This window comes from Mastacembelus armatus, chromosome 10 (assembly GCF_900324485.2).
Source record: "Mastacembelus armatus chromosome 10, fMasArm1.2, whole genome shotgun sequence".
Classification (NCBI taxonomy): domain Eukaryota; kingdom Metazoa; phylum Chordata; class Actinopteri; order Synbranchiformes; family Mastacembelidae; genus Mastacembelus; species Mastacembelus armatus.
In genome coordinates, this window is record NC_046642.1 from 7,275,630 (window position 1) to 7,563,987 (window position 288,358).

The following is a 288,358-nucleotide window of genomic DNA, read 5'->3' on the forward strand; positions in this document are numbered from 1 at the left end:
AGAGTGGCCCACTGTTGAGGAATATAAAGCAAATTGTAAACTAGAGTAAATCCTTGTGGATTAGATATTCTGCTGAGCTTGTCTCTAGACAGGAATCACATAATATTGCAGTAACAGATACTAGTCTCTGTTTACAACTGCTTGTTTCCATTGCTGTAGTCCAAGGGTGGCCAATCCCTGGTCCTTGAGAGCCACTGCCCTGCTTATTTCCACCTATCCCTGCCTTACCTGTGCTGGTTACCTGGTTCATGTGTGTTCAGTCAATTAAAAACTGGAAGGGCAGGAACAACAAACAGGGCAGTGACTCTGGAAAGATTAGTGTTGGTTATCTGTGCTTTAGTCAGTATCTCTCCAGGTATAGCACTTGAAAAAGTATTTCACTTTTTCACCCAGATGGGCAAAATGGCAAAACATCTGTCTGATTTCAAATGCAGAAAGAATAAAGTAGACATACGCCAACCAAATATCTCAAAATGTGGCAACATAAAGTTTTATTTAGGTTTGAGCATTGGTGATAACATTAAGGGATAGCTGTAGATGTCCATTAAACTAATTTCACTGAGCACGTGTATTACCCCTGAGTCCTTTGTATGGACACCCCAACCATGTGAACATAGGATTGCATGAGTACTCAGTGCCACTTACTTCTTATGAAAATGTTGGATTTGACCTATGAGACAGGAGGAACCACATACAGTACTTTTGTGTGTTTGGAAATACATGCTGTAGACAGAGTACTGCCCTAATGGCTGATAATGATCAGAATGAGCTCATAACATAATAATCAACAAATATAAATGACATTCTTGAAATGCTTATGCTTTTTAATGATAATCTTTAATCACATTTTGCATTCATTTTATTCACACTTTTCATTACATTTTGGTTCTCTTGTATATAGAAATACTACACAGTACAGACGTGTACTGTGTAGTATTTCTACATACAACTAAATTTTGAAAATACCTTGTTCCTTTTAAAGACAAACCTTATATAGTATATATCTAATATACCTTCCATGCTTACAGATCTATTATAGTAGATTTTAAATTATGTGATAGATAAATATTGCATACACTACAATTCAGCATATTTGCATTATCAAGACATTGTAAAATATGATATAATCATTTATCATAATACTTGAGTGTGTCTAGTATTCATTGGCAGAAGAAGTATTCAGATCTTTTTCTTGAGTAGCAATACCACAGTGCAGACTCTAAATAAAAAGTGCTGCATTCAAAAATGTTATAAACAAAACAATTATTATCATGATAATATGCTTAAATACCAAAAGTAATCAATATGTAGGATGCTTGTTTAGGGCACATTATAATTTGTATTAAATGTCTAAATCTGCAAAGTAATGAGTAATTAAAGCTTTAATACAAATGTATTGGAGCAAAACTACAATAGTTGCCTCTAGAATATATTGTAGTGGAAGTATAAAGAAGATGTGTTTGAGCACATATTCATGTATGTTAGTTGGTTAAATGGTATTTGCTGATATTATTTGCTGACACTGCAATAACCATTAAAATATTAATATATTTTATACAAAACAAGACTCCCACCCAGTGTACTATTGTTGTCTTCTGTGAACAACATCCATTGCAAGGGGGTGAGGGGTTCACACCGTCGAGTATTTTGTTAACTAATATTTTAAAAAGCCTTTATCTAGCTTAAACATTCCTGGCCATGATATTGATAAACGCCAGTTTGTCTTTATATGGAATCAGAAAGAATCTATTTTCTTGATTAATCTTCCTCTAGCCGCAGTGAAATTACAGTTATACTGTTCACCGACCCCCCTCCCGCTGCGGTTATATATGGTACAGTCCATACCGTGTAGCAGCATCGTCCCCCTCACTTCAGTTCATGGTAAGTCTCCCGCTGCACCGCCGCGGACTGTCGGCCTCTTAATCCGCTGTGGGAACCGCGTTGTTCGTGAATAAATGAAGGCGTTAGCAGGAAACCAGGAAATCAATGTTGATTATTTCTCGTCTGACTTGTTATCAGTAAACGCGCTGCGGTACTTCCCGTATGAGAGAGTGTCCTCGGTTGAATTTTAGCCGGTTTTTGTTAAATTATTTGTCGGTTGGGAAGAAGCTGCAGCCAGTCGAGCAGAAGTAACGGCCGGTTGACAGGTGCCGTAGCCGGGCTCAATGTGGAGAGATGCCACCCGTCCAGAGAACGATGTCTGATCTTCGTACCCGGGCTGAAGGTATGTAAATACAAATTTAGTCCCTTTTACGTGTCGAGAGAAATGTTTGGAAATCATCTCGTTGTTATGAGAAGAAGGCCGGTCCGTAGCACTCTGGAAGTCCAGTAACTTGCTAGCCACATTTGTGAACAACGGTGCCCAAGCAGCAGTAACCGAAACGCCGGGGGGCCTAGAGAGTTTTGTGGAGAAGTGTTGAGAAAAACAATTTCAGTTTCGGTGAAACCGTTTTCAGTTAAAGCGAATAAGAGAAAGTGTGTAAGTCTGGTATCGTTTCAATATGTCAGTATCATTTAGCCTGCTGTTCAGGATGAATGGATTATATGTCAGTCTCTTCAGATAAAATACACAACCTTCCCAAGGTTTTACCAAATGCGTGTCTGTAGTCTGCACAGAGCATGGAGAAATGAAACTAGTGCAGAGTGCCCCTGACCCAGCAAAACCAGCACCTATCCAGACTGGGACACTTCCCCCAGCTATGCACTGCCCACCACAAAGGCACCACAATCAGGAGAGGTCCCCAGGAGTATTGATGCTCAGTGACAGTACCCAGAAGACTGACAGCATAGTGTTGAAAGAAGTAGCAATACTGCAGTGTAGGGATACTCAGTTACAAGTAAGGGCATACATTCACAACTCTTTCAATGTAAAACTAGTACTATCAAAATATTATCATTAAAGGAGTCTTCTTTTGAGTGCTTTATGTGCTACTGGATTATTGTGGAGTTGTGGATAATAATCCACCATGATTTGTTGATTAATTTTTGTGTTAATAATGAAAATAAACTTGAAGTAAAAATACAATATTTTCCTCTGAAGCGGGCTAGAAGCAACCTGTAAAGTAGCCGAAATAATCAAATGAAGTACAAGTATCTCTAAATTGAACTTGATAAATGTACATAGTTACTCTCCACCACTGACAATACCAAGTGCCCACCACATGGCAATTTGAATTGTGTGTGTCAAAGAATACAGCCATTGTAATTTGGCTGGTTCCTCATTCCTTCACTGCACCAGTAACTTTCCACTGCATCTCAGTTGAGTTCTCCAGGGAAAGACAATGCGGATACATTCACATTATTTAAACTTTCTGAATGCTCATAAGGGCATCTGTTTACTTTCGGGCTTCAGAGCCTTAGTAATTTTAGTCAGTAATGTTAAGGTGTGTTTGTTTATCTATGACAACACCTATGATTGACACATACGGTACAGAAACATTACTGCCTGTCTTTTAGAGCTTTTAAATTCTTCTCACTGCTGTTTCGCAACTGTCCTTAACCTTTGGCCTCTGGATTGGATAAATAAAGTGTCATAATATTTATTATGTTTACTGCAGTTGTTTCTCTTCAGAGTAAATTAAATTGCTCTGTTGTGGTTTGATTTTGGATGGCTTAGGTTTGATTAAAAACTGTAGACTCAGGCTAATATCTCAGTCAGAGTTATTACTGTTGAGTATATTTTTGGCTGCCAAAGCAAGTAACCTGGCCTCCTAAAGTGAATTAGTATGAACTCTCATTTGCAATTTATAAACTTAGAGATGAGTTGGTCCATTAGGCCACATTCAACATGCATACCTAATATATGATTTTCATTAAGTCTGTTAATAAAATGGCCATAGAAATGCACTGTGTGCTTTCTGAAGTACCTCTAGTAAGGCAGTAACTTCACTGTATGAGGCCATTTCATTGTTGAGAATGTGACTGTATAGGAAATATTGCTCAATTGGTTCCTTCATATTAGTCGACAGGACAGTAGAAAGAAATGCATTTTTAAATAGACACGTCTTAATTTATCAATTCAGTATTCATGAATATGAATGTCTACAAGCTGCTGCAGAAAAGCACAAAACTACAGTAAAACCAATCTGTAGTTCTCTCCAGTGGTAGCACACATTTTGGATAATAACTGCTTCCAAATCTGTTGCCAATATTGAGACTAATAAAAAATAAAAGAGAAATAGCTTCAGTCATTTGGAGTCATAATATTTAAACACCAAGTGTGGAAGGTAGACATGCCATGATGTTGCAGTAGAATGAATAATGTTTATAGTAATTTGGCCTAAATGGCCATGTTTATTTATCAGATTTTTGAAAACTTAAATGTTGAGAAACTGTTACCATCCAGACATTGATCCACTGTATTGAAACCCAAGATGAATCCGTCTTTGAGTCAGATATTTCAATGACTAGGCTAATTTCCAATATGAATGAATAGTTGTACCAATGATGCCAGTGTTGCTCCCGCTCTTATATCCATTTACCCAACAGGTGGCCTTCGTATCACTGGTCAAAATATAGAAATGCATTTTATGTGACAGAGCAAGTCTCTGACCTAATTGTTAGAAAGCAGGCTTGTGATCAGAAGGTTGCTAGTTCAGTCCCTGGATCAGTAAGATTAAAGTCTGAATGGGGTAAGTAAAAACAGCACTTCCCTTTCTCTCCTCAATGGGACTGTGGGGCCCTTGAGCAATGCCCTTAACCCCAACTGCTTTATTGATCAGGGGGTCAGACTGTTGTTGTGAATGTGTGAATATGATCAGGACATTCCTGTAAGAGAGGTTGCATCACAATAAAACCAGCCTCATTTAATAGAAGTCACAAAATATAAACTGTTACCTGCTTTGGACCTAAAGAAGAAAAGCTAAATACTGAAATTCAGTGGTTTTACCCAAATTTCAATTATGAAAATGAAGGCAAGTATACCACTATGGATGCAAGACTGTATTAAATACAAATATAGATTCCATGGAAAACTGTTGACCAGTGTGGTTGCTGCAGTCACAAGAGTGAATGCATGAATTATGCAGCAGCTATTGCTGTCACACCCAACCCCCAACTACCGCTACCTTTTTAGGTTGCAAAGAGCAAATGATTTGCTGTTTTTTTTTTTTTTTTTTTTTTCTGCTTCAGTTAAAACCATATCATGTTTCCTTTGCAAGCATTTTTCAGAGTGTTGGATTCCATCATCTCCCTTACTGTGCCAGGTTGATGAACAAAGCTCCTGCTCCAACATAAACATTTCCAGCCTCGTGACTCCATATCTGCTTAACTATTTTGCTCAGTCACGCATCTGTTTTGCAACATTTCCTTTGGCTGATTTTATGAGAGCCTAGGCACACTCCCCACCCTTCAGTTTTATTTTTTAATCACCACAGTGCATCAGGCAGACTTCCATCTAGAAAGGGCAGCCCTCTGCCGGGCTTACCACCTAATCCATCAGTGTCCTGTCTGTCAGCTCCCCATGCAGCACACTCCCCACTCTTGGCCACCACGTGCCACTCCACTCCTTGTCACTCTTCTACGTTGTGCTGTGGAAACATCCACCATCTCTGCCAACCTGTGACTGCATGTGTTGCCAACATAACCTTATCTAGGACATTGGGGGTACAGGTGACATCAGAAGCTATTGGCATGTTTAATGGGTATCCTGCAGTGAAGAAAAGGCTCTTTTAGATACTGATTTTCCAGTACAAATTTCCAGGTAGGAAGGTGCATAATACCTGTCCTACTGTCTAGGAAAGCTGATTGACAGGAGCCATGAAAGGCTAGACAGATGGCAACAAGCATCCCATTTACAGTCTAAGCTTCCAAGCATATCTGCAGACAGACCAAATTCCCTCTCACAAGTGACACTAAAGGTGAAGATAGGTAGGTAAGCCTCTCTTATGAGGATGAATCTATCAAAAGACAAAATGCTTGTCTTTTTGCGTCAGCTGATTGATGGTAGAAGGTATTATTTGTCATCCGATAGTCCAAATGCTACTTTTGAAAGACAAAATAGTCTGCTTTTGCTTTAATCAGTCTATCTTTACCTCTTTGCCATTCTCAAAAGAAGTAGTAATTTTTTTTCATGTGTAACTAAAGCAAGATGTTTTCTCCCATAGCATTTCAATAACACCAGCTAAGCCTTAGTCTGTTTGAATTGTGGTAGCAACATGACCTGGGGGGGGGGGACTAGAGAGGATAGACTTCTCCCTTCTGAAGGAATTGAGGGCGGCCCATGTGCCTGGCGGATCACTGGCTGATAATAATGTGGCACAAAAGCCCAACACACCACTAAATCCCCAGTCTGGGGCCGCTGGTGTGTCATATCAAGTCCCCTTGGGCCTCTCTGCTCTGTCTATATGCTTGCATGGGACATCTCTTCTCCTCTATTTTACATTTTATGTCCTGCCTCCATCACTAACCTGCAGCCATTCTAATATGTGTTTCTTCAGATACTCGATTTCCCTCACCTCAGTGATTTTCCTGTCTGCAAGGCAAAGTGGATGTGGCAGGTCACTGTGAGGAGGGGGAAATGTAAAAATTCTCATCCGCGTGTGTCCACACAGAGATTGGTGCAGAGATGTGTCTCCAGTTCCTCTGATGTTAAGACACAGAACCTATTCCTTGTTCATGCACATCATATTGATATGAGATGAGCAAAACCCATGAGCTGATGAGTGAAAACTTTGCAGGCAGTGTCATGAGCATTGCCTGTTGACAAGAAATTGCATTGTGCTATTTAGAACTCAAGTAGCAGTTGTCATATTCAGTTAATCTTTTAATCATTTTTTGGGGTGGGGTGTTATAGTGGCCTTGGGGTTAATGAACTGACAAATAATGCACCATCTAGCATTTGTGTCTGGCCACTGACCCTTACTGCATGTCATTCCCCATCTTTCATAATGTCGTGAGTGAGTGCCTGGACTATCCATTTTCAGGAATTGATTAGATTCTCTAGTCTGGAGCTCAGCTGGATATTCTCAGTGATGTTGTCCAGATCAAACCTTATTTATGAGCAACTGAAAAGCTGCCTTGCAAATATATGCTCATTGGGAGATACATTTTCCAGACTCATCAACTTAGCTCTCAGCTTATAAGATGTATAGTAATTCTTTTCTTACGTCCTGTTCATACACATCATTTAATAAATGAATCCAATTTTAGACACTGAAAAGAAACTTCAGACTGTATTTGCAAACATAATGGTTTTGAATTGTCTTATTTTGTAGTGTTTGTGTTTGCCTTTGTTATGCACGCACTCATGAACACCATGAAAACACATTTAATCCTGCACATACCAAGAGCTAGTCAGTGTGGTCGTGTCACAGCAGGATGTCCAGATGGAGAGGTGTCGACAGGCACTCCACAGGAAAGCAACACTATGGATAGCTGGGAAGATAAAACTCTTTTTGTGCTTGACCTGAAAGTTCTGAGCCTAAAGAGGTGGACATTGAGAAGAGATTGGTAGTCATGGACAGACAGACAGCTAGACAGATAACAGTTCTAGAGGAGTAGTCACGATTGGACTGACATACAGCAAAAAGGTTATATTCTTTAGATAGTTGTTTTTGCATTCATGCAATAAAAGCAGTTGAGTAATTGATCTGGCTATTAGTAGAAGACCTAAGCACACTAATGTTGTTTAAGACTGTGGCCTGAATCAGTAATTGTCAAGGATGGCCTGCACATTATTTTCTCTTTTAAAAGGATGGTATGTATGTGTTGCACATATGTTACTTACTCTATAGTTCTGTGTCATGGAGGGTCCAATTTTGCCTGTTTAGAGAACACGTCAAATATGTCACATCAGGTCACTGAGCTCCACCGAAACACTGGCATGGATTAATTGTCATTGTTCAGCCATTTGGATATTACAGAACAGCTATTTTTAGAGAACGTATGATAGAAATTAGTGTGACTGGTCTTTTCAAATCTGTAGACATTCAAGATGATTTGAAATAACTTTAAATTTCAGTTTGTCCAGTACTTTGGTTTATGACCAAACACCTATGAAACTAATGGCATTTCCCATTAGTTACTGTGTTTTTGCTAATTAGCAATTTTTAGCATGCTAAGCTAAGATGGGAGAACATGGTAAAATTACACCTGCTTAAAAGCAGCATGCATACATTGTCATTTTATGCATTTTGGCATGCTGATGATAACATTTAGTATAACCTAACAGGGCCACTAGAATGACTGACTGATTCTTAGTATTGTGGCTTGATGAATAGCCTTAATTTACTGGTAAATGAGTTGCATTTTTAGTCATTTTGACTAATTCTTCAGTGCTACTGAGGAACCTTGTGTGGGAACCTTAAGCAAAATAATGTGGCATCATTTATACTGAAACAAGAGTATTATTTCATAGTTTTGAAGATGTGAAACAGCAGTTTGAGCTGTGGCACAACACTGACCACACTATATGACTTAATGAGTGACAAGGTCCATTTCCTGTTTCACAGCATATGCTCTTCCATTTTATCACTGATAAAGTCAAAGACAGTTGAAAAGCTCCTGTTCTTGCTAAGCTAAGTCAGACCTATGTTGTCCCTGAATGGTCACTCCCACTGACAGGCTCACTGAGCTTGTGCGGTGCCAGATGGAGCAGAGTAGGGAGGGGGATTAATTTTTCAGCTGCCCTGTTGTTGTGAATGCTGGTTACAGCATTGTGATCTGATAAGCGACTTATGGATGTTACTATCGCTTAGGTTAAAGCTGTATCTATTTTTCCCTCCAGTGCTCCCCCCACCCATTCACAAATTGTAGAAGATGGGGGGTGCTTTCATCTCAGGGACTTAATGACTGTGGCAGCTCTGTCTACTGAAATATTTATCTGGCATAAATGAATCATGTACAGATCTTATGTTAGTGGTGATGAGCAGATATAAATGGCACATTATACAACAATGGGTTGCCAGGCAGAGAGATCCCAAAGCCCATTTGACACTTATTTGACCCTAATAACTGAGGTAGGGAGCCTTAGGTTAAGGACTGACATTGCTGACCTCCATATTACACCTCACCTTTCTGTCATACTGCTTTTGATGTGCTTGTTACTATGTGTTACTGTGTGGTCTATGTGTATTAACCATTTCTACAGGAGCCAAGTCACTTGTCTTCCCTCTGCATTTTCTGATTTCACCAGTATTTGATGCAGTTTTTCCGTTACAAACCTCTTAACTGGTTTGGCTGTAATTCTCGTGTTTCAAGTTATTTCTGCAAAAACAAAAAGGCTTCTAAAATTTGATGTGTTTATGGATGAATGTTATACTGCCAAGAATGATGATGACTGGCTGACCCTTCTGATTATGGATGCTAGCCAAAACAGTTGTGAAACTCAACCAGCATGTGACATATGCTGGTTTTGCTGGTTATGCTGCTTTTATGATTTGTTGTAAATATTTTAATTTAGGGCAGACATTTATGAGCCAGGGTAGGATCCTGTAAGTATTTCAGTGTTGGTCAGCTGTGTATGACTGTTTTCTGTGTTTATTTAACCCTGAGTGTCATGAGAATCTGTGGTTGATAATATGCTTGAATATCAGGTCATTATTATTCCTGTCATAGCTGCCATCATACTACCTCTCAGGATATTATAAATCTGTTGAGCAGGGTTTGTCTTTAGTCCATTATCACTTCAAATTTCAGGGCAATTGTGATTTCTCTTGAATTCAAGCATGTTAAGTGTGCTTAGGGTAAATTATACTGGAACCATGATTTTCAGTAGTTGTTGATTATGGTGACTGTGTAGACAAACAAAAAAAAGTAGTTATGATTATAGGAAAAATACAGATTCTCTAGTCAGGCATACTTAAAATATCTTTAAAGTCACCTTTGTTGAGGTTGGAAAGAAGGAACTTATTTACAAAATCTACAGTTTCCCTTTGTAACCTGCAACAGGCAGCGGGGAATAAAAAGACAGACTGGGGAAGACCAGCATTTGGCCCAGCCTGTGCCAAGCCATGCTGGGCCCAGTTTTTTCTCCACGGCCATCCTCTCCAAAATATGTGTCCCCTTGTGACAATTGTTCAACCTGTCTGTTGGCTGACACAAACAATAAATCTGACATCTGGCCTGCATCCGGATTCATTACAGCACTTGGTGGCATTGATCCTTCATCTAGAGGCTTCCCCTCTAGACCTGTGTACTCTCTAGTCCTCCTGAGCTTCATGTGGCTCTTTTCTCCCTTCTCTTTAGTTGCCTCTTATGTTATTTTTAATATAGCTAGTTAGTATAGGTGACATGGTAGCTCCTTTTAATAAATAAAATATGTTGTTATAAAGCTTAATGTAGTACATATTAAGAGAATGTAGTACATATTAAGAGTTATGTTCAGTGAGTAACCATCCAGTTTCCTATTCTTGCTCTTTTCATTCATGTCAAGGTAGTTGAGCTGTGACACACCAGCAATTAATGAAATTAGTACAGAGAAAATGCACAGTGTCCACCAGGGAATATTAAGAGCAGTCCTCACTGAGGTATCTGTGGCAGTGGCTGAGTACATTATCCAGATAGTGTTAAAAACTAAGGAAATGAACTAGATATAAAGGAAAGGAGAGCCCATGAATGCTTCTGTAGAAGAAGCTGGAAGAAAGGCTGTATTGATGACTCCACCCTTCTCCCCAACTGTCTTTCACTATAGTGTTGCCCTGGCAAGATTAACTCTTGATGGGAAAATACAATGATCACTGCAGGTAGAAAAAGCACTTACCCCTCCCTCATCAACACTACTGTGTTGTCTTTGAGGAAAGCACTTAACCACAACTGCTCTAGTGCTCCTGTAAAACAGTGGTTGGTCTCAGTGAAACTACGCTTAATGAACAAAGGTAAAATTATGTTGCACATGACTATCAAACTTGTTTTCATTTTCTGTTTCTTTTGTTTTGGACCTTTGAACTATGACAACTTTCCATTTTTCCATTAAACTATATTGATATGAGTTGTTATTGAAAAATTGTGGGGCTGTTGGGTATTAGATCAGTGTTCCTCAAGGCCAATTGACCACTTTCCGGCTCTAGCTCTACTTTTGCTCTTCTAATCCAATTAAAGTGTTCAATATGGAGCCTTTAATTGGATATAAGCTGTAGCAAAAACCTGGAGATCAGGTAGCTCTTGGAGACTTTAGACTTAAAGAGAAGACAGTGACCTATTGGTTGATTTTTGCATACTGGTTTCCAAATTGGTTGATTTTTTTTTTTTTTTTTACATACAGATACCACCCAGAGCCTTTTTTTTTTTTTTGTCTCAGTTCAGCCCTGAAACCAAAACTGTCCCATACAGGGCATGATATAGGTTGCGCTTCAACATTTGGCTTCTCTTTGCCATGGTCATGACGCTCAGCCTCACTAGTATGCTACATGTACCAGGCAACAACTGACACACTGAACTGCACGTGTCATGGAGACTACATTTCTTGTATCATTGTTGGACTTTTTTTAAGGCAGTGTATAGCCTATACTTTTTCAGACAGTCAGAAAAATTGAAAGTCACACTTGATTGATTAGATTGTTGGCATGTGGGAAGATGTAGGCTAAATATATAGGACAAAAAGTGACAAAAATAAGTCCACTTATGGACAAATACTGTATATACGCTGTTACACTCTTGGTCTACTTCTTATTGTTTTCTTTCCAATTTTTTAAGAAAAAGACTGAGAACTTATAAAATATGGGACAATCATAGAGGGTAAAATGCTGATATTAGTATTAAGACCTTTGTTGTTCCTGCAGCTTTCGCTTGAACTTTTTAAATTACCCTTTTTGTCAGTGTTGGTAAAAGGAGAGAGCCAAAAGTCTATGTTAAGCAGTAGCACTACCAGCTGCAACTGGTGCATTGCAGCACCTGGTGTACCCCAGCACACAGGCTCCTAGTGTAAAGACTCATACAGAACACAGAGGCACAACATCAATCACAATTGCTCAGCCAGCTCTTCTGGCCTGCTATTTCATACAGGCCTTATGCTGCAGTCACCAGCTATGTATGATTTCATTTGTCGCTGTAGACACTAATCCCTTAGCTTCATAAAAATTTGTTTCTTTGCAGGCTTTGGTGTACTGTATAATAGATTTTTATTGACATGTAATTGAACAGTCCAGTCCTGCCTCCGTGAGGCAGCATACTTTTGAGGCAACATCCTTTCCCTTATCATTACTGTTACTTATTCTCAACCACCTGAGTTTCCAGTGTAGCTCTTATCTGAAAATTCTATTACCTTTCTTCCCTTATTATTTTCTTTATTAGTTGTCTTACTGCAAATTAAAGAAACAGCAAACGAGTCACTGAATTTTTAGAGAACTGTATTGTGTAACCTTTTATATACAAATTACCAGGCATTTGATCTTCACCTACATAGTATATGTAATAATCACAGGGACTCTATAATCCTCTGTTGCTCTCTGGATCCCCACAAAGTTTTGCCACCACACTAATTCAGTAAACCACCTATGTTGATCTGACATCTTGCATAACAGAGCTGGGACTGCCAGCCCGCGTTTCCCCCTGATGACCAAATGACTACAGGGGGCCATTTATTTTTAGACTTGGAGCACATGCTTAAGAGAGAAACTATCTGGGGATGAAGAAGTGTTTGGCTGCAACTATTCAGTAGTCCTATCTGGAAAGCTAAGTGGATCATTACAAGAACAGGAGCTGTAATTTAAGATTCAGGGTTTGTGTAACATGAGTGAGAAAGTGCTATGGGTAAGGTGAGAGTAAGAGGTGGAAAACAGAGAAGAGAAAGTAGAAAATGTGATTTTAAAGTATGTGCCAGTGTTCTACTTTGTTTCCTTTTGACATGACAAGGAAGAAATACTGTAGGCAGGGGGACGGCACAGGTTGCAATGTGGCCAGTACATTTGGGTTACATTCCCTCATAACAATGCAGCTTACTGTTGTTGATATTTGAAACAGCCAACTTTCTTCTTTCTATTTTAAGCTCCACAAGTTCTGTAATCCTGCAAGCTACGCCTGCCCTTACCTCATAAATTACTACAACCACTACTACTGCATGCCAGGAAAGGCCATCCTGAACCCACTCGATCACATGCATGCATGAGAAAATGTTGTAAAAGAGTTGTATATTAGCATCTTTTTGGCAGTGCTTAGGGCATTAATCTAGACATACCACTTAAAACACAAGCTCCATTCCACTTGTTGAACTTGAACAGAGCAATGCTTTGCTTTTTTTTTTTTTTTCTCAGCAGCAATGAATGCCTGCTCCTGCCAGTTACACCACTGTTTCAAGTTAAGGTAGAATGATTATTGAATAAATTAGGTTTGTATGTCATTCTTTTATGCATCAAAATGCGATGCATCCATTATCTACACTACTTATCCTGTTGAGGGTTGTGTTTGGTGGCTGGAGCCAATCTGATAATTAGTTTTAGACTGCAATCCCTCTGTTATATCAAGCTTACTGTTATACTTATTTAGAAAATGATAAATTATTCAAAAATGCAATTTGCTCAATGTCTTTCGTGTAAAGTATACTGTACCACTCTGCTGTAGCTGATTCACAGATAAGTTTTATCTACTCTTAGCAGGGAATCCTGCTGGACAGGAAATCCTCAGCCTTAATCATAACACATTCCAGCTACAAATGGTCACGGAAAGTTCTCAGAGGAAATCTGTGAAATGTATTTTAAGCAATCAGGCTATGGATATTTATTAAACTCTTTGTGTCAGAATTGTTCCATTAGCGAGAGTTTGTTCCTTTTATTAACAATGCTTGCACATTTAACTCAACTTAAGTTTTGTGTTTTAAGTCACTCTGCTGACATTAAACAGGAGATTCCTCATATTATTATATATATATTTATAATATATATGACAGGGTTATACACATATGACAGGGTCTTCAAGTTGGCATGTTAGTGTGGAGTTGGTAATAAGAGCTGTGTTGTCACAAATCATTCAGAACACCCACTGTCACTTTTCCTACAGGACCTTTTCACTCCATTAAGATAATAATTTGAGCATTTTACTTTATTACTAACATTGGACTCCTGAGTTGAAAAAGCTTCGTTATACATAAAATTACACATCTCGTGTATTGTGTAGACTGCACTAATTGCAGTTTATATATTTTAAAGTCAGTCGTATTCAATAAAAAAGGTTATGTATTATAGCTGAACACATTTTTCAGTGCATGACATTTGCGCTATTACATAATTACTGTACCAACTGTATACTTCATTACATTAAAAATGAGTAAAAAATTACTTAGTTTGGTATTATTATATCTTAAAGTGACCCAAATTATATGAAAAGCCATGTATAATATACTGTTTCTAAAGTTCTTACATCATCAAAGTCAACTGTGTTCCACTCCATAATTTTCACTCTTACACAGGAATTTCTGACTTGCCTTTTACAGACTTCAAATTCCAAGAACCACCGACTCGAAACACTTCAAAACACCTTTTCATCTTATGTGTTTTTCTGCTCAAGGCAGGTTTTGTTCCTTATAGGGTGTTTTTTTTTTTTTTTCTCCCATTCTGCAGGATATGAGAAGACGGAGGATGTGTCAGAAAAGACATCATTAGCTGACCAAGAAGATGCCCGACTGATATACCTCAACCAGCCACAGTTCACTAAGTTCTGCAGCAATCGAGTCAGGTAAGGAGCTGTTGTATTTATGTAAATTAGGAAAATATAGTTGTACGTATGAATTAAGAATTTGTAAATTAAATGTTTTGATTTGGCTGCAGTGTGTGTGGTCATTGTCAAGTACTATTTATTGAAAGCTAGCTGTAATGGCGACCCAGAGGCCATCAGTACTTTTCATGGTGACCTCCAGCATAACGTGCCACTTTGCCTTCGACCCAACATTAACCTTCAGAGTCACAGACCAAAGAGATGCATTAAAACATGCTTGGACTTTGTAGCTGCTATTTAAATGTCAGCCTGAGAATTTCTTAGTGGCAAGCAGTCTTGAAATGAATCTGTAGTCTATTTTAAATGCTTTTAAGTAGAATGCTATTTGTTAGGACAGCTTCAGGTACAGAAATGATTAATAATAGATATGAGCAGCTACTTTAACTGTAGAATACTGTAGTTTACTGGCTTTGGTTTACATTATATAATTATTCTTAAACTATAAGAATTTGGGTTCTGATTCTCAATTATTTTGGTGTATTTTGTAATGTGATATTATTTGAGCTTAATTTTAGTTATTTAACAGACTAACAGTAGGTTAAGATTAACCTACATGTTTGATAAATTATACCAGAAATATTTTTCAGCAGTATTTTTGCATTGAATGAGTACCCGTCGCAAACTTTAAAATTTGTTAAAGACATTGCCATTTTTGTGACTTTGCTAGGGGCAGTCATCAATTCTCTAGGTGAACTGCCAGCACCGAAAAGTAAGGGAAATGTCATTTTAGTTCTATTCAGCTAAAGTTGGTGCTGTTAACATGGCATATACACAAAATTAGGCTGATAAAATGATTGAGTAGAACATTTTAAGAACTGACAGTAACTGTCCAATTAGCTTTGATTTTGACCAATATTCAATATATTACTGATATTGTTCCTACTAGACTAGGTTTAATCATGGATACATTTGCATTAGTGCAGTGTTAGGGAAATACTTGCAGCACAGTTTTTACAGATAAAAATGGCAACAGACAGTAGTCTTAATGCCTGCTTGCATATTAAGGCCTTTTCAAGCAGACCATAATGTAGCCAACTTATGTCTTTTCAGTGATTTCAGTGGTTTAAAGTGTTGCAGTAATTCTGCAATGAAGTACAAAGCCTCTTAGAAGACCTGCTTTTTGTTTGTTTGTCCTTTTGGTTTTGAATTTCACATGTACCTAATTTGCCTCAGGCCTTGAAGACACAGGCTTAAAGCTATTCTAGGAATCTAATTTGTTCAAGAGGATTGGTTGCTATCTCAGATTGACCTGTTGAGACAGTAAAAGGAACAAGATCTGCAATCTGATCTTACAATCTTACAAACAGACAAACATACCTGTTTTTTTTTTTTTTTTTGTTTTTTTTTTTGGTCTTGCTCTCGCTTGCTTTCATTTTGCATCTCACCGATCAGATAACACAGATGCACATGACATCAACCTCATAACAAAAAGGCACTGTGCTTGTACAATTATGAATATGTTTATTCAGCTGTACTGCTGATAAATATGATCAGTCGCTGCAATGCTGACAACTTATTATATGACAGATGGGAGTGGCTGTAAAAGCCTCTGATTATGACATGTGCTTGTATTTGAAATACTGACAAGCCTCTCTTGTGTAGAAAACAGTGGACACATAGACACACACATGGACACAAACACATCTTGACCCAGATGCACATCTACTACACTGAAATTAGTGCATTTGTCGACTAAACATTTCAGTAAATGGAAGTTTTCTCATCTCACTGGTTGGCTTCTTAAATCAAATGTAAACTTCTCATTACAATAGCACCTGCTAAACTGTTCATGACACCTAGCACATACCCTGTTGGTAAATGCAGTACTACTACTAATGCTGAGTTCAAATTCATACAGGGCTTCTGAAAATAACTATAGCTATCTGAATAACAACTCAATAACTTTTTTCTGTGTGTTGGTGTAATCTGATAAATTTTTATGTGAACGTTTTATTTGAAAAAAAATGGTGATGTCGTACTACGTACTACTACTACTACTGTAGTAGTGACTACAATGTATGATACAAAATAAAATGTTCAGTTTTTGCTAGGTGCTCTAATCCAGCCCAACACTGAACAGTATTTACTCTAGATCTTAATTATGTTTTCTGTAACTGAAAGATTTTTTCTATGAGCAAAACAGTGCTATATTTTTAATTAGGATAAGTTGAGCAATGCCAAAAAACTATATATATAATATCTGCCTATGTACAGACATTCAGAATGACTTACTATAATGTTAAATATTTCTAATGTGGAAGAAATTTTAATGGAGGAATTTAAAAGTGATTCTTGTCTGTGCTGTATCTGGACGTCTGTACATGGAGGAAGTGCTCCTCTTGTAACATCTTGATCCTGAGGGCACTGCCAGGAAATAAAATGTAAGATCCATAATCATCCATTAAGAAAAGTGTTAAATGAGCTCTTTATCTTGCCCTGTCTCTATGGAGGAAGTTATATACTATACAGAGTTAACTACAGAGCAGGGTGCTGCATGTTTTATAGTTTTAACCCCATGAGATCAGAAGAAGGATGGAGTGAAGAAAATAAAGTGATAAGCTGAACGAGGACAATTTCACAGACAAGGTGACATATTAAAACAGAGGAATGATATAGCCATGGCTTTTATGCTAACCTGCATTAGGGCTCCCAAACCACTATTTCTTTGTATCTCAAGGGATAGGTAGGGTAGTATTTAAGCATTATATCAGACTCAGTAGGGTTACCTGTTATAAATGTGAATGCAGTCATGGTGTTCTTCAGGGCTTTGGATGATGTATGGCAACATATTTCACAATAAGTAGTAGGCTGCTCTGTGTGAATGGGGACTGTACTGAACATAAAATGATATACTCTCATTAGAGCAGATTATTTTATGTATAGGGAATAGAACACCATAGGAGACACCTGGTTTTCCTATAGGGTTATTTTGGAAAGTATAGAAATATAGCAAGTATTTTATCCTTTATTCAAATTTTAGCATCCTCTTGTGATGATATTGTACTAAAATTATTCTGCCTCTCTCCCACAGTCCAAAGACATACAGGTTAGATTGACTGATTAATCTAAATTACCTGTAAGTGTAGATGTGAGTGTAGTGGGCTTACCCTGCCTCCCAAGTGAGCCAGCTTATATGTTATCTGTATATATTATTTGAATTCATTTTTTGTAGAACATGGCTCTGTAAATTTTAATCAAATCCTGTAGTTTTTACATAACCAGGCAATGATATTTTTTTCTTTTTCTTTTTACAGACACTGAAATAAAAAGATTTTGTTGAATCAAACAAAGCTGTTCCAGACTCCTCTGTGAGGCTGGTATTATATTGTACTGCTGTCAGAACAAAGCCTTGCTTTAACTCTGCCCCATGCTCTCCACTGTACAAGGCAGCTAAGATAACAGTAAATGTAAAACTTTTTTTTTTAGTTCACTGCTACCCAATGTTTTCCTTGTCCATTGTAGTACAGAACCTCTTACTGGACTACAAGTTAAACTGCTGCAAATGTACTATCAAACATGATTCAGTCCAAGAGAATTGAAACTATGGTATCATCATATGCCTACACCTTAGAAAAGTTTGGGGCTATACTTCCTGATATTGTATATGTGTGATGGCTTTTGTGTGCGTGTGAGTGAGCAAAGCACTGCGTGCAGCTTGGCGTGCATCATGGCATATATCTTCTCCCAAAGTGGCTGTTCTGACTGGCCCTTTAACGTAGCTGTAAATCAGACTGCTGGAGGTCTAACTGTGGGGCTGTTGTGGGGCAGCCTCTGTATACCACCATCACACACTGCGCCACCCCCAGTGCAGCACAGGAATCATAGCTTATATCTGGCAGGAGCCCTTTACAACCCCTGTACAGGCTCCCTTCGTCCCCCTAATTATTCTTTATGACATGGGATCCACTGGTTTCTGCTATTCATCAGTCTCACACACAATCATAGATACACCTGCGTCTGCATTGCAAAGGACCACCTTGAATATGACAGCTCAGGACAAAGAAATAGTTATTTAAAATGTGTTTGTATAACCAAGGCTATTTTAATTGATGCCCTCAAATTGCAATTATTTTTATCAATTTATCTGCTGAATGCTTTGTCAGTTAACCAGTTCATCATTTGGACAAACGATGACTTTTTTCCAAAGCTAATCTATTTAGATTACAACCATTAAATAATCACTGTTCAATAACTAACCGTGTTGTTTCTCTCTCTTGTTTCCTCTTCTACCCATCATCTTGTTTGCTTCCCTATGTGGTCATCAGCACAGCCAAATATAATGTCCTCACTTTCCTTCCCCGATTCCTGTACTCGCAGTTTAGGAGGGCAGCCAATGCCTTCTTTCTCTTCATTGCACTTTTACAGGTAAGATGTGGTGTTGGCTCTGTCATTACAATATCAACCAGCAGAAGACAGATTAAAAAACAAATACAGTATTTTAATAAATGCAATGCTCTTTTGCTCCCATTATTGTGCCAATGGTATGTTTTTTACTGTTCACAATGACCTAGACACTAATTCCTATCAGTATATATAGACATGGACTAAGACACACACACACACACACACACACACACACACACACACACACACACACACACACAGACAATACTCTATATATCCTGATAATGAATAATACATGTGATACTATATGTGCCTCCTTTTAAAAGCAAACTAGATTTATGTTTGGGTTCAACACACTATACTGCATACAGCAGCATGTTTTGAAAATGTATGATGTGATATGGATCACTCTTTAGCAATATATTTGTTAGAAATAGGCTTTTCCTGGGCTGAGAGTTTCAGTTTCTGACTCTGGCAATGATTTGATGAGTGTCCAACAACAATGACAGATCTCAGACCTCAGTTTTTTAACAAAACAGCCCTGAGGACATTTACAGTGGTTTCCCTGTGTAGGTCAACATTAATCCTTTTTAAGACCACTTAAAGCCTTGACTACTGGTCATTACAGAATGGTTCAAATCCATGTCCAAGGTGTTCAGCAAAAATAAATAGTGGTAAGAAGGAAGGCTGCGTAAGACTCTGCTTTAACTTTATTCATGACAGACTACCCAATTTTAGTAAGAGCTTTGAGGATAGGGAAGGGCTCTATCCAGTAACCTTGAAGTAGTTGCTTTGAAAAGCAGCCAGTGTGAATCTTCATTACCTGCCCTGTTGATGTTGTGACCTTGAATAAAACATCAATGCAGATGAGGAAGAGAAGAGATCTATTTCATTCAAGTTTCCTTTGAGCAGTGTAAGAGCCTCCTGTGGCCCTGACTTGGCATTAATTATGCTGTATTTGACAGGGACTAAAAATATCAAATAATTAAACACTCACTGGTTCGGAGAACATTATAATAGCACTAAGAAAGTTGTGTTTGCTGTATGTAGCTCCTGTAAGTTTGAACTTCTTGTTTTTTTTTTTAGATGAATCTGTGAAATACAAATATTTACAAATTTTGAGATATGGTATAGTATTAATAGTATTAAATCAAAGGTCTGGAGCCTATGAATTAAGTTTTTTTTTTTTTGTGTAGCCCAATATCCCCAATCACAAATTTATTCAAAGGGCTAGGGGGTAGCAGGTAAGGTGCCTCTTGACACTAAAAATCCCTGTGCCTTTCAGCAAATCCCAGATGTCTCTCCCACTGGTCGTTGGACCACATTGGTGCCACTGCTCTTCATTCTGGTGGTAGCGGCTGTCAAGGAGATCATTGAGGATCTGGTAAGACAAACTTGGAATAATATTTAATACAAGGCTTGTGTTTGGTTTTCTCCACAAATAGATATTTATTTTTGGGTTTGACTGTATTTGATATATCTTTCATCAGTTTGTCATACAATGTTGTCTTAAAGTGATTTGACCTGATAGTTCATCTGGTGTAGTAAGATTTTTGGTCTTCATGATGGTCCTTAGTGAATGCAATATATAAACAACAACACAACTGGCCAGATGTACTAGAGTGTGGTAATATATATTATTGGTAGATTGTGCCACAAATGTTTGCAACAGTTTTATTCTCAGTTTGGGCAAGATAAGTCATTTTTATCCAAATATGCCAGTAATGTGGTGCACCATGAAATAAAAGTAACACATCAAAAGACTGAGTATGTGAAATGCATAAAGTAATATCAATATAATTTTCTGAAAAGTCTACTTTAATGGTAAATAGGTGATTAGTTTTCAGTTGAACTGACATATCTTAACTCCCTGCTATGTAGAGTCTGCTGGGATTTTGATTTATCTCTTGCCATGCAGAAAGTCCTCTGAGTGGTCACTGGAGCAGAGGCAAGACAGTGGTGGTTACATGAACACAGTGGGATTACCCCATAACATACAGACACATAATCAAATATGGACATGAATACACACACAAACATTGGTTGTAGAGGTCAGCAGTTCCTACTGCACCTGGAGTACTCATTTAGTCAATTAACCTAGATACTGAATGCTCATTTAAATAGGCCATTAGTACTGCCAGAAACAACTTTATGCCCTCAACCGAATCTTACCTTCAGACAGGTTATTCAGTTTATTAAGCATGAACTGCTGATTTTTTTTTTTTTTGTATTCTTTGTTTTGGTTAAATCTTTTTATTGCATGAATTTTCTTTCACTGGGAATATATAATTTATATATATATATATTTACTCTTTGTCGATGAGTAATCCTCTCAGGTCAATGAACTACATGAGAGAATCTTGCATATTACTGTATTGCAGTGACCCTGCAATGCGAACCTCTGTGCTGGTCCCAGTGGACAGTTACTTTATACTATTAGCTTCTCTCGTGCCGAAGGGGCTAGCACAGCACTTTTCTGCACTGCCTGTTGTGAAAAACTCAGGAGTGGAGTGGTGATGACTCTGTCTTTATTGCTGAAGGTCACCTGCACACATGTCTCTTCAGTGTACTGCAGTGTCCCTCACAAGTTGACCTGACAGGACAGCATCGAGCCCTATCTTCATGAATCATGCACTATGCACACACACTCTATAGCAGGAATCTTACCTTGTTACTTGCTGTCTCTGCTGCAGAACACTACTGAGGTTGGTTGTTCAAATTACTTCAGCTAGCTTTCAACTTAAAATCATAACCATGGAAGCCATATTAACAGATTATAGCAAAGTAATATTACATATGCCCTGCCCTTTTAGCTTTTGCCACTTGTATATTTTTCTTTCTGTGACTGAAGTTCACATAGGGCAGGGTTTATACATAACATCTGTAGACTACTCGCCCACTGCACCGTGATTACACAGATCATCTAAATACATCTCCTTCTTTTCTTATCTGCCAGGATAGAAGGAATGTGAGAGGGGGAGGGGGAATAAGAGATGGCTGAAACGTAGGAACTGCAACTTTTACTACACTTCTAAGAATACAGGAAGGGGTCTGCAGAGCGAGAACAGATAGTGTGGGTGAATGAAATTAGCTGACAGCTTTTGCACACGGGATGATGAATGAACTTTGTAAAGATCCCTACTAGCAAACTTTCTGGGCATAGGGCAGCTGGTGATAGGCTGCAAATGTGATGCAGCCAGTTTATTCATTAGACACTACTGCATGTTGCAGGGATGTTAAATTGAATTTGATTCAACTCAAGCCTGAAAAAGAATGGCAGGGAATTTCCTCCTTAATTATACAGTACAGTCTGCCAAATGATCCCAATTAGTTTTAAATCGAATTAGAATTTGACCAAATGAAACTGTATATTCAATGTAAACAAATATCTAGCAGGGTTGTTAGTGGTTATGCCCTCTCCTTGATAATCAAGAAGAGCACACATTGCTCTGAGGAGCTAGATTTGAAAACAGTGATTATTTACGTGAGACAGACTTAGCAACACATTATTACTAAGGGTGATGCTACTTGACATGCTGTCCCTTGGAATAAGCTGTTGAAGTCACAGTTGATTGCGTGACTGTTTAGCAGGCAAGATGGATGTTAGGGATGTTTTTGCTAATCTTTTTTTTTTTTTTTTTTTTTTTTTTTTGAGAATACATACTTTAAGCTCATGTCATCCATGTTGGATGGAATGCTGAGGTACAAGAGAGTACAAGTAGGCATTAACATTAGTAAGTAAAGTACCTATGCTTTCAGTTTACTGTGGGGTGTTTACTTACTCTAACTACCAGGACATAGAGATGGTTACATAATTTTTTAGAAGTCCAAGTCAAGTCTCAAGTCTTATGGTTGCAATGAATAAAGCTTGTTTCATGCTGTGTCCACTGCAAAACTGTACTAAACTAGTAACAAGCTGACATCAGGTAGCCAAGTGATGACTGACTGACCTGACCAGGTGCATTTTGAGTTGTCTGATGAAATTAGAAATGGTCAATCCAGCGTCTTTTATTTTTATGCTGCACACCTTGCATGTTGTCGTTTGTTTGTTAGGCTTTGTATGAAGTCATAATAACCAAATTTGATAACAAAAGGGATCCGGCTTGCCAGGACATTTCCCATGTTCACGACACAAATTCAATTTACTGCAGTTTACAGTCACCTGTGGCAAGGCGTGCCACGAATGGGTTGTTGTCACTACCAATAGAGGGCAGCAATGTGCCTTTGCTGTGTATATTCTGCCACAACACACTGCTCGTCAGAAATTTATGTTAATGCGCTAAAATAAAATAAATACATAAACATTGTTCACGAGTCGAAGTTTGAGTCTCAAGTTACTGTGTGTGTTGGCTCGAGTCCCCATCTCTGCCAGGACATGACTTGAGTCTGTGCAAATATATTCTGGTCACAGTGAGAATATTCTGTGCAGTTATTGTTATTGTCAGCATGTAACTGAAGACTTTGATCTATCTTATTCTCTCACTGTAGTTTGCAAGTGGTTGATTTCTTTAAACCATTTCCTCCTATAACATCAGATTATTGCAGGCTCTTTTAATACAGGACATTTAGTCTGTGTATGACTGTTCTTTTCCAATTTCTTTGTTTAGAACAATGACCACATTCATTTTTCATTCAGGGATAATACTCCTCCAAAAACATGTATGTCCCATGTATGACCCTGATTAAGGAATAAGCGGGTATAGGTAATGGATGGATGGGTAGTACTCCTCCAGGGCTGCACCTGGGGAATTTCTCTTATTTGGTTTAAATTGGAACTATTAAATTATTGTACACCAGAGAGGAATATGGTATTTGTATATTGTTCTTTTTTCTTACAGAAACGTCACAAGGCTGATAGTGTTGTCAACAAAAAGGAATGTCAAGGTATTGAAAACCATTTACAAGGAAAAGCATTACTTGAACACGAAAGTGTATATTAGAAATGTACTACACATAATGAATATTGTGAGTAGTAGAAGTAGGCATTAGTAGAAAACTAATGATCTGCTTTGTAATGTGATTATTATTATTATTGCCAGTTTTCTAATAACTGCTCTCCATCTCTCTCTATCTTTTATTCCTCTTTGACTCTTATACTTTGTTCTCTCCATAATTTCTCCCTTTTCACCACAGTATTGAGAAATGGTGCCTGGGAAATTGTGCACTGGGAGAAGGTATGTACCCACAATGAGATACTAATGGTCAGTTTCACCAGTTCCCATTTTAGGCATACGGAGCATAAACAGATCATTCATTCTACAAGTGCTACCATCTATTGTGTCATTGTCAATTGGACAAATGTCACACATACCATACACACAGACAACCTATGACTCTTCTAGTATCCAACCACTAATTAATCCAGTTTCCATGTGGACAATCATTACAAGTCAAAACTGGAAAAGAAAGAGCAGCTTCCTAATAAAACTATTTTTTTTATGACTGGAACAACTTAGCTTAAAGTAGATGTTTTGGGGAAATAGACAGCAGGCAGTGCAGAAACAAGGTAGATGTGTACTGTTTCATAATTGGTAAAACAATCTCATCTATCAGAATGTATTTTTAGCATTTAGAAGTTCAAATATAAGCCGATTTTTCTCTCACTAATCTCTGGGACATGAGACAGACAAGAAGTAAACATTGACTTATTACATCGGTTTATCTGTAGATTTGTTGTTTTGGAATAAATTGCCAGCAGGGTCTGTACTGCTAAAGACTATCACTACTAAAGACTATGTAAACATCAGAACTCATAGGCTCATAATTGTACCCCCTTATTTGTACTGCAATAGAATTTATTTCTATTAAAATCAACACAAAATCGACAAATAGACCAACTGATAGATGGGAAGATTCACCAGTTACTGTACAGTAACACTGCACTGGCTGTTAAGGTACTCTGTCCACATCAGTGTGATATTTCCATATCACACTGATGTGCAGTATTTTGGAAAATTATATAAACCTGACAAAATCTTTGATTGACTTGGTTGCTGCAGGGAGAAAATCACCAGTTACTTCCTATGTGTAGGAAAAAAAGCCAAGGTTTAAATAATTTATCATTTTTACATCTTCTTCATGCATATTGTAAAAGAAACTTCTCTTCCAGATATCTGTTCTGATCTCCAGGTTTCTTTAACTAGTAAATGTTTAACGACAAACCTGTACACTTATTTTTTGACAAATCTGTGGATCATAATTCATCAATTCATAGTGTTTAACGCAGAATAATTAAAAAAAAAAATCTAAATTGATGACTTACTGTAGAAATCAAAATGTCATAATAAAAGGTCTACTAAAATTTTAAGGTAGATATATTGTATATTGTGATATATGCATTTGATGATGAAGAGCTTGTTGTATTAACTTTATGAAAGTGATGGCCAGTTTATTACAAGTTATATGATTGAAACTGCTGATAAATATTTTTTCATTGAAGTTGAATGTTGCAATATGCTGAGGTTGCACATATTATGCCAAGTTCAGCAGCAAAGAATGACTTCAGCTGCTTTAATGTCTACTCATCAATATTGTGCACATGTGCACAATATTGCATAATATGTGTACTTTCATCATTAGAGCTGTGCATATTTGCTTAGATGTTGTGTTTATAGGCAGCATACATCAGTAACTAGTTTATTTTCACAGGTTGAAGTGGGTGATATTTTTAGGGTAAATTGCAGTGATTTCGTTCCTGCGGATGCTGTCATTTTGTCGTCCAGGTATAGGAGTCCACCCTTCTGCCAGACTGTGGGGATCTTCTACCTCTGTTCTTATTTACTTCTTGCACTCTCTCAGCTCTCTCTAAAGAAGTGATGGTTGGATAAACACCAAGCCAGTAGTGTTTTGTGAAAGGGGAAAATTCAGTTAAAATGTCCTGCATTTGAAAATCAGGGGAGCAGGGATATGCTGATTTTCAGTCTCATGTGGCAACCATCACTTCTATAGGTGGGACAATGGTAATGTGATTTTTGGATTAGAATTAAAATAAATGGCGAATACCTACATCTTTCGCCTTTTCAGAAACCATTTGAAACTACTATGGATATGGCTTTGAAACCTTTTCCCTTTTAAGATTTTGTTAAAATTCAAATTTGTTGAAAATTCTATTCCAAAATATCTAAAAATGTAGTGAGAATTCTCATCCGTGTTTAAAGATGTATTCTGTTGTCCGTGTTATATTTTTCTAAATGGTTTTTTGAAAAGGAGAACAGATGACCACCAATACCCTCTGATCATACAGGTCTGATTATTGTGCTTTCCTCATCTCACTCAAACTGAAACAGTTGTCTTTCTCCGCATATGGGTTTGCTGTTTGTCTGTTTGTGTTTAAACTTTTTTCCCCCTCTCCATCCCTCCCTTTTTCCTCATCTTCTCTTCTCCCACCCTGTGCAACAACTGCCACACTTTCTCTCTCTCGCCCACTGCTGATGTGTGGTTGGTAATATCAGGTGGCTGTTGGGGAAATAGTCAGAGCTGCAAATGGGGACCACCTCCCGGCTGACCTCGTCATTCTGTCATCCAGGTCAGGAAATAAGCAACATTACCAACAAAACAGCGACGGGAGAGAAATGGGCTATACTGGGATGAGACACTGTAGCTCTTCTGCCACTCCTGACACAACATGAGAATTTTTTTTTGTCTTGAGTATATCAAGGAGGGGTGATTATTTTTGGCAAAAAGTGTATATTGGAGTGCCACAGTCAGTGATTACCACGTTCCTTTCCTTTTTCTGTTTTTTCCTGCACGTGATCTGGCAACTATTATACTGGCCATTTGCGCAAGCATTGTATTATGTTGTATTTTGTTTTACAATGCAACATGTGCAGTTGATACACTTTAGTGCTTGGCTGAAACGTCTAATATCCCTCAGAGTGAATAGAGGCATTTAGTGTTACAGCCGAGGAGCACACGCTCCTTATTTTCTGTTTGCATCTGAATATATTTTTCATATTCTTGCCCTTGCATGGCTCTAGGCATGCCATTATATCTCAAGACAAAGGGTAAAAACCATCTTGGAAGTGTAGTTTGCAACACATTACTGCCAATTGAACATTTTTAAGTATAGTCGAGTAATACCCAATCTGCGTTGAAGCTGTATTTTGCCGTTATGTGAATAGCACCAGCTTTTATAATTCATTGAAGTCATTGCACCGGACTTCTGGTCATGTCCATGAAATGAAAACCTCATTCTGTAACTAATAGGATCAGTTTCCAAAACTGCCATTGATTGTGGTTGAGCTTTAGTTCTCAGGTCTCTTTTTGGTTTTCTCTTCCACCCATGTTTGGGCCAGGTTTGGGTGTGAATAAATGACACTATTAAAAGAGTAGCCTACCAGCAACCGAGCTCACCTTAAGCACTGACATGTTCTAACTCTCTGTCCCTGTGCCCAGAGTCTGTCAGAGGCCCATTTGTTTATTCTGTTTGTTGTGCTTGCCATGCCTGCTCATATCAGCCCACTCTGGTGTTTTCTTTTTATTCTCCACTCTCTGTCTCTTTGCCGTGTATTTTGCCTTTTCTTGAAAGACAGTTAAACTCTGGTTTAACAGCAAACAAAGATGTTGTGGCTGTCCTATTCACTGCACATTAAATTGGTAACTTACACTCTGTCTTGATAGTTTTATACTCTGAAATGAACTTTGGACAGGAATGAGCATCTTTGTTTGCAGTACTCTAGTCTTTTTAAATAATTTTTTCATTGGGTTTGGGTTATAAATAATTTAGAATTATTGCAAATTTTAAGTGATAAATTTTTACTGAAGAAAAAACAGTAGCCTTTGGCTTATTTCTGTGCAATATAATAAAAAAATCATAATAATTTAAAATAAGCAGTTACAGCAATATGATTAAATAGCAGTTTACTTGTCTACTTATTATACCACTCCAAGTGTCTTCTCCCTTCACAACAGTGAACCACAGGGCATGTGCTACATTGAAACATCTAACTTGGATGGAGAAACAAACCTTAAAATCAGACAGGTGATTTTATTTTTATTCTTTACTATCTATAAAATGAAAACTAGAGGAAATCATCTTCATCTTGTAATGCAAAAAAGGGCAAAAATTCTAATGTAACTACATGAACAGGGTCTCCAAATGACTGCAGACATAAAGGAAATTGACAGCCTGATGCGTCTGTCTGGGCGGATGGAGTGTGAGAGCCCAAACCGTCATCTGTATGAGTTTGTTGGGAACATTCGTCTGGATGGACATAGGTGGGCTCATTTCCAGTCTTCTTTCCTGGCTCTCTGCCCCTCTTAGCAAATCAGTAGCCCATAAGTCAGGAGCAGAGCCAATATGAGTACATTATGTTTTAGAAATTTTTTTATCTTTCTGCTGAGTAAATGAAAGCATCTTCTTCAGTGAAATGTAATTATAAATTTGTTCAGCAGCTTTTAGGATTTGATGGCTTTTATACTTGGAGATTGAGAAGATAAAGCTGCTGTAAACAACCATTTTTACCAGGAGCTATATGTGGGTTTTAGTTGGTTAATAGTTTTTTAGGTATCGCATATTTGTGGAAGCATTTCTCCATTATTTAGTTTTACTAGCATTTAACATAAGACATTTTAAAGGACTGACGCAGTTGGTTCACTATTGCTTTAACTTTTTCAAGAGTCAAACTGTAATTTTTAATTAACTCTCTATATGTTTGTTATGGCAGCACTGTTCCACTAGGTCCAGACCAGATCTTACTGAGAGGAGCCCAGCTGAGGAACACCCAGTGGGTCCATGGTGTTGTGGTCTACACAGGACATGACACAAAGCTCATGCAGGTACTGTACAGCATATTTGGATGTAAGTATGTTAGATATAGGGGGTATTATTTGCAGTTACAGAAGGTTGGTTATGCAGCCCAATTCTTCACACAAACATGTCAGTCAGGGTATATCATAAGTTACCAACTACAGACACATCATGCGTCTTAAATTATTTGTTAGTGTTTAGATAAAGATGATTTTGCAGTCACTGAAAATATTTTGTCAGTTTAATGTCACAGAATAAGAACACCGCATCGTATTCTTGGTCATACTTTTTACCACAACTGTCTTGTTACATGTTCACCCAGAATTCCACTCGGCCTCCTCTGAAGCTGTCCAATGTAGAGCGGATCACCAACTTTCAGATCCTTGTGCTATTTGGCTGCCTGCTGGCCATCTCTCTGGTCTGCTCCATTGGCCAAACCATCTGGAAATACCAGTACGGCAATGATGCCTGGTACATGGATCTCAACTGTAAGAGTCCCAACAGCACATGCTGCACCTCTTATTCCACATATTTTGTCTCACTTGTCCATATCAGCTTATTTCTTTGTCACTTTAAGTTCTTAAATGCTGGTATGTGTTGTGTTGTTTTTAAGTTGCCTCGGTTAAACTACTGTATGTTTTGCATTACAAGTGAAATATGTGGCAATATGGGAATAAGTCATTTCCCTGTTAAGTCTGAAAAGACACATGCTTAGATGTGTTGTGAATGAGTGGAAAAAGAAATGGTTGAATATCATTGTGCTGCTGTTCTTTTTTTGGTTCCTTTCTAATGTTCTTTTTGATTTTGTTGTTTTCTTTGTTGTCGTTTTTTTAACAGCTCCAGGTAACAACCATTTAAAAGCCTTGGCCATCCGTGAATGACCCTTCCTTACTAACCCCTTACTGAAGCTCTGCCTATGCTAAGCAAATGAAGCCCCCTACCCTCGCCCCCTATATGGTTGCCCTACTTTGTATGGGCCCATGCCATGGACAAGCACATACCAGGGATCCAACAATAGGTTTTTCCCCTCCAGCTCTCTTGTACCTTCGTCTAGTTATTTTCAGTGCCTGATACAAACAGTGTCTCACTTTTCCTCCATTTTTTGTGCCATGTTAAACACTTTGCAGTTCCCAAGATTCAGACCCTCATCTTATTTTTCCCTCATTCTATACACAAAATAAACAGCTTTTACTTTGACTGCAAGGAAGATGAGGTTGAACACAAGTAACTTTTCATAGTGAGAGGCTTATGTGTTGATTGCTCAAAGCCAACATGTGTTGCAACCCAAGGGGCAAGAGGTGACATTTTCTAAATACCTCTTCCCACTTCCTTTCTTGTGCTGTTTTTTAAAAAGACAACTAAATATGGGAGGGAAAAATCTGTTTAGGTTTTATATGCATTCTCAAGACATTATAGAGAATGGATATTTTAAATCACTAAACACAATTACAAAAATATGGGCTGCTCAGTTTCTGTGACAGTTTGTGATGAAGCTCTGAACCTGGTATGCAAAGTGATTATCGTGACCTTCTGGCCATTACTCTGTACCCTGATAGGCCTGTGTAGGAGAGGTTGTGCCCTGGTCAATTTAAGCCTGCATTATGACTTACACTGTCCTTTTAAAATTAGATCCTGCATTGGTTTCTGTTGGTTTTGCATGGGTTTTAATATTATAAGTGGCATTAAAACCCACATCTAAAAGTTTCTATATCACTCTGAGTGTAAGTCATAATGCAGACATCCATCTTGATTCTGATTGTACTTCCATCTGGAGTTGTTGAGACTCTGTCCAGTGCATATTATCCAACCTGTGACAAAAGAGAAAGGTGGGAGACATACTGTACATTTCATTTATTGACACCACTTTATTTTTTCCAAATTATTGTAGCTTCACTGTCTTACCATGATTTGGAGGATAATTGCAGACAATAACAGAAGAGTCAGTGTATCTCACCACACATCATACAGGCCCATATGCTAAATAAACCTGTGATTATGTATGTCTGGTGAATAATTAATTTGACTTTGACCTGTTGCAAACTGCTGATGTTGGCCATTGCTGTCATTAAGCCTATATATTGTGACAACTTAATGTCATGTGGGCGGAATGCAAAAATGAAGGACCATTTGTTATGCATGCCACCTGCTGCAGTTTCAGGATAAGTAGTTTTTGTAGTTAGTTGTTAGTTAGTTACAATATCAGAGTCTGTGCTGCTTATGTTTGTTACTAAACCTCTGATGTCTTAATTGATAGCATGATAAAGTTTTTTTTCTGCTTTTCTTTCGGCATAGTTTTGCGGATGTGTGGGGTTTTTTTTCACCCTAATGTTTACAGGCTGCACAAAGTGAAAGATTTTACTTAGATTAACAAAAACCTAAACAACTTACAGTCCAACCTCTGCAGCAAGAGGTTATTTATTAGAATTTTTTCATGTTCATTTGCTTGATTAAATATTGTTAGAACATCTTATTTCCATATTGCACTTTCATTATAGTGACATAAGGTGTACATTTGCACTTGTGTGAGATGTGCATGTTCTGGATTGTTATGGTTTGACTTTTTGATTTTAATGGTTGTACTGATCCAACTTGTTATGACACTCTCATCTCAGCAGGATTATTGCATAATATCACATAACAAGCTGGCTGTTAGAACTGAGTGAAATGAAGTGATGTAGTGATCATCAACACTCACACTTTTCTGCTGGCATAATCCACCCACTCTTTTTCACTAGTTGTTGGTTGAGAATTTGCTATGGACTGAATCTCCCTCCTTTGTCTTGAAAACATCTGATATGTTTGTCTTCTTCCCCGCTGATAAAAAAAAAAATATTCCCACACCTCTATGTGTTGTTGTAGCAGTAGCTTCCATTCTGCCACTTTTTTTTGCCATCCCGTTTTTGTTTTGCAATTGTTCTTTCATGGAGAAGGGCTGTCCCTCTCAACCACAATGCTAAGATCAAGGCTTGGGTTAATGAAGGTAATATTTGCACCATCTGCAAGCTGAAGAAAGGTAAATTACATCCCTCCTGTTTTCATGTTTGGTGTCAGTGGGGTTACATGTTGATCACTGCCAATTGTTTGGGGCTTTTGGGGGACCAGAATCATTTTGCATAGTGCTTTGTTGAATTCATTGCCTGGATCATGCTGGATGCCAAGGCTGCTGCTGTGACACTAACAACATTTGAGATACTTCAGTCCGTTTGCTAACTTGAATCTCTGGGACTGTACATTGGACTGCTAATTAGTTGATTCATAAGAGAATGAGGTTGGGTGGAAGAAGTGGTTAATTCCAGCTAATGCACAATGTTAGCTCAAAACATTATTTGGCTTGGGATGATGTTGAGCATTAGCTGGATAGAGGCTTTGGGCATTTTCATTTAACTAACTGATATTTATGAACCAGAACTCACAAGTCTCCTGTGTATTCCTTCCATCTCTTCAAAACATGATAGATGGTGGAGCGGCTAACTTTGGCCTAAACTTTCTCACCTTCATCATCCTGTTCAACAATCTGATCCCCATCAGTCTCCTGGTCACACTGGAGGTCATCAAGTTCATCCAAGCCTTTTTCATCAACTGGGTCAGTTGAAGCAACAGTCTGCAATTAATCTAAACTGTAATGCAAAATTCACAATTTGACTTTAAAAACATTTACACACATGTATTTTACTTCTCTGTAACCAAGTTAATGAGTTATATTATTGCATGCTATGAGAAAATGTTTGTTGTACAGTTAATAGTTAATATGTAGACACAGCAAGGTGGGAGGTGACCATTTCAACATAGTGCACTATTCTGCAGTTAAAGCTGCTATAATCTTTGTTTTTATATCAGCAATAGATTCAATAACTACTTGTTGCTCATTTTAATGAACCCATGGAGATCTATCAACTGACCCTGCAGTCCTCAGCATTTAAATGTTTTTACTTTATTGCATTGGCTTTACGACTCAACTTTACTGTTCTGATTGACTCATAGTTTGTCAGCATCATTTTCTAAGATAAGCAGCTATTTTTTTCAGCAAAAATCTAAAAAGAAATTGCTGTACATTACCTGTTCAGCATCAAATGGATATTGATATATTCCTCAAAAATTTGTAGAGACCAGAACAGAACTAAATGGAAGGTCAAATTTGATCTTAATTTTGTCAAGTTGACACAAACAGAACTCAGAATGTATGCTGATGTTGCTTTGTGTTTGTTTAATGTGTAAAGATGCCGCTGTGTGCTAAACATTCACTCTCATCTTTATAAAGTGATTTCAGTGTTTCACTGTTGCGTTTACAGCTTATTACACTAACATGAAATGTCTTTGGGCAAATGAGATGAGAAGAAATGAAATAACTTTATTAATCCCTGAGCGGCTATTCAGAAAGTCTTGGTGTGAAAGTAATGAGTACTAAGTAAAGTAGAGTAAAGTTGTCAGCAACAGTCCAGTTCATGGTGGTTAGTCATCTGTCATTGGTTAAGGTGCAGTGCAGTCCAATGAGATAGCAGTGATTATATAGATGACAGGGTTATTCACACACTCAGGAGGAAGGTATGTTGAAGTTGTAATTTGTTAAGCTGACCTCTCAGTGCAAATTCAAATTATTTACAAAAACAACAGCAAAAAATCTATTCATCAGATGTTACAATAACACATTAAAAATCTGAGTTCTGCCTGACAGGAAACATTTTAGTGAGCAACCAGAATATTGTATTCTGTATCTTTAGCAACTAGGTCAACCCCTCTGACTCTTTCAGCTGAGGAATCATACTGTTTTTTTGCCTTGAGTTATTCTGAGCCCCTTTAGTCATTAAAGTTTAAATGAAGCTTCTTGCAAGGAATTTTGGCAACAATTAGGGCAGTTCTCAGTTGGTCTCTCTTCCTGCAGCCCTGGTTGGTTGGTATTTTCTTGAGAGAAAGTTGACCAGTAGAACTTAAAAGGACCTGATTGAAGGGAGTTTATTGTATTTGTATTGTACTGTTACCATATATACAAACATTACATTGTTTCTTTAGTGATGTTCTACTTCTTTGTGTGTTTTATGATTGATTTTAGGACACTGATATGCTCTATGAGCCCACAAACACACCTGCCATGGCACGTACCTCCAATCTGAATGAAGAATTGGGCCAGGTATATAGTGCAGTTCAAATGATACTTTATGTAATTCCAAATGTACTTTAAAAATATGTCTCTTATTTAGGATAAAACATATACCCATGAAGTTTGTGTTATTCTGCCTCTCTCTTCCTGTGCAGGTAAAATACATTTTCTCTGACAAGACGGGGACTCTTACATGCAATGTCATGCAGTTCAAGAAGTGCACCATTGCTGGTGTGGCTTATGGGTATGTTTCATATTACTTCCTGTTTTTTTTAAACTCCCCCCACCCCCTCCACACACACACCACACCCCTTCATTAAATGCAGAGTGTGCATCATAGTACATCTGGCGTTTCTCCTCCCTCACCTTCTCATTAGCAACTTCATCAGTGTTCCTCTCAACATAAACTATAAATAAAAGGCTAACAGACGTGCAAGCAAGGGCACTTTACTCTCTCCTTTGCAGGTCCATTGTTTGTCATGTTAGTGGTGTCTGTGAAACCTGGCAATACATTTCAGTGTTCAGTGTTTTTCTTTTCAAGATCCAGCACATAATAGTGTTTTGATATAGGTTAGAAACAAGGATATTGGTAGTTTTCATTAGGGAGTCCACATTAATTTACTTTTCCCTCAGCTCCACTTACATAAAAGCATATTCCATTATATTCTAACATTTCATTAAATCAGTGCCTAATATTTTCTTTTTCTGAATACACTCTCATTCTATTTTAGTGCACAGATAATTTGCCTCATTTGATGGAAAACAAGTGGGTGAGCAGAGTCTTTACAGTACCAAAGCAAGTGCGGGCGTGACAAAACATGATTAATCCCTTTAGGATTCAATTAAAAACATGATTGATGAAATGCAGTCTGAAGGACAAAAGAGGGTATTTTGGAGTTCTGTACCAAAGCTGTTGTTATGCTGTGATTCCTAGCCCAGTGAGAACATTGACCACCATGATATGTTAGCATATAATAAAGGGATAATACAAATGTTGTTTATTCTTTCTAAGATCATTAATATTAATATTTCTTTTTTACTTTTGCTGCTGATTAAAGGCAGATATGTTAGTTATTTTTGTTATTTAGATGTCTTGTGCTACAGATTTTTTTAACAGTTCTTAAATTGGATCAGGTCTGCTCGTCATCAAAGATACAAAAATTGAAGATATGCAGCAGTTTCTGTGTCCGTCATGCCATGTAGAGCTGTTTTCCTTTGATTCTTTGAAATGAGAACTAACTCTTATGCAACTAATAAATATGGATGAGTGTTTCATAGCAGGGAGGGAAAGAAGACATGGTCTAATGGTGCAAGTTTGTTTTGAGGAAGCTATCGTTTTGCCCACTTTTCTTCATCTGAGTTGGTTCAAATGATAGCTCAGAATATTCAGAAAAAGTAGTTATAATCCAAATATAAATTTATAAAATTCTCTGCTGACATGTCTCTGCCTCTGGTATTTACATGTTTAATATTTTCTTTAATACTTTACAGTTTTAATTTTTTCCGTTTGTGATTAACAACACATTTGTATCTGATTCTGCTTAGTGGTCATATTATGTCTTTGTGCAAAATGAGGTTGTTGGACTAAAAACAAAGATAAGATATAAAACATTCAAATTCTATTATTCAAATTCAAATGAGTGCATATGTGTGTGGCATGACTTGTAATTTGGTGCAAGCACGCACACACACACACGCAAACCCCAGAGACACTGCTGCCTGCATGTCTTCCTCACCACAAATTAAGTGCGGCTGTAATTAATAAAGCCAACCCCAGGGGTGCAGCCATTAATTAATTCCACTGGATTGGAGTCCAAATCTCAAGGAGAGATACTGCTAGGTTAGAAACACTCCCAGAATCCTCCTGGGTGGTATTTGTTAAGAGACATATTTTTTAGATGTAGTGAATTGACAAGCCACATAAAAATCTATTGTAATGGTTTTTAATGACATACTTTTATGTAGGTGATTTGTCATGGTGTAATGTAACATTGTATAGATGTACTGATTGGCTGCTTGCAGCCTGTATGCAGATAGATTGGTTTGTTGTTAATGCAGAAGACCACAGTGTTGTGCTGAAGCCGAAAGAGTGAACACACTCACAGTATGAGTTAAACTCAATGTGACCCAAATAGAAAGATTTAATGTTTGGTGGAGCAAGTTGTCTGGTCGGCTCTGCTCCTTACAGTTAACAAAACCCTGCACTGCAGTTAGTCTGCCAAAGCAGAGATGTTACAATAATTTGTTGGTTTGTTTTGGAGCATTGTACTTTCTGACCATGTCTAGAGTTTCAGACATGTTTTTTTCATCGCAGCATTCACAGGTGAGCATATATGTATGTATGTATGTATATATATATATATTTACATATATGCCCATTGCAGCTTACAGAGACCTTGTCATACTGTTGCCTGATGAACAGTGAAAGGGGAAACTATCTTACTCTGATAAAATTATCCTTAAATATTCATTATTTTGTGATAAAATGTGTTCTTACCAATAACGTCTCTAATAAATCTCACATATATGTATTTATGCCAAAATTGATTGATATTTTTGGATAAAAGGACTAACATTTGAGAAAGCATACTAATACTACTCACTTAAGAAAAGTAAAACGAACATAGACATTTCAGTTGTTAAGAACACCAGTAAATACATTAGTAACTGGTACCTTTGATGCTTCAGTTATTGGGGGAATATTTACATTCAGATAGAGATAGAAACTCAGGAGGGAAGAATACAATGTACATACTACATGTACCAACCAAAACCAGGGTGCACTGAGGTACTTTTTTAATGGTGCAGTAGTGACCAGTAACTTTGTATGGCTTAAACAAATGACCTATAATATAGAGATATAGCCTGTCAATTAGTGAGATGTCAATGTGATGGCACAGTAGGTCATTGTGTTACTTTATGAAACTGCCAAGTAAGTTGTTTTTCCCTTTTTCTATTCCTTATGCTAAGCTAAGCTAACTGATTGCTGAAGATGTCCTCAGTCTTCTCATCTAGGTTTTGCCAAGAAAGCAAATAAGTGTATTTCCCATAATGGTAAATTATTCCTTTAAAGAATAAATGATTAGATGGGCTATTATAATCACCTCCCTCTGCCTAACCCAAACACCTCAACTACAACCCTTACAAGCATTTGACCTATCATGCTTTAACTCCTCATAATTGTTCCTGCCCTGGCACCTGCACATTTGTGGAACATGTTAATGGTGCACTCTGTCAACAAGATGATTTTTGTTCTCCACCTTCGATCCAACAGTCACGTCCCTGAGGCTGAGGAGGGTAGTTTTGCAGAGGATGACTGGTAAGATGACTGGGTGTGAAATGATAGTCGTGTTTTTTTTCCGCTCTCCGCTTCTGTGATGTATTAGTGTGGCCTTGCCTTGTGGAAAACGTGACTATGAACATGATATCTCTGTTAACTGTTTTGTTTTCTTTGTGTGTTCAGTATACTTGGATAATGTTTTATGTAAATGTGGTTTTTGATTTCACTGTGTATATTTGTTGATATGAAAGAATACGCCTAAATAATAGAAATGCCAGTATTGTATTGGAACTATTATTGAATTTTGTGGTTTTCCATGAAAACAGACACGTGTACATTTTTCAGGTGAGATAGACCAAGACTTCAGGCATTTACTGTATGTTGGGTTTAGGCTGATGCTGTGCTTTCCCCAGTTAATATGAAACTAACTTTCTACATGGTGGCAAAATGTCCACCAATTCTGTTTGTTACTCTCACTCAAATGTATATATACTGTATACATATACCAAAAATGATTTGGGAGATACAAAAGCAGGTTACCAAAACCAGTATCAAATTAGAATTAATTTTATGGTTCTCTTTTAAATGGGTGTTAATTTAAATCAAAGCAGGTGTCTAGGGTCAAACGCAATAAAACTGCGTGAATGTCTTGGCAAAGGTCAGTTCTAAAAGTGAGGAACAGGGCAGCATGGGGTGATATAGGTAAATCTGGAACTACTCCCTGCCACTTGTGTGCTAGCAACCTTGTTACCATAGTGACAGGGCCTCTGGATAATCAATAACTGACCAGCTCCCACATGCAGCCCCATGCTTTAAAAATTTCATCAAGATGTGGCGAGCTAAACTACTGCTGCAGTAGAGAAAAGCGTCGGACTTCTTTCCCTGTACAAGATTTAGAAATAGTAATAATGATCTTCTGCTAAAAAGGAGAAACCATATTGTTACCAGATGCATTGACATACAGTGCATGATAAAAACATGAAGCTAGTTATTTGAAACATTTGCTGTCCTTATTTGTGGTGACATATTTGGAAAATTTTTAAATGCTGATGTTATTTTTTTCTGTTTTTTCCATGACTTATTTAGACATTTGTGAGGGTGGTAAATTACCCTCAGATCCAGTGCATCTATGTAGGTGTAACACGATACCGACTCCTGGCTTGCCGTTTAATTGCATCTCTTTCTTTGTCATATATTTGTTTCCTGCCACACCATTATTTACAGTGCAGTAGAGAAAGGTAAATAATGGCCAAATAGCTCATTGGCTCGTGGGGATTTGACCAGTGTATCCTGTGGGATTAGGAAGATATATGGTTGCTAATGGCAGTTTAAGTAACATTTCTATCAAGCTCCAGTGCCACGGACAAAGCTGCTGTCTATCTAATCTAATCTATAGGACTCTATTTCTCACAGAATCAAGAATTGATCCCTGCTGAACATTTCATGAAACTTGCTACCTTCAAAATCACTGTCCTAAATCACTGTTCAAAGGATAAATACCACATTTGCTTTTATCAATGAAAGGTCTTTGCAGTCCAAAGGCTTGTTTTTTTGTTTGTTTTTTTTTTGCATGGCTTGCTGTTGACGATGAAATATTGGATTTTTTTTTTTTTTCTGCTATATACCTAATAGGCTTCAAAATATTTAACTGTTTTCCGTCTTGCCAATAACAAAACATATTTCTGGTGTAAATGTAAGGGGCTAATTGAATATCTAGTAATATACTGCGGTTTGGCTTTGTTGATGTTTGAGTAATGAGGTTTTTTTAGCTGCCAAAACTTCACCCTGCCTGTTGCCTTCCTGTTAGCAGTTCCTCTTGCATTGTTTAATTTCTAAAGCAGAGAGGAACCCGATTTATTATTTGTAGGACTAACTTCAAGTGAATATAATATATTAAGGGGGAAACACATGAATCAATGTGTAGATTCTTTTGTGTGTTGTGAATAACAAAGTCCCATTTGAGGAAATTGCTCTCTCAAAAGATGGTCTGCTTTTGCCAGCTTGAACAGATTCCCACACGCTCACACACTAAAGCTTAGGGGACCTACATTTGCATTCTGTCTTCAATCCAGCTGATATTTTCCTCAAATGTCAATTGGTGACAGCATGGCTCAGTTAATACTAGTTTGAGACCTGTTTTGTGGTGCCATTCCCAGTGCAAAGTAGTTTTATGCAAAAATAAAATGAATAGTCAATTTCAATCGATTGATTGGTCTGTTGAGAGGAAATGAATTGCAAAAATAGAAAACATTAACTGGGCCCAGCTTTGCAAATGTGAGGATTTGAAGCTTTTTTTTTTTGTTGTTGTTTTGGGTTCTCTGTTCTGTTCAGATAAAACAAGTGGACATCTCACATATGGCTCAAGAAAAAAATAATCACAGATTAAGACCGATTAAGTGACAGTCACTAAGTTGCAGTTTTGATTTTATCTTTTATGTTGGGGGAAGAGTGCTGTGTGCCATGGCTTCCTTTCTAAAAGAACATTTAAACAAGCCTGCCGGGCTACATAGTCATACAATTCATTAGAATGCATTTTTATGTAATAGGAAAAACTCTTTCTAATGTTTGTATTGGTTTTGTCAGAATGCGCTCTGATTATGATGTAGATTTTCTGTTTATTAATTTAGTCTACAGTCTCAACAACATTTTAATTTTAAACATTTAATTGTTAGAGCTGTACAGTGGTATTCCACTGTGTTATGTTGTTTTGACTTCTTCGTCTCTTCTTTCCAGGCACAGCACACACTCATCAGACGAGGCTGGATTTAATGACCCAAGCTTACTGGAAAACCTCCAAAGTAATCACGTAAGTAATGTCAAGATTCCCTGCTGGCCACCTGCAGTGACTGCTGTTTAGGACAAAATTAAGAAGATTTGGAATCTAATTGTGTGTTATTGCATACTGTCTTCCTGTTTTAAGTGGTTCTCAGTAGCAGTGAAGTCATGTTTTAGCTCCTATGTTGTGTTTTAAAAGTGGTGAAAAGGCTGTGATTTTTCACAGCATACATTATTGTCATTTTGTTTGGATTAAGGCAATACATTTGACATAACATTTTTCATCTGACAAGTTTCTTTAATATGAGTTTGATTAAAATTGCTGATGGATTACAAGACACTATAAGCACGGGCAGCAAACAGTGTAATTAGTGTATTCTGACTGGATGAAAACCTGTTTATGTGCTTATTGTGAGGAACTACACAGCCATACTGTAATAATTTTAGATTGAATTTACCAATCTGAAAGCCTGCCAGAAGTTAAATTAGAAATTTCTCAAGATTTGGAAAAGGGCATGAATTTGGTCAGAGGACTTTAGAGAGAATAGTTAAGGCCACTTATAGCAATGAAACTGGTGAAAACTGTGATTGATTGGCTGATTGAGTCACTCAGTTGCAGAACAGCGTGGGGGAGACAGAATGTCACATCTAATTACGTACAGTAGCACCGCCCAGGGAAAGTAGTAATCCCACTGTGATGTTTGCTTTGTTGTGACAAAGCACATTGAGTTTGTCTAGTTTCTTACTGATAGCTTCGCACACACTGCTAATTATGGTGCATAACCAACCGCTGTTAAAAAATCTTGATCTCTACATCTCCAGTAACCATGCTGCTTAGGATTAATCTCTTGGAGGACATATATATCAACTATAAGCAACTTTTGAATTTTAGATCCTAAACCAGGATTTTGGCTGGTTCTCACTTCTCACTTCTTCAAGAGGTTGTATATATAAGGGGGTGTGTGTGTGTGTGTGTGTGTGTGTGTGTGTGTGTGTGTGTGTGTGTGTGTGTGTGTGTGTGTGTGTGTGTGTGTGTGTGTGTGTGTGTGTGTATATGTATATGTATATATATATATATCCCCTCGTCCACGAGTGTCTTGTTCCAGTAGCCCATTTCTCATCAGATTGCCCTGGTCCCCTAGCACCTGACGCGGACCTTGTTGACCCGGGCGACGTCCGAGCCGGTATGACTCCAGTATTTCTATCTCTCATTTGTACTGAGGTAGGCTAGTAGCGTTAAGGACCTTGCCTAAGGGCCCACACTGGTGATGCCCTGGTCGGGATTCAAACCCCCGACTTATGAAGGTTCTTAGGGTCTGCTATGCTGTTCTGCATAGGCCTGAACCCCCTCAGCCCCCCCTCAGCCAGATCATCACTAAGACTGGCTTCGGATACCGACTGCGAAATGGGGCAACCATCAGCCACCTCCTGTACATGGATGACATCAAGCTGTATGCCAGGACTGAGCGAGACATCAACTCACTGATCCACACCACCAGGATATACAGCAACGACATTGGAATGTCATTCGGACTGGACAAGTGTGGTCGAATGATAACAAAGAGAGGGAAGGTTGTCAGGACTGAAGGAGTTGAACTGCCAGAAGGCAGCATAGCGAATGTTGAGGGCAGCTACAAGTACCTTGGAATCCCACAGGCAAATGGGAACCAGGAAGAAGCCGCAAGGAAAGCAGCCACAGCCAAATACCTACAGAGAGTAAGGCAAGTCCTAAGAAGTCAGCTAAATGGGAAGAACAAGGTCCAAGCCATCAACACCTAAGCCCTGCCGGTCATCAGATACCCCGCTGGCATAATAAGCTGGCCAAAAGAGGACATAGAAACCACTGATGTCAAGACAAGGAAGCTCTTCACAATGCATGGAGGACTTCACCCCAAATCCAGCATCCTGAGACTGTACGCTAAGAGGAAGGAAGGAGGCCGGGGACTGGTGAGCGTCAGAGCCACCATCCAAGATGAAACAACCAAGATCCATGAGTACATCAGGAAGATGGCCCCAAGCGATGGAATACTTAGTGAATGTCTCAGGCAACAGAAGCCCGATGCAGAGGAAGAAGAGCAAGAACCATCATGGCAGGACAAACCCCTGCACGGCATGTACCACCGACAGATACAAGAAGTGGCTGATATCGAAAAGTCCTACCGGTGGCTGGAAAAAGCTGGACTGAAAGACAGCACAGAGGCACTGATCGTAGCAGCACAAGAACAGGCCCTGAACACAAGATCGATAGAGGCCGGGGTCTACCACACCAGGCAGGACCCCAGGTGCAGGCTGTGCAAAGATGCCCCTGAGACAATCCAGCACATAACAGCAGGTTGTAAGATGCTAGCAGGCAGAGCGTACATGGAACGCCATAACCAAGTGGCCGGCATGGTGTACAGGAACATCTGTGCCGAGTATGGGCTGGAGGTCCCAAGGTCAAAATGGGACACGCCTCCAAAGGTGAGGGAGAATGACCGAGCTAAGATCCTGTGGGACTTCCAGATACAGACCGACAAACAGGTGATGGCTAACCAACCGGACATAGTAGTGGTGGACAAACAACAGAAGAAAGCCGTAGTGGTAGATGTAGCGATCCCAAGTGACAGCAACATCAGAAAGAAGGAACACGAGAAGCTGGAGAAATACCAAGGGCTTAAAGAAGAGCTAGAAAGGATGTGGAAGGTGAAAGCAACAGTGGTCCCCGTGGTAATCGGCACCCTCGGGGCCGTGACCCCCAAACTGGGAGAGTGGCTCCAACAGATCCCAGGAACAACATCAGAGATCTCAGTCCAGAAATATATATATATATATATATATATATATATATATATATATATAACACAACCTCTTGAAGAAGTGAGAACCAGCCAAAATCCTGGCTTAGGATCTAAAAGTCACCTGTCTCCTCACTAAGATTAGAACAGAAACAAACACATATATAATGATATGTCCTCCAGAGGATACCTGTCAAACCCAGACCAGATTAGCATGCTGTTTTGAGGCAGAAGGGCCAGCTGGCCTGTAATAGACTCTGAGCTGTCATTTGCAAGAAGCCCTTTGATTTGCCCTCGGTTCTTTCATTCATTTGCTCCTTTGTTCCCTGTTAAGGTTTTTTTTTTTTTTTTTTTATCAGAGTTGCCATAGCCAACAGAATAAGCAAATTTAATAACACTGAGTGTACATAGCTTGTTGTATAAGTGGAGTGAAATGTAGGTCTTTCAAGTAATCAGCAGCAATTGGTTGATGGTATAGTGTTAGTTACAACACATTTGTACATGTGTTGTGTATTCTGTACTGTGAATGTTTTTGGTGTTAGACAGCAGTATATTTATTATTATTTGCTTATAGTTGATTAACTAGAAATGTGAGCTTAGCCTGCTGTTGACCTTATTGTTAACAACCATTAGCGTCCATTTACTGTATGATTCAGGCATGGTAAGTACTCCCTAGACAAAAGCCTCAGCAGATGCCTCTCTGTTTCTGTCCTATGGCTAGTTAGTCATATATTTCCCCTCATTTATGCAAAATGCCCTCAGTATATAGGTTTTTTTTTTTTTTTTTTCATCAACTGAAATAAGTTTATGTTGAGAGCTGACATTATCAACAGTCATTACTGCACCTGAACTTGACTGGTTAGTACAATTTGTAATTTTTCCTTTTTATTAGGTTATCAATGAGGAAGGAATGTGCAGCAGCATGGACAGAACTAATGATGGCATTGTGTGTATAAAGTAAAAGACCAGACAGCTACTGTTGCTCTAGATTTTAAACACTGGCTGTTCAGTTGTTTTTTTAATGTTTGATTTCTAGTCTGCATGATGTACAGGATGAATTGAATTTGGGATACGGTATTTCCCAGTGTCATTGTGTGCTATATCAACATTTGTACTGTCATTCTCCATTAGAATCATCTTTTTGTCCTACATGTGTAGTATATCAGCATTGACACACCAATTCCTGTAGGTTGATCAGTCTGTCAAACTACACTCTGTCCTAGCTCTCTCTTTCTACAGTATCATCAAGGTCTTTCAAGTTATTTTGTTTGTATTTTGTTGTGACTTGTTTTATTAAAGAACATTAAATGTCAAAGTGCCCTTTCCACTTTCTATAGCCTACAGCTGCTGTCATCCTGGAGTTCATGACCATGATGGCCATCTGTCATACTGCTGTCCCTGAGTGCACTGATGGAAAAATCATCTACCAGGCTGCATCTCCAGGTAATTACGCCCTATAGAACACAGTTACCTTAGGATTAGTGGAACACAACTTGTAAATATGCTGACCTGGTATCATCCCAGTCTATAATGTATGTACACAGGCAATAATTTAGAAAGCTTATCACAGATAAGCTGCATAGCCCCAGTTTTGTTCAAGGTCCTGGGGCCCAAGAACATTTAAAAGGAGACAAATGAAAACACTTTTAAAAATTAGGCTCGTAAATAAGTCATCCTTGAATCTTAAGGTGTTTATTAGCAAGACTAGATATTGTGAATGTGGCAGCTAATCATTCTTAAATTAAAATGTTCTTAGGTCACTCACCAGTTCTAAACATGCTAACCTGTGCCAACATACAGGAGGTGTGGTAAAGAAAGGTTTCAGCGGCAACAATCTACACATCATCCCCTAAGGGAAAGCCAAGAGTAGGAGCTTAAGTGTTGATACTTGCAGTCACTAATTGACTAATTACAATAAATACAGATAAATTAATAATTTCAATAATCCACAAGTTTTGTATTGTACAGATATGTAACATAACAATCAAGGATCCATGCTTGCATTAAATTGCATGCGTTGTCTTTAGGTGGCATAAATACTGAAAATTTCCTTCCCGGTCAATGGTGCCAGGAAGCACGTTTAAAATACTGCTGCTGTTACTTTTCTTGCTCATAGGTGGCGCAAGTTGATCTAGAACTGCAGGTCTTAAATTGCTGATGCTGCACTTGTGCAGCGCTGACTGGATGTGGTTCGAGGTGCTTTCCTTTAATAGTGTTAGGTGTCCCTGATAGCTTTTTTTTTTTTTTTTGAGATTTGTAATGGCTTGCAGCAAATGGAATACACCACCTCATCCTCCAGTATTTTAGAAAGCACTTTTTATATAATCTTCAGCCCAGGAGAAAGCCACAAGTCATGATATAAAATTGATTCTATGAACTGCACTGTGATTCTTCAGTCTGTCACATTCACTTGTGAATATGACAGACTGGCAGTCAAGAAAATGTGCCTTAAACATGGCTCTTTTTAGGTCCATACTGTTACCACTGACAGACAATAGAGGAGGTGAAATTATCTGTAGAGACTAAGAATTCTAGGCTTTGTATTTTATTAAAAGTATAGTTCAAGCTATATCCATATTGGCTGCACCATGCAGATAGAGAGGTTATTCCTAGCAGAAACCTATATATTTCCTGAAAATTAAGGACCATGCTAATGTCACTCAGCTTAAGGGCACAAATCTACGATCCAAGTGTAAACAAATTGGTGTTTCTTATCAAATAAAATCATTTGAAGCTTCTCTTGTTACCAAATTGATTGTTCGGGTTTTCAGTATATGAAGAAATGCAGCTAAATATGGTCTTTCTTTTCTATGATGACATTTTACTTATTGGGCTTTTAAATGAACACATTGATTTCCAAGATCGTTATATAATAATTGTACAAAGCAGTACAGCTGTTTTTCATCCTACATTTTACTTTTGATAAAAGATGCACTTTTTGCCTAATTGCTTAGAACAATCATGGTCTTATTGAGCTTTGGGCTTTAAAGCAGAGCAGGGAATGGCTGTAGAGAGAAAGCCTAGTTAAGTGAACTGTAAAAAACAAGTGGAGTGCCTTTTCTCACCCTGCAGCATCCTCCTGAAAATGGTAGCATAAGTTACTTGGTCCTGGCTTTTAGTTTAATGCTTTGTAAAAAAAAATTTCTAAACATGAACTAATTTTATGCACCACATGAGTGTATTTCATATCATAGATATCAGGTACATATTTCAAGTTGAGACAGAGTTGGATCTGCTTGCTTGTACTGGTGTTTGTGTATGTATCTACAACATGTGTTTGTGTTTGCTTCCAAGATGAAGGAGCTCTTGTGAGAGCAGCACGAAACCTTGGCTTTGTGTTTTCTGGAAGAACCCCAGACAGTGTCATTGTGGAAATGGTAAGTTGGACCAGACAGTTTTAATCCTTAAAACTGACATGAACATGGTACCTCAAAATAGATAAATAATCTGTAACACTGTATGTTCACACACTGATATAGATGTGTGATAATAACAACAAATGGATATTTCCATTGTCCACCATCACATAGTAATTTCTTTTCATCACTTTTGTCATTTTTGTGTTAATTTATTAAAGGATTAGTTAATGTTTTCAAAGACTTTGACGCAACTGGCAATTTTTTTACAGTAAATATGAAGCTACAACCAGCTGCTTAGCTTAGCGTAAAGCTTAGCATAAATATTGGAAATGAGGAAATGGGGCGGCCTAGCTATGTCCAAAGATAATAAAATCCAAAGAAAATTTATATTTCTGGGCTCCAGCAGATCCCCGTGATCCTGGTTAAGGAATAAATGGGTATAGATAATGGATGTATGGATTTATATTTCTTGCCTGGCAAACAGTTTAGAAGTTATTGCACGAAACATTCCTGCACAAAATGCTCTGTAAAACTAAATTGTTGTTTTTACACTGGGATGAGGACTACTGGTAGTTTGTTTCTTGTCTTTATGCTAAGCTAAGCTGGGCAACTGCTGCTTCCATCAACCTGTTTGCTGCTGCACAAGAGACATTTCTGTCTAACTCTACAAAACACAAATGTTTATTTCCCCTGATGCTGAATTATTCCTTTAACCACAATGTTCTTAGTAATTATTCCACTAAGTTATAGTGTTTCTGCAATCTATAGAATATTTCTAGGCTGTAATTAATTCTTTTTTTTTTTTTTTTTTTTTTAAGTCTGTGGAGAATCTTATTCAGTTTTTAAGCATTACTGAAATTGTCCAAAACATATCTTAATCTAAAAACAAATATGCATTATATCACAGAGAACTCAGCCGTTTCTGTTTATGGAAAGGTAATGGAAAATTGCAAAGACAACATCAACTGTGAGCCGATGTGGTAGGTGTCCTCTCAGAAGCTCAGGTCATCTATGCTATTGTTCTCTTAATTGGCTAATCTGATGATTGCACTTAAAGTGGCACAGACAGAAAGACCAGAGCTCATATCAGTTCTTTTTTTCTCTGCTGAGAACATCTTGTCTCCAAGATGTTTGTCCCATTTCTTAACCTTTATTAGGCCTTCTAAAGCTCTCATCATTTATTTAATCACTCTGTCTTGTACCTGCAAGTCTCCACAATTAAGGAAGTTAATTTAATTTTGCCTTCTGATTTTTGCCTCCCTTAGCTCAGTCCAGGCAATTGATACACACTTTTAAAGTGCAATTAAGGCTGATTGGAGTAGGGTGGCAGGGGTGGCTTGTCTTACTTAAGATAAGTTGTCTCAAAAGAGGACTGAGATTGGAGTATTTTAACTCATGTCTTTTTGGATTTAGCTCAAAACAGAGGAGAAGTACGAACTACTACATGTGCTGGAATTTACAAGGTACAGCTTATCTGCATCATTATTGTATTGGCTGTATAAACAAAAAAATAATATACTGCCAGTGTTCAACTTTCTTTTTCCTTCTGTTTTGTACTAATTAAGTGAGTGACATAGGTGGGATATCTTGTTACCCTCCCTTTTGATTTCTAATTTTATCAAACATATGCTAGTTCAAACAGTATGTGATAATTTGAAATAGCAGCTGTAACACATTGGTTTCTCACCTTAATCTACCTCTCTTTCTCACTCTCCTTTTTCTTTCAGTGCAAGGAAGAGGATGTCGGTCATCATGCGCACCCCATCTGGGAAGATCCGCCTCTATTGCAAAGGAGCTGTGAGTGTCTGTCTCTCTCCATGGCAACACATGACAGCCCATCACAGTCATTGCCACACACAAGTGTGCAACACTCGCCTGCCCTCATAGCCTCTCCGGTTTAGGAATCTTTTCAATGAGCATCAGCACAAAGCAAAAGCATGGCATTTCACACATGTTGTTGATATTGCTGAAAACAAAATTACATTAAAAACATGTTTCACTGGAAGGCTCTTTGGTATCAGGCAGTACTACAGTTATCTCAGATCTGTGCTGCAGAAATGTCTAGAACTCAACTACATAGATGTAATGTTGTAGATTCAGAAGAAAATATTATTTGGTGAACCTTTAAAGATTAGGGAACCAAATCAAGGATCCATATACGTTTATGTGTATATTAATTCCCTTATGACTACTTTTTAAGCATATCATTTTTTAGTACAAATAGTAGAAACAAAACATGCACTTCCTAAGAGCTGGATCAAACCTGAGAACACCCATTTTCCCAGTAGCCTGAGTCCAGGAGGTTCTTTTCTTTTCTTTCTTGGTGTCAGTAACCCATGTGTATCTGTTTCCTTTCAGGACACAGTGATCTATGACCGTCTGGCAGACAGCTCTAAGTACAAAGAGATAACGTTAAAACACCTGGAACAGTTTGCCACTGAGGGTGAGTGGTGAAATACTGCCCCCTGTCTGCTAAACGAAAATATTTTAATATAATGTATTAATATCACTGCTCCCTAATTTCTTTCTAGTCATTACCATCACTCAGTTACCAGTTGCAACAAAGGTTTCTTTTGCATTGTATTCTCATAAGCCTTTTTATAATGCACAGATAATGTAAATGCAATTATACTGACGGAGTGTTAAGCTGAAAGAAACTGCATCAGATTCTCTGCTTTGTCCTGTGTTCATACTGCCCCCTTGTGATACTTCAGAAAAATGATGTCATTAGGAATATGAGATGTAGGCTAAATATAGCATTCAGGACAGATTGAAGATCTTCAGTTGCAGAGATTTGGAGAGGCCTAAATATAAAAACTTTGTTCCTCATAGGTGAATTCTGTTCTGTTCTAAGTTTAGATATTTGGACTTGTAACAATTTATGTTCATGTAAACCACAAATGGCCAACCACAAGTGAATATAATGACATATCATTTAAAAGTGATATATGCGCAAGATGGTACAACATACATCTACCAACATATAAAACCACAGTATAACCCATAGTGGTTATTGCTTCTCATTCAGATGTACAGATATACAACACTTTTGCAGCACACGTTTAAAATCTATTAGAAACATCGGTCCTAATCAGCAAATCAAGGTGTTGAAATAGAAAATTGTTAAAAATATAATCATGACATTTGACCCGAGTGTTGTGATACGATCGTCTCTTCCAGGGCTGCGTACTCTGTGTTTTGCAGTGGCAGACATCAGTGAGTCATCCTATCAGCAGTGGCAGGAGATCCACCACAGAGCCTGCACCTCCCTGCAGAACAGAGCCCTAAAACTGGAGGAAAGCTACGAACTGATAGAGAAGGTTAGCTAAGTTAACACATTTCACTGTGGAATGCAGTGAGTTTGGCAAGTTTACTTAGTTACCTTGCTGCATACTGCCTTTACTTTGTACATAACTTACTGTAGATAGACTGTGCAGCAAAGTAGATCTGAATTGAGAAAGCTGTGTTATGTGTTTTTAAAAAAAAGATTCAAAGAGAACCATGTATGAAAGTAGGTACAGTTGAATTGGTTTAACTGAGAGGTGGGCCTATATGGATGCACTAGTTAAACAGGAGGCCACAGTCTGCTGTTCTGCTCTTGGCTGCCCCAGACAAATGGAGGCAATCAATCATAAGTACATAAAAGCAATCACATAGGAAAATGTTGTATGCTTTGCCTAATGGGCAGAGTGTGGCACTGATGCTGTTCAGGTTTGGGTTGGCATTGCTTCTCTGGGCCACCTGTCATTAAAAATGCAAACAGTAACACCACATGGGGGCACAATGGAGTTGTTGTGAAAACACTGAAATCAGTCATTAGAAGTTAGTCCTTCACATCATTACTCAAACAAAATCCTTAAATGTGATTACTTATCTACATGTAAAGTAACCTGTTCTAGTCTTTGAAACTTTACTGACTCATACACTTTACTGATTCGCTATTGAAACTCCACTGTTTTGAGCTTAAGTTTATTTTTTCTGGAGTACTTATTCTTTATCTCAGCCAACTGCCAGTAGCTGGACAGGATTTTCCAAGACCATTAGGAAATGCATCAAAGCTGTAAACTGCCAAATCTTATGTTCTCCTACACTGCAGCCCCAGTTTGCAAAGTAACTTCTGTTTGTGCACATTACAAACATATAAAAAGTATAAGTATAAATTAATTAAGAGTTGTAGCAGCCTCAGTAGTCACTGATCCACAAATACAACTGCTCACATTTTAGTTAACCCACCAACACCAGTCAGCATTTGGCTTGTTGAAGTTATGGTTCCACCCGGCTTGGGGGTTGAAATCCTGATCCTGGTGGTTCTTGTATCGTAATCCACCAAAAGAATCTTTAACAGCAAGCACAGGAACAACAGAACAGTTCACATCAAAAAGCAAATGAGTACTAATCAGATATAGGGATTGTCTTCCCCAGGCTCAATTTTCTGTGTTGTGTTGTTCCCAATGATTAGAGAGGACAGAGCTCCAGACATGCAGCAGCAAAGCTCAGGTCAAACCTTAAAGAGCTTCCCCTGCCTTTCCTCTGTTACTGGCTCCTGTCTACCCTCTACCCCTGGGTCTTGTCAAATCTTTGGCCCTGTCATGGGCCTGCAACCAGCCCCAGTGAACCACCAAGTTTCCTGGAAAAATCACCAACAGTATTTTGTGGGTGTGCTTGTGTGAGGGCTTGTGTCCACAGATGCATACACATACATAGGCACACTGTAACTGATCCAAAACCTCTTAAGCGTCTGGTGTTTTTTTTTTTTTTCCTTTCTGGCTGATAAACAAGAGCAGCTGATGAGAGGAAAAACATGACTGAGCAAGTGACACAATCAGGCCTCACATGTTTCTCTGGCTTAAGACCTTTTAAAGATTTTCCTTTGTTATGGTTGCCACTTGCTGACATTTTTACTGACTGTTTTTTCTGGTGCAGAACCTGCAGCTCCTGGGGGCCACAGCAATAGAGGACAAGCTCCAAGATAAGGTGCCAGAGACCATTGAGACACTAATGAAGGCTGACATCAAGATCTGGATCCTGACTGGGGACAAACAGGAAACAGCCATCAATATTGGTAAAGCTCAGAGACAGTATTTGAACTTCCTGTTTAACTTGGATGCTGCTTTGATCTATATAAAGCATCTGTCAAAAAATGCAAAATTATATTTTAGCACAGTGCATTGATTTGAAATAAATTATTCATAAATTATTCATTCACTACTTCATAATAATCCTCTGCCCCAGTATTACAGCTTTTAAGTGTGACTAATTGTCAGAAATCGATCAACAATCAATACAAGCAACTTAGTAACACAGAATTCAGAAAGTACACATGGAAAGTACCTCCATTTGTTGCTATACCAACTACTGTGGCCTGGCTGAATGAGCCCTTTGTGCCCACTACGCCCAGATGTGAGGAGGCTTCACAGAAGTGCAGGCTCACTTTTACAGGTCTGCTGTTTCACTGTAAAATCTCCACTCAATATTGGCTTCACTTTTTAGCATTTCCCTCACTGAAAATTATCTCCATTCAGATTTTTCTATATTTCAAGGTGGCCTGAACCACCCAAATGTCATTCTAGGCACAGAATATTGGACATGCAGTTTTTAAAGTTATATTAAAGCATGGCAGGTCAGCTTGATCTGAAGCTGTAAAGACTTAGTGTTAATCCTGAGCTATCATGACATAATGTAAAGTAAGTACTCTGACTTGTTTGTTTGGCTCCCTGAATAGTGTTTGCTCTGGGACACGCTCCCAGTGCTGTTTGTGAAGGCAAGTTGTACATACATAACTCCTAGGACAGGTCAGACACAGAATTCAGTGAACGGCAAGAATCTGCAGGTAAGCTTGGTAGGAAACACTGTTCACTTTACTAAAGGTATAAGATATTATAAGGATGTAAACAACACAGGCCAAATTGTGCTTTATTCCCTTAAGCAGGAATAAGTGACTGAATAAACACATTCCCTTATATGCCTAAACAAATATGAGGCCCCCACATAGCATTAGCCTTCCCCTTCATACTATGTTACCATCAATTTCAGGTCTCACTCTTGCAGCCTCACAAAATACTAGTAACAGTTTGTCCAGTGGCTAAATTTTTTGTCTTTGTTGCTCCTGAAGGCAAGGCAAGGCAAATTTATTTGTATAGCACCATTCATACACTATGCAATTCAAAGTGCTTTACAAGGCATATAATTACATTAAAAGCATTGAGAAAAGCATCTAAAAACAAAAACATTTAACATAAAATAAATTTAAATCAAATAAAGTAAATTAAAATAAGATGTAAAAGCACATTAAGAAAACAAGGATGAACAATTATTTGAAGGCAACATTTCAGATTGCTATGACATAAGTGTCACTGGTACACAGTCCTTCAGTCCTGTGGGAGCAATGTTTAGTTCCGCTTGAGCTGGAAGAAGTCCAGGAATTTAATTTTCATTGCTGAAATAAAAAAAGGGCAGTTTGGCAGTCGAATTAGTTCACAGTAAACACATTAAGAGGAAAGGCTGTGGCAGCAGTTGACAAGGGGGAAGGGTGGAGAGACACTGTTAAGATTGGGAGACATTTTCCACACATTGGCAAATTTTTGGACATTTGCACCTTTGTAGTTAAGAAAACAATCTGCCAGACCCCAGACCCTATGGAGGTGAAATTGACTCATTTCCTCATGCAGGTCCCCTCTGTGTGTGCACTGTGTTCACAATCGCGTTGACTGTTACTGTTTGTGTGTGTGTGTGTGATATTTGTGCATAATCTTATCTCAGTTTCACTCATAGAAAATGCCACCCATGTGTTCACCAATCATAGGCTTTGTGGTAAACCTCTTAAAGAAACTAAAATCTCTTTCCAGACAGAAGCAAAGTGTTGAAGCCCACAAATATTCATGTGGTTATGCCACAGATGGCAGCCTTTTTCATACAGCCACAGCACTAAGCTGAAGGCTTCAGTCTTGGTTGAAGAAACATTTCTGTTTTCCCCAGTGGGAGGCTCCCTCTACCGCCTTGATGGTGACCCTGAGCATCTGTCCCAGCCAAGAGCTGAGGGGAAATGCTCCCTAGAGAGCCATGTTGGGTAACTCGGAATTATAACAGCCTATTAAAACAGGAAACTGACAAACCTTTATAAACGAAAACTCATTAGCCATGTCCCGAGATACTTGCTCTGAGCTGTAACATTTTAATTGGTATCCCTTATAACCTAATGTATTGCTGTGACCTGTAGTGACCCTTATTTGTGTTTTTGTTTTATTTTTATATTTGTGCCTGCATGTGTGTTGGGCCAGGATGTTATTGGAAAAGTAAACTGCAAGTCCATCTAAAACAGAGTAGTAATTTAATTAATTTAAAGAAACATTCTCCCTTTAAAATGTAGAATTTCATCTTCTGTCTCTGTTTTTTATTATAGGGCATTCCTGCAAACTGCTGACCAAGAACATGGGCATGCTTGTCATCAATGAAGATACTCTTGATGTGAGTCTGTAGCATTCTCCACTGCTCCCTATAGTTTAAATCCCTGATCTCTTCACCGTGAAGTGAAATGTAGAGGCCATAGGGAGCACTCCTCACACACAGCCTCCACATATCCCAAATCTACCTTTAACATTGTTAAGATACCCAGCAGAGAAGTCTGTTGACCCCCTGGCTGGAAAACCTTGTCTGTTGTTTCTGAGATTGAAAAGGGCAAGTTCCTGAATTTTTAACAGGAGAGCGCTCAGCAGAGATTCTGCAGGCGGAGGAGAAACTCGAATGGCTTTAGTTTGCCGAACAAGAAGGGTGGAAATAGTGAAAAGTGGATAAAGGAGGGGAGAGCAGCAGGGGGGTGTTTGGAGGTGATGACGGACGCCCTTCACTCTGTCAGCCAGTCGTTAAGCATGATAAATGGAGCTGAGGTAGATATTTGGGGTTGGTGCACTCATAAAGCACACAAACCGATGCTTTGAAATGTCAACCCCCATTCTCCTGTGGTTAAGCAGATGCTTACATAAGGAAGTTTGTTAAATAGCAAAGAGAGAAACCTCTCATGACGATGGAGGAGCAGTGAGCACAGGGGCAGGCAGCAAAAAGAGAGTAATTGGAGCATGCCTTCATTCTTCGCTTTTAAAATGGTTGTCAAGGAGACGACAAAAGTTTTATACATCCCCTATACTAAGGATTAGGTCAGTTTGAACAGTCAGTGTGTTTAATCATTTGGAGTGTTTGTAGTACTTATTAAGCATTAACATATTAAACTTTACAAAGTGCAGACACAGATAAATAGGGCTCTTTATTGTTATTTTTTATATAAGAACGTTATTATTATTATTATTTGGATTTATTTTTTTAAGTATGAAATAAAGTTGAAAGTATAAATCAAAACAATCATTTCTCCAGGGGAAATTGGATTGGAAAAATACCATTTGTAGCACTGACTACCTGTAGTTTAATCATTGTGTGTAAAGTATTACTCAGAAACATAATGTAAGATGTACATCTCACTGAGTTGGAACATCCCTTTTTGTGTACCTCCAAGTCTATGACAGATAATGACAGTACATCCAGACAAATGTCCAGACTCCATATGAGTGTCATGTCCTATTGGTTACATCACTCAAGGGCTATATCAACAATCAAGCTTTTTAGGAAGCATTTGTGGATTTCTGAATCGACACTACATACCCATTCCAAAGCTAAACACTAGCTAGTCACATAGGCTAAACTGGTCATTATAGCCATAACAAAGAGGCTTTAGGAGGAGACATAAAGCATTAGTGCTAGAATTCCACAGTGGAAATTAGGAGGAAATGCCCATCCTACTTGAGAGAATGGTAAACTGTGCTTATCACAGTATGTGATAGATAGATTGTTAATAGATTATTCTATCGGCAAAGTAAATGATTTCGTATATGGTATATGAGCTTATATAAAATATGCAGTCATATCGAGATATCTTCTAAAATCACTCAGTTGATGTGAAGAGGCTCTCATGGTTGGTTCTGTGGTTGAATGTTGATAACACAACCAACACATGCTCTGACCTGAACACACACATGCGCCTGTCCACCATCTCGTGCTGTTTTGCAGTCCCCTTCAGGGATGGCTAAGTCCTCACAGCTGCTTTCTGCTTGTATCCTCTTGCTTAGTTTCACTTCTCTGTTAATCCATCATCTCTTTCTGTGCGTGTCTCTCACTCTCCTCCTCTCTCTCTGTGAAACGTAAAGCTCCTCTCTCCAAATATTTCCTTTAAGCTGAGGTTTCAGAGTTTTGTTATGCCAAGTGAATGTTGCATGATCCCCCTGGTACAATCTGACTGCTTTGACATATCTGACCTCGATACCAGGCCAGAACCCTCCCTCCTCCGTCCTGTAAATGACTACTGTTTTTCAATGGCTGCAGCTGTTTGAGCATCTGCTTGGCACACTAGGTTAGGTTATACCCAGCATTGTGTCTGCTTATGAAAGTTCATTTGTACCCCTATACATCCATTTTTCTCTTTTCTATAGACATATATATACATGTCAGCTTGTTTGGGCTATTAATGTAAGATAGGATGTTTGCACGAATTGAAATTTCACAGGTTTCCAGGTTTTTGTGGTTGCATCATTCCATTAACTGGAAATAATCTAGACGCCTCATGTAAAAGGTAAATTGAAATAAAGTTTTTGGCTTTTTCAGAAGACGAACATACTTTACAAGACAGATATTGTTAGTATAGATGGCACTGCTGAAGGGGTTCCCACAAATGTGCTGCACTTGTTGGTTTCTTTACGTTCACTATTCACCTGAAGAATCTGGAGACTGTGCTGCCATTACTTCGTTCCTTTTAAACACAGCCTGGAATGGTCATTATCTTGATGTCTTTTGTTAATTGTCTTTTCCTCACCACGATAATAGGAATTTACAGTACTGCTTCCTGTTGTGCTGTATTGTCCAGATAATACTTCAGAGGCTGTAGTAACATAGTCCAACACTGCCTTTGTACACACAGTTAGGACACCTTTAGGAACTATTTGCATCATTTTTTAACCTTTTAGCAATTTACCACTTTGCTTTGTTTGTAGCATTTAAGGTCAATCTCTGACTGGGTATGGCTATTTAAATTATCACACCACCATATGTAAAACTGTTTACACATGTTAGCATAGATATTGTTAAGCTTGTCATTTTTTTCAACTTCTATTAATGGAAATATACTGTACATGTGCGGCATAACCCTGTCCATCAGAAAATTGTTACTGTTCATGTAGAAATTTGTTTTATTTCCTAATGGCATCAACATCTGCTGGGAAGATGGTGGAATGATGAATACTATGATGATCTCACCACTCCATCCATGCAGTCCACAAGCTTCTATATCAGCACAGTTAATCCTTTTGTCAGTCTCATATTTATAGATCTTCGACATCAATATAGCTGTAAATATTGTATAAGCAAACATGAGCCATTCACAGAACTCATATATGTTACCACCTTAGGTCTGACTGTAATAAGCATGTGAAGCATAATACATATCTAAAATATCAGTAGCAGCTGTTCTGCAGCAGTTGGAATCGGCAATAGGAGTGGCATACTTGTCATTTATTTTGTGCCAATATAATTTATATATATATGCTTGTTATTCATAAATGTTAATTTGCACTTAATATGTATGTATGACAAATCTATCTAATAACAGTGCAGATTTCCTCTAGCAATTTCAACTCTACAGTGTATGCTTGAAATATGTAAGGACTAAATGCACTAATAAAGCTAATATTTATTAAATAATTTCCTTCAAACAGGGAACAAGGGAAACACTCAGCCGCCACTGTGGAATGCTGGGAGATGCCCTGTATAAGGAGAATGACTTTGCACTCATTATCGACGGGAAGACCCTGAAATATGCCCTCACATTTGGAGTGCGACAGTACTTCCTGGACCTTGCCCTGTCTTGTAAAGCTGTCATATGCTGCAGGTAATAATTACCTCTGGAACAATAAAATAAACCCAATAATTATTCCATTGACTTAAATGAAAGAAGAAAGACATTCTTTCTGCAAAGACTCTTTGAAAAAAGAATTACACTAATAAATAGTCAAAGTAAAATAAGATACACACAAGATATACACAGACTGTTAGACTGTCAAAACTGACATATACAGTATCCTTAATATTCCTCATTGAAAAACATTATGGATACATCTGGAAAAACAAGGAAACAATGGGTGAAGACATTCAAGTAGGGCACAACAAATGATGTTGTTTTCTCTCTAAAAATTGAAGTGAGCTAAAAATAACTATCCACCACAAACTGTTATCAAATTGCAGAGATGTTAATTTTACAGTGATATTGCATAAAAAAAGAAAGTCCTCGCGACTGAGATGCTGTTCAATAAAGTAAGCTTTTGAATAAAAATGATTTAAATTAAAAGCCCTATGGTTGAGCGACAAAGTATAATGTGTTCGCCACAAATGTCATGGAAGATTTTTATTGCAGCAGTTTTAAAAGTGCAATAGTTATAAATTTAAATGACGACTTTCAACTTTATGAAAGTACACTGTTGACCTGCCCAGGCCACATAAATAATAGGAAGCACTTAAGTACTCAAGCAACCATGACGGGGTCTGGGACCAGAAGTCAGCACCATCAACAGCCAAGCTTCAGATGCCACAGTGTGACTCATTCATTACATCAAATTTATTTCCCCCCATCCCTGCCCACTTTTGCCTTGTGCACACTCTGTGGGCACTAAGACACAGAGAGATGAATGAGGTCTCTTAAAACACAGAGAACATAAACATGAACCAATTCCCAACTACGGACATGGAGTTTACAACATCATCTCTGGACTGTCTGTACTGTACACTACCAACCTGTAAGTCCACAGAGAGGAGTCTCCTGTGTGGAAGGTTGTAGGCTTTGCTGTCAATAAGGACATAAAGCTATGTTTGAAGTTTTGTGAAGGAAGAGTTAGAAAATGTGCCACAGACATCTTCAAGATGATTAGTTTTGATTAATGGACCCAGCAAATAAGGTCTCACACGCTCTTTGAGAGGACAGAGAAAGAGCAGTAGATGAGAAAAAAAAGCATGTCCCAGAATATGACAAGCAGTTTTGTAATAGTAGTTCCCAGTTCCCTTTGCAGCGCATTTCTTTTTACTGTCAACCCTTAATCCCCAAAAGCATTGCTATTGGAGTTTAAATACAATCTCTGTTTTTTGTAATTAAGACAAAGACAACATTAAGAACAAACTTCCTGAATGTTGATTTTCAGTGTGTTTGGCACGACTGCCTAATGTTCTCTAAAGTTAAGAAAGAGCTTCAGTGTTTTAAAAGTGTTCATCTCAAGACTTTCTTAGAATGAATATTATTTTATGCACACCATAATTATTTGTTCTAATATTGAATAAATAGGAAATAGAATTTCCTCAACTGTACAATCTTAAGTGATGTCTATCTCATATATGATTTGCCATTCCTTGGCCTTTATTCTGTATACTAAGTGAATGCTGTAGCTGCGTTCACCTCATTGATTGCATTTGTTGATTCACGCAAGGATATTTGGAGTTTCATTAACCACCCACTTTATAATATTTCTCCTACTTTTGCTCCCTTTTAGAGTATCTCCTCTTCAGAAGTCAGAGGTTGTGGAGATGGTAAAGAAACAGGTTAAGGTGATCACACTGGCCATTGGTGATGGTGCTAATGATGTGGGAATGATCCAGACAGCTCATGTAGGTGTGGGAATCTCGGGAAACGAGGGCCTGCAGGCAGCAAACTCCTCTGACTACTCTATTGCCCAGGTGAGCAAGATTTCAGGGGCCATGGGAAAAAAAAGACAACTATGTTGCTTTCTCTCACTCAGATATGTAGATGGTAGGACAGCTTTGCATGACTTTGATCACTTAATGCAATCATCAAAAATTCCCATTATGTAAAATCAGCACCTGTAAAAGCCTCACACACTCTGACAGCTGATGTACAGTATGGACATAAATTTGAAACTATAATACTAGAAGAATGTGTTTTTTTTAGATGTTTACCATGTTTAAATGTGATACTTAGTTTCATCAGAATGTATTTAGTTTGAATCTTTAGATATGTGTCTGTAGTTTATCTGTAATACAGTGATAGCCATGTCATTTCTATTTTTTTAAAAGTCACTCTACAAACTCTAAATCCTTTCATTGTCAACTCAAGTGTAATATGTGTTACTGAGATCTTGGTGCATTGTTCTGAGTAACAAATATCTTATGTCTTCTGGGGCATAAGCTTATAAAATGAAATAGTAACACCTGTAAAACAGGCATCTGCTGTCACCCAACTCCAACATAAGTATAGAGAAACAGATCCTGGCAAACTGCTACTTAAATACATTCTTATATCATAGCAACCACTTTGTGCATCGATATTTGATGCCAGTAGACAACAAAAGCTATAGAGTGACTCTGAGGCTACACATCATGTTTCTATTACAGCCTCAGGGCCTGAGAATATAGGAAAGCAACAGCTGACCAGAACACATAGTACACTCTGTACTGCAATTACTTTGATTTGTCTTAAGTGCCCCCTTCAATCTACATGACATTTAGTAAGTATATGGCTTTGAAAGACAGGTGGCCTTTTATAATCCATTTGGGTTATGTGTCAGCATCAAATTAAATTACAATTCCAGGCTGCTGTTTTCCATATATTGGCGTAACGGTACATTAACTGTAATTTGCAGACTGCAAACTGAAATCAATCCTGGGAAGTTGTGTATCTTGTTTTTCTGTTCCTATACATAGATTTTTTTTATTGATGCTCTATCACTTGAGCTCCTTGCTGCTAGTGGCAAGCTGCTGCAGTAGTAGTTTCTAAGATTTAAAACTTGAAAGCTCAAGGTTATCTGTGAAAACAAGTGGAGACTGAAGGAGGCTTTGGGCCTAGGCACCTCTGCTGTCCATCTGTCATCAGTTCAAGTCTGTGTTAACTGATGTGTGATCCAGGCATTCGAGGGGGTCACACAAACTGGGGGCCGCCGCCATGTTTTTATTTCACAAAGGAATACTGCAGTGCTACTGAAAGACATACAAACCTTCAAATAAACACAATTATATTTCTCTTTGAAATAAAAGTAAAATTCCACTTCTCTCTTCTCCTATGTTAATGTTAGATACATTTTAAGAATTTTTAGATAACAAGAGAATGTGGTGTAAATTCTGTGCTTTTTCATTCATTAACTAATACCTAAGATAAAACACTTGCCTCAAAGTTTTGCGCCAATGTAATTACACTTACCAGTGAGAAAGTGCACCATTGGCCTTAAATAGAGGTATAATTATGAAGTCATTTAACTATTAGGCTGAGCCCTTGGAGAGCAATACTCCCATATGAACCCTTCCATTTTCAGGAACTCGAAACTTGGTATTACAATCTTTGACTGGAAATTTCTGGAATGTGTTAGTGAGAGATTTGGCCACAACGCCTCATCAGTCTTTTGACTCTCTGCTGGGGGATGACAAAAGACTGCTGCTTGCTTTAATCTTTAAGTTCCTGTAACTGCTTTAGTGTTCCAACACTGATCTTTGATTATGAGGAACCATTAGAGAGTGTACTGTACAGACTTCTGCTATTTATCCATCTTGTCGTTTTCCTCCATTTACTTCCCTCCCACACAGTTCAAATACTTGAAGAATCTGCTGCTTGTCCATGGAGCCTGGAATTACAACCGTGTGGCCAAATGTATCCTGTACTGCTTCTACAAGAATATCGTCCTTTACATTATTGAGGTAATGCTCACACAGTAGCTTTCAAGGCTGAGAGTCATGCCTTGAACCTGATCTAAATACAGACCTTTTCGATTTTTCCACATAATATGATATTGTAAAGGCAAAGATTCACAATTAATGTTTCCATGTTCCTTTTCTATGTGTATATGTGTTGACTGGCTCTTTACCGTATCTGCCAGTTTGTGTAACTCCTGAAAAAATTTGAGTTTCAACATACTTGCATATGGTATACACAAACAAGCCAAAATGTCCTCACTTTCTGAAAATGTTCTCACACGTCCTCACCCTGTAAACAAGTACACGCCCATTTGTTTTTAACCCTTCTTGGATGCTTGATCCAAACTGTAACCCAAACCACTCCTTGCCTGATACTAATCTTTACCCTGCCATAATCAAAAACTAACCTTACCCAAGCCTTAAACAGTCAGTACCCTAAAATTCAATGATTAACATGGTGAGGACAAGCCCTTGGTCACCAGGAGGAAGGCCACACTATGAGAGTACTATTGCTGGATCAAAGTTTAAAGTTTGTAAATGTATATGTTCCCCAGTGGAGAGATCTCATGATTTGACACAAATTTACCTCAGGTGTTAAAACTCACAATGTCCATATCTACATCAAAAATTTGATCAAGATTGGGTTAAACAGAGAGACAGTAGGTAAGATGTTAAATATTTGCTCAGCCTGTGATGGAAAATAAAAAGCAGGTAATGAATGCTGTTCATAGCCACCCAGTCTGAACTCTCCCTGTATATCAAGAAGTGACGGTTAGTTATGTTTCCACATGTTGCTCCCTGTGCTTGTCTGTTGGTGTGTGGTGGGTTTGAAGGCATTTGACAGATAACAGACTCAGTACTGATTGTAGGTTCAGAGCTATAACCAAGAATGAACAGACAGGTTAAGTGCTTCCTATCAGCAGCAGCTTTATCATTCAGGGTGCTTTGCTGTTTTGATCTACAGGCTAATAAAAGTAGCAACCTTGGCTTGGCAACTTCTCAATACGTCTATAGCAGAAGTGTTTGATCACTATTATTATTTCAGAGTACGTAAGAGGATATTCTAATGGCGATACAGTGCTGAAATGGTGGGCAGTCTAATTATCTTGTAAATTGGGAGTCATGTGTCCATGTCCTGCTCTTTATAGCAAGTTAATACTGGTGCGTTACTCTAGGAACTTTATTGCCCAGTGTGTAAAAAAATGTCTTTTGCTGTGTTTAACAGCATAAACTCAAAACAAGAACAAATTGAAAGAAGTCACCTAAGCATTAAAAATGGTCACAGCCATCTATACACTTAAGGTGCTTTGGAGGAGGTGGGGATCCAATACCCATAGAGAGCAAATTATTTAAACTCTTCCTGTCTTTCCTCTGTTTTTAAAAAAAAAAAAAAAAAGGGACAGTTTAATGAATGCTCCCTGGCCAGACTTTGTGGTGGACTAGCCACATCTTTTTAAAATATCATCCCTTCATAACCTGCCAGTGAAATATGAGTATTTGAAAATTCTCTTTTGTTCATCCTCTTTCTGTGACATACTTGACCTCTGGTCCACATTTTTAAGCTCATACTCATTTATGCACCATGGCAAATCAGTAGACTACCTTTTACATTCCAGCATGTCTGCTTCTGGCTTACTGTGACCTGAAGTGAAAGAGGGCAGTCAGTCCCTTACTAGGGTTTAACTGCCATTATATGTACTGCATCATTCTGACCTTTTCCATATCAGCTAAATACCAGTTATACATCCAGTCTCAAAACAAAATTAAACTTGAAGCTAACAAAATTTTCTGTTTCAATTTTTCACTCACTCAGTTTTTACTATTTAAGTCCAAAAGATGCAGCTCAACTTATATTGTAAATATTAAAGAAATTCAAGACCATCCAAAACTTCTGCCTTCTATTAGCATTTTTATTTCTGCCCTTTATATGCACCCTAAATGGACCCATGTTCTACTATCACATTCAAACTTGGCCAGTTATCCTCACAATGTTGTTTTTCCATTCTTTATGTCCAACTACAGCTCCTTTTAAAAACATACCAGGTCTCTTTTCAAACCAAGTCTTTTCCTGCAAGGGAAACATAACATCTATAGTTATGTCTGCATGGTGAGCTTCTTTCTAACAGTTTTTGTTGCTCTCTGAAAACATAACCCCCCACCTCCCACCCAAATGCTATGCTCCTTCAGAGGATTGAAGTAGATAATAGAGCATGGTTGCTCTGGTTGCTTCAATATTTCAAATGTCCTTGTTTTGTAAGACCCTGACATCTAACACACCAGCAACCCCAGGGCAGGGCTAAAAGCAGCATTTGTTACACTAATAGGTTTACCTTTGTGCTTGCATGTTTTTCTCGTTGTCTCCCATGCAACCTTGCACAATCATGGATATTGATGGGAATTTGAACTTCTTGTTCACAGCACCATTGTCTGGTACAGTGTGTGTTACAATTTGAATATCAGGACTTGGAGGTTTTATGTTTAAGCCTTTTTCTATAATCTCCTTCTCTTTCCTTTGTATCTGTGGTTCCTTTTAAGAGACATACTTTAGGAGGGTAAAGGATTCTGCAGCTGTAGTAGAGTGAATTTGAATTTGGGTTTAATTGTCAGTCACAAAGTAAGGTTGTCATTGCAGTAGATGGTTGACTGAAAGCTGAAACTACTTTATGGTGTTTCTTTTGGCTTTCCTCGTGTGGTTGTGGTTGGTGTTACAGTTAGAGAACAGTTCAAGCATGATACAATGGAGGCAGGACTTTCTGACTGATTTTAAAAAAGGAGTTATTATTTTTAGCAATTTTGCCCAGTGCTTAATTTTAAGAAGAAATCATAACTTCAACTTATGCTGTAATTTGAAGTTAAATAAGATCTTGAGTGAAAAGGGCTGAATTCAGCCGCAATCAAGAGACCTTTTCCAAAAGAAGCCCTAGCAACTCAATTCAAATGGACGATCCAGCTGGCCACTCATGTTTGATTGACACATTGCCAGGGCACTACAGAGGGGCTGATGGGCAAGTGGGATTTATGAGGCAATTACATAAAAGCTCATTCACTGTGGCTCAGTGTAGTTAAAGAAGCCTTAGATGTGCAGAGCAAAACTCCCTGAATTCAAGCACAGTAGCTCTGGCTGTGTTGTAAGATGACTTGAGTTTGTAGTGACACATATTTCCAGCATATTTATCAGCCACTTCTTTATGTCTTCTCTTTATTCTTTGCTTGCTTTGTCTGTGAATTCCATTGGCAGTTCTCCACTGCCAAGCTTAAAAGTATAAGGACTCACATTGTTGGGGACAAATGTAATGTCCCAACCCGCACCCCCCAACCCCACTCTCCAGTCCATAACCACTTCTAGACAAGACCTTAAGAGCTGTGGAGCAGCCCTGGAATCAGTGATTTTTGGTTCACTGATGAATATGCAAGAAGTCTTCTTATCAGCTAGCTGCTGCCCAATCCCCCTTTTCTTAGCTCCCGCTTCTCTCCATTACTGTTTTTCATGTTGTGCAGTCGGGGAGAGAGGCCAGCCACGCCCCTCCGCTGAGTGGCACTCAATGAGAAGAAGAAAAAGGGAAGAAAAATCCTGCCTGGTACTTCCCCTAATGAGCAAATCAATGCATCTGTCCCTCAAGAGATGGGAGAGGGAGAAAGAGAGAAGCTACTGGGACCCCAAGAACCAGGCCAAAACACTCACACAGAAGCAGTTACCACATGCTATGAATAGGAGCCTTTTTTAACTTAGCACAACAATATATCAGCCCAGAGCCTCTCATTGAGCAGCTGTAATTAATTCAGCAGTTTGACCTACCCGCTAGCCTCTCGTTACCATTACTTGAGCCACACTAATGGGTGAACCTGCCTCATGGCTTGGGCTTCTTCTACACATAACCCATAGCAACGACATCTGAATGTATTTCTCAGCAAGCCAAGACCCCAAACACCTAAATCTGTTGTTGCACTGCCAATACATGGATTGTACACTGTCTGATTCTCATGGAGACAGAGCCACATGACACAACTAATGTTCAAAACTGCTCTGCTCTAGGTACAGGTCAGGTGCAGTCTGCAAGGGAAAAAAGCAGAAGTAAAAAAAGGGGCTTCAGCACTCTGCTCTGGAAGATCTCTGTGAATTAATTCTTATTTATTTAATTTAAATAAAGGGACAGAGCATATAAACCTTCTTCAATTTGAACAAACCCTGATCCACCTCAGGTACTCTGACCTACACAGTGTGACCAGTGCGGTGAAGTACTGATAACACTGATTAGTGCTGACTCGTGTTAGTTAGGACAATCAGAAAACCAGTGAAAAACAAATTTTAAAAAAGTTAAACAGCAGACAAAGTCGTACATACATTCCAGGTATGCTTAATTATATATTTACACAAATGAACACAAATACTTTTTGGTTGTGTTATTAATACATGACACATGTTCGATAAGCCTGTGAATTTGAAAACAGCCCTTCACATGTAAAAGAAACAACATCATGGTAGAGTGCGCAGAAGAGCGTGGGATCTGTGAAAGGTGGGTGTGGCAGAGAGGATGCTTGAGGGCTGACAATGTAGACTGTGGCACAGGCGGGTACGTCTCTCAAATGGTCTTTATCCCAATCTGATAATTTGTAGCAGCCCATACCTTCATAATAAAGTTAAATGAAGCATGGAAATGCTTGGTTAGCCTTGGCCAAAACACAGCATCCCTGATGTTCCCTTGACAGATTTGGTATGAACTGGTTCTGAACTACAAATGTCCTTGTAAGGAGCAATTTCTGATACAAGCAGATTTCAGATTGTACATGGAATTTTCCTACAGGATTTGTTATCCAAATTTGCTTTACAAACAACAAAAATTCACTCATATGCCAGTGTTCCTACTGGATATTGTAAGGGTTGCTCTACTTGCATGTTAAAATAATCAATTCAGAATGCCTGGCTACTGTCCTGATCTCAGAGTCATTGTTTTGTTCAGATATATAGAAACTATGACTAATCAAGATATAGTGATAAGCATCATCTCCACCCCCATATGGTTTACATTACCTCTGTCTCCGTTTCCTGACACAATATATCAAAGTTTCCATCGTTCTGAGTCCCATAGCCCTGACTCTGCCACTATAACTAACCTCGTTTTTCACCCACATGTCTAAAGGTACATCATGAAGGGAAACAGAGGACATGATATATGTTTGTAGGGAATTCTGGGATGAATCCAGGGGACAATTTGAACCACAGAGGTGACATCTGGAGGTCCTGAGTATCCGAGTTTTTCTTTACTTTTCTTTCTTTTTTTTTTTTAATAAGCCCTTTCTCCTCTGCCTGAGTTTTAAGTCTGTTTTATTTAGACTAATGACACGTTGATTGTAGGTTAGCACTACAAACAAGCCCAGGTTTCACATTGGCAAGAAACATTTATTTATCTGTGTTGTACTCTACTCTACTTTAACAGATACAGTTCTCACTTTTGTTCATATATCAGAATGATACATTCTGAGTCATCTGAGGTGTCAGTTGTCGTAACATGGTAAAGAAACTAGTGTGATGGGAAAAGTGATAGTGTTAGTTTGTAGACATAGTGTCTTTATTCTTACTCTTTCTTTGTATAATTTTGCCTCCCTCAGATCTGGTTTGCATTCGTCAATGGCTTCTCAGGTCAGATTCTGTTTGAACGCTGGTGCATCGGCTTGTACAATGTGGTGAGTGTTAACATTTATTCTTTGAACAGCCAACTCTTCTCCTTTTCCCCATCACTTTCTGGCACAGTGCTGATTTGCCACAGTGCTCAAAAACTGATTCATTTACTATGTAACTATGTCATCAACATCCTTTTCACCTGTATTTATTACCTGTCAAGTCCATATTCCTTTTGTGGACCAAACTATGTAATGAATGTGAAAGAACAGCTTTACTTGCCCCAAAGAGTGTATTTGTAAGTGTAGCTGTGTTTAAATGATAAAATGAATATGAAGACTATAACAGTAAAAGTTTGCAGCTGAAATAGGGATCCCCAAAGGGTTATTTAATGGGACCACTCCTAATGAACTCATAATTCATATCTGTTGTGAATAGGTAGAAGAGAAAAATGTGCATCTGTAAGTTATACCATGCTGTTAAGGCCATGGGGAGTTGATATGTAACTTTAAACTAAACTAAAATCAACTCTATTCAGTAAACAAAAATGAATGAGAGAAGTGTAAAGTTAAATTTCACCACAGCTACAAATGGAAGTAATTTATGGGAGAGACAAACTGTCAAATAAGACAGACGTTTCCACAGCCCAGCCTCTTGCACTCATTTCATAATAAACCACCACCCCTTAAAAACAGTACTGTATTGGGGGTGGGACGAGGGTTCAGGCTTTTACTTTGTCCCGAAACTGGGGGAATTCCTCCAACTCTGTGGGAGTCTGTTGGAGGCAGTGGACTGAATCCGCCTCTCAATGGAGATCTTCCTGGCCCTGGCTGTGAATAAGAAAGGAGCCCAATGGAGCATGTCCTGTGGCCCACTGTTCCTACAGACTCCCACTCCAAATGGGCCTTCAGGGAACTAACACCAACTGACCTGCTGATCCCCACAGCCACACAATACCATCACTCCTCTCTCAGCTGCTGTTCTATACAACATTACAACACCACGAAGAAATCTGGTGTTAGCCAGGCGTGAATACCTGCTTCTTAGTCAAGAGCATCGCAGATGTTCATTGGTGATGGGTTTTGCATATGAACAGACCTGAAGCATGATAAATCTCAGTAAGAAATCCCTAAGGGTGTTATGGTCAATGATCTTCAATAATGTAAAATAAGTAATGGAGTACATTTTAGTGAGTTACATACTGTGATGGTGGCAATAATAAAAACACAGATGCTGGATTAAACTGTTTACAGTGTTTTTACCCAGTATAATAATTTCATGTTGGCTTCATTTTTTGGAACTCAGGAGAAATAATCTGAAAATATGTTTATCACTGCATTTGCATGGATTTTTTTTTTTCTCATTCAGATCTTCACTGCTCTGCCTCCTCTTACCCTGGGAATATTTGAGCGGTCCTGCAGGAAAGAGAACATGTTGAAATACCCTGAACTCTACAAAACCTCTCAGAACGCCATGGGCTTTAATACCAAGGTAGTCCATTATATATGTGTGTATTTCATTTGCACACGTCTTGTTTTAAATACTAAGAAATGGCAGATTTTTATTATTGTCACTGTGGTCTTTGTGTTTCACTTATTTGTTTTATTTACTTTCTTCTTGTTCTTTGCAGCTACAATAACTTGATTTCTTAATACAAAGCTTTCATGTTTCTCCAAATCTAGTGTTCGACTAGTTGTGTAGCCATGGCCTACATAGTAATCTCATTTCACGTTCCATTTTACCTCTGTAAGATGATGTAATTTTTTAAGTACTGAAAGGGGATTATTATGAACTCTTTATGGTAATTTTTTACAACTCCTCTAGTAGGCTATTTTGTGCCAAACACTCTGACTTGTAAAACTGAGAGCTCATCATGTGGTCCCCCACTGAAATGAAAAGGTTCCAGCTCTTACAACCAAGTCACATCACAATCATGACATGAGATGTTCCTGTTGTGTTATTGAGAGGAACCAACGCATCTCCCGTCTCAGTAACGTGGCAGCTGTATTCAGAAGGTCTCCAGTTGTAGCCCAGTTTGACCTATTCTGCCTGGTTATGGGGCCTGTCTGTTAGCTTACCCCTGCTGCTAATAAAGATGTCTCCTCCTTTCTCCATGCTGAGTCACAGACTCATGGACCCTCCTCACAGGCGTGGAGACCTGTTAAGCACCACATGAAGGTGGATTAAAGACAAAATGTCCGTGGCAGTCGGGCAGGGAAGGTCAGATGAGTTGGGGGATGCTGTAGAAACAACTGCAGGACAGAGCAAATAGAGAGTGTCCTCGCTTTGGGTGACAGTGTTCGTTGTGGAAAATTGCATAATTTGTTTAACTGAGGGTGTCTCAGAGCATGGTTTTCACATTGAGTTTAACCCACACATGATCAGCCTCAATCGTCCAGATGACAATAGATTTTCCAGACTGTTTCCCACGTGATCAAATTAAGATTTGTTACGTTTACTTAACAGGAGACAGCTCATTTCATTTACTTAATGCATTGAAGTCTAATTCTCAAAGCAAAATTTTCATTAATTGGCATCTAATTTTATAATAATTACTTAATTTTGTTTTTTGTCACCTTTTTAAGACGGAAGGCATATTTCATATTTTTTGACATTTTATAGATGAAACACAATGACACATTAATATATGACACAGACCATTAGTTGCAGCCCTCCTAATATCACATTTCATTAAGTTAACTTTATCAAGTTCCTCCTAGAGGTAAGCTATGAAAAACATTTGAGTCTGTGAACTCACACATGATTAATGAACTCACTTTAAGTCATTAGGTGAGTAAATGTAAGTAAATCCACTTCTTGGCATGGCCAGGATTGTTTTTTCATAATTAAATGAAAGCTAAAGAAACAGGGGTTATTTGGTGGAAAAACAAACCTGGCCTAGACAAAAGACTGCAGTTTGTGGTCTGTAGATTTTTTGTTGACAGTATCAGACATGTTATTCCATTAATTACAATGTAGATTAGAGAGATGCTTATCCTCACAACTTCTGATTTAATCTGAGTTAGACCACAGTATATTCTGTTTTAGAGTGGATTTTCCCATTGTTAATTTATTTGAGAATTTCATTCACTTTTTCATGCCAAAAAGGGTCACAGAAGTATGCATCTGATAGTTAGAAGCAAATGAACCTCATTTTTGTTTAGGCCACATTTTCCAAAACCCATAAATGATGACTCGGCCAGGTTAGCAGGTTGTTTTTGCTGGCTTGTCCACTCTCTTCCCGAGATATTTTCCTTGCAGCTGGCCCGAGGCAGGACGAGAAAATCCAGCAGGAATTTGGCCCCTCGAAGCCTGTCTTTCTGCACGCCTGGCTCTTTTGTACACAACAGATACTGTCTTTGTGAATTAAAGCTGTTTGTGTTGAGGTGAGAGAAGGGAGTGACCAAGGGTGTTGGAAACTTGAGGCTTAGCTTCAAATGTATTGCCTGTTCACTTTTAATTACATATTCCTGACACTTCAGTCACTCTATTAAACCCGGCTCCCCTCTGGGTGGGTGTAGTAATCACAGCAGTCTACCAGCAGCTATCACCTCTTACACACCACATTTGCTTTTCTTATAATCTTTATTTGTTTCTTCCACATTCTCATCTTACTTCACCAGTTCAAAAAGAAGCGGAAATGGTTAACCAGCCCAGAAAATATTTTGCTATATAATATTATTCACTGGCTTTCATGTAATTTTTTTTTTAACAATTAGGTTCCACAAAGGGCTGAATCTTTACATTCATTTGGAGTCGATGCTTAGCAACTTGGCAGGACAAAAGAAAAAAAAAGATACGGTGGTTGCAGGGATGAAAGGGAGAATCCTACTATGACAAATGATTATGAACATTTATTGATTTTATTAGCATTCATTATTGAGAAGGAGAAGCTGAGGCTTGTTTGCACCCCCACTGTGTTTGGGATGGCATAGTTGAGTAGGAGGCTGATAGAGACCTAAGCCTGTCAGTGGGAGGCTAATTGGCATAAACATGTGATTGTAATGTCAGTGATAATTTAGGACACATTTGACCACAGACACAGGAGTGGGGGTTGCTTTTGGCCACCACTCACTCAGTGTATTGGGTTTTGTGTACACAGTGGGAGGGTGAGGTAATCCTGGGTAGGGGGTGGCTGGTCTGGGACTTTGTTTGGTTCATAAAAAAGGTGAGGAGGTTGTGTCACTGAGGCCAAGGTAAATTATAAAGGGTCATAGTCAAGCCGAGACTTTTTTTTTTTTTCACTGTAGCCTATCATACTTTACTCTTTCTCCTTTTTGTTCTTTTTTTAACATCCTTTCCTGGCAGAATATTTGGAATAACACTACAGTGTAAAGCAGTACTAATAATTTTTCTGAAATTACTTGCAGAAATGCAAACTTGTTTAACTTTTCAGGATGTTCTTACAGGTTTGCTGAAGTTGTTAAAAAGGGTGTTTTTAAGAAATTGAGCCTCTAACCTGTCTGCCAAGAACCAATGATTAAAAAGAGGCCAATGATTAAATGTGACATTTTTTCAGTTTTTATTTTTCCTCCGTCAGCCATTTAGCCTTTTGGGTTTGACGAATTTTCAGTCCTCAGAATTAACATCAATGTCTGGGTCAGCACAGAGGAGGAAAAGGGGGCACAAATGTGTTGCAGTTTCTGGCAGAATAGATTTCACGGCTGTTTCATGCTACATCACCCATTAGTGTTTTGTTTGGCTCTGGCATTGCATAATGTAAATTTCAAACAAGGTGGTTTTTGGAGTAGGAGTATTGATTTAAACGACTCATCCAAAGTCTGCATGCTTGCATACACAGACACATAGACTGCGGTCCACACCGCGATTTTCCAGGACCTTAATAATTACCATGAAAACAGTTGAATCTCTGTCAGTCCTGTCAGTCTCCTTGGGTGTATTTCTAGACTGATTTCTGCTTGTTTAAACTCTCCTGTCATTTATTTCTACACGAGTTAAAATTCTAACATGAAAGGGTGAAAGCCTAATGAAATCTAATGAGAGGAAACTCACACTGGCAGCACATATATTAACATTGTATAATGTTCTTCTCACGTCTTGTTCAGTTGGTGATGTGTATTTTACTTTCTTACTCACTGTTTTTTGATTCTGCTAAATATAGTGTAATTAAAATAAAAAACATAGAAGTTAAAACCTGCACACTGACATTGTCAACTTGCCTTTCACTGCTTATATGCATGCTCAGCAGCCTCTCTCTCCCATGACACACACAGAGGATATACAACATGTCTGTCAGCGGGGTGGCCATTCAGTGAGGAGGCCCCGACAAAACCGCCACTTAGCCCAGTGCTGGGCTGGCACAAAGAGCCCAGGTCAGGGGTCACTTGGAAGGCTGGAGCGCCCCACACCCTTTTCACATGCTTTTTTTTCTCTCTCTCTCCTTTCTTGGAATTGCCTGCTGCCACCCACCCCCACCCTCTCTTCTTCTTGCCTCCTTCCCCTCCATCCTTCTCCCCTCCTTTTTGCAGGTCTTCTGGGCCCATTGTCTGAACGGTCTCTTCCACTCCGTCATCCTCTTCTGGTTCCCCCTTAAAGCCTTCCAACATGGTAAGTAGCTCCCAGTGACTCCTCCACAGCTCTTGCAGAACTTTGTGGATGAAGAGCTAGGACAGTCAAACACACATACTTTGACTTAATTAGTTCTTTTTTCATCCGTCCAGTCATGAATTGCAACCGTGTGTGCCAGCAATGGCAACCACACGAACAAGCATATAGTCTTGTTTGCACCAGTTTGTGCATGCAAACTGTTACCTGCTAAAATGCTTTTTCACACAGGTTTTCATGCTGTATGAAATGTTTTATGTAAACACACTGCTCAGATACAAACTTTACAGGTAATTGTCCCATTTAGATGGTGATCTTTCTATCTGAATAGGCAAATATTTTTTTGTTTGTACAATTAAATCAAAATTACAATAACTTTATTTGTCCTGGCATTGTGCAAGTGTGTGCACATTAAGATGCAAGGCTTCTGTGCGTGTGTGTGCGTGTGTGTGTGTGTGTGTGTGTGTGTGTGTGTGTGTGTGCGCGCGCGCGCGCGTGCATGCATGCATGCATGCGTGCGTATGTGCATGTGCGTGTGTGTGTGCGCACAGAGAGAATAGGGATCTCTGAGCCGGTAAGTCTTGGCTGGCCAAAGCTGAGGACCACACAAGCTTAGGCCTGCTTTCCAAACAAAGACGCCAAGCCCCTTCACTCTGACTGACAGGTTGTCAGCAAAGCCTCAGCGCACACAAGACATGTGACCAGCCGGAAGTAAAGGGAAAGGGAGCCTCTCTCTTTCTTTACTGGCGTTCACACATTGCTGATATTTTAGCCTCAGCTCCAATCCAAATCCATGTGAAACAGAGCAATATGTCTTTGTGACTGCAGTTAATTTCTATTTTATTAATTTAGGAAATTCTTCTAACTTCTGTTTTAGGAAATGTGTTCCCAGGAGGTTGGGTTCTGAATTAATGGCAGAATAAATACCTACTTTGTCACATAAACAGTCGTCTTCTCTCTTTTTTAGCAGTGAGTTAGCCAGAACATTTAATTTCTGACCATGATTAATGTACACCAATTCTACTTTTTCAGACTTACAGATAGATTTTCATAGAAACAATCTTTCCTAATCATTGTGAAAGACAAAATTAACATTCCAGCCTCTCTTAAAGGGCAGTAATGGAAGTAGCATTTTGGCTGCGGTTTTCACTTTATGTTCCCATGGCCTTTTTTATATCCAAATCCCTAACAGAACATTTTGCACCAAAGTTCATTCAGATATGTACTTAAAGTAACATCCTATGTGCTGTCTGGATGTTTATGCTTTGGATCACCTAATGGAAATCTGTATGAAACCCAAGAGCTGAAAAAAGACGGCTTTGGCCCTAAAAGCTTCTGTTGATTCCCTTCACAGATACAGTTTTTGGCAACGGAAGAACTCCAGACTATCTGCTCTTAGGCAACATGGTTTACACAGTAAGTACACCAGTTTTCTTGACAGGCAATGTATTTCTGCTGTGTTAAGAGTTCAAGGTGTCTGATCCAGTTGATATCTGGCTTCTGTGAATAAACATCAGTTACACCTCTTTCTTTGATTTTGACTTTTAAACCTTTCCAATTTTAAAATATGTAAAAAAAGAAAATGTACTTGAAAATAATATGACTATTATTATTAATATTATTATCATTATTATTATTAATATTAGTGTGATTTATGTCTCCACAGTTTGTGGTTATCACAGTTTGTCTTAAAGCTGGCCTGGAGACCTCATCTTGGACTATGGTAAGCAGAGTCTCTCACCTCTCTCACTAACATTGTGTTCTCTCTTTCCAGTTCCTCTGTTTTATTTGACCACTGATACGTATGGCATATTTGACATCCTTTTCCTATTTCGAAATCTCTTTCTGATTCATTCCCACTGGTCTTGTAACTGTAAACCCAGTGAAATAACATGGTAACTCCTTCAACCTATTAAAAGCCCAAATTTTATAATGGCAACTACACATAATATCAGTAGGTAAATTGTAAAAGCTTAAAGCCCTAACACTTTTTATTTCCTTATTGTCATCTGATTTTCCATTAATAGTTCAGTCACATCGCCATCTGGGGAAGCATCGGCCTATGGGTGGTGTTTTTCATTATCTACTCCTCCCTGTGGCCCCTTATCCCTCTGGCTCCTGACATGTCAGGCGAGGTAAACACACTCTAGCATATACACATGCGTACTTACCCCCTCACATACATAGGCACTCTGTCTCACAGGGACAACTTCCTCCAATATTAAAAGAAACGGCTGATGTATTGTCACTGACAGACCTGCAGTCCCTCATAATTAATTTTCAACCCAGAGATTCTGGTGGGAAAATTCACAGTTAAACTTGACTGAGGTCTCTATAAGGAGAGCCAGAAGAGTGTAAACTGTCAGACCTCTGGCTTGTGTTGCATAATGACTTAATTGGGCCAATTAGCCCAATGTTTGTGTTGCATTGCCCTCCCTCGGCTGTGAGTATCCACAGGTGATATTGAAAGGTCTGGAAGCTAAGCAGAGAAAGGAGAAAGTGTATCTGAAAAATGCATCGAAAAATCACTGGGGTCAAAAAATCAGTGTAAATGCCCTTAAAGTACTTTAAATGTTAAAATGGTATAACAGTGCTGGTTATACAGTTTTTCTCTTTTTGAATTGTTATTTACATGTGAATGTGTCTGCTGTCTCTGTGTCACCACAGGTGGTCGATGGGAGCTTATTAACCGCAGGTGACATTTCCCAGTGCTTTCTAAGAATAAAAATGGGGTGTCTTTTCATTAGAAAACAATAACACAGCAGGTCACACTATTAAAAGAAAGAGGTTTGGCTCTAGGCAGTGAGCAGAAAAAGAAAAGATCTACCAATTACAGTTTGTACTGTTTTTCTTTATTATGATTCTTTGCAAATACATTATAATTTACACTAATTCATAATACAATTCAACTAGCTACACTAAAAGTGAAATACATAAAGATTACATCAAAGTAGGAAACAATTAGCCTAGGTATGTCCTAAAGCAACAAAATCCACCTGCCAGTACTTTTAAAGTTCAATTAACAAATATCTTGTTTGTTTCATATGTTGAAAAATCTGAGTGCAGAAATTACAATTCTTCCATTCCTCCTCCAAATGTTTTAGTACACATTAAATAAATTACATATATAAATGTCTAAATGACTATTCCTTGAAATGCTTTTTAGTGAAACATTCTTTTATTTCCAGTTCTTCAGGATGGATAATAATTTAAAAACTATAAATAATAACATAAACTGTTTTGGAAAGAAAACCTCAGTGGAAGTTGGGACAGAAAACATATTTTTTGAATCAGAGTGTTTGTTTATATACAGTAAATGTAATAAGGAAGTTTGTTTTTTGTCTGACAGATATTTCACGGCTCTGGCAACACTTGAAGTACAACTCTGTTCTGCAAGAAAGGGTTTTTTTGGTGTCTTATATGTGAGATGGGTGAAGTATGAGTATGTGAAAAGTAAATACACTAAATCAAATAGCTGACTGTAAATGCACAGAAATGCTGATGGTTTTGGTCTCGCCCACTCAGTCATACATACAGGTGAGGAGTATATTAGCTCTACACTCCATCTCCTGTCTGTCAAGCCAGGTCCTTTCATCCACGCCCCGCAGCACTTGACTGAAGACAGTAATGGTGTCCTGTGGGTAGCTCGTAACCCTATGCCCCTGCTGCAACTTGGATACGCCAGTGTATTATCAAACAGGGACACATCTCTCTGAAACGTGAGAAGACATCAGAGACAGTCTTTGCTTCCAAGACCTTGTAGGCCCTAAAGAGCATGATTATTCTTGACTCTGATGCAGCCCTGCATACAATACCATACTACATACCAATACAATACTATGGCTTCCTCCATGTGTACTTGGATCATCAGGTGTTTTTTGCTTTCTGGTCTTTCATCCATTTTATTTTACTCCTTGTCTTTTACTTGTTGCATCAGCTTTTCTTCCCTTTGTTCTCTTTTTATTCAGCGCACACCCCCCCAAGTCGCAAAACTGCCCAAGGGCCAATAACATAACAGACACCAGAACTCCCTTCTCCTCTTGTTTCTGCTCTCACTCACTACCGAGCACAGTGCCTTTAACAAGACATGTTAAGCAGCACTCGATTTCATGTGAATGCATTCATCAATGTCAGGCCAAATATTCTTTGGACAACTGACAAGGCAGGTGCAGGATCCATACACAAAACATGCTAAAAGAAGCTTGTGTGCTATTCAGATACTCCCAAACTCTCTGTCACAAATTACATATGTTATCCAGTTTTCCTCTCACCAAAGTCTGATATATACCAAAAGAAATTGCCAGATTATTTTGTTAAGACAGTGTAATCTGCCACACTATGCAGCTTAGTTTCACCTCAGGTGGTGTCTCGTATACTCTGTCACACTGACCTCCTGTCTGATGACCCGTCTGTGCTGTCAGCACAGCTGTTCCCAGTACAATTCATCTCTTCTCTCTCCTTACTTATCACACACCTTTGCTATTTTTCAATTTTGGTTGAAAGCTGTAATGGAACTTGTCAACAGCAAATGGATTTTACACTCCACAAGCTCAGTCATAAAACTCTTTTTTTTTTTTTTTTTTGTAGAAAGGAATCACTTTACCGAGAAGTTTGTTGATTTGTAGTGTGCCATACACTCAGGGCTATTTATGCCGTTCTGTAAAATGAGAAGAGTCAGAATGAAAACAGTTTCTGAAGCTGCAGATGAAATTAGTTACTAGTCTTTATTTACAGAAAATTTTGAAAGAATGGTTTATATTCAAGAGCAGATTTTTTTAAGTTTGGCTGTAGCTAAGTTATTCTGCAGGTTTTCCAAATAAACACTCCAAAAACAGAACTGGCCCTCATGTCATCAGACCCTTTTTGATTGGTTTTGGTGCATTTGCATCTAATTTCCCTCTGACAGTGGACCCATTGCATAACCAGGGCACCCTCATTTTTAAAAAGTTATTACATATTATTTTACTCCTCAAATTCTTCCCTTCATAAACGATCATATCAGAGACATTACTGCTGACTGCTTTCCATAGTTTTTTTTTTTGTGTGTGGTTTCCAAATCCTCCAGGCAAGATTTGGAAAACCAGACTTGAAAAACAAAGCTGAAACTTGAAACTTGCTTAAGACAGCTAATCCATCAAAATGACCATGAAGACCTCTTTAGTTTTCAGTCAGTTTGATACATTGTTGTTTGCAATGTACCTGAAAGGGCAGGTTGATTGGGAAACAGGTGATTAATTCAAATGTTCCAACATGTGGGATTAGAAGTTAGCTGCCAAAATTCACCAACACAGAAAAAGTCCTGCCAGTGATGCTTTTCTCTTGATGTCGTTTTTCAAAAACATTTATAAATTGGATGCATTGTGCATTTTGACCCTTTTACAAGCAGAAACTATTCTTGACAAGGAATCATGAAAATTGGCTATAATGTCTAACCAGAATGCTCACATGTATTTTTTGTGTTTGTGTGCTTGTATGATAGCTGAAATCTGTAAGTTGTCCTTTTTAAGATGCAAGGAGCTGTAGTTTTTGTGGTTTAGACTGAAACAGTTTCCCAGGAATAGCTGCGCCATAGAAACCCGAAATGGTCATAGTTATTACACTCGTAAAGCTCCAGTTATGATCGTCACTGCTGTTGACTTTGTCCCTTTATGATATTTTGGGATCTTTATGGTCCTTCAAGATTTTGTTTTTGTATAAGTTTTTTTTTTTTCTTCACTGTGTCTTCTGTCACTCTTGTACCTAGATCTGTTGGTCATCTCTGGGCTAATGCTTGATAAATAGCACAACATACATTTACTTTAATAACTGACAGTGATGTCCATTATTAGGGAGAAGAACAATTTGAATCTGCTTTGTACACACTGCTGCTGAGTTATAATTGTTTATGTAAAGAGGGATTTTTCTCCTGTTTTCTTAGCTGATGTCTTGTTGTCTTTGTTAGGTGACACACAGAGAACATAGAGCGTAAGAAAGACCCAACTGAGAAAGTAATTGTTTGTATTGCACATTGGCCTCTTTTTGGGTGGTTTTTGGCTGATTTGTTTCTGTTGATGACATTTGGGAATTTGTGGGTTTCCTTCCAAAAAAAGTCTGCCTTTTTTTTGCTCTTTTAAGTTGCTTTATTTGTCATTTTGGCTCTGTATGTTCTCTTTGCCTTCAGCATGCTCTTGCCTGCCATCCTCAGTCATCTGGTTCTTCCGCTGTATAGTGTGTGTTTTGCAACCTATTTATCCTTAACAAGCTTTAACTTTGTATTTTGAAGACATCATGGAATGGAATGGAACCCAATTAGGCAAATGTTTAGTTTCATTTTCAATTTCCCTCCTCTGCTTGAAGCCAGTATGCACAGTGCTGTCTGGTTAAGCAAACTGAATTCAGCCAACAAAAGATGGATAGCTGCAGACCGAAGTAAAGACTGAGGCAGGATTTAACTTAGACTAACCCTTCTCTTCTCAGTCTCAGTGCTATTAAAAATTGCACAAAAGAGCTTTGTGCATTCAGGAAGCTGGTGTCTGAATATTAACATCTCTGGGATGTTGTACAGCTGGTAGTGTGTTATGACGTTGGCTTTTATTACTCTTGTTTGCGCAATCTCGAGCATACTATAAGCCTACGGGGTGAATAGTGGAATAGCAGATTTCCTCAACTCACATTTACCTTTACTATGATGGGCATTAGCATAATTCAGGCTGCTGAAACTACAGGGTTTTTAAGGGATGATTAGCCAGATTCCCTTGATCAATTCGTCCTGGAAAAAGAAACACAAAGCACTCAGGTTTGTGTGGTAAGAATATTCTCCTGATATTTTCTTTCAAAGAATTTCTTATCAATATATTTAAGAACTGTGTTTTTATTTATTTAAACTTTGCAGAGAGAGAGGGAGATGTGTGTTAACCCCTAGAACACCAGAACACCCCAGAAACCCTCATTGCTAACCTCTTGACCTATACCCCATCCCTAAATTGTTACTGTTCACCATTTTGAAAGGAGCAGAAATACTTGATGGCATTTTGCGTGTGCACATGTGCATGTATGATCAATTTTGCCAGTCTAGTCTTGCTTCCATTCTATCTGTGTGTGGCCATATTGTGGATCAGTGGCCTGTCAAAACACACCCCTCCATGGCAGTGGACACTACTGTCTGTCCAGCCAGACAAGTTTATTAGTTTGTACAGCCTCGGTTCCACATACCCCTCTCACCCTGTTCAGCTCCCTTGGGCCCCCTGGTATGAGACATTGCCTGCATCCACCAACACTGCTGACCCATGCTTATAGACAGGGAACCTTTCCAGATGCCTGAAGACAAATAGTTTTTGATTGTAACTGGTCAGATATGTTCAGATTTTGTCTAATTAATAAACTAATAGTGAATTCATGCAGTTTATTTAGGTCTACTGTTATTAATTTTGTGTCTTACAGTCTCTGTAGTGTTTTCAGTTGTACCTAATGCTATTGAGTTATTGTACCAAATTTTATTACCATTATTTTTTAATTTTAGGATAATCTTGAGACTGAAAGCATTTTGTCATCTTTATATATCACTTGTGACTCAGAGTAATGCCAGGAGATATATAAATGTTGTTTAAACATGAACATAAACATGTCAAAGACACAGATGGTTTGTTTTTTCAAGGTCTTTTGACTTTAATATGCTATGTATCACTGGTTTATTTTCAATATACTCTCAAGACAGCTTAAATACCCCTATTAAAATGCATGATACACTAGATGAAAATGAAAATAATTAATCTGACTTACATCAAAAAAACAGTAAATGTTTCCACCAGGGCTGCATACTTTCAAAATGGACATGAAAATATTCCATGCTTCAATGCAATTTTCCCTCATTGCATACATTGTCAGCCCCCAGACAACACAGAAAAGCTCTGTTCATTCATGTGCCTTCCTAAAGTGTAGGAAAAAGTCATTTTTGATTTCCTGTCATTTGGGACTTCCTCTTCCCCCAGTGTTTTGTCTGACATCAAAGTCAATTTTCAGGTAATGGCTAACAGATTAGCTAATATGAACAAACCTGAATGCTTTGATAGTTTGACACTGATCTGTTTGTGTGTGTGTGCACATATCGTAAGGGTCCTGCCTGTGTCACGTTACAGGAAAGACACTGTTGAAGGGCCCCAGTAGTTTAAACAAGTGGCATATTACAATTCAGGGAGCATGGGTTTTGCACTTTGACATGTAATGACAGATAGTTTCAGTGCACCAGGCCAAAGTAAACATCATCCTTGGCGAGAAAGCTGAAAGGTTTCGCTCTCACCAGGATGATCTGCACACCATTCTGGATTCAAAACAACCTCCTGACAACCACTGCTTTCTGATTTGTATTTATATTTATCACAGATGAGTGTCTGCTACTAATGAATTGTATTTTTCCAACCAAGAAGAAACTCTTTCTTGAGATGCCTGCTGTGATTTACATCTGAATTGGGTCCTAACCAAGCATCTTTTTCTTCCAAAATGAAAAATTAGTCTCAATGAGAATTGCAGCTGTATCATCTGTACATTTAGTTTTGCTTATGAGCTCAATGTGAACAGCTATTTACTGCACAATCATTAGCTCATTGTTTAAAATTTAGTGAAGTTATGTGATGACAGAAAATCTCTTGTCTGTGAACATTTAGTCAGTTTGGCTGACAATAGAATTTGATTTTTTTATTTTGGGTTGTGGTGCCCCTTTGATATCTACCTATCATAACGATTACAGAGTACTGAAGTTGAAGCTTTGGGATTTGGTGTTTTCTTCTATAAATTTAATTTAAAAGTTTATTTTAACAGTGATCTTTAGTGGTACAAATACGTCTGTATATAATCTAAAGTCACCGACAAAGATGAGGAGCCTGTGGTTTTTGATGATTACAGATCTAATGCTTCACTGACACACTCTTACACTGAGTGGCTGTTGCTTTGAAGATATTAAAAGTATCTTGAATCATGCTCCGTGTCTCCAGTGATGTATTGACAGGAGCTCTCAGCAGAGCACACAGCCGAGCTGTTTTCCAGTGAATAGAGATGCCGCTGTCTAAATACTTCACAGGCACCTCTTCGACTATGAAGGGCAAAGAGGTGGAGGGGATCCAAACAAAAACATGGTATCATTTAGTCATGGAGGTTTAACCCGCTTTGTGCAAGTTTTTTAGGCTGTTTCTGTTATGTATGTTTTTTATTATGTGCCACTCCAGATGATAATAATGGTTGTTCTTTATCAGGTGTTTCTTCTAAAGAGCTCTTCTTTTTATCTGAGTGGTAGTTGAACTCTACATGGTCTATAGTGACCAAAGAGTAAGTGTATGTATGTGTGTATAACAGGCGGACATGATGTTCAGTTCGGGGGTCTTCTGGATGGGCCTGTTCTTTATCCCAGTCACCTCCCTGATCTTTGACGTGGCCTATAAAGTGTGAGTTTTCTCTCCTCTCTCCTTGCTCATCATCACTCCAGCACATATCCAATACAGAAATTCCTCCAGAATCTCTCCTATCTCTCTCTTGAAGACATTCCTGCCTGAGTTTTTGTTCAGGCTTCCAAGGAAGTCTATTATTTCTATTCTGTGAATACACCATGGGAAATATTTGTTTCAACACTGGGTCTGTTTGATATCAGCCCATAGCAGATTCAAGGTGTCATAAGACATTTGCAAAGCTCTGAGTTTAATTTCCTGATTTATTGAAAGTAGTTTGAATAGTTTGGTGGCGTATTTTAATGTCAGCATCTGTCATGTGATTATGATTGCCTGAAAATGTTTTATTTACAGGGTGAAGAAGGTGTGCTTTAAGACTTTGGTGGATGAGGTGCAGGAGCTTGAGGCTTTATCTAAGGACCCTGGAGCTGTGGTGCATGGAAAGAGGTACTGTTACACACCACTTCATCATTTCTGTTTCTGATTTTAACTTTACTGACCTAAAGTTTTGTCTCAACATTTGCTTGATGAAAAACTAAATAATAAATTATAGCCCTAATGAAAATGAGATAGCTTGTTAATGGTTTTGTCATAAATTACAGCGTGCTGTGTAAAGGAACATCTTGCATCTCTCACCAACAATTTTGTAGCTGGATAGTTAAAGATCACCTGTTACCCTGGAATGCCTTAAAAAGCAAATTACTTACATACTACAGGAAATAAACAGGTGAATTTTCTGTTGCTCAGACTCCAGTGGGTCCTCAACATCATTACTATTGATATTGATTCAAATTAAGATTTTTGTGATCTATACAGTTATGTACTGTCATTTTTTAAAACATGATGTTAAAACCCCATCAAAATTAAATACAGTCATTTGTCATTGTAACATTTCCCATGGTGCCAGATACAATAAAGGGAAAGCTACCAAGTTATGAATGACATACAAAAATAGTGCATTTATCTTGTTACATTTCATGTAACAACATATGGCCCAATACAGAGCTGGTGCCTTGGCTGTTATTAAAATTGGAGACACTAATAGGAACTAAAAGCCATTGAGGACATATATATCTGCAAATATCAATAGACGAGGAACATTTAATAGAAAGAGGAAGGGCTGTTCCAAAGTCTTGGACATTTCAGAAATACTCAGTTTCTTTGCCAATGATATTCCATTGTGGAAGACAGAAATTGCTGTTAAATTGCAGGAGTTTAACTGTAATGTCCATAATCATGCCATAAGAGTAGATATCCCTCTTTTTTCTCCCAAAGAGCACCAGTCATCCTTTATTAAAGCCACATATAAAAATGTATTAGTTGTCTGTGTTGCTCTCTGGGGTCTGAGGCCTGCAGCAGGCAGTGTGAGATCTCCTGCTGGCTGAAAGTGATCCTTAGGCCTGGCAACTGTCCCGGACCCAGCAGGCTGCAAGCACTTAGACACACACACACACACACACACACACACACACACACAGACAGACAAACATATAGAGACACAAACACAGAGATACATGGGTACTTTTTGCTTGTAGAAGGACCCATGTATGCCCACAAAGGCATGTCAGAATGCATAAGGGACACTTGTACACACATTTGTTAGCTTCACTATACATGAATGTCTTATGGCCAACATCCTGTTTAATATGCTTCATACACACATGCACACACTTGGTTCTTCTGCTCTGTTTCCAAAGTCTTGTCTCCCTAAATGGTGTACGAGCAGGTAGAACAGTTGGCAGGTCCATAGACTCCAGAGCTGCTTAGACAAATCCTTGATATATGGGTCATTAAACCTGCCTGTGGTGCTCAGCATGCTGCTAACACACTGTCTGTTTGTGTGTGTGTGTGTGTGTGTGTGTGTGTGTGTGTGTGTGTGTGTGTGTGTGTGTGTGTGTGTGTGTGTGTGTGTAGTTTGACAGAGAGGGCTCAGCTCCTGAAGAACGTCTTCAAGAAGAGCACAGTCAGTTTGTACCGGTCTGACTCCATGCAGCAGAACCTGCTCCGTAAGTTACACAGTAATTCTTCAGCTTCTTTCTCTTACTCCCTAACTCCTCTCTCACTTTCTTTCTTTCATAACATGCCTCAAAATGGAAGCACCGTTCACATTATATTTGTCTGCTCCCTTATCAGAGAAACAGATCTCACTTCATTATTCCTCAACAGACACATACTGTATCTTCAGAGTAGCTCATGCTTTTGTTCTAGGGAGGCAGTAACACTCTGCTTCTTTTCATAAATACTCATAAAACACATATCGGTAACTGTGTTTGCAAAAGACCCTGCAGTCCCCTGTGTCCTAGCCTACACTATATCTACCCAACAAACTGTTGATGTAAGCTGATGACGTATTTTCATAGAGAACATATAGTTTGGGGAGAGCTGGGATTCGAATCTAGGTATCGATCATCTCTGAACTATTTTCCCATCACGATCCAAACCGGTGCTCAATTCTTCTGTAATTACAAACCCTGTCTGAAAGGTGTAAAGATCTCTGGAGTATCTACAATTGACAATGACAGCTTTTCTTATTCTTTTATTCTTTTTTCATTTAAATATCAGTTTTGTTAATTTTCCACTGTATTTTATATTTTATTTCTTTTATTTGTGTGGCTTTAAGTTCAGACTAGAAAAACTGTCTAAAATGCAAAACACCTCTGGGCTGCGCTTAAATTCCTGGAGGTAACTGAGGCTGTAGTTAGTACATATTCACTGGTGATATTGAAATGAATAAATCTTCTTTGAATGTTCTGAAGACCTAAAAGTTCTACTACTAAGTTTATAGTTTATAACTAACTTTATAGGCATAAAATGTACAGATTTATTTCAGTAGCAAAATTCAGGTGTCACACTTGAACATACTGTAGCAATGAGCATGTAGCATGTGTGTGTTTGTGTTTTTTTTTTTCTGTTATTTTCATTTGTCTGATCAGTTTGTTTTTTGTTTGTCTCATAGGTGGGGATGAGACCATTGTTGTGTGATACCTTTTTAATTTGTTCATTCCTCACCTGGCGCCCTGTAGCTTCCTTTTAGACACTTCTGTCCCTGTGTGCGCTGAGGACTTTCAGTCCTTCCCTTGTGTGTCCTGAGTTCAGTTCAGTTTAGCGAGATAACAATGAAATGATCAAATGTGGCGCTGTTATTCCCTCACAATGCACTCGTTTCAGCGGGGTCCTTTGAACTTGCCCGCTGGCCTCCAGGTACTGATCGGGTCATTTGACACGTGAAGGTGAGTCAGGGGTCAAAGGTCAGAAAGGAACCCTATAGGAAAGTTGAGGTGGTAGATCACAGGGCTGCTTTATTAGAGATACACTTATGGGAGGTTGTAATTACTTTTTTTGTATTATTGTAACATGCTTTATTTAAATGCAATAGATTGACATTTTGGGGAATTATTTGTATAAAGGTAAATAAAGGTAAATGTGAAACTGTGGTCTAGCTCCAGGTTGGGCTCTCATGCAGTAGGTTTCAGTGAAGTCAGAGAGCTAAGCATCAATGTGTTTGGGGGAAAAAAATATATATATAGACAGACAGCACATGTTTTGTTTTTTTTTTGTTTTGTTTTGTTTTTCACCCAGGTAGTTACGGAGTCTTTAAAGTGTTTTGAAAACACCTTCCTGTTTTTTCGAACATCACTGAGTCAAAATGTATTGATAATCACAAGACGCAAGACGTAAAAATTCGGACTAGCCAGCAGACTCATATCTTAGTGGAAAGACTGAAAATATCAAGACTAGTTTGATCCAAAGGTATCTAAATCTACCCGGCATCTAAAACTCACTAATTCACTCTCAGCAAGACAACAAATATATTTCCCAAAATGTTAAACTATTATGGGTTTTCTGTTTTTAATTGTTTTTGCAGTTGTTTTAATTACATTTCATTTTACATTATAAGCTGTTTTTATTACATTAATCATTAAGCTATGTAACCTTCAAACCTTTTTCCAGATGGCTACGCCTTCTCTCAAGATGAGAACGGAGTGGTGTCTCAGTCTGAGGTCATCAGAGCGTACGACACCACCAAACAGAGGACCAATGAGTGGTGAGCTGCTGGCCTGTTTGTTCCTGGCTGGTCAATCTGGAGCCACAGCAGCCGTTTCTAGGGCGATATCTGAAGATTAATGGGGAGAAGCTGAGTTGCGAGCATGTGCCTCCAGCACTGAGGGGGATTTTTGACGTGAATATGAAGCAGAGAGAGGAAAGTGATGGTTGTAGTCTTTGATAAAGGGAAAAAACACAAGGAACTAAACAAAACATGTTCACTATCAGCTCTAGTCATGTGTCCAGCAGACGTGATAAGCACTGTGCTTTCTTAGCAGTCCGTGGTCTGAAGTTCTTTGCTGTTCTCACTTTGTTGGAGTGAATGTCTCCTATCTATTGATTTAAGGAAAGGCAGTATTAGTTTAGCACTGAGCCAGAAGTAATTGTAATTGAAATTAAACTAAGCACTATTATAATAACATTTAAAACACTGGGTGACGATTCGTTTTGAAGGATTTGAAGTTGTGAAAAATTGCCAAAGAGCAGTTGTCTATACAATCTTCCAAGTACTACTGAATTCGGAAAGTTTAAATCAAACATAATCACACTCCTGACTGTATTCCAGCACTGCACGGACCACTTCAGATCAGACGTTTGCAATATTTTTATTTTTTATTTTATTGTTTTTACACTTAATCTGTTACTATATATAAGCCTTACATTGGCCCATGCCTTCATTCTTCTTTATTTTAAAACACATTATTTTCTTTTTTAGTTTGATTTTTAAAGTATGTAGACATTGTGCCTGGTTTTATTTATTTTTAGCATTTTTGCCTCCTGCTACATGGAGTTGTTTTCTCACTTTTATATATAAAAGCATTGCTCTTGACTAATAATTGCATTCCACACATCACTCCTGTCTCAACGATCACAACGGTGCCTATGTAGAACTTTTCCCTTTTAGAAGAAAAAGAGAGCCAAGAATAGTTTAGCCAGCTAGTTTAGACCAGTACTCCACACACACCTACTGAAGACACAACCACTGTCTCTCCCACCACAGTATTGCACTCGTACAATATTAAAACTGCAAAGTGCCTTGTGGCACATGGCAGCATGAAGATTTGATCCTGTAGAGGGGAACAGGAGGTTTTCTAATGGTCTTGCTGAAGCTCAAGGTGGTGATAGTGTTTCCCTTAAAATGGAGATTTTACCCTTCTAACATAAGTGCCATTAGTTTAAGGGAGAGAGTAACATTAGCCAGGAAAACTCCACGACAGTATCAGAACTACTTTGTCTGTATAGTTATTTTGTGGATTTGTATTTTTATATTGGAGATGTATGAATTTTGCATTCACTGGCTTTGTAATGAATTGTCTGTAACTTTTTGTTCATCCTCAGATAAACTGGCAGGATAGAATAGATCTAATGAGGAAAGTGAGCTTTTTCTGTCATGTTATTAATATTGTTGCAGCTTGATTTATTTATAATTGACTACTTAATGTTTGCGTGATTGTTTTCTTCTCCCTATGGGAGATCCGATTTCTGATGATGGGTGTGTGTATGTTGGTTTATTGCCTGCATGTGCATGTACTGTGTGTGAGTGTAAGTGTGTGCCTGTCCTCTACTGTGGATAACTTCTGTGTATGCATTGCATGTCTGTGTCTTCTGTGTGAGACTGGGAGTTCAGTCCTCCTGGTGTGTTTTTTTTGATCGTGTATGAGTGTGTGTATGTGTGTGTGTGTGTGTATGTGTGTATGTAGTGATGCTTGCTCCAGTTGTACGTCTGCACGACTCCAGGTATAGTTATTACTACTACTACTACTACTACTACTACTACTACTACTACTACTATGTGCCAATGCATGGCCCGTATGGGACAGTGTGAGTGTTCATGCAGTGTGTGTGTGTGTGTGTGTGTGTGTGTGTGTGTGTGTGTGTGTGTGTGTGTGTGTGTGTGTGTGTGTGTGTGTGGTTAAATTCACTGACTCAACCGCGGGAGTTTTTTACGCTCAACTCGCTTCAACAGGAGATGTTGCACAATGCATTGATGTAACTTTCCAATAGTGGATATCTGGTATTATCTGGTTTCAGTAAAGGATTTCTCTTGAGTGTACATGTTTGTAACTTGCTTTCTTCATGCAGTGTACCTCTGCTTTATAGGAAAGCTCTTCTGTGTTTCTCAGTTTTGTGAGCATTAATGATTTTTTTTGTCTGCTGGTCTTTAGTGTTAAAACTTTATTGGTTGTCATCTTGTCAAAAATTTCCAAACTGCTGAATGTGGATGTTGTTATTGTGGAAGGCTTGGACTGTAGCTTTCTTTCTTTGGAAAACATAAAACACATATTGTTGTCTGTGAAAGTTATGGGCTGCATGAATGGATAACACAAACTGTTTTCTGAATTGTTAACTGTACTTTGATTCTTCTTCAAGTGTTGATCACTTTACTATAGAGAAAAAATGCACCTTTTAACTTTTTTTTTCAATATTTGTTTCCTTTCTGTCACTTTGTTTAATGATTGTTGTGCATGTTGGGACTGCAAACTTCTAAGTGTTGTCTTTTACTACCATGAAGGACTACCAAAATAAAGTTTCCAATCATGAAGGAACAAAGTGAGCACTGTTGCTAATATGTCTGTGTTTGCAGAATTGTGGTCACTGTGTCATCTTGGGCCGGTGTGGCGACAAACAGGACAGATAACCTAAACAGGAAAAGGCAGGGACTAGCACATGATCTCAATGGAGTCCTTTACTGTCTTACTGTGACCATGTTTAGCCATCCTGTCCTTGTGTGGACTGTGTGTGATCCCAAACAGACAGTAATGTGTTCCTGTAACAGATGCACGTACAGATTAATGTAAAAAGTGACCCAGTTAGACTTAAACTCAGTGAGATTGTGTTTACTAAATAAATTAGTGGAAATAGTATTTTTCCTGTCTAGCATTTTGAATAATTTCTGGAGAATGCAGCTTTTAGATGTTGTCACAATATTCAACTGAAACAATTTATAGTTTTGTAATCGGCAGAAAGTCTGTGTTATAGATATAACAATAAATCAAGGAACCCATCATCTGTTGATTCAATGATAATAATGATTGGTTGCAAACCTACTAAAATCAATTGTAAAAATCCCTTAGATTTCAGTCCAGGCTGATTTTGTGACACTTGTGGTTACTGGCTGTAACACCAGCAAACACCGTATGAGCAGCTAGTTTGTCAGTAACACACTGGAAGAGCAGCTCCCTATCTGATTACTGTGGTGTGATCCTTCTTATTCCATGACTGCCTGGAAAATCCAAAACTGTTGCACAACAGAAATTGACTGTTTTCTTGTTTTGTAAACAAATATCTGATGAACAGTCGTAGACCTGGTTCCTGTCACCGCTTCACAATGAAGGCCCAGTTTTGCCTGTTTGCTGCTGCTGGTAGCAGTAAGAAATGTTCAGTTTCAATTAACACAAACTTAGTACAGCTCTTATACAGCTGTAGAGAGTGAAACCTATATCTATGAAATACAAACTGTAACACTAAATTATATACATGCATTGTTTCCTGTGAATCACTCTTGTGCAGATAGGCAGTATCAATCCAACTTGGGAAAACTACTGCATAATGAGGAAATTGCAGAGGATAAATACAGTGAATAGATAGTGCAGAAAAAAAACCAAGCCTTAAGGACAATGACATATATGGTCTGCTTTCATGAAAAATGTAAGTATTAGAATTTTCTATGTCTTAAATATAAAACTCATCTAGCTATATGGACAAAATTGGATAAATTAACAGCCTTGAGTGTGATTAAAATCTTGATTTGATAAATAAACTTGAAAGTTTTGTAAAGCCTGACAAAGATCGAAGAAAAAAAAAAAAAAAGACTACAAATGCCCAAGATTTTAAAAATGTCATGAAAACCTGTCAAAAGCTTGTATTCTCCTTTTAGACAGTGTGGAATATGATACTGAGTTTTACCACAGTCTGAACCAACAGTTGCATGAAAAAGCAAGACCTGAAAGAGTTTAACACTGGAATGTGACGAATATTAATCGTGGAAGTCATCATTTGTGACAGGACAGTGAAAGGATAAGTCAAACTTAAGGAACCTGAAAATAGCAGCAAACATCCTCAGACTGAAGAGTTTGCAGGTTTCACAGGACACCAGTTGCCAAGACTATTTCACAGTCAGATAACCAGAACAGAAGAGTCTGTTGAGATTTTGCCATACCTGTTGGTGCAACCTAAACCTCCATTTCTGGGACGAGTTGTTTTTAACACTGTGACCATGCCATGCTCATTGAACACTGACAATGACTGATCTCAGCGCTGCATTCCTGCTGTGAAGTCTGGCGTGGGAATAAGCGACAGGTAGAGAGCTGCTGTGCAGGCCCAACTGCTCCGGTTTCCTTTTTTTCTGAGTGATGATGAGGCTTCTTTCAGGATGCAGATGCATATTCTCATCATTATAATAAATATCATTCAGTAGACTTTTCTTTTACATCTATCAGTACACAGAATGTACTGTGAGACATTTTATTTGCTGTAAGTTAGGAAACCGTTACGACAACTCTGCTCTACGTATAAAGCCTGTACAACATTTTATAAAAGCCCACATTTTTTCAAAAAATAAAATGTCCTTGAAGAGGGTCTTGTGATTGTCAAAAACACAATATTTCCCTGGTTTTCAGCATCTATTACATTTTTTAAACTGTAACAATGCTATTTTTAAGGAAGGTGTGTGAAAACTGTCAGGATTTCAGTCTGTATTGTAATCTCACCTTAAAAACAGCATGTATGAAGAAAAATAAAACTATAGGCCGCAAAGTTTTCTTTACATTATGATATGAAAGTGCAGAAGATTCAAAACTTGCTGCCTGAACAGGTCTGTTGAGCTCTGATGTGTCCTGTGTTGCAGTGGGAGGAACGCCTCAGGCCATGCTGCTCAGCCACGGCAGCTTTGTCAGACTTTACCCCTCATCTTCCTGTTGCTCAGTCTGTGTTCGTTCAGCCGACCCAGGCCCTCAGCCCGAACACCACCAGGTGTGTTGGAGTGTTTGTCCTTGCTGCGTCACAACCTGCCATTTAAAAACCTTAGGATCCGTCTCTTTCACGTCCTGGGAGCCCTGTCAGCTCTGTCCAAAGTCAGCAAAGCCCTTGGCCACTGTGAAGGTGTCGGCCTGCAAGGGGAAGAAATACTGCTGGGGCAAGAGGAACCCGGCACCCTGTGATGGGTGAGAAGGTATGGAGGGTTGATGGAGCTGCGTGTGGGTGTGGGTGGAGGGTGGAGGGTGTTGGATGACTCCTGACATGGTTGCAGGCGGGGATGTGTAGGGTGGAGGGGGAGGTGGAAGCATAGTCTGAGGGCTCTGAGTGGGGGTGGAGGCTGATGAGGACACGGTGGCAGACACCAGGCAGCCGTGCTGCTGCTGCTGCTGCCCCTGCCCTCCCAGAGAGAACCTCCGCATGGAGCTGCTGCCTCCGGCCGAGCTGGAGCTGGTGGTGGCTGTGCTGGACTGTCTAGATGGGGTGCGGAGGCTCTGGGGAGCAGTGGTGAGGATCATGGGAATGGTCTCACCTTGGCAGCTGCGTAGAGAGAGGCGAATGGGCTGCTGGGTCGGCTGCTTGGGCCGCAGGCAGGTACAGCAATAGACGGCGACCAGAGAGCCGACCACAACAAAGGCGATGAAAATGCTCCCCACCATCAGGAAGGGCATGTAGACGGGCTCTGAGGGCAGAGCAGGCACAGGCAGGTTAGGATCAGTCACAAGAAAGCAGAAAACTGTATGTCCAATACTTTCATTGCTTTGGAGACACAAAAATAACACACAGAATAAGTTAACAATAAAACACAGCTACCTCCTACTGGATAACACTTACAAGCTGCTGTTGAGCATTTCTAAGCACTAAATAATCATTATTAAATGGATTAGAATAGACTGTAATGGAGCTGTAACCAGAAACTGGGATAGTTTGTAATTACTAATGTACAATAGTCATAAACAGCTATAACTCTTCCTAGAATCACAAATTTTCACACAGGAGAAATTATAGCTCCTGATAAATATATTACTAAACACTTACATATCAGCTTACAACTCAATTAGAGTGTGTTCTAAACCATTACATGTTTATACAATGCTTATAAATTCTTAAAAGCAAAGCATTACCTTAAACTTTATTACCAAACATCAATTAATCATGTCTGTGAAATCCTTTAAAGTATATGAACAGCAACACATTCCAGCTGAAAGCACAAACATCTCTAGTTACACTCCATGAATCCATTTTGCACTCGGAGGAAATCAACCAATGTTTATTTATTTTGATTGGAACAAATTAGGAAATTGTGTGCACACAGTCCATGCAGTTACAGCCCTGTAGCTTATCCGCTCGGGAAATTTAAAGAAAACCGATAAAACCTTTGGGTTACAATGAACAGTTGTTAAAAACTTCACGTCCAGCAGTGGAGTCATGCACATGTGAGTGTTAAATGTGAAAAGAAGCCACAGAGAATGATCAGCTGTCTCACAACCTGATTACTTTGGCTGCTAAATTAGTCTGTTGTGAAAGTGAATGTGCTTCATAGGCCTAGAAAATGTTCACACAGCTCATCATGACTTTGCCCTAATTTCTGCTCTGTAAAGATTTGTAAAGAATTAGTTTTATTAGTTGAAAGACTCGCAGGCTTCATCATCAAAACCTCGTCTAGTCTTCTTTTACACAGCAGCCCAGATAATCTGCTGGAAACGGGACATTTTGGCTGGTTAATGTTGCACCTACTTGAAAACCTTTTAAATACACATTTCTGATTATATTAAATACACTGAAGTTGATAGTGGTAATGGAAGAAAGCATCCAGTCCTGCAAAGCCGATCATGTACTTATAGGAAATATTACATTTTTAAAAACATTTTGTGTGATCAAATTGCCAGTTTAACCCATATTAATAATAAGGTGCAGTGTTTACACCAGATATTTAGCAGTGTTTTTATTTTTTCTCCATCTCAACATCAGGATGATCTGGTGGATCCTCCAACAAGACACTAAAACCCCAGGCTACTTGCTCTGTAATGTCTTTATGGGATTGTTGAGCTGACCTTTGACCTCTGGGTACAAGACTACCTGAAGGTTCAATCAGATTAAACGTGCCATAAATTAGACGTAACTAATCTGTCTTTTTGTGTGAGGTTTTGCAGGAACTGTGCACTCGAGCCCATGAAGAGTGGATTTAAAAGGAAATCTCACAACTCGGGTCTGAACCACAGGACAGTTTAAAAACACTGAACTTACGCGCTGCAAACTCAGTGTTATCCACCTCCCTGTCGTTGGTGCAGCTGCCCTGGTCCAGCCGTGCGTCCGCGGCGGCGCAGCAGTAGCGCAGCGAGCAAGAGCCGCAGCACACGGTGGCGTCCGTGGTGTCGAAGTCCTCCGGACACTGGAAGCCCTCATGATAATTCCCATTAGCGTCCAGCCAGCCGTGGCAGTACTCCCCTTGTGCGTCCGATATCCGCAGATTCCAGGTCAGATATCCCAGCAGCAGGCAGCTCAGCAGGCGCACCATCCCGGCAGGCTGCTGGGGTTCACGGTTCCCTGCGTCCTGTGCGACCACCGAGAGTGTGGGCCCGGGTTAAAGACTCTTCATCCAGATTATCTCACTGAATGGGAAACTCAGCGAACAGATGAGACGATGTAAAGTTCTGTCACCGTCATCCTTCCAGCATCCGAACCGTTTTCAGACAAAAGTCGCCAAACTGCGATGTGAGGAAATCACCAAATCAATCGTCTCCGGCTGACGACTCACTTTCTAAACGATCATGTCTGATCCGTCTTCTCGTCCACACAGGTTCCCCCTGTTCTCCGTCCCAGTCGGTCCCAGTCGGTCCTCTGTCCGCAGCGTGATGTTCGTGCAGAAGTTGTGCGCACACTTCGCTGAACATTTGCTTCTTTTGTGACTTGGGTGTTGTGCGCGAGCACGTAACAACCATTAACTAGACGTGCGCGTCCACGTGGTGCAGCGTTGCCAGTTTGTCCTGAGCCCATGAAAGTGATAAGCATGAAGGATCTTAATTATTAGGATGGTGTTTTCTGTTTTCACTGCTCCGCAGACGCACATTCTTCCCTTCTCATCAATAACTGAAATATTCATAATTATTTTTGTCTTTTCGAAATCACAGCCCCAGAGTTTACCTCTGCAGGTAGGGCCTGAACCTGGTCTGTTATGACAAGTATGTGACAGGCCTGTTCATATGCAACTGGATTTACTGCTGGGCCTGCATTTTTCAGGCTGTGTGGAAAAATACTGACTAACACTTGTACACAGGAGCGAAAGTCACCGAGCGGCCTGAGCTGATGAAAAGCTGAAGGTTCAACAGTTTCATGTCAAACCTCCTGTTGGTAACACATTGATGTGGCGCCCCCTTGTGGCGCCGCAAACTTTTAGGCCTCTCCCGGAGGATTTCAGACCTGAGCTGTTGGACGAACCTGATGAGGATTAAATGTCATTGATATTAGTCCTTGATCGGATTAATAACAGTTTCAGAGTCAAGGTCTTTGAAAAGCTAAAAAAGATCTATTAATGATTTTTATCTTACTGGCTCTATAATGTTTTCCCAAATCCAAAATAAATAACTCAGCCTCATATATTGGTGCCGTGGTCTTGTTTTAGGCTCCTGTGGTGTCGAAAACCTTTTCTTTCTTTTGCGCTCATGTCTATTGATGTTTTGAGCTCAGTGGCAAAATGGCCTCTGCCTGTTCATTTGGAGGTTTTCATTGTACGTTTTTTTTTTTTTTTTTTTTTTTTTTTTCCGTTTCCAGATTGTACAACTGCTCCTGCGCCCCGTTGTTCTCTGGGTGGATGTGGGCTACAAAGGAGGCAGGCAGCGGCGCACAAGTCCCGCCTGTATTTCCCTGTGGAGGAGTCTTAGTATCGGCGCTCCCGACTGGGGATTGGAGCGGCGGCTTGTCAGTAAATTAGACCACCCTTCGTACAGGGTGCATGAGGGAAACTGAGCCCCAGACAGTGACGGATCTGATCTTCCCGCTCCTCAGCTGTCTGTCACACCAGCACGCCACAATACCGACCCGCAGCCATCCGCCGCGCTGTGACACCTGGCCGGGATGGAGGGAGAGATGCAGCCCGCAGATGAAGGGTCCTGCGCCCCGAAAATGTGCCGACAACAACGGGGTCCGTACAGCACCCTGAAAACCTTCCAGAGCAAGCGCTCGGCGGGCAAGTCGCGCTTTGACAGGTCCGCCGTGGTCGAGGTGCCTCTGTTCGGCGACGGACATCACTTCACTTTCCATCCCGAGCAGCCTCATCCTTTCCAGCCGCGCCATCAGCACCAACACCAGCGTCTGCAGCAGCTCCACCAAACCAGCGTCGCTATCAGCAGCAGCCAGCAGCATCACCCGACGCCTCAGCAGCAGCATCGGTTCCCATGTGAGAGCAGGCCCAGCAGCAGGGTCCCGACATCCACCTCAGCGGCGGCTGCAAATCTTGGTACCCAGCAGCGACGTGCCAGCAGCGGCGGAGCGGAGCCCAGATCCTCCCCAGACTGCACCTACGGTATCAGCTCAGGTGGGTTTCAAAGTTGTTCAGTGAGTGGTCAGAGTGACTCCTGGTGTTGCATGAAGGTCAGTTCCACCTCTCATGGTATATTTCTATTCAAGACGTGGGATATTGAGACTTTTCTGATCCACATGTGTTCAGGACTGCCCAGATCCTGGTGTGTATTTTGTGTTGTGTTCTTTTAGCACAGAGTCAATGAACTTGAGTGGGAAACACAACATCCCATTAAAAACCAGCATAGATCTCTTTTGTCTGCTCCACATTCAGAGATTCATGTTTTTGTTTGCATTTCTCTCTATTTCCCTCCTGTCAGCAGTGATTGATTTGCTGCTGTAATGAGAGCAGCCATGATTGAATCTCCAGTGTGAATCTGCTAAAATTACATTGGGTAATTGTCTGTCTCTGTGTGTTTATATATATATATGTGTGTGTGTGTGTGTGTGTGTGTGAGAACATGCAAAAAGGGCCCTCACAGTCTCCTGTTGAAACACATTGTTCCCTGCTCATTTTACTCCTCAGCTGCTGTTCATTACAGGCTGTACAGGCTCAGGAAGAAATGTGTTCCCATGTGGAGGGCGGGTCCATGGGAACCAGCGTTACGATGAAAGCAATGAACCTCATCCTGGCAGTTATGAAATTAAGCATTAGACGTCTTATCATCTAATCAGATGTGAATCTCTTCACAGCTCAGTGTGCAGCTGGTTATTGTTGCTTTACAACTAAACCATCAAGTCTGAGCTCAGGTTGAGCAGTAGACTGTTATTAGCTCACCTACACGGGAACTGGAAGATGTGGTCATTAGTGCATTTGTATCATATCTTTAACCCACTTCAGTCTGAGGAAGCCGGCCTGGTTTCAGGGACGATGACCCATTGTTTGCATCCATTCTACTGTGCACATGGTCCTGATTTCACTTATGAAAATAATCAAACAAAGCCACTTTTTCCTGCTCTAATGAATCTGCCCATATTACACGAGCTGTACCATCCAATTCAACACCACATGCATTCATACACATCAAAGTGTGTTTATCTGCAACTATGGGAGCAACTTAATGTCCATGGGTAGAAGAAAAAAATAACTTGATGTCCTTCTCATGAAGAAAAGCAGCAGAGACCCAGGGACTCAGCAATCAGTTCTGCACACAATAACACAAATTGCATCGAAAAGCCTTTTCCAAAGAGTTGTGATTAAAATAAATGGAGCTCATAAATTTGCCTCTGCCGAGCGTGTTGTTTTTAATGAAATTTTATGAGGCTCTCAGCTCACAGTGGCACAGAACTGGTGAGAAAGGGGGGAGGGGGTGCACGGTGAAGGCGAATTATATCAGATACATCTCGACGGGTAAACAGAGACAGCACGCATATTAATAAATGCGACACATCTGCGCCAGGCTGATAGACACATTTGAGCGAGTGGCAACGCAGCAGTGGCCGCCTAGAACTCATTTGGTCTCTGTGTATTTGTGTGAGGCCAGTGGACTCATAACCATTACATGGAGGTATGTGTGAGATCATCTCTCTGAGACGTGCCTAGACTACCAGGGAAACTATACACTGAGGTGTGTTTCTGGACAATGGCTCTGATTTTCTTTGCTCTGCTGGGTTTGGTCACAGCAGATACTGCCACTGTAGAGATTATTGACATCTGAATAAATCAACATAATCAAGTTGACATTTGTATAATTAGAGGAGCCTACTGTATGCTACTCTAATCGAAGGCTTTGCCACAACACAACATGTTTAAAATGAAGGAAAGCAGAGCCAGAAAGAACCAAAACCAGTGACGTACAAAACAAAATTGAACAAAACGGTCTGCAGTCGGGCCACTCTGTCATGTTTCAGACGTTTTCCCTCTACACCGACTGATATATTTTAAATATGACATTTTTCAATTATTAATATAAATGCGTTGATGAGTCAGAAGTATTTAAAAAGGATCTGATGACTTGTTCCACTGCTCTTTCCATGCAGTTATTTAAATCTAACAAAATAGTATCACTGGGTACAATAATTTAATTTGAAGGTCCATTGTGTAGTGTCCTCCATCAGCAGAGAGAGTTTGTTTGACTGCCATTAAACTGCAGATGTTTATTAATAGACATATGCATTTCAGACTAAGAAAACAGCGACTGATTCAATATTTTATGCCTCTGGTTTTGGTCCTTTTGCCTCCTTTTTTCTTCATATTGGGAATTGAGTAAATTCACGTTGTTGCTGAAGACCTTGTGATACAGTCAGAAGCTCCAGAGCAGGTGCTAAATGGCTCTTGGGGTGAGTGTGTTATCAACTGCTGTTTCTAATGTCACATTTATACCTTTGAATTTAAACCTCCAATATATTATAATTCTAGAAACACAGATACTCCTGTGATTATACAGTGACCTGTAGATGAAATGTCACTGTGAAAGTTCATCACCGTCATCTCTAACCTCCTGATGTTTCTCCCTCTGCTGTAGAGAACCGTCTCATCTTGGATGCCTTTGCCCAGCAGTGCAGCCGAGTCCTCAGCCTCCTCAATAATGGCCGTCTCCTGGAGCCTTCTTCCTCCTCCTTCACCTCTAACATTAAGCTGGAAGATGGGCCAGGGGAAGCTCAGGGACTTCACTGCTCCTCACTGGGGAAGTCCAAACAAGAGGAGAGCTCTTCCACCACAGACCCAGAGGAGGAGGTCCAACAAAGCCATCTGAACCAGCAACAGACCTCTGCCATTCTCCGCATCTTCACAGACTCCCTACAGAACTATCTCCTCTCAGGGCCTCAGCAGCAGCAGCAGCAGCAGCAGCAGCAGCAGCAGCAGCAACATCTGACAGCAGGTCTGGAGGACGACCAGTGTCCAACAGCAGAGCCCGGTTCAGGGGTGTCTCCTCAAAGACACAATCTAGGAGGCTGGGGCTCTCCAACTCCATCAGAGTCGTACGGCCATCCTTCCTCCACACTGCCTGAGGAGGAGGAAGAGGAGGAGAGCTGCTGTCCACGCTGCTTGGAGCTGGAGCAGGAGGTGCTGTCTCTGCAGCAGGAGAACGAGGAGCTTCGTAACAAGCTGGAGAACATCCCAGGTGCAATAATAGCAGCCAGCACTTCATAGGATTTTGATTCTTATAATGGGAGCTGTGATTATATATAGCTACTAGTACTAATACAGATGGGTGACTTAGGAGATAAAATAACATCAAAAATATATCTATATGCATAGCATAGATTTAGTATTTCCTTTAAGATATAAAGATAAAACTTTATTAAATTCTTTAGCCAGTCTGCTCCAACAGCTAGTACAGTAATAAAATATAAAAAGTCATAAAGTAACGTAATAAATAATTATATATTTTTATATCAACAAATCTGCAGATTGTTTTTTGATTAACTGATGAATTGTTTTGTTATGAGAAATGTGAAAATTGCATGTTATAATTTCCCAGAATGATTAAAGCTAAAAATATCCAACTGACAGAAAAACAACAAATTCTCATTATTGAAAAGCTGAAACAAGCAAATAATGTAAAATCTTTACTTATAAATGAAACTATTAATGGATTATTTACATTATAATAGTATAATGTAAGTATATCAACAAACAAGTAATTTCAGTTCTGCTCTAATTTATTCAAATTCTTATTTCAATGTTTTTCTTCAATGTGTCAATTAGAAAATTGCCAAAATCTGGTGAATGAGTTAATGTTTTAATCTACACATGCACAGTGTTTTGCTTTTACACAAAGTGTCAGCATAACTCAAATACCAAACATTTTCATTATGGATTAGTCTGCAGAGCGTTTTCTGGGTCAATTGTTTAATATAAAATGTCAGAAACAGTTTCCCTTAGACGACTTGTTCAAAGAGTTTGTTTGAAAAGACCAAAATCAGCAATTAGTCTGTCTTAATATTTTTTGTTTTCCCTGGCCTGTTAAATATACAATTTGATATTATTCAACATGCTAGTGCATGGTAGGTTTGAGCTAACATTATATTTAACCAGGAAGTTGCATTTGTTGGAAACAATTCTCAATCACAGCTTATAGCTTCTGTCAGAATATCAGCAGACCTTTCCATTAAGGTTTTGTGTCATCAGTTTCAGTCTCGCTGTCTAAATGCACCACACAGTTTGGGGCAACAGTCTTAATAGCATCTATTTTTATTGTTCTGCTCCCCAGGGTCACACTAACCTAATTTGCACTAAAAATGCTCATTTTCTAAGTGCACATTAAGTACTGCATAGAGTGCAGTACCTCAGATTGATTTCCAAACTAGCAGACATTAGAGTGAAATGATCTTTTAAGGAGGAAAGAAAATAAGGCAGGATAATTATTGTTTAATTATACCGCAGATGTGTTTGACACCATGTGTGAAACTGGTCACATTTGTGTTTTTTATACAGTTCCCTGCCAAAATGTTCTCGACTACTTCAAGACTGTTCTTGAGTTTCACAACCAGCTGGTTCAGCCGATGCCAGAGGAGCAGCTCACCGAGGTGAGGAAACAGGTTTTTGTATATCATTCACAGCTATTTAAAGCCCGTGTTTTCAGTAGCATATGTTAAGGTGTAAAAATTTCTCCATAGTCGTAATTGTGCAATAAAGTGGTGTGAAAATCTGAATTTATAGAAAAATCTGTCTCTGCAGGAAGAAGAACGGCAAACAGTGTTTGAGGTTTGTGTTTTTATTTAAGATCTTTTAGAACATTAGGATTTTAATGTATGTTCATATCATCTTTGTCTGTGACCCAAAGAAAGTGGTGGGATGTTAGTGAAACTGGCTTTATATGATGGTCTACATCCAGAAACAACAGTAAACCACTGCACTACTTAAAATATTCAACATCTGAACAGTTACAAGTCCATTTAAAGGCTGACTAATTTAAGACAGTGCAGTTATATTTGAATTCAAACTCAATATCCACGAGAGCCTGCATGAGCAGTTCAAATAAATTGATAAAGTACAGTGCAGCGAGGATGCAAACAAACCTGAACTCACTCTGATCATTATTTCTGCTGTCTGCTCCCCTGCAGGGCAGTAAACAGCTCCTGGAGAACTACCCTCTCTTCATCACTAATAAGCAGTGGGACGAAGCTGTCAACTCCTCTAAGAAAGATGGCAGACGGCTGCTGCGCTACCTGATCCGCTACGTCTTCACCACAGACGAGCTCAAGTTCTCCTGTGGTTTGGGCAAAAGGAAGCGTTCAGTCCACTCAGGAGAGCCGGGCCTGGAGAGAAGACCACTGAACCCCATCAAAGTCAGCTGCCTCAGAGGTACACGGCCTGAAAAGTGATTCACATGGTGCTTAAGGCTGCATGATTGAAGTGATGCATTATACTGTATTAATTATTCTGACTTGTATTGACTTCTGTCGGGATCCAGTAGGAATAAATATAGAAAGAACAAATATGGCTAAAATAAATAAAATAAAAAGAAAATTTTACTCAGTAAGAAAAATATTTACATTTCAATGTGTATATGAGTGATCTTCTGATTATATAGGTATCAGATGTCAACCTGATTTATGGTCAGTGTTAATAACGGATATGATCTAACACATCACAGCTTCTGTTCTTCTTCCTCTTCGACGACAAAACGCTTTTCAGCATTTCAGAGTAATAAAAATATCAGAGTTTACCTTCTCATCCTCATCACGAACTCTATCCCTGAACTTCACGCCTGCACTGCTACTCACTTCCACTGCCAGCTGCCTCATATTTGTTTCCTGATTTGTCATGGTAAAGATGCAATACCAGTTTTTTTTTCCATAAACAAAGCTGCAGATTCAGGTAATAATTCTCTGCAGGTTCATTACAGTGAGTTTCCAAAAAATGGATTTGTAGCTGCTTTAAAGTCAGTTAACACTGATCCCACATATATGACAGAAAGATTAGGCCTATGTAAGTTCCTGAGCACTGCACTGATACTTGAGCTTTTCCTTTTGAATCCACAGTGAAATCTTCATTGCATTACAAAAAAATTAAGCTGTAAAATTAATTTAGAAAATCAATATGTGTCACATACAAACCCTCAGTCCCATCAAATCATGGCACAAATCAAGCCTTGCTTTGATTTCTATTACAATTAAAATGTGTGTTAAATCATTCTTGGTGCAAAATCTTCTTGTCAGAGTTTATCCGGATGCACTGTGCCTCAAACCCAGACTGGTGGATGCCCTCAGAGGAGCAGATCAACAAAGTGTTTAGCGATGCCGTGGGTCATGCTCGCCAGGGCCGGGCCGTTGGGACGTTCCTGGGCAGCAGCAGCAGCAGCACCAGCAGCCTCTATATGGACGGCTTTGACGGACATCTGTCACAGGATGAGCTGTATTTAAAAGGCTGCCAGAACGGCCAGTCGGATTGAAGTTAAAGTGGAAATTAAAGACAAAATGCCTGAAATGTAGCTGTACAACAACATATCCCAAAACATTGACCTTATCCTGTCACTTTACACAGTGAAAACATTCCAGAAGTTTATCATACAGCCTATAACTTCAGTCCTCTTTTCCAGTAGTTTTGTAGCTTTATTGTCATTTTATACCTAAACTTTTGTTCAGTCAGAATCTGAATCTTAAGGTGCATTTTTAATTGACCACAGTTGGAGTCTTCCATTTGATATTTCTCCTATGATTTGATGTTTTGGGCAGTTCTGTTACTATTAGTGAAATATTTTTCTTTCTGTTTTATTTTGGAGGGATGGCATTACTACATGGAGTTGTTTTTGTGGTGTGGAAGCGTTTCTATTAATGCTGCACAAGATAGAGACATATCCGTCACTGTACCCTCCATCACCTGCATCATATTTTTCTACCATCGTTTGTGTCATTGGTAAAGCACCTTTACTTGCAGCCCTTCTACAGGAGTGCCTCTGAGGAAGTCATCTTTTGTTACTTGTATAATCTTGCACTTTGCGTTCCTCAGATTCATTTTCATTTAGGCCAGTTCTGACATGTCAAGCCTTATTTATTTCTTAAAAAGAAGAATGCGCTTAAGGAAAACAGTCTTTCCAGTGTGCTCAAACACAGCTTGGGCTGAAAGAAGATTTGGTCAAAGCTGGTCTGTGTTCATCTTCCTGCAGTAGTTTTCAGTATATGGAACTAGAACAAAAACGTGTTCCGTCTTACAGATCACCTATAAAATTATGCTCACAGACACCTTTGTTTTTTTCACAGCGTTTACAATTGACTCATTTTCTTTCTCCTAATGTCATAGATATTTACAGTTCAGTAATTGGCTCTGCAAAACTCCTCACATCTGCAAAGCTTACATGTAATCTCCTGAATTGATGGATGTGGTATAATACTCATACAGTAGTTGTTAAAAGTAACGACCGTCTAAGTAAAACACAAATTTGCAGAAAAATGTGAAAACTAGAAAACACAAAATAGACTTTAGTTTTTATTTAAATTCTTGCTTTTATACATCCTGACACAAAAGGCTTGTAGGAATACACCACAATATTTTGTTTATCCAGGCTGAATCCATGGTATTTTACATACAGTCTGCAGATTTTTGTGTGGGGATGGATGGACTTTAAGTCTTCTGGTTTAAGGCAACTGCCATATAATAACGCCTTGAGCCTTTTTAAAGACCTCCACAGTGTAAAGTGTTACAAGTGTGTGTCAGAAGTAATGTAATGTGGGTGGTTTCTGTCGCAGCCTTGAGATACAAAGCTGAGGTTTCCTCATACAGACACAAAATAATCAAGCTCTTCTCTCTCTCTGAAGCTTTTATTTGCACTGTTAGCTGCTCTACAGTGAGAAGTCCCCGAGTGCAATCGGACCATTTTTATTCTTTGGTTTCACTTTTATTTTTTTTTTTTTGCCACTTAATAACTTAACTTCACTGCTTTCTACCTTTGAATGTACCAGATTTATTAGGTCAGTGTGCCACGTCGACAGTGCTGTGTAAATGTGTATTATAAAGTACAGTTATTGTGTGAGGTGTTGTTGAAATACTACGTCTCTCTCTTTAAAAAGCCAAGTAGAGAAGTGCCACAGAAACCTTAAAAGAGCTGGATTCTGTCGTCGTGTTGCTGTTCTGAATGTGAGCATTTATTTGTATTTACTGCTTCCCTCAAAGTGGCTGTTATCAACACTGTGAAACATTGGTCGGATTTTTACAAATCTAAAAGATTCTGTTGTTTTTTTATTTATAATAAATAACATAAGCACTGAAGCTGCCAACTAATATTGATGCTCAGTGATTAAGGGTTGTGTAAAACCACCAGACACTCCTGCTCTGACTGAAATGTGTTCTGACTCTTCCCATCAGTCTTTATCAATCTGTAATCACTGTCTTTAACTAGACTGGTCCTTTTCACTCATAATGTTTGGACAGTAAAAAATACATAGTTGGAACTTGCAGAATTAATGAATGGAGCTGCATCAGTTTCAGGGCCCTGGTGTTGCCATGGTGTACATTACTGAAGAAATGGGGCTATATTGTAAAGCATCATGGGATTATCATTATTATTATCGTAGATCTATGGAACCTGTTGTGTTGGAAAGAAATAACAGGACCTGACTACAGCGCCTCCACCCGGAGAGCTTCGGTATCTGTGCAGTGTGTATCTGCTGTCTTATCGTGGTCACTGATGTCCACTAGATGGCATCGCAGCTGTGAGAGTGGCAGCACCGGGCAGCTCTCCAGTCAGTCTCATGGCTTTACTGGAAAGTCTGATATAGTGGCAGGAGGATAATACACCGACATCTTTAACTAGAGCTCTGCTTTGTAAATGATTCATCAGCAGTTATTCATCTAAATATTTTGATCCATTAATCCAATGGACTCGTTCATTAAATAGTTGTAATTGTCTATTGCAGCCAGTTTATTTCAGGATAGAGGTTTTCTCACTGTGTTCAGGACAGTTAAGGAGGAGGAAAAATGGAAAATGTGAAAATCCTGTAGTTGATAAAATCAAAGAATCAGAAAGATGAGCAGGGAGATGTTCCGCCCAGATGTTTCAGTGCTGTTTCAACAAAGACGAGCCGCTGACTGCGGGTCTTCTCTGCTCACATGCACTAATGTCCACTTTGAACGCACACTACACCACAGCGCCGTGTGTGTGCGTCGGATGAAGGCTGAGAGGGGTGTTTCTCTTTAATTCTGCGGCATCTCCCTCACTGTATGCGGGCCTGCTGCTGTGGAGGAGGGCGGACTGCGAACACAATGAGCTGATTTCGGATAGTAAACTAACTGATGCGTCATGTACCGAGCATGGACGCGGGCAGATTTCAGCACGCAGCTCGCCCTAACTTAGTTTGCATTGATTGAATTTGCGAGTGGCATGAAGAGCTTCAAGCTCAAACGCAGGCCCGGTCTGCTCTGTGGAAACTGACCTCGGGTAAACCCTCGGAGACTCGGCGGACTTTGGAGATATTCTGCAGAGGCTGTTTTTGCGCAGCACGGAGACTCTGGCGCAAAGCGAATGGGGGATGATCAACTGACCAGACAGACGACAGAAGTGAAACTGCGGTTATTTAGGGACGAGTAGCGGCCACTGCGCACCTGTGTAGCGGTGCAAAATGATGTCACTGATCGATCTGGACGACGATCAGCGATGGGTGCCCACTCATGTGAATGTTACAGTCCTCCGCGCAAGAGGGCTGCGCACCAAGGGCAAGCACGGCAGCCGCTACCTCTACACCATCATCCAGGTGGGGAAAGACAAGTACACCACCGGTCTGGTGGAGAAGGCGGAGGTGCCCGAGTGGAACGAGGAGTGCTGCTTCGAGCTGCTCCCTGGGATCCTGGAGGACGGTGGCCGGTGCGCGTACCCCCCGGGGAGCGGGGACCTGGTCCTCACGGTCATGCACCGGGTGCTCATCGGACTGGACGTGTTTCTCGGTCAAACCATCATTCCCCTCGATAAGATATTTCAGGACGGAATGTGTCCAAGAGACGAGTAGGTTGTGTTTGAATTTTAATGTAGCCTGCATGATAAACCATGTAGTTTGACAGTGTGAATACAGGAAGATAGAGGTGATGTGTCACTGTTGGACGTGCTTGTTTAGTTGATTTCACAGGAGATGACATGTAACTTTTCATGCAGGTCTCACTGGTCACTGCTTCAACAGTCTGCAGATATTTCACTGTTATCAACATGTGTTTCTCCTGCAGCGCCAAACTGCAGCTGAGGTGACCAGTGCGCCTCACTCATCAGCCTCCACATGCAGGGAGCACAGATGTGGTGCTCCTGCTTGATTCCTTCATGGCTTATTACATTCTGCCCCTATGGACACAGCTCCAAGCCTTCCCACAATGCACTGCAAGTCAACACAGTGGAGCATGTAATGATTTTACCCAGAAAGCCTCCATCTTTATGCACAATGCACAGTGATGATGGGTAATATTTCTGTCACTGAGCAATTTACAGAGAGTAGCTCCAGATAGTCTCTAACAGATGATAGGATGTGGTGTCCTTCCTCACTGATACTTCTTGGACCCAGATTAACCCAGAAACATCTCACACTCTCCTGCTCCTCTGTGTCGCTGTGGCTCTTTAAATATGCCAAAGCGAGACAGAAACCCATATTGCTCTGGTATAAATAGCGCAGGGACAGGATCAGTGCCACCCGAGGGCTGTTATATTCAACTGTACAAACAGCAGGGAGGTAGAAAATATTGCTAGGTGAGAATTTCTCAACATGCCAGGAGTAAATTCAGTAACTATGTTTAATGATGAGGCTGTGCATTAGACTTGAGTGCTTATGTTTGTCATTTAAAAAACAAATTTAGTTTTTACTGTGTGGTTTAAGGGGCAGCATGGTGACGAAGTGGTTAGTGCCATCGCCTCACAATGAGAAGGTTCCAGGTTTGAATCCCAGTTAACCCTGCATTGGGTTACTCCAGTTTCCACCCATCTTCCAAAGACATACAGATTGGTTAACAGTTGACTCTAAGTTGTACAGAGGTGTGAATGTAACTGACTAGGTCTCTGTCTTCATGTGTCAGTCCAGGATGTAGCCCACCTCTCGCCCAGTGTCAGCTGGTATTGTCTCCAGCCCCACCAGCAACCCTGGATATGCCAGAGTAAAGCATTAGATAATGGATGTGTGGTTTAGGTTCCCCAAGTTAGAATGTTAAGATTTAGTTATCACAGCAGTAACAGTAACTAAAATGTGGCTATAACGTGTGTCTTGTTTGCCTTATTTTGAGTCTTTGAGCTTAGTTGTGCCGTAGGTGATGTGACAGGACGTACCAGTAATATGTGAAACATTTCCACTGTCAACACTGAAGAGGAAAAGAGAGTAAAGCCATACAAGACATCTGGCTTTAATTGTGGGTTCTCCTCCCTCTCCGCTCTCACTCTACACTCACTGAAACTCATACTGAATTCCTGCTGTTAGTTTTGGCTCTATAAGACTTTATCTGGTCCAGTCAGAGGACTTTGGGTGTGGAAACAGAGGGAGGATTTCATTGGATGACTGCTCATATTATCCAAATCATACACACCAGGTGTAGGTGGGGAAAACCTTGTGGAACTTTAGTTGTGATTGCCTCCTCTGAGGCTTGTAAAAGAGTTTGTTTTCAAAGAGTACAGTCCCCTAGCACTTTATCCACATTATGTAATATGTGCATAAAGTTGCCAAACAAAAAACTGTTTTTTTTTGTTTTTTTTTTTTATTGTTCCCCAGTTTGTCCCAGTGAATGGCCAGATAATACATGCAAACTCTGCTTTTGTCATCTCAGATATCGTACATGTGATGTATTTATTTAAGGCAGTGACATAAGATTGTCCTTATTTCTCCAGATGGTTCAAGCTCAACTCTAAGGCAGGTAGGAAGGAGAAGGAACGAGGTGAACTTCAGGTGACAGTCCAATTCACCCGCAACAACATGACCGCCAGCATGTTCGACCTCACCATAAAGGACAAACCTCGCTCTGCTTTTGGCAAACTTAAGGATCGTGTCACAGGGAGGAGGAGGGGGGATGTGGAGTCCTCCTCAGCCATCGTGCCAGGGCGCTACGCCGCCCTGTCAGGATCCCTGGGGCAGCCTTTTGGAGAGGAAGGCGTAGCGGTGGTGGAGTCACAAGATGTGGAGATAGCAGAGGAGAAGAGGAGCAGGATGAAAGATTTCTTTAAAGGAAAGCTGCGCAAGTCATCTGACACAAGGTCATGCTCATCCCTGGCTTCAGAGAGCAGCATGTCTTCCATGGCCAGTGATAACCCCGGCCCTCCACCCAGTCTGGATCTGTTGTCGGATCCTCCCAGCTCCCCCATCTACACTAGCAAAGTGAGAGTGGACACCCACTATGCAGAGACAGATTTAGCTAAAAAAGGTAGGTTTTACATTTTTTATATGTGCATGAAATAAAGGCTGGTGACTGTTCACCAATAATAAATCAGAGGTAGGTCACCTCACGGCAAATTAGCTCTGCCTTCACTAACATCATAGTAAATTGGGGAAGTTTTATGAAATAAAGCATTAAAACTAACGAAAAGGTAGAAGTGTTATCTCACACAGAAAATACCATATATTTATTAAAGTGTGGCTTCAGTTTAGACGGTTACCTTATAATTATGTCAGTGGCTTATCAAACTGCTAAGATAGAAAGCTGATATCACTATGCTAATGATCACAGGTTAGACCAGGTACTGCATTCTGAGGCTGAACCTAATCTCAGCAAAAATACAGAAGCAATATGCGAGCTAATGTTAGTTTGTTAACATGAAACAAGTAAAGCGTTGATCCTCAGGCTGCAGAGAGGATGAATATTAGAATTTTATCTGCCAAATGGCACAGTTCACAATGAATGCTGTGTTGCTCTGTATCTGCAGGGTGTTTAGGTAAACCAATGTTTATAAATGCACAGGAAACAACTTTACCACAGGACTGAAATGTGGTGACATGTCACTGTTGTGTTTTCAGCTTGTAGCAATGTCTCTATGTGGCCTTGTTACTATTGTTACTGCTTTAATGTAAGAAATTGGAAAGAAAGGTGACAGCAAGGAAATAAGTATTGTTCTGCTTTTCTCAGATTTACCTGTGTCCAATGAAAAAGATGTAATCTTGGCACAATTCATTTTTTGATGTTTATAAGCAAGGTCTTCCTTCCTTCCAACAGTGCTCACCAGCCAGCACACCACAAAGGTTCTCACACACAAGCGAGCCTTCAGCGACGAAGCTAGCAAGATCACAGCCTTCCCTCGAACAAATCTCACAGTGGATTCTCTGAAGGGTCAAACAATGACTCAGTCCAAGTCTTCCTTATGTATTAATGGAAGCCATGTCTACGACTCCGAGCCTTCAACTCCAAAGAGTTCAGGTGCCCTCCCATCCAAGCTGGTCCTGCTGGAGAAATGCTCCCCCCTCTCTCACTCCCTGCAGAACCTCACCAAGAGAAGCGAGGACAAAGGCTCGTTTGGTGAGGGCCGGCGCTGGTCCTTCGACAAGACGAAGAAAGAGGAAAAGGAGGAGGAAAAGGATCCTCAGGCATCATCTCCTCCAGTTCAGCAAGATCAGATTGAGGGTCGCCCAGTGCAGGCAGCAATACCAATTGTCTCCTCTGCTGTTAACTCACCTGAGAAAGGGAGGAAGCTAAGAAAGACTTTGTTCTCTGGAGGAAGGAGTGATTCTCTCCCTGCTAAGTCAGACCTGAACCAAGCGGCTTCGACATCTGAGGGGAGGCTCAGGGGTTGGTTTGGCTCTGGTGACTCCCAGAACAAGCCGAGGTGAGTCAAGGTCATGTAGAGGCTTATTTCTGGGCTCCACACTCTGGTGAATATACTTTTTACCAGGCACAGCAGGAACATGGGACGCCTGTATTTAGTCGGATCTCCTGAGTTTAATGTTTGCTTGTCTCCCTGCTCACTTGAAAACAGAACTAATTTAGTTCATACTTTCTCCATTTACAACCATGTTGTGCATCATCTCACATTATTTGTTTTCACAAACAGCACTCTGACATTTCCGTTTTCGTTACCACTGTGTCTACATTTTTTGATTGGAGGTGCAGCAAAAATGTTCCTACAGAGGGATGTGAAGAAAATCATTTCATGTTGATATGACCTCACTTCACAAAACTGCTCCGTGTGCAGATTGCCCTAAATAGCTACAGAGCATTATTTATTATTTTTGCTTGATTATTTGGCAAATGTGCTTTGCTTTTTTTGATTTTATTTGTGTTACTGTTTCCATAATAGCTTCCTTTGTCTTATATATCTGCTGATGTTTAGAGACTCGAGCTAGTTAAGCAGAAATTTCCTAGGATTTTGTCCTTCTCTGTTTGTGTAAGAAAAATGTTCCCCAGTTGGTAATCTGGCACATTATTAACTAAGAGGACTATTGTGCCCTATTTTCCTCCACAGGCTGGAAGTTTCTCCTAAGGTAGAAAGCAGCTCAGATGTACCCCCTCCCCTCCCTCCTCGCTCACCTGTACCCCCTCAGTGCTCCTCTCCCCCTGCTGGTCATGTCTCACCTGATGACTGCAATCACGCCAACCCCTTCACTCCTTCTTCCTCTCCCTCCTCAACCCCCATCTCCCCCTCTAACCCTTTCCTCCCTCGTATACAGCGCAATCCCTTCTTTGAGGAGCTCATAGCTGAAGAGTCACAGAGGTCCCCCCCTTTTGCACATTGCTCCTCCTCTGGCTCGTCCCCCTTTCATTACACTATTCTGCCCTTTCAGCCCAGCACACCTAGCCCTGCTCATGATGTTAAAGCTACAAACATGGCTTCCATAAGACGGGAGCGCCCCAGGCCTGTGGCTAGACAGGTGTCTCTTCCTGCGTTATTATCTAAAACAGCAGCTATACCCTACTCTCCAAACCACTCTGCCCCTTGCTCCATGTCAGAGAGTGCAGGAGAATGGGAGGACTCATTTGATGCTTTTGCCTCAAGCAGGCTCAACTCACCAAAAGGGAATGTTTCTCAGAAACAGCCCAGAACTAGTCCAACTTCATGCCACATAGATAATTATGGTCCAGTTAATAGTAATACTAATAATCATTCACAAGTTCTGCAAATATGCAAAGAGGAACTTCCACCATTGCCTCCACGGAGACTCTTAAGAAATTCATTGAATGAGATTTATTCTGATGGTTGGCTGCACAGAGGTCAGGAGCTAGCTGTCCATAAAGAAGCCTACCTCCTCTCCCAGACCGGTGTGGCCTCGCTACAGCGTGGAAGAGAAGGGGAATGCAAAAGGAACAGCATATCTCCAGACCTTCACACGAACGAGACCTCTGACTCCGTTGGTGTCCTCTCCCAGCCGTACACAAACATCACATCACCAGGATTCCTGTGCAAAGAAAAGCTCAGAAAGTTCAAATATGAACCTTTGGAAGATGATACTGACTGCTGGGGGGGGATGTTGTTTGAGCAAGATTTGTATGGACGCATGTGTGGAGGAAACTATGTACAATCCAAAGTCAAAAATCCTTGTTTTTCAGTGAACACTGAGGAAACTTTAGGAAATAAGATCACATCTCAGAACTCAGGACCTAAAATGCTACTCGATGCTGAGATATCTGCTACAGACCTTTTAAACATGTCAACTACTGTTTCCCCTAACCCAGACGTAATGGTCCCAGATATTACAACCAGTCCAGAGGAGACAGGAGAGGCATCTAGTCTACCTGAAACCCCATGCATTAACAATGTATCATTCTCTCTAACTTTAGGAGATCTGAACATGAATGTGAATAATTCAGATTTTAGTTTCATTGATTCTGATGGCTCCTCTCAATCAGAGGCAAATGATACCCTCAAAGGCATCCACAGTATGCCTGCAGAAGACTCACAGATAGCTGTTTCCCATGAGGACACCACACCTGAGGAGTTGTTCACTTTAAAGGACACCTACATACCTGAGATGAACTCTTCATTTGAAATGACTGCATCTTTGAATAAACTGTGCAAGGTTTCCCCAGTTTGCCAAGACAATTACCCAGATTATGGATGTGAGTTGAATAACACAGCACCACATAGTGACTCTAGAGTAAACAGCCGAGAGATCACTGCTCTGTCATCACAAAATCAAGCACCTAATTCACCCACCCTTGAAACTCAATCCAGTGATGCTAATAGAAAAGATGACGCTGACACAAAAAGGACACAAATAGACTTTGACGACAACGGCAACCTACAAGCTGAAATAATCACACCTACCCAGACGGACTCCTCTCCTGGTGTGGTTAGTGCACGTTTCAGACCGAAAGGAGTGTCCCGACAGCACAGCAGAGGCAGCCCACACTGCCAAAGCACAAGTGAGGACAAAGAGCTTGAACAGCTTTTGGCTCTAGTTCAAAACATTTCAAAAGTCAAAAGTGAAGGAGCACTCTCATATCATCCCCCTAAACCAGCTCTGTCTTCCTTACAGACATTCAGTAAACAGACAGACTTTGATTTGCAAGTAGATAGCACCAAAAACAACCAGACGCATCACAATGAGTCCAACACATTACAAATATCTTCAAAAGACGACACATCACTACTTTCAGAAAACTGTGTAAGAGGAAAACCTTCTGAAATTAGTTTTGAAGACTTCCATGCAAAAGTAGCACCAAACTCAAGAAGCCCGTCAAAGATCCAACAATCTTTGCCAGAGCCCGAACCCTCGTCTCCCTCCATCCCTCCTGCACCCTCCCCATCAGCTGATTCACTGGCTGACCTCCACCCTACCCCTTTCTGTTGCCCCCCCAAACATCCCTCAAGCATGGAACCCAGTACTGGAGCCAGCACTACTCTGGCTGTGCCCCCCTACACCACGTCCAGCACTGACCAGCCCCTGGTCGATGCACGGCACTCACTTTTGCCTGAGGAGACACAGCCAGCTAACAACCTGCCCCATCAGGAGAGCAGGTGAGAATCCTCACACTAGGATATGATGTTTGCAGGCACATGCTAGCTGTAGTCAATTGGAAAAACAAACCAGATTTCCACTTCCACTACCAAACGCCTACAGTACATGGTGTTTTTCCTGTTTTGCTGTTGCTTTGTTTACTGCTGGCCTGGCTTGGTCGATGTTGAATGCACTCGTTTATTTCTAAGCACTGCTGTTTCATCCAAAGTGGTTGGATGATTGCTGCCTGTTCTTGGCTTTGCTTCACATTTCAGTTCTTCGCCTCATGTTTTTGGCTTCTTCTTGGCTGTTATAACTGCATTGTTTTTCTTTTGTTGTTGTTTCTCCTAGAATTAGTTTTGCCTCAGTTTTTTTGCCACCTGCTAATGAAAAACATATGCTCAGAGAAATTGAAGTGATTTAATTACGTCAATAAATTTGATAAACAAATATATTTAAATTGGCCTCAACATGCCAGGAATTATAGATATAAATTGTGTCACTGCTGTTCAGAGGTCCCAGAGGAAGCAGATTTCTTTCTCTTTTCAGCAGATTCAGAAGGAAAACGTCATGTTTAGAATAGACATGTGCTTTGTGCAGACCACAAAAGCTCTGCTGCTGGGTCATCTAATTACACCCTTTTAGAATTTTTCAATAATAACAGCAACAAGAAAGTGATATCTCAGGAAACTGACTTTCTTCCTCACAAAACAGCTTTGATTTAAGTTCTAATTTTCTGTTTCTAAATACGCCCTCGTTGTTGTTCTAAAATAAACCACTGTCCAGTGAGTCACTGCACTTGCAGTTTAACAAATTTCTTGTTGAAATTTGACAGATACATCTGCAGTTTTTTATGCTGAAGAAGAACAGGCGATATTTTATTTTTTTCCTGTATTGGTATCGATTCCTTCTCAGAGGGAGTGGACAAGATTTGTGATCTGCTTTGACATGTTGAGCTTTGTAAGGAAATGTGTGTGTGATGTTGAATTTTAACTTCTGAAGTAACTGAAATACACTGACCTGAATTCCTTAGATCACACAAGACGAGCCACCAAGAAACAGTTATACACTGCATACCTGACCTCTTTGCTTTGCAGACCTCATCCAGTGAAGCCATTAACCTCCGGCCAATCAGAGAAGAAGGAAGGTCGTTCAGTTCTGGAGAAGCTCAAGTCGACCATCCACCCTGGACGCAGCACCCATCAGGTCGCAGCTGAACCTGAGAAGAGTCAGGTACAGTGAAATGCATAAACGATAAACCTAATTATAAGACAGTTCGCCCTTTAATTATAGCACAGTTCGCCCACTGTGTGATGATCCCTTGTCTCCTGTACAGTGTGATGTAATTCTCTGAGTTTAGTCTCACCTGGAAATAAACAGAAATTGAGTTAGTTATTTATTGCTTTAACTACTTTTTGAAGATAATATGATGAGTTTTTGCTTTTGAAGGTTTTTCTATTCTGTGTCTCTGAGGTGAATTCTGATGAGTTTGAAACTGCAGCAGTCACCACAGTGTTAACCAGGGCTTGTATTGTAAATATTGTAAATATTATAAGATTTGTATTCCTGTGCAGCAGTAAATTTGTTAGTATCTTGGATTCTGCATTTAAATATTTTAATATGTATCCTGTATTTTCTGATTATACTATATTTTGACTTGATAAAGATCAAACCAAGAATTTTATTCAATAAGTAAATTGTGAATTTGCTGGTGTGTAGACAACCATTTCCATTCATGACATCACTTATTTTACATTTTAGTTTGCAAGGAGAGTCGAACAACAAAAACACACACACACACAATGCATTTTCAAAAATTCCCCTTAGTGCTGTGCAAATCTCGCTTTGTGCAAACAGTAGAATTAAGTTATTAACATGTCACACTAAATCACAGAAGGCTATTAGCTCCACCTTTTTAATGCCTCCATTACCATTTATTAACATATGGTGTTATTCAAATACCCTGCAGGAGGAAAACTGCTGTGATGACTTCATTGTTTCCTGTGACTCACTCCATGTTTTTGCCACCTAACACTATAAAGTGGCTCTTTTATTTCCCAGCATAGTGAGATATTAAATATAAGTTATTTTGATCACATTTCTCATTTAGGGAAATTGTTTAACAAGTTGTTAATCACAGGTTTTCATTTTGTTGCTACGGGTTAGGTGAGACAGTTGATGCCACATTACTGTTTGTGTATTGTACATATGGTGCCACTGCCAGCAGCCAGTTAGCTTAGCTTAGCATGAAGTCTGGAAACAGGGGAACCATCTAGCCTGGCTCTGTCTAAAGGTAACAAAGTCCATATAATCACTTTCCCCATTTAATAAAATAACAGACACGTACCGTTTAATTGTGCCACATGGCTTTTTTTTCCTGCTTCCTGTGTTTAGTTAGTTGTCTCTTTCCTATAACGTCATATGAAATTGGGAATAGATGAGAGTCATATAGAGTCTCGCATCTATTGTAATTTCCGATTTAGATTCAGATTCAGACAACTTTATTGATCCCAGAGGGAAATAGGTTGTTTTCTATTCTTGCTCTCAACCAAAGTGAATAAAGGAAAAATTCTAATAGCCTAAAACGTAGAATTATTATATACATACATATATGTAGTAAAAATAGAAAATTTTTATAAAATACAAATGTAAAATATATAAAAATGTAAAAAAAAATTGCACATTTAAAAATATCAAAACTATACCAATGTATCTTTAATTGTAGAATTTACAAATCATTTTCACACAATCATGTATAACTTGTAACATCTATGCCATCTATGTATACTGTTCCTGTCTCCTCTCTCAAAGGAGGTAACAGTGGACAACTCAGCCCAGTACCAGCACCTGACCAACATGGAGCTGATCTCCCTGCTGCTGCAGCAGGACATGGACATGCAGAAACAGCAGGCAGCCTCCAAGCAGCAGGAGGCACAGCTGGGCAAATGTGAGGCAGAGCTGAGAAAGGTTAAGTCACAGGTTCGAGACCTGGAGGACTACATTGATAATCTTTTACTGCGGATCATGGAGCAGACACCCACTCTACTTCAGGTGCGATCCAGACACAAGTGACGACAGTACTAGACTGTTTGGTGTGTTGCACATGATATATGATCCTCTAGAGGGTTGGAGAGTCAGTTATAGTCAATGCACCACAAAATCCGATCTCGCAATTATCCAGGTCTTCTCACTGCTAATACTGCCTTGTTGATGTAGACATGGTATTACCTAACATGCATGCTGGTTACTATCTCAATTTGCAAAAAAAAAAAAGTATGTGAAAAGCTTCAGTCAACGTGGCTGCAAATGATTATGTCACCCATGCTTACTAGAACAATTTAAGGTAGTCAGGTGATGTCAGCTTAGCCTTTAAACTCACTGCTTTCACATATGCATAAAGTAAAATGCAAGCTAGAGAAGACACTTGGGAAGTGTACTTAATGTGCTCTTAGTACCTTAGCACCTCTGGAAAATGACATTAACTCAAGCAACCTTAAAAATGCAGCTGTAAAAGTGCAAAAACAAGACGTTTTATGAAAATTGAAGTACACAAAGGCTAACTTTGTATTTTCCAATAGAATTTAATACAACAAAAATATCACATCATTAAATGCTGCTCTGCAGTGTGAATACCATAAAAAGTGATGTTTCTGCAGTAACACAGCTGTATGATAAAAACAATATTCATATCTGTGACAGAAAAGATAGAATAGGATGAAGACTTGTTTGCAATCAGTCTCACTTTGTTTTCATTTTCTACTAAATACTGTGTTCCCTAAACTCTTGTTACACTAAAACAAGAATGTTGTTTTCTGTCCATTCTTACATTTGTGCTCATCATACTGCATCAATGCAGTAAAGAAGAGAATTATAACTTATTTGAAAGACTTTTGTCATGACAGTATATTCTCTGATACCACTTTAGTTCCACTGTAGCAGCTTACAATGCTTTACATGACCGCAGTACTGTACTTTAATAAAAGTAAAGTGCACATGAACCAATCAGAGCTTCAGCCTTCATTGATGAGAGACTAATCCATATTAACCTGCACACTCATCTGTGGCAGACATGGTGTGTTATACTTATTGTTCTCCACTAGAGAGCACTTAGTACTTCATTTTTGAGTGGAAACCTGCTGGTTCAGCACAGACCTAGAGATTTTAATATGTGGCTTCACAGAAAACCTATGCACCGTTGTGATTTATGAGATTTGATACTGTTGTAAATTAAGTCTACTGCATTTCCAGGAAGCTGTCCTTGTACTGATGCCCCAGTGAACTTTTCATAGCTCTGCTTTCGTTGCCATTATTACTGGTTTACATTCTGCTCTGCACTAATGTAAAATGCAACAGCTTAGATGACATTTTATTCAAACTGTAGGCTCATGAGATTTGGTAGAGTTCCTGTTTAGACTGAGACATCTGGACAGCCTCGTAAAAGTGGTTTGTTTACATTTTTCTGGCCTATTAGGGATAAAGAAAAAAGACTTCTGTCTCCAGTATTAGGAAGCAAGATGATAACTTTAACAGTATTACACTACAGGTCAAATCCTCACTGGAGTCAAAGTTTGGGAAGTGTTATGAACAAAATGTGCATGAAGAATTAAACATGACTATGCTAATGATGCAGCAGAATAATCTTGTCCAGGGTGTACCCCTGCCTTTCACCCAAAGAGAGCTGGGATAGGCTCCAACAGATCCCTGTGACCTTAAATAGGAATAAGGAGGTATAGATGATGGATGGATGGATGGATGGATGGATGGATGAAGCACAATAAATGGAATATAGGTCCCCTGTCTGATAAAGGGACTATTGGCCTTGACTCTCCTATAAAATTTCACTTAAAACGTTTCTTCTTTTACTGTATTTGTAGATTTTTCTGATTTATCAAATAATTCATGTGTAAAACACATTTACAGAGCTGTTGACAGTGTGTTGTCATTGGCTGCAGTAAGACAAGACAACAGCATCACAGAAGTTTCCAGTGTATTTACAGATGTCATGATTTTTGTTATTTATTAAACCAGAGCTGAACATTAACTGACTCCATGCAGACGCTTTTCCTGCTCCAGGCCACACCTCTTCACCGAATCAGCCTGGCACCTATGGGTGCATCAACTGTTATCTCTCCCAAGATCAATCCGAACAGTTATGCAATAGCTTTCGCCTTATCGATTATTTGGGATGTGTAGTCATGCGGTTCAACTTTGCCAGCGTTAACGCAAACCAGAGGACTACACATCCCGACAGGCTCAGCGGCTCCATGTAGTTACACGCTGAATGTAGTTCAGCTCCACTTGAAAATCCGTTCACGACTCAGTTGGTTAATAAATAAGTAGTTCGGTGTCATGGCGGAGTCTGCGGCTTGTCCTGCTTTCCAGCTCGGGAGACCCCGCTACGACCAGGTAGGTCCCCTCAGTCCGCCGTGCACGGCGCGTCCGTGACATTTGTTTTAGAGGTTTTCGGTGGAAACATCCTGCCCTGGATGCTCCCACAGCCAAAGTTATCCCCGATCCACGATCCGATTCTTTAGGTTTCGTGCAACTTTCACTGGCAGTGAACTTGTGGGTGCGATTAGATGCGTTTTGAGTTTCCAGTGGTGGAGATGATTGTTTGTCATCTCATCTCAGCTCATCTCTACAGGCTGAGACCTGCAGCCACGTTTCTTCACTTTATCACCACAGCTGCTTAATATGTTGGTTTTATTTTAGCTGCTGTAGATTTGTGACTTCTACAGTATTTCCAGTTCAGTTCACACATTAAATACCAGGATGCTTTTCACAGACTGACTGTTGTTCCACTTCTGATCGAGATTAATGGGCTGTCCGTCTGTAACTGAAGCCCATTACTCAATTTCCCGTCCTCAGAAATTAATTTGCGTTGGTCAGCCCTGAAAGATAATGTGACCTTCACGTTAGCTCGGACAGCTCACTACCTGAGGAAACTGTTAATTGCCGTGATTGCTTATTATTTTCTTCGCTCTATTATTATGATTATTATTATGATCTTCTGTACACTACAGCTAGAAATATTTTTCCAGTTCTAAATTGAAGATTCATGTAGATTCATGTGCTTGTGTCATAAAAATGTTTCCACCATTTCCACCAGAATTTTTTTTTCTCCCAAAAACATGTTTTTCCTCTAATCTCTGCCAAACTTGGCATATACCATCCAGCCTGGCCCTGGATGCTGCCTTGTCACCTGTCATTTCTCTTAAACAGTTTCAAAAACCTTTGTGCGCGGGGCCAAATATACACAAACTGACCCAACCCTTGAATGCTTCATCCAGCTGAAACCAAATTATGCTCCTGGGGTGAACGAGTCTTTATGGTTACAAAAATTAAATGAATGACTACAGATCACGACAACCTAGAACTAGAAACATGTTTTCAGACATGTTTTCATAATAGTATATTCATGCTAAAAAATTCATGCTCTCTTAGTACAGAGATGACAGATGGTGAAATGCATAACATGTGAGATGTTATCAGTGGCGCCACCGTGTGGCCAGTTACAAATCTCTGCATCTTTTAGTTTTCCAGTCTGTTCCTCCCATATGCTTAAAGAAACGATGTATCTAATGTGCCCACATTCAGATGTAGTGTTTCTGTTTTGCTGTTAGCAGATGTCTCCTTATGCACACTGTGACTGAACACACCCATGGGTGGGTTATTGTTTGAAATGACCTGGAAGGTCAATCAAACAACAAACAACAAAGAAATACACAGAGAAAAGACACAAACAACTACAAATAGATGCAACAAATAATTGGGATGTGTACTCTTGTCCAATATAAACGTGTAACGATAGATACACACCACAACCACAAAGAAACACAAAACCACTTCAGAGAGATGCAAAATGACCAGAGACAGAAAACAAGACATGTAAAACAAAGCAGTCAGAAAGACGTGTAAACGACCGCAAAGACGCAAAGCAGTCAGAAAGACGTGTAAACGACCACAAAGACACAAAGCAGTCAGAAAGACGTGTAAACGACCACAAAGACGCAAAGCAGTCAGAAAGACGTGTAAACGACCACAAAGACGCAAAGCAGTCAGAAAGACGTGTAAACGACCACAAAGACGCAAAGCAGTCAGAAAGACGTGTAAACGACCACAAAGACGCAAAGCAGTCAGAAAGACGTGTAAACGACCACAAAGACGCAAAGCAGTCAGAAAGACGTGTAAACGACCACAGACACAAAGCAGTCAGAAAGACGTGTAAACGACCACAGACACAAAGCAGTCAGAAAGACGTGTAAACGACCACAAAGACGCAAAGCAGTCAAAAAGACGTGTAAACGACCACAAAGACGCAAAGCAGTCAGAAAGACGTGTAAACGACCACAAAGACGCAAAGCAGTCAGAAAGACGTGTAAACGACCACAAAGACGCAAAGCAGTCAGAAAGACGTGTAAACGACCACAAAGACGCAAAGCAGTCAGAAAGACGTGTAAACGACCACAAAGACGCAAAGCAGTCAGAAAGACGTGTAAACGACCACAGACACAAAGCAGTCAGAAAGACGTGTAAACGACCACAGACACAAAGCAGTCAGAAAGAGGTGTAAACGACCACAGACACAAAGCAGTCAGAAAGAGGTGTAAACGACCACAGACACAAAGCAGTCAGAAAGACGTGTAAACGACCACAGACACAAAGCAGCCAGAAAGACGTGTAAACGACCACAGACACAAAGCAGTCAGAAAGACGTGTAAACGACCACAGACACAAAGCAGCCAGAAAGACGTGTAAACGACCACAAAGACACAAAGCAGTCAGAAAGACGTGTAAACGACCGCAAAGACACAAAGCAGTCAGAAAGACGTGTAAACGACCGCAAAGACACAAAGCAGTCAGAAAGACGTGTAAACGACCGCAAAGACACAAAGCAGTCAGAAAGACGTGTAAACGACCGCAAAGACACAAAGCAGTCAGAAAGACGTGTAAACGACCACAAAGACACAAAGCAGTCAGAAAGACGTGTAAACGACCACAGACAAAGCAGTCAGAAAGACGTGTAAACGACCACAAAGACACAAAGCAGTCAGAAAGACGTGTAAACGACCACAGACACAAAGCAGTCAGAAAGACGTGTAAACGACCACAGACACAAAGCAGTCAGAAAGACGTGTAAACGACCACAGACACAAAGCAGTCAGAAAGACGTGCAAACCACCACAAAGACACAAAGCAGTCAGAAAGACGTGCAAACGACCACAAAGACACAAAGCAGTCAGAAAGACGTGTAAACGACCACAAAGACACAAAGCAGTCAGAAAGACGTGCAAACGACCACAAAGACACAAAGCAGTCAGAAAGACGTGTAAACGACCACAGACACAAAGCAGTCAGAAAGACGTGTAAACGACCACAAAGACACAAAGCAGTCAGAAAGACGTGCAAACGACCACAAAGACACAAAGCAGTCAGAAAGACGTGCAAACGACCACAGACACAAAGCAGTCAGAAAGACGTGTAAACGACCACAAAGACACAAAGCAGTCAGAAAGACGTGTAAACGACCACAAAGACACAAAGCAGTCAGAAAGACGTGTAAACGACCACAGACACAAAGCAGTCAGAAAGACGTGTAAACGACCACAAAGACACAAAGCAGTCAGAAAGACGTGTAAACGACCACAGACACAAAGCAGTCAGAAAGACGTGTAAACGACCGCAGACACAAAGCAGTCAGAAAGACGTGCAAACGACCACAAAGACACAAAGCAGTCAGAAAGACGTGTAAACGACCACAGACACAAAGCAGTCAGAAAGACGTGCAAACGACCACAGACACAAAGCAGTCAGAAAGACGTGTAAACGACCACAAAGACACAAAGCAGTCAGAAAGACGTGTAAACGACCACAAAGACACAAAGCAGTCAGAAAGACGTGTAAACGACCACAAAGACACAAAGCAGTCAGAAAGACGTGTAAACGACCACAAAGACACAAAGCAGTCAGAAAGACGTGTAAACGACCACAGACACAAAGCAGTCAGAAAGACGTGTAAACGACCACAAAGACACAAAGCAGTCAGAAAGACGTGTAAACGACCACAGACACAAAGCAGTCAGAAAGACGTGTAAACGACCGCAGACACAAAGCAGTCAGAAAGACGTGTAAACGACCACAAAGACACAAAGCAGTCAGAAAGACGTGTAAACGACCACAGACACAAAGCAGTCAGAAAGACGTGTAAACGACCACAAAGACACAAAGCAGTCAGAAAGACGTGCAAACGACCACAAAGACACAAAGCAGTCAGAAAGACGTGTAAACGACCACAGACACAAAGCAGTCAGAAAGACGTGTAAACGACCACAAAGACACAAAGCAGTCAGAAAGACGTGTAAACGACCACAGACACAAAGCAGTCAGAAAGACGTGTACACGACCACAAAGACACAAAGCAGTCAGAAAGACGTGTAAACGACCACAAAGACACAAAGCAGTCAGAAAGACGTGCAAACGACCACAAAGACACAAAGCAGTCAGAAAGACGTGCAAACGACCACAAAGACACAAAGCAGTCAGAAAGACGTGTAAACGACCACAAAGACACAAAGCAGTCAGAAAGACGTGCAAACGACCACAAAGACACAAAGCAGTCAGAAAGACGTGTACACGACCACAAAGACACAAAGCAGTCAGAAAGACGTGTACACGACCACAAAGACACAAAGCAGTCAGAAAGACGTGCAAACGACCACAAAGACACAAAGCAGTCAGAAAGACGTGTAAACGACCACAAAGACACAAAGCAGTCAGAAAGACGTGTAAACAACAATAAAGAGACAATGTGGCTGCAAAGAGACTCAAAACATCTATGAAGAGAGACAATCAGTGTGTCTTGCTACTATGTAGGAGGGGCTTAGGGCTTTTAACATGTCTGTGCCTAAGGGTCCATTGTTTCATTCTGAACACACCAATTAACACAGGATGCATGTTTCACAGAAAGTCCCAGATACACCCTTTGTGGATTACTGTTTTTTAGTGATTACCATCACACAGTCATGCTTAGATCATCATCATTTTAAGGAAGATCCAAAAATATCATTGGTTGCCAGTTCTTATCACTGATATAATGCTTCCATATATAGTTCTTATAGTTTGTAAACCTCTTTGCCTTTCCATTAGCGATTCAGTGGCTCACACTGGGTTGATGAAGCTGCTATAATATTTCAGTATCTTGCATCAGAGCAGTTAAAATGAGGCCAGTTCTTGAATCAGCATATATCTTGCCTGCTTTGCCTGTGCTTTCTGCTGCTCTCTGTCTCTGCTAGCCTTGTTGTGTACTCTCATGGGAGCTGAAACTCATGCATAATTAAAGCAGGCTCCTCACATGGATCCGCTCTCCCTTCCCCACTCTTACCAAACAGCACTGCAGCACACAGCCTGTCAGAGGAGGAGACGTGTGATGGAGCAATGGCAGTGGCAGGAAACCTAAAGATACAGAACAGAAAGATGGTTCATCTACAGCCTTTAGGGCTCTGGAAGTTGTTTCCACTCATTCCAATTAAGACCCAGAGAGATAATTAAAATACTGAATTGTTCCTTCCACTGTCTTTGCACTGCATTTCCTGCCTTTAACATATCTGATACATTTCTCAGAGGGAATCTGATTGAAACTGCCGTGTTGTCAACCATCTGGTTTGCCAGGCAGACTCTTGGCAAAAGCTGCAATTGGACCTTTTCAGACTGCTGGCACACACATACTTTAGTAATTGGCATGCTGATGTAGGCAGTGAAGGGAACAGAAAACAGGGTACTTGACCAGTAGATTCAAGCCTCACCAAGAATGTGCTTGGTAAATGTAAACTTGCTCAGATTGTTGGTGCATTATGTTAAGAACCAAGACTTTAAAGGCATATTTTACTTTTACATCTCATTTGTATTATGTGTCCTATTTTTGATGATAGGTTATGCTTTGGTGTTTTACCATTGTACAAATAACAGACTGTTTTTCCTTAGAGCAGCATTTGAAAGTATGTCTTTGTTCAGTAACTTCTTATATGTGACACTTTTCTGATTTACTCAACTGCTCAGTGTCATTAAATGTGATTGTTAGGTTGTGGTGGTGGTGTATTATTGTTAGCTTAAAGAATCATACACACTTCTAGAAGAAATAGTGTTTGACTAAAAAATAATTAACATTACCGTAGTATAGATAAAGCACACAGTGTGTTCAACCTACATAACGGCATTTCTCCTTGTCTGCCCTTTTGGGCTTCTGGAGAAGTTGTCAATCAATCACAGTTAATCACAAAAGCAACCAATAGCATTTACTGACAGAAACGTCAGTAAATGAAATGTGAGCCCACCCTCAAATCAAAACCAGCTCTCATGTTATGTAGCACATAAAAATGCTAATCGAGCGTAGAGAGCGGTCGAGGGAAAGCCACTTGGTGAGCAAGGAAAACCTATCAAATGAAGAGAGGAAAAAGCATTTGAGGGGAAAAAAAACTGTTTGAGCCTGATATAATGATAAAAATATGTGCATCTCTTCTTTCTCTGTGCTCACAAGTGGGATATTTGTGCTTGCGGGCTGTTAAAACGTGCAGATCTATGTTTTTGTGCCCTCTAGTTTTGACATTGATGTAATGCCATATGTGCTGTCAATAACAATTAACTTTGTCACACTGTCTTCTCTAGGGGTCATTCCTGGGTCGTCTGAGACACTTTATTGACATCATTGATCCTAGCACCCTGTTTGTGTCTGAGGTAAAGCTCATAGATGCTCTATGCACAGTCCAGGTTCTAAGTATTTGAATCATTACACATTTCTTTGGTCTCCAGGCTCTGAATAGTAGATACTGCATGAAAGTGACAGCTCTAATTTTAGTTTAACAGTTAATATCAATTTTCCCATTAATCTAATTTCTGTCTGTAGGTCACATTAAATATGTGTTGAATTGAAAGAGTTGATTAGAATCAGATATTTTTGAATTTTGATCTAATTCTCTAAAAATATATTTGAGGAACTTTGTAAAAATAATAAACCAACAAATTATCATGCAGATTTATATAATGTAGGTAACTGGTTGTTGCAAACATGTGAAGACTGTGCTCCTTTTTTTAGATGATGTTTATAGTTGCTCAGAGTAATGCATCCAAAAACTTTTCATTAGCATCGTCATTGAAATACAACTTGTGTGTCAGTGTTAAAATCTAAAAATGTAAAAACATTCAGACATTCTTGTTATAATTTTTTTTTTCTGTGTGTGTAGAAACAGTTGAAAGAATGCATCAAACTCCTTGATGACTACAAACATGGCAGCCTTCCACCTGGAGTGTCCGACCTTCAGGTGAGTCCTCCTGGATGTTGTTATCGTTCAATACAATATGTTCCAGTGTGACAAAGTGACATCTCTTCTTAAAGAAAATTCATATTTCATATGTACAGTAGCACATGTTGCAGTTTATACTTGAAATGCTACACATGGCTACCAAATGTCAAAAATGAAAATGTGAAGCTAAAGGTTAATTGTAGTTCTTTCTCTCTGCATTGCTATTCCTGTGTAGCTGTGGGAAGCCCAGAAGATCAAACAGGTAAGTGAGTCATGGGTCATAAATCAGGCCAGGTTAACTACACCTCCATACATTCAAGCCTCCAGGCTCCTGGCAGCATGAAGATGACGCCATGCTCTCTGCACGCAGGCCATCATTCATCCTGACACAGGAGAGAAGATCTTCATGCCATTTCGAATGTCAGGTACGACCTCAGATGAAGATCTTTGCTAAACGTGTTGAAGTTGGTCATCATTTTTACGCTGAAACCATGTTTTCACTGTGCAGGTTATGTACCATTTGGAACACCAATTGTAAGTCCCATATGAAGATCATGCATTTCATAGAACCCCCTTGGCTGTGCAGATATCCATGTACATGCTCATGTTTGGGAACAGATGAAATGAGACTCTGGACTTATTTTATCCAAAAATAAGCTCTTATTCCCTGGTTTCATCTAGGTCATTGGCCTTCTTCTCCCAAATCAGACTGTGGTGTCTACCATTATATGGCAGGTACTGTAAATAACATCCATTTAGTAAAACTATTGCATTTACTGTACATGCAGGTAAGTCTGCTTTTATTCAGTGCTGCTTACCTGTTCTACGGTGGAATATGGACTCTATCTATCTATCTATCTATCTATCTATCTATCTATCTATCTATCTATCTATCTATCTATCTATCTATCTATCTATCTATCTATCTATCTATCTATCTATCTATCCTTCCTTTACCTCCATCCCTCCCCCTTCAATTTGTTCTTTCTTCCCTACATACTCCTCCTTTCTTTTCATTCCTTTAACTATTATCACTCTCTTATTTCCTTTGCTTCTCCCTGCAGTGGCTGAACCAGAGTCACAATGCCTGTGTGAACTATGCCAACCGGAACGCCACAAAGGTACAGTAGGAGCCACTCACATTATATTTATTCCTTAGCTTTATTTATTACTCTTTATTAAATCAGATTTCTTTTATGTAAATTTATTTTGGTAGATTTTTAGCTGTTGTTGGTTTTTATTATCCCCAGAATAGAATATTGTGTTTAATGGTTTTTGACTTAAAGAATTATTTAATTTGTTTATTTATTTGGCAAAGAATTGTGTCAAAACTGTGACACAATATTTGTTTCGTCCCTCGTCAGCCGACACCAACATCCAAGTTTCTTCAAGGCTATGTAGGAGCTGTGACCAGTGCAGTCTCCATTGCAGTGAGTGATATCAGCATTGTATTTCAGGATAGGGAAATACTGAATATTATCTGCCCATCAGTGAGAGCAGTAACTTTAGTCACAGAGTAGTCATTTTTAAAAACAAGTCCTAAATATTAAGTTCTTTAGCTAAAATATGTACTTTCTTCTTCTTCTTCTTCTTCTTCTTCTTTTCCTTTCCTTTTGGTTGCTCCCTTCAGGGCTCGCCACAGCAAAAATAAATTCGAAATGCCCCTCATAAAAGTTTTAGCAGTACACTTCAGTATAAATGACTATGTTTTAGCTGCAGTAAAGTACAAATTCTAACACTATAAGTAGTTAATAATAGTGTTACTGCAAATGCAAGGAATCCTTTTACTGTATATTAGTAGTTGTGTTTTTGTATTTCATAGGTGGGACTGAATGTGCTGATTCAGAAGGCCAACAAGTTGAGTCCTGCCACCAGAATGATAATACAGAGATTTGTCCCCTTCCCAGCTGTAGGTAGGTTGTCAAAGGACCCCATGTACCAGCTTTAACTTCTGTAAGAATTTATTTCGTAAAATTTAGTGTGCAGTGTTTTACTGAGATGTACAGCACGCAGCAGTGTTAAATTTTTGTGCTTAGCTTTGTTCTTAATTAGAGTATTTTTTGAAAGCATTTCATTAAATTCCTTTGGCCTGTGTCTGTATTTCAGATATATTTAGAAACATGTCTGAGCTGCTTTTTTCTCTCTCTCTATCCTCAGCCAGTGCAAACATCTGTAATGTGGGCCTGATGAGACACAATGAGCTGTCTGAAGGTATTGATGTGCTGGATAACAACGGGAAGGTGGTGGGATCTTCAAAAATTGCTGCAAGACATGTGAGTGGCTTTTTTTCATACTCAGCCTACTTGTTAATTGAATGGGCTGACGTGTTTATGCACCTGAATTGAATTGAAAATGTGATGGGGACTAATAATAGGGAAAATGCACCATTTTCTGCTCAGCTCCTGTCACTCAGCACCCATCTGATCTCATGAAAGAGAAAAATTAAATCCAGCTCATTGCAGTGTTTGAAATGAAGCGTATGCACAATGTTCTCATCTTTTTCCCCAGGCAATCATGGAGACCGCTTTCACACGTGTGGTCCTCCCGATGCCGATCTTTGTCCTGCCACCCATCATCATGTCCTACCTAGAGAGGTTTGTACAGATATACATTGGTGCCTTTTTTGAGCTGGGTTTGCAATTATTGTATTATGTTCATTACTGGTTTTTCTGCCAATTATTTCTGTGATCAGATAATTTTGTAATTAACTAAAGATGGCCGTGTCATACCCTGTCTTGTCTGAGCATCTGTTGGAAACCAAATGAAATAATACAGTTTATAGTGATTCACACATAAAAAAACTTTAAGTGCAATAACATATAAAAAAACTAACTGGGAACACATCTGCACTTTGACTTTAAACTTTCACACAGACAGATAAGTCTCCCACCTACTAATTGTGAAAATAGCTCCCCCAAATCTACACAATGTTATAACCAGATCTAAAAATAACTCCAGGCTTTGCAAGAGTCTTTTGGGATCGATCCACACAGCAGGCTCATGTTTCCTTTTATCTCTGTCTTGACTTGCATAGGCTGCGATTCCTGCAGAGAAACCGCAGATTGTTGCTGCCCATCCACAGCATTGTGTGCCTCATTACCTTTGGCCTCTCCCTGCCTGTGGCCATCAGTCTGTTCCCCCAGATGTCACAGGTACAGTAGAGGAGATATTGTCAGATGAACTGCCTTTGCTGCTGGCCACACAGCCCAGGCAGCATCTGGTATAAAAAAAATCTAATTACATACACCCGGCTTGACATGCTCAGGCCTAACCCAAAAGCTTTTATTCACCTCTCATCTTCCAGATGTCTCTTCCCACATCTAATTAAAAGTCAGCATGATTTTCAGTGACTAAAGACATTGATGTAGAGCTAAAATTCCTACCTTGGGTTTCACCTCTTATTGCAGATTGAGGTCTCTCGCCTTGAGCCGGAGGTCGCCATGGCAACAGATTGCAAGGTGGTGACCTACAACAAGGGTTTATGATGGATGGCATGTTGTTGCAGAGGAGCAGAGAGGACAGGGAGCGAGGATGGAAATGAGGCTGTGTTGTGAATGGCTGTCAGGGACAAACTGCTGTAAGGTTCTTTCTGTTGACACATTTGGCAACTATCTGCTCCAATGTCAGGACTGTAGACCATCATGTACTAATCCAGGGTTTCTAAACCTTTTTTATGGTTTTCATGATCCATTTACTGAATTATGTTTCTGGCCATGCAGAAATGATGTATTTGTTACATCAATATTTTGACATTACTAATATATGATAGTGTTTTCCAGCTGTATTGTGACTGCTCCTGTTTGTTTTGAGCCATTTTAACTAGGACAGAGGTCAATGACCAAACCTGTTAGCAAACAGTTGACTATTTATTCGCATGTTCAACAGATAAGGAACAACTTTTTCATTTCTTTTTGAGGCATCTGATGGATTGAATTCCCTCTCTTTAATTATCTCCACCAACTTCAGAGAAAAAGATCTGGCTCTTTAACTTCTAAATGCCCCTCTGTGTTCACCAGATAGATACTAATTTGTTTCTCTGTCCTGTAGTGCAGAGCAGGTAGTGTACAGTGGGTTTATTAGAGCTTTTCCATTGGAAATAGCTGCTTGCTGTAGCCAAAAATAAACCTGATGAGAGGTGAGACTGAAGGCTGGGAGCTGGTAAACAAAAACAGTGAGAGTCTGCAGAGTCAGTCTGGGTTCATCACATCAATCACTCTTCCCATGTAAGTGATCATGTGATCTACTGGTAATATATAAATCTGAATTTTATCTGCTGTAGTGTTTTATGCATTAGGTTGTATATCACCACATCCAAAGATGGAGCAGGACTTGCCTGTGTTGTTAACAGGCCAATATTTTGGTACTGTCCACAGGTTAGCCACTGCTTTTAAATCAGCTAACATTAGATTAGCCCATTATTCCTAAAGCACTGGTTCCCAAACTTTCTTCTGAAGCTACATGTGGTAATGTTGCATATCAGAGGCAGATCTTTTTCTTTGTTTTGATTATGGTTTGTGAACGGGTAAAAATCTTTTAGTTCTCAAAGAAAACCTGTAGTTGAAATGTTTTTTTTTTTTCAATTTCCCATTATGTTAATTATCTTGCAGTCCCTCATAAATGATGCAGGCCTTTGCAGTGGTCCCAAGCCCATTGGTTGGGAACCATAGTCTAAATCTACAAGTCAGAAGCTCTTTGTGGATTTGTATCAGAGGACTGTTTTAGAGCCTGATAAATGCTAGATGTTTTTAGGCTGATCATGACCAGCATGTGTACTGTGCAACACAATGAACAGCTGAAAAAAAGATTTCAGGCCGCTCTCATTGAGAAGCTAGAGCACAATGATAATAAAAACCATGTCCCAAATGATCTGCTGTTTCTTTTTACTAGCAGCTGTCGGAATAAGCTGCTATTGTTGCATGCGCAATAAACTAATAAAGGCTGATATACAGTAGGGGCACAGTCAGGTTATTGGTCAGACTCTAGTGTGTTGTATTATTGTGCTGGAGCTGTTTGTCAAATGAAGCTCTGAGTGAAAGCTTCTTCCAATTATGTTTCTGACCCGTGGGAATATATTAATGTATGATATATTCTTAGAAACCCAGCGCTATTCAGGCTAGGTGCTAATATAGTCTGAATAATACAGGACTTGATCACACCATAGCCAGTATGAGCATGTCTAAGGGACCATGGAGGCTGTACTGTAAATGTAGTTTACACACTATGGAAACTCATAAATAACAGATGATTACATTTTAAGTATTTTAAACTAACTAATGTGAAAAAACATTCAGCACTGTACAGTCTTTGCATATGTCTTCTACAGTAGCCAAATACTGTATATTAACTCTTGTTCCTAACTTGTCTTAAGGGTATTTTGTTTCACTCTTGACTTTTTGTTATACCACTGCTTAATTACTTCTTTTGTACAAAACTTACAACATAAAATGATAACCTATATATGATACATCTGATTATGAACTAGTATTTTTAATTCTTTGTATAATTTGATTCTTCTCCTGCCACTACAAATGTATTAAATGTTTGCCAGTCAAACTATGAAACTTTTATGATTATTATTTAAAATTATATAATAAATACTCTCAATTGACTTTCTTTCATGAAGATTTTTTTTTTCCAGAACCATACACTTGACTTCTTTGATGCTAGAACATGTTTTCCATCTGCACTTATTTCTTCTTCTATTATAACTGTTTCTTTGATGCTGTGCTGGACAGAGAAATGATTACAATTTTTTTTTCACTGAGCTGAAAATAGTCAATTGAAAGAAAATTCCAAAATGAATCTGCAGCTTTTTAAAGATAATTTTATCTCATAACCTTATTTTGTCTCAGGGTTCAAAAATTGGGATTTTCAGAATTGTTAAAAATTATGAATTAAATGATTTAATAACTAATAATAACTAAATAATAAGAAAATAAGTCAATAAAACTTTAGTGCACCCCAATATTTTTAGCTACTCATTGTGACTGACAGTTTTATCTGTATGTATGAATATTTCATTATATTATATTACAATATATTATATTATATATGTATAATATAAATTATAATATAATATGTATAATATTTCAATATATTTCAGCTCATTAAACACTTAATCTATATTTTTACCTTTAGTTACCAACAAAACCTTTATTGTCCAACACTGAACCACATGTTTGCCACCAGAGGGCGCTGGCGCCCCTTCGGAGATAAAGCGTCAGTGTCGGGGTTGAAAGGGGAAAGGTCGTCGGAAACATGGCGGCTCTCCTGGATGACATGTTTTTCTTCTGCGTGGACCCCGGTAAAGTTTGCAGCTGTATCGAAGTGAGATTTATAGACGACATTAAGGTAAGAAGATACATGGGTTTCACCAGAAGCGTTGCAGCTTTAGCTCCATGTCTGTTGTCAGCACAGCAGACTCGACTTGTCCTCAGAAGACCTGGGGCCTGACTTGGACTCCAGGTGCAGAACTTGGGACTGGACATACAAAGCGAGCAGGCAAAGAAAAGACGACAGAGAATAAACTCAGGTCAATAGTTTCTGCATTAGTCAGTGCTGATAGTGTCGCTAACAGACAAAGACTGATGCTTTAAAGTCCTTGGCTACATCAGTGCAGTTTGTCAGCATGTAGAAAGTTCATTTCAACCCTGAGTCTCTTGAGAACTCACTTGGATTTGATTCTCAGAGACTTGGGACTTCACTTGGCCTCTCGCTCAGAGACCTGAGACCTGAGACCTGACCTGGACTTGCAAAAAATGACACCATTGGAGATAAAGATGAAAAAGTCAGAGATAACATGAGATGATTTACAGCTACTTGCATATTCATCTCCATGTGCAGGGATTAAGGGACTTGTGTTTGTTTGTTTCACACTGGACTAACTGAGATGTGACTGAGCCAAGATAAATAAGTTTTAAAGTCGTGGACTATACAAAATCATATTTTTTTTTCCTGTTGTAGGGCAAAGGTCTGTTTGCCAAAAGGAGCATCAAGAAAGGAGACACTATTTTTATTGAGCGGCCTCTTGTCTCAGCCCAGTTCCTGTGGAATACTTTGTACAAATATAAAGGTGAGATGTTGCTTGTAGTTAAATACCAGCAGCACGTTATAGTAAGATGATTAAAGGTGGTAGTTGTGTAGCAGCTGCACATGTACAGAGCTCTGCTTACTGGACGTTCAAATTGCATCATGCACCATTTAACAAGAAATGAAACTGATGTTGCCTTAATAACATGCAGGAATAGACTGAGGACCATCCACACATGGATCATAAAAACATTTATGATTTATCTGAACATGGACTTCAGTGTATAAATCAGGGTTTTAGGTTGAGTTTGAGACACAATGAAATTTAATATCTTAAATCATCAAGGTCTGTAGGGATTTCTGTTTATCTGCTTGCACTCTGTCCTTCGACAGCCTGTGAGTATTGCTTACGTAGTCTAGAGACTGCGGAGGAGAATGCGAGGAGACTCAGCGGCATCCCGGGACTTAGCCTTCCTCACCCTGAGCTCTGCCGTGTTCGACCAGAGCTGCACCAAGGCTGCCCACAATGCCAGGTCAGTCGCAACACCAACCAAGAGCATGTTTTCCCAACTGGGAGGATGTTAGATTATGAAATTTCTGTTTTACCCCTCTCATTAGGAAAAAAAATGATGACCTCTTCACAGAAAGATGTGTACTTCACAGTAAGCTCATATTGGCCTTATGGATCAATAAGACAATTTTTTATTATCCAGAGTAAAAAAAACTAAGACATTTTATCCTCAGTGGTTTCTTTGTATTTGTAGATTTACATACGCTGTGTGTATATGCAACATCTCAACAGGCTGTGTTTTAACTACAAACTGCAGCTTGCATTCAATTAAGTGGTTTTCTGATTTGGGTTTCCTAAGCTAATAGTAATTAGTATATAGTAATTTTCTTTCACATGTATTTTTGCAAAGACATAAAATGAGAATATGTTAAGTGCACTAAAATGCAATTATAAAGAACAAATTAACAAAGGAAATTATACACCACAAAAGCAGAAAATGCAGAGAATAAAACAATTTCAGTGTTTTTAGGAAAGATTTTAATATTTTGTATACAAAGAACAGTATGTCAGATTTACCCAGTATTGTTTAATACTGTTAGAAATAAAATAAAATATTACTTTTCTGTCTTCTGAGAATCATGTTTTATATTTAATACACATGAAATACAAGATTGGTGTCATATTTTGGCACAGTGGAAGACCTTGATATTCTCAACAATGCTTGATGCTGCATTGAAATACAGTCGCAGCAAAAGAAATGTGTTTTCCTGAAAACCTGCAGAGGCACTGCTTTGAAAATCCATCTTTCATTGTGGTTTGTGCATTAAAGAGTATCTTTATTCAGTCTGGCAGATGTGGAAGTCAGTCCTGGCTACAAATCAGATGTAGGAATAATAAGCTTTCTGAATGATTTCCTGATGACATACACTTCACACAGCTGTTGTAGTAACAAATCACATCAGAGGTTGAATATTTAGTTTTTTTGTTTTGTGTGTTTATTTTGAACAAAACACTGAAAATTAGTTATCTTTCTCATTTGAAGTATTTGTGATTAGTGTGAAACTGACGCCCCCTGCAGGTGATGTACTGTAGCAGTGAGTGTCGACAAGCTGCAGCAGATCAGTACCACCGGGTTCTGTGTCTGGGTCCATCCCAGGAAGATCCGGACCACCCCATTAACAAGCTCAAAGATGCATGGAGGTGAGGAGCATGTCAATAACACACTTAGGGGCCACTACAGTCTGTTGCAGTCCAGCACAACAAATGTTCACCTTTTTGTGACATTGTCAGAAACATGTAAATTCAAATATTTGTATTATTGAGGTCATAGTCAAAGATTGTGTACTAGACTACATTGTATTCCAAGAAAATTATTTTTCCCTTATAAACCCAATTATTTTGTGGTGATGTTGTTCTATATCTCATCAGGAGTATGCATTATCCCCCAGAGACTGCCAGTATCATGCTTATGGCCAGGATGGTAGCTGTGGTCAAACAGGTGATTCTCTGCTTAAAGTCGTAAATCAGTGGGCATAAATAATTTGGGATTCAGTTTTATTTTGTGTGCACGAATCCATGCAAATTAATTTGACAAATATTAAAAACACAAAACTCCTTGCTGTAAAAGAACACATGTTGCATGTAATTACATTTTTATTACGCACTCCCCAATGTTTAGTCTGTCTAAATCTAACTTTACGATGTTATACCTTGCTTGAAATGAACTTTATGCTGACTAATAGAAATAGGAAGGCTGATTATGAAAATGATTTTTGTAAATGACAGGAATTTTTACAATTAAATTACAATGTGATGTACATATTAAATTGAAAATATTTAATTAGATCTTCAGTTACTCTGTAAACACCAGTTTGTACCAGTTCTCTGCAAAAACATTAGGCTTGTATTACAAAGTATTACTGCTTATTCACAATAAAGTACTCTATAATAACCACACTTGGTTATGTTGTCCAGGCCAAAGACAAAGAACACTGGCAGAAGCTGTTTTCTTACTTCTGCAGCCGAACAGCAAATGAGGAAGAGGAGATTGCTCACAAGCTCCTGGGGGAGCAGTTCAGAGTAAGTTGCTATCATGTTATTTCTGATGGAAATACGAAATTGATCAGGTGTAAAATATGTAGAGTCTGGCAGTTCAAAGGTAGTAGTATCATGCTTGTATGGTAATCGCAGTTCTTTACAATTCAATAAGCAAAGCAAGGCAGTGGTAATTCTCCCTTGACACATCCCACTGAGGCCTCCTCTGCTTGTGATGTGTTTTGTGTTATGTAAAATGTAATATTTATTTCTTTTATGTTGTTTCTGTAGGGGCAGTTAGCCATGTTACACAGCCTTTTTACCACAGCACTTTATGATGATCATCTCAGTCGGGTAAGTACATGGTTTTTCAATGTTTTCAGTCCAGTAAATCTCATTCTTTCAGTTCATTTTTACCAAATGCTGTAAATTTAGCTGCCAGCAATATCTCAGGGGCTGGTGCTTATGGTAGCAAAATACGGCAGCTTAGAGCCGCCAGTTCTCAGATTTTATTTGAGCTTCTTCATCTCCTAAATTGCAGCTAGATTTTTAGTATTAATGTCATATAATATATTCTTCGTGTCATGGTGATGGTGTTTTCTGCTGCATAATCTTGGTTATCTTTTTATGTGCCTCAGGCTGCTGGTTGCAGAACTGTGTTTATATTCTGTGATATAATGATAAGCAGTTAAGTTATTGTAGTCATTTTTTTGTCAGGCTGTTCAGCTATAAAATGTCATAGTGAATAATACCTTGGTGGTGTTTGCTCTGACTAAACAGTCTAAACCTCAAAGATATTTAATTTGGTGAACCATTTAAATGATCATTTAAATATTTTTTTATATTATATCACCATGAAATTATTATTTTTGTGTTTCTTTGGAAATCCTTGCAGTGATCAGCAAATGAAGTTTTACTTGAACTGCTGATTATTTCTAATTGGTTATCAAATTAATTTCCTAACAGTTGAATGTTTCATTTTTAATAAAAATATGTAGAATATGTTTATATGCTCACATAACTCTAAAGTACATGTATGTAAGTGAAGTCCTGCTGTAGCTGAGCCGAACTTTATCCTCAGTGCAAAACGAGTTAAACGGGAAAACGAATTTTCCCTACATGGGTCCATGAAGTTATGATTGTATTGCAGTGGTTTGTTCCTGAGGGTTTCCGTTCTCTTTTTGCTCTGGTGGGAACCAATGGACAAGGAATCGGCACCAGGTAAAACAATTGCAGTGACTGAATTCAGCTTTTAACAGCTGCAACTCAATGTGAATCAAACTGTTCTCTTTTTTTTTTTTTCCTGTTTTCAGCTCATTGAGTCAGTGGGTTCATGCCTGTGATGCACTAGAGCTTGCTGCCCAGCAGAGGGAGCAGTTGGACTCCTTTATTGATCAGCTGTACAAGGACATTGACAAAGGTCACAGTTATATTTTTTGCAGAATTTTTGGGAGTAAATGATTTTAGTGTGATCTAAACAAATTAGCAGTGGTCATTCCCTGAGTGAGTGTTTTATTATAGTCTGTGTTGCAGTTTTGGCCCAGTGATGTTTCCGTGATCTTTATGTAACCTGTATGCAGAGCTCAACTCAACTTGTCTGTTTTCTCTAGAAACGGGAGACTTTCTAAACTGTGAGGGCTCTGGACTTTTTCTACTTCAAAGCTCATGTAAGTGCAGATTCTGCTCATCTGCTGTCACTTTAGCTCAAAGACACTGTTACTCTGGTCTGGAGTCCCTCTGATGACCCCCCCCGCCCCTTTTTTAAATCACTGTTTTTTTTTTTTTCTGCAGGTAACCACAGCTGTATACCCAACGCAGAGGCATCCTTCCCCGACAACAACTTCCTGCTTCACCTCACAGCACTCAGCGATATCAACCCAGGAGAGGTCAGCTGACACATCTGGGTTTGGAATGATAAATTCTGGCCTGCGATAGATGGGACAGAACATCCTCTCTAGCTTTGTGTGCTCCTTTGTCAGATGGTATTAGAAGGCTGAGACTTTGAGGATTGCAGTGGGTTTGTCAAGCTGTCAGAAAGATTGAGAAGCCTTGCATCTGAGCGGCACAGTAATGTCACAACAGCTGTGCTACTTTCACAGTAAAGCTCTCCATTGAATGCTTGCTAACAGAGGAGGTTTGTATAACATTTAACCAGTAGAAAGAATGAGGAGTAGAAAAAGTCCTGCATGAGCAGAAAAAAATGTTTTTGCTATTTGAAAAATAGCAGTATCATGTTCGAATGACTAAGTTAGTGTTAATATTTTTCAGCTGAGCAACTTCATCTTATTGATGTTTCAGCCGACTGTTTTTCTTCAAATTTTAGGAGATCTGCATCAGTTATTTGGACTGCTGTCAGCGGGACCGAAGCCGTCATAGCAGACACAAAATTCTGAGGTAAACATCTGTAATCCTTTGGATAAATCACTTGAACAGCGGGCATACTGTTACAAACTCCTCCTGGATCAATAAAAAGCCTTCCAGGCAAGTAATGGGCAGCCTTCAAGCAGAGATGTTAGGGCTTTGATGGCTGCTCCTGTGCTGCTCACACTCATTTGATCAACATGATGTCAGTCCATTTTTGAATTACAAAATAACACTTAAAAGGAAGAAGGGGCAAGTTTGTTTTTCAAGTATGTGAGACTCATAAAGTTTTGACTGCATCCTGTGATAATTCTCACCCAGTCGCACTCCAGGTAGGTGGTGTGAACCTTCCTGGGCTCCTGTATCACACCAGCTGTTTCAAAGTATTAATTGCACCACAAGTATTACTTAGCATATTAAACGCTCATTTGCTCGAGTGCACAGCAGCTGCTGAGCAGCACCAGATTTTCTGAACAGCAGAGTGTAAAATGTTTCTGATTAATTCAGCTCTTGTTAGAGGTACGACAATGTGACTGATGAACCATTTTCTTTCCAGGTCGAACTACCTGTTTGTCTGCTCATGTCCAAAGTGCATCTGTGAAATGGATGAGCTGGATGTGACATCAGAGGAGGAAGAGGAAGAAGAAGGTGAGGCAGAAGGTGAAACAGAAGATGAAATGACAGATGTCTGACGAAAGACTTGGGTATATTCTTCTCTGCCATTCCCATTCTTGCCACCATGCTAAGTAACTGTGAAGCCCAAAGAATAAAAACAGGTACAAACCATGACCTGCATTTCCCCAGAAGTTTGTGGAATGTCATTAGCACAATTCAGTCATTTTTATCCTGCATGTGTATGTCATTATGAGGAAGTGATATACTTTAAGTATTCTGGCTATACTTAAGGACAGCAGGGTTTTAAATACAGCGGACTATAGAGTATTAGACACTGATTTTGAAGTTTCAGGGTTTTTGGATACAGTTATATCCATTTTCTCTGAACAGCTTTGAATTCAGTTTTAAACGGTCTAAAATTTCTAGTTCATCATATGTGGCTATTAACACCTTTTAGAGGACAAGGCCAATCATTTTCTATATTAACTGTAGTTGTAACACTTCCTATATAGAGACTAAAATCAAGAACGAATTTACTCTAGGTACGATATCTGTCAGCTTTAAAACCTGAATTAGCTTATTTCTGTCTTGTAAACCTCCATTGTTCAAAAATGGAGGTTTCTGTAACACAAACCACTGGACAGACATTTTTCTTAATTACCAAACCCCAGTCCTCAATTTAAAAAAAAAAAATGTTAGTCTTAAGCTTGGTGTGTGAAGTGAACAGCACATGCTCTGTCATCAGATTTTGCATTTTTGTAACTGTAATCCAAAGTCAAAGTACTTTTGTGTAGCACAAGGAGCTAGTGTAAAGGACACAGGGATCTTGTGCATGTGCAGTTGACTTCATACTGTAAAACAGCTACGTCTGTTCTGAGCCTTTGGGACAACATTTAAAAAAAAAAAAAAAAAAAAAGAAATGTCTTTCAGTGCAGGTGTTTGTCACCCATATGTTTTCAATCATTTAAAACAACAGCAGAGGTCTCCAAAACAGACAGACAAGCTAATACATGTAGAGGCTATTCATTGTTGGTTTTAGTCTCTGTATGGGGAGTGCTGAAAAGCTGTTACATAGAAAATCCTTTAAAACTGCATTCTTGGCCACTGGCGGCTTGGTGCAACTAGGCAAATGAATTAGTGGGGCAACACGGTGGTGCAGTGGTTAGCTCTATGATTACCACAGCAAGAAGGTGGGTTCAAATCCTGTTCCAACCTGTGTGGAGTTTGCGTGGGTTTTCCCTGGGTACTCTAGCTTCCTCCCTCAGTCCAAAGACATGCAGGTTGAGGTTAGGTTAATTGGCGACTCTGCTGATCTGCTAAGAGTGTACGCCACCTCTCTCCCACTATCAGCTGGGAGTGGGTCCAATATTCACTCTCCCATTGTAAAATAGTGATTTCAGCAACTTTAAAGCTGATATTTCACACCAACAATTATCAAATAATAGCGTGGAAAAATGTGAAAGGCCTCTGTCATAGTAATGAACCTATAGAGAATTATCACTCAAATTTTCAGCTTGAACTTATTTTATGAAGCTGTAAACTGGTGGCTTTCTGGCTCATTAACTCTGGAAAAACTCTAGACACAAACAACTGTCATCTAGCTGGTGAACATAGCATAGTAAGTGTTTTGCAGCTCAAGAATCAAATATTTCTGTGTTGGTATAGACCAAAAACAGAGCTAGAGGAGCATGAATGAAAGACTCCTAACTAGAAAGATGATATGTCGGAATAGTGCTCACAGCTTATTTCCACTGTCCTCAAGTGGTTAAAATCATTAAAGGTTTAAAGCTGAAAGTCAACAATTTATCTCCATAATTACTTAAAATCCAAGGTGCATGAGACAAAACACAACTGTCCTGATTGCATTGTTTTTGACCTCCCTGTCTGCCAACAACAAATCAGAAAAGTTATTATTTTATGTTCTGACAACTTTAAAGCAAGCAGAAGTGATTAAGCAAAGGTCAACTGGTTCTCACATGTTTTTGCTCCACTTACAAGAGGTTCCTTAACAGACTATGCATAATGTACTGAAGAGGCTTCTTATTTATATTCCATTGTAATTATGGTCCTGTCATAGAGGTGACATCCAACCTGTAAAATATAGTTTGGTTTTCATGCCATGATCTATGAGGTTAAGTTAAACCTAACTTAAAGTATTATGGAGACCTTGAGTAGAAAATTGCTTTGTCAGTTACTGTTTGCCCTTTGTTGAGAACTGTATTTCAAACTGTGGTTCCACATGAGTGAAATTGCTGCTGCTGCCCATAAATGAATCAATATTACAACAATGACTGTAATCACAAATCCCAATATTTTCAGTTACTCGACAAAGATTGCAAATATTGAATAAGTAATCCCAATTTTCTCAGTTGGCATTAAGTGCAGCAGCACTAGAGAACATGGCTTTTGTAACTCATACAAGTATAATTTAAATATTATAACAGCAGCAAACAGGAGCCTAGCAGTTGTCATTTTTACTACTGTGGCATAAACCACTGAAATTGGATGTCTGTTGAATCATTTATCTGGTTTACACACCCCGTGCTTTTTGCTACATAAGATTGTGCTGGTAAAATATTTGTTCAGTCTTTGCATATTAACCGCACATCCTTGGTCAAACTGTCTTCCTCGAGGGGGTGGGGTCTTAACTAATCATTACATTTTTATGACCCCAACTCTCCAGACAGTCTTTTGCTGCAGGCATTTTTAACAAGCCACAGAACCTATCTTCCATATTTTATTTCTAATCATTAATTAGTAAGTGGATTATACTTGTGATGGCTACTACTCAGTCAGTGTTCACCCTGACAAAGTGCAGTCTAATTGGTGCTAGCAGGTCCTGGGCAAAAATAAGTTGGTCTTGGTAAGGTGTCTTTGCAAAGCTAAGCATGATCCTATAGTTTTCTTCAGTGCCTCCAGTCACCTATGATTGCGATTTCTCCATTCACCTTCTTAGTTTACTCTACTCCAGTCCCCAGTTGTTGCTGCACTTGTATCAAATGCTAATTTACCCAGAACGCACAAAAGAGAAATGGGGAAAAAAAGAACACAATATGTCCAAGGAAAGGATACACACCTGGGACCCAGCATGGCAGCAGACTGGACCTCTGGACACATCCTCCAGTAGAAGCTGCCCCGCTGTTGGCTGTCATCTTGTGAAGCTGTGCCAAAAACACTGCAGGAGCTCTGGAACTTTGGAACATGGACTTTGGTGCAGCACCCTACTCTGGGGGTCAGGCATACATAGTATAGTATAGTCCTCTACATCACTCAGCTCGCCTGTTTCAAGTAGAGAAAGCAGAGAGGTCAAAGAGTTCGCCCTGAGAGAAGTGGGCCAGAAAGAGACTCATTTGAGGACTGAGGGGGTGGGAAGTGAGATTTTGAGGAAAGGAAAGAGAGAAGAGGGGAGATTTATGAAGGGAAGTTATTACAATGCAAAAGATTTTTCCAGTATGTATGTATAGTATAATGTTATGTGGATTAAATATAAAATTTTACTTATTGGTAAATTAAGACTACATGTCGCTATATCATAGCTTTTAAATCTCTCAGTATGAGATGTTCATGCAGTTTTGATCCAAATTCAACACTTGAATAAAATAAGATTGGGATTTTTCAGTCAGGGCCCATAAAATGTGGAATAACTCAAATAACAATACTAAGCTTGCAAACTACGACTTTTTATAACTGACTACCTGCAAATATCAACTTTTTTGCTTAATTTGTTTAGGTTGAGTCATTTAGTAAAAAGACGCCAGAAAAAAGTAAAAAATGTTTTTCACAAACATCAAATCTTAATATTGGAGACACTGGAACCAAACAGTTCTGTAATTATTTGATTAATTCAAGTGGTTACCTGAAACCTCCCCCATATGGAAACAATCTCCAACCTCCATTAATACTGTCCAAGTTGGTTACCATAACAGATACCACTGCTGCCTTGGAGGGCGACTCAGGAACTGAAGTGATGAATGACCGCCTCAAGTGAATTCAGCTGACCTGAAGAAATGTTATTGCACCTTAGCTCACCCTGCATTATAATAAACAAGAGAAAGAAATATAGTTTAAGAGCACAAACATGGCTCCTGAGTGACCTCTTGGTTTTGATCGATATTTTGAATTTTTGTGGTTCTTTTCTGCTCAAATCACTTCCTTTGCAAAAGAAAAAAAAGTACAAATTGTCAACAGTACCTCTGCTGTTTAGTCATTGGGAATACTTTTGAAGCATTTTGGTCTGCCCAATAACCTCACATTCATCTTGAGGGAGAAACGCTTAAGGCTTCAGTGGCATCATATAAATCTGGCAGCACAGCTTGAGTCACTGGAACAGAACATGAAGAATAGAGTTGTGAATCATCCAAACTGAGACTTAAGCATTACAAATGTTACAACAGGATCTACAATAACACATACACTGCCTGTGACTACCTGACCAAGGACTTGAGAGACAGTGCTGTTATCAAAACAATGCAAGTGTTGCTCGCCCAAGAACAGAAGTTACACATCCTGTTTTTTTAAATTTTGTTTACATAGAATAAACCTTGCACCAGGTCTGCTTCTGAGTAGATTTTAGATTATGAACGTGTTGCCATGACGAAAAGTTGAACAAGACTTAGTAGAAGAGCCTGCAGATGTCAGATCATGTGAAATTATCAACAAAATAACCCCCAGCAGGTCTAAGATCTTCACTTTTCTTGTAAAACACCTCAACATCTATGGATCGGCACAAAATTTGTTGACTGTTCAGCTGATTTGACTGTTGTCTTACTATTGAATAAGCGTTATCAATGTACATCATATTAATATACGTCAGTACAGTCTACTACACCTACTGGAGGCAATGAGCAATGAGAGTCAGTGACAATTAGCATTAGCAAATGACATAAATGTATATTTTTGTTTTTTTCGTTTTAATGCCCAAACCTAACCAACGTGTTTTGATGGCTAAACCTTTTTTAATTTCCTAAACCGAGACTTTTTATTTCCTAACCCTAACCCTGACGTTTCAATGCGTAAACCTAAACGAGACTTTTTATTTCCTAACCCTAACCCTGATGTTTTATTTCCTAACCCTAACCCTGTTTTATTTCCTAACCCTAACCCCGACGTTTTATTTCCTAAACCAAACGGAGACGTTTTATTTCCTAAACCAAACCAAGACTTATTTCCTAACCCTAACCCTGACATTTTATTTCCTAACCCTAACCCTGACGTTTTATTTTCCTAACCCTGACATTTTATTTCCTAAACCAAATGGAGACGTTTTATTTCCCAAATCTACCCGAGATGTTTTATTTCCCAAACCGAACCGAGATGTTTTATTTCCTAAACCTAACCAAGATGTTTTACTGTCTAAATATAAATGAGTGCGTTGTGCTTAACTTACTAAGCTAATTAAGTTAATTAGGACGTAACTTACATAATGTACATAATGATGACAATGAAGACCTGTAGGATGACTGACCCTTCCAGTAGGTTCCAGTAGGTGAGTAGGGAACTACTGACCCATACCTATAGTCTGAAGAGAAGCCCAAGCAGGCTATTGAATAGCATGACAACAGTCCAAAAGGGTGCAGGACTGTTAATGGTGTCATCATAGTCCCATCACAAACATTACTCTTGCTAAACATCAGCATGTTCACATAAAGTACATTCAGAAAGTATTCAGACCCCCTACACTCTTTTTCAATTTTATGTTGCAGCCTGATACTACAATTGTTTAAAATTATTTTTTTCTCAATCTACACTCAGGACCACATAATGACAAAGTGAAAACAGAATTTAGGAATGTTTATAAATGTATAAAAAAGGAAAAAGGTGTGCAAAGCTGGTTGCGTCATACCCAGAAGGACTCTGTAATTGCTGCCAAAGGTGCTTCACTTAAGTACTAAGAGTCCTGAGAGTAAAGGGTCTGAATACTTATGTAAATGTGATATTTCAGTTTTTTTCTTTTTAATAAATTAACAGACATTTCTAAAAGTCTGTTTATACTTTGTCATGTGGGACTGAGTGTAGATTAATGAGAAAATATTGTAAACAATTGTAGTATCAAGCTTCAAAATAAGAAAATGCTGGCTGGAATAATTTTTGAATGCACTGTAAGTTAAGCGTGAATTATGGGTCTGGAATAAGACATCGGTTTGTGTGGAATGCATCGCAATATTTTTGTTCATCCCCTACTATGGCGGCATACTGACACAAAGCCAGAATCACAGAAGACTTTCTAAAGCAGATATTAATGGAGAGTATGGCAGCTGCTTTTCAACACATATTTCTATTAATATAGCACTGGAAGTTGGTGCAAGCAGCCTTTTCCAGAAGAAACGTGCATTTCTGTATACAATCGGCACTAGCTGCTGAAGTATATGAAACTCAACACGCTACTCATTATCAATGATAAGGTATGGCAGAATATAATAAACAACAGCACTCCATAAATCTTAACGTTTGTGAATGATAGTATAATTAAGTGGAAATTAAAGTTTTAAAATATTTATTTATTCATAAAGTTCATATTAAATGATAAAGGCATTGTATTTTTGTGACAGAAACACACAAATGACTAAGTGGAAAATAATCAATGCCTGAAAATTGAAACTAATTTTTTTTCATTGCCCTTTGAGGCCTCGAGGACATGTGTACACTTCATTTTCTCAAACCTCCGAGTTGGAAGCTTGGACAATTAAAATAAGGCCATTGTGCAAAATGTGAAAGAGGTCAACTGTGATCAACTGTGAATGCCTGGATGAATTCTTGCTCTAAGGCCATTCAGACATTTCCACTGAGACCAAACATGCTCTTAACTCATGTAGTGCAAATGAGGCATTTTGAACACTTTGGCTATTCAGCTTTATCTTTCACGATCTCATTTTCACATCTTTTTTGCAAGACATTCAACACATCTTTGCAGGATGAGACTAATGCTGTCTTTTGGATCTGGCATTTCAAAGTGCAGTATGCAAAAGGAGAAACACTATCCAATTATGTGCAGCTTATTCTTGGTAGTCAGAATCATAGTTATGTGAGAAAGATAGCTTGGCTAGATAAGACACTTTTCAATAGCAAGAGTTTCTTTCACATCCTGTGGGCAGCTGGTTGATGGACATTCAAAAGGTCACATTCATGGAACCAATTATAACAGTATTTCCATACAAAAAGACAAAAATGAGATGAGGCAATTCTTTTATTCAGCCTTGTTTTTTTTTTTTTTTTAAGATTTAGGGGACGCTGATTGAGGTTGCTGCCTTCAGAAGTGTGCACAAAAGTACTGAAAAACAATTATTTATTGTTACTGCCACTTTTAAAAGGAAACTATTTTGCACTGAGCATCATCATTCATCAAAAATGAAATATATAATTGAAAGGGAATATCTAGTCCTCAATTTATTCATCTACATTTAACCACAGCTGCATTTTTAGTTGTATGTGCAATTACAGTAGATGATGCTCAAATCTGCATAACACTGTAGAGTTGTGTAAAAAGCATATAAAGTGCAATAAAAATAATGACATGCCAATGATACATGCCAGTTAAGCCAATTATCATAGGTTGCTGATTTTTTCCAACCACCACTCAACAATCAGAATATACAATCACAAAATTACTAAACATTTGGCATTTTAACTTGAAAAATAAAGAAAATGATTAGCCAGTTAAAATAAAGTTTTGCACAATATCAGTAGAATTTTTTAACTTGGCTCCTTGTTATGTCGGCCCTACAAGAATTATATCTTCCTATCAGTCTGATGGAAATGCCTGCAAGTGACAGGAACCTCTATGAAGTGACCCTTTCAAGATGTATGGTCTCCATACTTGAATTAAAAAATAAGATAATCCCTCATCTGTAAATTTCACTGCTCCATCCCAAATGAAATGGCCTGCGTGTGAAAGTGAGCTGCCCCCTCCCTCATCACCATATACCCTGAGGACATGCTTTGACCAGCATGGGGGTGAGCGAGGGAAGGAAGCCCAGGCCTCATGCTTTGTGCAGTTATTTGAGGTCCTCACAATCTCCATTGATTAGACATAAAAAGACCACATGGGATCCTTGGTTTCAGGGTGACACTATCCAGTGAGCTATTGTGCCTCATACATGTAGTTTTATGGTTGTAGACAAAAGTTTGGACAAATTCCATATTTGGTTGACTTTTGAAGAGGAAAACATTAAATACAAGCCTGCAGCAAAGATACATTAAAATGAGTGTAAAAACACTAAGGTCATGCACTTAGAAAAGAAAACTGAAGAAGGTTGGCTTCTACAATAAAGTCATTTTTTTTTAATGTATGTGGAGTTACAGGGGTTGTATTTAGTTCACTTCAAAAACAAACAAAATCTAGAATTTTCCCTGGGGAGTGGCCAAACCTTGCATACAATTGTATACTCGTACATATTCATATTTATCAGACATGAGAAATTGCATAACAAACACCTTTACCACCACAAATCAGCAGATATGCAAAGTGTGACCTTCTGATTAATTTGTTAGTGCAGTTTAAAATTAATCATTATCTAACTATTGCACATCCTAGACTTGTACTACAGGAAGGACCACTTTTGTTGGAGAAAATACTGTTTGTCATCAGCATCACCTCAGGACATCATCTAATTACATGTGTCATCAGGGCTGGCACACTCAGTATAGTATCTAGTGCTGGCTTCCTATTGCATGTGTTTGTTTACAAAATTATTAGATAAATCATTTATATAGGGAAGTTTTTAAAAGCATATAACGTGAGCACCAGTGTACCCAAACTATCCAGGCTTTCCCAAATAATTCAGTATTTAGTTTCATACACAATCCTCTACAGACCAGTGCACACTGATGAATAGCTGCATCAGGTGCTTCTGTCTATACTATGACACAGTGAAAGTCTTGTTCTCCAGATGGGACGTGCCTCTGAAGGGCTCTGTTGTATGAAATCGAACCCTTCCAACGCTTCATGATTGGGCTTAGAGGTGCAAAATCCGTCAGGACAGAAAGTTGGATCCAGGCACAAGCTGGAAATGTGATTAAGGCCTGAACCTCTGTGGTAGGGGAATCGACCCAATAAATCTCCTACCCAACACCGTAATTTTGCAGCGGTTCCTCAGGAGACATTTAGCATTTTGTTAACATAAACCTGTTTAGTGTGACATGGGATAAAATCCCCTGAAGCGACAGATGTTTCTGTTTAATGTGATGGGAAGTCATTTTTTAGGAGTGGAATAGGGGATACTTTGAGGGGTTGAGTGAGAGATGCTCAGGTTGCTTTGGGCTGTTTGAAATCCTGGACTGATCCAGTCTTTCTTTTCCTCTGTGAAAGGTTTTAATGTTGTTATGGAAAACAACTTCTCTGTTAGAGAGCAAAAAAACTGCTACATTTCTTCTTCTTTCCTCTCCTCTGTTAGTCCACAAGTTAAGAAAATGGAAACTTGGGTTTATTTCACATACTTGGGAGTCAAGGGTCATTGTAGCCTCAAGCAAGGTACTCTCAAAATGAATTAGTTTCACATATTAAGTAAAATAGGGACCAGTTGTCTCTAGAAAAAAGAACTAATATGCACACTGAAATGGGTTTTGGGTTTGAGTAATTTCTGCATAAACTTAATTGCTTCTGGGATTTGTGAAAACACTTTTTCAGCTATTAAATTGCCTTGAATGAAAATAGTCTCACTCCATGTTTCACATGACAGTCCATCTTCATCTGCTAACAACAAGAATTGTATCACAGGTTTTGCAACACTGCAATATTTGTTCCACTGTAATGGGACAGCTCGCCCATTGTAGGAGTAGAACATAAAAATAAAAGGCCTGTCTCGTGAAGCTGTCGGTCTGTTTGCGAGGCTGGTTGAGGAGTCTTGAAACACCAGAGGGAAATCCACCAGACCTTCAAAGAGACTGCACAGTGGGGAGTGTTGGCAGACTGCTGGTTTAGACAGCTCGCTTACCTTAGAACACAACCTCATTTTACAGACCAGCACACATAAACACAGCATCATCAACCATTATTGGATGAGCAAGCAATGCATGGACTAACACATTTATATTTACACAGTGATTCCCAACAGAGTACTTCTGCTTTTGTACTGCTCAATAGCAACAATAACAAATTTGCCTCAAGAGCTTTACAGCCTCTACAGCATGTGACACCCCAAGTAAGGATGAACTCCCTGGTACATACAAGAAATGAACGTATCAACACTCACGCTCCCCAGTGTTCAGCACTGATTCTGTCATCAGTTCAGTAGTATGTTCAGTTCAGAAAAAAAAAATTAGCATACTGCACATGGTTAAGGTTCAGCAGTCATCATGGCAGTTATGACTTTCTATGGCTTTTGGAAAAGTAACATGCTGTGAACCTCCACCAGCGAAGAGCCTCACTGCTAAAAGTGACTGATTTGGTCAGTGACCGTGATTTAATACTGTCAGCTCGTTTTTACTGTTAATACAGAACACTTCTAGTGCACTTCTGATGAAGAGGTACTTGAGTTCATCTCACAGGTCTGTGGGGAGCCACAGATTTACAACACAATATTTGGAATACTTGATTATGTAGGCAGGTATTTATGTGAGCCACATGTAAATGAATAAAATGTGTATACTCTGGGTTTTTTTTCCACACAAAGACACACACAGGAAGCCACTGAATTATAGATGCAGAAACAGGAAATTCCTCCCTTTACCCTCTGTCACTCAGGCTCCGACCTTGCACTAAATCAATTAGTAGTGCTGCAGGCAATCAGCAGACCTCCCTGGAGACTCTATGAATGTACCCTTAATTCACGAGAGCCTCTTGGACCTCTCTCCACAGTCCGTACCTGATGGGTGGCCACTGCTCCTGTTCATACAAACACGAGAGCCATTTCACGCTGCGCAAATCAAAGAGCAGTAGGGCTGAGATTGTTTTGTTTCCTTCCTGTGGAGCATCCTGTCCTATCCTGTGTGGTCAGAAGGGTTGTATTCAGTCAGTGACCACTGTGAAGGTCCTCTTTTTTATCTTTTGTAATTTGTGCTCTCTGCCTTTAGGTGGCTTTTGTCTTTTATGGTGCTGCCTCAGGGCAAGTCCTGATATAAAAACAATTTATAGTGTGATTATCCTGGTTGGAATGGCTTGAATATAATACTGATCAATATTAAGACCTATGTAGAGTTAGAGCTAAAATCTCCATTATTTTTAATTGATTGCCACTGAGGCAATTAATCAGTTTATAGGTATTGACAACCAGTTAATCATTTATCAAGAAAAATGCCAATGTGTAATGTTTGAGCATATGAAAAGTGAGGATTTGATTATATTTACCTCTGGAAAAATAGTACATACAAATTATTTGATATAACAAGAAATAGGAAATAATCTAATACTTCTTTATAGTTTTTATTTAAATATATCCTTTTTTTAATATCTGTCTTATTTCACAACAATCTGCTGCCAGTATTACTTCCACTGTCATTATTGTGGAAATAATCTCAAATCCCTGAGTAAAACAAATTTAAGGTGTTAACTTTCAAGTTCCAATAGGTTGTGAAAACTCAAAAAGGTGTCTTTTTGTCAGAATACACCAATTTTCAGTAGCTTTACCTGAAAAATTTTGGAATGTAATTGTCAGTTACATTCATTAAAATTAAAATTAAGAATTTCTTTGGTCTATTAAACGATGAAACAGCAAGTAACAATTTAATTTTTAAGAAATTCAAAGAAATTTTAAGAAATTCACAATGACTCACATGATCTACTACCAATCAAATAATTAACAAATACACTTTAGTTGATATAACACAATATAACTTATGATAACCTAATAACAGTATCAATCAAATATCAAATATGCATTTGCCAACAGTATGCATGAAAAAGAAATGGCCACAAGACCCTTATGACACAAGACCACACTCTGCACAGGAAAGCCACACATTTAGTTCGTTTTCTCATTAACTTCATGTTTCCCTGAATTACATTGCAGTAGGAAAACTATGTAACTCTTTGCCAAATCGAACACATTAGTTCTGCTAATTTCACATATTGCAAGCTTATCTGCAAATCTTTCACACACTGCACCAAGCTTCATTCCAGGCTGTGCTGGCGTTTCCGTTTGGGGAACCTGACACTTACTCAAGCTTCCAGCCATTCAGTGTTTATGAGCAAGATCAATGCAGCATCTGTGTCTTTCGCCCCACAAGACTCTGTGGGACATAATCCTTCTCCAGCCAAGCAGATTCTGAATCTTCCCATTCACTCTCACTCCCCAGAGGACACAGGGGCATATTTCCCATGAACCTGAATAACTGTGCATGCTATTTGTGCAATGTATCTCAGGACAGTTGCCTTAAAGTATTCATGGTTCAGATGGCCTTGTCTTGAATAGTGGATTTAATTACAAAAACTTGGATTAAAGTATTTACATCATGTGACTCTCAATAAGAAAATTAATTTAGACAGGGGAGCTTCTCTTTACATTACCTTGTAGCTCATGCATAGTGGCGAAACAGATCCAAGCTCAGATCAAACAAAATGCCGTGCACTGATTTCCCTTGGACATATCACATCAATACGAATTTGAGATGATCAAATCACCAGGGAATTCACACTTTACAGGAAAGTACAACAGTTGTGAGTACAAGAGTTGTGTTCAGGGAAATCAACCCAATTACAACATGAGATTTAATTGTCACCAACTGTCAATTGACAGGATGTTTTTTTTTTTTTTTTTAAAACAGGTGAACTCAGTTTCTAATGGCCTCAGTTTTAAAGGTGCACTTCACAATCCATTGAGCCAATTAGATCAAACAGCTGCAGATCACAAAGAAATGCAAGATGAGACACTTATTGTCCCTGTATGAAACCACTGGGTGAACTAAATTCAAAGTACCAGTAGAACACCAACTGTTGTATGATCTGGTACCAAAACAAGCATGTACCGCAACCAGCAGTTCGCACTGTGTACTGTAGATACAGTGAATAGGTTATGTTAGAGGTTCATTAACCAGCGTGAGACAAATGACGTGATTTACAAGTATCAAACATTTAACATCAGAACGACTGCTAGTGTCTGGAAATGAGGTACCCAACTAAAACTCCCCAGCCCTCAACCACAACATGATTCCAAACAAAAGAAACCAACTTCAGCCATTGTCCTTGCTGCCCCAGTCAAAAACATGTAGAAGTGACAGATAACCAGTTCAAATGCTGGTAAATGTTGAGATGAACATGATATATTTGATGAAATGCACCATAAAACACTGAATCTTTCTACTCTTTCAATAAACTTTGTACAGTCTAACTTTAAATGATGCTGTGGAGACAAACGAGACAGGAATCTGTGGTGAAACTGAAAAAAATATATATATTTGTGGCCTTTTTTTGTTCATTTAAAAAAAAACAAAAAACAAATCGGGTTTCAACTACTACAGAGTGAATGTCAGTTTTTGTTTATGCCAGTAAATTAAATGGTCGATGACTGAAAATGATAAGCCTGCTTTTATTTACTTTTTCCGAAACAAAAGACCCACTGTTTCACAAATAACCACAATTTTTGAGGAGCACATCTGCCACCATTATTCTAAACATAACGTATAGAGGTAGACTGGAAAAACACAGAAACAGAAACTAACAGCAGGGCTCAGTTGAGGGTCAATAGCCAATAGACAATAGCACTATTACCTGATTGGTAATTGATTTTTAAGTTTACTCAGAATTAGTATCTCAGCAGTGACTCCCTAATCTGAACTACACCCAACATGAGGTATCCCTCTGTCATAACCTTGATCTATAATTCATTGAGTAATGGGATACACTGCACACAACATGGAGTTTATCACAGAGCATGGTACAGTGCAATATTCATGGAAACCTCAGGCCAGTATAAGCAACACAGAGAGCTGTAAAAAAAAAAACAAAAAAAACTATAGAGTTTTAAATTCCTCGTGAGTTGAAGGATCACATTGCTTTGCCTCAGGGCCAAAAGAGCGAATCACAACCTGATGCAGAAGCCGCCATATGCCTAACATACATCATATATATGGCTGGAGCTACAGAAAAAGAATGCTCACATGTGGAGACCATAAAATACTCTACATCTTTGTACTTCAACACACAATAAATCCCTTTCCAACTCATCCTCAACTCCCAACGAGCAGATGCTAAATAGCCAGTTAACGAGAACCAACAAGTAGCATTATCATACTAATAGGAAATAAAAAGAGTGTGTAAATGTGAATTTTCAGAGTTGTACCCATTCACACTGCCAAACAGCTAATTTCATGAATAAGTACTTGAATAGAAAGCAGGGCTCATTATAACTTGCAAATTTATTTTCCTGCTGAAGACAGGCATCCTGTCTTCAACTACTCACTCTGCAGCCTATTAAATAAAGACACAAGGTAAACTGCTACTTCAGCTTGTTTGGGGAGAAATGAAAGTGGTGATGATTTCAAAGAGTTTGAGATAGAATACATTATGGAAATTATGTGAAGTGCCATATGAAAACAATAATTTATGTATTTCTATGCGTGAAATATAAGTACATGCACTTTATTTTTTTTGCTTGTAAATATGCAGAGGTACATACATAAATATATACCACAATTCTATGGTTAAAATAATAAAAGTGTGCTCTCATGTCAGGTGACTGAGATAACTGCCAAAGTAATAAGTTTTCAATTTAGAGTGCTAGAGAAAACATTGCTGCTGAGTTGTTAGCTTTACAACTAGTATGGAAAACATCAGTGGTTCCCCTTTTGACCTTTGCCCTCACCAGATTTTGCCTTCTCATTTGGCAAATTGTGTTTGTCCCAGAGGACTCACATATACAACTGGCCTGAACAACATCAATGAAGCAATGTCCAGGTCAGGTTAGTGTTAGAACACAGTTCATAAAGACATGTGCCTAAAATGAGCGTCATCTCTCACCATAACATCAATATGTTAATGAAAGGTTCATGTTGACTAGAAGCTGCTTTTTCTAGAGTTGCCTTTTTCATACCAACAGTTATAAAGGGAGCAGGGCCTACTTACATATGACTCAGGTCTTCCAGCTGTCCATCTTCTTAAATAGAAATACTTTCATTTTAACAAGTCTCTTGTATAACCAATAACATTCACATTTTAATGTCTATTTGTTATCTGTGCTTTGAAAATATGACATTTCTACACAGTGAGGAAAGTAAAACTGTGTGTGTGTCATAATCATAGTTGAGTCATAAAAACCTAGTACACCACAGAGCGTCCTGCCTGTCCAGCATCCGATAGCTCTGTCAGCCAAATACTCAGTCAGTAGTCATTTCTCTGATTTGGTCTTTTTTAAGGATCCAGTACTGCCTGCCACACCTTTGCCCTTAAATTGTAAATGACCTCTAATATGACTCTAATTATTATTAGTGTTTGTCAGGAGTATGTGTTTGATTGGATGTTCCATTAATTTTGTAGGTCCAGCTGTTATTGTTGCAAGTGAGTACCCATATTTTGAAAGTGTAGTATCAAAAACAGGAAGAAACACGACAAAGAAAACTTTTAATGGTTAAAGGAAAAAAGTGCAGTGAGTCAATTGACAAACTGTGAGTCAGCTTGTGGTCAGGTCAACTGATGCATCAAATCAGTGATATTTAGAAGGCTGCTCTAAATTCTGCAGATGACAGAGTTGCTGTTGTGCAGCTTCAGTGAAACAGTCATTGATACTGGTGAATATATCAGGGTTGGTTGCTTAGTCACTCATCTGTAACCACTTTCACGCTATGTGCAATAAATAGAAGAGTCTTACTGAAGACTACGTTTTAGACCTTTAGTCTCATAACAAATGAGCTGTAATTACCTACACGTATATGCGGAATTAACCATAATATGATGCCTAGGTTTCATATGATAACCCAGATTCTGTGAATACATGCACAGGCTTAATATTTTTAACAGGCTCTGAAGACTTGTGCTATATATTCTACAGACAAAGTTTCATACTATACCAGATGGTCAGTCAGAACTGACCAAGGCTAAGTCTAGTTGTCAAACACACCCTGTTGTGTTGTGAACTTGGTACGGCCTGCTACTCTATTCTGAACACTCCAACTCAATCTTCAGAATAGACCTAGTATGAGCTCTGATGTTGACGTGAGTCAGTTTTGGTCTCTGGGCTGACCACATCTTGGATCACGTCTAATTATCTGCAGATCTGTTTGTTGACTATCCAATGGTCTGTTATCGATCTATGGTCCAGAATTTTGGAGCTTCAAGCCCTGCTTCATGACATGACAGACTCCGTAACCAACCAGGCTAAGCTGGTCTGGATATGAGCATGCAGCCCAGACAAAACAGCCTCTCCCTACTCAATGGACGGGTGTAGGCATCAGGAAAGCAACAACCTTGGAAACTTGAATCACTAACAAATGCAGCAACAAAGCAACAGTCAGTAGGGGCAGCTTAAGATAAAGCCATGACAGCACTGAACACACAAGGGACCAAAGCAGATCACTTACAACGCAAATGACTTAGAAATTCATACTGTTGCTAAATACACAAATTCAATACAGGAGCATAATCTTCACATCATTGTATACTGTATTATGGACAAAGTATTTTGTGCTCATTTCATAATTTTATAGGCTCACCTTATAAGCTTAATAGGCATTCACAGTACCAAGTAAAAAAAAGTTGAAAACATTTCAACTTTGTGCTTCAAACTGGTTTCCGATAGCAGCATCACTTCCCACGAACATCTGCTCAATGCTTCTTGCTTAAAAAGATGTGGCAAACAGCAGAAATTCTCATCGAAATGTCAGAGAAAAAGGCCAACTAGCCGTTTATAAACAGAAAATCCTGCAGTCACATACTTGCACTCACCCACACACGTTTCAGTGTCTGCACTCGCATTCACCAAATCCCAGGAGATAAGTTACAAACTTGAAACACAAAGCTGTTGATCCAGGTGCCATCTAATTATTTTTGGCCACCAGGAGTGTCAGGAAATCAGTGATAGATGTTCTTGGATAACCTTATCACCCCCAAAAAACCTACCACTGAGATAGATAGCCCCTGTTTAAAAAAAACCCAAAGAAATTAACATCTGTCACAGCCAATGTAATGTGATCATTTTGCTCTTTTAGAAGACTAAGCTTTAATTACATGAGTAATAGTGGTTGAACCCTGAGGTGAAATATAACACAACATTTTAAAAAGAATAGAGTTAGAGGAATCAGAAGCCATTACATGGATCCTATATTCAGCCGCTAAAGGAATGACTAGAACCCCCCCCACCTTTCTAAGTGTGTTGGTGTTGTAGCATTAGAAAACTATTCTGTCATCTTTTCAACATTTACTGCTTGATTAATTCAGCAGTGCCCTCTCCCTTCCTCTCCATGCATGTCTTTGCATACATGTGTGTGTGCCTGCTTGTGTGGTCTGAATTGGGTTGAAGACAACTAGGCATCCACAGAGCAGTAACATAACCTTCCACACTGTATGCATGAGACACACCATCTGTTGTAATGAGAGGTAACAGAGGCACCGTCTGTGCCAGTGCCTGCCATGCAGTCTGGCACCATTTGAGCACTGCTCTATTTGGCATGGCACTGGCTGTAAAACACCCTTCTCAGATCACTTTGAATGCATACACCCAAACTTTGCTCAATGTTTGACAAATACTGGAGTCCCTCTTTGTCAAACACAGAAGATGACAAGGTAGATTTTCTCCTCTGGCATTTGAAAAGAGCATATGCTGCCAATATTAGCTCGCCTGCAGGAATAAAATCTTTATTAAATCTCATTAAGTCACTCCAACTATTCAAGAAATAGAGAACTACACAATGTGGATAAGAAGTTGTTTCATGTCTACTGACCCACTGAGCTGTTAAGGGTGGAAGAAAGGGAAAGAGGAAGTGTCCCCAGGGTTCAAACAGAACAACCACCACTCTGTTTGCAATCAAGTACAGACATGACATCACTATCCTGGGACCACAGCATACGTATGCCCTTCTCCTTAGTCAACTCAATGTTTGGAGGTGTAGAATGAAGTGCTGAAACACGTCACCACACTCATTACTGTTCACTGCTACATGAACTTTTGTCCTCCACCTCTAAACTACCTTTCCTCCTTTAAATGAGAGGTATGTAGTTATTTACTCGTGTTCATTTGACCAAGTCAAAAAGCAATTCCTCAAATGTGATGGCATGGATGAAGATAAAAACCGTCAGGTGACATGCTTTTCAGGGATTACTTTCAGATTCTTCATTTCCTCCTGAGGAGGTCAGATGATTGACAGTAACATAATTCACAGCCTAATACAACATTTCTCAACTTCAGCAGTGTAGTAAGAACTTGAAAATTGAGGCTTTATGAATACTGGGATTATCCATCCAGGCAAATTACTATATTATTTACCACACCACACAAGAATGAATGGCAGCTAATGCCTTCTGAAAGAAAGACAGAGCTATGACATCTCAAATTATACGACTACGTAAAAAAGAGAGACAATTACCACAAATTCCACATAATTAAAACATTTAACTGGATTAGTGTTATCAGGGTTGTGTAGGTGTTTACAAACCGCTTGACTGACACCACTCTGACTCTCCTGTCATGGTTGGAAAACCCTAAATCTTGAATATGCATGTCAAGTTCACTGAAGTAAAGTCTGATTTTAAAAAAAAATGCACATAATTACTTTCACCCCACAAGTGAATCCCCCCATTTGTGCACTTCGACCTAAATTAACAAATTTTGACACAAAATTTCATTGTTTCAAATGTGGCTGAGTATTTATAGATCTTTTGTTAGTTGATGGCTAAATTCCCTCTAGCTGTGTGTGTGTGTGTGTGTGTGTGTGTGTGTGTGTGTGTGTTCAGAGTTCTGGCACTGTGCAGGCTTGATTACTGTCATGGCTTATTAAGACACTTCAATAGAACTGAGCAAATGTTAATGTAATAAGTTAATGTTATATAAAAAGGTCTATTAATAGTTGGTGACCTCAAATAAATTCCAGTCAGGCTCTGCCCAGCTTCAACCCGAATGAGGTCTAATCAGGCAAAATAAATGAAAACACCTGTGTGGCTGTGCCAATGATGTGTAGGAGCTTTAAAAACTCCCACAGCAAAACAAAGGATAGGTATGCATCAAATGGGACACTCTACTTTGAAGCAAAGTGAAATGAGGCCACTATGCTTTAATTCATCATGCTGAAGTTACAAGTCGGCATTTGGCAGTGAGCATAGCTGTTAAGCTGTTAAAGCTGTTCCAACAAATATTTACAAAGTCCCTCTTCATCACCCAGTTCTGGCAATTTGACATAGCAATGATTATGGGTACAATAACTAATCCCTCATTAATGTTGTGTCCATGCTGCTCTGGCTCACAAAGATAGGAAATCAATGTCCCTTTGCCTGAAGCAAGAAGTGAGCTGTCCATCTACATGTTAAAGCACCACCTACTTTCCATATTGAAAGATTGTTAGAGACGTATGAGACCCTAGACCTATTGACAGTAACTTAACACCCTGAGGACAGAAAAAAAAAAAGAGAGAGGCCAGTGCCTTCAGAAACTAATGCATGTGCCATATTTCTACTAGAGAAATAGCAGATAAGGTGATTGAGATTTCCTAATGTTGCTATTTGTACATTTGAGGGTAAAATAGACCACCACTAATGCACCCACAAACCACTGGGCGTGAGCCGTAGTCTTCAATGGTTTTGAAGAAAACAAATATTTTCCCTCTACTCTCCCTAAACTGTTGATGTGCCTTTCTTCATTCTTGCAAAATTTAATGTTTATTTGAATTACAAATGCAGAAGCATCACAAATATGTACTTTAGCAAAAGATCCCTATGGCAATGACTCACTCTTTAAAGATTCATAAAGCATTTTCAGAGCCCATCTCCCTACATTTAAGTACTCCATCTCCCAATAGAGATGGTAATGTATTGTTCCAAATATTCTCATTGCAAGCTTGTTAGAGAGTTAAAATTACAACCATTGAGGCGTAAAGACATTTTCCAATTTGAGGCCTCAGCAAAAAATAAAAAAATAAAATAAAATAAGAAAATGAAACAACTATGACTCTAAAAATGCTTGAATTAATGTTTCCAATTCATGTTAATCCAGTGAAAGGCTGTAGTAGAGCATCCATGAATGGCTGTAAAGATAACACCAGCAGTCTAAAATGGCTCTTCAGAGGTCTTCAGTCTGTCTTGGTACACAGCTGGATCATCCTTTTGGACCCCTGGGTTGCTTTACAGACAATGACACACATGCAAACACATACAGTAAAGCGCGTGCGCGCACACGCACGCACACACGCGTGCGCACACACACACACACACACACACACACAGAGTCTGGCAGATCCAACATGGTGACCCTTTGTTATCTACTCCTCACCAGCTTTGTTTGCATGGATCATCTGGAAACTCCATTTGCTGTTGCTGTTTTGGAGACATACTAAAAGGGTGAGTCAACAAACTCCAATTGCACATACTGGCTCACTGATGTTCGAGCAAAAAGGGGTTCTGAACCATAAAATGAACACGGTGCGAAAGTTGAATTCTTAACACTAAGGAATCAATAACTATCTGTTTCAAAACAATGAACGGCTCAAAAAAATAGAGTCTTTGCACCTCCGGAAATCGGTAATGACAAGGAACTGAATCCACCTCCCTCTGTGGGGGGCCAAATATTTTTGATTCTATGTGGAACAAAAAGAAAACATTTAACAGTTTCAGATAAATACAATAATATACGTTTTATTTAACATGTATTTGGAATCTACCACCTACACGCTGGTTGTCCCAGTGACATTCTGGATTTACTGACAAGCTTAACTTCTGGTCATTCTTATTATTTTCATAGCTGCTGAGAGTAAAATGGCCAATTTATGCTCACACCTAAAGCTACACAAATTAGGAAGGAACCTACTAGGACTGTTAGTCTGTATTTCCCACATGTCCACATGAATTTGGACTATCAGCGCACAAACTTTTCACACAGGAAACCTAAAATGAAATAGATTTCTGTTTCTAAGTGCCCCAAATCTGCCTCTTCTGTGAGTTCTGTAATTTCTTGCATTGATGTTCCTTTTTTGTTTAATTCTCAGGGAGAAACACATTTGATCGTGACTGACAACAGAGGCATAAAAAATAAATTAGACCTCTTAGATGAGATTTTGGGAGGGTGAGAGATAAATGTCAGACCTAGAAAAGTAGACATACACAAGGTTTTCAACACAATCCTCAGTCCTTCAGTTTAACCTGCCAACCCACATTTTAAAAGGTCTTTCTGTCTTATTCATTGGCGTATTGCCACAGGAACTTTATTTTATAATATACAAGAAAAATGAATAACAAGTGTTAGACCTTGAGCTAATGATCCCGCACAAGACAATTAATGACAAATTGTGAAAAGGCTAACCGGTGAAAATAAAGTGTAAAGTAGAAATCTTTTAGTATATTTTGAGTGAATTTATGTAAAAGTGTATATCGGGGGGTAATACTATAAAATATACCATTAAAGTACAGTAAATTGTTATAAAATTACCAGAAAGCTGGTAAAGTTCATTCTAAACTACTATACACACACTATTAGTACCACTCTCAATGTCATTATGACGGTTTTTGCTGCGGACTTCACCGTATGTCAGACTTTATTACCGCTACAGAAGCCCATCATGTAACCCGGCTGTTTAATGACCTTTCCTGCACAAACACTTTTCACTCTCTCCCTCCCTCATGACAGTGGTTCTTCCCGGCAGCACTCAGCATCTCTCTAGCAGCAGACTCAAGGACTAGCGCGACCACCTCGACGCGCAACAGAAGGCTCTCTCCTCTAACAATACAGGACCATACAGCGCACAGGACAACTTTCACTCTCATTATTACGCATGGCTATGACTTTGCGCAAAAGCGCGACTGCAACTGCATCTTGGAAGAAACTGATGGGATTCTAAGAAAAAAAAAAGACTGCAACAACAAGATAAAGGAATCTAAGGATTTTTTAAAGCGATTATTCTCTTTGCGCTAATAATGATCTCCACATGCATAACAGGATACCCTCTTCTTGCAGTGTAATTATACAGCTGTAGGTGCAGGTTCGGCGTGTAATCTGATTTCTCATAACACAGAGATGGATCTGTGGGGATTATATCTGTTTCACCTCATAACTTTGGGTAAGTAACGACAACGGCTTTTTAAAAATGTAATTTAGCAAATACTGGACAAAAGAAAATAATACAACTTGCCCCATTAGGTATTTGATTAAAACAGTCGCGTCACATTAATCAAACTGAAGGAGTTTGTCAGGCGTTTCTTCCTTGATCCATTTGCTATGTGAGTATGTGATGGCAGATCACGGCTCCTATATTTATGTTAACGCAAAAAGAAATAAAACTTGCATTTGTAAATTTTAATTAGTTAATATTCATTGATTAACATAAATTTCCCGACTCGTACCAGTACCGTATGATGGGCTATGTAAAGGAGCTTTACGCATATGCGCACAAGCTTAAATGTGCATGTGCATGCGTGTGTGCATATAAATATGAACAAAAGCTCATTTTCCTCTTCTACATGGATCAGAGTGTGAATATTGTTTGGCTTCCTAGTGATGCATTTCTACTCACTGCAATATATCGTGTCCAAATCCATAATATTTATTACACAGCAAGACTCCTACAACAAATACCTACTTTCCTTCTATTTGTATTCAAAGTTTTACACTAGCATTAAAATACTCCAAAGTGACCATCCTCAGCAGATCATCAGTCAGTAGTGTTACTGAGATACCTGCTCTCAAAGTAATTGAATGAAGCTGAAATATTGATTTTTGTGGCAACAATCCACAACAATCTCCTGTCCTAAAAAGGAGAGCTATACATGTTGTTGGCTCTCAGTGTCTCTTTGTCACTATACAGATGTGTCAATTTCAATCCTGACTTTACAGCTCTAACTAATATAATTATACCCACCATCCTTTCTGGTGATGGCCAGAAAGGATGATTCTCATTTTAATTGGCATCAGCTTTCTTGCTTAACAGAGGCAGGAATATGCATTATGCTATATCTCATTCCTTTCTTCATTATTAATATCCTCTTTAGAAAGTGAAAGGAGATGCCAGTAAGGAAAGCTGAATGGAAGAGCTTTCATTGTAAATTAACTTTTCTTTCTAATGACATTTATTTCAGTGATGCATTTATTCATCCTGATTCAGCTGGTAATAGAATAGAATAGGCAGAAACAGTGACAAACCCCAGCACCTGTATATTTACACGTACAACAACAAATGAATTTTGTCGAAATGAATTTTGCTCTAAACATGTTGATTCGATCCAGTTTAGCCATCTGTCTAAATTAATTGGCCAAGACCAAACTGCAAAAGGGCAGAAACTATGGGCTGTTTGGATGACTCAACCCATTTATGTCACATTCTGTGTATTTTCTGTGACATCCAAGGCTTATATGGACAGAAAACTGAGCTCACACATTATCCACCACTGCCAACAGAATAAAAGAAACTTGAAATAAGCACAATTTTGCAGAAAGAGTTCTTAAATCAAACATCAGGAGCAGTATTTCTCAGCTGGGAACAGTGGCCATTAGAGGCTGGCTTTGAGAGTTTATTTCTCAGCTTTTCTTGCCTTTCTTTCTTCGATGAACTAACAATGAAAGACTTCCGTGACTTACTATTTTTTAAAATAAAGACGGACCATATTTAATTTACATTAGATCTGTAAATGTTGAGTTTATTTTTGCAAGTATCAGAAATAGCAAGGCATTCTGACATCTTGTAATCCACATGCACATCTTTTGAAAATATCGATTTAATGGATCCAGATTCATTTCATAAGGTCCCTGGTATTGAAGACTTTACAGATGAAACAATTTGTAGATTAATTAATTTGTGATTGAAAGAAAAAAATGATTTGTCGATTTGTCTGTTTATCATTGAGAACTTAATAGCTTTCGATTTAGACTTTTGGTCAGACAAAATGAGACATTAACACCAACTTGAGCCCTGGCAAATGCAAATCAGCCAATATTTTTACACCAAGCTTGGTTTATTAAAGCTTGCTGATTAGGTCATTGACTCTCTGGCATGGTGGTCAGAGCTGAGACATGAATCTCAAGCAGTGACGCTTAGTCCAGGATTGCAGGTCCTGAAGAAGACATTAATCTAGCAGAGGGTCACATACGTTCATAGGTGTTGTGGAATTCTAACTGAATCACTGTTGCCTCCCCCGTTATGAAAAATAAGAAACGAATCCCAGGCAAGTTGGTTAACTGTCCAAGCTTTGATCTTATCTACATGATAAATGTGCAGAGGAGCTTATTTTGACAGATCCATACAAAGGCTAGAAATGATACAGAATTAAGCACAATTGTGCAGTGCAAGTCTTTTTAGGTCAGATAAGCATTTTCCTGCAGCATTAACTTGAAATGGCAAAAGGTGCATCAGTTACATGATGACCATTTCATATCAAGGTGCCAACTGCAGCACAAGGTAATTGCATTTCATATTCATTTCAAAATAGGACAGTAAGAAGTGATCCCTAGTGGTATTCAAACTGATAATGGTTACATAAAAAAAAAAAAAAAAAAACAGCAGCAGCTGTCATGAATATGCAAAATGCTCATAACTTGTCTAATAATTTCATTTTTTGATTGAGGTTTGTCATAGCTTCTAGGACTGTTATCAGATAAACTATTTTTAATGTCCCTCTGCTATAAGTGCTGTTTTGTAACTGCAACAGTGACCAGCTCCAGCCAGTGATCATGCTATATTTTTTGATTTAATGGTTTTGACATTGTGGGATATGACCTGTGTCTTTAATGGAGACAGATAAGTACTGCCAAGCATGCTATTACCTAGCATATTGGCTGGCCTCTTGTATGGGGTTTGTCATGAATCTCATTTGATGAAGGCAGTACCCATGGTGAACAGACAAACCAGCTCATAACCTGCTTTTTTCGTGTTTAGGTACACATAGATGACAAACTGAAGGCAAAACCTGAGTGCCGGACCACCAGAGTGAGGGGATCTAGTGTTTCTGTTATGATGTGGGGGGCATTTTGCTGGTATTGTTTGGGTCCTCTTTGCCACATTAAATGGAAAAGTCAGTGCAAACAAATGCAAAGTTGTTCTGAGTGTTAGTGTATGATAGCTTATGACAGATTCTCCCTGATGGGAGTGGTCTCATCCAGGACGATTATGCTTGCATAGTGTCAAGAGGTCACTGAATGGTTTGATGGGTTTGAAAATGATGTCAATTATATGCTATGGCTATGATCTCACTACGACTGTACAACTTTCAGAGACTGTGGACTAATATGTTAGTCCATGTTAGATGGTGCTCTTTACCACCATCATCAAAACACCAAGTCTTCTGCAATAATGGCGTTCAAACCCTCCAGTAGAATCAATGTCAAGGTGCACTGGGGCTGTTCTGGCAGTACATGTTGGCCTAACACCTTTTTAAGAAACTTTAGATTTCTTAAATTAGATAGATTCCTTTAGTTTAGCAGTGTTTACTTAGATATGACTAGGAAAAACTAGGACCAAGATAGAGCATGCATAAAGTGGTACTACCGTATATGTTGTACTAAAACCGGGAAAACCTGGCATGAATGATGGATGCATCAATGACTTGATGTATCTGTCCTAATGGTTTGCTGAATGTTTAAAATAACTGATTATTATATTTCAAGAGACAGTGTTGCATCTGACAAGCCTTATGGTCTATAGGAAATACAACTCTATAAAGGATATGAGTTTTCCGTCTAAACCCTATCAATACATTTGAGTAACGTTCACTTGCTGGCAGAGCTGTGGGTTAAAAGCTTTAGAGACAGAATGGCTGTTGCACTTTTCCTGTGGGTTGTTCTCTAGCCATTTTAAGAGCCCTTAAAAATGTCTTTGTATTTAATTATTGAGGTTTTAAAACCTACTGTCGAGCTGGCACGTTGCCATTCATCTGATGTCAGTCAGTCTGACGGCTCTGACCTTAAATGGTGACATTATCCAATTTCCCACATAATCATCTGCATATAATATTAAACTATAATAACTTCAAACAGTACATAAAAGTTCAAGTGTAAAAGAGCTGCTCACAGTTGAAAAGTGTGAAAGACTGAGACAAGCAGTCAGAGCCTGCAAGGCGAGGGTTAAAGCTGAAGCTGTACCATTGATTAGGCGTGATATATGTGGGTGAAAAAAAAAAAAAGAGTGAGTTTAAAGCCCTAATCCATTATTGCAGTCAAGTGCCTCCACTTATATCACTGTTAACACATTACTGAATGTGTTTACATTTTGAGATTAATGTGATAGGAAGCATTCTGTTACAATAACCAACAAGTAATGGGGAGACACACTATACAACTCTTGTCTAGGTTACATTTATTCATGTTGGAAGAGGACAGGTGGCTTAGTTTGCAAATAAAAATAGGACAGACCCTAAACTTGGGAGTTATAGTAGATAGTAGAACTTGTAAAAAAGATTATTGTCCATTTCTATCACTGCTCCCATCAGGTTCAGTTGTGGACACAGCAGGAAGCTATTTAATGTACCCCACCAGCTCAGCACAAAACAGCAGACAGGAAAGTGTGTTACCAGCATTAGTTCTGCTTCTTTACAACAGAAAAAAAATAAATGTACTAAAAAAATCCTTCCAAAAAACAAATACAAACAAACAGCATAATGTTCCCCCCAATATTTGACAACCTTGATCATTTCACCTAGTTAAATAATCAATTATTCATTCATATCCCTACTCGCTGTATCGACATTATAGGTAATATGTCTGTGTTGTGTTCAAAGCTTGTAGCAGTGCTGGTGATGAAAGCACAAGAAAGTATTCCTTGAGGGGCAAAATTGCAATGCTGAAGACTCTTGCTTCTGTAATCCTATAGAAAGCCTTCAGAAACCTACAATCATTGATACTACATCCGTCATCTCGAATTTGAACTCCTAAAGATTCCTTATATCGAAACTGTCTATGAAATATCCCAAACTATCAACCTGCCAAATAAACAGAATAGCAGTTATTAAAGAGCATTGTGCCAATTTAGCATTGCACTGAACAGTAACAAAATTGCTTTTTAGAACAGAAGTGGATACAGCAAAAACACATATTGTATTTTTTATTAGATGCATTCTTCTTCCTTGTCAAAATCTGATGTCTACATTACCCATAATGCAACCCGACCACGACTACTTCAGATGGAGGTTCAGATGTGTTATGCTGGGAGAGGCTAATGTGGCCTAAACAGAGATGAGGAGCAGGCTACTGAGGTCTGGTAAACTCACTTCTTTCTAATGCCCCCCCCCCCCAATATTCCTCCCTGTCGAAGTTGCAGTCTTCACCGCCCCCCTCTTATACTCAGACTTCATACATCTCCCTCTGGAGCTACAAAAGATGTTTTTCAACTTTTTCACACATACAAAAACCAAGATTATAAAGAGTAATTACAATTACAACCAGTGCATGTGCACTAACAATATGTGCATAATGATAATGTAAATCACAGAGGACATATAAAAAGACATTGGGATTTTACTAAAATCTGTGTGGAAAAATATGTACAAACAATACTCTACAGTGGCCAGTAGCACCAAATAACATTTTTATTTGACTTTAATTCTAATTTTAAACAGCCAATGAAACACAGTGGTTGGTTTAAGGCAAAGAGTTTGTTAGATTAAGTCCGGGCCATGTAACAGTAACCACTGACAAAGCTTTTGGCAAGAAAAAGAAAACACTGTGGTTAAAATTGCAGGAACAGTCGAGATCATGGTTAAATGCTTAGCTTTTGGAGAACAACTTATCTCTTGGTGGCTGTAAATCAGTCTTCCTAAAAGTACATTTTGTTTGGTTTCCGGTAAATGTTTTTTTTTTTTCTTTTTTTCTGAACTGCTGAGACAGCGGTTAGTTTCTCTCTAGTAGCATTATTGGATGAATTGTTCTGGATGTAGTAAAAGAAAGCATGCTATGTACCAATGCTCCTTGGACAAGAATCAACATTCAATTAGATAAAACAAATATCTGGGATAAGATAAGATAAAGTATCTTATCTAATCTAAACCTGTAGACCCTGTAGACTATATATTTACATATTCTTAGCATCATACAGTACTTGTTTTCACCCAATCCCCTTTCCTTTGGATGTCACAACATACTGTCAATTATCGTTCATGGGTTGCTTCTAAGATCTCAGCTCTGATTCTCAGATGAATGTGAGAAGATGCCCTCTATTAAACTGGTTATGGCTCAGAAGACATGGAGGTCACTCACATGACAGTGATGCTCTCTCAGAATAAGTTTCTCTTTATTTGTATAACATCTGTTGAAAACTGCTGCTTATTAACAGGTTTAGGATTAGAAGATGTCACAATACTTATATGAATAGCAAGAACCTCACACAATTATTATGAGGTTAACAAATTCAGAAAATGGCTCTGGAGATATAGACATACACTAGCCCCTAAGGGCCAAACAGAGGCTCATTAACTTAGAGTCTGCTGCTGGTTTTCCAGATAGAAAGACTGTTCCAGACAAACAGGCATACTCCCATTGTGACACAATTTCAAATGGAGGGCGTAAAGTCCACTTCCTGCCTTTCTGTTGTATTTCTGGGGCACTGCTAAATCTATTTGGTGTGAGTGAAATTTCATCAAGATAGATGGAGCCAAATCTTGGAAGAGAACATGCGACAAAGGTCCAAGGACATGTTGTTCAAACACACTGCTTCAGTTATCTGAGTGTGATATTACTATTTTCATTGCCACAATAAGGCCAGTCAGTGAGTGGGCATGAGTTATTTTACTCTGATTTTTCATTTTTCCAAAGGGCCCGACTCAAACAGTGGTGTCGCAACATCAAAAAGTTGCAAAGAACATGCCATTCTTCAGGGCTGGTGAGATTTAGAGAGACGTAATCCTCTTAAAATGATAACATGAGCAGATGTGGACTTTTTGTGAGTGTTTCCTCCTCCACTGCAATAGCCTTTGGTCAATTTGGACTTCTTTTTGATTAATATACTGTGTTTACTGTTTCCTTTTTGACTTGCTAGCATTAGTGCAAACAAATGCAGACGGTGAAGTGACTTTTGGGCGAACCAGTCATGTGTCCTGTTTTTTCCCTTTAAGTAGAAATAACAGATTATATCTGTTTCTTTTTCCCAATTTTCCTGCAGTAAGGAGATACTGTATCATACAGCGATCACCTTTTTGGGCAGCTGTGTGCTGTATTAGAGTATGTTCAACCGTACTGGCACTAATTATTACCAGGAGAAAAGTATTAAATATCTATGAAAATATTGTATGTCTTATGTTTTTGTATAATTTTTGTAACAGAACTATGTAGTTATTTCCATGAACACTATCCTGTTATTTTGCCTCATACGTTTTCCTGCATTTCAAAGCCTGAAGCGATATACGCCAAGAACGGAAGAAAAAAAAAATTTATGAACTGACCTCAAAGTCAGAAAGGGAGCTTAGACAACATTGCTTGCAAATGATGGATGCAGCTGCTTCATATCTTTGTCATCCCAACACAGGTTTTGTGACAGGCAGGATAAATGAGCCCACTAACTGAACTTTTTGATATCTGGAACTGTGCATATCCACTATATGCTGTATTACTGCAAATATTTAATTCAAATAAGTGCAGGCTTAAACTTTACAGTATTTAATTACTGTTTCATTGTTTGTTTACATAGCCAGAAACGTGAATTACACCGCTCTAGATCCAGCAAATGGAATAGTTTCTTATCAGCATTCCCACAATAGACCATATACCAGCTGAGCTTTGGCACCAAACAGTTTGTCACTGAAATTAATTTGACATATCTTATGCCCAGGAGGAGCTCTTCAGTTAATCAAATCAGTAAAATCAGTCTGTGGCCTCATCGTAGCTACGATAAAAGGAATGACTGGAAATGCTTGTTTACTTGACATAAACTGAATTACTGGCTCCATGGACAAATATGAAAATACAGGAAATAGCAGAAAGGCAATAAGATTGCGACCTAGCATCAAGCTATAGGCACACTTGAAAAAATATCACTCGTACAGTAGTAACTACTGTACAACTTTCTAGGAGAATTAGTACAGGATTATGCCTGGGTAGAAATTATACAAGATAAGTCTTGTTTACAGTATCTGAATCACAGACCTATGAGTATAATCAGTAAATCACATGAAGTCTGTCTTCCAAAATCAAATGCATCTAACCCCACTCAATATACTATCAGTTAAATGTAAGACGTATCAAACTGAAATCAATTTGTCCAATTGTCCAATATTAGTTATTTGTGTCTGCATGCTTACAACAATCATCCATGAAAACTGTTTCTGGAAAGAATGGCTGAATATGTTCAATAGCTGAACTATATGAGGCTCCATGAGGTGATGTGCATCTAAAACATGCTTTTCTCAGCACTGCAGACTAGTCATCAGTAGGTACTTCCACAAACACTTGGCAAATTTTTTTCATACCACTTATTCATGTTGCGGTTGCCAGCATTGCCAGTTTTGCAGTACATATTGTGCACAAAGCCTTTCCTCCATTTATCATTATGTGATTGTTCTTTTATTTAGCAACACATCCTGGGTTGAAATCCCGGTCTTTCCTTTCTGTGCAGAAATTGCATATTTGCTTTTCACTTTTACCGTTTCCTCACACAATTGAAAAACAAACAGGACTAGTGAGCTGAAACCAAAATTTCCCCTGGGTGTGAATACAAATATGCCTGTCTGTACTGTATCAATCCTGTGATGACTGGTGACCTAGCCAGAGTGCTTCTCTGCCTTTCACACACTGCATGCTGAAGTAAGTGCCACCCATACATGAATATTGTCTTCAAAGAATGTTGAAAGTTTCTGAAAAATCATCTTTAATGAGATTTATAAAAAGATGATGGTCAGCATATTGACATGAAAATGAGAGTAGCTTAGTTTTCAGTGAAGTTCTCCAACAGTCATAAATGTGAATATCTTTGGAATTTGAACTAGTGGCTGCCATTTTTGTTTACCATTTACAGACGAAACAATTAATCCAAAAAACAAAAAAAAAATCAACGATAATAAATAATAATAATAAATAACGATAATAATAATAAATAAAGTTGCAGCCCTGATGCTAAAAATAAAACCCAGCAAACAACCACCTAAAGTGCCATATGCTAATCCCAATATTCTTGCATCAACACTGTTACAACTATTACATCACCAGTGCTTAGCAGCAATGATGGAAATCTTGATTTTTCTTCCTGTCACTGAGGTGAGTGTGTTTCTTGGTGAATGCATCTATGAAAATCAATGAATACTTAATACTAGAAGTCAATGAAAATCAGAGTTGAAGATCTCCTCCTGTAAGCAGCTTATTAGTCTGACCAGTGAAACGAACCCTACAGTCTTGGCCTGGATACATATACATACATATTTGTGTTCTGTACATTTTGCTCTACCAACCACCCACCTGAGGTGATTAGTCAACTTATGTTCTGCTGTATAACCTTGTCATGTGGAGATTATAAAGGCTGAACTGAGTGCTGCTCGATTCCTCCAGTGTTCCAGGAAAGGAAACACACTATTACCAAAGCAGCAGACAGGAACCGGCTGGAGGGCATCTGTCTGACTGAGCTGCAGTGGATTTACAACATCTGCTCCATACAGGAGAGGATGCCACCTCCGTTCACCACTACTTGATTAATTATTTCAGACACACAGAATTACACAGCCAAGAAATTGCAAATTGTATGCACAGATGATCCTCTGAGCTCAATGATACTTGTATCTCAGGAATACCAGGAAGGTATTAAATCGTCTATTGCCAGGTTTAATAGGGTCTCTTCTTAGAACTTACTTTCAATTTTTCTCAACCTGAGTGATTCTATATTACAGAGGGTTTCCCACACATTTATATGTGGTTGCAAACCTAAGTGAACATGTTCCACATTGACAACTTTCTTACTTCACGCCTCATTAATGGCCAATGTGTGACGAGATGTTGGCCTCATTTGTGAAGGCCTTTGACTCTGTCACCACCCTGTAGATCCAAATCCCTTCCTGCTCCATGCCTTGTTAGGCCCTAATTAATTGGATCAAGAGAATGTCACTAAACGTTTGACAACCCACTGTGAGTGATAACTGTGAAACCAGAGCCACATTTCCTGGGATATGCCCCTGGAGAAGAATCATTCCATATTAGGTCTATTGACTCTCAGCCACACATTTGGAGATTCAACACTGCTACTGCAATAAGGTGCAGGTGGACCCTGCCTTAGCTGAAGTCATTTTCTGTGGTGTCATATGATAGGGTAGATATCTTCATAACATCTAGTAGGAGAGAACATCTTACACATGTGGACAGTACAGGCACAAAATATTGATACTCTAAAATCTACATGTTTTGCAATACAAATGCAATGTATAAACATTCTGTGAAGAACACTTCACTTTTCAGTGTTAATGATGGAGTGTGCCGTTTCTGCATCGGATTCTAATTCTAACTAATTTGTAATAGTGGATATATTTTAGAAGGAAACGTAATTGCAACCAGATCATGTTTTAAATTGGAATAATTTCATTAAATGTTTCTAGATGAAGTCAAAGTACGATATCAAGTAGTGGTGTGTGGAAAAAAAACTGATTTATGTAAGAATCACAACTGGTATCTTCTATGATTCTGAACAAATTCAGAAATGCTACAAGTCAATTTTTGGAATAATGCCTGTGGAATAAAAAAGAATGAAACTTAATCATGACTTTCTAGCAAAAATATTGCCAGTTGGTCACTAAATTAAACTTAAATTATTAAATGATTTTACATCATACTTTATATTTTAATCTATGGTTTTTAACTTACAGAAATAACTTAAAAATATTTTATGCTTCTTTAGCTGCTTCTTTCCTGTTAGTGTGAATACACTCCTCAGAACCAGTTACAAGTTAGGGTAAGGAACAAGTGAATTGTGTTTCATTTACAGCTCAGTAGGTAATTGACAGGTTTGATATGCTTGATAATTTTGGTTGTCAGTATAAGCAACACCTTTCATTTGATATTTGTGAATATAAAAAAATGGATTACTGCAGTTCTAAAAACATCTAGGTTATATTTATATGTATATATATTTATGTATATGTATTTATGTATATATTTATTTGAGTACATATTTACATACCAATGTAAAATTAACAGATGAAAATAATGTCCAAAAAAAATGGATGTTTTGTTGGCATTCTGTGCCGAGGGGACTGAGGATTACAAAAGGTCTGAACATTGTGTCTGATGGTCTAATAAGCCAGAGGTTGAAACACTGTAGGCAGTAAAGATTTGTGGTCTGGGGTGTGATCGCATGCATAGAAGTTTCTTTGACCAAATAACCTGCTCATTAATGGTGAAGAAAAAAAACCTCAGCAGAAGCGAGAGAGGCTGGGAAGTCTCAGCTAAGTTAGTGGCAGCATTGTTATTGCTATTTGGATGTTGATCTGTTGCCCGATAGTTCTCATGGTCTGCATCATAATGAGCCATTGATTTCTCTTATAGCGTCTCATGTTCACTCTACAGGGGAGGAAGGTAACTTTTGGGGAGAAAGAGGGCATCTGTGCGGGTTTGCAGAACAAGCTGCTGCCTAATATTACCTGTGCAGTACTTCAGTATCTGCCCTTCTGAGAGGAACACCTATTTGGGGTTATAGAAGCAACATATGGCAATGTCGTGCAAAACAAAAGGTCATATAAAAGCTGATGTAGCTCTCCCACCTTTTAAAACCAGTTCTTAGAAAACAAAGGTTATTTTGAGATTAATATCCTCTCCAAAGTATCTCTTGAATGGTGTTCAAAAGGTTATGCAGAAAGACTTGACAGGATTCAAATTCTTGGACTAATTGAAATTAGCATGGCGACAGTACATGTGCAAGTAAAACTAATTTAGACATATTATTGTATGATATTTCATGTAATAAAGAGTAACCTTTTGGGAAATGACCCATTGAAGTCAGCTTGACATTTTAAAGCGTTAATACTGTGAATTTAGAAAAAAAACTCCTAATTATTATTCTCACGTCAGAGATTTTATGTACTTTTCCAGGGAATATTTCCAGTTCTATATTTCTATAAAGTTCTAATGTTGTAGTCTAGTGTCTCTGTGTTTGCACTATCAGTGTTTTTTTTAAATCAGGCATGTTAATCAGGTTAATGTGTCTATATACATTCATTTTTAAACAGATTAATGCGCCAAGAAACCTTGAACAGGCTGATAGGAAGTGACACACGTTGCATTCAGTATTAGCTACCCTTGACAGTCTTGGTATTCAGGGACAAAGGGAACTAAGGAAAGTGATCTGATTATCATACAAATGGTAATGTAGTTCACACTAAGCCTGCAGTTGGGTGTAGTTCCACAGGCTTTACCCAAGTACAGTAGCAAGTAAAATGCAGTTTAGTGGCAGTGGGAAAAATGGCCATCTTAAATTCATTTTCCGTCTTGCCAGTTTTTCTTTTGTCTTTTTCTCTATTATTGGTTCTTTACTAACATCATTAAACAGCCCCACCTACTCAGCATGTTTTTAAAAATGTGTTCATTTACAAGTTAATCTCAGATTGTCACCATTAGCAAAGGCCAGAGAACAATCTTGGTTGAAAGGAAAGGTAGCTGCCTCTGGATGTAGTTCTCAACCCTAATTTCATGTTTTCAAATTTCAACACTACTTGACAGAAATGCAGAACTGGCCTTTATGATATAACCTTGTAGAAGTCTTACATTTTGGCCACCACCTATTTCAGATTCATTTTAGGGAAGTTGTTTTTTCTATCACTTTGGTAAAGATGACTCTAAACAGTACAGTACCCATGAGCCTCAGGTGCTGTTATTTGTGTGAATTCAAAACACTTGTTTTATGCTGCATGGTCACTAAAGTTTTCCAAAATAGATACAGAATCTGTAACTAAATTCATTTCTGTTTATTTTTGTTTTCGCCCAAAAGAAATGTAACCTCTGTGACAAAGTTTCTAAGTAAAACGTAGACTGGGAAAGGTCCTTAACACAATGTTTTTGTACACAGGCTTGTGTCTCAGAAAATTATAATGACTTTTATGTCTGGATCCAGGTTGCCCAGAACAGTTCCTACTCCTTTGCAACTCTAAACCGCTGACGCCTGTGGCTGTCTAAATGGGCTTTTAGAAAGAAGGAGAAAAACTCCAGAAAATAACATTGACACAGCTGAAAAATCAGTCTGTGGTGATGAGGAGATATTTGTTATGATACTTTCAGTTTTCTAGGACCCCTTTATCAAACTCAATCTGTGGCTACTACAAGGCACTGTATAAACAGCAACCTTATCTGCTGTGATGAAAAATCTTCTTCAAAATACTTAAAGTAAAACATTAAAGGTTGTGTTTAACTTGTCTGTCTATATTTTAGAGCATTTCCGGCAAAGTATAAAAGCATTAATTTCAGCAAAGAAATTAGTTTGGAATTTTGATTATAGTCCATTATGATGACAAAAACATGAAAAAAGCATCAAGGATTAAAACAAGTGGACTGATGTTAGAATTACAGCACCTGTCATACATGTCATATTTTAGGTTTGTGCTGCGCCTGTGTCATATTAATTCTGTCATTTTAGGAATAGATTGCATGTCAGTCTCTCTGGGAACATTTTCACATGGTTTAACATTACCTTTACAGAAACAGAGTAAACATGGTTAATGAAGCCACTTATTCAATTATACTTTAGCTTTTGTCATGTTTTGCCCTGCAAGCTATAATCCATGCAGCCTGTTTGACTAAATAACTATGAATTTCAGAGCCGAAATTAATTAGGACATTGTTCTGGTTTATTGCCAGTGGAAGTTAAATTGAAGTGAGTGAAAAAGAAAACTGTAATCATTTTATGCCCAGCATTGCTTTTGTTCAACAGACAATGCCTAATGGGTTTTTGGTCTGAATAATAAATAACTGTTTCAGTGAGACTGTTTGCAATGAACAGAGGACAAAGATATAGGTTAGAGTCCAAAAACTATGTGCACCACAACATTTGATAAGAAATGAACAGTTAAAGTACCACTGAATGTTTGAAATAAACAGAACAGAAATATGCATAATGTTCACAACAAATAATTAAAAGTCAAAATTGTATCCCAGCAGGTGTACTCCTAGTACCTTTTTTCAGTCAGCATCTGACTGTAAAATTCATTTATCACTAACAATGTTGTAAACATGACTGACAGCTCAGATGATAAATGGGTGCCCAAGGTTTGGGATCCTTCAGGAATGACTTTCACATATCCTTGGCAGTCATGCTTTGAAGTCCCACTATGACAAACAGCCATGTTTCAACACAGTAAAGCACTAGTTAAAGATTTTTTTTTTTTTTTAAAGAAATTGCTTGGTTATTATTAGCTGGTGTCAGACACACTGACTTCAAACTTAAGGTTATGTTGAGGTTTGATCTCCAGGCCATGACTTTTGGTGTCTCTAAAGCCTGTGACCTTTCGTTTGAGCCTTTAAAACAGTGACTCACAAAGGAGCCCAGAGAAGTCATGTAACTGAGCTACTGAAGATCACTGCTGTAGTCCCAATGGGTCCTGCATGATTGACAAAGTCCTCTGCTCTGGAGTCCACCATTATAGGTTAACATCTGGTCATGCTGACCCACATCTCATTTTTTGTCATCTAATGCTGGCTCCAGATGAATGATAATTTCTCTGCAAGATTATTTTACAAAGAGTTTTGAGTGTGTGTATAAAGGTCATGGAGACCAAAGGAGACATAAAATCAAACTTACTGTACATCTAAAGCAGTGGTGATTTAAAATGCTATGCAACACATTTTAAATAATGTGCAACTAAAACAGACATGACTGCTTCGCTTCACAAGTGTAGTTTTCATCTGGACCCGTAAAAGTAAAAAGGAAAATAAAATAAAATAAAATAAAAAAACAGCTAGATTTATTTCTTTAAAATACAACAAGCTATGGACAGTGACACTTTATTGCAACAGAGGCAAGTGAAGGTAAGTGAAGGCAATCAACTCAATAGCCCTATCTCAAGATTTATGTGTGAGCTCCTATCACTCTGGCTGCTTCTGCTGCATTACAACACAACGGACAGGTTTCAAGGACTGGAGGCATGCTGGGAGTCTGAGCAACACAACACTGCTGTTAAAGAGTGTCATCACTAAAAGTGCCCATCAATCATTGTGCTGGAATCTGTGGGCCTTCCCCATTCCTGTAATGACTGCTGAGTGACAGACACAGCTGGCAGGTATTATATTCTGGCCACAACAAAAGAATGAAGAAAGGGTTAACAATCACTTTGTTAAGGTACAGATGACTTTTCCAGGGTAATATTTCACCTCTTTCAGAAAAAAAAAATGTTCTTGCCCTAACTTGCATCTTCCCAATTCAGAATTTGATACGTAGCAAAAGAAAAAACAACGCAGTTTTAGAAAATGTGTTGGCCAGCTCACTGTTCTCTAAACCTTTATTTAAAACAGTGATTGTCCAGTCATTGCATGGTAGGCCTAGTTACATTTTATTATAAAGGCCAAGATGCATTTCATTAACTGACTGCATTAGTTTGTGGAGTTATGTGACACAAAAGAGCCCTATAAATTACCAGCACACCCACTCAAAGTTTTCCAGTATCAGTTTTGATGTTATTTCAGATGTTACTGACTTTTTTAAAATTCTGACCCTATTTTCCTTCATTCAGAGAAAATGTATGGCAATGTCACTTTCACAGCAGTCAACTATCAGCATTATGTACAGCATGAAATATGAAAAACAGCAGGCATGTAAAAGAGTAGCAGTGGTAAAGTTCTCCCTCTAATAGTAGTAAGCAGAGGTGGGGACTCGAGTCTGCGACTTAGACTGGAGTCACACTTAAGTCGCACACACAGTATCTTCAGACTTGACATTTGGGACTTGTGAACAATGTTTATGTATTTATTTTATTTTAGCGCATTAACATAAATTTCTGACGAGCAGTGTGTTGTGGCAGAATATACACAGCAAAGGCACATTGCTGCCCTCTATTGGTAGTGACAACAACCCATTCGTGGCACGCCTTGCCACAGGTGACTGTAAACTGCAGTAAATTGAATTTGTGTCGTGAACATGGCAAATGTCCTGGCAAGCCGGATCCCTTTTGTTATCAAATTTGGTTATTATGACTTCACCGAAAGCCTAACAAACAAATGACAACATGCAAGGTGTGCAGCATAAAAATAAAAGTCCTCACTTGTTTAGTTCAACATCAGCTACCTAATGTCATCTTGTTACTGGTATAGAACAGTTTTGCAGTCTACACAGCATGAAACAAGCAGTTCAAAACAGCTCTGCACCACCCTCTTGGCCATCAGCTAGTGTTAAACAGGCTTTATACTGTACACTGCCTGGTGAACAGTTGGATATCTTCATAAAACATCTCCCTCAACACCTCAGATGTCAGAGTGAGGCTGAGTCTGTACCTGAGCCTTTCTGTAACTATTTGAAACAGCCTGAGATTAACACAGTGACTGACCTGCTGTGCAGAGGTAAGAGAGGAACCAGGGATCACATTCGGTGTGTTCAAGCTAAAATAGGCCAAGCATTAAAACCGTTATCACTTTAAACTGGAGTTTTGTCCTGTGCCAACATTTTTAATCAAAAGTTGCTAAAACATCCTTGAAAGGTTGCTAGATGACAATGTGTGACATCATCATTTTGATTTTTTAAGTTACAAAAGTAAAAATGTTAAGCTAAATTTAAGTGACTAACAAGCTTCATACTTAGCTATGACAATATATATAATACAAAGCCAACTGGCTTCAGCTTCAGTAACTCAATACAATCTCTGCTCCAGCATTTGACATTTAGCCCGCAAATGTTCATAACAAGAGATGAGAATCTGGAACCAGCATTCTGGATTCTAGTGAACAACTCTGGTCAAAGTGAGAATGAGATGATTAGTGGTAATGCTACCAAGGCTGCTGTCTGTTTAGACATTCTGGTCTTACTATGAAACCCAGATATAAGTGGTAACCATCTTGCAGTGTGACAGATTTTTAAATGAATCAGGATCAGTATTTGAACTGTGCTGTATATTTGAGCAGTTCCATCATTTGTATGCCCTGGCTGGCTGGCACCAGTTGTTTAGTGCTGCACAGCCAGCACTTTCACACAGAGAAAAACATGACGTGTCACGCTCCCCTGCACTGCAAGCAAAGGACGATATGCTGATAAGTTAATTGCAACCATTACATATCAATAGTCTATACAGTCATAATGTCACCATTTCCAAGTGAAGATAAAGCAGTCTTTGTTGTGTGACATTGAGTCTGAACTTGAGAAGCCTTCACACCGACATACACATTGGCTCACACAGATACACTGCGCGCGCACACACACACACACACACACACAACCACACACACACACACATAAAACATCACCCCTTCAGTTTTGCCCCTAAATAATCACAGCCCTATTTTACTCACATCTGGGGAAAATGAATTAAATTGAACTTTTCTGAGTCCGTGTGATGGAAACTGTTCAGCATATCAAAGAAAACTTTTCATAATTTCTCATTAACAGTTACAAGTTGCAGCTCCTCCTTCCATATGAATGCTAAAACGCTGCCTGTTTGGCTGTGATGGCATAAAAGTCTCTCCAGCTAATCAGCAATGTATTTGTGGATAATAAGCAGGTCAAATAAGAACACATTTCAGCAAATCACTACCTCATTTCTATTTGATAAATACTTGATGATTTTGACAGTTCCTCTTTCAAATACAGGGTACTATTGGTATGTTGGGAAACTGCAGTATGCTCCCTCAGACACCACACACATTTAGCCCACTAAATATGACAATGCATCTATTCTTTTCTACAGGTTTTGCCTTCCAACCACCACAAGCTGCCTTTTTTTTTTACACCTGAAAGATGAACTTTTTGAAAACTAAAGTGTACAAATCTGAAAAAGTGCTGTGAAAGTTACATAAACAGGATGAAATGACATGTATGCAGTCGGTAAAGTCAGTTAACCTAACTTGTCACCACTAACTCTCTCTGGATGAACTTAACTTTTAATAATACCAAGAATACAGTAAAGGTGCTGTCAAACCTTATTCATGCTCATTTTGCCAGATGAGCTATCAATAAATACTGACTGGCATTGATGTTAAAGCTGTACAGAAATTTATAAGCATCATTTTAGATAAATAAGTATTTTTTTTGGAAAATGACAAACTTATTAGCTCCAGATTGTAGAATGTGAATATTTCCTAACATCTTTGAGTTTTGGACTAGACAAAACCACCACACAGAAAACTGTAATAATAATATTTCATTATTTTCTGACATTTTATAGGCTAATAATTTGACTAATAGTAGTAATAGTAAAGATAATCTGTACAGAACCACTATAATTATTGGATCATTTATAAATAAGAACAGCATATTGTAAGCTTAACTGCATAATAAGTTAACTGTATAACAGATCTTTGTTGTCTGCAAATTGAAAAAAATAGTAGACGGGATTTGTCTGTTTCCTTATTGTTTGTCAGTCAGTTTAGTGCAAACATATACATGAAGAGGGCCTGTGTGCATGTCTGTTAGTTTTGTTTCTAACATAAATGGCCAGGTGGCCATTTGGTATCTCTGCTTTGTCCTTCTGTGTATACATGCATTGTTTTTTCCTCAGCTGGGAGAGCGAATTGTTTGCTGTCAGTGTTAAGATCTGCTCCTTGTTAGTCCAAGAAAAATCACTGTGACAGTATCTGATCACTGTTCCAGGTAGCAAATTGTCTGCCACTAATTATGCATCAGCAGTGGAGTGAGCCTATTCCAACAGTCTTTGTTCTGTACTCTTTCTTATGGCTCAGTAGGAACAAAACAGGCTGGGGAGTCATAGTCGTGTTTGTGTCTATATGTCAGCAGGTGTGTGGGTGTTGGGCTGGTTTGCATTTTGGCCCTTGGCCCAGGGCTTTAAGATTATTTCAGCCTGGCAACAATATAAGCCTTAGGTGGAACGGTTCAGGCTTTTGCAGAACACACACTGGTGAAGTATGTCGCTGCTGTTTCACTTCAGTGACAATAACAAGAGAGGCAAACAATGGAGTGACGTTCAGGAAACCTATTCAGGCAACCTCTTTTCAGGTTATGTTGAATTTCAGTGCTTATACCGGTGCGCCATTTCTTTTTCAGGTATCAATCAATGAAAAGAAAATGTTGTTCAGGCACTCTTAGGCAGAGCAAGGAGTGCAGATGTAAAGCCTTTATGTAGCCCGTGAAGCTGAAACCAGTCAGTGATTTAATTAATATGCCTGACTAAATAAAGGTTTTTAATACATCTCCACACCTTGCTCTGCTTAAGAGTGCATGATAAACATTTTCTGTCTTTACTGTGATATTTTTTTTATCTTGCAGAGGATGTTAAGGCTTCTTGGATTCATTGTAAGTGTAACACATTGAGCACTAAGCTGATGTTTTTGCCCGACAAGTGGTTTGGCAAGAGCTGGCCCTTGTAATTTTCACTTGTGAATAGTTTTTAAACCAACTAGTAAACCTGCAAGCAAACTGATCTTCTCAGCAGTGCTTACACTGTTCAGTGAAAAAAGCATGACTAGAAGAGCCAGAGAAGCAATCAGCGAGATCCTGAGACAACACCAGATAACTACATACAATTATTATGCACGGCTATGGCTATTTACTGCACATACAGTGGGTACGGAAAGTATTCAGACCCCTTTAAATTTTTCACTCTTTGTGTCATTGCAGCCATTTGCCAAAATCAAAAAAGTTCATTTTATTTCTCATTAATGTACACTCAGCACCCCATCTTGACAGAAAAAAAAACAGAAATGTAGAAATTTTTGCAAATTTATTAAAAAAGAAAAACTGAAATATCACATGGTCATAAGTATTCAGACCCTGTGCTCAGTATTGAGTAGAAGCACCCTTTTGAGCTAGTACAGCCATGAGTCTTCTTGGGAATGATGCAACAAGTGTCTCACACCTGGATTTGGGGATCCTCTGCCATTCTTCCTTGCAGATCCTCTCCAGTTCTGTCAGGTTGGATGGTGAACGTTGGTGGACAGCCATTTTCAGGTCTCTCCAGAGATGCTCAGTTGGGTTTAGGTCAGGGCTCTGGCTGAGCCAGTCAAGAACAGTCACAGAGTTGTTCCGAAGCCACTCCTTTGTTATTTTAGCTGTGTGCTTAGGGTCATTGTCCTGTTGAAAGGTGAACCTTCGGCCCAGTCTGAGGTCCTGAGCACTCTGGAAGAGGTTTTCTTCCAGGATATCTCTGTACTTGGCCACATTCATCTTTCCCTCAATTGCAACCAGTCGTCCTGTCCCTGCAGTTGAAAAACACCCCCACAACATGATGCTCCCACCACCATGTTTCACTGTAGGGATTGTATTGGGCAGGTGATGAGCAGTGCCTGGTTTTCTCCACACATACCGCTTACAATTAACGCCAAAAAGTTCAATCTTGGTCTCATCAGACCAGAGAATCATATTTCTCATAGTCTGGGAGTCCTTCATGTGTTTTTTGGCAAACTCTATGCAGGCTTTCATGTGTCTTGCACTGAGGAGAGGCTTCCGTCGGGCCACTCTGCCATAAAGCCCCGACTGGTGGAGGGCTGCAGTGATAGTTGACTTTGTGGAACTTTCTCCCATCTCCCTACTGCATCTCTGGAGCTCAGCCACAGTGATCTTTGGGTTCTTCTTTACCTCTCTCACCAAGGCTCTTCTCCCACGATTGCTCAGTTTGGCTGGACGGCCAGGTCTAGGAAGAGTTCTGGTCGTCCCAGACTTTTTCCATTTGAGGATTATGGAGGCCACTGTGCTCTTAGGAACCTTGAGTGCTGCAGAAATTCTTTTGTAACCTTGGCCAGATCTGTGCCTTGCCACAATTCTGTCTCTGAGCTCCTTGGGCAGTTCCTTCGACCTCATGATTCTCATTTGCTCTGACATGCACTGTGAGCTGTAAGGTCTTATATAGACAGGTGTGTGCCTTTCCTAATCAAGTCCAATCAGTTTAATTAAACACAGCTGGACTCCAATGAAGGAGCAGAACCATCTCAAGGAGGATCAGAAGAAATGGACAGCATGTGAGTTAAATATGAGTGTCACTGCAAAGGGTCTGAATACTTATGACCATGTGATATTTCAGTTTTTCTTTTTTAATAAATTTGCAAAAATTTCTACATTTCTGTTTTTTTCTGTCAAGATGGGGTGCTGAGTGTACATTAATGAGAAATAAAATGAACTTTTTTGATTTTGGCAAATGGCTGCAATGACACAAAGAGTGAAAAATTTAAAGGGGTCTGAATACTTTCCGTACCCACTGTATATTGCTTTTAATTCATCAAACATGCACCTGTAAACCATCAGACAATATTATCATCATAAGTCAAACATCAGAGACATAATGACTCCAAAGAAGTTATAACACTTATGTCAAGACAAGCTTAACAAAATGCTGTTAATATGTGACTAAAGTGCAATCAAACCTGAACACAAATGTTATAAATGTGTCTTTGTCAATGACATATTGCAGGTCAAACAATGTAAATGAATGTTGCATACTAGATTCCATCTTTCATCTTATTTTTCAATTCCACTTTTTCCTGCAGTGAAAAACTGTATGTATGCATGTATACAGACAGGTCACAATATAGATATGATTTACTGGTTGTGACTACATGTGTTTTTTTTTAAGCTGTGGCACATCTCCAGACTGAAATACAGTATGCAAACTACAATTGGATGCAAGTTTTTACAAAAAACGCTCATTGTCCACAAGTGGCGAGGTTTGATGTAGTGCCATCAGCAGGTCAGTGTTTTCACTTTATAGTTATATAGTTTTAGTTTTTCACTAAACTAAGAACATTGTAAACATTACACCTGCTGAACATCAGCATGGTTCCTGTTAAAGTTGTACCCAAGTCTTCCACCCAGTCTTAATTGGATGAAGTATTTAAGGCTCTGGTCACAGGTTTTAAACAACACAGTGAGGACAAAATCATTGTTAGTAGAGATTCTGTCCTGAGAGATTATCTTCACTAACTGCCTCATACATTTTTCATTCTTACCCTGTGGCAATGACAACATTTCATACTGGCAGTGATATAATGCCACTGCCTGAGTCCTTTCAAAGCTTAACCTTCCAAATAACACACATGTTCACATTCAAGGAATAAAACTCAAAATGGTTCACACTCACTCAGACTCAGGTTGTTACTACGCAACACCAAAGAACCAAACAAACCTTAAATTCTACAAGACTTTTGCAAATGTACAAGTAAGATTTATAGCATCTAACCCTTGGATCAAATGTGTGCTCACTTGAAGCAGTGATTTGAGTCAGGAATAACAACCACCATCTTTGGCATGTTCAGATATAATCTTTTGTTTACAATTCAATTTTTTCCACACAGAAAGCTGTGTATTATGGGATCAATACACCAACCACCGACCCCAAACAGTGGGAATTTAAAAATCTAAATGATAGGCAGAGAGAAAATGTAAGAGTAAAAACAAAGCAGGAAAAAGTGAAATACACATTTAAGAAGCCACACAGTTGTGTTACAGAGAATATTGCAAAATCATGCATCATGTGATTAATAATAAGCATATTCGTCAGTATAAGCGCCTTGGGGGAGAGATACAAACACATGCAGCATAATTAAGTAGAGGAGGCTGAGGGAGTGAAGGCTGTGACAATGGCCTTATTACCAATTCATTATAGTGGATTTAGAGTAGCTGACACATGCAGTAGTTTGTTTTGGGGAGCCGAGGGCCTGGTAATGCTTGGTGCCGACTGGGATTATAGACTGTATATTTGTTATTTATTTAAATAGGTTTGAATTTGGGAAAAGCAGTGCCAGTTTGAGCTCCCACAGACAGTGCAGGACCAGTGTCTTTTCCAGTTGCTCTTCCTCTCAGAGAAAAGCATCAACAGGAGTGGTGGTGTTGGTGGAAGAAGGGTGATGGTTATCAGGGAAGTAAATGGTTTCCAATCAGGGCCTGATGGTATCTTACAGACCTGAAACGCCACTCAGAAGAATACACGTTTCAGTGCTTGAAGAGGCCTGTGTCCCTCTCAATCAAACGAAATCTTTATGTTTCTATATTTTGTTGCCATCTATGATGGTTTCACAAAAGTCATGGTTACAAAATTCATGATTTAGGCCAATGGACAAACTGTTATTATACACGTTTTTTGTTTGTCTCTGTGACGAACATGTAAAGCCTATAAAGTAGCTTCTTTTATATATTGCTGTTTGTGTTTTAATGATAATGGAAAGTCTACTCCAAAGTTTGAGCATAATCCAGCCTTGTGTAATTGTTGTATACCTTTATTTATAAATCTCAAATGTCTGTAATGTCTGAACCATTTTTCATTTTACCATTTTATGAAATTTATTCAGGAATACAAACATGCTTCAGAGTTCCAATTTGCCATATACTGAATTGGTGAGTCAATAAATACAAAGACAAATTCCTGGTAAATTGTACATGTAGTGGTAAAGTCTAGTGTCACAACAAAGGATGAAAATCATTTCGACTAACTCTTGAAATTCAAAAGGTCTTTATAAGGCAGAATGACCTTGCTGGACTGTATTTCATCATCAAACCAGTACATGAAAGAAAATGTCTGCACCAATGGAGCTGTAAGCTTTGATGGGGATGTTTTTTGTGAACTGTTTTTGGTCAAATTTCCAAGTACTGCAATTCAGGCTGTGCCTTGTGACAGAACATGGCTACGTATCTATTAATTCAACGAAATCATTAATGTACCAGTGAGCATCTCCTAACTGCTGTTCCTGAGATTGTTTACTAATGTAATAACTCAATCTAAACATCGGGGGGGGGGGGGGGTCTGATGAGTTGAAAATAGCTGCTATTTAAGAATCAACTGATTATTAGTTTAAGAAGTTAAAGTTGTTTCATGTGTACCAGATATAAGTTACCAAACATATTCTGCTGACAGTGTGAATGTTTCTCTGTTCCAATCTTTGAAGCTAAATTGCTGTGCTTTTCTAGGTCTTCATGCACCTTTTGTTTGATGTCTAACATGAAGCATGAATGGAGCTGACACTACTTTATTTTGAATGTAGAAGGATAGTTGGCTGTCTAATTTTGCCAAAATTCAATCTATTCTGCTTTGATGTCTGAAATTGCTCATTTTGAGCCATAAAAGCTAATAATGTTCTCTTAAGCAGAGTATCAGACAGCAACAGTTGATCACTGAAAAATACTGCCGAAACCTTGGCAAAGATGACTGTGACACTGATAGAATAACACCTTATATCCACCAATAACTTCAGGGTTCAGCTCCTACAATCAAATCGGTGAAGAAACAATGTATATATGACTCATAATAACCTATAGGTTACTTTCACAACATGATGAACTTTTCTCTCGAAAGCAAAATGCTAAACGTATACAAGTACTATGAAACACAAAAAAGACCAAAAAAAATTGTTCAACAGGTCTGAATGATGACTTGAACTTTCTAAGCCCTGGTACTAAAACATCACTCAGCCCTAAATGTCATTGCTGTTGCATATGTTTTTAAGTTACAGGTTACAGAAAATATAGCTGAAAAGGCATTTAGTAAAAAAATGGAAGTATTATGAATACAAATGAAAAAGCAACAAGGCATTAAAGGATGTGTTTGATATAAGTAAAGATGGTGTTCTCTTAAGGGAAACTATAAAAGTGAATGAAAGATGCTGTAAAAACTAACAAGTAGACCATCAGCAAACGTTCCACTCAGATGTTGCAAAACCACTTCATTTCTCAGAGGAGGAAAACCAGGCTCTCCACTTTTAGCCATTTTAAAAAATATATAGGCTAATGTATTAGATTTTTGCATTGTAAGAAACAAGCCTGAACATAATAACATTTAATATACTGTGAAAAGATGGTATTAACATTATTTATTTATTTCAAACATTCAAATTTAAAAAACAACAGTAATGACATATTTTGACCATCGGAACAAACAATAATCACAGCACTAATGTATATTCTTATGCATTAAATGTTTGAAATGGAGTAGGAAGAAGTATACACGTGTTGGTAGTAAGGCAGTTAAAACAATTTGTGTTTGTATGACATTTGTATTAGGTATAACTGGAGTCATTTGGAAAATTAAGAAAAAGAGTTACTCCATCCTTTCTCAGGTTATACCTCAAAGTATAATTTCTGACAGGAAACAGCAACAAAGTAAACAATGGAACATTTTGACATACAGGGAAGATTCAAGTTGGATCTTTTCTTTTTGAAAACCACAGATGTGAGAATTGCTGATGAGTGGATGATTAGGTTCTTTTATCCATCACTCTCTGTTCTGATAAAAAAATGACTAAAACTACCCACATAAATAAATTATAACAGTGAATCACAATTATAAAGTTTCTTGTTTGGAAGTTTGGATTCATTTTCTCAGCTGAAAGTAAGAAGTAAGTAGAGATGAAGCAGGTGAATTCACCTACTGACATTTATTATTTTAAATTATCAAATATTTAGCTGCTCAGCATATTGAAGCATTAAACAGTTGAAAAGCCAGATAATTTCCCTCAGGAAAAAAAAAGAAAAAAGAAAACAGAGTGCAGTGCTAAAACAAAGTGAGCATTGGACTTGCATTCCTCAGGTGGCTATAAACGTGAATCTAAATTAATGAGAATGTTGATCTATGTCTGTTGAATATGCAAATAAGCAACTGTTTATTAGCATGTTTGCCATGTCAATATAAAAGATGATAATACTATGTGTCTACATCGGTGGAGTGTGGAAATGCGACTGGAGGCTGCGCACTTTAAAGAAAGGCTGCTAGCTTTACTCCAACTATCGAATTTAATTTACAAATTTTAAGAGCACTGAAACAAAGGTGATACTCATGGGCTGCAATATATTACCATTTCCCCTCATAATGTCACTACTTTGTAGGTATATAGGAGTAAGGGTGAAGTTCCAGCTGACTTCATTAAGTTTCATTTTCCATTTTATCTCTCCTGGAGTGGACCATTAAGTCAGTGTGCAAGGGTAACTGATCAGCTAATCTGCCTGTGATTTATGTGGCAGGGAAACTGAAGACTTAGCTGAGCCTCAGAACACATTGATTACTGACATGGTTAATTGGCTAAACCCACTGGTACACTGAGACAGGCTTATTGGAAATGTCAAATCAAGTGGCTCATTTGCATTCATGATGTATGGTGTCTATTCGAGCTTCTGCCGGGCAGCGCAAACTGACACGCATAGCCATAGAGGAAGGGCCTGGGATCTCTGCCTTGAATTTGCAACTGACCATCTGGCCTTCCAGGATGCTGGCATTAGTTGGAACTATCCCCCCCTCCTCCACATGTCTGTATTGGCAGGGCTTAGCTGATATGTACTGAATAGAGAATGATGTGAGTGAGACTCAAGATACCTGTGGGAATTGAGTAACCAAGCTTTTAAAGCAGATGTAATTGATTGGACAATCTTGACAGAATGGAAATATGTCGTTTTATTACTTTTTGTCATTTTTTTGTACCTGAGTGTTTTGAAAATCAAAACAATGGCTGGAATAATCCTGCCTCAGAATTGCTTACAGTGTCTAAGTAGTTAAAAGCAGCGTGAAATTGAAAGATTTTTATTTAAGCAGATGGCATAAGGGACATTATGAGAAACAACAGAGGTGGCATGAATTTACAGTGTTTGAATAATAGGATCTACTTGGTGTATTGCAGGTCATGATTAGCAATATATTTTTAGAATAACCTCAAATAGATATCTGAGTCTTCTCCAGAGTCATCCCATGATTAACAAGAGCAACAGTGTTTTATAGCTTAATTGGACAATATATATATATATATATATATATATATACACATATATACACATACATATACATATACACACACACACATATATACACACATGTGCAGCATTGGAAAATGGGTTTACACTGTAAGTTAATAATTAAAAAACTGGGGAGAGTGTGACACAAGACACATTCAAAACAAGAGTGACATTGCCTTTATAAATTCACCACGTCATTGCAGTTACCTACTTCTTGATATGTATAATTATGATTTTGTAAAAGCTACTGAATGATACTGAAAAGGTTTGGTTCCCAAGTGGTTGCAATAGAGACTGTTTTCATTTATCTAACCCACTTTGGTGGTTTATGTAGTTTTGCGATAATCTAATTTTGAGGTGAAATTTAAATTCATATAATCCCAATTGCTGCAGAATTTGATCACTGTAAACCCCAACATGCAGAGTTTCAGGGGATAAGAGACTTGCATGTGTGAGTGAGCCTAACTGTACAAGCAAGCTGAAACAGCAGGACTAGATGTTCAAGAATAGTTCACTCAAACTCTAGATGCACAGCCGAACAGAAATTGTAGAATAGGGCTGAACAAGTAATCGTTTTCAAACCTAAATCATGATTTAAAAGAAAACAGCAAACAATGTACAATTGCTCATGAAGGCACTGTGAAATAACAAACGCTATAACATTATATTGCAAAACATAGTGTATTAACTCATGATTGCATTAGAATATAGAGCAGTTTAGTAATAATGTAGTAATAATGCGTAATGTAAAAAAAAAAAAAAGCTGCAAATCATATTGTGATCGCAATATCTGGCAGAAAATTTGCAATTAGATTTTTCCCTCAAATGGTTCAGGCTAATGCACAGCCCGTTATTCACATTTGAATGCTACATTAAGATTTTTCCAAATATAAGTTGTCTGCAAGAACAAAGAACCATAACATAAAATAAAGCTTAGTCACAATGCATTTCAAACTCTTCATGTGACTAACAACAATGCTACAACTATCTGCACTGCTATTCACATCCTACTTAAAGCTACAATCACACACCAATCCTGATTTACAGCCATGAGCTCCCACCCTGGACTCTGGCCTTGTCTTATTAGTTTTGAAGGACAAAGTACTGCATGGTTTTTTCACATGTTAATGCTCTCAGTGTAATCAGTACATGGCACATGTTTTGTGAATGGCTGAACAGGTTGGAGTCATGCTGTAGAACTAAAGGAGTCAAATCAATTCGGGACAAGGTTTGTCAGTGAATAAGATCACAGAATAGTGTCTGTACAGGTCTGCCACTTAAGATCTTTCACACAGTTACTATATAAAATAAATTCAGCTTTAAAAATACAATATTTCGTAACTTTGACTCTCTGCGAGGTTAGTAAGAATACTTCAGCTTTGAGTCAATTCTCTTCAGAATAAAGCAGTACATACTGTCACATGCAGGCATTAAGATACTGGATAGATAGTCAGTATATTAGATATTGTATTGATTTCAAGCAAGGTTAACTTTTTAGATCCTATGTAAAAACATATAACTGCTCAAAACTGTTTCCATAGAGTTGAGATCATATTTTCCATTCATTAATTTTTAATTTTTGGATATAACAGCGAAAGACTGTATTCATTCAGTGCACATACTTTCAACTATCAACAAATCTCTGTCAATTGTAAAATATTTGATGATCAGAGGAAATTTACATAGATTTGAAGGAGTTTTCTTTATTCTGCTTTACCTAGAGATATTGAATATTGTATTATTTCAATTTTGTGCTTCCTTAATTATTTACAACATACAAGCAGCTCTCTTTGCTAATTACACACATGGGGATTATTACAAAGATAATGGTAATCTGTTGATGTTTAACAGTTTTAATGTTTGCTATGATCACCATCCTGGTTTAGCATGCCAAAGGTATTGCAGATCCTTCAGAGGAACATCAATGTGTGTACCAAGCTGTTATGGCAATCATCCAATAGCTGTTGAGATATTCCACTCAATTGTCAAACTAATGGCAACATTAAATGAAAACTCAAGGAGTCTCCAAAATGATTCATCTTGTGCTATATATATATATATATATATATATCTTACCTCTGCATTCTCATGTTTTCAGGATCACACAAAAAGCCAACCAATGGATTCAACTTCAACCTCAATAGTCCCTTTCAACTGATCACATTTTACCCCTCAGTGTTTTTCAGTTCCTCCACCTTTATTATTCCTGACATTTGGATCTGACTTTTCAGCTTCCAACACCTTCATTATTAATTTGCCATCTCATCTCATAACCTTACACCTTAACTGCTATTTCAAATCCCCTTATCTTTCTGCTCTTTGTTGTATGCTGATTTATTTTCCCATAGCTCTGTTAGAGGTTATACTGGCTGGCAAAGACTGCTTGGTGGCTGGAGACTCATGCTCAGGTGATGAGACTTGTAGTCCACGTCTGCGGACTTTGCGTCAGTGTGTGGCAGGCAATGGCAGCATGAAGCTGGGCCCTGGCGCCAGGAGCCAGTGTGCCAATGCAGTGTCTGCCCTACTGTCCAGCCCCTTACATGGCTGCCAGTGTAAACGAGGCATGAAGAAGGAGAAGAACTGCCTGAGCATCTATTGGAGCCTTCATCAGTCTATCATACATGGTCAGTGGTTGACAGCAGCTCTCTGAACTGCTGATTATTCTACTTTACAAATCAGAACCAACATTTATTTACACACAGTAGCTATAACCAATGCTTCACTAAAAATAATTCTAACAAATGAATAAGTAGACTTTCAGTTGTGTCTAATTTGTGATTTAAAAAACTGGAGCCTCAATGACTAAATAAAAGTGACTATATTAAAGCTTTATTTATGTTTTAGTTTAGATCAACCAAGGTGTTAACAAAATTGAAACCAATGTTTCTATCTATTTTTCCAGGACTCAACCTGGTGGAGAGTTATCCCTACGAGACAGTGCAGAGGGATTATGACTATGTCCGCTTGGCCTCTATTACAGCTGGCAAGTTCACTAACCTTCATTAACTTTCAAGTTACCAATTTACCTGTTTTGTTCAAACACAAATACATGACTGTACTGAATTTTCCCTGGAATCATGCCCAAGGCAGAAAGAGGTTCCCTTTGAATGGCACCCTTATTCATATCCCAGCCATTCATACTACTGACTTAAAATGATAAAATATCCCTGATCATTCTTTCAGACTTCTGTAACAATGCAATCTCATTAAATTTATTACAACTAAGGCTTGAAAAGCAAATTACATCTTGTGGATAGAAAAAATACACACACTTTGCTAACGCTTTCATGCATGAATAATGAAAGCTACAGTCAGGATTTTTCCCTCTGTTTTTATTACTGTTACCATTTAATCACGTCCACTCAGGTGGACAGCATGCATTTAAGTTTTTAATTCAACTTCTGGAGAAAAATAGATGTGAAAAACTATTACAATAATATTTGAAACTTTATTAATATGTTAATATATTTTAACAGATTCTGACACTGTTCAGTGCAAAATCATTCAATCTGCTAATTTTCTTACCAAAACAGTCAGCTGACTGATTGTTGCAGCTCTAAAATGTAACCTATAATCAAGGTCTGTTTATTAAAAAAAAAAAAAAAAAACCTTTTGCAAGAAAGGTCACTTGACTTAAACTGTATCTTTGAACACTGTCTTTGTCACAAAACTACAAACACAGGGAAGGAACGTGATGACTCATCCCTGCAGCCAGAACAACAGGGGGAAAGTTTACCAGGTTGCTTGTTTCACATATTCAGAAGTTGCCAAGCAAAGTACCAGGATTCACTCTTCAGCATCACCAAACATAACCAATGATCACTGATGCAAAAAGTAAAAAAGTTTCTCTTACGGATCACACAACAGTGTCAGTGTCTGCATTACTTTACTCAGCTAATAACACACCTCTCAGGGATGTTAGTGGACAATTTTATCATCAAGACTGGGGCAGATTGAAGACTGACATTGGGTGTGAATTTGGGTACAGCCTGCACAGTCTATCACAGGGCTTACACATAAAGGCAGACAAACACTGACATTTACATTCACAGCTATGGTCAATTTAACATTATGTTTTTGGACTGAGGAAGGAAGCTGTTGAAAACCCAGGCTGACATAGGGACAACATGCAAACTCCACAAAGAAAAGCACCAGGTCAAGCTAGATTTGAAACCAGAACCTTCTTTCTGTGAAACAACAGTGCTAACCACTGGCTCACTGTGCCGCCCCCGAATAACTGTTTGTGCACCTTCACTTTTTCCACATATTATATGTGACTAGCTGCTTACCTTAAAAGAAGAAATAGAGAAAAAGCTCTTATAACATAGTGACACACGTTTTACTAAGAGGATGACAATGAAAGAGACTGGACAGACATCTCATAACAGACTGTATTGAACACCAAAATCAGTCAGTATGTCTGCAAAATGGCACAGGTATACAGTTGAGGTTTAAGGTCCAGCAGTGCAATATACGAGCATACCAACTATTTGGATGGAAATTTGGGAGGCACAGACGTGGGTCCTGTGTTTACATAAAAATGATGCAAAAAATGGTAGAAATTCTGATATTTTGACATCAGAAAATTGTTAAAAGCATATAAAAATGAGTCATAAAAAGGACTGAGGATTTAATTTAGCTATAACTTATGACCTTGTTCTGTAATTGCATCATTTTCATAACATAGCAGAGAACAGACGACTCTTCTTCTTTTCCTTTCAGCTGCTCCCTTCAGGGGTCGCCACAGTGAATCATCCTCCTCCATTTAACCCTACCCTCTGTATCCTTCACACCCACACCAACTATCCTCATGTCCTCCTTCACTACATCCAAGAACCTCCTCTTTGGTCTTCCTCTAGGCCTCCTTCCTGGCAGCTCTAACCTCAGCATCCTTTTACCGATGTATTCACTGTCCCTCCTCTGAACATGTCCAAACCATCTCAATCTGGCTTCCCTGGCTTTTTCTCCAAAACATCTAACATGCGCTGTCCCTCTGATGTCCTCATTCCTGATCCTATCCATCCTCGTCACTCCCAGAGAGAACCTCAACATCTTCAGCTCTGCTACCTCCAGCTCTGCCTCCTGTCTTTTTCTCAGTGCCACTGTCTCTAAACCAGACAACATTGCTGGTCTCACCACTGTCTTGTCCACCTTTCCTTTCATTCTTGCTGACACTCTTTTGTCACACATCACACCTGACACTTTCCTCCACCCATTCCAACCTGCTTGCACGTCTCTTCACTTCTTTTCCACACTCTCTGTTGCTCTGGACTGTTGACCCTAGGTACTTAAAATCCTCCACCGTCTCCACCTCTACTCCCTGTAACCTCACCGTTGTACTTGAGTCCCTCTCATTTACACACACGTACTCTGTTTTGCTGCGGCTAACCTTCATTCCTCTCCTTTCCAGAGCAAACCTCCACCTCTCTAGATTTTCCTCCACCTGCTCCCTGCTCTCACTACAGATGACAATGTCATCTGCACACATCATGGTCCACAGAGATTCCTGTCTAACCTCATCTGTCAGCCTGTCCATCACCACAGCAGACAAGAAGGGGCTCAAAGCCGATCCTTGGTGCAGTCCCACCTCCACCTTGAACTCCTCTGTCACCCCTACAGCACACCTCACCACTGTCGTACAGCTCTCATACATGTCCTGCACCACTCGGACATACTTCTCTGCCACTCCAGACTTCCTCATACAAAACCACAGCTCCTCTCTCGGCACCCTGTAAAACGCTTTTTCCAAATCTACAAAGACACAATCAGCATTCTCAACACAAATATTGTATCTGTGGTTCTCTTTCTTGGCATGAAACCATACCGCTGCTCACAAATGCTCACTTCTGACCTCAGCCTAGTCTCCACTACTCTTTTCCATAACTTCATTGTGATTCGCATGTTTGATTTGGCTTAAACTTTACGTCGAATGCCCTTCCTGACACAACCCTCTGCATTTACCCGGACTTGGGACTGGCACATGAAGACACTGGATTGTGCCCCCTTGTAGTTGCATTAATAGACCCCTCTTCTAATTCTCATTTTGTTATTATAGTCCTCAGGAAACCAGCCTTACGGGTTTATTTTTCAGTGTTTATTTACAGATACCTCCACCTTGAAGCAGAAACACAATTATAAACTGTTTATCTGAACTTCTAAACCTCTAACAAGATAAGGTTATATCTCAGTATGTTGAATAAAGTAAATACATACCATGGGTTACACTAATTCAAATAAAGTACAGAACCGTTTGATGTAGTTGCTGTTAATTTTACTCAGATATTTAGGCTCGTCTTTGACCTTACTTTCATCCACAGACTCTGATCCTGGCATGACAACTGTGAATCGCTGCCTGGATGCAGCCAAGGCTTGCAATGTGGATGACTTGTGCCAGAAGCTCCGCACAGAATATGTCTCAGCTTGTATCAAAACCACTGCCAAGTCAGGCCTGTGCAACCGGCCTAAATGCAATAAGGCTCTGCGCAGGTTCTTTGACCGTGTTCCTGCTGACTACACACATGAGCTGCTCTTCTGCCCCTGTACGGATACAGCATGCTCAGAGCGTCGAAGGCAGACAATTGTGCCCAGCTGCTCTTATGAAAGTGCAGAAAAATCCAACTGCATCACACAGATGAGGATCTGCAACGCTGACTATGTGTGCAGGTTAGAACACAGCTAAATATATGCGTTTAATTGGCTTCTATTTAATTCAGTGTCAGCCTCTCTCACATGTCTACAACAGATATTAAAATTATTTTTCACTTAGCTATGGCCTCATATGGATACAACAACATATTGCTATAATATGATCATAATCACCAAGTTTGTTAGGCTTAATGATCCAACTCTTTTCTCACTATATCCCAAATTAGAAAAGCCTATGATTCATTATCCCCACTTTATTCAAGTATTCCTTTGATATAGTTTTTAGATATACTCGCCATACATATTTGGGCTAGTGCTGTTTAGTATTATGGCTCTTTGAAACCAAATAAACAGCCATTCAATCAACAAAATGGCCCATTGTTTTAGCCTAAAGCTTTCTACCACCATTGGTTAGAACACCCCAGAGAGCCTGTTGGAATAACACATTAAATATTTAGCACAGATAAAGAGCCAGATGGATCAGAGTTATCGCTCATTGCTATCTCTGGTCATGGCCATTATTTTTCACAGCCCCATTACACTCAGAGGGCTTTACTAATGATCCCAGGTCTGGGGATGAAATATATTACTCTTTCTATCACTTTCACATTACAGTCCAATGCTTTCAGTCTTCTCCACAGCCAACAATATTTCTTTTTGTCAGGGGTCCAAACTCTTAATTAAAAGACAAAGTTATAGAATAATAAATGTATAAAAATATAACTAGCAAACTTTTTGCATACAACACTACAGGGATCTGTCATGTAAATTGATAACCAGTGCCTGTTGCTTCTGTAGGTCGCGTTTGGCGCAATTTCAGTATGACTGTGAACCCGCCAAAACTTCTGTCAGTGGCTGCAAGCAAGGGAACTATGGAGCCTGTCTACTCGCCTACACAGGACTTATAGGTATATGCACACATTTGAGGTAACAGAGTAGAAACAAAAGAAAGGAAAAATAATGAACAGGTGGCAAGGAAGGCAACAGTGTGCAAAAGAAGGTATGTGCCATATGTTATGTGAGAGAAGAGTGAAAAATATGAAAAACAAAGGAAGGAATGAGTGATAACTAGCTGGAGGGTGAATTAATAAATGCAGAACAGGTTAGGAGTAACTGGGAGAATAAAACACCTTATTGAAAATCAAAAGACAAAAGTTCAACATAGTTTAAGGTGCAAAAGCATGAAGATCTCTTATTACAGAAAAAACAAGGGCTCTTTATACAGTGCAAAAACTATTTAATTAGATTTTATAATAATCTGTTTTTAAAAAAAAGAGAAGCCACTTTTTTTCCCCACACACTGCAGAGAGGTGCTAACCTAATGCATTTCGAGAACCTCAAATGGTGCCCCTCAGCACAAACACACACCTGGCATTTTCATTTCTGCCTTGTATTTATTAAAGCACTTGAAAACCTACTTCCACTATATATTGGGATAAAAGAAAGAAAAAAAAAAACACTGCCACAAGAAAAAAAAAAATTGCAATGCCAGTGACCTAAAAAAGATAAAATTAGCTCTCAGTATCCATCTATTATAATATGCATGTCAGTGTGTAGCCAGTATAACCAGCCATATTAGAAGTTTATCATCCCACATCAGGTCAGCAAACATGAAATGCAGTGTCCATTATTGTTTCAGAAAATGAAGCAGTGTAACAACTCAAAGGAGAATGAATATTTAATACTGACTGAGGCATGATGTGGTCTCCCTGCAGGAAGCACAATAACTCCCAACTATGTTGACAACTCCACGTCCAGGGTAGCTCCATGGTGCTCCTGTTCAGCCAGTGGGAGTCGGAGGGAGGAATGTGATAATTTCCTGGGATCCTTCACCAATAACATCTGTCTCCGTAAGTGTCACAGGCTTATGGGATCAGCGTTGTGTTTCTTTTATATGACAGTAAGGCAAAGGATTTATTGTGTTTTTGTTTTATTCTGCTTTTTTTTTTTTCCAGGCATCTTTACATAAGTTTTTTTCAGGCTACACTTAAAGCTGTTTTTAGTCAGGAAAATGAGGCCAACTAGAAGGAGATGCTAAGTGTTGCAAAAATATTGTGAAATATGGTTTCAATTCAGCTCCAACGCCACAAACCGCACCAAGTACGATGATAAACATTTTGTCTGTTGTACTGTGACTGTTTTCTTGGATTGCAACTGCCCTGCACACTGTGCAGACTGTTTAAAGATCCTGCACAGAATTTATTTGATCTATACAAAAAACAAAAAAGCATAAGGCGCAGTTTTGCTGGGGGTTGCATAACTATTTTTTGCTTGGCAGTGAAAAATGATTATTATTCATTTAAGCACGATTGTGTACATTTATAGATGCTGAATCCAAGCTGATTTTTGTATTTATGCTGCACATAATTCATAGATCTGTATCACCTGAGACCAAAAACACTTTCCTTCTCAGTGTGAACATAGTAGGCTTTTGAAGTATTAACAGGTATATTAAGAAATTACAGATACAGGTATATTACAGAAATATAACTAATACTACTCCACAAATACCTCAGTGGCGTGCTTGGATGTCTATAATTTCAGATCACTCCACTCCACTGCTGGTACAGCGACAGCAATTTCATTATGAAAGGTCAAAAACAGCATTCCCTAATCAGAGAACAGGGGACATTCAAACAGATTTGATATAAAATGCAAACTAAATAAGCTTTATGAAAGAAATAACTGACAAGACAGGCTAATCAAGATTCATTGAGAGAGGTGTTTACCAGTATGCTCAAATACCATCAGAGTGAGACATGTTTAAAACAGAGATCCTGTGCTTTTTGCAGAATTAACAGTATGCTCTCACTCCCCCTCTCTCCTTTAGCATGTCTCTCTCCCGTTTACTCGCTCAATTCATCTCCTCTCATAATTAATCATCCCCTTCATGGTGTTTCCTTGGTAATTCTGCCTGGGTGTTCAAACAGTCACCTCTTAGTGAATTACAAGTAAGGCACATGATTGTTTATTTATTAAATCTCCTTGAAACACCTGATGTGCTTTTTCCTTTCTTTTTTAGGAAGCATGGAAACTTTCTTCATAAAACTGTTTGGTATTCTGGGCAATAACGTTTCTAATTTAACACTTAAACGAATGGGTGGTAAGCTAAACATTCCTCTGGGGGTTAAAGGTCACTGCGTCTTATGAGTTAGCATCATCACATTGTAGCTTCATTTCTGCTTATCTGTACAAACACATAGTATAAACTTCAACATGAGTTCTTTTCTGCCAAGTCTTCAGTGTCAGTGTTACCCTTCGATATCCAAAACATGCCAGATCTGCAGCTGCAGTGTCGTGTTATCAAAACAGTGAGCTGATACAAACATGTTTTCATGCTTGTGTGACCTGCTCAAGACTAGCACCATGAATCCCAATAAGAAAAATCAACATTACCTGCTGTTGCCTGTAAACACAGTTAATAGCAGGAGATGATAAAAATCTGTAGGATTTGTTCTCTGGAAACCACAAATGTATGTCCAACATACAACTGAATCTAGAACAAAGTGGTCAAAATGACCAACTAAGAGCTCAACAATGCGATGGAGCAGTGTGACTACAACTACAGGAAGGAGTTAAAGGTACTAATTGAAGTCACAAATGTATTAAACAGGGTGGTAATGAGTGCATTAAAAGAAGTGGTCATAGTTAAGTATAACTGAGGTAAGCACTGAAGAGTTACATGTGATGCATTATCTAAATGTTCAGCTACTCAGACTGTAATTAAAACATAAAAGGCAGAAAATGTAAGCTATTAAAATCAATAAACAAACAGCTTGAAGCAAAAGAGGACTGAAGAGAAAAAAAATCAAGGCCTGACACAGCGTGTCAGAGAATATGGATTACAGAATGAATGGTGCTGTTTACAAATTTATGAAGGTAAAGTGGTTAATTTAGGACCCGAAGAAAGCTGTAGTACACATAATGGTATAAACTAAGTGATCCCATATAAATAATGAAACAATAACACAGATTGAAGGTGACCACCTACACTTATTTCAGAGCAGGGTGTTGATCAGCTTTTCTTACATCTGTCTCATAATTTATTGTGTCTTCTGTTCTTCTGGTATGTTTGCATATGCTAATCCACACCCTAACACATTTTGTTCATTTCTCTTATGACCCTAGCTCGGGAATGTAAATAATTAATGGTCCCTATCATTGATCTCAGCCCGTATATAGCATCTATCTTTGACCCTGCACATACAATGAGTATCTTTGCTTGGCGTGTGCAGGGAGGTAAGTCTTTGGCCAGTTTTTCCTCGGTCCCATTGCCTAGAAAAGATACAGAGAGGTCTCAGAGTTGTTTGGCCAGTGCAAATGGTCTATGAGTTAATGAGGTCGATGTGCAGAGGCAGGTGCAGTTTGGATACTTGAAGAGAATACTGATTATTTTCTATTTTCTTTTTCTCTCCTCTCTCCTCTTCTGACCAGTTCCAAGCTGGCTCTGCCCCAGCAGAACTTACTATTCAGAACCAGAGGAATCTGGTGTGACTGAATAAGACATAAATAGAACTTGATGGATATATATTGAGATGATGTTAATAATGCTATTTTTTCCAATGCTGTCTCACATTTCAGGAAATGCTCTTACAATGTTTGGAAGAGAGTCAGACCAGCAGCCAACTCTCAGACAGTCTAGTACACCCAGCCTTGGACACAGCAGCAGAGAAAACAGGACCATTACTTCCTCACCAGAAACCATGGAAACAATGAGGAACATTCTGGATACAATTATACCAACACAGGTGTGCACTTTTCTCACCATGGCCCATGTTTTCTTCACACAGTCAAATAACCAGCAGCAAGCCATTTCAGACACCAGACAACAATACTGCTCAGAAGTGCAGCAACAACATAGCTATTTTTAAATATTAAAGACACTCTCTGCAGAATTTGTATGTGATGATTAAGGGATTTTCAAACTACAAGCTTTGTTTGTAGAAGGATGAAACAATCTCAATGAACAGCGGTTCTGTCAATGTAATGCTTCCAGCTATTATTCTCAGTGCTGTTGGAAAAACACTGGAATTTGGCTGCAGCATTTGGTGGTACCAGGGCTGACATCACACAACAATCAATGCAGGGGCTCAGGAACAGAAATGATCAGTAAAAGCTATGACAAAAAGACTAGCATATGCAAATTAGAACTATTATTATTTTTGCTTCAGTCCCCCAGTTAGATAACTATTGTTACATAATGTTGGCACTACTGTACACAACTATTAACACTGCATATCAAGGAATTATGTTTTATTTCATTTCAGGAAACCTAAGAATTTAACCAAAGGGCCAGAAGCATCCTTCCTCTGTCCACATACATATTGTCCACTGTGCACACACAAATCCATCCTCTACGTGGCCTAGAAGTAGAAAAAGACAGGCCTACCTTCATTCACTGTAATTGTTTGTAGTCTGTCATCTTGTTTGGCTAAGATATGGCAAAACCATATCACTCAAGTCTGACCCAGGAATCGTCTGTTTCAGCAAAAGTACTGGGTGGTCTGAGGGCATGGTGCCTGGTTCTAGTACAGTAGCTATACCCTCAGCCATAGCCTAGAAACAGTTATTGCCTTTACCATAACCCTGATCTTAAACCTAACCTTCATTTTTAAGATACACCCTCAACAGAACATCTGTAGCCTGCTTTAATGATGACCACCTGAAACTCAAAAGATGATCTGTATGATCCTAGCATAGACTATTAGCGCTGGACTGTCCAAGAAAAAGTGGCCAAAATCTGATTTCTGTCTCTTTCCAGGCTCTTGGAAATGAACTACTAGTGGGCCAGTCCACCCTGCCGTCCAACAGTCTCCCAAACTCTGCTTCACCTCCCACCCTTATGCTTCAACCTGCCTTCAGCCTTCTGCTGCTGCTCCTTCATCTGCGCAACAGACACTAAAGACTGTAGGGAAGCGTGCTGTGGACCATCTTAGTACCAAGCAGATGGGAGGACCAGAGCAGTCTAGAGGAAAAATGGACCGTGTAGCATTACTCCTCCCTCAAAAAAAAATGTACAGTGATTCTGTTTTTCTATTTTTGTGTCTAAATGATCCAGTTCCACCTGCCAGTCATCTCACTGAGAGTGTGGGAGTCTTCTGCAGATCAAAGCTAGTCTGGACATTTGTACATCGTTGTTGCGATCGAGTCAAGCCAAAATTAATTCAGAGTACTGCTTTTGTGGACTAACCCAGCTCTCAAATATCCAACTGTATCTATTTTCAAGTGTTATTATGAAAACATAGATATGTATAATGAAAAGAGATGGAGTATGTCAATATCTGCGAAGATTTGTATCAACAGAGGCTCTTATTTGAAATACTGTAAAGGAAAATGATAGGAGCAAACCAGTGAAGTTTGTGTCTGCTCTGTGCTCAGCACACAAAGTCATTGGAGAACTGCTGGAGTTAATACCACTCTCCTACAGTGACTGCAAGAGGACCATTGTTATTGTCAATATTGAGATAATGGCGCAAAAGAGAGACAATAAAGCTCAGACTTCCTGGACAAATGCCTGGATTCTAAAGTGTCTAACAGCACTGTCTAGAAGAGATGTACATACTACGTAAGATACACCACGACATAATAATCGTCCTCTTCATCAAGACCATTGCCCTTTCTCAAACTTTCTCATACCACTATTTGTTCTTGCCAAAGCTACAGAAGCTGTTCATAGAAAATACAAGCCCATAGTCTTTATCAGCAAAGACAAGAGAGGAAATCATCGGCGGAGCAGTAACTCTAACCTGTGGCTGCTGTACTTTGTGTCTGTGACTGTAATGCCCTTTTATTTCTCATTGTGTATGTGAACATTGCTATATGGCTCTCCAAGTGCCACAGAGGGAAGTGAATGGGTTCGACTTATTGAGTTTTGCTAACACCGGTAAAGAGTCTGTTGGAGATTAGACAGTTATGAATGATTCAGTATTTTCAGTTCTGGGAATGTGCCAGTGAATTCTGAATAGGACCAGAGGTGCTGCAAATAAAAGTTCTCAGATCATTATGTTTACACATTAGCATTATTCAGCCTTTTTTTAATTTTATTTTTTTAAACAAAATGACAACAAAAACCGAATACTTGTTTAATTAAACTAACACACAACTTCCAGGAGAACTCTGGAGGCCATTATTTGCTGAGGCATAATCCAGTCTGTGAGCTATCTAACTAAAAATTCACCAGCTACTAATTTAGACTGTACTTACATCTTTCTTTCCTGGACCTCAAATAAAGCCATTTAAGATAAACTGCAAACGTTAACAAATTATTGTACTGTATGTTTTGCATTTGAAGTGATATCCATTAACCAGCAACTTTTACTATATTAATCTGCAGCCACTTTACTCACACGGGACCTGGCAGTATAATTTACAAAAGACTGACATGAAAGTAGCAGCCAATCTCACCAGAAAAACCAACGAATTTAAGTGGCTGATTTCTGCTGCCAATCTCTCACGAACCTCCACTATTCCAATATTTATATACTTTACTTTGCTGGAAACAGACAATTAACAGTACTTAAGTTACAACAGTTCACATAATTAACCGCCGATTGTGGCACAGGATGATGTAATTATCTCATTCTTACTGTTGTTAAATGTGATGTTGAAACGAACGGTGCTGTCAAAGATCATGACTCTATGTCATACAGAATGAGAAAACAAGATACTGTGAAACAATGAACCATTAAAAAAAAAAAAAAAAAAAAAAAAAAACTGCTACAGCTGCAAATGAAATACAAAGTAAAAAAATACACACATACGAGGTTTAAAGAACTATTACAGAGTGAATAGGAATTTTGCTTTAACACTGTATCCCATGATTCTCTGTGGCGACCCCTGAAGGGAGCAGCCGAAAGGAAAAGAAGAAGAAGACGCACATTGCACAGTTCATGCACTGTTACTTTCAAGCAAACGTAAATATTTTAATAGCCTACTGGTGGTATGTCATTAATCAAAGTTTTAGTAATGTTTTCTGTTATTTTCAGACAAACTTTAATTAACATGAAAACTCACGTGCTCATATAAACATCAATTGACTTTGATGGTCACATTTTGTCTACACCCTGAATCTTATTGTATGGCATGCCTTACTTTAAAAAGTCATCTACTGAATGCATGCATACAAATACAGATATCATTGTAAAGTAAACAGCATCTTTCAGGAAAAGCAAAGGAAAGAAAGCTTGCAGATACCTGAGGAACAAAAGGTATCAAGCTCTGCTCAAGGATAGAAACGAGTCTGGGGGATTTGAGTTGTCCTGGACTTAAACATACAACTCCAGGAGAGAGTATGGGAATGGGAAGTAGATCTACAAAGATTTCAATCTAAAGTTAGTCAAGAATGCAACACTATGATCACATGGTGACGATATAACATGGACAGTGACTCCTGAAATCATCCAGACCAGTGAGTTCCAAAATACAGCACAGCGGGGAAGAACTGTGCTCATTATACCGCAAGTGTAGATGAGAAACAGTTGTGATGAATCTAGACACTCTGAATATGATCTGCTCAGGTGATTTATATCAAACTCTTCACTCCATGAGTGATGCATTTTCATTTCCAGTGTGCAACGTTCTGGAAAAAACAAACACAGTTTAGAACCATCTCATATCTCAGATGACCCATGATACAATTTTTCAAACTAGAGGTTCACTCCCATAAAAATTGTGGCACTCCAATTATAACCGAAGTGTGTATGAAGAGTAAAATTTTTCTAAAGAAAACTGCATGAAACTTATAACTTTTCTTTTCTTTTCTGGAGGGTTCTAGCCCAGACTTAAACTCAATAGAAAACCTGTGTAGAGACCTAAAGATGACTTCACAGTTATTTCCTATCCAGTATGACAAAGGTTGAAAGGATCTGCCAGGAAGAGAGGGATAAACTGCCCAAATCCAGATGTACAAGGCCTATACAGTCTTAGCCAGGAAGATTCCAAGATATTATTGCTACCAAAATGGCTTTGACAAAGTACACCATACATATGTACAGTAAATGAGAGAAATACTTTTATTTTTAATGAATCTGCACAAAATTCAAAAAATGTGTTTTTACTATGATTTTGATTTACTGAATGTAGAATCACAGGCAAACAGGAATTTTTATCCAATCAAAATGAAATCTACAAAGTAATTAAGGGTGAAAAAAACTGTTTTAGTCACTGGGTAGATTTCAAAGCATGATGCGTACTTCCATTGCAAGGATTATCATATATGTATGACAACAACCTGGCATTAGCTGCCATTGATGGGCTTCTCACAAATCCTGTTTGTCCATGACCTTGATGAAAAACACTGTTTCACTGTTATTTAGGCTTACCAGCACTAGTGAAAGTGAAAGTGAAAGTGACCTTTGTGGCCAAGTATGGTGCTCTGCGTTTAACCCATCCCAAAGTGCACACACACACACACACACACCGTGAACACACACCCGGAGCAGTGGGAGATGGAAGAACTGCTCTGTGAACTGAGCTGGTAAAACATCCAAAAGAAGAAATATGATATTAGCACTGCTACTATCTTTGTTTCATTGTCCATGTATTTTTCTGTAACTTAGGGATTACCACTAGGATTCATTCACCGCCATCACGCTTGTCACACCATCCACTGCAGTGTCTACCCAGTGGCAGCTCAAAATCCAACACCAATCAATAGCAACAATCAAATGTTGCTTGGGGTGTTGAAACCTCTTGACATTTACCACTGGATCATTTTACGTGCAACATAACAACACACTTTCACTACTCGTATTTTCCATGTGGCTCCTGTGCTTTATTATTATTTTTGTTGTTTTTGCAAGGAAGCATTAAAATTGATTCCTTCCAATGATTCCTGTGAACACTGCAACAAAGTAGAACCAGGCCTTGTGACATTATGTCAACTTAATTTTCTCACTACTTTCCTCACCAACATAATGACTTGTTAGTAGCAGCAACATGATTTCACTCCCAGTGATTAAAACTCACTGCAATCACAAACAACACCTATTTAAAGTTAACTTAGAGTACAGTATGAGCTGTAAATCAAAAAAATGCACAAGAGAAATGAGTAATGGTAATAATTAAATTGCAGAGCGACAGGAGGGTTTGAACTGTGCACTTAGGGTTTCCTGCTGAAGCAAAACAAATTGATGCTGAAGTGAAATCTCTTATTAGAACGTCAATTTTAATAGTTTTTATGGAGAGGATCAAGACATTTTCCATAAAATTATACAACAGATGACTGAAATATGTTTTGAGACACACTGGGACACATCCAGTTCAGCATATGCATAAATAATGCCATCAATGACAGTTAAAATTGCCTTCAGCCTATTTAGGACGTGGCAAACAGGATCAAATTAATATGAATAACAATCTTCACTGTAATAAGCAACAGAAACATGCAGCAGGTTATAACTGTTTGGGGAAAAAAATGGGAAAAAATGGGAAATGACTCAAAATTGTATCTGCATACTATGCCACTGTCTTGGAGCCTGTAATCCCCAGAAAAGTGTTTGTTTACTCAGAATGGGTTTTAATCAGTGTAACTCCATAGAGTTATACTAATAATTTGTCTGAAGGGAAATACTGTTTCCAATGCAAGAATCGAGTCCCAATGCTGTCCAGTCTTCACAGCAAAGCAAATCTAATGCAAAATCTCTATTACACTTTAATGTGACATTCAGAATCTTGCTGGCAAAAACATGTATATCCTGGTTTGAACTTGGAAGGTAAGAATAGTTCTTTGTATGTTTGTGTAGACTTGTTTTGGGATAATGTGTAATTATGTCAGAAGATTTTGTTTTGTTCCCTGTTATCAAAAGGTTGCACCATTTTAACATTGTGTTTCCATAAATGCATCGATCTGTTTGTTCATGTGCAGCAGCAAATATTTGTAGAACAAATCAGTGTGCCTTTCAATCTTTGAGGAGAGTCCCCCTGAGTTGTGTACAGTATTTTTTGCAGATATACTGCTCCAGATGTACAAACATGTTCACATTTGTCTGCTCACATCTGTGTTTGTACGCAAGTCTGTATTTTCATGCCTATGTAAAGCATGTAGGCGTATGTCTGCAGACATCTGTTTTGGTGCCCGTAATCAGTGTCTATGCCTATCTATGTCTTTGTGTGTGTGTTTGCATGACTGCACATGCACAAATCAGTCTTGTAAAGGTAATTTTTTTTCTTTACTGTTTTCTGACAGGAAGATGACCTAGTATAATATATATATATGTGTGTGCCTGCATTTTGAGTTTCCATGTGTGTAGAAGCATGTAGACTAATCTCACATTGAGGGGGAGCAGCTGGATAGCAATGACTATTCACTATTCACCAATATTTCATTGGTCTTCACCTCTATGGGCCCCAACTGGGGCTTCAATAAAGCTCACTAGGTTCCTGGACATTTGAAATTCTCCTCACAGTAAATGCAACTCCTCCAGAGGCACTTACGCAATTATTGCCACACTACATTATAGTGATCTGGTTGATGCTTTCTGTACAGCGCCACGACCCAAAATCCCAGTTACATGCTGAGCTAATTTATCACCTTAGTAGAAAGTAGAAAAGTAGAAAAATGTTGCATTATCTAATCAATGCTCAAAGTAATGTGCCCTTTATGAACCAGAAAGTTAGAGCGTGGAGTTTGGGGTGGCGGGTGGGCAAATAGCACCAAAAACAATTTGTTTAAAAAAAAAAAAAAAAAACATTTATATGCTCCACAGATCTGAGGGGAATTAGATGTATTCATGTGATTTATCGTTAATATAAAAATATTGATTAATGCAGCTACCATAATTGATGTGTGCAGATGTGGAAAGAGGATTTTTTGAACATTGTCACCGAGGATTAAAAAAAAAACAAAAAAAAAAACTGTCAGTTAATGATGAAGGGTTTTGCAGAAGCATTCAACATTAGGACAGGGATACTGTCAACTCCGATGAGTCTCTCTGCTCGACTCCGACTTGAAAACGTGTACTTCTTGTTAGAGTGAAACTAACACAGGAATCCTGGCAGGTTGTCAATAATAATTTGCTGAAAGATAATAATATATGTGCTGTAGGCATAAAACCTGTACTGTAGACAAGTACCTGAAAATATCAGGAGGTAATTGGAATCTCAGTGACCTCACATAACCTCTAGTCCCGCCTCTTCAGTTATTCTACAATACGTTGAATATAAAGTAGTGCCACTTTTATCTGAATGTGCAGTTACAGCTCAAACAAATCCTTGGTCTCTTGAATATTCTCTATTGTTTCTCCAACAGTAGCAGAAGCAGGTAGTCACCCCCCCCAAAAAAACACCCCCATGAAATGAAATCCGTAACTCTGGTAGTGTGATACTACAGTACAGGGAAGATAAGCCAGCTGGCAGCTCTGTACTTTTCACCCCATTTGACATTTTTAAAATGCCATCTCCAAACATCTCTTGTCTTAAATCATGTACCACCACCATGAAGTCACTGGCCCCATATCATCTTTACAGGACAGCTGTTGCACAGAAGGGATTTATTGTATAAGAACTGAATTTTAAATATGTGTAAAAAAAAATGAATATACAGGCACTGTACCTTGTATTGTATCAATAATGCATAATAAGAGCCTCAGAAATAGTGGCTGACAATTTAAAACAAGAATGTGAATGAGTATATGCAATGTTAGTTACACCACACAAAACTGCATAGCCTTTGATGCAATTAAGTAAAGGACCTGATGGAAAAAAAAAACACGACCCCTCCTACTTAATGGCTTTTCAATGGCAAAGCGTAGATTGCCAGTCTAATATTCATTAAAGCACTTTATTATTTATTGTGTAAAGGGTTAGAGATGTGATTAGTCATCCTGGTTAGACATTACACAGCTAAACTTTCTAAATCACATCATGACACACTATGCTGCCAAATGCACAATATGCTTAGGTCCACAGTTGCACTTACTGTAAACAAACCAGTCAAATTTGCTCAAACATATTCAACATATTCCCAGTGGTTTAAAGTTTTGACCTTGGCTGACAACTAATCTATATTATCAATAAAATTCAATTATTAAAATAATTGGCAACTTAAGTATTTATAGATTAGTTAGATCTAGTGATGTAGTTGTTCACAGCAGCACACAGTGACACAATGAGCAGCTGCAGAGAGGAAAAAGGGAGAAGGGGAGAAGAGTGAAATTCCCGTTTTATCTGATGTCAGTCCACACTGGCATGAGAGCCATGTGCCCCTTAACCTCCATGTATGTAGGCTTAATATCTGTATTTCCTCTAGCACATTTATTTATTTTTTCTCTGTGCCTTTCAAGCTGACTGTGAAAACACCACACACACACACACACACACACACACACACACACACACACACACACACACACACACACACACACACACACACACACACACACACACACACACACACACACACACACACACACACACACACACACACACACACACACACACACACACCTGTTCTTATGACTGATGCAGGTTGGAGACAATGCGGATTAAATGTTTATGTTTTTTCATATAACCTTCCTACAGTGTCGTGAGAATAACAACATTGTCGCTTTAACACATGCAGCCACAGCAAGAGACAACGGAGCTCACACAAGGGGCGGACTGAAACACTGATTCAGGTTGGGGATTTGACTCCATCCCGGACCACTTTGTAAATGCAAGTGATGTTGACAGACAAGCAGGTGGACTGTTGCTATGCACTATGGTTGCTAAGTACTATAATTGCTATGAACTATGCTTGATATGATGCTATGACTCTTTTTTGGCACCGCAGTAAGAGTGAAAGTTGCGCTTGATACAAGGAGTCCGTCAACTCATCATGTGGCTATGTTATTACCCACAGGCCACCAGGAAATCTCCCGGTGCTCCCAAAACATATGTCCATCATTCAATTATATCATCTCTACCAATGTGCAAGTGCATGTCTGAAAGCATTAATGTTAATGTGCCACTTCTGAGTTAAGTGTGTGAAATTCTAGTAAACAACAGCTTTTTTTAATGTAATAAAATGTAGGATCTGTTTAAATGTCATCACATAAAAATAATTCAATTTGGTTTTATCTTTTGTTTGTTTAAGGTTCATATTGTGACAAGATGTTGAAAACATACATCTATATTCTTTTGTAAAAATCCAATTAATTGGTTGATTGAAAGCACAATTGACTGATTAATCGATTATTAAAATAGTTGTTTGTTGCAGCCCTAAATCGTTTCTGTCTGCATTTCTGCTCTACTGCTAAATGAGACATGTTGAAGGCAACAGGCATGTGGGTTGAGTGTATGGGGATGTCGGTTCACATTCACCTCTGATACCAGCTATGCCCTCACTCAGTCACAATCATTGTAGTAGAGCCTAAACCAAGCAGCAATTTGCCCTGAAGAAAAGTCTCTGCATGGGCAAAGATAGAGGCTAGAGGTTGGCGTGTTCTTTTCTGTCTCTACCTTTCCACAGCTTTAGCTCCAGATGCAAGTTGAGGAAGAACCTGCCCAATAGTAGCATATCACCTGATCCAGTCATCCTTGGTCAAACTACCTCTACATTTAATCTCTTTGCCTAAAACAACATTATCACAGACTTGCTCTTCCTTTGATTCTACTATTTCTACTATTTTCCTTAAATTATCACAAGATATCAATATTAGCACCAAAATAATTTTTACTGCCAGCTATTTTGCTAATAATTCAGAGTTTTTAAAAGATGTCAGAAAACACTGACAGGTGCCTATTATGATAACCTACTGGGAAATAAAATGAACACTGATCAAAGCAATTGCACACAAGTGGAGGTTTGTAACAAATCAGAAGCAGTGTGAAGGAAACAATTAGTAATCAAAACACAAAGCATAGCAATCAGTAGAGGACCTGATACAAGCCACTTACTAGTCATTAAGAGTTTAGTGAAATGTTCAGTACTTCTTCAGGCCACAGCCATTGTGTCGGTGTTACAGCAATAATCTTTTTTGCATATCTTTGTAATATTATTCAGTTCAAAAACATTACTAAACTCCTTTGCTATTATAAAAAGATTAAAAAGAGAACAAAGGAGGTGTTTCTAATTTAAGCAGTTCTTCTAATGGGCAGGTGTGACAGACTGAGCTGGGCTTATACTGCCCCCTAATGCTTTGAACTTCTACATTATTTAAAACATTAATGCCCAGTCACACTTTACAATTACTGTTTACTATATAACCACATTAGCATTCTGTCACTTAGATCCATCACTCAGCAAATTGAGAATAATCCAATGTGTCTTTTGCACTGAGATTTTCTTGCAGGCATCTTTGCTAGAAGTCTGATATTAGGAGCTTTCTAAAGCAGCAGTCTAAATATGTGCTCAAACCTTTTATTAAGAAATGCCAGTCTATCCTAATACATCAGCATGTTGCAAACAGAATGAAATGAACGTTACATATGCAGAAGCTTTTCTTTCATGATTAAATGTAAAAAGCACAGTTGACAAAGCCACAGTTTTGTTTCATTTGGGTGTTCATACAGTATTACACTTGGAAAACACATTGAAGTATGAAGGATTAAAAAAAAAAAAAAAAAAAATCTGTTTTCTCAACCTTACCACTTTTTTTTTTTTTTTAAAACTGTATCTTTAATTTTGAGTGCTTTAAAATATTTACTGTCAGTACTTAGATCATTCATTAATCATTCAGTTCAATTTTCAGGTTGTAGCTTCTAAACTCTGATAATTTGCTTCTCATGTTTGTTTCAGATCATTGCATATAGAATATATTTGGGTTTTACAGTGTTGCTCAGGCAAAACAAGCAATTCTGATAATATTACCACAGATTTTGGAACTGGTATTAACAATTATTCAATCTGAAATAAATAAATTAATTAAAAGTTTAATTAACTTCTTGTTGCATAAAGATACAATTCTTTATTATCTTGGAAGCTGTCAGAAAACCCTTAAAGAAAAATGAGCCCTCAGCTCAGCTATTAAAGAACACCCTCTCGCAGGGTTAACAGAATCCAGTCTCACTGATTAACTGTTGCTTATTAATGCTAAGGCATCGTGACCACTTCATAAGATCCCAATACATCAGAATGCCCACATCCAACTTAAACCATCAAGACACATACAGGCTTTATAGGAGCTGCTGGCAATTCCAATCATCTATGAATATGTGATCAGCTTTAATTATAATTAATAAGATCAAAACAAACATTTCTGATGGTGAATGATGTAGAATACAAGTTGTTGATGATGATGTAATATATCATGATGAAATTTGTATCATGATTTCATGGTTACCTCATAGAAATTCTCCAGATTCTTGTTTTTAAAGACAGATTATCCCCTAGCATATTAGCCTATTCATATTAATCCTTCCTCAGCTTCAGCATGTATAGGGCCTGTTTTGTCTCCAGAGCTTTGACTAATCCTGACTACCTGTCCTCTTTTTGTTTATTCCCACAACATTGCTACCACAGTGACTCTCAAATACAGTTACAATATTTATCTGCACATATCCTTGGATCACAGCTCACAGTCACCATCAGTAGCTGATGTTGACAACTGTAGGTACTCCATAAAACTTTAATACATGTGGAATCACATCATAATGTGACAGAGCAAACAAAAAAATCTTGGAGTCTTTTTTGGGTCATGGAAACTGTTTTTCACTGTAGGTATAATTTGATCTTCACAGCTAACACTTCAGTGATAGCTTTGAAAATACAAAATAAGGTCATTGTGTGCCATCTGTTTTTTTCTTCTCCTGAGGAGAGCGATTAATAATGACTCTCCACATAAATACTGCACTTTCATTAACTCTAAAAAATGCAATTATATTTAAAACCATAGCATGTTGAGGGCAGAAATCAACCACAAATGCTCAAAGACAATATTATGTTTAGCAGCAAATGGGCACAGTGGGTACTGAGTCTGTCCACTGCTGAGCCCATAGCTGCACCTCACAGGCATACTACCAGTAATTAAGCACAGTGAAGCAACAGGCCTTAATCTTCCTGTTGCTTCACTGCCTGTGCAAATTATTGGCTGTGATTAATCAAAACCATAAAATACTTTCATCTTTTCTTAGAAAAACATGTTTCATTTAATTAAACAATTGCTAAGAACTGCAGTGATACCAGCCCAAGATATCCAAGTACTTTAATAAATGCAAGTTGTCTTTAGAATGAACATTAGGAATATTGACTTTAAGGCAGATTATTATTTGTCCACTCTTAACCTTTGTTTAGTCAGGGTGGCTTCCACTGAAAGACAACTATTCACACAGTTATACATCTCCACACATTGAAGCCTGCTGGTCAGGTTTGGTTTAAAGGCCTTGCTCAAGAGCACCACTGTTATGTTGGTGCCAGTGGTGCAGAACGGACAACTGCTATTTGTCCCATTCATTTAATCCTGCTGGTCTGGCAACCTTCTTCTCCCATGCTGATTCCTCTAATCTTTACTCTGCTACTTCTGACCTTGTCACTTTGCTGTTGGACAGCTGGTGACAGCCAGTGTGTGTCCTCTAATACACTCAGTGTGCCAGCTGCTTTGTTCCCTGTCAACAAGGACCTATACCAGAATGTAAGTGCCCTAAAGGTCTAAAGGTCCCAGCATGTCTCTTTGCACCTGTAAATGCCTTACTGACATTTAGGCGCCACTGGGCTGATCATCATGAGAAGTTTAATGCATAGGGTATGATACAATTTAAAGTTCACTGACAAAAAACATTTCTATAGTTAACCAGTGAAACCTGCTGAATGGACATCTAACACACTCTGGTTTACACACTAGATTTACTGTGCAAAAGCCTGAGTACAGTGTGATATACTAGGCCTACTCCCACTGTGCAGAATAATACTAATCAAACAACCAGTCAAACCAGGCCTGCATGTTGGTCACCAGGAGAAAAGGCTGCAACAACCAGGACCAGTGCGTCATGAAACCAAATGAGCTGAGCATCCAAGCACTAGCTCCCTCCACTCACACAGCACTCAAACACAAGTGCCAAACAGCACTGTCCAACGAGATCAGAACGCAGATAAATGATGTTCCCATCACTGTGAAGCACCATGCACAGTGTGTGTCACACCGCACACATTCAATATAACCCAGCACTTACCTTTAGTGAGTCCATTATGTCTGCAGGCTGGACTTCATAAGCAGCTGTGGTACCTTGATGTATCCGTTCGTAGTGTAATGGATGTAAAAGCTCCATGTGGCGATGAGGACAGTTCAGAGGAAGCTGAGTATATCCATCATAAGGTCTATCCAACAGCCCGAGAGGCGAGTAAATCAAGACTCCTCTTCGTCCATTCTGACGCTACTGCAGGCAGAAGTGCAACAGGTGACTGAGTCCTGCAGCAAAACTTCTCACATGGTGTGCAACAGATGTACAGTCCCACTCGCTACAGACCACAGGCCTGCATAGATAATCAGATTAACATGTTTACCACATTAACACACAAACCGTACAGTTGATCTTTTTAACAACAGCTGATCATAACTCTAGAAGGCGATAAAAACACAGCGTTTTCCAGGTGTGTCACAACAAATCCCATTATTCTCCAATGAAGAACCTGTTTAATATCCAAGATGGTGCTTAATTTCTTCTTTGAGCAACCACTGACTGAGGAACCCCAGTGCTGCCTCTGGTGGCTGGAAGTTATATAGTCACTAAATTGTAGGGACGCAACTGTAAGTCCCTACAAAGTGTTTTCCTTATCTTTCAGCTTGGCTTTAACTCAAACCGTCTCTGTATACCATTAAATAAAAGTAAGAAAAACATCTTGGTATATCACCTGGAAAGTGTGACAGAACATAGAACACACACAAGTAATTGATTGTTTGCATAGTTTTAAAGATTTACCATTTTCTAAAGGTTTTGTTGAGTAACTGCTGACACAGCTAAAATACATCCAGGTGGTCCAGTGGCCTCCTACATGTGCAGGAATCCCCATATGGGAGAGTCTGGTGTTTAACTATCATTTGAATTGCATATAAAGGGAAAAATAATGAGGATGATGGAACTATTTGAAAGTACTGGCATTATCCACTGCATACACCCCCTAGTGAAATCAATGACTTTCTCTAAACTGCAGAGGAAGTCACTTAGATTATATTCAGAACAATGCATCAATACATTGCACTGCACTATTGAATTCAAAGTGAGCTATAAATGACTTAATCCTCAGCTGTCACTTGGAAGAGTCCACTGCCAATTGTATAACTTCAGTGCTCATTATCATGTGACAGGCCAGATCACTTTAACTTCCAGAAGCAGATTAAGTGAATATCTGTTGCAGTGAACATTTTGTCTGGTAGATTCAAGATCTAGTTTAAATGGTGAATCCTTCTTTGCCAATGTATAGCTGGGTAGAGATGTATGTTCACCATGATACACATGTAATGCCTAGAACAAAGTGTACAATCACATAAATTAGATTTTTGATTGGTGGTAAAAAGTGCACAGTAATTTCATATGCCATGATGTGATATGAAAACATATTCATGCAATGCATACTGGCATTGAATAGTCATTTAAACTCCTAAGTATATGCAATGTAACTTAATGTCATGTCACGTTAAGCTGCATAGGTTTCCAAATGAAAAGTTTTATTGCATGCCTATATTTCATGCACTCTTGCATATTACCATACCATACTTTGTGGTCCAGACATTAGACAAATACAATAAAGTAACACACTAAATAACTAGTGTGAATCATATTTTATAAGAAGTGGGGTTTACTAATGAAGTGGCAGTGCGTGTAGGTGGGCTCCCCACCATTTAATGGTTTGAAGAAAATGCAGAAGAAGTTGCACTGCTAATGATGGAAGATCAGCATGTCCCTTGATTTAGTTTGCCTTTCTGTGAGTATACCCTTAGATGCACTACTGTTTTTTGTTTATTCGTTTACCATATATGGTGTCCCTGATGCCCATAAGTGAGTACACCCATTGCCGCTCTTTGGGAATGCTTTTGACTTGTATAATAATGATAATATAACCTAACACTCAGCTAAGCTTACATTTTGATGGGGCCTCTACAATACCTTTCATATATAAACTATTTGAGTATGAATCTCTTGTTCTGGTCCTAAATTACAAATATGAGTGATGAAAATGAAGTTGTTTCTTCAGCTTTGTCCTGCCAGACTGAGACTTTAACCTGCAATTTTCAGGTTACAAGGCCGACTCCCTATCATCCACTCCACTCCCATTAGGCCACGCCTGCCCCCACAAGTGTAATATGGACTGGACCATATAACAGTTCAAGAGCAATTTGATAACACGGTGTCAGACACCATGTTATCAAATGAGTAAGTTCAAGCAGTCACTGAAGAGATATTAAATAAGTGTTGTTAACTCTGGCACTGATCAAAACCTGTGTTGCCACACTGTGAGGTGAGAGAACGTAAAACTGTTGGGGGACAAAAGTGAGAATCAGGTAAAAAAGGTGATAATTGGAACTGATTTCCCTCTGAAATAACATCTTACACTCACTACTTCAGCACAAGAAGGATCCTAGTTGAGTGGAAAAGAGACATTGTTCATGGAGAATGCATTTAGTCTGCTTCTTGTGGTGTTTGTCTGTGAGACAGTTAGTCACAGATTATACATGACAGCATATGGGAGTAGCATCTGTGTGACATGATGTATCTCATCTTCTGAAACTTTATTACCTTTATGACCAGATGTTACCTTAGAGTTTAGCAAAGTGATTGTAAAGTTGAACTAATTAAACCCTGTCTTCCATTCAGATTCATAAATAAAATATAACTGAAGTGTTCTGTCATTTAGCACTGTCTCCTCTTAATAGCACATTTTTCTATTAACACATTATACATCTTACTTAGGACACTGCTACATTTCTGGTGCATCCCATGTCTCTGCTCTGTTTTTTCCTGACCTTGTTGTATTTTAGACTGTTCTGTTATTCCTCATCCAGTTTTCTATGCTTGCAGATTTTCCCTCTCTATGGTCTGCACGTGTCACCAGTTCCCTAGTTTTCCTGTCCTGACTCCCAGACCCACTACAGCTTCACTCAGTACTCCCCTCAGTATATATACTACCTGATTTTCCATGTGTTTTAAACAGATTCTCTGATGTGCTCATTGTAGTCTTGAACCTCTTTGAAACCTCAGTATTGTGTCCAACCATGTTCCAAGTGTTACTTGTTTCCCATGTGTTTCCCTGTGATTAGACCATTTCTCCCTGTTTGAATCATTTTCCTGCTTTTTCACTCTGCCTGTCTTGGACTCTGCTTTTTGCCTACTCCCTTATGTTAATTGCTGTGCTCAGACTGTTTGCCCACTCAGCTAGTGATTCTTCCTGCTTGTTACATTTTCTCTGCCTGGACTGAAATTGAGCATTTGTGTCTTTTCTTAATGTGTTTAATCAATCTAATAAGCTTTATCTGCCAGGCTCCCTGTCTGTTTGTGGTTTGCCATTTCTAACTAGAAAGGTGACTTACTAAAGTAAGGTCTTTGCATTTCAATAAAATATGACCTATTGTTTAATCTAAGTTTCTCTCCTTTATCATATAATTTCTTATGTTTTATGTTTTATGCTTATGTTTTGACTCATCACCTTGACTCCATCTTTTTTGTGCCTCTCCGCTGGGTGCAGACTCCTCTCAGTCACAGACATTAAAACACAACAAAAGAGAATGAGCCTTTAAATCAAATTGACTTCACCAATTTTGCACATTGGTTCAGTTTTCTGGTCATGTACGCCACTAACAACCTGTGAAAACAGTTGCACAGTGTTTTCTGTCGAATGTATTCTGTGGGTAGGAAGGAACTTTGTTGCACTGAGAAAAATACAATGTCTTCAGCGTTGGACTGGGGTTGGAGATTTTGAACATAAAGCCTGTGTTGCAACCTGGAGGTGTGGAATTTAAAGTAGGTGAGCTTTTATCAAGCAGGGTCTAATTAAAGAGGCTATCAAGTTGCAGCTAAATGTCAAGATATCTTGGCATCTGCTGCTTCAATGGTGATGACTCTTGTTTTCCTTTAAATTACAGAAGTGAAATATTATATCACTGGAGAAGCCATTTACAGAGTAATGTGGTGGGATGGCAGGGTTGCGAGCTGCGTCAAACAATTTCTGCAAATTTCAGAAACTGACTACCCAACATTCACACTGACGTCACACAGGGATTGACCACTTGTGCAGAAGTGAGAAAATAAACAGGATTTCAGCTTCTTTGTTATTTTAAATAATGACCTGCTTTTAACCCAGAGTGTGACTGGAACACCTGACTTACACTAAAATCAGTCATGTCTTAAATACCACTTTTTTAAAGAATAACCCAGCTCTTAGGCATTTCCTGATATACATTTTCAAACTTTAGATGCAGACTATGGCTCCTGAACATATACATGCATTTCGTTGCTTTAAGGAGACTTAGGAGACTGCTACATTTCTGGTGCATCCCATGTCTCTGCTCTGTGTTTTCCTGACCTTGTTGTATTTTGCCAATGAAATCATTGCTGCAATACATGTGCATAACCTACCACAATAAGGGCAAAAGCTTATCTTCTTTCATTTTGCAAATAAAGTCAGCTTCACTGGGGCTGATAGAGTTTATATAAATTTGAAAATGATATAATCTGTCAACATTATCTAAGACACTTTTCAAAATAGTTATTGTGATAAATATACTGGAGTATTTCCAAGAAAACAACAATTTGCAAAACACCTCCAAATTACGACGGGCATGGCCTCAGTTCCCTGAAAGGCGGATACAACCCTGTTTTAGATAAGAGACATTCTGAATTAACAATCAAGGTTCTATCACCATCAGTGTTAAAGAATTTGCAATGATCTGTCAGGAACATGAAAATGTTCTTACAAACCAGATGCACTGCAGACAGAAATATTTGACCTATATTTAGTTACAATGCTAAGCTTTAATTTTCACTTCTAACTAGCTGAAACTTGCATGTGAAACATAGAGCTGCTTCTATGTTGCAACAGACTGTGCTGCCATCTCATGGCAGACATCGGAACAGTCATTCCGGCACTTCATTTTTTTTTTGCCTTTTGCCTTTTTTTTTTTCTTTTTTTTCTTTTTTTGCTTGGGCCACGTTTAGCAGTTGTCTTGAAAGTTTCCAGCTCATTCAGCCTGTCATCAACATGAATGTTGTTCCGAGACTTGATTCTATTCTGAGGTTGATTCTATTTGCATTCACCACCCCATCAAAACTAAAGCGCGCCTGTATAAAATAAAATGTACTAAGCCCCTCTGGTGTTCTCTGTAACTCTCTAATGAAAATTAAACGAGCCTGTAAAGTTTTACAAGGCTTGTAACTTCTAACAGGCAGGTATAATGCCAGTTATAACATCTTACAATCAGGAATTCAATGAAAGGGATAAACAGGGAGGAAGTTACCAGCTTAAATAAGAACTGTTGGATGCTGAATTATTTCCCTGCATAAAGTCACTTAGTCTTGCAGAGGCTGCTTTTTTTGTATTTCTTTGCTGCTCAAATTAACATCCCACCCTGAATTTGTCTGATAAAAACATTGCATTTCATTTCCTCCTACATACATGCCAGTCAAAATAAATAAATACATAAATAAATATGTAGTTTGTTCCCCCAGGCTAAACGGAGTGTTCCTCTGGAGCCAAACTCAGTCAGAAACATCACAGTCTGTGTAAACAAGTGACAGCCTTGTCACATTGCTTCCATCACTGAAGTTTTATTCAGTCTAATAGAAAAGATATTATTTTCATAATATCTCATTTCTAGTTGGCATGGATTTTTTTTTGGTTCATTGCTGTTTTATTCTTCTTATGTTGTTACTGCTATGACACCTTATGGTGTGTATCCATTGTCTGGTCATTGCATTTTATTTCTCTTCTCATTGGGAAAACACTTTATATTTCTCATTGGAAAATGCTATATGGATAAATTTATTCTGTGTTTTAGTATTATGGAAACACATTACTTTAATGTGCACAGACAAAGATATAATTGAACAAATAAACACTTTATGAATACCTAAGTATACTTTCTGTAATAAGACTCTTTAGAACAGATGGCTAAAGATTAAGATGAGGAAGCAGTGTGTTGTGATTGACTATAAATCATCTAATATGACATTTATGTAATGAACTGTTTTGAAAAGTAAATAATCAGGTAGTGTTACAATCTCATTTTCCTCCCGTTAGTAAGCTATTAAACCTCATCAAGTTGTGCCTGGGAATATTTTATGTTTAGTACTCTATCACTTGCTGTATTTGTGTCAAGTATTGGACAGGTAATGACCATGAATGACTAAGCTAAGGTTCATAAATGACAAAGACAAAGAATCATCAGAGAACCATCATCACCAATAGTGTGTATTTATTTACTTTTCATATCCTTAGCAGCAGGTATGGCATTAAGCATTAAGTTTATAGTCTGTTGTGGGTGGCACCCATGTACTGATATACAGTGCTCTGGTTCATGGTTCAAGTCAAGCAAAGGACCTTTGTTACAAATAGTTTCCTTCTCTCCCCACTTCGCTCTCTACTTTAGCAGCATGCCATCAAAAAAAAGGGGGGGGGGGGATATATTAAAATGTAGCCTATAGTGAAGTAACTTATATCACACCTGCCAAAATGTAGCTATCTGTGGTGCTGACTCTACACCTGCTCTAGACTAAATCAGACAGGGCAGAGTGCAAACATAATGGCAAAGGGAAATTACTGACATAGAAAAGCGTGAGTGATCTTGGTCCTCATCATTTTACCTTCAGAAACACTGAAGTGATATTTTTACTATACCTAAACATGTCCTGTGGCTTTCATGAACACTTGTAGTGCTATGGAGCAATGTTTTTAAGAATCCGGTGTTCCTTTCCTGGAATTCTGAAATTCATGCATAGGCAATGCAAAATGTGGACATGCACATATGCTGGTTCACTGACTGTCAATTAGTGGGAGTAATGTGAAAGAAATGTACCAAAGCTCCCACAACAGCAAGGGAGAACAGTAGGAAACAGGTTTTAAATTTGATGAAAAATGTGCAAATGTCCTCATTAAGTAACCTGGGCCTAAATGATCTGCACAGTATTTTATTGAGAAACTGTGAAGGCATTTTTTAAAATCTACAGTACAAAAACAACTTGTGATTTGTGTACTACCAGTAATGGAGATTTTTTGGTTCCTGAATGCAACAACACAGTGCACATTGTTAAAGGTACCTTGTCCTTAATTGTGTTTTTGATGTCAGTTACAGTTGCTTAATATAATATTCAGATCCATTAACTTTTTGCATACTTTACTGAACTGTAGATTTAATTTGAAATACAGAAAAATGCCATGTAATATTAACAACTGTCTGACTGGCTGTTTTTAAAAATGATTTTAACTGATAAAACTGGATATTTGCTCTGTAACTAACCAAGATGAGGATATTACTTTTCAAACAATGCACACATAAAAGCAACAAACTTCTACCACTAAACTCCCAAACTCAGCTACATGGCCAACTTAGTGTAAACAAACATTGAGAGTAAATGCCAAACATTTTTACACTAACACAACAAATCCTCTACTCATTTATATACAATATGCTAGTACAATATTCTCAAGTGCATTGGCACAAGGACCCAGGACCCAGCAGAAACAAGCATCTATCTGTGTGTCTTTTCTTCCTGCTCTCCTGCCTTCCTCCCTTAACATATGCTGCTGGAGGAGGTGCAGGGAGCATGTGAACTCACTAATAAGTGCAGGGTGTTTGGGAGGATGATGGGTTGACCTTTGAAAAGCATCACACCTAAAGCTCTGGGAGAACATGGAAGCTGAAAAAGTCCTCCATTTTTTGCCCTGTGGTAAGTTTATTGGTGGTTGAGTGGGGTGAGAAGGCCTTTCATGGTACAACCTAAACCAACTGTGTTAAACACTTGGAGAAACCTGCTCTACAATATGTGTGCATGGTGACAGAATCTCAAAAAACTGTATAAAATGCAAGTTGATCAGTATATGTATGCGTAGTGCTGGCATTTAGCTTTCAAAATAATTTCATACTGCTTGTATTTTCTTCTGTTTGCCTCCTCCTTTTGGTGCTACAACATTTGAAATGTTTGTTTTCACGTTATTGATATTAAAAGTACACAATATGAGCAAGAAGCCTATATCTTTAGGTGAATCGGGACGTCAGAATTGAAGCATGTGGGTCAATATTGACTAATAATTTCCAATCTATTAGACCCTGTTGTATTACCAGTGTAGTGGAAGGTCATGTTCAAGAAAAGTACATTGAGCTAATATTAACACACAGACAACCTACTATCCCAGCTTACCATATTACTATAAATGGACCACTAACTACGATATGACGTGGGAAAGCACCGTTAGTTGCTCTAGATCTTATGACCCTGTTACATTATCTTCTTTTGCAGACAGCGTTTGCTTATAGTTCACACAAAAATTCATTGTTCAAATGTCTCTTTTCCTTTTTGAGGACTTCTTGCTGCCTTTTTTTACTTTACTTACCACTCACACCTTCTTCTTTGAGCACACTATCTGCATAGCATCACAGTACCAACTCTAATGACACTGCCTATCCAATGGCTATCCAGTCATTTTTATTTGATTTGTGCAGTGATTTTCTATCCAGTGCCATTAAAGTGTTAAAATAATCATTTGGCAAATAACTTTCTTTTATTTTAATCTGACTAATTCCAAAGCTTTCTGCTCTTGTTTAAAGATGCTTGAAGTTGATAAATATGTGATTTCAGTTACAATTCATCCTTCACAGTTAATTAGAATTCATATAGAAACCATGTCAAATTTACTGTTTTTCCATTTGTTGTTACTATCTTCTTTAGGCTTTTAACTTGTATACGGGTGCAAAATCTTAATCCTCTGTCTCCCAGAGGATTATTGCCAGATGTCAAACAACAACATTAATGTCTTTGGTTAGTAACATATAACTTCTGTGGCTGTGGCACTGTTGGTCCAGTTGTCATCTCCAATATGGTGGATAAACAAACATCTTTACTGTCAGTATGTGAGGTACTGAAGTGGAGTGAGCTCTAGTTCCACCTTCCAGTTTTTTCCTTTAATTCGGTGTATAAAAGCACACACTGTGACCTACAGAGTACACACTTTTCATGCTGCAGCTCTGTGCAGCCACCATGGCCAAATTAAACCTTGTGAAAGTTGACTGAGCTTTAGAGATATGGTTAAATACATTTTGTGGCATAGCACATAATAGTATATCACACTACAAACACAAAACTGAAAAGAAAAGCTACAATGACCTTTCACATTTATGAACACCTTGTCCTTTTGTCTGCATGGTTTCACCCTGTATAGTTCAGCAGAGTTTTCAGCTTTGTAGACTGATGAACTTGTTTCCGCAGACCCAACACGGATTCTTCTGTTTGCTATTGCTCAAGGACAGCTGCTGTCCACAGATAGCAGGGTGGAAGGGATTAAAAAAACATGCCATAGGCTTTAAGTCAGCTTTGTTTAGTCTGTGACATAGAGGCATTAGAAACATCAAATCACCAGTATTAACAAAGTGGTGCTTGGTTTGTCAGAATCAAAGGGCTGTAAGATACTGTACTAAACATATTGCCACCATTAAAATTGAAATATTTGACGGTAAAGAATGTCTGCTGTAGGTGGTGCATGTGATGAAAAAAACATATTCATTGTCTCATGCACATACTCAAGTCTGGAAACTTTAACAGACATTCAGCCTTTTTATGTTTAGTTGAACATCCTTATTTTAATTGCATTAAAATATTTTACTTATATATACCATACGTCAGGAGACATGATTAAATTAACACTGAAACAGCTCAGATGGTCATATTATAAAAAAAACCATCAAAGCTTCATGCTCAGTGTCACTGTCAGTGCCACCAGACTGCACCATAAGCATGAGGAAATCAGCCCACCTGTCCTGCCTGCAGGAAACCCGCAGGCCTGCAGAAAAACTGTAAAATATTAGGTCTGATCTTCAAGCACAAATAACCTCTACTTTTTTTACTTTTGGAATTGATGAGATAACACATAAGTGTGTGTGGTGTTACTGTTTAGTGGCAGTCATTCTCTATTGTTGATCATGGTGGTGATAAGCTACAGTCAAGGGCAGTTACACTAAACTTGACCTTTATCTTTATGAGACAAGACTGTAAAGGTCTCAGTCAGGCAGACCAAGTCATTGTGGTACATCATGGTCTGTGGTACAAACAGCTTGTCGTATAAATTGTGAGGCACCCTGTTATTGTCTGTGCAGCCTCCTGTGTAGTGGAGGAGGCCTGGGAATTTTCCGTCTGATCTGTTTGAGTTATAGCGCCGCTCAGGAGCCCCTGTAGCCAAACTCTGCCTCAGGCAAGGAAAAGCTCATCTGTACATCTGCAGCAGCAGCTTGCTGTGCTTTCATTCATGTCCTAGCATTTATGATGTTATGGTGTCGAAGTCCCTTGGTCCCCAGATCATGAACTGCAAGTACAGATGTTATAAAACATAAAACATTAATTGTTTAGTCATGACTCCATGCCCACTGTAATTCACAAAAACCCTTCAAAAAGTAAAATTTAGAGGTAAAATTATCAATCTGTAAAATACTCACCATTTGATTTTATCTCTAAAGTATACAACAGTCCTGTCGCAGTGTTCACCTCAGTGAGGTCAATCGAAACTTCAGTCCTGGAGTCACATGGCATGAAAAACAACAAGGAAAAAAATGCTTTAGGTGCTGCATTAAATCTCAGAATGAAACCTGCAATAATCAATATTCACAACTCCAAATGAATACTCAAGTTGGCTGGAATCTGCTCAGTTTGTAAATAAACAACTGTTTCCTAATATATGACCTTTATCAGGTGATAACGTATTAAGGTCCTGTTCCCTGTCCTTAGAAATGAGCTAATAATCAAAATTCTCACCTTGCTTTATTCTGCATTCATGACTGTCCATATATCACAGGGTTGAAGTGGTGTTTGTAGGTTAATATAAACAGTTTTTTTTTTTTTAATATGAAAGACCTAATAATAACTGAGCAATAACTTGTGCAGAGGCACAGGCAGGTCCAAGAATAGATATGATATCTAAGAGATGGGTGTGTAGCTGCAATGATACATATTATATTTACTTTGATTGCATTTCTCAGCATGGGTTCTGCTTGTTTTTGTACTTGCTATGATCTACTTTGCAAACAATAAGAGTATAATTCCTTCAGGATACTGAAGATAGTACACATATACATTTATGATTGCTGTTATTTATGCTAATACCAGTTCTTCTTGCTGCTCACTGATGCCCATTTTTCATGCTGGTGAGCACAGTCAGTCCGTGTGAGTGCTGAGAGGTTAATTAATGGATAAATAAAGAGGCAGATGATCCCTGAGTCAGTGATGTGAAGAGGGAATAATTATAGCTCAAAGCTTTGCTCATTAATAGTTAAGGTTAATTTTCTAATTCTCAGGCTGTTTTTTTGCTCATAAAACTTACAATCGAGGCGCCATATTTACCTTCTATGCCATGAAAGGGATTTACAAGGGGGCTGGTTATACTGCTGCATGCCTGGTTTAGGTAAATTTTTATTGGGCCTCACTCACTCGCTGTGCTTGTCAACAGATGGCAGTGTAGTGGAAAGGCAAAATAAATTGTCCCTTATTGGAGACACTGTTAATGTGGGTAGCATAACATCTTCACCCTGATACAAAGAACAGTTTTATCTCAAAGTGGCTTATCGAAATAAGGCAGTAAACTAAGGCTGTGAAATGGCCTTTTTTATTTGCTGGTTATTTTATGTGACTCACTCAAGTGTAAAGTGAATTTTAACAAAGCCATCTGTATAATCTCCAATATCCTGAAGGAATGATGCTCTCTGTGTTTGCAAAGCAGATCATAGTGAGTACAAAAACAAACAGGGTCCATGCTGAGAAAGCTAATCAAAGTAACCATAATATCTATTATTGCAGCTAAACACGCATCTCCTATATCCTGCCATATCCTATCTTGGACTAACTGCTGGAGCCTCTACAAGGGAGAGAAGACAAATACAATACAGTATTTACACAACTTGATGATCAGCTGGGTCTGTTCTCACAGAAACTAAGACTGGGATGATATTTAGCTCTGACCATTTCTGTTTATCCACAGAGCTGCAGTATGGGCAACAGGATTGTGGGAAAGATTCTCCTGTTACCCACAAGCATCACATCTATGACAAACAGATCCAGATAAGTGGTTCAGGTGTGTATTACACAAGTTAATATAACACCTACAATAAACACGTGGCAAAGTTTGTTCTAAGAAAGTAAGAGAGAACAAATGTCTCTATGACTCAACAATAATTAGATTAATAGTGCACTACTGTGCTGTGATATTGGCCTGTGATTAAACTTGTGACTTTCATTGTGTGAAAATAATTTGCAGCATTTGAAGTCAGGAAATCATCTGTGCCAGCTCTGATTCCCTCAGTGAGGATTAAGACACAAAGTTCATGGAAACAAACTGGCTGCTAGTACTTTAACTATTAATTCTAGAGAGAACTGATTCTATATTTATGCCTCTAATAACTGTAGAAAAAGAAAGGAGCAGTGAGCAGTGGATATGACAATGTATGCAAGTAAAAATGTTTGAGGTTAAAAGAAAAAACCCTTCTATACCCTTCTGTTGTGTTTGCAGAACCTGAAGGTCCCGGTTTGGGCTTTTAAATACAACAAGAAGGGTATAATTTGCTTTTCTAGGTAACCTTTCTGTTATATCGTAACCATTCCTACAAAAAGCAAACAAAAAAAAAAAAAACTGTCATTTTTAAAAGCTGTTCCACCAATTGCTAAGCTACTATCCGAGAACTATGCTAAATGTGAATGAATCCACATTGAGATGGGATAAAATGTGCTACTGAACAAAATCCGATCCTGAACCTTTAACATTTTAACCAAATTGACCAAATATCCCTTATACTTGGCTCCCCCTAGTATGTGAGACCAATGAACCACCGGGAGGAGGTGCGTGCCCACAGAGACCTGGACAGCTTCATGTCCCAAACAAGCATCCTTTTGGATGAGAAAGTTGCCACTCTGGACGAGGTCTTCAGGCAGATGATAACACGTTATGGAGGATGGTCAGGAGAGCTGTGACATGGATGAGGTCATGAACTCACTGGTCACAGATGCAGGAGGGAAGGAGTTTAATGGTGACATGAGAAGTGCACTCTGGAGCAATTTGAGTGTTTGCTTCAAAGGCTACTTGACATATCACCATCAAAGGTGTTTTGTTTTTGTTAATGCTCCAGCAGTTCATCGTCTGTCAGAGACTATTCAGGGTGTGACTCCTACTTCCACTGGCATTCATTACCAGCAGTCCTGGCTTTGTGTTCTGTGAGTTCAACATTTACAAAAATATTTATGTGACACAGCTTTATTTTGATTCTTGATAGCTGATGAAAGGAAAAGCCTTGGTATTTGTGGGGTTGTTGGTGGTGGGGGACTCTAATTTACACCTGCCAATACAGAAAAGAGTACAATTAATTATTTATACAACACTGATTCTAAGTATATATTTTTCTACCATTCTAGGTCCAATGTGAGAAGCATGAAGAGATGTCAGGTCTGTGTCGCTCACCGGGAGAAGCCTCTGTCCTGAGGAGTGAACTCCTGTGGGGCCCGCTATGCCATCCTCATCTTAGGCCCTTCTAGAACAGTAAGGCACAGTCCTCAGTACTGTTGTTTGTGATTTGAGAAATTTGATGGTATATATAATTTTTTTTCAGGCATTTTCACTATTACATCAATCAGAAAGATCTATCCATAATAAAATTAGCAGTTGTGCTTATTCTAAGAAACCCCATAGCTTAGATGTGGCTCTTCTGTTTCCTTTAACCTCATTCTTTCTGTAACATTAAGCAGAAATGGTAAAAAAAAGTGTCCATTGTGAAATTTGTATTTAATTGAAAAATCCCTTAGGCAGCATTTCTGTGCTGTTTCAAATAGTGGCACTTAAATATGAACATCAAGTGTTATATTTAACAGTATAAAGATGAAAAATATTTAATTACTGAAAAAATGCATCTGTATTAACAGAACACACAGAATCCATTAACCCTCCTTTAACTTTCTCATTATCCCTTTTCAGAAAACTTGGCAGAACATTTGCCACAATGTTCTCCAATATTTCTTTCAGACAGAAACTTCTGCTGACCAAAACCCAGGAGGAGTTCAAGCAGATGCTGGTCCACCAGCGACAGCAGCTCTGTATTGTCAATGAGAAACTTCTGGTAGAGGGAATGGAGGACTCAGCTCCACACAGAGGCAAACCACTTATGGTGTGAGAGATGGAGGATGTAAAACAGACATTAACATATATGCTGCAATCACTGCAGATTTTTTCCCTCTGACTAACATTGGTTATGTGCAGTACAGTATATAATTGCAAAGGTGATGCCAATAAGCAATAACTACAAGAAGCTACTTAACAACATTATGGAAACATAACTCTGCCTAACAAAGCATACTTGACTTATAAAAGCAACTTTTGTATTCCCTACTAACTGTTAGTTTTCTTCATATGTGGGGACCAACCACATGTTTTCCCTCCATCCAGGCACGTAAAGATGTCATGCAGTAAAGAAAAGTAGCTGAGCCAGATTATCTAACTACCCTGTTTCCACACTCTGTGAGCCAAAGCTGAGAAATAAAAAAACAGCTGGGCAGCAGCTGAAGAATGTCTGCATCTCCATCTAATGATGAAAATCAATTAAAGGAAACGTGTGTTCAACAGGGGGTAGCAAGATAGAGAACACCTTAAATTGCCTAGTGGGAAAGCATCCATTTGGGCTGTAAAACACAGGTTGTCTTAGGTTAACAACAGGTTGTGGCTACACCTGATGTTCTGGTTTGTTGCTGCCAAAACAACATTTAAAGTATTATGCAATTCCAAAACTGCAAAAACAAGCAATGATGTGTACTTGGTATACTAGCATCTGCTCTTTCTCAGATGTTTCTCTATTGAATATTTACATTGTTTATTATGCTTATGCAAGACGCCCATTATCCAGACTGCAAATCTATGAAAATGAATGTATTTCTATATGTTTTCCTTGTCACATATTTTACTATCTTAACACACAAAATTTATAGCCAGTTGACTTTTGATTGATTGATTGAGTAATTGATTTGAAGTGTGTTCAGATCAGTAATTTCAGTCATTCGGAGCACAGTTAACTCTACTGCAGTGAAAAACAGGTCATCCTGTGAAAACCCTGGGAAACATTCAATAAAGTGTTCATGGTAATGTTTTTCCTGTAATGTTATGGACCACTGTGCAGTAGCATCTGATAATCCTTCAAACCAAAATAACCTGAAATAATATTCCCAAACCAGGCTACATCTTTTTTTAAAACACAGTGCCAACTCAGTTATTCTTAAAACATGACAGATGATGTTTTCACTACCACAGATTTAAATGTATAAAATCAGAACCACAGTGTACGGTGAAACCTTTTGGGAAAGACTGCTATTGGTTTGCAGGTTTGGCTGACTTGTTGCAGTGGCTAGGTGCTGTAGACTTTGGAACAAACAGCTTGTACAGTAATGACCAAGCTGTTTTGTTTTTACATTGGTTCCAAGATCAGAGGTGGAACATTTTCACAGTCTCCCTGCTGTTCCACCATTTGCTTAGTGGCTGTGATGCTACAAAGCCAGTGCTCATTGTTATTAACATATTTATGCAAACTGAGAAAAGTTAAATCTTTAGTTCTTAAAGGATTGTCAAATTAGTTGTAACACTAGAGTTGCAAGTTGTGAGTACTTTAAGTAGTAGTTTCCTGAAGTACTTTAAGTTGACTGCATCCAGTGGCTCTGAATGAATGATTTCTTCAAAGCTGGTAAAGGTGTTTGTGAAGATCTCTGTCACAGACTGCTCTTTTACCTGTCAGACTTCATAGATGGTATAAAGTATCTTGTAATTTGGGAAAAAATTCGTTTTGAGTCGTTTTGTTTCTAGTATTAAATAATGCACTTTAATTTTAAAAGTAACTTAAAAAATTCTTCCTTAAATGCTTTGGCTCTTGTGCTCCCTCTCTCTAACCCTTCAATAATCTAGGTTTAACTGGGAAGGACTGCTGTCTCCTGAAATACACAACCACTGCTGTTTTCCTTTATATTGCCATTCTACTGCTTGCTATTGCCTTTGGCTCACTGAACGATGAAAGCACAAGAGGAGAGATAGGTATGGACTGCTGTCTTTACTGCCTTAAGCTTAACAGACATTATGTAAAGTGTATTGAAAAGAAAACTTTGAAATACTTAAAGTTTGTGTTTAGTTTTTGTTGACAGACGTTCAGAAGATGATTGTTGCCATAGCGTTGGAGGAGTGATCTATGCTCTGTTTGCCGGCTCACCACTTGTCATTCCACTGACCACAGCGCCACTGGCCATCTTCATAAATGGTGCATATTTTTAAAAAATGCAAGCCAAATTTGAACAAATAGTTTTACTTGGACACCCTTTCCTACCATTTGTATATAGGTTCTTAAAGTGCTAATATAAGTATATTTATAAGAAGTAGATAGGTACTTTCATTAACAATAAATAGGAACAGGAATGGGAAGTTTAAAAGGCATATATTATTAATTAGTGCAATTCATTGCAAACATTGGTCTGTCTGTTTACCTGTTTTATAGTTATCAGAGGCATCTGTGATGACTACGACCTTGACTTTGATGCTTTCTACGCCTGTATTGGTTTATGGAACAGTTTTTTCCTCATTCTTGGAGGGTTATTCAATCTCAGCTTTCTGATGATGACTCTTTAAACGGTGAATAAACAATGGTCAAGCAGCATTTGTTAATATGTCATATTGCAGTCAACAGCCTCACACGTGAGGTGAGGTTACTGATAAAAGAAGGCACATCTCTTATTCAATTCAATTGAATTTTAATTCAATTCGATTCAATTCAATTCAATCTGTATTTGTATAGCACCAAATCACAATACATATCATCTCAAGGCACTTTACAAAAACAAAAAACCCAGCAAATCCCTTACGACTTCTGCTGTCAGCCATAATCATCAATATTGTTTAATGTACACTCTTGCTATCTTGGCCTTAATTCCTGTTAAATCTGTGACTGTTTTAAAAAAAAATCCAGCTTTGATAAAATAAGACTGATCACATGATCATGCTTCTATTATTTGCATTATCTCGCAGCTCAACAGAGGAATTCATTGCATTGTTCATCTCCATAATTTTTCAGGGATGCTGTAAAAGGCACCATCAAAAGTGAGTCAAGCCGAGGTCAGACTACATTAAACATTTTCTCAATGATTCTGCAGCAAAGCCAACTTACTGCGCTGTGGGGGAATGTCTAAACATCCTCCCTGTTTCTTGTTATAGGTAATGTATGCATATACACAATAGAGTCTTTAGTGGCAAGGCAAGCATGAAATCAAACTAGAACCCCCTGAGTGTTGTGTTATATTGTACATATCATGTAGTCTTTCATGTTGTTTCTGTTTATGTCCATTTCACAGTAGCTTTATCAGAAAACAGCATAAAAAATAAATAATATTAATACATCAGTGAGCATTCTGTATAGTGGATTCTTTTCATTCTTCATTTTCAAGCCCACGGCTGTTGTACCTTTTTACTAAACTACAGCAAATTGAGCAAAGCTTGGATAAAGTGCAGGGCTCCAATGGTCCAATGTGCTTGAATGACTGGAAATATACTAAAAATGACTAATTAAAAGGGGATTATATTTATAAGGTGCTACAGTATATATGAAGATAACCAGTGTTGTGTGAAATGGATATAAAAGTGTTTTTATATCACATTTGCTCTCGAACACTTGAAATGTATATGTAATTATGTTCTACCACAGGCCCAGACTGACAACCACAAACAGCACATTGGTGCTTCAACAGATTAATACAATCTTAGAGAAGACAAAGAACCAGATAGCAGAGGTGCTCAGGCATCGAAACGACACTGTGCCAATGTCGGGACATGCTGAAGAACACGTGTCAGTCTTCCTATTTGAGTCTTTAGTTCTATGCACAAGAGAAAGGCCCATCCTCTGTTTGCTGCTCATGTTGGGGACTTTGTGGCTGGGTTACACCCACTACCTCATTAAGAGGAGGTGTGTTTACTTACTGGACTTTAAAAGAATATCTTATAATATTTAGGGAAATATGCCTATTGTATACTATATTCAGTGTGTTGGCAAAAGACAATGAGAAGGTTAATAACGTTCTAATAACCAATATGACCAATTTAAAAGCAGCCATTGACTTTAGCCAACAAGGATCTAAGTACAGAACTTTCTTTTACATAGTAGATAATCTTCCAAACATGCCAGGTTTCATACTAAAAATAAAATGATGCACAGGAAAAGTTCATCCATCATAAAATATAATATCTTGAGTCTGAATGTTCCACTCAATGAAACAACATGGGTTTAATAAAGAACTAGACTATGCCAAAACAGATTATGTAATATTATTCATTAGTAAGTGCATCTTTAAATGTATTACCTCAGTAAATATACTTAGTTAATTTCCACCACGGCCTATAGTAAGACAATAAAATAAAATAAGATAAACCTTACCTGAAAGAAAATGCAGGGATAGTTGTAACAACATATATCTTCTCATAACAACATATATCTTCTCATAACGTGTATGAAGAAACCTGAACCTGAAAAAGAGGGAAAAAAATCACATCCCAGGTGTCAGACAGAAAGATTACAAATCATGCAGTGATTTCACCCTTCAGGAATTATAATGTATTTTATGAGACAGACAAAGTGACTCTGACATTGTGTATTCCCATGTCTGAGTCCTGGGATGCCATTATTCTCTCTCCAATTGGTAGCAAACTTTTAGTACTTGACATGGATTACTGCTCAAGCTAAGAGAGAAACTACTGTAAATACTGTAGTGAAACTTGTAGAATGTATTACATGAGGGTTGCAAACTCTTGAAATGTGTGCCTTTGTTTTCCCACAGCCCGTATCTGAATAACAGAATCAGAGAGGTGGTGTCTGACTCTGCTTTGCCTATATCTTTGGTGAAATTCTCTTTCATTGGCTCCTACCTTTTCTTTGACATACAACGTAAGTACAGATCTTGAAAATAAAACAACTGAGAAGAGTACCCCTGGGACCTAAAGTCACAACCTTGGCACAGAACACCTCACATTGCTCATACATTGTGTGATGGTGGGGAAAAAGAAAATATTTGCTTCCAGTGAGCTTTCAACACAGTGTGAATTCTGAAACAGTGTGGGTCAAAGACACTGGGTGGAAATTTTGTTTACAAAACAAAGCTTACTAGTAAAAAAATTCACTATTCAGGGATTTCTTTTAAGGCTGACTTTGTTATGAGTTGGTTATATTCTATTTTTTGTTTTCTATACATCTTTTCTATACATTATGCTCTTAGTTCCTGTGTTTAGTCTCCATGATAGCCCAGTCTTCAACTTCCCTCCATTTGAAAAGCTGACAGGGCTGAACACACTGAGCACAACTGGGCTGGGCTTTCTGCTTGCATTGCTCATCTTTCTGGATCAGAACATTGTCATCTCACTACACATATACCAGAACACAAGTAAGACCCAGATGTATATCTTTAAATGTGAAATAGTAGGAAATATGATATTAATTTTGAATTTGCATAGCCATTGCAGCATTTCTGCTCATTACACAATGTCTAGCACGCTGCATTGTATCTCCATATTCAGTTTAATCTGCAAACAAACCAAGTAGTATCTCATGAAAAAAAACAAACATGCTGCTGTACTCTTTCATTGACAAACCACTTAAACCTTGTGTGTGAACCTTTGTACCAGGCTGTTAAAAGGCACAGCGTTCCACTGGGACTTAATGCTGACTGGCTTCATCAACATCCTCATGTCCTGTCTGGGGTTGCCATGGATGCACGCCACCTTCCCACATTCCTCCCTACATGCCCGTCAGCTGGCCAAAGTGGAACAGCACATAGAAAACGGACACCTCTACACAACGTGAGTAAATTTATAACAAGGACACAAACAGAGTAGACATCCAGACTGTGACTGACTGTTGAGGCTTTTTTGCCAGTTAAAATACTGACCAAAATAACAGTAAGCATTCAGTGAAATGGACAGTATCATTCCAAATACATTTCATGCATTACTTTCAGAACTAATTGTGACGAATGTTTTGAAGATACAATCACTGAGATCCACTTAAAAACATTAGTAGAGTTTAATAGTTCATGTCTGAGTTTGGAAACAGCAGTTATACCGCTCAACTCAAGGCCCACTTACTTGTTTATTATGGGGATTTTGATTATTTCATGCAATCTTCATCAGCAGTAGTGTTGAATACTCCAGAACAAGGCCCAAATAATCTCATGCCACTTGTCTCAGGTGAATTGAACTGAGAATGAATGAGTGTAAAAAACAAAGACAGAAAAGAGAAATTTTAATTTGACATATTTATTAGTATTTATTGCATTGGAATAATCCAACACTTAAATGTAATGGCATATGGAACAGCTGTTGTTATATTGCTTAATGTCAGAATGTTTACAGTACAAGAAAATACATGAAAAGTATTTTTAAAAATCAAAATTTAAGTTTAAAAATCAAGTCAAGTGTAGAAATTAGAATAAAAAAAATGCAATGTTGTATTGTTAACATTCATTGTTTTGGCTTATATATTGTAGGCAGATTGGAAGACATCTGAGGTGAAAGAGTTGTGATTCTCCCAAGGAGCCATAAGATATATCTGAATGGGTTAAGAAGATGAAAAGGGACAAGAAAGAAAAAGATTCTTTGTTCTCTTACACAAAAATAGGACTTATTTCTAAATTTTGCTTCTATTTTGTTGTCAAAAGATTGACACTTTCACCTCTATGCTGCTGTTAAAAATAATTCACATGAAAAACATCTGAGAAGAGAAAGTCACTGTTTTGCTGAACTACCATCCACATGAAGGCCATAATCTGTGAATAGGGGCTGGGAGTACATGCTGTTTCACTTTCAGGGTCACAAGCCAAAAAGATATGAGTAATTAAAACAAGCCTTGTACCTTATCTGTTATTTAGCCAAACAGTGCTTTTCTTTGCCTTTGTCTTTCACGCAGTATCAGCAGTGTGAAGGAGACCAGTCTGACCTCTCTAGCAGCCAACATCCTGATTGGCCTATCTGTCTTTATACTGCCCATTCCTCTTTAGTGGATCCCTAAGCCCATCCTCTACGGCCTCTTCCTTTACATTGCGCCACTTCACTTGATGGGAACCAGATGGTGGACCGCATGGCTCTGCTGCTTAAGGAACAGGTGAGTAGAAGGACATAAAGAGCGACTGCCCTGTTTGCTAATAGTCAGTATGGTTCCGTGTTTGACTACAGTTCTAATAGTGGCAATATGATAAAATTGGGCCAATTAATAAACTTGCAGTGAAAACTGCTTAAATTTGTCAGTAATGCTGCAACAGCCATTGTGTTTTTACATCTATATACAGTTTTAATGCACCTTGGCCAATCTACTTTTACTTAAACAAAACATATTATTAAGCCAAAATGTCAAAGCAGCCTTTAATCCTCATTATATTTCTACTTGTGTCTGTCTAGACGTCGTATCCTCCCACACACTAGATCCACCATGTGCCTCAGAGGAAGGTCCATTACTTCACAGGTCTACAGATGATCCAGCTGATCGTCCTGTGCACATTTGGGATGCATCCTCTGCCCTACATGAGGATGGTCTTCCCCCTGCTGATGATCCTTCTTGTTCCTGTTAGATGAGATGGTCCAGGCCAAGAGGGGGCAGAGTGTGACCACAGAAACCAACAGAGTATTACAGTGTCTTTGTGGATTTTAGTCTAAGATTCAAGATGATTTTACACACTGAAATTAAGTAATCACAGGAGGAGCTTCTCATTTGAATGTATACTTGATCTCTGAAGCATTTATCCTTTCTGCTAATGTTTTCATGTAGGTGTATGACTTTGTGTTTTATCTCAGGAACAACCTGCTTCGCCGAGTAATTGATATCAAGTACACATGATACAACACATGCATGTGATACAACACATGCAGAACAACACAGCATCCTTACAGTATAAATATTGCTCCAGTGGAAGGCAAACAGACTAAATGATCATGTTAATAAAATGAAATGGTTCTCAATGCAAGCACTCGACTGGAGAATGGATGATCATTTTCACTCCTTTCTCACTGTTGAAATGTATCTCACTCTAATATGGACTAGTCCTACATCTTTATTGCATACATAACTCATGAAGGAGCTGGTGCAATGTGCACAAAGTCAGACATTTTTAATATATAATAAATATATGAATAATTTCAATTAATTTAGTTAACATGCCGCTTACTAGAGTGCTACTTGCCCTGTGCCTTATCTAAATTTAAAGTGTGATGTGATGAGGTGATTAAGGATGTTGCAAGTTCAGTGTGAGACAATTTACCACAGTAGAAAATCCATTAAGCATTAAAAGGAAAGAAAATTCTCACATTTGCAAACATGCAAAGTAGGGTGTCACCTCATGTTGCTTAGTTTTTAATCACTGACAATGAAACCAGGTATCATAACATACATATTATATTCATTCAAATGAGAAACACTGGCATTTTTATGGAGGCATAATATGATGACGTACAGAATATTATTATAAAAGCAAATGGTTCTGTGCATTTTGCTGGTATTAAACTGTTAAATAAACTCTTTAAATGAACTAAATTAACTTTTTTTATTTTACTTCACGACTTTGATATTAAATCCCGAAACAAAATAATTAACTGTAGCCAGTTATTAATAATGCAGATAAAAGGACTGTAAGCAACCCTCTGAAATATTATTTCACACAACATCAGCACAATTCCATCCATTATTGTCTGTCATAAAGTTATCAGTGTTTAGTTTTTCCAATAGATGGCAGTAAAAGCTCATCTTCTGCAGGATGTGAAATAAGGATTGACCAATGACAGAAAAGACAGAAAAACCAGCCATATCACAGGGATGATGCATCAGTATATATATATATATATATATATGAAAACAAAATATCCCCAAAGGTTAGATGCATTTTACAGCCTTTACTATCTTCAGAATTGTATTATTTCCACTGTTGATAATAAATAGTTCATTGTGACTGTTTTTCAGGGAAGTATTGGATTGCAAGTATCTGCACTGAATCCAGCTGTTTGAGCTGACTGAAAAACAAAATGAAGCGTCTTTTCACATTCTGCTGCAAAAACAGTGGACACAATTATCATCTGTGAAAATAGGACTGAAAATTTAACCATGAATGTATCAGAAGAAAATATTTTGTTGTAATTTATATTCAATAATTGGGAATATTCTGATAATATTCTGTCTTTATCTGGCTTCATACAATGAACTGCACCGGAAAACCAATCATGTTTGGATTTATAATGATAGAAAAATTACTTGTATGATCACATTTAAATTATTGTCTGCCTCTTCATTTTAACATTTACAGTATTTCAGGTGTGGATCCTAGACCTGATTACTCTCGGCTGTTCGTTGTCCAGATGAAAAAGACACCAAATAGGAGCATAATTCAACACTAAAACATTTGAAAAAAACAAAAAAACAAAACAAAATTGCACTGCCTCACTGCATGTGTCTTGTGTGCATTTTTAACAACCTTTACAGAAAGAAGGAAATATAAGAATCTAGTTTAAATGATGTACAAATTCAATAAAAGAGAAAAAGAAAGCCAGAGGTTTTGACATTGAAAGCTGACCCTGATGATCTGTGTAGCTCTTTAGTCCAGGTCAGTCATCATACGGGGGGAAACTATAGGACTTTAACCTGAATCCCATGAGTAAAGAAAAGAGAGGGAGACATGACAGAGATATCGCAACAGTCACCATAGAGATACATCCACATCTTGGTCACCATAGTGATGCTGCCAATTAATTTGCCATCACAAAAACCTGTATATTTATCTCTCTACCACCTACACAAAGCACTCCTTCCTGATCTGAGATGTGTAGTGAATAATTGGAGCTCTTGTTGGGACAGGTAGAACCCAGCTTCTTTATTACTTGTATACTTCCTCCACATTTCTAGACTGCCCTTTGTCTGTCAATCTATACTTTACTCCATGTCCCAGAAATGCCATCAGGAGAGTCTATGTACTCGTGCACTTCCAGCATTTCTCCAGACTTGCTCCAACCCTGGTTTCTGTGAGGAGGTGCTGGGTGACTGAGAGAGAAGAGCCTCCACCTTACCAGGGTTAATCTGTTGACACGCATGCATATAACACAGCATATTTAGGTGCCACACAAATCTACGTTTGCAGCCAAATTAACAGACAAATCCTCACACCTCCACTATTCACACCTCTGCTCTTCATTTTCATTATTCTCACATTCAGTTTTCACACCTTTACTTAAACCCTGATGAATAGGCCAGGCTTCATGACAATATGAGCTACAGTACATGACAGGATTTATGCTGGCTCACCCTGCCCGGTGGGCTGAGGAGAACCAGAAAGCTAGGGTGACAGTAGAGACAGAAATCCACTGTACAACCTGCTGTGGACAACCCACAGTGTCTTGTATTAATAACTAGATTGTTCAAGCCCTGTGCTGATGTCAGGATGCATTAAGGTCCATCATAGAGATAGGACTGGTGTGTCATTACAGACAATGCAGCTGTGTGTGGAGCTGGCAGATAAGGACTGGGCTTGTTGTTCGGGAGTCCAGCCAGTCATATTGACAAAACTCTGTGGGCTGCTTGATGTGCAGAGTCAGTGTTGAAATAACAGATACAGAAATAAACAGCTTTAACAAAAACTCAGACTCAGACATGTGTGGATGTAATGGATGTGTGGATGCAATGGTTATGACATTTTTCTCCACAAAGTTAGATTGAGAGAAGACTGATATAACTCTCACGCTATTATGAAATATCTGAAGCTGGACCAGGTGATGGTTAGCTTAGCTTAGAACAAAGACTGGAGACAGGGGGAAACAACTAGTTTGGCTCTGTTCAAAAGCAAAAACAATCAGCATACCAGCACCTGTGCAGCTCACCAATTTATAGTTATACTCCATTTGTTTTAATCACTTCAAAAACTAAATAATAAAACCAACAGGATGTAGTTTCATACAGATACAAGTATAGTACAAATCTCCTCAGTGAACTCCTGGGAATAAGCATATTTCCCAAAATATTATATATGTAATAATCTCAAGCTTAAAAAAAGCACTCAAGCATTGCAATGATTGGTCGAGTCACTGACAGACACTGAATAACTAATAGTGATTGAGCCGATACCAGTTCAATTCCTGTACTTTGCATCACCTCAGTTAAGGCAGCAGACAGATCCAACAGAATGACACTGAATGCCTTTAATATTAGACTCTGCTGGATGAAAGCTGCTGAGAAACCGTTGTCTGTCACTACTAAAATCAAGAAAAATAAGAATCTGAGAGGTCAATTTAGCAAAATTATATCACCCTGATACTTTCATAATGGAAGTGCCATTCAGATGTGACAGAATCAGTGGCAGGCAGTAATGAGATCACATTTAGAAATCCTGAACAGTCTTGAAGGGGCAGTAATGATAAAGTTCAGTTCTGCTATAAAGCAGGAATCAGCTCAGGCATGTTGGCTTGTGTAGGACAAGCAGACTAAGAGCCTAAAATTGGTCGTGTTAGGCAGCAGCAGACAAACACGGAACAGAACGTGAATATATTTATCAATAGATTGTGCAAAAAGGGATGCGTGATAAAATTAGAAAGACGTAACTACAACAAGACAGAAGCAGGCACTAATGGAGAAAAGAGAAATGTGCTATATATGAAGGTTCTTGCTGTTAGGGAGGTAAGAGCAGCTGTTGGCTACATAGTTGAGACATACAAGAGTCTGACCACAGGGAAGGTCAGCACTGCTTCGTCCTTCATCAGTAGAAAAAACTGGTGGGAGAAATCCAGCTCCAATAACAGATTTTCTCAGCAGCCCTTATGAGTCCTTGTGGCTGAATCAAGCAAGACCCAGTGTTACTGTGCAATGCAGGGCAACTAGCATCTGTATTGATTTCTGTGTAAGATGCAGTCGGTGTAAAACATGAAAAAATGAAACTATTCTTAACTATTCAGATTTGGTGGAAATCTCAGCTATCTTGTATGACTTTAAAATGTAGAGTATACTGTATATATGTGACACGTGTGAAGATGTACTTAAAAAAATATACAAAAAATGCATTGCCACAAATATAAAATATGAAAGTCACAGTGGCCATCTTATGCACTTTTGAGACAGAGCCTAACTTTAGCTGCTCAGGGCTCTGGTCAACTTTTGGTCACAGTGTCGGGGTTCATGATGCTAAAATAACAATTGTTGAACATCAATCAAACTTTACTGAACACTCAACAATTAGGAATCTCATGGCACTGAGCATTATATTTAAGGCAGCTAAGTTGAAATCAACTAAATGCATCTCTGCATTTTCATCCTCTTTTTATTTATGTATATACACCCCTGGTAGAGCTTTAAAGTGTGTGTATGTGTGCTCACCAGCCTGTGCTTAAATAAATGAAGGCTAAAAAAAAGTCTCTGAGTAACTGATGGCTCTTGCCTACTATTCAGGCTTGTTTGCGTGCCAGGAGTCTAAAATGGCAAACAGCAGGCCCATATGTCAGCACTACAGGGAGATTTAATCTATGCCACTATGTCTAGGGAGTGTGTGTGTGTGTCTGTGTGTTACCTTGGTGCCCACACGCTGCAAGCAGGAACAGGTGTACTTGATGCTGGCTCCAAAATGGTGGATGTACAGGAAGTCTGAAATGATCCCTGATGTTGAACGAACAGGTCACACAGACACGTTAAAGAAACTAAACACAAAGACATATCCTGTAACACACTTCCTGTCTTGTGAGTTTCCATTGCCCATCAGACTTGAAATTGAGGCACAACTGAATACTCGAGAAATCAGCTTGTATTATTCATCCTCTTGCTTAACTGGAAAACAAGCTAGGATGCATCAAGTGGCTTTTCTCCAAACACTGTTAAGAGCCTCTTGGATATTGTGGCATCAGATTAGAGGGGGTGTTTAATGATGGCTTTGCTGCAGTTGGTTCTCATCAAAGCCATGTACCACTGAACCTCTCCTCAAGCTCAACCAAATCATCTGCTCCCTGCTCTGTCTCAGAGGCAGGAGAGAGATAATCCTCCTCCTGTGCGTGTCATTAGAGCAGCACAAGGCCATTGGAAGAAAAAAAACTTTTAAGAACCAGCTGTGAAATGGGTGATGGGTCTCATAATGAGCTGACCACAATGAGTGTGTCTGGATGCACTCAACAGGCAAAGAATGTGATTAGGAGCTAGGCTAGAACAACAAGAAGCTAAAGAGTAGTTACTGATTTATTAATTCCTAAAGGTCTCAGACAATGTTATATTGCCAGAGTAACTGATAAGAGCTGGAACCAAATCATTTTGGTTAAAGTGTATTTCTCTCTGTTTAGTTTTTCAACATGAGTCTGGATATCAGTTAGAATCTGACAAAACATAAAAAACCTTTTGCTTTGTATTTCTTTCTACTTAACAAATTAAAAAAAAAAAAAAAAAAATCTTATTTCTCAGTAACCTCCCATGTTTCGTACAGTGCCTGATGCTAAAAGACGGTGATGGAGTTATCTTATACTTTTATCAAAAATCATATACTGTTGTTAAAGTCGTAACAATGAATGATGTGCAAATACCTTCCTAAAAAAGTCCATGATTTGAATAATCTAATATGTTTTTAGATTTGATTTTTTTAATACCAAGAAATTGAAATTTTGGTTATTCGGTTGGTGTGATGGTCTGATGTGTTGGTGTCTTTTGCTGATGGCCTCGTGTGACGGGAAGGACAGTATTTCTAAAATCCTCACTATTGTAATTGTTTATCTAATGAGTAAAATCATATTATTATGCTGATTGAAGCGAATGTTAAGCCTGCACTATTACAAAACCAGAATTATACTTCAGCACGTATAAACATGATTGTAATGGTTATTTTCAGAAGTACAAGAGCAGTTTCATAACACAACTAACACTGAAAAAGCCTTCTTAGCTCAGCAATCCAAACAAAACCTCTTTCATCTTGTGTTCTTTTGCTTCCCACGTTTCTTGAAGAGAATAGTTCAAAGATTTTGCAATGTGTTCATCTGCATTCACAGGGTTGAGACAGAGATAAGGCAAAGAGATTCAACCCTTTGTTTTCTGATGAAACATTTTCCTTCTGGAGATGAGTGTCCCTTTTTTTCCTGTGGTGCTCACTTCAACTCTGCATCAAGCAAGTAAGGTGTCAAAAAGAGTGATCCTGACATAAGAAGGTGCCAGGATCTTTAACTGCGGCTCGTCCCTGCCTCAGCAAACAGCCAGAGTGGGCATGAACAGAGGACAAGCACCATTGGCTGCCTAACCACTTGTAAACCAATCACACAGTCACTTTGCTATGAGACAGTAGATGCAGGTATTTCTGGCACTGGAAGAATAGTAGAGGTGGTCTGAGACTGACAGATACAGAAGGTGATGTGGTTTGGTGAACTCTAACACAATTTGCATTTGTGTCCTTTTTACTCCCTAACAAGTTGCAGCAAATTTGGTCTTTTTTGCTTTGAGCTAACAGATGTTCTTGGCAATTAACCTAAAAATGCAGCATACTGGAAAACCAGTAGCTTTTATTAATAATGTAGACTATTACACACAAAGGAGATCGATGCTTGCTATATTCCCCACTATAAAAAAGTTAAATTGCATTATATAATCAAATGAGTAAAAGGGGGTCTTTTTATATTTTCCTCCTTTCTCACTTGATAACTGTCTAAATACACAGTTTTTAAATGCACAGTTATTACCTCAAAGTGACTGAAACAAATCAGAAAAATGTAATTAATCCTTCACTTTTGCCAAAAGAAACATGTCCATTACAGTAAAAAGTGTACTGCTGTGGTGTAAATGTAGTGTAACTGTGGAGATACAGTAAGACATACTGACAGCAGTGCTTTCCTCCTAGTGTGAAAAGGGCTGGGATGTTTCTCCTTCAGCACACACACACACACGCACGCACGCACGCACGCACACACACACACAGAGAAAAGCCTTTTTGTGTCAAACTGCAGGGGTCAAAAAAACACTGTTGAAAGACCCACATACTGTAGCACCACAATTAAACAGTGATCTTACTCAAAATTGGAGCTCTGGGTAAAAATGGATGAAAAGACATGCACTGTGCACAAATACAAAAAAGGAAATAAACACATAAAATCTGCATAAAAGAAGGTCAACACAGTGAGCAAAAGATGAATTGGCAAAAGAATTAGGCCAGCAGCTAGAGTTCTGACAAAGGGGCAAAACAAAACAAGAAAGTGCTAATAACGCTAATGATGAAGCTGCTGCTTGCTGTGTGCATGTAACAGCCCAATACAGGGAAGTCATGTGGATGTGTGGATGTGGCAGAAAAAGACTCTGGGTGTGTCTCGTATGAGTAAAGTAATTAAAAAGGTGATCATGTAAGATGGCTTCCTCTCTCCAGTGTTTCAGCTAATCTAAAAAAAAGACAAGGTCACCATGGCTTGAAGTTGTTTTCTTAGATGAGCTTGCATGTATCTGCACATATGCACATATAAATTACTATATATGTGTGTCTCTGTTATGTCTGGGTGATTTATTCAGTGACAATTTCAGGCCCTGTGAAAATTGGCCTTTAATGATATGTCATGTTAATAGAAAAGAGTTAAGGAAGAGGAGGAGAGCAGAGGAGGAGAAATATGTAAAATAAAAATATATATAAAGACAAACATTTAGTATAGAGTTGTAGTGAAGGCTTATGTTGACTTGATTAGCACTCTATTCACTCGCTCTGTCATCTCACTTTAACGTCTCCAGCTACAGTCAATTAGAAAAATGAGAGGAAACGTCAATGAGAAACAAGTCACCCACTAATGCAATCAGACACACCAAAACTCACCTCCCATCCCCCCGACTCTCTCATGCACACGCTGACGCATACACACACACACACACACACACACACACGCGAAGAGCGGCAGCAGCAGCATGAACAAAGCCTAATTTCAAAGGGACTTCTCTCTTCAAGTTTGGAAGACAAAGTCAGAAAAAATAGTTTATGTGAACATTTGGCTACATGTCCCAGAAAAGCAACCACAATAAATGCTCCTCTGTTCTGCAGTCACTGATTTAAATAATTAAAAATAAATCCCCAAATACATTCAAGATTACCTTCTAAATGCATCTGAATAGAAACAAACTGGTTAAGATGACACAATTAAATACAGTTTAAAATGAGAAAATTAGATTCCCTCCTCAGGGCTGAAGGTGGCGATAACTGTGCTGACAGGTGTATGATGAAAAATGACATCTTAAGAGTGGATTTAAGAAACTATGGGACTTATATGGTAACGGCACTGCTACGCATATGCAGATTATTAATAAATAATGCAGTGCTAACAGCTACAATCCCCCATGAATGTCTGCATGGCTGTATATGTGATCTACCTTTCAGTGTAAGCAATAAACTATCCTGTCACATTGTATGAGAGGAGCTCTTAGCCAGTAAACTTTGGTGTTATGAGTCTTAGTGCATATATGATAATGTTTTGTATGTATGTACCTAATGTGTGACAAGAATAAAATTCAAGGTAATTTCCAGTAAGCAAAATCTATATATTTATATATTCCAATAACTATTATTCTGGTAGTATCACTTTTCTGCTGCATTCGAGGTACATGAATGTTCTAGTGATCAGACCATTAGAAAGTATCCTGTAAAGTAACATATATGACATGATGAGACAAGTCAAGTGACCTGAGCTAACGTACTGTAGCTTCAGTTCTGTTCAGTAACATAAGGAACAGTGATCAATAGATCCATCAGGAGGAAAAGATGCTTTTCAGAAGAGACAAGTTTTTATTAATGATCCCCTTAAATTTGAAAACTATATTAAAACACTGTAGCCAAGATATGTGCTGAGCTAGACATTTCACTGTAGGTTAAAAAATAAAAGCCACAGAGATCCTGATAGATCCTGAGCTGCACTCAACAAACCAATGCTGGTGCTCTGGAAGAAAAAGGGCTGAAATCTTCACATACAAAGGCACTCATGTAGGGGAGCAGCAGAATATGGAGATATCTTAAAAAACGTCATTATAATTACTGTATAAAACTGACTGCTGTCAACCTCGGCAGGTCTTTGTCAGGGTTCAAATGAAGAGCCAATATGGGAGTGTGTGTCCTAATTGGGTAAGTGGGACAAGATAATGAATGTCCCTCAGAGACTAATTCTCCAAATTTCACAAGCCTGCTTTGTGAAGGCCTGAAGGTTGCTCTTTTGCATGTGTTTAAAAGATAAACCATTAAAGGACAAGCTGTGTCTTTGAGGTGTATTGAGCAGTTTCTTGTCACTTAATGGCCTTGCCAACTTATCATTAAGGGTGTAATTATAAGAACTCAAATATACTGTAAATGGAAAGTTATAAATTCATGACTGGAATCTGGTGTGAAAAGCTTGAGCACTGCCTTAACTACACTACTTATGGGAACCATATACTGCTTGGGACCATGGTAAGAGGCAGCACTTCAAAGTCATTATCTTTGTTAGAGCAGCTATAACAATTCCAAGTGCTGAGATAGATCATTAGGATGCAAACACTTTTAGCTTACATTTAAGGAAGGATTTGCCAGCATAGTTACCATAGGTAAGTTAATGTAGGAGCTGATGTGAGGATGCATGTAAGGTGGGGAATGAGTGGGGATATTAGCGGCACATGTGGTGCAATGTGCCTTCTGGGGGATTAGGGGCAGGTGTTCTTTGCTGGGGAAAGTATGGGGACTGTGAGGATGTTGTGGCCCAACAAGCACAACATATTCCCTTCTTTCTCTGTTGACCAACACTCTTTATGTTGCTACTTATCAGCCTCTAATGAGGTTCAAGGAAAGTTGAAATCCTACTGTAAACTGAGACATTTTTTGCTTCTTCATGATTGATTTTGCTTATATGCTCCACTCTCTCAGGTTTCTTCACCCTCTCTCTCTCGTATAGTCCTTTAAGTGTATGACCATGCATTATTTAAACATTTCTAAAACATAAATATAGTAGTAATAATATATTAACTGCTACAGGTAGATATATGCAAATTATATAATTTCTTCTGATTACATGGTGAACTGCATATTAGTTACAGGGCACACAAAGGTTAATCAAGCATGGCTACAGTGTTTAACAGTGTTTAATATTAACTTGGAGCATGTATAGGTATATTAAGGTAAAACAAAAGAAATAATAAGAAATAACTGCACATTCAAAAAGTTCTTTGTAATAATGGGAAAACATCTTTTAGTCCAGAAGGAGGGCAGTGGTACCTTCTCTTCTCCAGTGACACAAAAAGCTTGTAGCTGTGTGATTTTCTCATAGGACAGCCCAGGAATAACCAAACAAAAGTCAGCTCAGGATAACATACCCACTGATGGTGATGTATTACTGTTACTATACATCTTTGCATGTAGAGGTAATCCTCTGATAAATCTTCATTGGCATGACTGTGGAACAGCAGTAATATTGTTCACAATGAATCAATAATTATTGAAATGTAGGTTACGCAGAAGATGAAACAGCAGCACTGAAATATTGGTTGAAAGAAGAAGGAGCTGAAAGCATGTCAGATTTTGTCCATCAGGTTTAGCGGGGATTCAGACCAAAACAGCCCTGCGCAAACCAGCACTAATAGGGGCGTGTTGCTTAAGGTACTGGTGAAACAATTAAATATAATCACAGCAGTCAAGCTGGAGTAACAGATTAATGCATTTAAAATATTTATTACATGCCAAATCACTGCAAAGTTGTTTGAAATACACACAAAAAGGATTCTAACCCACTGGAGTGTTACCAGCAGCATTACATTAGCACTACATTATCTGTTGTCACAACAATTGCAAGATAAAATAATCCATTGAGAAAGTATTTTCGAAAATATTTGACTGGCCGCTGCAATTCAATCACATTGAGGCAAAAGCTGAACCTGGTTCAAAGCACTTTTTTTTGTTTCCTTTTTGCACTGTTTTTTCAAAAATGGCTCAAGTGGGTCTGAACGTGGTGTAAGAGGTGTAAGAGGGTGAGTCTAGAGCACCCAACAAAAATAATAGAATGATGACACAGGTTACAAAGACCAGAACAAAGTTAAGAGTAACGGAGCTCAGTGCACCCATTACAGTCATTTGTGGACAAGAAAATGTTCCTCTTGGGAGGTGATATCAGTTTCCAACAAAACAGCAGAGGTCCTTTTGAATCTTTCTTTGCAGTATAATTCCTGCTGAAGTTGCAGTCATCTTTATTACCAGCACAGGGCTCACAGGGCCATAAGATCACAAGTCCTTGAGGGCAAAATCAGGATTTGCAGAGGGAAGCCTTGAACCAATAAGCAAATCCAGTCAATTGTGGCTGTTACTGTGGTTAGATACATCTTGAATATAAAAGTGTAAAAAATGAAGCCAAGTGGTCAGTGAGTGCATAGAATTGTCTTAGGGTGCACAAGAAAGCTTGTTAGAGGGCATATCACCAAGAAGGGTAATTGACATAGCATCTTCACTTTTTTGACCTTTCATTAACTCACAGCATAGCAAGCTGAGCAGCTCCGTATATCAAACAGATGACCCAGGCACCATTATCTCTGTAAGTAGATAACCGAGCTATCGAGATTAGACTTCATTATTATTTTTCATGAATCAAGATATTTTGGTTTGTCAGAGCTAATTTAAAATATAGTGTATCTGCAGCTGTTGTCAGAGCAACAAGTCTGCAAAAGTTAGTGAGCTCATGACCTTTTAGGGTGAACCATAAACATGAAGTCATTTTGCTGATACAAATGACTGACTGAGAAATATAATGAGATAATGTTAACAAAATTAGGATTTTACATGAAAATATCCAGGTTAATGAAAAATCATTATGATGAAATCTGCAAACTAAAAAACTATTGACATTTAAATGAAAACTTGTCTTTTAAACAGTAAAGCTTATGAAATTATGATTACAACTTTGAAATCTCTCTGATGAAAATAGATTATGCATTTAAAACTGCTTTTTTAACAGATTTCAGAACCATTTCTTTTTCCTAGCATGCAGGCTTATGATGATTTCTTAGACTACTTTCATGCATATGGGGGGAAAACAACCAGTAACCAGCATCACTCATGATCTAACCATATCCACTGCAAATATCTAACAATAATGAAAGTGTGGCAACAGTGGAAACATGAGAGAACACAACATGGAATAAAATAACAGAAACAAAAGTAACATGCTGAAACATTTAAAAGAGTTATGAGTTATGTACATGAATCCAACGTATGATGGGAGGGTGACTAACATGCCTATCTCTGCCAATCAACCCAATCCACCCTTTGCTTGTAGAGGGGAACTTCATCCAGGATGAAAAAATCAATCACCAACCTGTTTTCTAAGAACCCTATCTGCTGGATGAGAATTGACAGATTATTTTAGCCTGATAGCAGCATGTTAGCCTGAATAATTTACACCACATTTGAACAACAGGGACCTGAGAGCAAGGGAGAAAGCAAGCTACCAGAGTCATCAGGCTCCACTTGACAGTACCATTTTAGTATTATCATTATCCAATTACATAGCTGATTGAACTTGAAACTCTTTCTCGTGTCAGCCCTCTCTTCTGTTCCCATGCTGAGCTAAAACAGGCCAGCAAGAAATGAAAACATAAGATGTAGTGGAGCGAACCTACATTTACTATGATTTTTGTTATAATTCAATAGGTGACCTGAAATGAAATTACATCTTTGTAGTACTTTGGAAAATGGCCATGTGTTGTGGAGTAGAAAAGCATTGAATTTCAGTATTTTTTAAGGCTGTGGACAGTTTGGTCTCTTTTGTTAGTGCCAAAATTCAGGGATAATTCTTACACAGCAACAAACTGCTTTGCATGTGTACAAACTGTAATTTGTACTGAGTATAGTTGAGTTCAGCTCATTAGAGTTGTTTATTATTTTTCTACCTCACACAAGGGCACCTGGATTAAAAGAGGTCACACACACACTGACTCCAAATAACAGTTTCTCCCATCTCTCATTTTATGATGTAACAGCAACATACAGCATTGCAAAAACTAAATGCAAGAGATGGGAGAGATGGGAATGAAAGTAACTGGGGTGACTTTGCCCTGCTTCACAACTACACTCTGTCAAATAAATCTCATTTCAGCCTAAAAGTTCATTCAAGGATTTTATGTGCTCTCAGATGCCACGTTCCACAAATAGGGAACAGTTTCACACTGTATCTTGATTTGAGTCTGAAATCATTAAAATATAACATTTTCTTTTAAAGAAACATCATGACTTCTTGGTTCAGTATAATTCTCTCTTAAGAATTCCTTAAGATTTTCATGAACTGAGGCCCCATTTTGTATATTATTTATGGGCAGCATTTTCTCTGCACTAGCCATTCAACATATTAACACTAATTACCTCCCTATATATTATCTTGTCTTATTAATGACAGGTCTGTGGCTCAAAATTCCAGTTTGTGTTTGCATCAGTCTGACTTTGGATATAATTGTTTAAAATCTGAGGATGTGTCTTTTCATTCAGCCACTTCCCTGGTCTACCTGTCTACGGTGATTTATGCACATGCTTATTAAAAAGCCCAGTTATGTGCCAGTAACAGTACCCAGATTATTAGTCTACAGGGCATGTAAGAAATCTGCTTAATGGAGAAAGTTGACTGCAAACCAGTTACTTATGTGCATGTAAACACATTGATTGATATTAGGTTACTGCTAATGCAACAGAAAATTTTCCTTCTGCTGTAAGTTCACATTACATTAAGTATTTCACAGCAAAGAGTTGGCATCTTTGTGAAGCACCAAGTTGAAATGAAATGTTTTTTCAGTGTTTAACTGCTGCAAAAAATGCAACTGTCTTGACATGATGTATGGACTCAGGTCTTTATTAAAACATTGTATTTTAGGCTGCACTCTAAACAGATACAGCAGTTACTCTTCTGCTGTACTTGAAAGTGTGTGCAGCTCTATTGCACCACAGTACATTCAATCCATGATATGTAACACAGCTTAGATTATCTGGTAAAATATTTGACCTAGTCTTTTAGGTAGTTTAAATGATCTGTCTTTTTTAATTTTTTATTTGTGAAATCATAGTTAAAACCAGAAGATCTTGATCCTACTTGTTTATTATTAGAGCCTTGAGGGCAAACTTCCATCTTTAATTTACTGTGTTAGGTTGATACAGAGACAAATCATTAACTTTAAATGCACCAGAATCTTCACTAAAATGCAGGCAGTGGTGTGTTGAATCATTTTCCCAATGTGCAATATTTGTCATGCACTATGCAGTAATTCCTTTTTAACTAGACCATACAGTGGGTACGGAAAGTATTCAGACCCCTTTAAATTTTTCACTCTTTGTGTCATTGCAGCCAAAAAAGTTCATTTTATTTCTCATTAATGTACACTCAGCACCCCATCTTGACAGAAAAAAAAACAGAAATGTAGAAATTTTTGCAAATTTAATAAAAAAGAAAAACTGAAATATCACATGGTCATAAGTATTCAGACTCTGTGCTCAGTATTGAGTAGAAACACCCTTTTGAGCTAGTACAGCCATGAGTCTTCTTGGGAATGATGGAACAAGTTTTTCACACCTGGATTTGGGGATCCTTTGCCATTCTTCCTTGCAGATCCTCTCCAGTTCTGTTAGGTTGGATGGTGAACGTTGGTGGACAGCCATTTTCAGGTCTCTCCAGAGATGCTCAATTGGGTTTAGGTCAGGGCTCTGGCTGAGCCACTCAACAACGGTCACAGAGTTGTTCCGAAGCCACTGCTTTGTTATTTTAGCTGTGTGCTTAGGGTCATTGTCCTGTTGAAAGGTGAACCTTCGGCCCAGTCTGAGGTCCTGAGCACTCTGGAAGAGGTTTTCTTCCAGGATATCTCTGTACTTGGCCACATTCATCTTTCCTTCAATTGCAACCAGTCGTCCTGTCCCTGCAGCTGAAAAACACCCCCACAACATGATGCTCCCATCACCATGTTTCACTGTAGGGATTGTATTGGGCAGGTGATGAGCAGTGCCTGGTTTTCTCCACACATACCGCTTAGAATTAACACCAAAAAGTTCAATCTTGGTCTCATCAGACCAGAGAATCTTAGTTCTCATAGTCTGGGAGTCCTTCATGTGTTTTTTGGCAAACTCTATGCAGGCTTTCATGTGTCTTGCACTGAGGAGAGGCTTCCGTCGGGCCACTCTGCCATAAAGCCCCGACTGGTGGAGGGCTGCAGTGATAGTTGACTTTGTGGAACTTTCTCCCATGTCCCTACAGCATCTCTGGAGCTCAGCCACAGTGATCTTTGGGTTCTTCTTTACCTCTCTCACCAAGGCTCTTCTCCCACAATTGCTCAGTTTGGCTGGACGGCCAGGTCTAGGAAGAGTTCTGGTCGTCCCAAACTTTTTCCATTTGAGGATTATGGAGGCCACTGTGCTCTTAGGAACCTTGAGTGCTGCAGAAATTCTTTTGTAACCTTGGCCAGATCTGTGCCTTGCCACAATTGTGTCTCTGAGCTCCTTGGGCAGTTCCTTCGACCTCATGATTCTCATTTGCTCTGACATGCACTGTGAGCTGTAAGGTCTTATATAGACAGGTGTGTGCCTTTCCTAATCAAGTCCAATCAGTTTAATTAAACACAGCTGGACTCCAATGAAGGAGCAGAACCATCTCAAGGAGGATCAGAAGAAATGGACAGCATGTGAGTTAAATATGAGTGTCACTGCAAAGGGTCTGAATACTTATGACCATGTGATATTTCATTTTTCTTTTTTAATAAATTTGCAAAAATTTCTACATTTCTGTTTTTTTCTGTCAAGATGGGGTGCTGAGTGTACATTAATGAGAAATAAAATGAACTTTTTTGATTTTGGCAAATGGCTGCAATGACACAAAGAGTGAAAAATTTAAAGGGGTCTGAATACTTTCCGTACCCACTGTAAATAAGGCACATTTTTCACATTCACTGCTTCCATTTTCAACTCACAGACATGAACACGAACACACATTTTCCTTGACTTAACATGTGGATGTGTTTGCTTGTTTTTGACCTGTTGTGTGTGTTTGGCCTGGAGGTTGTGCAGTTCTGCCTTTAGGTTATGGATTTGGTTCTAAAGCCACTGTTTGACTTCAGCCCACTTCTTAGTCTCCGCTTCTCTCTTATTCATAGCAGTTGCAAGTCATAAACAAAAACAAGAGTGGTTTACTACAGATGCTTGGGTTTCACTAGGGCTGATCTTCTTTCCAACAGTTTCTACAAAGACACAATATGTTCAGCTGATGCAGGGTTGCAGTTGTAAGGACACAGCCTTAATGTTTGTGAATCAAAAGGCAACATTTCTGTATAAAAATAAAGAGTCCTTCTTGAGCTTCCTTCATAGACAGCAATTCTCCAGTTACAGTGGTGCTGTGCAATGTCTGTCAAGTGAGGTGAAAATTGAACACTGTTGTAGACTCAGTTAACCAGAAGTGATTGAGCTGGTCAGCCAGGCCTGTACAGACCTGCACATAATGAGCTCCTCTGCATATCAGAGTATTAAAACAATTTTTGTATATGCAGTCTAACATGTATATATATGTTATATGTATATATATATGTATATAACATATATATATATATATATATATATATATATATATATAACATATATATATATATATATATATATATAGAGAGAGAGAGAGAGAGAGAGAGAGAGAGAGAGAGAGAGAGAGAGACTCCAAGAGCTCTGATGTTGTTCCTGGGATCTGTTGGAGCCACTCTCCCAGTTTGGGGGTCACAGCCCCGAGGGTGCCGATTACCATGGGGACCACTGTTGGTTTTACCTTCCACATCTTTTCCAGTTCTTCTTTCAGCCCTTGGTATTTCTCCAGTTTCTCATTGTTCCTTCTTTCTGATGTTGCTATCACTTAGGATTTCTACATCTACCACTACGGCTTTCTTCTGTTGTTTGTCCTCCACTAATATGTTCGGTTGGTTAGCCATCACCTGTTTGCCTGTCTGTATCTGTAAGTTCCACAGGATCTTAGCTCAGTCATTTTCCACCACCTTTAGAGGTGTGTTTTGACCTTGGGACCCCCAGCCCATACTCGGCACAGATGTTCCTGTACACTATGCTGGCCACTTGGTTATGGCGTTCCATGTATGGTGTGGTAGACCCCAAGCCTCTAGCTCAGGGCCTGTTCTTGTGCTGTTACGATTAGTGCCTCTGTGCTGTCTTTCAGTCCAGCTTTTTCCAGCCACTGGTTTCGATATCAGCCACTTCTTGTATCAGTTGGTGGTACATACCGTGCAGGGTTTGTCCTGCCATGATGGTTCTTGCTCCTCTTCCTCTGCATTGGGCTTCTGTTGAATATAAGTATTCCATATATATATATATATATGAAAGTATAGCTGAAAATTGGAAATTCAAAACCTCTGGTCATCACCTATTCCCTATTTGAAGCTAATCAGTTAAAGGAGTCACTGAATAGTGTTAGCTGTCTTGATTACACAGGCTTGAATGTCACATAAGTCATTATGTAATCAATGTTAGGGTCGATCTAGTGTGGGTCTAGTGTGGGTCTAGGGTGGGTCTAGTGTGGGTCTAGTGTGGATGTAGTGTGGATCTAGTGTGGGTCTAGGGTGGGTCTAGGGTGGGTCTAGTGTGGGTCTATTGTGGGTCTAATGTGGATCTATTGTGGGTCTAGGGTGGGTCTAGTGTGGGATTAGTGTGGGTCTATTGTGGGTAAAGTGTGGGTCTAGTGTGGATCTAGTGTGGGTCTAGTGTGGTTCCAGTGTGGATCTAGCGTGGGTCTAGGGTGGGTCTAGGATGGGTCTAGTGTGGGATTAGTGTGGGTCTGGTGTGGATCTAGTGTGCTTCTCCCATCTGCTATCACAATGCAGACAGAATGAAGGAAACATCCATCCATTATCCATACCTTCTATCCTATTGAGGACTGTGGGGTGGACAGTGGGGTAGGTTGTGTATTACAGGAAGAAATCCCAGCTGACTCTGGCAAGAGGCAGAGCACTCCCTGGACAGATTTCCAGTCTATCACAGGCTGACACCTGTGAGACAGAGCATCACTCACACTCACATTCACCCCTATGGGTAATTTAAAGTCACCAGTTAACCTAACCCCAAACTGCATGTCTATGGACAGTGGAAAGAAACAGGAGTATCAGAAGAAACTCCACACAGGGAAAAAGGGACAAACCTGGAACCTGAACTAAATTTGCAGAAAACTAGACTATAATAATTTCTTAATCTCAATATAAAGCCTGTGAACGAGGTCACTGTTCAGGAAACATTAGACACATAGTGTGTTTTTAGGGTCAAATGTAAATGAGACCTTACATCCTCTGAAAGGATCTTTACTTTTCTATGAACTGCAGACTTCAAAGCGTGGTTTTAGCTCATAGTAACATTCTCTAAACCCATATAAGACACATATAGTATACAAGCAGCTCCTTAACATAGCAAGAGACAAAACTGAGAGCTTCATTTAGCAGCTTAAAACAAAAAACTGAAATCAGAACAATCTGTGCAGCACTGGTGCACAATTTGTTATAATGTAGACTTAGACTACTTCTAAAACTCAGAAGCAAATTTCCACATGATTCCCAGTCCTCAGAGACTAAACGGTATCACAGTGATAAACAAAAGACTGCTGTTTGATGCTCCCTGATGTACAAGTGTTTGTGGGAACGTGTAACACTGCAAAAACAACAGATGTGCTCAGCCAACATTTCATAGGTAAATATAAATTTGAAACAGCTAACATTTGAGCATTCAGCATAGTTTCATTGAAGGAAGAGTACAGATGAAGGTCTGTCTGTGGAGATTCTCATTCACCAAGGTGACTGTACAAATGCTTTCACCTCAAGCAAGTCCAGTTTTCTTCTTGTAGTGCTTTACTGTATATATGGTAAACTTTTACAGAGCTGTTTAAGAGACGGTGATTTTCTTTACATTAAAATACTACATGTCACCCACCCATAAACATGCATATTTTGTCATACTCTCAAAAATGCTCTGGCAAAGGGAAATTAACTTTACATGGCAACTAGAGAGGTGTTCAAATTGTCAACTAATATTTTCATATGTCCTGGACACATATTTCATAAAGGCAATTACAATGCATTTTGACAAAGTAGATGGAAGAGGAGAAAAACTCAAGTGCCTTGACAATACAATAATTTCTGTTTGTCTGTCTCTTCACTTAGACTTAGGAAGATTAATTGCAAGCTGGGGCTGTTTGAGAACACAGCAGGTGATCACAAAAGTGGATTAGCGCCTGAGGATGTGTTTTCTTTTTTCAAATGAATTACTTAATGTTCCTCAGGGTATTATTCTATTAAATATGGCCCAAAGCTGTGTTCTCAATGCTGGTCTTCAGAACACAGATTTACTGCTTTTTAAAGTGTTATCTGTTTAAAGGGTGCAGAGTAAATGCCACTTTTTTGTTCTGTCGAATATCAACAAATAGATTCACATCCTGACCCTTTAACAAACACATGCCTGAAGCTACCAAACATTGATTCAGACTGTAAGTGTCTGTAAAACAAGTGTAATAAGCCTTTCTCAGATTTACTGAAGCAAAACTGTAAAATGCCATATATGCAGACTACAGTATGTGAAGCATCTGCCACCGCTACTGCATTATAAAGTTGGATGCAACCAAAATATAGTGAACAATTAAGCAGCTAACAGTTTAAACTAGCTTCACTTAACAATTAGTTTGACTACTGGTTAAATTGATGATTCATTTCTCAAGTAATCAGTTGTTTGTTTCATGTCAAAAATGGTCTGAAATGTTATAGCAGATGTCCTAACATACTATATGACAACAGCAATGGTTCACAAGGTTAGAGTTGCATCAGTTCACAGTGATGAAAAACAGAGATAAGGCCCTTTTACTTATATTACTATTATTAAAATAAACCATCATTACTATATTTCATTGGGTCTTTGGTCCTACTAGTGCGGTGACTGGCATCGATAGTAAGGCTTTTCTTGGAACTAGCTGGACAGACATGCCACTAGTTTCTGAGAAAGTGTGACTAGTAAGTGTTCTTGTTCAACTAGTGTAATCACGTCCAACTAGTGCAATCAAATGTCCAACTAGTTCTGACAAAGATTGAACTAGTATATGAAATGAACATCAGATAACAAGGATATGGAACGGCTTGCCATAAGCAACAGCCTGAAGATCTACATGACCATCCCTAAAACGCCTACACAGTCACCATTCACCTACACGTGTTGTTACTGTGGACTGTATCAGTGTGTACACACTGTGCATGTCTGCTACTTCTCTGTTAGAGCAGGACCATGAATGCCTTTATCATCCTGATTGGTTTGTGAAGTTTGACAGTGATAGTGATGATATACACTGATTTCTCTAAAAATGATGGCCAGTTTGTTTTCTACATTTGGGAAATTTGCAGTGTTATAGCCTGGAAGACGATCTGTAATTTCTCAGATCAGTGAAGTACAGTCTGAACTGAACTTTGACTGACTCACAGACTGTTAGCTCTGATAAGCCAAAGCTGCATTGGTTCAAATGAAAAAGTCTCTTCATTTCCTATGATTTTAAAATATCATATACACTAGAGGAATGTCCAGACCAAAGTTGCACTGAAAGTTTAACTGATGCTAATTGGAACCACACTGAACATAACCTTTCTGTCAAAGTACATCCTCTGTGATTTCAATTAGACTGTTGTTAGGTTTTTTAAAATGTTTTTAAAAGTTTGTTTTCCTGATCGTTTACATATACATTACATATAATTCATGTTGGATAATTTCACCTCTTCCTGATGGAAAGATACTTGCTTCAAGGCTGTTTTGGAACCATGTGACATTGTGGTTGTCAAGGACTGTTCGCTTATTATTCAGATTGCAGCACTAAATGGCTTGTTAACCTGAACATATAAAGGTTGTGACTACTGATTTACTGCATACAACTGACTCAACACTGTCTTGTTAAAATGTGAATTAAAGGATCATCATAGATCTACATGTTTTAGAGTCAGCGTTGCATGTTCTGCATGTTTTTATCTTTTTTGTATTTTATTAAAGCTAATACATGCAAGTTTAGGAAATTCAGCTAGTATAGGAGTAGTATAGTATATTATAAGAGTACCTGCACTCTCCCATCTGTGTTACACACTACCCAGCCATTCATTGTGTCAATGACTTAGCATTGCACAAAACGGGACTTTGCTACCCTTGACAGCCATGAGCTCCAATTGCTGACTCTGGTCAAGTTTTAATATCCTTCTGTGGTTGCCCAGAAACCTGCTACAATGAGACAACATCTAACCCTTATTTTTCAATATACTTAAATACACATTACATTCTGCATGCTTATAGAGCATGGTGTGGGAAATTGTGCAGCTGTGAGTGTGTGTAGTCCTCACCCCTGACTGTCTGTTCTTCCACTGTTCTTGTTTCAGTAGCTACACCGTTTCTCCGTAGGCGTCCAGCTGGCAGCACAGACAGATGTTCTCTTCCTTTACAGCTTCTGCTTGGAAGTCACCTACACATTCATACAAAATGACATAGTATTAGATTACATACAAAAAATCTCTCCCTCCAGATTTCCTATGCAACCATCAGTAAGAAATACACACATATGATATGTTATCTGTTTTAGGAATGAAAATTAAGGCTTCGGAAAATAATAAATTAATTCCAAGTAGCATTTTTATTATGTTATATTTTATATTCATTAACCTTGACAAACACACAAAAAACCTATTGTATTTTAAATTTATTGAAGAACATGTGAACCTTTTTTTACTTCACATTGAAATATTAAAATTGCCATGAAATACTTCATAACACTGCTGCAAAATGAATTCTGTTTAATCTTAATAACAGGAAATGTGTAAAGTAACCCCCAAGAGACTTTTAGACAAAGAATCATTTTTCTCCTTTTACATTTCCATACCAAATACAGAGTGTGAGAGCCTTTAAGAAATTATCTTCCCATGCAGGCAGTGAAATACAATCCCTTTTGAAAAATGGCAAAAGTGCCTTTTATCTCTAAATGGGCTTTTGACTTCAATAGAATTCTTCTTTTTCCTATTATATTTTTTTCCTGTTAACTCTCCTGAAAAAATTAAATTCAATCTGACCTTAGTACGACTGAAAGGAAGAACAAAGCTGATTTATTGATTAATATAACTAATATATTTATAAATAATTCTAATCTGATTTTTTAGTACACCTACAAATAAAGACTTGAATGTCTAAAATGGTACAAAAAATAGGTTTAACCCATATCATGGGTACAAGTATGTGAAATAATTTTTGGTGCCCAGGATTAAATTAGAACACATCCTCAATAATGTTCAAACAGAAACTATATTGCACCTGCCTGGCAAATACCTATTATAATCAAGTCTGTTTCAAATGATTGACAATCATGAAATTAATTATTTTACTTTAATATCCATGTCGGAGCAGTGACCTTGAATGGAAACTAAATTCACTAAATTATAACAATAATGCCTCTGATTCCTCGGTAGCAAACAGACAGGCCACCATGAATCTGCATTTGTGTCATTTCTCAAGCAGCTGAAATTAACATTATCGCATGAGACAAAATCAAAGACAAAGTTTACGAGCTGCTGTTTCAATCAAATTAAAAGTTTTGGGACCAGAGTCCTCTCCCTGTTATTCTCTCTATTTACTGAAATTCCTTTCTTGCTATCACTACCACCACTATTATATTTATTCCTGCATCTCTTGGCCATTTCTTTTCATTTATGTTTTCTGTTTTAACACAACCCATAAATCAGCAAACCATTTGTGGTAGATACACAGTGTCTATTCATTAACAGGTACATGCAAATTTAATGAACACAAATTTTGAGGGCAGTTTCAAGCAGAACAAAAGTAAAAATCATTTGATCAAAGTTGTGTAAATAAGTCTTATTCTCTGCAGCCCTCCAATAAAGCAGACTGTAAAATATGCTACAAACCACAGGAATGAGTCTTCCAGATGGTATACTGAGAGGTGGAATATTATCTTTTCACTGCTGTTACAATGTCAGTCAAATATAAAAGACATCAAATAATCTTCAATCTTGAATGGTGACAATTATACTGTAGACTGAACAAAAATCATGGAAAAATTAAGTACATAGTAACAACATCCTGAAATGTCAAATGTTCAATTTCTCCCCTAAAATTAAAAGGTGAATAACATTAAAATGTCACAGCAGTGTCTTTTAAATATACATCTGAAAGATATCTAAAATGCTTGGATGTTTCTCTTCTCAAGCTGTGTGAGGAAACGTGATTAAATGGCTGACATAGAAATAAAGACTGAAGCAAAATAAAGTACATAAATGGAAAAGGAGACTCCAGCTTCTGTATAAGTATGTGTGTGTTTTCTCCCAACAGTGTTCTGTGAGCCCAGTATTGATTATCAAGTCTTATGAACTGCTGCCCAAGGAAAGCTCAGTTATCCAGATTGTGTCCAATTTTCCCCTGTTATTTGCCCTGAATTTCCCTGGTGAGAAGCGTTATCACATGTGCATGCATGCGCACACACACACACACACACACACACACACACACACTAGGAGAAGAACAGCAGCGATCTGTGTGATATGACAGAAAACACTCAGATATAACTCAAGATCTGAGAGTTCTTTTACTTTGCACTTGTGCATCTGTGTACATTGTGTACTGGCTACATAATTGATCAAATTCCACTAAGTACACTCCAGTGTGACATATTTTTATTAAAGCAAGCTTCAGCAATACTAGTGTTATTCCCTAGTCAATTTTACAGTTTTTTCCCTCCCTTTGGTCGCTTATCAGATTTATTTATATTATTACTGTGGTAATAATAACAAAGCTTCTTCAATATAAAGCCTAAAGGGCACGACTTTCCTTTTGAAAAGAGATTTCAAAAGATTAGCTCTATTTCCTATTCTACAGAGCTTATTTATCTGTTATTGTGTTGCCTTTTTCTAATATCTGATTAAAGGCTTTTTTTCAGACATAATGCAGACCCAGTTCTATGTAGCCTATGTGTCTCTGTGCTTTGTGATTTAATGGTTTTCTTCCGTGTTTTCCAGGCGCACCTATGTGACAAATTGCTGTAATGCAATTTTTTTTGTGTGGCCAGTTTGATTGATTATACTTTGTCTACAGCTACTGTATTTAATGATTATGTGATCTTACTCTCTGGAGGAGGATCACATAATGTACCATAACTTCCACAGTTTATGACCATAACATTTGTTGTGAGTACAACAACACTTGTTTTATTTATTCAGCTATAGAAATGTATGGCCAAGGTACCACGCAGTAGTCAGTTCAATTCAGTGCTGTTTAGTTAGCACTTGTTCTTCCAATTCAACCAGAAAAAAATGAATTTGTTAAAAAGTCATTTCCAAACTAATTAAAATATATTGATCTTAATTGTGTTTAGAGTGTAGAAAATAGTTGTTTCACACATTAAAAACACAAATACCAAAACTGCTTATGTGTAATGTTGATGGTCACTACTGTCATGCAGCTCAGTGCAGGTGCAAATACAGAATACGCCCCATTTAGCTATTACCAAAATGCTCCTGTATAGAAAATCTATGTTTTATTATAAAATCACAGTGTGTCCAGGTCTTCTAATGCAGAGTACCCACCTTCTGGAGTGTGAGCTAGTTAGTTTGTGTTAGTGTTCATTTTAACAGATTGATCGCAGTCTTTGCTGTTGGTAATGGAGGATTTCTCCATGTTATCATCAGACATCTTCTGCTTCTCTCCACCTATGGTCATCAGCTGCCCCCTGTACATGTGTATAAAGTCATGCAAAACACAACACAACTATCAGTTATATATCTACATTGCAGATTTCATAGTTATTGGGACTCTACTCAAACTCTTTAACAATGTCATTTATTCACCCCAAAACATGTGCAAACCAATGAGAAACGCCCATCAAACACTCCTATACCCTGGCAGCCATCTGTCTGGTCTCTATGGGATTTCAGCTCAAGGTTGGTACATGCACACATGTAACCTTTAAATATAGACACAAAAGTGGACACACACATGCACACACACAATCCAGAAACTTGAATTTGAGATAACAAGGAAAAGAATAAAAAATATGAATGCCTGCAGTGTTTAGTTGACCATAAACAGCAAAAACTACTTTGTCAGATGCCATCAGTCAGATGTTTACACTTTTTATATTGAGGGTATTGTGATGTAGATGTTTTAGGTCAAACAACGTATCCCTGAACAAGCGGTAGATGGTTTCAGAAAATGTTCTTTAAGCCTCACAATTTAGTATTCATGTGTGGTATATAGGGATAGTTAAGGTTGTTGACAAATAAATTAATAAACACTTCCTCTCCTCACAGTTATATTGTCTTATAAACCTGCCATTAAATTTTATATACTGCTTATAAATGCTAAACAGGGGGACATAAAGTGTTGCACCTATTTATGCTTTTACTTATTTATATTTGCTTTATATTCATTACTTATAGATTGTTTTTATGCATTTCTTTCTTTTGTCTTTTTATTTTGAAACACTTTGTGATGTCTGATCTAGAAGAGCATAGCACCTTTCTAAATAAATGTACCCACTTTTACTGACTTAGACTGGGGATAATTTCATGGTGAAACATCAGGATACAGGTATATCAAACAACGTAAATTACGCTAGGTCGATGGCACCTAATAATCTCCCATGCCTTTGTCAAAATATTTGTCTATTCCAAATTCTTTGTTATCTTTAATCCTCAAAACCGAGAGGCAATAACATGTGGCTGTGGCTAAAATTAATGGGGTAAACCAACTACAAGATGGATACAGTTATTTCAAATAATGTGAAAATATGTGGACCGTCACTCTGTACACTCCTGTACAGTTTGTACTGCTATTTTTTTGCTTGGCAAACACACACATCACACTATTATCACATTGCAGGGCACAAGGCCTTCCATCTCTGTTGCAGTGTGAAAGTATATAACAGATTAAAGACAGCAGGATTAAAACAGGGTATTAAGCATGGTAAAGAACCAAAGACCAAAGAACACCACAATGATGACTCTAATGGCTTAATTTTAACAAATGTTAACACTGAAAACGCACTAAAATACCATAAATTAAAAAACAAACAAACAATATGTTACATATGTGACTTAGAACTACTGGAAAACATTTTCTAATCAAGCTCAAAGATAGAATAAAAATACAATAGCGCATCATGTAATAACTACAATTCCTCTGATCATTACATCTCTACATTTGCTTTCCTCGCCCATTAACTTTGCCCACTCCAATTTCCTGCACCGTGCCAAGAGGGTGGGGGTTTGGGGGCTGATGTCTTTTAAGAGACATAACAGGTACAAGGTGTGATATAGCCTTTCACCAAACAGTACAAGCACTATTTTAGTTAAAACAAGCGAATCCATATGAAAAAAACATAAACATATTCTATGAGGTACTGTATGTGTACCATTTAAAACAGTGCAGTGCAGTTGGATTGCTTTTTACTAATATTGTTTAGGTGATGTACTCCAAAACATATCTTATCTGTAGAGGCTGTTTCTGAGCGAGTCTCGTCCTTGTAACCAATCAGAGAAGGCCAAAGTCAGGCAAGTGGGATCACGGCTGTCAATCAATACCTGAATGTAGGTCTACTACTTTTCCCATCTGTAAAATATTTCAAAATTAGATTTGTGTTGCTGTTAATTCACAATAACTCTGTGCATCTGCTGTGTGATGTGTTTAAATTTTTTAGTGTCACTGGAAAACACAAAGATGCCTTAGAAAAACTTTAAATGTACTGTATTTAAAGCTTAATGTGCATCTGTGTCAAAGCATAGTTCTTAGTCAAGAAGAATAAAAACAGTTATGGCTGTAGAGGTAGAGATTTATTGGATTTTGATATATGACATTTGAGCAACTAAAGCAAACTAACAGCAAACAAGTATAAATCGCGTCACCCATGATGTTGCAATAAAGTTATAGACATATATTCTACCATGGTCTCTCTGGTGTACATATGGCAGTTTGTTTTATTACAAATACAGTGAGACACCAAGAATAATTCAGGAGCTGATTTATACTTACAGTGCTTTCAACACAAGAGGCTTTTCAAGCGATAAACATCTGAATCTGAACATACATTCACCTTCTGAGCTACAACCTCTGAAACAAAAGCTACTGTCATTCCACTGGGGAGTTAACAACAATTTCTAAAGACAGTGCTCTGCCTAACAGCAAATCAATATTTGTGGGTTAAAGTGTAAAGTGTGATTAATGTATCAACACTTGAAGGTGGGCAGCTGTCAGCAGTGGCTTTGAATCCTTGTTAATGTCATACATCTATTTCTGGAACGTTATTAGCATTTTCATAGTCCTGCAGGGGACAGGACAGAATGTACACTATTCTCTTTGGATACTGTACATGAATATCCATCCATTTTCTATACCTGCTTATTCCTTAACCAGGGTCAAGGGGGCCTGCTGGAGCCTGTACATCTTGGACAGGTCACCAGTCCATCACAGGGCCACATATAGACACATAAACAAAAACAACCACACACACCCACACTCACTCCTATGGGCAATTTAGAGTCACCAATCAACCTGACATACATGTTTTTGGACTGTGGGAGGAAACCGGAGTACCTGGAGAAAACCCACACAAGCACAGGGAGAACATGCAAACCACTCAGCCACCATGCTGCCCTCTGTATATGAATATTCACAAAGAAAAAGGCGTCATTGACATTCAGCAGGGAAAATGTTTTGGCAACATGCTGTGACAAGGTTTGATATGCAGTGATGTTTGTTTCCTGTGTGTGGATATAGCACATTACCTGCATTGTTTGTGTGGGTGCATGAATATGTGTGTAAAATATGCTGATTACACACTCTGCTTTTACATGCTCAGCAGTTCAAAATTTCCCAATCAGATCTACACCTACTGTACTGCTGTCCTATATTAAATTAGCACTATTAAACACAAGTCTCATCATAATTAATGTGACATTTTCTGGCAGGAAATATTACTCAAAAAAGCAAAGCCCTGTCAGTCTAAAAAAATAATGACAGATGCCTAAACAAAACATTTTCCTTTGTCTATCCATATATGGCTGCAGGCATGTGAGGATTTTACACCAGGGCAAAGGGTCACTTGGACAGTAAGCCAATGTGGGGGTTGAATGTTTGCTTGACCCTTTGAAATTTCCACAACAGGCAGCATGAGATAAAACTGTTTAGAGTCATCACAACAATCTAAAATCACCAACTCTGCCCTCAGAGAACAAAGCCTCACCGGGAAGACCATAACATTAAGACCACATTGACACCTGATATTAACATGTGATCTGTATCTGGATATGACATCCAATCGTAAGCCTTTCCAGTTATGCCTGTATCAGTATCATTCATTTATCTATTGTAAAATTTTGTTTCCAGGCCCGCCATGTGTCAGTACTAAAGATCCATGAATGCTTCATTTGTTGCTGCTCAAATTTGACAAAAAACCTGAAAATGAGACCACATTACTCCAGTTTTACATTCTCTCCATTGTCTACTTATCCATGTCAGACCAGACTTTATGGCTCTCATAACGACACTTAAAATCCTAAATAGGCATGCCCTTTTATACGGGTTTGATCTTTTTAAACCTGATATTCCACTGTGTCCTCTTCCCTCGCAGAATCCAGGCATCCTGTCTGTCCCCAGAGACAACAAGAAGTCATCTGGCTGCAGGACCTTTGCCTATCATTCCCTGTTCCTCTAGAAAAGTCTCCAACTTTCTAATGTATTTAAACCTGCTAACCTTTCAAACTTAAAACTCATTTTTATGCTTTAACATGTTAGCATTTCCCACTGGTGGGGTCGGTCCCAGCCTCAATTAATCTAATGAACCTAGCATGTACAGCACAGCCCATGTTATCCTGCTGATGAGATTAGTGTAAACTTTCTGGAAACCACTACAGTGCTCCAACCATCTGTTTGTTTGCTCCCTCGAGCACATGAGTGTCCACGCTCTCTGCCTCTTTCTCTCTTCTCATCCATATGTGTGAATGGTGCTTGACTTTGAACTCTTTGTGAGTTTGTGTTTTCTGTTCCTCATTCAGGTCTTTGCCTAAAGAGGGTGTTGTTTATCTCGGGTCTGCTTGGTGGCACCTGGAAGTTGCACAATGTTCTCAAAGATTGTGTTCTTTATAAATATGTATAATCTAATAAAAAATCTACGGTACATCTATTACGATTCTCTTCATTGTGGGAGAAGGATTCCCTACTCAGCTGCTTGTCCAGAGTTTTCTTAGACCTGTTTCCAACTTTTTTTTTTTTTTAAATTATGTAGTTTGAGATTCTGGGGATAAATTGTGTACATTTTTGTATGGACTGTAAAGCTCCTTGAGGCAAATTGTTACATTAAGCTAAATAAATAACATCTGACCTCACTATCACAAAAACACCCTCATGAATAACTTCCAAATATATTTTCCCCATCTTGTTTGGATTCATTTTTGTTTGAATGTTTTTAATTTTATTATAAAACAAGGCATCAAAATCTATTTTGGACCATTTTGATATTTTGCAATACTGAATCCAAATTTGAAGATTTCAAGTTATTCTCTACTGTGTGAAGAAACATTTTTTATGCCATAAAAGCAGAAATAGGAAATTGAAATTGTAGAAATTGTTCTTCATGTGTAAATAGTTTTAAGGTTTACTGAAAACGGAGTAAGTTCACTGGTAGGTGGACCTAAAAAATCAGATAAAAAAAACACCACTTCCCTCATGTTTACTGCCTTACCAGTGACAAAGGGACAAACCTTTAATCTAAGAAGCAACATCCTGTGAGTAATGTTTATAAAAAAAAAATGTGGCTCTAATTTTGAGAAATATTTGAGATATTGAAAATATAGTAATGTTCAAAGTAAAATGAAAACATGCTTCTGTAACAACACAGAGGGAAATGAGAATATAAATGAGAAATTTGCTTTAGTATTTGCTTTAGAAAGACTCTGGCCCCTCACAGTTGTACTGTAAGAAGCCAGGAAGCTGTTGGTTGGAGGAGACATCAATTAAAATAATATGAGAACTTCAAATGGCCAAAACATTGAAAGAAAAAAAAAAACTAAAATCAAACTGCAACAAACTGAACAAAAATCCTTCTAAATTAAGTGAAAGAAATACATTTTCTTTTTGTAAATATTCAGCTGTTTGGCAGCTAACTGATTTTGAATAACTGTGGTATTGTTCTTTAATGTTCTCACTAAAGTACAAGTACAAACCTCTGTGATGTTATCCAGGCAAGAAACCATTAATTTAGCATCTACAGAGTAAGATGCCAGAATAAACACTTTTATGTTGTTTTTCCTGATTGGCTGCCTTCTTTGCCTCTCTGAAGAGCCCATCTGGGTATAACTTGGAGGATGAAGATAGTAAACTCAGCATTTCATCTGAATAGATTCCCTCCATCACTCACTGCAATAACATTAGAAAAACAACCTGCTGGCTGCAGACTCCTTGTATCTTGTCACCATTACAGATTGCATCCCTTCTACTATTGATATGCTGAGGGTTAAGACCGCATCAGCTCGAGGCTAGATTATGTTTTATTGATATTGCCATTTCCCTCCAAGGTGCCTGCTTTTATGTTATGGTTGTAAGTAGAGGCTATTATATTGAACAATACAGTTTAGCCTTGAAAAAATGTGTGTATGTACTGTAAGTGTGTGTGTGGATGTGTGTGTGTGTATTAAGTCTCAGAATTAATATTACATTTATTCCCAGAGTGCTTTGGTTTCATTGGTCAATAGGGAGTGGAACTGAGCAAGTTTTTGACTCTGCAGTTTGTGTAATTACTTGCAATATACTGTTTTGTATCTACAGCTACCTGCATTACCATATTTGCAGTATGTGCTGTGCCATTATACTATATTAAGTATTTTGTGGTGTAACATATGTTCTTGTGTTTAAATACTGAAATGTGTGCTTGCTTGCAAACACGTGTTTTAAGTTGGTGCTTCAACTACACTGCATGTGTAAGTAAATATCTATTCATTTATTATTATTAGACACAGGATTTTGCTTATTCTACACTATGATAGCTCAAGTTTAGCTCAGGCTGTGGAGGAATTTGTTGTAAGGCTATTTTCAGTAATACTACAACTATTTTTTATAAAAAAAATAATACAATGTATTTTTACAGCATGAGGATGTTTGAGGGTCAACTTCACAACCTGATCTGAACTGACTAGTTTAAGTCATAAAAGGAGATTGTTTTGCTAAAAACATTATAAAACTGTGTGTTTGACTTATGTCCAAGGACAAATCAATCAATTGATTAATCAAAATCAAATTTTTTAATTTCCAACTGATCAAGACTGTTGATCAGTTGGAAAAATTCAGGAAAATTTGTTAGTTGGAGAAGACATCAATTAAAATAATTTGAGAATTGCTATAAACACTGTAAAAAACAAATTGAACAAAATACAGAATATTTTTTATTTTCCAGCCAAACCCAGTAAAACACTTCTGAAGTAGAAAGATGGCAGGAAAATTCGAACAACAGAGGAAGATCATTCTTTAAGTGGGCATTTTCCTCCTACTCTTGAAGCACTGAGTAGTGAAACAATCCCTCTGGTGTGAACGAAGCACCCAGGAGATATCCCCTATGTTTTTGATGGAAGGCAGCCATGCTTAGCAAGACATGTCAGAAACTCACTGTGGTTAGAGCTAAGACACAGCCCATAGTAGTAGTAGCAACACTTTTGGTCTGTTTTTTCATTTTTCTTGTTAAAAGAATGAAACCAGAAGGTCTCATATTCCCTGACCAGTTAGAAAACCTATGTGCAAGATGGGCAGTCAGCACTTCATCAACTGGGGGAATGCCTCAGCGCAAGTGGCAGGTCTGGGACAGCAGAACAGTGGCTCCAATATATAGAACTCATCTGTTGGTTAATGATTGTGTGCTGGTATTTTTTGACAGGAAAGGCTATGAATGTATGCAGTAGTGTCAGAATCACAGATGTTCACTGGATGCAGCTATGTAACAGGTCAAATGCCTTTTGGTTCATCAACAGGACATCATCAAACTCTTTGTTCAATAACTAGCGCAACTCAAGACAGCCATCCCTGAAACAAAGCTTACACACATCATCTGTGCTCTCGATGGCACAGCACAGACAGAAGCGTGACCAGCTTCTGCTTTAAAACCCAGCATAAGGATGAAAGCTGTCAGTTTCCATTCATTTTTCTGTTTCATTGCTGCATTTACTAAACCGACTAATTTAAAAAAACATGAAAACAAGAACAATATTTAGTTTTTCAATAATGGTAATTACTGGTGACCTGTCCAGGGTGTACACCTGCCTTCCACCCGAGAGAGAGCTGGGATAGGCTCCAGCAGATCCCCGTGACCCTGAGCCAGGAAAAGCGGGTATAGAAAATGGATGGATGGATGGATGGATAATGGTAATTCTCTTTAAAATGATAGAAGTGTGAATGCCTACAATAATGTGTCCTTGGATGGCAGTGGGGAGCTCTGACAAAAGTCAAGCCAGGTAAATATGGATGTGTCTTTTTTTCACAGGTGTGGTGTGTAAAACTGCCTCGTGGGAAACCAATGTGTTGACATTTGCATGGGTGGAACTATGGTGAACAGAAGACAAACTCATGAATAGAAATAAGTGTTTGTATGGATTATTGTGTTGGATGTGGATGGCCTTTAATGACAGAGCAACGCTGAATGAAAGACCAGAGTGGGTGGGGGTGAATGACAGAAAGAAACAGACGCACAATGAAAGAGACACAGAGAAGCAGAAAGTCCTAGGAGGTTGTAACCCACTTCAGTCTGTCCTTTTGAAACCAATACAACCTACACACGTGTCAACACGAGCATGTTTATAAATATGCATCAAACAGGGCAGCAGAGTGATGGCACAGCCTCAGGCGACACATCCTCATTATTGCTGTCTCCAAAATATTTAGAGTTGATTGTGTCTTTTCTTATGTCATACATTGTGTTTTCTCTAGGTCTTATGCAGCAAAGATACAACACCTGAATGAAAGCAAGAGATCAAAAATAAACACACCTTATTTCCCTGTTGAGATGTGTTAACTAGCTGGTTAGCATTACATTTAATAATACAATAGTCAGTGGTTAGTACAAACATTGTATGATGGGTTCATTTATAATCTGCTTTTGACCTGAACTTCATTTCTGTTTCTAATGGTCATAACTAGACAGGACCAGAGCTAACAATAGTAGAAGTATCTGGCATCTGTGTGGTTGAATATTTTTCTTCTAGAAATAATCCATCTTATATCCATCTCTATTGCAAGAGTAACATCAAAGTTTATTTCTGCATGTACATTATATTTATCATTAATGTAAAATGTTGCCTACTTTCTGTGTGTGAGTATGTGTGAGAGAGACAGGGAGTGAGAAGCAGAGAAGAGAGAAAGCCCTGGTGTGTGTTAGTAAGTGTAAATGTGAAAATGTGTTGGTGAGAGAGAACCTATGTCATGGTATTTCTCTCTGGGTATTTGAGCATTGGATATGCCCTGTATAGAACGGTGACCCGTGATAAAACAGCAGACTGTAGTGTCATGGGAATTATTGTAGCATAGTGTGGTCGATTGCATTGCACTTGTTACCCAACTACAGCACTAAATGAATGGTAAATTCTGCAGGATGGAGCTCTGTTCTCTGGAGACTGTGATGCAGGAGAAATTGTTTACCAACTGCATGTAAGCATGATTGAGAGAGACAACCTTAAAACCAACATGCCCCTTAACCTGTAAACTCAGTGGTAATATTCTGCTTCTGGCAAGGGGCCAGAGCCACTTTTTTTATTTCCCACCTCACACCTGCATCACTGATCAACTGGGAACAAAAGCAGCAACATGCCTGGATCCAAAAAGGTATAGTGTATGAGGATAAAGTAGAATTCAACACTGAAAATCTGATATAATATGACATTGAATCCCTCCTTTTTGAACAGTTTTATGAATATATGTATTTCATAAGTTGGACTCCAGACTTAATAAGCATTCAGCACGACAATTTCTAAGAGTACTTAGTTATTATGCCACAGTTTGGCGTACACAGAGGTCAAAACACTCCTGACACTTGCTCTGAGTTTCTGAGGCATAAAAGCTGCATTAGCTGTAATCAAAGACCTTTTTATTTTGTCCCCACACCGCCTGCTCAAATGTAATTTCAAATGCTAGCCCATTATGTTTAGTGTGTGACCAATAATTTCAGAGTGACTTTTTAAAAACTTTTTTACTAGTATGGTGTTATAGATGCACAATAATTGCATCTCTAGTCGATCTCCTCCTCCAAATTAGGGTCTTTTTGTGTTTTGATGACTTTAGAATAAAAGCATTTGCTTATTTATTCTAAAATTGCAACTGAACATTTGTTACTCCCTGCATTCAAGAGTCACAATCAGTCTCCAACTAATAAATAAATACAGCTGTGAAACTGTTATTTAAATCAATCAATATATATACATTTTAGTGCCATTTCTACCTCCTTGTTACCTCTGAGTTTTAGATTAATTTTCTAGACTGTCCTATATTGTATCTGTAGTATTTCGAAAATATATACATCAGATGCCTTTGTTAATTAAAGTATTTCATTATATTTTGCTCTGTAAAGTACTTTGTAACCTTGTTTTGAAAAGTGTCTTTCTAATACAAGCTACTGACCTGGCCAGCTGGTGAGTGTGGCTGTTAGAGGACTGGATCATGGAGTAGAAGTTGTTTTCACCTCGTTACAGCCAGGTCAAGAGCACACACACTGCTTCAGGAAACCTACTGTCACCTGGGGAAGCAGGGAGGAGAGGAGGTGGAGAAAGCAGGAGCCAGGGTCAATGTGAGCACAGCAAGATAAAAAGAAAATTTCCCTCAATATATTTACTGTCACCTGGGCAGATGTAGTGTGGCTATTCAAGAACTGTTAAAAAACAGTGCTGCCTTTACAAAGTCTCAGTCATTTGACCAAGATAGGAGGTAAGTAGAAAGCAAAAGAGAGGAGACAGAAATGAGGCACAAATCGATACCTCAGAAGTAAAATAAGACACAGCAGAGGCAGAATCACTAGGAGCAAGGAAAACCTGCTTTTGCAGACTGACAAGAAGTAAAAGAAATACAACATCCAACACCCTTATGCACTGAAATCCAAGCTCTTGTTTACATAAAGCTGAAATTACATTTAATTCATGCCTGTACATTATTTTATTGTTAGTACACACTGGCTTATCTGTTCGAACTGCTTGCTGGGTCGACTGCAGGTCACCAGTATGAGTTTCTGGGTTGAAAGAATTGGGACACAAAGATGGCAAGAAGAAAATAACTTCAAGAGCCTACTCTTATCTTGGGAGGACAAGAACACAATGAATTAATAAATAACCACAAAGAAAATATATATATATATACTGAACATAAGAGAGGAAAAGGTTAAATATGAGGATAAAACAATCAGCTCCTGTCTTTCCTATACATATCTCTGGTAAACAACCCTTGCCACATGTCTACAGGAAAGGTGAGCATCATGTTATACAGCTGCTGCGTACAAAATGTAAGTTGTTTAGCAGTACTCCAGCTTTGTCTGGTGAATAATCAGATGATGCCAGGAGGGTTTATTGATTCCTATTGTTGTTATTCTGCTGTGGTTGTCCTGTTCGCTGCCTCACTATCAGAAGAGCACAGGAGACAATACGCTCCCACACACAGATGTGGTGCACATGCATCATGTACACACATAAACATTACTTAATGTCTTTACAGTGCAGCTAGGGAGGTTTATATTTATTTAAGCTGGGTTCTGCAGATGGTCTGAGTTTCTTTGTTGTTCCCAAACACACGCACAAACACAAAATGGGGTCCATCAGATGGTTTGCATGAATGATGATCTATCACAGCTACAGATATTGACTCAAGGTGTTGCTGTTTGTTTATAGGCAGTCTCATAATACACAACCCCTCCACAGGGTCTTTATTAATAGACAATCTGAAGAAATATTACCATCACTGACGATGGCCGGACGCAAGAGAGATTCAAATTCTCATTTAATGGTTGATTGGCTGAGGCACTACCTGAACATAAATACACAAATTCAAATATAAAAATAAATTACCTTGGTTTATCAGAAGTAAATATCAAATTAAGAAACTCATCGCCTCTTTGAGCCTCTGCATTTTTTTTCATTTAATTCAGAAATGGCATTGTCACTTAAACATGCAGAAAATGAGCAAGAACATAACAATTTTAGCAGGTAAAAGGATATTATTTTGTCATTTGGTAAACATAGTTAAAATAAACTCTCATAGAACAGCTGTAATAAAAAACATTGTATGCTTTAAATCTGTTAATACACTCATTAAAAGGTGCTGCGTTTAAACAAGAAACATGATCCATGCATCCATCATCTATACCTGCTTATTCCTAACTAGGGTCACGGGGATATGCAAAAAATATGATGTTTATGTGAAATCATCAACTGATTGCAACAATTTTCTTATGTGAGAACTACACAATCAAATAAAACTTTGAAAATGGGAGATGTTCAGGAACAAGTCGACCTTTCCTCCACTAGAAGAGAATAGTATTTGTTAAGTGATTTATTTGCAGATAAATCAACTACTTTCATTTTCAAAAAAATCTACCAAACATTGCCAAAATACCTTATAGATATAGTGCATGTAAAGATTAAAGAGTAAGGTCAGGAATGACAGTACCGATCAAAAAGGAATCTCCTCCCACAGATGTTTGATCACAAAAATCTCAACATATCCAGGCATCCCAGAAGCCCCTCTGGACCGTCCTTTTGTCATATGTGGTCTGATCACTGAATTATACTCAAATCACACTGAGCATGTTAATATTTCAAATTATAGCACAATTCCTTGCAGTCAAGAAAAATGATTAACAAGTATCATTTTACTTTGAATTCCCAGTTGGAAGCAGAAGCAGAAGTACTCTTATGTGAAAAAGTCTGCAGACACTGAGGAGCACTTTATGAAATGTCAAGTGCATCCAAAATACCTGCTGGCTCTAAATAATTTAGAATATATTTTTTATTTATTTGAATTAAATAAATGAGGGCACAAGAACAAAAATGTTCAAATATTATAAAATATATAGTTTTTTAATTAACACATCCACTAAACCATCAACAAGCTGGTGGAAAAAGTAAGTGAACCCCAGGATTCAACAATTAACAAACCTACACAGCCATTCAGGAGGATTTTTGGACCATCTTGGACCAATATTTGGCTCTATTTGTAGCTGTCTGGTGTGACTGTCTCTCTCGAGTTTATTCCACAGCATCTCTGTTGGGTTAAGGTCCTGGCTTTGGGACCCATCCAATTGCTTTGATTGCAGTCATTTTCTGGGGTAGATTTACATCAGGGTTTAGGGTCGTTATCCAGCTGCATCATTTTAGCTTGATGGAGTAGCCAGAGTAATAAACTGTCTCCATTTATAGATAATTTATGTAACTGTGGACTCATCAATGTCTAAACTTGTGTTTTGTGAACCTCTCACCTATAAGCAAATAAACCATTGTTCAACCTAAGTCTACAATTTCTTCTTTGCAAGGCATGATTCATATCAGCAGATGCTTCTTGTGAATATCAAACTGGGTGGTGTTATAAATCAAAGTAGCTCTAACTCACCCTCTGATATTGTTCCACTGATTGGACTCTAGGGTTGCTAATTCCTCACTTCAGTAATTTCTGCTGATGTCATTAGCTTGCTGATTTACATACTTTTCCAAACTACACTGCATATTGGAATGAAGTATTCGAGATCACCAGACATCAGTGTCTTAACTAGATTTCATGACAATGCATCTGATAATTGTCTCACTCAAAACCACAAATGTCTCCCTCCTGGTGGTGCTAGAGGAAAAGTCAGAGGGTCTCCAAAGGACTCATTGTTAATAATGCATGGATGTCTAGACAAAATGTAGTTTGAATTCATCCGGTAGATGTTCAGATATTTCATTGAAAAGTATCAGCAAAGATTCAGCCTTTGAGCTCCATGGCTGTAGTTTATGTAGCATTATACCAATAGCAATGACACGTTTACTGGTTCTAGCTTCTCAAATGAGAATTTACTGCTTTCTAAGTTCTCTATGGGTCTAAAGATGAAATTGCAGTTTACGTCCAATTTAAGTTGCAGCCCTAATTTAAATTAGTTACAGTTTTTTTCATGTTATTGTCCAGTTTGCCACCCTTATCCTAGACTGGATGCTTGTTTCATGTTTGTCTACTATTTGTCTACTGTTTGTCTACTTTGACTTTGCCTCCTAGCTGGCTGCATTCCTGCTCAAAGTAGAAGACAATGGGCGGAGGGGATGGCATCCAATGGTGATGATCCTTGCGCTGGCACCACTCCACTCATATAGGTCATCTCTGACCTAGGCAAAGTCCATTGGTGTGTTTTATGTCTGTGCTGGAGCCCAAACAGATACAATAACCTGTGGGGAAAGAAATGTGTGAAAGCAGTCCAGGCAAATGAAATAAAAAAGAGAGGTAAAGATAAAGACAACACAGAGGACAGGGAAGATAGCCGAGTAATTTCATTGATTGGGTGATGGTGGCAATGAGGTGAACATGAAGTTTTATCACACATTTACTCTGATTTAGATGCGCAGCAGACAGACAGATAACTATGAACAGAATAAAGAGTACAGATACAGATACAGCACACTGATAGGAAGAGAAAAGGGTACGTTCAGACCACAACACACACACACACACACACACACACACACACACACACACACACACACACACACACACACACACACACACACACACACACAGACAGAAGTACAAGACAAGATTAAACTGATCAACTTGTTCTCTCATTGCGATAGAAAGGAACAGCTTGTTCTACACATCTCCTTTCCTCTCACACTCCTGGTGTACAGACAGACAAAAGCTGAGTGACTCAGGTTTCTTGCTCTGTATGTATAAGAGTATGAGACACTAATTACAGCAATAGGCCTGTAACTCCCCACAGCCTCCTACCTGACACTTAGAGCCCATACTGCTGTGTGTTTGTGGGCGTGAAGTGCAATCATACTTGTTTTGTTAACTGATCGGTCTGAGTGATCTGTGAGAGGCTGGGGTGTTGGCAGTGCAGTATGCAGTAAAGCTCTAGAGCTTTCCTCCAAAAAGGAGATAAAGTTGGATGGTGGTGTAGGCAGATGAAAGACACAAGTGTCACTTTTGGGTGGTTTCTCAAGCCTGCTTAGTGCTTAAGGCTCTCCATTTTCTTCAGTATTGCATAAAAGGGAGACTTTAGTGCACTGAGAGGACTATGAAGCATATCTGTGTGTGTGTGTGTGTGTTTTGTGAGAAGAGGCTACAGTTTACGAAAGGAGTATTTATGAGAAAGCTACACAGGTCTGTCTTTCAGCTAATATATGGACTTATAGCTCCATTCTTACTGTAGGGAACAGGTAGATGAAAACACACATACTGACACACACCCAAGCACACACACACATTAAATAATGCAGAAGGTGTTATTGCAGTGGGTGATGTTTTAAATGAGCTTTGTGAAGTGGGAATATATGGCCAGCAATTCACAAAGAGATTTAAGGCATCTGTGGAGTAGAGCTGCTGGATGGAGATAAAATAAAAAAAATCATAAGCTGGAGTCACAAGCAGGAAGCCTTCTTCTAAAAGAACAGAGAAAGCAGCATGCCATTGCCTGAAGAATTTAAAATGTGAGAAAATTCATGTCTGGTGGTGTGGCCCTGCGAGAGTTATTAATAATCATGGCAATTGATGCAAATAGGTGAAACTGTATGTAGGTAATTCAATAACCAGGTAGCAGAGAAATTCTAATATGCTATTATTAATGCTGGATTCGTTATGTGGTACATTCATTGACATTAGAGTGTGAGTGACTGATTCAAACGCATTATGACTGCAAATCTGGTTGTATGCAGGCAAGATATGACAAGGAAATGTAAGACAAGATTGCACTGATAACTTAATTTGGCTGGAGAGTCTTACATTGTCAGGGCTTTCATAGTGGTAGCAGTGAGACATTTATTTTAATATAATGAGATAATATAATCCAAAGAGAGCAAAGCAAATTTTAGAGCCTGCATGATAGCATGTAATGTCACTGCAAGTTGTATGCAATTGAATGCCTCAACGTGCTCTGCACAAATTTGCCCCATGCAAGCTGAAAATGTTTCATCTTAAGGAAAAAGTTTGTCCTTATTTCAAGCCTTTATAATGCCTATTAATGAATATATCATGACAAGGAAAAAGGAGGGGAGCTGGGAGGAAACTAGCAGAAGAAGTTGAAGTTCTTGTTTAGTTATGGTCACACACAGAGAGTTGCTTAGTATTCAGTCAAAGGCAATTACCATTTTTTAAAAATTTTGCTATGGATGTTTCATTGGATTGTTATGGAGTTTACACTTTAGTTTCTTTTTTTTGTGTTAAGGGCACAGGTTCAGAGCATATGCTGCATAGGCTTCCAGATCCGCCCCCCCCCCCCCGGTCTACAACATAACATGACATGCACTTCCTCAAATATGCCAGATGTCGGGTTTAGAGTGGCTATGGAGAGCCATGAGGAGACAGTGACAACCGTTACTGCTCAGCTAGTGCTACTTGTGTTTTCTCTTTTAAGTGTCTAAAGGCCAAACAGTCTTTTGCTACTCAGTAACACACATATAACAAAGCCATGTCTAACTGTGAATGTTTTGCTCGTCACAGGTGCTACTCTCTATCCCAGTAAATCAGTAGATCTCTCCTTTTCAGTAATGAGATGAGGTCAAATGAGGAAGAAGCACTGACTTTCCAGTTATAAGTCTCTAAAGCTTTACACAACCATTGCCATAGTTCAACTACTGTCTGTTCACAAATATTCACTAAACCTTTATAACACAGAACATTGTACTTGCTGCTATAAAAGGCACACAAGAAGGTTGACCAGTTAAACTGCAGATAATTTACTCCACTACACAACTGAGGATGGATACACCTGCACAAGTGCAAAACAAAATGATAAAGGTAAATCCATACAAAAAAGAAAAACAACACTGCAACTGCTGGCCAGCATGATAAAAAGAAGAAATGATAGATGTACACATTTACAAAAAAAAACAACAACATCATGGCTGTTATAATGACAGGAATTTACTCATTTCGTCTTATTCTTGCTGCCTGACCTGCATGACCCTTCTCCAGTGTTGTTCACTTCCAAACAGTCTGTACGGAGTGCAGCAACTTCCCATTTATCTGTCCAACCATCCCCCTACAATTTCTATTTATCTATCTGTCAAATGGTCCCGAATGAATGTGTGAAGCTTGAGAATTATAGTGCTGAGTGATAGATATCAGCCCTTTCATTTCCATCAGAATAAAGGTTAACAGCTCATCATTCTTCCTCCACCTGAGGTGAAGAAGTGCTAGTGCGCAGAGCGGGCTGGGTGCACTGATAACAGTGGACTGACAATAGAAGTGGTCTCAGCAGATTCAATATTTCTAGGTGAGGAAAAGAGAGAGCTTTTATCCTCTGACCTTTAAGCCTAATGTAAACCAATAAGTGCCAAATATAAAGTTGGAGTGTTGTTGAGGCAAAACAGTCAGAATTTGATACAAACACACACAAACAATATTCATGATAGATGGCTTACCATGCATATTCTATATACGTTTTTAGAAAGTGGGGGATGAAAGTTTACAGTGGTCTTTAGCGGAGAGCACTGACCACAGGAATGCATCAGCAAATCTGATGTGGCAGAAGGTCTTTTCTGAGGGCAGCAATAGCCCCACACTGTCCAAAGGCCTCCCTGATGAGCTGCGTAAAGTGTGCCCTCATGGCTGGAGGTGAAAACCCTGGAAGATGAGAAACCTCTAACATTACACTAAAAGGTTACCTCAAAAATATCTTATGTGACTAAACCACAATGAAAAAACAACCAAACAAAAAATAAGCAATAACATGGAAAAATATCCTTGAATCATTTTTATATTACAGGAATAATTGTGAGATGTTAAGCCCAGCTTGAAAATCAGTGATCCTTCTGAGTCAATGGTCCCCAGCATGAAGGACATTACTGAATGAAGAAGAATAAATGTTGACTGATCAAATCTCAAACAGATTGGGATACATGGATTATATGAATGACTGGTTAAATCTGCACAGATGGACCTGGAAAATTGATGGATCCTAAATGTCAGCATTTGATGTTAGAACTACTATTTAAAAAAGAAACTGGAATAAAGCTAGTCAAACATGGTGCTGTGTTGGCTGGCTGAACATTTAATGCAATGGGTGCTGGGTAAAAGTCTGGGGTTTGAGGTTGAACATTTGATGTCATGTCTTACTAGAAAAATAAGCCCCCTAAAAAATACAACATTTTTTAGGGGGCTTATTTTTCTAGTAAGAAAAATCAAAATTCAAATGAATCTAATCTGCATATCCTTAGAACTGCCAAGAAAGCAGTTCTCTAAGCAATGTATCTGAAATCTGTATAACCTTCTGCCCCTAAACCCATTTATTTATTTTAGGTTGTTTTTGTCAGAATTTACCAAATAACATTTTAATTAATTAATCAACAGGTTGGTGAATTTTGATATTTTTGCACCAAGCCAAGAAAACTTTTTCCCAGTTTCCTAGTCTTTATGCTATGTTATATACTAAGCTAATTGCAGTAGCATTAGTTTCAAATTTAAGACAAGTTACATTAATCTTCTCATATAAGTCACAGCCTGCCAGCATATAAGAACTAAATAAAATGTATTCCCTAAAATGACAAACTATTATAAAAGTGAAAACACTCTAGCAGTCAGACACAGTAAAGCCCTGATCTCACACACTTCTGTACCCCTGGTGAGGTACATGCATGTGGACATGTCCTACATGTGCATTAGAAAACATGCTTGAAGAAAGGGAAATCATGTATTTGGCTGAACAGCATAACAAAATCCAAGAACAGTATGTGGAAAACACATCATGACATTTAGTGCAAAAGAGTGTACACCTTCCTTTTCTAGCATGTGCAGTTGGCACGCTTGTAGGGTGAACAGTCAGAATTAATTGTTCCCTCATAAATTGTGAAAATGAGAATGTAAATAAACACCTTAGGTGCACAAAAGAGCTGCATGACCTGCTGTGAGTCACTGCAACTGTAATTGGATTTACCTATAATGGTCCATTTAACACTACTGTTGCAGGATAGTTGCTCTGTCTCTTAATTTGAAATAGATACTATAAATATTACTCTGATTTTTTGCTTTAAATGTGAAAAAACTTAGATTTGTCCAAAGTAACACAGAAATTGATTTTGAAAAAAAAAATGTAATAGGTTATATTCCAGTAACCTGAACTTCAGCGTAAACTGTTCCTCATGTAAATCCTCAAATAAATTGCACCATATGTAGAAAATGGGATCCTGTTCTTTCAGCAGCTGTCTTAAACGTAAAGTGATGTTTGAGCTCTGACACACGGAACAAACTGGTTCCAGCAGTTATGCTAAAAGTACCTCAAGCAGAACTGTAATGTAGGACTCATTCCTGTACACACTGAGCGGCTGAAATTGCTTTCCCATGGCTATAAAGCTGTAGCTTTAATCGTATGACTTTCCAATCAATCATCTCCCAAATTAGAAAAAAACCAGTGTATTTTTCATTCAGTACTCAAAAGGCTGGACATGAAATTTTAAATTATGGGTCTAAGAGGAGCTATTATCCCATCCTGTAGCTTTACTACTGGAGAGCCTGCAGCAAAGTTATGGTAAAACACATCAAAGGTACTTTATGGCTTTGTCCTCATGTCTCATGTCACAGCTTGCTCTGGCACAAGGCCCAAACACATTCATTCCCTGACCTTGGCGATGATGATGGCATTAAACTGGAACATGCACAAACTCAAGGCTGCTCTCTCGCTGGCAAACTCAAAGCCACAACAGACACATACACACAGACTCTAGGACAGAACCAAGGTAATCGTTCCCCTGCCTTTACTTTGCAGTCAGCTAAAATATGCTGTGGTTCATTGCATGATTCAGCTTGAAATTACAATTTCTGACAGAGTTCGGCTGATGAGCAAGAAGGACAATATAAAAGGACAATAATGTAGCAATCTGACATTTAGCTGACATCCTTGCTTCATAAAAGCCTGTCTTTAAAAACCAACAGTTTTTTCCAAGCATAGATGTGACTGCATTACCAAATGTTTGGCTTTGAATGGAGGATGAAATCCATACAGGAGACATTTTAGAAATATAAGCACGTAGACAGGAAGGTTTTGAAGGGCATCTTTGGTCTTTTACTTGAGGGTAATTACAGATAGACAAGCCTGACATCGATGAATAAGTTTTGGTAAAAGTAGAGCCAGAGGAAGCGATGACCATTAAAGACACTCAGAGAGTAATTCCCTGAAGCAGCAAATGAAATGTAGGTCTTCAGCATTAAAGAGCCAGAGACGAAAATGGGTTTGTGTCAGTGTGTGTGGGAGTAAGCTTAAAAGAAGGTGGATAGGCAAAGTGCAATCACAGGAGCCAAAACAGTGACAGTTGAGCTTTCGCAATGAAAAATAAGACTGAAACTAAATCATAACTGAAAAATAAAACATTGGCAATGAAACATTTCTGCTGAAAAGAAAAAAAAAAACATTGCCACTGAAAAAAGTATTAATACTGAAAGTAATTACAATCTTCTCACAAACTCAGTTTTTTGTTGATGTAAGTTTTTTCAGGCCATGCTCACTAAGTGATTTCTTCAGTGACAATCGAATAATTTCAGTCAATGTCTGTTTTTCAATGCCAAAAAAACAGAGAGACAGACTTGCTGTTTGGTAGCTGCAGCTGGATTCATGTGGTTCTACAGTCACGTTAGGCAGCGAGAGTCATTCATGCTGGGCCTTTTTATCATGTAAAGAAACCACCCTACAGTCTGTAAATACATTTTAGATATCCATAATGGAATTTTCCTAGTCAAATGTGTGTTTTCCCTACTCAGAATGGTAAAGATATCCACAATAACATTCTTACTAGTAGTAACTGTATTTGACGATATTTACAGAATAGTAGTTAAAGTGAATGGTGAGGCATAAGCAGTGCTGTTTGTTCCTTAATATCCAAATTATATGCAGGACATGCAGTAACCATGTCCCTTAGCCCCACCTGTCAGAGCCCTCCCCTCACACCAAAACAGAAACTGAAAAAAAATTGACTGAAAATTAGAAGTTTGTCACTGAAAAAAAAAAACTTTGGCATAAAATTGTTTTCAATGCCAATGTTTTTCTTTTCAGTACAAATGTATAAATGTCAGTGTTCCAGTTACGATTTTGTTTTCAGTGCAAAAAAGTGTTATGTTTCACTGCGTAAGTACAACCGAAGAGCTGATATTAACACAAAATTTAAAGGGATCAGTTCTCATAATTAGTTTAATCAGCTAATGTATATTAAATACTGCAGGTACGACTAGACAACACAGAGAATGTACATGATGAATTATATATTGATCTACCACTATTGGCAGCTAGGAAGTGCTTCACAACAAAGAGCCTCTGTACTAATTTGCCAGCTACTGTATTTTATAATGGTGAATTGAGTTTGCGAACAAAAAAAACAATAATTTATGTTCAAGCATTAGATTTTTATGCCTAGAAAATGCAGTTTAGAATATATTTAGTTTAAACAAAATGAAAATGAAGATAACAGCTTAAAAAACAAATGTAGTCATGAATCATAACATTAAGGAGAGAATGATAAAGATGCAAATGTTGAGCTGACAGAGACACATACTGGGTTTCAATGCTGTTCAGTTAAAGGTCAGTGAGGAGGAAGCTGCATGTAATGTCAGAGGTGGAGTAGCTGGGGGTCCTGCTTCCTGTGATAGCCCTCATATGTAACCTGCTGCCCTCTATCCATGCCTCTCACATACACTGCTCTTGCCTGCCAGACATAACAAATACCTTAGGAAATAGAGCACTGACTCACATTCATCGTCTAACTTCACACACAACACACTAAATGAAAACCATGCTGTTCAAAGCAACATCTCTAGCCCCATTTTTTGTTTCCTATACTTAAAAAAATACATTTAAAGAAACATGCATGTGGGCTAATACTGTAACCCCATGCACTGCCCTTTCCTTATGTGGGAGCATTATCTTGTTTAAAGACTTAAGAAAAACCTTATTGGTTTCAATTACAATGAAAAACCTACCAGTGAACCAAAAATCTTGTCAATACAGTAGCACTGTTTGGTTCTAGGGGAATGCCTGTCTGTCTGTGCAAATAAATTTGCTGTGTTGAATTCCTACCCCAAATATTCCGTGAGGAATTTCTTCTTATTCATTTCAAAGGACAGTCTGTTGGTCTATTGTAGAAGCCAATGGTAGCATCTTTCAAAAACAGGAATAGAGTGCTACTCTTTCATGTTGGGAATAAATTGGCTTCCTCTGAAGACTCACTATGACCCACTCTCATTTATGGTACACGTCTCTCCTTAAAGGTGATAAAAAGGATGGAAATAAATAAAAGCAGACAGATGGCATGAGAGAAGAAGTGATTGAGAGGGACCCTGTGGCAGGGAATATCACAAAAATGTGTGAAGGTACTGTTGTGGAGAAGACAGGGAAGGGTTAAAGTAAAAGATATTGTTCAAGCAGCTTAATGGATGTGCCACATTATATCTTCAAACACATCACTGGGTGAATGCTTTTACCCAAAGTGCTTTACAAGTAGCATGAGTGCTTAATTTTTTATTGCGAGTGGCCCATAGGAGATGGAGTCCTTAACCTTAGTAGTGTACGTGCCATCCTGAGCTGCATCTGAATCCCTGCTTGTGATTTCTTTTTCAGATCTCTCTTTAGCTGTTTGGTATCTGTAGCTGTTCATTTTGCATCTAGGATTAGAATGAACTCTGAAGATGCACTCTTTCTCATCCACATGCTTGTCTCTGAGCACTAGTGTAGCTCAGGTCTGAAAGGGAAATAGCTAATTATTGCACATCTTTGATCATTTTTGATATTTGACATTAAGGGTGAAAGCTAAACTTAAACACATTATATTATTCTCTCAAAGCCATGACTACCAAGCTGGTTGTAGTGAGGAGCTCTCACCAGAGTCTGAGTTCAACTGATGTCTGATGTGTGAGGCTGCCTTGGAAAAGCTCCTTCACAGAATGGAGAGAGATTCTCAACACCAGCATCAAATTTAATTATTTACTGCAAATATGAGGGAGCTGTGTAAGTGCAGGCCTGGCTCACTTGGAAATGTTTTCTTTTCAGGGGGCTATTTTTCAATTGATTACATAATAATAATAGTAATAATAATAATACAATATGTCTTAATAGAAAAACAAACATGTAATTGAGTCATTTACTTTTGATTTAATTTTTAGTTTATTTTTAATTGAACAGGTTAAAATGGTAACTGTTACACTGTCATCCAACAAATGTCAGAAAACAATGAACTCCAATAAAAAATGATGATGAAGCAACAAAGTCATTTTTAAATATGCTCTGTAGGATTTGGTTATAAGATATTTAAGAACATCTTGGGTAGATGATTTCATGGTTAAGTGAGCGCGAATCCATAAATTAACTTTGTAATAATACCTGCCATGATTTGGAAAATTTGGAACACGTGTATCTTATGTTCTTATCCAGTGATTTAAAGACGCAACAAATCACAGAACCTCATCATATTGATACAAAAAAGTCTAAATCCCACAATCCCATTAAGAAGTGCTGATAATGGATTTGCAGAATTACCCACAATGGCCCCATATAACCAGAGATATTAAAGAAAAAGTTACCTCAATGTAAAGGGTATAGTGAAATCATCTACAAGAATGTATTGCAATTATCATTCAAGCCTATTTAGATCCTTTGCAGGCAAAATGTATTGAAATATAAAATAATAAATTTGCCTTTCATATTGGTATAAATTGTAGTGGCATTTTATGAAGCCAATAAAGGCAACTGGACTTATTGCCATATTGGAAAAGGCTCATTTGGGAATCATTCTAATACCACCGCTGAATACAGGAATGGTGCAGTCCAATCCAGTTTAACTTTTGTTGCCCTACCATTATGGTCAACACATGCTACCAACACCTTTTTCTAGTTCAGGAGGAAAGCTTACTCACTTTTGAATAATAAGAAAAAATCTTTTTATGTTTTTCAGTGCATAATGGAAATACAAACCTAATTACTATGAATCACCAAGAGAGGCCCACAGAGGACAGTACTATAATGTAGCTATAAGTAATAATGACAGTTTAACAAAAAAACAAGTATAAAACATTAAAAAGAAAAGGCTTATATTAATTATGAGAGCAGGAAAATGTTGCCCCTATCATCATTAATTTCTTACCTCATTTTATGAAGGTACAAGGCTATGGCTGCAACAGATTCATTTCAGAAGCTGTTACATGTCAAAATATTACATATGGTGTGAATAACTCTGGTGAATACATAATATACTTATATGGTTGTTTGTTCAAGTTGAACACAAAAGAAAGTGTATGTTTGTATACAAAGTCAATCATTTGGATTTATCTGTATTTGTCTGTATGCTCTGAAATGTACAGTAGTTGGATACAACTCAGTTATGGACGAAAATCATGGTATTACTCTTGTCCATACTGAGCACATCATTCAAATATTCACCATGTAGTTTGGGAAAAAATATGCAAAGCAAAAACACCAACACAAGCTAATTGGAGTTCAGGCAAAAAAACAAGTTCATAGGTCGGAGTTAGAGCTACTTTGATTTATAAAACCAGTTAAACATTTCGAGTTTGCTGTTCACAAGAAGCATCTGCTGATATGAATCATGCATCGCAAAAAGAGACCTCAGTAGACTTACAATCAAGAACTGTTGCTGCATGAAGGTGTACTGGGTAATAAAAAAGAATTTAGATATTGATCATTCCACAGTTAACATATTGTTTATAAATGGAGACAACTCAGTTCTGTAACTAGAAATGGGCACCCAGCTAAAATGACTCTAAAGGCACAAAGCTGAATGCGTAGGTTAAAAAAGGAACCTGGAATAATGGCTGAAATATTAAAGAAATTATGGGAGGGGCTTAATTTCTAATGCATATAATAGCATCAGTGCACACCTGAAGTTTGCTGAAAAAGCACATTTGTATTCCACAACACTACTGGAATGAAGAGGGCAGTGGTAGAGAGACCATCATGATGTGGGGCTGGTTTGCTGCCTCTGGGCCTGGACAGCTTGTCATTATCAATAAGAAAATTGATTTTCAAGTTTAAGAAGGTCTTCCACCAGCTGATGCTCAGTGGAAGGTGATTGATACAGCAGGACAACATCAACCCTTATATCAAAGTACCACAAACTGACTTCATAGAAAGAAAATACACCTTCTGGAGGGGTCCAGTAAGAGCCCAGGCCTTAATCCAATGTTGAGAAATGACCTCAGAGAGCTCTTCACACCATCCTAAGAATATGGTGGAGATAAACCAGACAGGAAATGGGGGAGACAGAGTGGGGAGCTCTGCAACAGATATTGGTGGTCAGACTCAAACTGTGCCCATGTTTAAGGTGTGCCACTGACACGTCTTGATGCCCCATCCCCATAAATTAGACATATTTAGTAAAGATGCTTATTAGTACACTATACTTTGATTGATCAGATCACACTTCCTGACTAATTACTACAGAAAATCAGCTAATTCCAAATAGTTAACAGTTTTTTTTGCTACTGGATGTATGTTTCGAAGAGAGCCTGACAGAAACCTTTAGCTCTATAACTAGTAGCTAGAACATTCAGAGGTGATCATGTAATTAACTGGATTTGACTCCTTACACATGGAGTGGCAAGTGAGGAGATGCAGTGAGACAGGAAAAAGAAAAAAGAGAAGAGCTAAAGAAAAGAGGAAAAAGAAATGGAGGAGCATCATATGTATAGTATGATATGGTAACAGACATTAAGAAGAGATATAGCAATTAAGCAGAGCTCAGCTAAAAGGAGAAGAGAGTCCATCATCTCCATGGCCCAATATAGTGAAGACAGCAGCACTGTGTTATGTGTTCACAGAGGTCACTTGTCCAATTATACACATCAGGATGCATATACACATCCTAACGCCTCCTTTAATTTCTCCCCTTCCCTCCCTCCTTTCCTGATGAAACATGAATACAAATCAGCTACGCTCTGCTGTGCAAAAGCACTAGGAAGCATTAGAGGTGACATTAAAGAAGAATACCCACTACTCCTTCATTGTCACTGTGATGCCCCAGGTGGCCTCTGGGAGGCAGTGTGTGTCTCAGGGCATGTTGAGCAGGCTGATTGCCTCAGGAACACCTGTGACATCAGGTGTTCTATTTAAGCAGTGGCTACACTGCAACTGCCCCTCACTTTCTCCTGCTGCTCTTGCCTGCTCTCTCCTCACATCTCCCCAACACACCCTGGTCCCCCTTGTCCCCCTTGAGCATGGTTTGTTTTTTCTATGTTCTGCTAACCTTCATACTAGGTTCACACTAAACCTCCCCCTTCCCCTTTGCAAACTACCACACGCCATGCCTTTTTAACTCTAATTTGTTTAATTTGGTTTAATTTGGTCTAATTGGCTTAATAAAATGTTCTGTGTTTAACCCTTAGATTGTGTGGTATGTCCTCCTTGGCTCCTTGCTCAAAAGCCACAACAATATCTGCTTGAATGGCACAGGTGCATGTATCCAGAGCCCAAGTGTGAGGACGAGGACGGAGATGAGTCACAGATAATGCACAGGGCTGATAACTAAAACATGAGCCAGGCTCACTGTAGGGGGGTCACTATGCAGTGTTTCTGCAATGCTTGCAACAGCAGTGATAGCTTACTATGAGACTTACTGGGATTGGAAGGAAACGTCATACAGTTCCGTCAGTGGATGAGCTTGACAACTGGCACAGCCTGGGAGAAGGAAGGGGGCACCAGGCCCAGACCAGGCATCATGGGATTTATGGGGGTAATGCTATTCATCAGCCTGAGATTGGGGTCAAAATCTGGAGTCGGAAGAGAAACATGGATAAGAATACTTAGTAACAGCAGGTGGCGGGAAAAGCAGTGACACATGGTGCACACACATTAAAAAATTAGCTTCTATTTCTCACCTACTATTCAGTCACAGCTAACCTTTACTGTGGCATCATTTGAGCACATGCTGGCTGTTTCATGTTCCATTTTACATTGTGTACTTCATCTCTGAACACACAGCAACACTTCTGTCAACAGTGGTGACACACAAGCAGTTTATAAATAACTGAATATATCAGCTCTTCATGAATTAATCATCTAACAAAAAACATGAATATTTAAACTATTTTTACACAGCCTGTTGTTATTTTCTTTCTATCTTAGTGTCTGTCTTTCTATCTCAAAATCTGAAAATCTCACCCACTCTCTCACTTGCTATCCCCTTTTGGTCTTGATAACCTCTCTGACACAAAGACATTTCAGAAAACAAAAGAAATACATTCACAGGTACTAATTTAGACTGCACCTGGGCACACAGACATACATGTATTCACACACATTTCCATCTTTTTTTGAAATGGAAATATGTTGCACTCTCCCATGAGTCTCCCCTCCTGCACCTGCAGCAGAGAAAGGATGCCATTGTGTGCATGTGTATATGCAACGCTGTGCATGCCAAGGCTCCATCCCCATGAGTGACAAAAACTTGACTGAGACAAAACTGAAATGAAAGCACAACAAAACACTTTTTTTTCTGGAGGAGTCAACAGAGGGAGACAGAAATCTAGTTTGATGACTTGTTATGCAGTGGAGTAGTTAGACTGATAGAAAATGAGATGGTGCGTCTGAACTAAGTAACATAAAGGTGGAGTGCTGTGATACTGCAGTGGTTTTCCTGGCTCTCTGTGCCACCTATTGATGACTGCAACATCTGTTTTAGCCAGGCGACAGAGTAGGTGAAGGCAGGTGATGATAAAAACACTGCACAGTTGCCAGGAGCAATGAATGACTTTTTCAGGTGAGGTGGATGAGAAGAAGATAGATAACATGGAGGAGCAGAGATAAGTGATTCACATGTGAAGCATATAAAGAGAAACAGAACCATAAAGTCTGATTCAATTATTACTACAGCATACCAGGATGTACTGTTTTCCAGTACCGCTGTATCTCTGCATCTGGCTGGGGTGATCACGGATATCACTAATCGTATTTTTATCGTTATTTGTTGAGATAAAAAAAAAAAAACAATAGCATAATTTGAATAATAAAACTGCGTTGTTTCCGTTTCATAATACCTGTGTTTTGTTACTCATTTTGTTTGGCAGCCACCCATCATCTTTTAAAAACCACAACGATGTACCATAAATTAGTATACAGTTTCACGGGAATTATGCTGCTACAGTAACTATGACAAACAGAAAACAAGCTGCAGTGCATGTTACTGTTCTAATAGCTTTTATAGCTTGGATTTTACATTACCGTGATTCCCCATGAGATGTAAATGTAGATTTGGACACACCCTCAGTATATCTGAGGCTATATTCTTGCTATTTGTCCAAAACTCTGTTTTACTTCACTATTTACAGGATTTCCTATTTTCTGATAAATAAAAAGAACCAATACATCTATTTTGAATCAACTTCTATGAGCTTCCAGTTTTACAGTGAATCTGTTGTTTCTGTGTACCTTGGAAGAAAACTATATGTAGCCTAGTCCTGGGCATTGTATTCAGACCTGATGCAGCTGAACCCTCAGACCTGACATAGAGATGCAAAAGAAAAAGTTAAACAGTGTAAGTTCTGTTAAAACTCAAACCTTCTATAACAGTGAAATGTGCTCAAACCAAGTGGGAGAAGAGTGGGAAAGAAAATAGACGTGTATGTTATTGTTACTCTGTACACGCACAAGTTTTCACCACCACTGACAGTTCATACAGGTGGGGGATATGGCTTACATCCTGAATGTATATAAACAGTTGTCTGAAAAGTTGAGATATACATAAGAGGTATGATCTGCATTTAAAAACCAAGAGCGAAGAACTGTTGAGTAGATTAACTACCTTCCTTGTCGGTGTCTGTAATTATTCATTGAAATGATAGTTATATATTTTTGTGTCTGTGGTCTAGTTTTTTCTGTTACTTTTCTTGCACAAATTCTTAAATAAGGACCTTTCTGACCCAGGAAAACATTGAGATCAGACAAAAAGTCATCTCCAGGGTTACATCCCGGTTTCTCCTGCTTCCAGCACTCTGAACTCAGGTCAGCACATTGCCTTCAACAGACATGATCTGACTGCTCCAGGCACAGTTACTGTGTGTGTATGTGCATCCCCCTATGTCTGCATATTTCTGTGCTGTTACTTTATTTGTCTCTTTTTCTCCTTTTGCTTGCCTTGATAATCCTTTCTTTACATGTACAAAAAATGTGCAAGAAATACTGTTTATTTGTTTTGTTGTGTTTATAACTTAAACATGGTTCAAAGGCAAATTAAGTTGAATAAAGACTAGGAAATAATCAGATTAGGACCATGGCCGACTCATCTCAAATGCTCAAATGAATCCTGCGTGTGTTTGTATTAAATATTTGTTTTGGCACATACTTTGTTTTATTTAATCCAATAATAATAGTGCACTAATGCGAGAGTTCACTGGTGAGTCAGTATGATAATTCAAAATAAGTAAAAAATATTCAGTTCATATATTATCAGTAAAATTTTATCCAAGTTCAATTTAAACCGTTAAAGTGTGGCGGTGAAGCAGATTGGATTTCTCGGCATATTTTGTGGATTTGCATTGTTTTTCTTGTTTCTGCAGATAAAATCAAGCACGGTGACGTCTTGTTGACACATCTCCAGTAGAGGTGCTGCAGAATGTAAAAGAGAAAATGATTCAGAAATATGAACCATTACAGAAAATGTCATGCTTTGGTTGAAGTCCACCAGACTCCTAGAGCAAGGGCTTCTTTCTTTCACATGAATCGGTAATCACACTGTGAAACCACATAATAAAAATGCATAACACAAGATAAAGAAATGCCCATTTCCACATGCACAGTAGCTGAACTCTTTAGTTAAATGCATCAGACTTAAGATACTGCATTTAGGCTCAAATTTCACAACTTCTTATCAAAAATCAGTCTCATGCTCTTAAGGAGCCTGTACACTGTGCAGGGTTGTCTCAAAGTTGACGTTGTGAAATAAACATTTTAAAATCTTTTTGCTTCAATTAAAAAAACTGTGGATTTAAGTCAGTCAGACAACTCCACTGCTGGCTGATTTCCAACAATTTAAATATTCAGGACCAAAGTGCCACAAGGTGACAACCCCAGATTCAGGTTGAAGGTTTCAGCTGACACTGAGTCAGAAGTGGGTTACACCCTGGACAGATCACCAGTCTGTCACAGTGCTGAGACACAAAGACAGACAAACATATTGACGTTTACACCTACAGGCAATTTAGAGTCACCAATTAACCTAATCCTAACCTGCAAGTGCACAGAGCAGCAGAAGCAGCACTAGATGTGTATGTTGAGATATTATTTACAGCCCCTTCTTCCAAGGGATTTTCAGCCGCTCCTGTTCTGTCATTGCTATGGCAACAGTGGCGCTTCAGTCCGGAAGACATGTTTTATGTTTCATCAGTAACGGTGCAATGACCTAGTGTTTGAGTGTTTTCAGTGCAAAAGGGGTCTGTAGAGAAGAACTCCTCTGAGACCCAGAGATCATAAAAGTGCCCTTAAACAAAAACATCAAGAGAAACCTTCTAGTTCTCCGTCCGCCCACACCAAGCCGCCAGTCTCACTGTCTATCTCTGATCTCTTTTTCTGTTGCTCACTCTTTGACTCCAACTTTTTTTAAAATCCAGTTCTCCATGTGCTCCTTCCATACTGTACATACCGTAGCATTGCTCAGAAGCACTTACATTTACAGTAGACCCTTATCTTGTTGCTGCATTCAGCCTATATCTGCAAAAGCACAGAAATAGAATTAAACTTCAAATATAAAAAATTGGCTATCTTTGGTGCACACCATTTTCTGCCATGACATAACCAGTTAAATGTTCCCTCTCAGCAGACTCAGTGGTGGACGGAGGGACACAGACAGCCGCTGTGAGGCATGCTGGATAATATGTGTAATATTTTCTGACAAACAGACAAGCTGAGACTCCTGAAACTTAGCTTTTTACTCTCCCCACCAACATTTTCACTTCCCGTCTGATCCCCCATCATTTTATATTAACCACAAAAATAACTTAATTTTCTGTATTGAGATTTGTTCTGATATAATTCTTGTCAAACTTATATGAATTGCAACTGACTGATTTTTTTTTATGCTATTCACTTTTCCTCCCTGCCATATAGGAAATTAACCTCGATTAAATCATCTGTCAGTGATCGCTGGGGTAGCTCAGCTCAGTATGTTTACCTGTGAAGGCTGATGTATAACTAGCATGTGTCAAGTGAACTCAGCGGAAATAACAGTGGGAGACTCTCCTCCTCCGTGAGTCTTTTTGTTCCTTCAAAAAATATTGAAAATTGAGTGAATTCTTTTGTATTTGTCTACAGACTGTGAGAGCTGTGTTCATTGAGTGTATATGTCTGCGAAACAGGCAGAAAGAAAGAGAATATTCAAATTGAGTTCTCAGCAGCTGCCTTGTGGCCTGTTATAATCAGAGTCCAAACCAGTCAGTGCCATTATTGTTTGTAACAGAAACATCTATTTCTGTGAGAGGAGCCTATCATCAATGCCCTTATTTTGTAAATTAACAGGATCACCATTTGCATTGGTATTATTATTTACAAAAAGGCAACTAGTGGCTACTGTCCCACAACTGAAAAGTAAGAACCTGCAGGAGGAAAACCCTTCAAATCTGCTGATTGACCTTTGAACTCCTAATGCAGCAGGTCACATGAAGAATGAATATTCTGCCTAGAATCAACATATCCTGTGCAAAAGGTATAAATAGACACAAGTTAACAGCAACATTTTCCACACTGACTGAATATAAAAGGGTATTTACTAGCATCAGAAATATTTAATGTCATTTCCTAATGTTTATGTAATTGAATTTAAAGTCAATTTAAAGGACAAAAGAAACCAGGCTGGAAAACTGGCCTATTACTGATAAAGTATAACTAACTACAATAGTGATACCTATAAATGAGCTGCATAAGAGAAACAAAAGACACCAAGAAAATAAGTGTAATGTGGCATCAAGTCGAATTGGGTTTGGATTTAAAGCTTGCAACATGCATATTGTTTAACAAACTCTTTAAAAAGTACATTTAGAATATGTAATCACTAATTAGTTAACAGTTTAATATTCTTGTTGTGCCACCAGCAGTTCATTTCATTTTAACATTCTTCTGCCAATAGCAAACCAAACTGGCTCTGTTCCAGTTTCAGC

At 38.6% G+C, this 288,358-nt stretch overlaps 7 protein-coding genes and 1 pseudogene across 16 annotated transcripts; 7 read left to right on the forward strand and 1 right to left on the reverse strand.

The window, feature by feature from the left end:
• Window positions 1-1,871: 1,871 nt before the first annotated feature.
• On the forward strand, window positions 1,872-87,673 carry atp8a1 (ATPase phospholipid transporting 8A1). 9 transcript variants are annotated; one of them, XM_026331245.2, is made up of 38 exons: window positions 1,873-2,224; window positions 14,490-14,604; window positions 18,909-19,008; window positions 20,273-20,371; window positions 23,826-23,871; window positions 24,121-24,161; window positions 26,439-26,512; window positions 27,898-27,967; window positions 28,076-28,203; window positions 28,653-28,764; window positions 29,058-29,223; window positions 29,573-29,578; window positions 32,191-32,318; window positions 33,783-33,860; window positions 33,986-34,074; window positions 37,105-37,149; window positions 39,844-39,916; window positions 43,997-44,102; window positions 45,954-46,036; window positions 47,432-47,481; window positions 47,746-47,815; window positions 48,377-48,461; window positions 49,199-49,338; window positions 50,942-51,080; window positions 53,418-53,482; window positions 56,770-56,942; window positions 58,588-58,771; window positions 60,629-60,739; window positions 66,344-66,418; window positions 67,722-67,844; window positions 71,843-71,921; window positions 73,273-73,334; window positions 73,585-73,641; window positions 73,946-74,053; window positions 81,243-81,331; window positions 81,686-81,778; window positions 83,246-83,337; window positions 85,283-87,673. In XM_026331245.2, exons 1-38 carry the CDS (start codon window positions 2,176-2,178, stop codon window positions 85,378-85,380), a joined length of 3,501 nt encoding a protein of 1,166 aa, XP_026187030.1. In that variant the 5' UTR covers window positions 1,873-2,175; the 3' UTR covers window positions 85,381-87,673. The 9 variants fall into 9 exon arrangements, with proteins under 9 accessions (XP_026187027.1, XP_026187032.1, XP_026187026.1 ...); XM_026331242.2 differs by lacking the exon at window positions 26,439-26,512 and adding an exon at window positions 25,636-25,709 and having other exon boundaries at window positions 1,872-2,224; window positions 83,246-87,673; XM_026331247.2 differs by lacking the exons at window positions 26,439-26,512; window positions 29,573-29,578 and adding an exon at window positions 25,636-25,709 and having other exon boundaries at window positions 1,872-2,224.
• A 2,247-nt stretch (window positions 87,674-89,920) lies between these two features.
• On the reverse strand, window positions 89,921-93,235 carry shisa3 (shisa family member 3). The gene is made up of 2 exons (XM_026330621.1): window positions 92,597-93,235; window positions 89,921-91,031 (listed from the first exon to the last, which is right to left on the reverse strand). The coding sequence occupies exons 1-2, from the start codon at window positions 92,865-92,867 to the stop codon at window positions 90,433-90,435; spliced, it is 870 nt and encodes a 289-aa protein (XP_026186406.1). The 5' UTR covers window positions 92,868-93,235; the 3' UTR covers window positions 89,921-90,432.
• A 982-nt stretch (window positions 93,236-94,217) lies between these two features.
• On the forward strand, window positions 94,218-101,209 carry bend4 (BEN domain containing 4). The gene is made up of 6 exons (XM_026330724.1): window positions 94,218-94,883; window positions 97,333-97,932; window positions 99,249-99,340; window positions 99,492-99,518; window positions 99,878-100,118; window positions 100,976-101,209. The coding sequence occupies exons 1-6, from the start codon at window positions 94,424-94,426 to the stop codon at window positions 101,206-101,208; spliced, it is 1,653 nt and encodes a 550-aa protein (XP_026186509.1). The 5' UTR covers window positions 94,218-94,423; the 3' UTR covers window position 101,209.
• A 2,770-nt stretch (window positions 101,210-103,979) lies between these two features.
• Window positions 103,980-114,951, forward strand: rab11fip5b (RAB11 family interacting protein 5b (class I)). Its single transcript, XM_026330506.1, has 6 exons — window positions 103,980-104,751; window positions 106,600-107,129; window positions 107,916-108,522; window positions 109,159-111,651; window positions 112,729-112,864; window positions 114,443-114,951. The coding sequence occupies exons 1-6, from the start codon at window positions 104,372-104,374 to the stop codon at window positions 114,701-114,703; spliced, it is 4,407 nt and encodes a 1,468-aa protein (XP_026186291.1). The 5' UTR covers window positions 103,980-104,371; the 3' UTR covers window positions 114,704-114,951.
• Window positions 114,952-116,733: 1,782 nt separating this feature from the next.
• On the forward strand, window positions 116,734-129,535 carry sfxn5b (sideroflexin 5b). The gene is made up of 14 exons (XM_026329630.2): window positions 116,734-117,037; window positions 123,293-123,361; window positions 123,868-123,945; window positions 124,163-124,189; window positions 124,298-124,352; window positions 124,436-124,461; window positions 124,609-124,662; window positions 124,992-125,048; window positions 125,292-125,357; window positions 125,750-125,840; window positions 126,085-126,200; window positions 126,436-126,521; window positions 126,962-127,079; window positions 127,335-129,535. The coding sequence occupies exons 1-14, from the start codon at window positions 116,981-116,983 to the stop codon at window positions 127,410-127,412; spliced, it is 978 nt and encodes a 325-aa protein (XP_026185415.1). The 5' UTR covers window positions 116,734-116,980; the 3' UTR covers window positions 127,413-129,535.
• A 621-nt stretch (window positions 129,536-130,156) lies between these two features.
• smyd5 (SMYD family member 5) lies at window positions 130,157-136,651 on the forward strand. Of its 2 annotated transcripts, XM_026331117.1 has the most exons (13): window positions 130,157-130,278; window positions 130,891-130,999; window positions 131,350-131,489; window positions 132,546-132,667; window positions 132,896-132,965; window positions 133,442-133,546; window positions 133,793-133,855; window positions 134,652-134,722; window positions 134,815-134,921; window positions 135,112-135,168; window positions 135,293-135,387; window positions 135,825-135,895; window positions 136,419-136,651. In XM_026331117.1, the coding sequence occupies exons 1-13, from the start codon at window positions 130,186-130,188 to the stop codon at window positions 136,552-136,554; spliced, it is 1,239 nt and encodes a 412-aa protein (XP_026186902.1). In that variant the 5' UTR covers window positions 130,157-130,185; the 3' UTR covers window positions 136,555-136,651. The 2 variants fall into 2 exon arrangements, with proteins under 2 accessions (XP_026186902.1, XP_026186903.1); XM_026331118.1 differs by lacking the exons at window positions 130,157-130,278; window positions 130,891-130,999 and adding an exon at window positions 131,575-131,618 and having other exon boundaries at window positions 131,385-131,489; window positions 136,419-136,554.
• Window positions 136,652-156,788: 20,137 nt separating this feature from the next.
• gfra4b (GDNF family receptor alpha 4b) lies at window positions 156,789-198,923 on the forward strand. Its single transcript, XM_026331200.1, has 9 exons — window positions 156,789-156,884; window positions 158,167-158,596; window positions 187,618-187,893; window positions 188,172-188,252; window positions 191,587-191,932; window positions 192,713-192,822; window positions 193,630-193,764; window positions 196,496-196,662; window positions 197,676-198,923. The coding sequence occupies exons 2-9, from the start codon at window positions 158,554-158,556 to the stop codon at window positions 197,814-197,816; spliced, it is 1,299 nt and encodes a 432-aa protein (XP_026186985.1). The 5' UTR covers window positions 156,789-156,884; window positions 158,167-158,553; the 3' UTR covers window positions 197,817-198,923.
• Window positions 198,924-209,767: 10,844 nt separating this feature from the next.
• Window positions 209,768-231,891, forward strand: LOC113144737 (sodium bicarbonate transporter-like protein 11; annotated as a pseudogene).
• The last annotated feature ends 56,467 nt before the right edge of the window (window positions 231,892-288,358 follow it).

Excerpts from the sequence above, each read along its gene's own strand:
- sfxn5b (XM_026329630.2), top strand. The coding sequence starts at position 116,981 with ATGGCGGAGTCTGCGGCTTGTCCTGCTTTCCAGCTCGGGAGACCCCGC. Across the intron at positions 123,946-124,162 it reads CTGGAGTGTCCGACCTTCAG|CTGTGGGAAGCCCAGAAGAT; the intron begins GTGAGTCCTCCT and ends ATTCCTGTGTAG. Across the intron at positions 127,080-127,334 it reads TGTTCCCCCAGATGTCACAG|ATTGAGGTCTCTCGCCTTGA; the intron begins GTACAGTAGAGG and ends CTCTTATTGCAG.
- shisa3 (XM_026330621.1), bottom strand. The coding sequence starts at position 92,867 with ATGGTGCGCCTGCTGAGCTGCCTGCTGCTGGGATATCTGACCTGGAAT. Across the intron at positions 91,032-92,596 it reads TAACACTGAGTTTGCAGCGC|AGCCCGTCTACATGCCCTTC; the intron begins GTAAGTTCAGTG and ends CTCTGCCCTCAG.
- rab11fip5b (XM_026330506.1), top strand. The coding sequence starts at position 104,372 with ATGATGTCACTGATCGATCTGGACGACGATCAGCGATGGGTGCCCACT. Across the intron at positions 108,523-109,158 it reads GACTCCCAGAACAAGCCGAG|GCTGGAAGTTTCTCCTAAGG; the intron begins GTGAGTCAAGGT and ends TTTCCTCCACAG. Across the intron at positions 111,652-112,728 it reads CTGCCCCATCAGGAGAGCAG|ACCTCATCCAGTGAAGCCAT; the intron begins GTGAGAATCCTC and ends TTTGCTTTGCAG.
- smyd5 (XM_026331117.1), top strand. The coding sequence starts at position 130,186 with ATGGCGGCTCTCCTGGATGACATGTTTTTCTTCTGCGTGGACCCCGGT. Across the intron at positions 132,966-133,441 it reads TGGTAGCTGTGGTCAAACAG|GCCAAAGACAAAGAACACTG; the intron begins GTGATTCTCTGC and ends TATGTTGTCCAG. Across the intron at positions 135,388-135,824 it reads GCGATATCAACCCAGGAGAG|GAGATCTGCATCAGTTATTT; the intron begins GTCAGCTGACAC and ends TTCAAATTTTAG.
- bend4 (XM_026330724.1), top strand. The coding sequence starts at position 94,424 with ATGGAGGGAGAGATGCAGCCCGCAGATGAAGGGTCCTGCGCCCCGAAA. Across the intron at positions 97,933-99,248 it reads CAAGCTGGAGAACATCCCAG|TTCCCTGCCAAAATGTTCTC; the intron begins GTGCAATAATAG and ends TTTTTTATACAG. Across the intron at positions 100,119-100,975 it reads CAAAGTCAGCTGCCTCAGAG|AGTTTATCCGGATGCACTGT; the intron begins GTACACGGCCTG and ends TCTTCTTGTCAG.
- gfra4b (XM_026331200.1), top strand. The coding sequence starts at position 158,554 with ATGGATCTGTGGGGATTATATCTGTTTCACCTCATAACTTTGG. Across the intron at positions 192,823-193,629 it reads CGCCTACACAGGACTTATAG|GAAGCACAATAACTCCCAAC; the intron begins GTATATGCACAC and ends GTCTCCCTGCAG. Across the intron at positions 196,663-197,675 it reads ATACAATTATACCAACACAG|GCTCTTGGAAATGAACTACT; the intron begins GTGTGCACTTTT and ends GTCTCTTTCCAG.
- atp8a1 (XM_026331242.2), top strand. The coding sequence starts at position 2,176 with ATGCCACCCGTCCAGAGAACGATGTCTGATCTTCGTACCCGGGCTGAA. Across the intron at positions 32,319-33,782 it reads AAGCCTTTTTCATCAACTGG|GACACTGATATGCTCTATGA; the intron begins GTCAGTTGAAGC and ends GATTGATTTTAG. Across the intron at positions 66,419-67,721 it reads GCATCGGCTTGTACAATGTG|ATCTTCACTGCTCTGCCTCC; the intron begins GTGAGTGTTAAC and ends TTTCTCATTCAG.